The sequence below is a fragment of the Dipodomys spectabilis genome, unplaced genomic scaffold (assembly GCF_019054845.1).
Source record: "Dipodomys spectabilis isolate Male_0828 unplaced genomic scaffold, ASM1905484v1 ptg000145l, whole genome shotgun sequence".
NCBI lineage: Eukaryota > Metazoa > Chordata > Mammalia > Rodentia > Heteromyidae > Dipodomys > Dipodomys spectabilis.
In genome coordinates, this window is record NW_024870822.1 from 19,517,525 (window position 1) to 19,782,668 (window position 265,144).

At 36.9% G+C, this 265,144-nt stretch overlaps 3 protein-coding genes across 6 annotated transcripts; 2 read left to right on the forward strand and 1 right to left on the reverse strand.

Annotated features, from left to right (window-relative positions):
* Window positions 1-3,452: 3,452 nt before the first annotated feature.
* LOC122117854 (vitamin D 25-hydroxylase) lies at window positions 3,453-27,376 on the forward strand. Of its 3 annotated transcripts, none has more exons than XM_042691731.1 (6): window positions 3,453-3,679; window positions 10,406-10,547; window positions 14,311-14,943; window positions 15,560-15,889; window positions 17,123-17,248; window positions 26,755-27,376. In XM_042691731.1, the coding sequence occupies exons 1-6, from the start codon at window positions 3,455-3,457 to the stop codon at window positions 26,763-26,765; spliced, it is 1,467 nt and encodes a 488-aa protein (XP_042547665.1). In that variant the 5' UTR covers window positions 3,453-3,454; the 3' UTR covers window positions 26,766-27,376. The 3 variants fall into 3 exon arrangements, with proteins under 3 accessions (XP_042547665.1, XP_042547664.1, XP_042547666.1); XM_042691730.1 differs by lacking the exon at window positions 26,755-27,376 and adding an exon at window positions 17,359-18,210 and having other exon boundaries at window positions 17,123-17,302; XM_042691732.1 differs by lacking the exons at window positions 17,123-17,248; window positions 26,755-27,376 and adding an exon at window positions 16,700-17,099.
* A 793-nt stretch (window positions 27,377-28,169) lies between these two features.
* Pde3b (phosphodiesterase 3B) lies at window positions 28,170-146,152 on the reverse strand. Of its 2 annotated transcripts, none has more exons than XM_042691393.1 (16): window positions 144,777-146,152; window positions 68,453-68,503; window positions 63,555-63,803; window positions 60,916-61,055; window positions 56,095-56,201; window positions 52,623-52,833; window positions 51,822-51,895; window positions 50,554-50,690; window positions 48,743-48,880; window positions 47,514-47,625; window positions 46,368-46,481; window positions 41,476-41,675; window positions 37,801-38,004; window positions 34,787-34,948; window positions 31,882-32,134; window positions 28,170-30,186 (listed from the first exon to the last, which is right to left on the reverse strand). In XM_042691393.1, the coding sequence occupies exons 1-16, from the start codon at window positions 145,755-145,757 to the stop codon at window positions 29,975-29,977; spliced, it is 3,345 nt and encodes a 1,114-aa protein (XP_042547327.1). In that variant the 5' UTR covers window positions 145,758-146,152; the 3' UTR covers window positions 28,170-29,974. The 2 variants fall into 2 exon arrangements, with proteins under 2 accessions (XP_042547327.1, XP_042547326.1); XM_042691392.1 differs by having other exon boundaries at window positions 50,554-50,696.
* Window positions 146,153-246,102: 99,950 nt separating this feature from the next.
* Window positions 246,103-259,576, forward strand: Psma1 (proteasome 20S subunit alpha 1). The gene is made up of 10 exons (XM_042691637.1): window positions 246,103-246,209; window positions 247,607-247,651; window positions 248,179-248,280; window positions 248,401-248,504; window positions 250,247-250,335; window positions 251,011-251,081; window positions 251,765-251,894; window positions 253,419-253,498; window positions 256,019-256,129; window positions 259,222-259,576. Exons 1-10 carry the CDS (start codon window positions 246,207-246,209, stop codon window positions 259,276-259,278), a joined length of 792 nt encoding a protein of 263 aa, XP_042547571.1. The 5' UTR covers window positions 246,103-246,206; the 3' UTR covers window positions 259,279-259,576.
* Window positions 259,577-265,144: the final 5,568 nt, after the last annotated feature.

Below are 265,144 nucleotides of genomic sequence, written 5' to 3' on the forward strand. Positions count from 1 at the left end.
AAAGCCCATGAGACTCTTATCTTCAATTAACTGCCAAAAAGCCAGAAGTAGAGGTGTGGCTCAAGTGGAAGGCATTAGTCTTGAGTAAAAGTGCTCAGGGATAGCATCCAGGCTCTTAGGTCAAGCCCTAGGACCAGTACAACACACCACACCACACACACACACACACACACACACACTGTTAAGGGACGAAACCCTCTACTGCCTTTCTGTTTCCTTTTCTTAAATCTTTACAGCCAGCACCCATCAACATCATTATGCCATACCACCAAAAAACCAGAGCCATTGTACTTCCCATTTGGTCTCACCTACAAATGCCATAATAAACTAACATATATATATATATATGTCATTTTAGGAAATTCCTATCCCTCCATTCTTATGTAATATTTTAAAATCAGCCCCTATTTTAGGAAACATTTATATATTAATTTGTAAATGCTGAACTTCAAGCAATAGAAGGGAAAGACTGTTAGTGGTTAAAGGTAGACTTTTCATAAGGCCCTCAAATCCTATTTAGTGAAACCTGGTCTGCAAACCCTACCCTGGTGCTATTCCTCTAAAAGTACCATGAAAACTCAAGGTCAAAAACCCAATTCCTATGCACCATTTTGTACCAAAATCATCATTTAGATATGCCATCTCCCAAAAGTAGGGTAAGGTATGGGAAGAGTTCACTTTAGAAGCAAAACGTAAGGAAGCAGCCGGCTCCAGTAGCCATGTCTTTTATCCCTGCTAAGCAAGAGGATGATCAGGAGGATTGTGGTTCCAGATAATACTATGCAGAAACAAAGACCCTATCTCAAAAAATAACCAGAACCTGCACAGCAAACATAATTGTTGTCATCTCCATCACTCTGTGTTAGAGGAATACCCCAGCATGGCGAGCAACTAAAATTTGTCAGGGGGCCCATAAGACACTCTCATCTGAACACCGTCTCTCAGAATGAGTCCTGAAGGGGGAGTTCCTGACTGGGTTTCTTTTTGGTTGTTGTTGTTGTTGCTATAAGAGGTTGGACAATTTAAAAAAGAGATTTATATAGCTGACAGTTCTGCAGGTCCAGTGTGCCACCAGTCTTTTCTTGGCTTATACAGAAAGCTATGTGCTGCTCTGTGGCAGAGAAGCAGAAAAGAAGTAGGTTCTTGATGACGAGATAAAATATTTACAGTAGAAACAACAGAAAGCCAAACTCAGATTTTGTTAATGACCCCTTCTCAGAATAACCCATACTTGAGGTAACTACATTAATTCCTTCATATTGGTAGAGTTCCCATGATCTAATTACCTCTTGAAAATCCCAAGTCTAAACACTGCCATATTTAGAACCAAGCCTCAACATGAGGTGAAGGAACAAACCATATCCAAAACCAAAGCAATTCCCAAAGGCTGGAAAAGAGATTCTCAGTGGAGCAAAATTGTGCTGTCCTCTATAATAACAATTACAATTCTACACACAAGATGTCAAGATTTGTACAATTTATTCATATTTCTCCAGACACCCATTCCACCCTGCATACTGTTATGAAACAGTGAAATCCTCTACTTCCAAACATCCCTGTAGTGGGAGGAGGGATGTGGCTATATAAAGTGGTAGAGTGTTTGCCTAGCAAGTGTGAAACCCTGGGTTCAAACTCTAGTACTACACACACACTGTGGTGAATTTTTTAAAAGCATGGATAAATACTACTGATCATTTTCTGTCATTTAAAGAACAAATGTTAGGAGGAGGAAATTAAGGAAAAAGGAGCACAGGGAGCTATATTTGTTGAGCATCAAGAGAATATAGATGGTTGTGGGGAAGGCTCTGGGCTCTAAGTTTTATTCTTTGTTTTTTGTTTTTGTTTTTTTTGGTCGGCCATGGGGCTTGAACTCTGGGCTTGGGCGCTGTCCCTGTGCTTGAGCACTCTACTGCTTGAGCCACAGCGCCACTTCTGGTTTTCTGGTGGTTTATTGGAGATAGGAGTTTCACGGACTTCCCTGCCCGGGGCTAGCTTTGAACCATGATCCTCAGATCTCAGCCTCCTCAGTAGCTAGGATTACAGGCGGGAGCCACCGGCACCCCGCTTCTAAGTTTTATTCTTAAGAAGCTCTCTAATTATCTTTCAATAAGATAATTATTATCTGTCAATAAGACTGGTAGCTTGGGGTGAACTGAATTCTCTACTAAGGTAGAGATTGGTCATTAAGGAATTGTAGGATTTTTTTTAAAAAAAAAGAATAATCTTTCTGAAATAAAATATGAAAAAGTGTCACTTCTGAATCAAGTGCCTCTACTGCCTAACAGCTGCAGCTAGACCAAACACTGCAAGCCTGATGATGCTGGGGAAAGCAGAGCTGACCTCAGGCATCTGGTAGGTGCCTCAGCATTATGTCCCCCATCTGAAAGCTCAGCATCTATCTTGTGACATTAGTGACTAAGTTTAATAATAACCATTTACCATTATTTTTCCATTTTACTAGCAGATTGATAAGGATTGATTAATATGAATTTAAAGAATCATTAAAGATAATATATCAAGAATTTATAATCAGCAGTAGTGGATATTTTGTGGGTGGAGATCATTATTGCTCATACTAAAATATATATCTTCATTGATTAGGGCATCTTGCATGAAGCAGAGATTCACTAAATATTTATTGTATGAATGAAATGTAAGCGAATGAGAACTACAAAACCTGCCAATATCAAATCTTAATTAGAGACCCCGTAGGTCTTGGGTTGCAAGTAATTGCCTAATAAAAATGAAATAACGATATGAAATCAGTTACGTAGTTTTAGGTAGGAGACAATCTCAAAGAGTATTACCCCTGAGAAACTACACACGAGAGGCCCATAAGTAATCCGTTTGGGGAAACCAGACACAGGGAAAATAGTAGGCGAACAAAGTCAAACTCATAACTCATCACGATTCTTACAAAGACGAGTGAAGTAAAATATTACAGTGTGATTGTTTTCTTTTGGTATAACAGGTGAATTCTCTAATGGAACTTCAGAAAGTTGTCAAGTTCAGGCAGGTACCGATTATAGTGCTGGTAGCTTCTCTGGTCTTCTTAGTCTGAAACAGGCACACCTAGTAACCTAAAAGGACGCCTTACAAAAAGGACTGGCTGGCAAGAAAGCCAAGATCCACCTAGCCCAGTGAGTGAAACTAACCTGACCTGTAGTCCACGTACTGATGTCAACATCGTGGAAAAGAGCCACCGGGCTCGGTGCCCTGTGGGTCAGTGTTCACCGCGTCAGCTCCTATGGGTCGCAAAGCGGACCCGGCGAGACCAAGTCGGGAGACAGCTAACCTGACAGGGCAGGAGCGTCCTACATTCCGTAAGCCAATAGCCACGAACTAAGGCGGGACTTCTGGATAGCTAACCAATGGGAGCGCGGCTGAGCTGGCGGGACCGTCGCGGGGTGGGGGGGCCCACAGGGCGTCGGTGGGAGTCCGAGAGTGCGGACCGATGAGGAAGCTTTGGGAAGCTGAGGTGTTCGCTGCGGTGCTCGGGGGCGCGTTCTTCCTGCTGCTGTTAGCACTGGTGGTTCGCCAGCTACTGAAGCAGAGACGGCCAGCGGGCTTCCCCCCGGGTCCCCGGGGGCTGCCATGTATCGGCAACATCTACTCTCTGGCCACCTCAGCTGACCTTCCTCACGTGTACATGCGGAAGCAGAGCCAGGTGTACGGCGAGGTACGGCCCCCACGGGCCGCGGGCGGCTCGGGCTAACGCGGGGCTTCTCACCGTGGCGCGGCTGCCCTGGGAGGGTCCTCCCGCGCACGAGGTAGGGCGAGGAACCTAGCTTCAGCCTGGAGAACTCCGTGCCACTACCTTGAGGCCAGGCAGTGACGACTTTCCCGCCTTCTGGTGTGGGCGCCCAGCGAGCACTGCGCCTGCGCACTGAGAGCTGCGTCTGGACCCACGCCTGCGCTCAGTGGTCAAAAACTTCTCGACCCTGTGGAGGCATAGGTTCTGTTTGTCAGAAAGTCCAGGTGGTGAGTTCTAGATCAGAACTAGTTCTTCGATGTTGTCATTTGAGCAGGGACTACTGTGAAGGTGAAAAGAGTACACAGGGGAATGGTCCTGGCAGAAATGGGGTCGGATAAGAGATTTTGTAAAGTGACTAAATTAATTAAAAAAAAGAAACATGAACAAGTGTGGGAGCCTTACAGTACAGTGAGCCTTCCTGGCCTGAATGGCCAGGAATGTGCTCTTAATAGCATGGCCTAGCAATCAATGTGCCTACAGTGTGTTGATCTCACTGTCAATCTGCACTCATCCAGAGCACTGAACCATTTCAAACCCCACCTGGTCTGTATAGTTTTAAATTACACTGCTTTACGTGAAACAACATGTCAGGCACGTGCCTGGTGGCAGGAGTAAAAAGAGGAGGAAAACAAACACAACTTTATTTTAAGGAATCCAGTAGCAGAGTGAAAATTTATTAATCAGAAACAGGGAAAATTGCAGGGTCTTAGACAATTGTATTTCAGGTTGATGCTTAACTGTTTACTTAACTATTCTTTACCTAATTGTAATTTAGGTTGGTGAGAAAACTAATTTTTATAAGCATTGGGTAAGTTTCTTCAGCTTACTAAAGGTTTGGTCACAAAAGGGAAGCTGGACTTAGGTAAAGAAAGTATCTGTAACTCTTAGATTCTGTTTTCCACCATCCAGTACTCCTGGTATGAGTATATTTTGAAAGTTTTAGCAGGAGAGTTAAAAACTGCTAAAAGTATTTTCAAGACAGTTATTTGAAATAGTTTCTCACAAAATAGAGAATTATAATCTCCATATATAGATACTTGAACTAAAAAGAACTGTATTTACTACAAATATTCCTTTGGGACAAGGTTACAAATTAGGATATAAATATGCCAGAAAGCTGTCATGTAGTGATATGTAGATCTAATTTAAGAGATGAGAACTGGGCATAAATGATAGGTTTTTTTCTTGGTATTAGTTTTTGAGAATTCCATAATTATTTGTTTTTTTTAATTTTGTTTTATTTACCATGAGAGCTCCTTACTACAAATCAAATAGGGTTAAATTGAGAAGAGGCAGAGGAAAAACAGAAGAAAAAAAATGAGGTTATATGCACTGAAAAGTGGCCATTGGTTTACCCCTACTCTTATACTTGAATTGATAACCACTAAAACAAAACTGTTTAAGCCACTTCAATATTATTATATTAGTAAATATATAATTATATACTAGTATATAATTATACTATTATTATACTAGAATGCCCATAAGACCTCCCTTTGTCTTAGCAGTACTTTTCAATTCCGTCAGTCTCAAAGTTAGTAAGAGCCGTTAAAATACCTTTGCTAGAGGTAGAAGGAAATTATTATCTGCTATAGTTTGGGAAGAAAGTAGTTTATATGACTTACTTGGAAATACAATCTTATGTTTTCAGTCTTTTTTTTTTTTTGAAATGTGATTGCACAGATGAAAGCCTGGACATTTAAATTGCTTATGACAGTCACTTCAAGTGAAACCTACTTTGTACATGCAGAAAAATCCAGTCTTCATAATTCTTACATAGAAATATTCTACAGGTCTGGGAAGGTGGCTCAGTGGTAGAGCGCTTGCCTTGAATGCATGAAGCCCTGGGTTCGATTCCTCAGCACCACATAAGCAAAAAGAAAAAAGCCAGAAGTGGTGCTGTGGCTCAAGTGGTAGAGCACTAGCCTTGAGCTGAAGAGCTGAGGGACAGCGCCCAGGCCCAGAGTTCAGGCCCCATGATTGGAACCCCCCCCAAAAAAAAAAGGAAAAAAAAAAGAAATATTCTACACTAAAAGTTACCATTTCTTTGGGGATTTACTCCAAGTCTTTAAGTTTCTGCAGCAACTTTAACGTTAAGCTAGACTTCAAGAAGCAATGCCAATACAGTTGGCTTTGTCATATACTTTTCAGGTACTACAAAGACCATAAAATAATGGCTTTAAGGCAAGTGAAATTATTAACAATTTATTTTTACAGCAAACATTGAGAACTTTATGCAACGCACTAATTGAAATTCTGAAGGATTCAAAGCTGAAATCACTGCTTCTAAGGAGTTATAATTTATCAGGCAGGTTGAAGATGAGAAAGTAAACATTTCTTTTCTTTTGGGGGAGGGGGGAGAATCCCATCATGGGGCCTGAACTTTGGGTCTGAGCGCTGTCCCTCAGCTCTTCAGCTCAGGACTAGCGCTCTACCACTTGAACCACAGCACCACTTCCGGCTTTTTTCTTTTTGCTTATATGGTGCTGAGGAATCAAACCCAGGGCCTCATGCATGCAAAGCAAGCACTCTACCACTAGCCACCTTCCCAGCCCCAGTAAACATTTCTTTTAAGGTAGTTCATGAGAGCTTCTAAGTGTGAGTTGTGATTCTAACCAGGAAGCAAGAATGCATCAAGAAAGGCTACATGGATGATGATTCTTAAAGACTTAATTTTGCATAGCATGATAGTCAACAGAGTCATTCCACATGAAAACATAAATGGAGAAAGGTTTAAAGAATGTGGCAATCACCAGAGCATCAACAACATTTACTATTTATTTGAATTTAGTCTATAATGTTGTCATGAAAATATGCTTAAGTGTATGCCTCCATCATAGTCTATTAACTCAGAATATTTTTGTTAATTGTCATCATTTGCTTTGTATTATGCTAGGTGTTGGAGATATAGCAGTAAGAAAAAAGAGGCCCCTCCCTTATAAACTTACATTTTAGTAGAGCCTAGTGGAGGTAAGACAATTATAAACATGATTTTTTCAATTAAACCATGATTTATTAAGTTATGTTAGAAGAATGTAGTGTTCAAAATAAGCTAAATTAGAGTGAGGGAAACAGAATGCTAGAGGGTCAAATGTTAAATTGGTTTGCTAGAGCAGATCTCACTGTAAAGATAGCAACTGATCAAAGGCTTACAAGGAAATAAAGGAGCAAACTATTAGAACTAGAATACATGTGAGCAAGAGAAAAGCAAGTACAAAATCATGAAGCAGGAATATGCCATGTTGAGAATTATCTATAGTGTGGAGGTTGTCATGAAGCGTAAGAAATGTAATTAATTTGGATCACAGTACCAGTATAGAGGTTATTTTAGTCAGTTTTGTGTTATTGTAACAAAATACCTGAGATAAGGGGAAAGACTGGTTTCAGCTTTTATTTTGGAGAGTTCATTACATGGTTGATTGGCCCCATTGCTTTTGAGCCTGTGCTGAAGCAGTACCTTATAGTAGAGGTGTGGAATAGAGGAAGCTGTTTATCTCTTGGAAGCTAGGAGGTAAAAATGAGAGAGAAAGAGGAGTGACTAGGATGACAACATCACCTTTCAGAGCATTGCCCTCATGGTCTAAAACCTTCCAGTTGGTCCTACCTTTTTAATGTATATTTTTTATTGTAAAGATACTATACCGAGGGGTTATAGTTACATGAGCAAGGTAATGAGTCCATTTCCTTTGTTTTTCCCCTAACATCCCTAAAGAGAGACTTCTCTGGAGAGGAAATAAGAATGGCCAATAGACACATGAAGAAATGCTTAAATTCTGTGGCCATAAAAGAAATGCAAATCAAAACAACATTGAGATTGCACCTCACCCCAGTTAGAATGCTATAATCAAAAAATATAATAACAACAGATGCTAGAGGGGATGTGGCCAAAAACGCTACTGCATTGTTTGTGGGAATGTAAACTTGTTCAACCACTTTGGAAAGCAGTATGGAGGTTCCGCAAAAGACTACAGATAGAGCTCCCCGTTGACCCAGAAATTCCACTTTTAGGCATCTGCCAAAATGGTCACAAACAAGGCCGTACTAAAGCTACCAGCACAACTATGTTTAGCGAAGCATTATTCACCATAGCTAAGATATGGAACCAACCCAGATGCCCTCAGTAGATGAGTGGAATTCTATGCCTCTGTTAGAAAGAATGAAACCACCCCATTTCTTAGGAAATGGAAAGACTTGGAAAAAATTATATTAAGTGAAGTAAGCCAGACCCAAAGAAACATAGGTCCCATGGTTTCCCTTATCTGCAGTAACTAATATATGCTAGGACAAGCAGAAGAGGTCAAAAGCTATGTACATATGGCCATATAAGCTTATAGCCCTACTTTTTAAAGTTTCTACCACATCCCAAGAAGTACCAAACCCAAGATCATGCCTTTAACACATAGGCTGTTAGGGAACATTTAAGATCCAACTTTTGGCAGAGATGATAAGAAATTGTCAAACTCTATATTCTGAAAGTAGAAACAACTTGACTTCTGAGTAGGTGATTTGGGATTTGGGGAAAACATGAGTCACATGGGCAATTGTAACATTAGGATTTGAGAAACTTGAAGATAGATAAAGTGATCATTAACTGGATAGTGAAAATATTTAGGTATAACTGATTTTTCAGGGAAAGGAAGTGACTTAGATCATAGGGTGACTTATAGAAGTTAAAGAGAAGGTGTCATATATTCTTGTTTACATGTCTGCCAGCATCAGAACTTGCCCATAATAGGTGCTAAAAAAAAACAATTGAATAAATCAAAGAATGTATGGGCCTACTAGTGGACCTTTTCATATATAAACACATTCAAGGTTCACAAAAATTTAAGTTTCACAAAAATTTACCAACAGTCATTAAAAGCAGCCTATACCAGAATAAAATGCTAGTTTTACTCTCAAAAATAATATCCAAAGTTCTTGAGTACCATCTTTCTGTAATAATGCCTTTTTGGTTTTTATACTCTAGCATCTACATTTGAAAGCTTTACATTGAACTACATTTCCTCTCTGTTCTGTGTTTATACTAGTATAGCTTTCAATACCAGTGTCTTTGCCTATCCTTGTGAAATTATGAGTTACTTGTTTTTTCTTCCCTACATCAGGAACACTTATATTAATTTATGCTGTTTTTATTGGTTTTCCTAAAATTACATTTCTGTGAAAGATCTTCTCATAACAACACTATTTAACTGCTTTTGGGAACTGAAAGACTGCTTTCACCCACTCCCCTGTGATTCAGTTTATCAGCTCATAACTATTCCCTTGTGTGGAAAACTCTCCCACTGCCACTTTGACTCATACCAGTACTAATAGTGGTACTTATATACTCTTTCCTCAAGTTTCTAAATACACCTACTGCCCAGTTCCAGGGCCCACACTTGTGCCTGAGACTCTGGTGGACACGTCACTCAGGTGGGACTGATTTCATTTCCACTTGACAATCGCTATCACTTTTGCTGACATAAATGCTTCTGCAGAAGTTTTGCTCTCTTCCAAATCTTGTGTTTTCTTTTAACTAGTGTGGACCATACTAAATCTCGATTTGTTCATATAGAGATAGGCCTTGTCTCAATATTTTGTCTGTAAGAAGCTGTCAAGCAAAACTGAGAGGATAGTCACCTATGCCTGTGTGGTGAATGTCTTTCCTTCAAGGTCTTTTTTCATTAAGTTGTTCAGGGCTTCCTTCATGAGGCAAGTACAAATGAGCCTTGCTTACAATGTATTTCTACTTGAGAGTTGTCTCTCAGGCCTTTGATAAGCTCTTCCCCTGAGTCTGGCATAATAATGAACAGATGGTATTGCCTCTCCATTCATCTTGGAAATAACAGATTTCTATATATTTGAGGTCCAGTGAATCCTAAAAGAACATATAAGTTAAATATAACTTCGGTGGCAACTTAAAGCCCATAAAGGTTAAGTGAACTGCCTCAGGTCTTATATCTATCTAATGGCTGTGGGAACCCTAGACCCCTGTGAGAACCCTGAAACCCCATGAAAACTATGACTGTGTGTAGGAATTCTGAGTAAAAGGTGTTCATAGTAAATGCCTGATGCCAGCAGAAAAACTGCAGGTTGTATGAGTGCTTATCTTGTTTCTGAGTAGATACAGGATTCTAAGTGTTTAGCCTTCTACAATAATCCCATCAAAAGGCTAGAGGAGAGCTTGTTTGTACCTATCTTACTGCTTCTAGATAGCCTGTTAACTATTCCTTAGAATGAGCTATTTCATCTCCCTAAGCAAACAGGTACTCTCTGACCCTTTAAAATCAGAAGACAGAGAAGATTCTAGAGTTTAATGTGTCTGTTGATTAAATTCTCCTGGCTCTCATGGCAATAATATTGTTTCATGAGTAATTTTTTATATACCATTAAAGTGGCTGCTGGAGAGAACCAGCAAATGGAAAATCTTTAACTAGAACCTAGGCCTCCTGAGTACCATTCTTTCCATGTTACCACTTATATGATTATAGCTTCAGATACAGAATATTATAGTGAATTGTGCTATTGAGATATTGTCAGTTGACCAATAAATGCTCATATTTTCAGGAAAGTAACGAATACTGGAAGGGCTGGGCTTATAAGTGTGGATTTTCTTGATTGTATTTCTTTGTACATACTGCCATTTGATTGTTTCTTCTCTTCTTAAAGATTTTCAGTTTAGATCTTGGAGGCATATTAACTGTGGTTCTCAATGGCTATGATGTAATAAAGGAATGCCTTGTTCATCAAAGTGAAATTTTTGCAGATAGACCATGCCTTCCTCTCTTCATAAAAATGACAAAAATGGGAGGTATGTATATTCAGCTATTTAGGGGCTTATTAAACTATTTAACATTACATTCCTTATTTTAGGTAGTTTAAATGCATAGAGTTTGGATTCTAATTACAAAAATGTATTTATATACTTATGGAAATATTAATATCTGAGGACATGCTCATTTCTTTTAAACCAGTTTTAATAAATATTACAAATAATGTTTTAAAGAATTAGTACTTGCTAATAGTTGTAAAATTTATGAAACAAATTAGAGTGTGCACATGTATATATGCATACACATATTTGAATCAGGAGTGTCTTTTTGATGTCAGATGAGTATTTTGTAACATATTTACTATCGTTTTACTTATAAGCTTACAAAAATTGAAGGAGCCTTTCTTAATTACTCACTATTATGATAGATACATATATGAACTGTGAAGCTTAAATAAAGAACTAGCATGCCATATGGATTAATAGCAAATGATCTATATTCAACAGAATGGATAGCTAAAAGTTGACTAAGTTGGTAAGAATAAAGTCTCCAAATGTTGAAATCAGATACAATCTTTTTTGTTCATTCTTTGGTGCTGATCTGGGGCTTGAACTGAGAGCCTGACTCTCTCTGAGCTTTTATGCTCAAGGCTAGTGTTCTTCTACCACCTAAGCCACAACCCTACTTCTGGCTTTGTGGTGGTTCATTGGAGGTTCTTATGGACTTTCCTGCCAGGGCTGGCTTTGAACTACAATCCTCACATCTCAGCCTCCTGAGTAGCTAAGATTATGCCCAGCCATATACAATGGTTTTAATAAAAATTTTTTTACAATCGTGATGCTTCAAATTATCTAATGACAACTTTACACTTTCAAAAAATTAACGTTTTGTTTAGGTAGACTAAAAAGCCATTTAGTTAAAAAGAAAAATGCTCAAAATCATAAAACAAATCAATTAATGAAAAAAACAGAACCAATTTTAAAGACTAAAATTTCGGATCATAATGTAGTAAAGCAGTAAGGAAATGTAAATCAAATCTGCAGCCTTTTGAATAACCATAATAATAATTAGACAAAAGAATAAATCACAATTATAAAACCTTTAAGAAAGTGATGAAAATGAAAGATGATGTGACAAGAATAATATTTGAGACAAAGTATATATTTTCAAAGCTGTAAATTTAGAGTTCAGGCTATTTTTATCATGGATATAAAGTGAGAATTCAAGTTAAGTTTATTTTTTAAAATCAATAGGTTAAAAATAAGAAAAAATATCTGCTTTGAAAATACATAGCACTGACCTTGGAAATGAGAAACCATAGCTACCATTACCCAGCTGCAAGAATGGAGATAAGTTGCTCTTTGGATAGGCTCAGCCCCATTTTGGCCAATATAGGATTAATATGAAAATGTGCTTCCATACCTTCTTGTTGTATGTACCAAAATCACACAGTTCTCTAATATGCTGTCATGTTTTTGCTATGGTTCTTTGCTCTCATTTTGTTTTTGCTTCTTACAGCTGCTGTGTCTACCTACAGTTACTTTCCCCAAAATATTTGGTTGACTAACTCACTTACCTAAGGGTTTACTTATTTATCTAAAGATTCACTACCTAGATTAAACTTTCCATGACTACTTTGTATCACTTTTCTCTGTAGTTTATCTGTTGTCTATCACTCCTACTTGTAGTTCCGTGTGAATGGAGATCTTTCTGATAAATCCCTAACTACCTGGAACATAATAGATATTCCATAAACACATTTTGAATTCATGTTTGTTGAATGAATAGTCATCTGGGAATGTGGAGAGCAAGAGTAGACTATTGGGATATAAAATTGCTTCAGTAAATACTCTACATATTGTGGAGGTTCCTTTTTATTATTAGTTGTACAAAGGAATTGTCATCTAACAGTTTATGCATACAATATATCTTGATCAATGTTACCTCTTCAACATCCCTCCCCTACCATTCCTTCCCTCACTCTTCTTAATTTTATAGGATATACATTAGACTCTTGACTGCATTTTCTTCTTTTCCTTGACGCATATCATCCCTTTCTAGTACTCACTTCCTGGTATTTTATTTTTCTCAACTTTCTATGGAGTTACTCTATTTGAGATGTCCCTTGAATCTACACTACTATATTTAGTTAATACATGTGTATACACTTTCAGACTACCCAATGTATTTACTTATGAGTTTGTAAGTGAAATCTAGCTTTCACATGTAAGAAAAAATATGCATCCTTTGTTTCTCTGGGCCTGACTTATGTCACTTAACATGATCTTTTTTTTCAGGTATTTCCATTTCTTTACAAATGGTACAATATCATTCTTCCTAATGGATGAGTAAAAATCCATTGTATATGTACCACATTTTCTGGATCTATTCATCCATTGAGGGACATCTGAGCTGATTCTATACCATGGCTATGGTGAACAGTGCTGCAATAAACATGGCTGTATTAGTGGCTTTACTATATCCTGGTATGGAATCTTTTGGGTAAATGCCCAGGAGTGGAATTGCTGGATCAATGAGCACCTAATTTTAAAAGTGCTTCACAAAAGTTGTTGGAATTTAAATTTTATATGTACCTCATGAACACAAGAAAATTTGACATGTTTCATTATAGGTTGTCCAATGTCCCAGTGAAGAATGTAATTGTACCTAGAAAACATTAGCTACATAAATACATGCATTAAAGATACTGTGATTTTTCTTCATAGTTAATATAAAAAGGATATTTTCCATAGTAACCATATCAGGACAGCAGATACACTGTCAGGATTCTAGAATTCTATGGGAAACATTAACCACCTCAGAAAAGTATGAGCTTCTTGTTTGCCTATGCTGTTCCCTACCTTCATTATTTGATGCTTATATTACATTATCATTTTATTCAGATTACCTTGCTGGGTAAAATATTCTTGTATAGAAAATAAACTTAGGTCTGGGAACGTGGCTCAGTGGTAGAACGCTTGCTTTGCATGGTTGAGGCCCGGGGTTCGATTCCTCAGCACCACATAAGCAGAAAAAAAAAGCCAGAAGTGGTGCTGTGGCTCAAGTGGTAGAGCACTAGCCTTGAGCTGAAGAGCTGAGGGACAGCACCCAGGCCCAGAGTTCAGGCCCCCAACCGGACCTCCCCCGCAAAAATAAATAAGTAAAATAAAATAAACTTATAGGGGCTGGGAAGGTGGCTCAGTGGTAGAGTGCTTGCCACGCATGCATGAGGCCTTGGGTTCGATTCCTCAGCACCCCATAAATAGAAAAAGTCAGAAGTGGTACTGTGGCTCAAGTGGTAGAGCACTAACCTTGAGCTGAAGAGCTGAGGGACAGTGGCCAGGCCCAGAATTTAAGTAACACAACTGACGAAAAAAAATAAATAAACTTATATCCTAAATCTGGTTTAAGTAGAAATTTTCCAACCCGAAAAGAATGATTTTCAGATGTTTCTTTAATCCAAGGTAAAAATTTTCCCTTAAAGACATTATCTTTTATAAGTTAGTCTTAGTAAAAGTTGAACAACCCAGGTCGAATTAACCCAAACTAGTCATAATTCCTGTGTTGGGAGAACTATAGATCTTTTCTTCCAATCTCCTTCTGGAGATTAGACAGGTTCTCTCTAATATTCTATAGCTAGTGAGTAGCAGAGAATAAGACCCAACTATCTAGTCATGTGGAAAGATAATTAGGAAAATAACTACTCATTTAAATATTTTTTTCTTTTTTCAATTCCATAGCCTTTTCAGTTGTTAAATACAGAAAAGTTGGAATTATACAAAATTTTAATATCTTTTTCAGGCTTACTCAACTCCAGATATGGCAGAGGATGGATTGATCACAGAAGATTAGCTGTAAACAGCTTTCGCTACTTTGGATATGGTCAAAAGTCTTTTGAATCTAAGATCTTAGAAGAAACTCAGTTTTTTACTGATGCTATTGAAACTTACAAAGGCAGACCTTTTGACTTTAAACAATTAATAACAAATGCTGTTTCAAATATAACTAATCTTATCCTTTTCGGAGAACGATTTACTTATGAAGACACTGATTTTCAGCACATGATTGAGTTATTTAGTGAAAATGTAGAACTAGCTGCCAGTGCCTCAGTCTTCCTGTATAATGCCTTTCCATGGATTGGCATCTTACCTTTTGGGAAACATCAACAACTATTTAGAAATGCAGATGTGGTTTATGATTTTCTCTCCAGACTTATTGAAAAAGCGTCAGCCAACAGAAAGCCTCATTCACCTCAGCATTTTATTGATGCTTATTTAGATGAAATGGATCAGGGCAAAAGTGATCCATTATCTACTTTCTCCAAAGAAAATCTAATTTTCTCAGTCGGTGAACTGATCATTGCTGGAACTGAAACAACAACCAATGTGCTACGCTGGGCAATGCTTTTCATGGCCCTTTATCCAAACATTCAAGGTAAGGATTTTCTTGATCTCAAGGTCTGCCTATATGTATGAACCATATATTTCTACTCTGGCAGATGTACAAAGCACCTCTAGAAACTCTTGCTATGATAGTCAAGAAGAGAAATACTTAAATCTATTATCACACTAATAGTATGATAATAGTATTGCATTCATGTAAAAAAGGTCTTGAAATAGGACTTAGTGTACCGATGTTATAAGTGAGGATATAGGCTAAAGGTCTAGAAGTGTCAGCTAAAATTGAATCTCTGGTTTCTCTCAACTGAGTTTTATGTTTTACTATTTTCCTCACTGAACACAAGGACTGTTTTACAATTTTCCTCATTCAATTCTGGATTGATTTATTTATTGGTTTGGTTTTCTTTTACTTGTTTTTATGACCAAGCTGCACAGAGCATTGACTACTATTAGTAAAAGATAGATAGTATATATTTAAATAGAATTCCCAAATAATGAACAATCTAAATCTGAATGTATTCTGATGGCTTATTGTAGGATATTTAGTATTACTCCAAGTAAAATTATTTTGAATATAATATAAATATAGCCATACACACACATATATACAGTTCTACGAATTGTGTAATAACTTGATTAACTTTTTTCAGGACAAGTTTGGAAAGAGATTGATTTAATTATAGGCCCAAATAGGAAGCCTTCTTGGGATGACAAACGCAAAATGCCTTATACTGAAGCAGTTTTACATGAAGTTTTAAGATTCTGTAACATAGTTCCATTAGGGATTTTCCATGCAACCTCTGAAGATGCAGTTGTACGTGGTTATTCCATTCCAAAAGGCACAACCATAATTACAAATCTTTATTCTGTACACTTCGACGAAAAGTACTGGAGAAACCCAGAAATGTTCTATCCTGAGCGATTTTTGGACAGCAATGGATATTTTTCCAAGAAGGATGCTTTGGTACCTTTTTCCCTGGGTAAGACAATTTTCATGAGTATAAATTCAGAATATATAACATTTGAATATTAAACATCCCTCTCTGGAATTAAATACCCTGACTAAATAATATTGATTCTTCTAGGAGAGAAAGGTTTGATTAAAAGTAATTAACTGGGGGCTGGGAAAGTGGCTCAGTGGTAGAGCGCTTGCCTTGCATGCATGAGGCCCTGGGTTCGATACCTCAGCACCACATAGAGCAAAAAGAAAAAAAGCCGGAAGTAGCGCTGTGGCTCAAGTGATAGAGCGCTAGCCTTGAGCTGAAGAGCTGAGGGACAGTGCCCAGGCCCAGAGTTCAGACTCCACGACCGGACCAAAAAAAAAAAGGTAATTAACTGGGAGTAATTTACTGGTTCAAGCCTGTAAACCTAGTTGTTTATGAGTCTATGATCTAAGGATCATGATTCAAAGCCAGCCTAGGCAAGAAAGTACCTGACACTCTTATCTCCAGTTAACCAGTAAAAACCTAAAAGTGGAGCTGTAGCTCAAGTGGTAGAGTGCTATTCTTGAGCAGAACTGCTAAAGGACAGTGCCCAGGCCCTAGTTCAAGCCCTGGTATCAGCACGTACACCGTATCAGCTGCTTTTACTCAAAGTAAGTCTTAATTAACTAGAATTAAACTGCTGAAAAGCAAAGCTTCTTTAGAAACTTTTTACTCTAATCAAACTTGTAGAGCTTGAATGTAGTAACACATGTCTTGAGAAACAGACTTTGAGAAAGGAACAAGATGACAACTTAAAGTAAAACTAGAATCTAGCCTCCCAGTTTATATTACCTCGTCTCTTACTAGGAAATATCGCGGTGAAATACGACACATTTAAGAGACTCATGGACTAGATATGCATCCTCAAGAAGAATACACATTTCGTCAGTTGAAATGAGCTTCTCTTGTCTATTGAACAAAATGCCAAACCTCAAATTAGATCTCTTACAACATATCTGAAGGCGCGGTAATTTTGAAATTAAGAGAAGTAATAGAACAGATGGAACTAAAACCTTAAAAGAAACCTATGACCTAACGAAAGAACATAAAGGAATAGTTTCTAAAAGCTGAAAACTCTAGTTTGTATTTGGAAGATTTAAAAGAATCCTTTAATAAACATAACTTTGTAACATTTAAAATTCCAGATTTCATTAATTGCAACCAAACATCAGACATCAATTTTAGGAAATATAGGCCTTAAAAACTTATTGTCTCTCTCTTTTTCTTTAGGGAGAAGACATTGTCTTGGAGAACAGCTTGCTTGGATGGAAATGTTCTTGTTTTTTACAACATTGCTTCAGAGGTTTCATTTGCATTTTTCACATGACCTAGTTCCAAATCTGAAGCCCAGATTAGGTATGACATTGCAGCCTCAGCCCTACCTTATCTGTGCCAAAAGACGTTGAAAGTACGTAGGTGTTTTAGAAGATAAAGTTGTGTATTTAACTTACCTCCAAACCTTTTTAACCTAATCAGTGTAGTATCTAGAAGAAAGCCACAGTATCATAAAGTAAACACAGATGTGTTATTAAAAACAGTACTAGAGTAATAATAGGCATTAGTTATTTTACTTCTAAGGTAGAATTCTTTGTTGAGTAACAGATACAAATTGCAGGTGTTTAATAAGATGCTACGAACCAAAAAACATGGATGCCCTACTGCTTGTTCAGTACAAAGTTCCTGTCATCCCTTCCTTACTCTGTTTGTCTTATGCCTTAGGAAGCTTTGCTTCCAAGTGCTAACTCCTCTCTGATCATCTACTGTCATTAATAGACTGTAGTACTTGTCCAGCTTAGTAGAAGTTTAATGGAGAAATTAAATTCCAAATAAATGAGGAGTTTGTACTACAGAGGCATTTTAGATACAATAGTAGATAATAGTAGAAATACTTACCTAATGTAGAGCATGCCAGTCTTCTTCCCTATATCTTCATAAGATCTACGTCGTTCTTCCTAAAAATTGAGGATTGCTGGGGTTCCTAAACATCCATCCTATAGCCATTGTCTATTGAAAGTTGCAGTAAACTGTCATGGGATTATTGATTCTTTGTAGGAACAGCCATTTATCCTGCTTCACTTCTTTATAAAAGCAGTTGTATGACTTAAAAATAGAAACATTTAATCTTTTAGAGATTTCTACACATTTCAATGGATTGTTGCAGTTTGAAAGATAAAATATTCCCATCCAAAAACATGATTTAGAGACAAGTTAACTGTAAATTAGGGTACTTGAGAATGATGTAACATTGTTATTAATAATTATGAAAAGACAAAAATGGTAAATTGTGATTTCCCTGAATAAACTGGAATGCATATTCACTGTTTATAACTATCTTCACATGTCATTTTATACATTAAGTGTTACTACTTTGTAACTTAGATTATGAGCATTTATTAAGAATATGGATTTAACAATGACATTTATTAAAAATATGGATTTAATCGTAGTTTAGACTTGTACACTGAATATTTGCAAGTTTTTATGTTATGAATCAAGGGTGTTTGCATACTTAAAATATTAAGATTTTTCACGTGCAGGGAAAATATTTTATTATTTACTTAAATAATAAAATGAAACTTGAAGTTTTAGAGTTAGTATTGCCTTAACTATGTGGTAAGATCCTGTTTTTCCCATCTTTCTGATTTATCTACCAAATAATAAATATTTTTGTCTTAAGGCTGGCTTGTATACTATACTCAGCTTCGTGTAAAGACGAAAAACTTGAATGGTTTCTTGGAAAGGAAGTTTTTTTAGATACATCCAGAAAACTATTCTTTGTATCTCAGCACTCTTAAATGAATTAACTTAAAATTATGTGTTACATATGAGATTATGGTTCACTTAGACCTGAATGTATACTTGACTACTATAACTAGTGATGGTATTGGCATCCCTTAAAGTACAATGTGCCAAATATTGGTGCACCATGCTTCATTAAACACTAATAGACATTAAAGCACAGATATACTTCAACATGATAATAGTGGAAGACTTCAGCACTCCACTCTTTCCAATAGTTACGTTATGCAGACTTAATGACAAAATTGACTCTACAGACATTTACAAGTTATTTCTCCAAACAACTCACAGGACACATTCTTAGCAACTCTAGAACATTCTCTGAGATAGATACTATTTTAAAACATAAAATTAGTCTTAGCCAATACAAAAAAACAAATACCCTAGCATTCTGTCAGATCCTAGAGATGTCATATAAATAGCCTAATGAAGCACCTCAAACTTCTAGAAAAACAAGATCTTGCCAAACCCAAAATTAGCAGGCAGAAATAATAATGATTATGGAATGAGTCAATGAAATAGATGTAGAGACTTAAAAAATCTGTACAGTGAAACAAAAAGTTGGTTCTTCTAAAATATAAGATTGATAAACCCTTAGCCAATCAGACTAAAAAGAGGAGGGTAAAGACCAAATTAAAATGCAGGTGAAATTAAGGTTATCACAACAAATACCAATGAAATTCAGAAGATTGTGAAGTAATACTTTGAAAACATGCATTCAAGGTAACTGAAAAATCAAGGGATGGATGCATTTCTAGATGCACTTGACCTAGGAAAATTGAAGCAAAGCAATATGAAGTTTTTAAATGCCTTTATAACAAATAATAAGATTAAAACAGTAATAAAGAGTCTCCCATAAAAGTCCAAGACATAATTCACTGAAAAACAATACAGAATCTTCAGAGAACTAATACTAGTACTCTTCAGAATATTTCATGCAGTACAATGGAAAGGAACACTACCAAACACATCTTATGAAGCTAGTATTACAGTCATTCTAAAACTTGACAGGGACAAAAAAATTTACGGAACAATCTCTTCAGTGGAAATAGATTCAAAAGTTCTCAACAAAATACCTGCACACTGCTAAAAGATTGAGCACCATGGTCACTGGTTTCATTCCAAGTATGCAAGGTTGGATCAAGATACGTAAATTAATAAACATAATACAGCATATAAATAGAACCAAAGACAATTATATGATCATCTCGGTTGATATAGAAAGAATCTTTGATAGAATTAAATGTTTTTTGATAAAATCCCTAAAGAAACAAAAAATAGAAGCAATGTTCCTCAACATAATAAAGACGAAGTATGGGCTGGGAAGGTGGCTCAGTGGTAGAGCGCTTGCCTTGCACGCATGAGGCCCTGGGTTCAATTCCTCAGCACCACATAAGCAAAAAGAAAAAAGCCGGAAGGTGGTGCTGTGGCTCAAGTGGTAGAGTGCTAGCCTTGAGCTGAAGAGCTGAGGGACAGCACCCAGGCCCAGAGTTCAGGCCCCACAACCGGACCCAAAAAAATAAAAAAAAATAATAAAGACGAAGTATGACAAGCCTATAGCCAACATTATAATAAATAGGGGAAACAAATAATTTTCTCTAGTCAGGAATGAGACCAGGGTATCCATTTTCCCCATGCCTATTCAAAATAGTACTGAAATTCCTAGCCAGACTGAGAAGACAGCAGAAATTTCAGTGACAAAAAATTTCAGTGTGTAGAGATTTATGACCATAAAGATTCCGATCCAAAACTCCTAAATCTTATATATATGTATATGTATATATATATATATATATTAAAAAGCTTAGCAATGTAGCAGAATACAAAACCAACACAAAAATCAGCACCTTTTATGTGCACCACCAATAAACAGACTTCGAAAGATCAGGATAACAATTTCATTCCAATAGCCTTTACAGAGGAGTAAATAGCCAAGAAGGTGAAAATGAAAAATATAAAACCTTGAAAAAGGAAATTGAAGAATATATCAAAAGTTAAAAAGACCTCTCATGCTCATGGATTGGCAGAATCAATTTTGTGAAAGGATTATGCAACTGAAAGGAATCTACCAATTCAGCACAACCCAATGAAAATCCCAGTGTCAATTTTAGCAGAATAGAAAATCATTTCTAAACCTCACATGGAAGCACAATAGAGCCTGAATAGCTAAAGCATACTGAATGCATTATAATACCAAATTTCATATTATACTGAAGAACCATAATAACATAACCTGGTACTGGCACCAAAAACAGACATCAAAACCACTGGAACAAGGGCCCTGAAGCAAATCCATTCAGCTACAGCCATTGGATTTTTGACATAGGAACCCAAAACATAAGTTGGAGAAAAGATAGACTTTCAACATGGTGGCAAGAAAACTAGATATCGACATACTGAAGCTTGATACCCATCTTTTTTCCTGTATTAATATCAATTCAAAGTGGATGAAAGATCTTAGTATAAGACCTGAAACCTAGAACACATTGGCAGAGGAAGAAACTTCAATATTGAATAGGAAGAACTCCAATAGCTCAGCATGTCAGTTCAAGAATTGCTTGGCAAATGAGAAGATATCAAACTAAAAGGCTTCTGCATAACAAAGGAAATAGTCAATAAAAATATAACCTATCCATCAGAAGAAAATCTTTGCCACCTATACATCTAACAAGGGATTAATAACCAGAATACACATACATGTAGATCAAACCTCTAAAAGGATTGACCACACAATAAATCAGCAAATGATATGAACACAGTTCTTGAAAAAAGTACTACTGGTCAATAAATGTATGAAGAAATATTCAACATCCTTGGCCATAAAAGGAATACAAAACAACATTGAGATTTTACCTTCCTTGAGTGAGATAGTCATCAAGAACACATACAACAAGAAATGCTGATCAAGATTCAGGGAAAAAGGAACCCTACTACACTATTGGTAGGAATATAACTACTATATGTAACCACTATAGAAATAATATGGAGGTTTCTGAAAAAATTAGAAATAAAACTGCTGTACAACCAGGTGATACCACTCTGGGCATCTATCCAGAGGAATGTAAGAATAGGGACCTACATCACTATTGACAATAGTCAAGCTCTGGAAACAGCCCACATGCACTACAACTGGTAAATGGATCATGAAAATATATACACACATACAAAATGGAATGTTACCCAGCTGTAAAGGATGAAAGTATATTGTTTGCAGGGAAATGGATGAAAGTAATCATTATGAGAAGTAAGCCAGGTTCAGAAGGACAAAAGCTGCATGTTTTCTCATGAGGATGCTAAACCTAAAAGATAAACATATTTTTATCAGCACTCATAGGATCTCTTATTTATGTCTGTATTTACAGACATTAATGTTTGTAATTGTGGGACTATTTGAGGGGATAAAAGGAAAGAGGAAAAGGGAAATATTAGAAATAAACAACACTGAGATACCATTGAACCTTGAATGAAGATAGCAAAATCGAACTCACAGAAAGCTATATTGTATAATAGGAGTGGTGGGGATAAAGAAAGCAAGCATAAGAGGTCAATCTGATTAAAGTACTGAACATGCAAATGTGCAATAATATGTTCAAAAGATCACAATGTAACACAGGTCCTATCTCTGGTGTGGGCATTAGTGGGAAGGGAGAGCAGAGAGGTTGAAAGAGTATTGTGTATAAGAAAATATGATCACAACTCCCAAGATCTCCTGTACATTATTAAGAGGACATACTTGCAAATCTGGTATAGGAGAGGGCAACAAACTTCAGACTAAAAGCATAGAACATCTATTTAGTGAAATAGTAGCATAAAAATTTCCCAAATCTAGGGAAAGATATTGATATCCCAGGTACAGGAGACATTTAGAAACCCAAAAAAGCATGACTAGAAAAGAACCCATCTATATCATTATAATTAAAATACCTAGGGGCTGGGAAGGTGGCTCAGTGGTAGAGTGCTTGCCTTGCATGCATGAGGCCCTGGGTTCAATTCCTCAGCACCACATAAGCAAAATGAAAAAAAAAAAGCCGGAAGTGGTGCTATGGCTCAAGTGGTAGAACGCTAGCCTTGAGCTGAAAAGCTGAGGAACAGCACCCAGGCCCAGAGTTCAGGCCCCACGACTGGACCCCCCCCCAAAAAAAATTAAAATATCTAAAATCAAATGAAAACACAGCTTATCATTATGTGTGAGATACAGCAGTCAGTTCTAAGAGGGAAACTTGTAGATATGCCTGTCTATATTTTTAAAAAGTGAAATCTCAAACTCATTGATGTACCCCAAACTCATAAAAACAAAAATAAGCCAGACCCCAAATCAGTAGATGAAATGATAAAGATGAAAGCTCAAATTAATGAAATGAACTGTGAAAGAATAATACAAAACAATGAGTCATAGACTTGGCTCTTTCAAAAATGAACTTGATTCTGGGCATTTACCCAAAAGATCACAAACAAGGCTATACTAAAGCTACTAGCACAGCTATGTTTATCACAGCATTATTCACCATAGCTAAGATATGGAACCAACCCAGGTGCCCCTCAGTAGATAAATGGATCAAGAAAACGTGATATATATGGATATATATATATATATATATATATATATATATATATCAGAAAAAATTACGCTACCCCATTTGTTAGGCAATGGAAAGACTTGGGAAAAATGTTAGGTGAAGTAAGCCAAACCCAAAGAAATATAGGTCCTGTGGTTTCCCTCATTTGCAATAATTAGTATATATCTAAGATAATTTTATCAGATGAGCAGAAAAGGTCAAAGGTTATGTACATATGACCATATAAGATAATGCTAAGCAAAATGAACCCCAAGATACGGACACAAGGGTTCTTTCTTCGTTGTTTTTAATGTACTAGATGATTTTTTTGTTTCCTTTGTATGTTTTTCCTCCTATGGTAAATCCTCTTGTACTTGATTTTGATTACCCTCCATCTTGTATATACAATTATCTAATTTTGGGAAGGGAAGAGGAATAACAACACTGAAACAAGAGGAAAAATGAACTAGACAAAACTTGAGCCAAACTGACCAAGACAAAAGAAGACCTATGTTACTACAATACATACCATTGAAATCCAGAGATTTCTTAGGATTATTTCAAAACATTCCAATAAATTGGGAAAGCTAAAGTGGACAAATGTCTAGTTCTTTTAAAGAAGAACTTACACTAATCTTCATCAATGTACTCAACAAAGCAGAAAGGTGAATATTTCAATACTCACCTCTACAAAGCCAGTATTATTCCAATACGAAATAAGGGAATGATAACAAAAATAAGCCTGAAAACTAGATCATTTTCTTGATGAATATAGGTGTAAAAAACGCTTCAGTGAAATACCTGCAAATTGAATTTAACATCAGATTTAAAGGATCATACATAATCTACTGGATTTTATTCGGAGGTTCAATAATACAGTATATAAAGAGAATCAAGGACAAAAATCACATGGTTATCTTAATAGATTCAAGAAAAAGTCATTGTCTCAATTCAACATCACTTCATGTAAAAAGTCCTGAAGCTATTGAAAGATCATACTTCAACTTTAACAAAGGCTATGAATGACAAACCTCCAGCCAACATCATACTGAAATCAGAAACATGACAAAAGTGTCTCTCACTCTCACTATTTTGAGTACAAATTAAGCTCTTGCAGCACATCTGAAAATACTTCTGGTACAAGTGTAATTTCCATATTTCAGATTTCACCTAACTAAGCAATTGAGGCGTTGTCATGTAACTTTCAGTTGGAAGTGTTTAGATTGCATAAATAATGGCATTCTAAGGGGAAAAAAAATCAAGAGATTTGTTTCTTTTGTTGGTCATGGGGCTTGAACTCATTTTTGGTTTTCTGGTGGTTAGCTGTAGATAAGTCTCACAGACTTCCTGCCCGAGCTGGCTTTGAATCATAATCCTCAGATCTCTGCCTCCTGAGTACCTAGGATTACAGACATGAGCTACCAGCCCCACTCCGAAGGGACTATAGAGCACAAAAATGGAGAATAGAGCCTACCAAGGATCACCCAAAAGTTAATCTGTTTCTCTGTTTTAAAGGGTAATGAATTATTCCCTCAACATGTCAGATGTACAAAAACATGTCAGATTGTCCTTAAATGGCACCTAGAAATAAAAAGACAAGACTGACAAATTCACCAATAAATTGAAAGCACAACAGAAAAAGAAATGAAATTTCTAGAACTGAGTAATAACAATTTTATAAGCAAATGGAATTTATAGATGACAACACAGCTGAAATGTAAAGAAACCGCCTCGAACAAGGCAGAGACAAAAATATAGGAAACATGGAAGTTTAAGAGATACAGGAAAGAGATATTAAGATCTAACATTTGTGTAATTGAAAACTCAAAAAGAAAAAAAGAATGAGAAAGGCTGAGAATATTTTTGAACTGGTGAAAGCCATCAAGCCAGATACTCAATGAATGACTTACTAGATAAATAATCACTGCAAAGAGATAACATTCTGAACATAAGGACAATTTCCCAACTAAATTCATAACAAGAATTTGATGCTGTTCTATAAAGAAATTAAAATTTGAATAGTAATAATGTATATTTTCCCCTAAATTGATTAGGATTTTCTGTGATGACAGTATTGTTTTCTTCCTAATTATGGCTTTTCTTCCATTTTTTACATTCTAGTTAGAACTTCCCCTAGCACATTTAAGTGATAGCAGCAAACGTCTGTTTAAAAGAACAATTCTAACATCTCATCAGTATGACATTTGCCCTACTTTTGTTCATTTTTAGATCATTTTTTATCCCTCTAATTGGTCAATGTTGTTTATCATATCAAACTTAAATAGGACTTTTTCATTCTTGGAATAAACCCAATTTGCACATGTATTATTTAGGAATTATGCATCTGGTTTCACAACTAAATTTGCTGATAAACTTTCCTTATGATCCTAGGTTTGATGTAAAAGTTATATTCATTTGTATAATGTATCAGTGGTGTTGTTTTTTTAAAATACAATCTGGTATAGATTTTTAGTGTTCCAAATAATGCAGGGAAGGGGGGGAAGTTATAGTGAGCAAACAGTATTGGTTTATTGCAATGCAGCAAAAAATAAATTGTGGAGAAACATGTTATAGTTAAGAACAGGTGCTATATGACCAATAGAAGTTAAAGATCCCGATGTTGATATGTTTTATTTGGTGTTTACATTTATATTCCTTTGACATAAAACATTTCAATACTGTATAGTGACTATCACTAACATTCTAGCCTTAAATACATTTTAATTTATAAGGCACCCAATTTCTTTAGGAACTTGTTTCATCTTTTCTCATTGCTTTTCCTCATCTTGTTATTTTCAATAGCAGAGCACTAAAATGTTTCTGAAACAATGAAGTAAAACAGATTGTCTAAAGCCACGATTGTCCAATTTGAATTGTTTTCACTAATTTGACACACTTACTGGGTTGCTATAGACAAGTTTTTTTCTCAATTTCTTCCTCTGCAAAATAAATACGTTATACCTATAAGTTACTATATAGAAATCACAAATCACTAGAAACAATACCTAATACAGTATAAGCAATACATAGATGCCAGTTATTTTTCAGCTCCTATTTGAAAATCACCATTATTTAGCAAGAAGTCTATACATACTTATTGTAGGCACTGATATTTTACAATGTGTTCCTACCATTTTGTTTTTACTTCTGTATTGATTCCTTCTCCCATTTATTCCATCTTTATTAGTTTTTGTTTTCTTAGCTTCCCCATATAATGCTTAAGAAATTTTATGCTTTCATAGCCTTAGTAGTTTATACACAGTGGTAAAAGTAGAGTTAGTATCTTATCCTCTTTCCTATATAAAACCCTTTAAAGACTATATCTTTTAATGTACATGCTCTGGTTACCCAGGATTTTTATGGGTATTTTTTTGAGCCTCACAAAATAGTAATTATTTTTAGTTCACATAGATATTGACTGCTTAGATTTACCTTCTTGTTTACTAATTACTTCTTTCATCCCAGGCCCTCCCGTTTTAACAATTTCTTTTTTCCTATACGTTTTAGAAACTGGCTGATAAAAATGTAGTCAACGAACCAGAGGCATCAATATCATATCACCCAAGAGCTATCAAGAAATACATACTTTGGAAACTCTCTTTTTATTATTTTTACTTCTGGACTACTGGGTTTGAACTCAAGGCTTCATTTTTGAAAGAAAGGTGCTATACCACTGAAGCATGCATCTAGCTCTTTTTGCTCCAGTTATTTTTGAGATAGGGTCTTACATGAGTGTTTGTGTTTTTCCTTGACTAGGCTGAACTGTGAAAGAAGATATGAGTCTGATCTAGGTACATTGTGCATATATGGAGATGTCAAAGTGAAACCACCTTGTAAAACTAATTGATGCTAATATAAAGTATGGAATAAATTAAATCTGATTCAGGAGCAACCAAAATAAGACCCGAAATATAAGGTAAAAATAGGTTAGTGGTAGAGTACTTGCTTCTCATGCAAAAAGCCTGAGTTCAATCCTTAGCACCCAAAAGAACCCAACAAAACGAAACTAGATAATGAATTATGGCAATTTCTCAATTAAGATTCTATCTAACAATACTACATGTGTATCTATGTAGTATATTCATATTCATTTTTTACAAACATGAATTTAAAAAAATCATAAAAAATATTGAGTCTCCTTGGTCTTTTGTAGCTTTTATGTCTTTTTTTTTTCCTTTCCAGGGCTGAGGACCGAACCCAGGGCCTTGCGTGTGCCGGGCGGGCGCCCTTCCGCTGGGCTAAACCCCCAGTCCCATAAAAATATTGAGTCTCCTTGGACAAGTTATTTTATTTCTATTAAGCAAGAGCTAACTAGCTTAAGAATTCTATTATTTTTGAGTGTCCAGTAATCATATTTTAGTAGAATAAGAATATGATTCTTTCAAGAAAATAAAATTAATAATAAACAAGTCTATTTAAGTAATATAATGGTGTAGAAATTTGAAGCTGGGTGCTAGTGGCTTATGCCTGTAATCCTAGCTACTCAGAAGGCCAAGATCTGAGGATTGCAGTTCAAAGCCAGGCAGAAAGGTCCATGAGACTGTTATCTCCAATGAATCACAGAAAAAGCTGTAAGTGGAGCTGTGGCTCAAGTGATAGATTATAGATTACTAGCTTTGAACAAGTGGAGCTAGGGACAGCACCCAGGCCTGGAGTTCAAGCCTCTGGACCAGCAAAGAAAAGAAACGAGAAAAGAAAAGAAATTTGACTGAGTATGTTATGTGAGTATACACATATATGAATTAACACATATACCTGTGTATAATGTATTCTATAGGAAAGAAAATAATAGTGGAAATACATTTAGGTAGAATGCAAAATGTATTCTAGAGAAACATAGGTGATCTATCACATATATGTATATACACAGATATATACATATGCAGACATACATATAGACATATAAAAAGTGCAAGCCAATATATTATTGGTTAAAATTTTATTATTCAGTAATATATTAGTTTACAAACTGTGTGGCAATGGCAGCAAAACTAGCAGGAAAGAATTCAGCAACATTCAACACATTTAATAAATAAAGCTTAGTGATTCACTCACTTATAGAGGTTGAAGTAGCCTCAACCTTTCAATTCTTGGGCCTCTACCTCCTATGTACTAGGATTATATATATACACCACCATACCCAGCTCAAAAGAGCTTTGAGATCTTTCAGATAACCTATATATTGTAGTTAGGTTAAAAAAACTGCCAATATCACACTTTAAGTTAACTACCTTGAAAATCAACGGTTTACTGTCTTCAAAGCTGCATGATTCCAAAATATGTGGTCTTGATGGATAATGAAAAGTATTAGGTTTACCATCTTGGTATTATGTTGGTTGTTCTTTGTAACAGTAAATATTTTTTTCACAACTAGGGTACATATCACCACCTTAACAACTATATCAATATTATAAATCGATTTCTGTACAGCCATCTTAATATCATTTTTATATGCTTTTGTGTGAAATAATTTACCAAACTACTCAGATTTTATATAAAAATTAAGTATTCCCATTATTTACTTTATCTCCGAAATCAGGTTTACAATTGGGCTCCAAAATGATTAAGTACTGGTAGGTCATTTCTGTCATGTAGTTCTGAGGCATAAAAAAATCTAATAGATGAGTATAAGTTTATAGTTACCAAACACTTTACACCTAAAATATGGATATAATATTGCCACATATTCTAATTATTCAATGTATATGTCTTTCAGAGCTCATCATATTACTTTTATCTTTGATGATATTCGTTTCATTTCACTTTTTCATGAAAGCAAAAGACAGATTCCTTTTCCTTGTCTTTAATTAGTCTCACATTCATCCAAGAAGACAAAGTGATACTTATTCATAAAAAGTTAACATTAACATTAGGACAACTTTTTTCTTCTGGCAAATCTATGCCATGTTTATAACAATTCAATGTTTATAACACTAATCCTGAGCAAGAGTAAAAGAACAGTTTTGACTAAAGAACAAAATTCCTTCATTATTAAACAGATTTAAAATTCAACCATGGATCATAAAAATCAGTAACACTACAATTCTGACTTCTGATGTCCATGGCAAACCTGAATACTCTGAGCAAAAATAAACATGTAGTAGATAATACACAGCAATAAAAAGCATCAGAAATTGATGCACCTGGATTTTGTTAAATATAACAAAGGTTACTCAGTCCTTCATGGATAAACCTAGCTGGGATAACAGCACTGAGCAGTATACTGCCGTGAGCAGAAATCCCTCAAAAAGGCCACAATGGATTCATTTTTTAGATAGGTATAGACTTAAAAAAATACAAAGACATAAAAGATGCATTTGGAAATACTGTATGAATCCTGTTTTCATAAAAGCAGAAAGTTCTGGCCACTTTGGAAACTGAAATAAGTCACTTGAGAGTTTATAGTTACAGCCTCCCATCCCCTTGGAAAATGAGAGCTCACTACCCTGCAAAGCAGCATTATCACAAAGTATTTATACACCAGTGAAGACTTCAAGGGAGGACTTTGCAACAGAGGCCAAATGAAGCCTAGCTCTATGAATAATTTTGTAGTCCATTTGGTGAAAGTGCTTAGGAGTGGGAACCTGCCAGAACAGCAAGGATCCTCTCACAGTATTAAGGCTGGTCCACATGGGAATGGTCAGTTGAAAGTCAGCACAGTGAACATTAGGTAATGATTTCTGACCCTGGGAACAGCCCTCCAGGCTGCTTTAGTATGATTCTCCTTTTATTCAAACTGTGGCTCTTCCTCTTCATCTGCTTCTTCAATGACCTGAATCTCATCTGCTTGAGGTAATGTGTTCTCCACCTGTAGTTTATCCCCCTCAACTTTACATTTTTCTTCTTCCTCTATGATTTCCTTCCATATCTTGTGGTTTTCAGAGAGGTGGTGCATTAGCTGACAAAATATTCGCCGCCTGCCTTTCCTTCTTTGTGGCTCTGTGAAATTTAAAATAGACAAATTCTAATTATAGCCATATGACTCAGTCACTCATTCAACAAATAGGTTTAAGTGCCCATTATATTGTAAGTAGGCACGTAATCACGAAGGTTATAATAGTGAATAGAAAGATTAATAAAATAATCTCTGTGCTATGGCACCCAGATTCCATCTAGACTAACAATTTAAGTATGTTAGATGGTACTTAGTATTACAGATAGAAAAGAGAGAAAAGGAATGGAGGTAATTGAGTGGGTGGAAGGAGGGAAGTATTATACTGAAATTTCAGATGAAAATCAAAACAAATGAAGTTCAAAACCAAGAGAAAGAGAGGGAGAAGAAGGAGGGGGAGAGGCATGGGGACAGGAAGGGAGAAGGGGAGGGAGAGAGGAAGAAAGAAAATGAGAAAAGAGGTGGGGAGGGAAGGGATGGTAAGGGAAAAACAAAGGAGGGTAACAATGCTCCATGGGAAATGTATTCATTATCTCACTCATGTAACTGTAACCCCTCTGTACAATATCTTTACAATAAAAATATTTATTAAAATTTTTTTAAAAAGAAGACATTTAAAAGGCTTTTTGTGTTTTATAGCAAATGTAATTATCAACATTCCAGTGAAAATTAATTTTTAAAACCATGTCTTCGCAAAGTGATATTCAGGTGGCAACAGTCTAAGATTACTCATTGCTATGCTAATCCTAAATACAAAGCACATGTGTGTGAATGGGATAGGAAATATGTTCTTTGTAGTCATCTCTGTTCTGACTTATAAAGTATATAGAAAAAATAACTAGCTAGGCATAATTTATATAATAATAAAATAATTTAAGTATTTGATTTCATTCACAATTACAAAGGTAACATTTTTATTTTCTACTTATACTTGTTGTCTTATATAGGAAAACATGTCACTACTGTTTAACTCAAATTCATTCATAATACCATAAAACTTAGTTCTCCCCTGGAAACCAAGGAATGTATTTTCCTTTGCTTCTTCATTGTGTTGATGTGTCTTCCAAGACCAAATGAAAGGCAGATAGGTTGCTTTGAAAGTTGTGTTCCTCAACTTCCTGCAAAGTATTTGAGGAGGGGTAAGATAAAGGAGGCTAGCTAGGTCCCATCAACCTTATAGATGTGCAGAGATGGCCACAGCCCTAGCATGAGTACACAGGTAGAGTCTGATGAAGAGCCCTGGCTGAAGGACAGTATCTTTGAGAGACACTAGTCATTGATTAAACAAAAGTTCTTGTGTGTGACAGCATCAGCACAATACCTAGACCACAGCATTGCTCAAAACTTGACTATTGAATCTGAACATACTCAAGATGTGACTGCTGACTATGCATCTAAGAAACAAACATTTAAGCCGGGCACTGGTGGCTCACGCCTGTAATCCTAGCTACTCAGGAGGTTGAGATCTGAGGATCAAAGCCAGCCCGGGCAGAAAGTCCATGAAACTCTTATCTCCAATAAACGACCAGAAAACCAGAAGTGGCACTGTAGCTCAAGTGATAAAGCACTCGCCTTGAGCTGAAGAGCTGAGGGACAGTGCCCAAGCCCAGAGTTCAAAGCCCCACGATCGACCAAAAAAAAAAAAAAAAAAAAAAGAAACAAACATGTAATCCAAGTTAAATTTTTGGCATCAGAAGTTATTAATTTTGGGCATTTGTAGTTATTAAATAAATTGTCCTTACTAGGAATTAGATTGTCTCCCATGTCTTCATCATCTGTATCTAATTCTTCACCATCTTCATCATCACCACTTTCAGTGTCATCATCATCCTCTCCTTCTATCCACTGACCTGGTAGCAAACCAGCAGCATCATAGGAGTTGCATAGAGGACCCACAATGTGGGTGATAAAGGATTCTTGGAGTTTTGCTAGTTGAGGAGAAGAACGATCCATAAAGGGACTGATGGGTAGACCAAGATTTGCTTCTTCATCTCCCTGAGAATTTTAGAGAGAAAATACAATTTAAATTGCTGAAAATCAACTATCAAAGTTTGATACTAAAATTACCTTGAGAGCTGGTGAACTCACTAATGTGAGCCACCAGTACCTCAGGAGGCTGAGATCTGATGATCACATTTCAAAGCCAACCCAGGCAAGAAAGTCTATGAGACTCTGACCTCTAATTAAGCACCCCAAAAAGCAGAAAGTGGTGATGTAGCTCAGGTGTTAAAGCACTACTCTTAAGGGAAAATGCTCAGGGACAATATCCGGGTCCTGAATTCAAGTCCCAGGACTGGAACACACATAAAACATTATCTTGAGGTTTAAAAAAATACCCACATCAAAATAATCTTTACAAAGAAATATCAGTGAATATGTTTTTATATGTTGCTAAATGGTATAGTGTTTGCATAGCATTCATGAAGACCTCGGTTCAATCTCCAGTACCATTAAATAATGAAACCAACAAAAAAAAAAATTGCCGTCATAATTTCTCTACTTGATATATCCTAATTTTATTCTCCCATTCTGTCAACATACATCAATCAGTTTGCAAAAAAATAGAATTTTTTGGGGGGGGAGGGGACCCGGTCGTGGGGCCTGAACTCTGGGCCTGGGTGCTGTCCCTCAGCTCTTCAGCTCAAGGCTAGTGCTCTACCACTTGAGCCACAGTGCCACTGCCGGCTTCTTTCTTTTTGCTTATGTGATGCTGAGCAATCGAACCCAGGGCCTCATGCATGCAAGGCAAGCATTCTACCACTGAGCCACCTTCACAGCCCCAAAATAGAATTTTTTTCAAGTAAGTATGAGCAATTTTACTAACAACTTTCAAAATTCTATAACATTAAATATATTCTTTTAAAAAGAATGATATAATAGATAATTTTTTGTTGTTTTAATTGTGCTTCAAGTTTTTACATGGCTAAACTTTGCAAGTGCTTCTCAGCTCTTTCCTTTTTCTAATAACAGAACCCTTTGATGAATCTAAATGAGAAAGGCTAATATATAAAACGAATTAAAAATACAGGTACTGTGATTGAGGTGAGAATTTGGGCCTAAAGTCCAAATTGTCCTCTCATCGTTGCTTCTAGAAATTTAGTAAGCATACCTTGATAACAGATGTGGCTTAAAAACTTGCTTTTGTTACTTACAAGTTGTAGTATTGAGAAACTTCTATGCCCAATATTGTGTATAAATTTTAAATAAACTAACAAGGTTGCTATAAGGAATAAAAGCAATATTACTTAAAAGAGAGCATTCGACAAATGGTATTACTAAAGTCTGAGCTAGTTGGAAATTAATTACACCCTACAACATATAAAATTCTGCACTGGAGCAGTATTTACTGGTTATGAGCAAATAAAATCCTACAGAAACAACAGAAAATGTCCCTAAGAAAGAAATCTTTGAAGCCAGGTACAAGTGGCTCATACCTGTAATCCTAGCTACTCAGGAGGCTGAGATTTGAGGATGGTGGTTCAAAGCCATCCTCAGCAGGAAAGTCAGTGAGACTCTTTATCTCCAATTAACCACCAGAAAACCAGAAGTGGTGCTGTGGTTCAAGTGACAGAGTGCTCGCCTTGAGCTGAAGAGCTCAGGGACAGCACATAGGCAGAGAGAGAGAGGAGAGAGGAGAGAAGAGAGAGAGAGAGAGAGAAAACTAGGATTTTTGCCAACTGATCTGATGTTTCTAGATATTCTTTTTACAGCAGAGCTGAAAATGTGGTGATAACTTCAAGGTGATGGACCTGTCTATAATCCCAGACCTCAGGAAGCTACATGCAGGTGGATCATGAATTCAACTCTAGTTTATACTATATAGTGACACCCTGTCTCAAAAGAAAGAAAAGAGAAAAGGAAGGGAGGGAGAGAGGGAGGGAAGAAAGGAAGGAAGGAAGGAAGGAAGGAAGGAAGGAAGGAAGGAAGGAAGGAAGGGAGGGAGGGAGGGAAGGAGGGAGGGGGAGGGAGGGAGGGAAGCAGGGAGGGAAGGAGGATAAAAATTAAAAAGAAAGCAGGGTGCTAGTCTTTAAATATATAAATATATTCTGGGCAAACTTTGAAATCACTTAAAAACTGCTTCATCTAAATATCAACTGTACTATGTTGTAGATTCTCAAATTGAAAGGAACTTTACAATCACTGTCTATACGTGAGAATACATTGAATTCATCCCAGATTGTCAGTAAGCTTTTTGTTGTTCTTCTTACTTTGAATTTTGGCAGCAAAGGTAGATGTGAGAAAGACAAAAGAATCTCAGCAAATGTAACACACTCTAACCCTTTTCAAATGCAGCTCTGATTTCACTTACTGTAGATATCCAAATCTTCAAAATAATTTTACCTGGAATTTCACCTGGAACCTCTTTAAAAACATCCCACAAAACAGAAGATGCACAGAAATGGAGGGACAAAGGGTAAACAAATGCAGCAGTACTCACTAGACACTAAGTTGAACTATACAACTTGTGGGTGGGGACGGGAGGGAAAAACGGAGTGAGAGAAAGAGAGAGAGAAGTAAAGGGTGACATTGCCAAAAGGAAATGTACTCTTTACCTAACTTATGTAACAGTAACCCCTCTATACATCAACTTTATAATAACAGTGAAAATTTTTTTAAAAATCCCACAAATTCCGTGTTTCAACTTACCTGCTCATAAAATTCATTAACAATGCCTTCAGTCCATTTCAAATGCAAATCCCGAACTTTTGCTGGGCCATTTATATCTGCTAATTTGATGCACACCTGGCAGACTAAGAGGCGATCATTTTCACTGTTCCATTCTATACCATTACTATTGACATCATTAGCCTATTTTGGAAAAACAGAATTATTTTAGTCTCTGAAGTCATGAGGAGTTTTCTATTTTTTTAGCCAACCAACCTTAAAACTGTTTCCTGTTCAAATGACAGGAAGAAATTTCAGTAAATGATTCTTTTAATCAGTTTATACCAGAATATAAATCTGCATGAGTTAAACATCCCATTTAAGTATTGTGAGAATTTTGGTTCAAAAAAAGCATAGCATTCTAAAAGCAAACACCTATGGGTATTAACAGTTGAGATTATGACAATTATAATATATATATAGACATATTTTATGCATAGTAAATATATGCACATATATTAATAAAATTGTGAAAGTATAACTATTTGTATCTTTAAAAAGAACACGTAAAGAGCTAAGAATTTGGCTCTCACTATGAAAGGCAAAGTAATATAGTTTAAAGAACACAAATCCTAGAAATTTATCTTTTTAGTTTTAACTCCTAACTCAGGATGATTTACTAATTCATTGCATGACTCCAATAAAATTACATCTAACTGAAACATTCTTCATCTGTAAAGTTAGAAACACACTACCAATTTATATGTTGCCATGAGGATTAATAAATCGAAATGTCCTGTTTATAAGAAATATAAAATATTCCTTAACATTATTTAACTAGATGGGATTATCTCTTTAAGACAGACAAAGTTATTAGGCCCTTCAAGAACCCAAAGTTCCCTTAGTAAAAAATGAAGAGAACGTCCAGGCACCAATGGCTCAGGCCTGTAATACTAGTTACTAAGACTGAGATCTGAGCATCACAGTTTGAAAACAACCCCGGCAGAAAAGTCTGTGAGAGTTATCTCCAATTAACCACCAGAAAATCAGAAGTAGCACTATGAGTCAAAATGGTAGAGCACTAGCCTTGAGAGAAAAGGCTCAGGGGCAGTGCATAGGCCCTGAGTTCAAGTCCCATGACAGCCAAAAAAAAAAAAAAGAAGAAGAAAATGGGCCAATTATAGCTTTTGAACTTTAGTGTAATTATGGATTTTTTACACCAAAGCCTTTGTTAAAGGAAAAATTATGAAGACCATCACCACAGGGGGAAAAAAAATTTAAGCCAATGGGGAACATGGCTCCAGTGATACATGCATGCTTAGCAAGCATCAGGGTCTTAGTTCAATCCCAGTACCACCAAAAAGAAAAAAGAAATACTTAAAGCTGGATGTAGTAGCACACATGATGCAGTCCCAGCACTTGGGAGGTCAAAACAGGAGGACCATTATTTTTTTATTGTTGTTGCTGGTCTTGGGGCTTGCATAGTGCCCTGAGTTTTTCTGCTCAGGGATTCATGGAGCCAAAGCTCCATTTATGGCTTTTTGGTAGCTAATTGAAGATGAGGCTTATGGGCTTTCCTGCCTGGGCTGACTTCCAACTGCCACCCTCAGATCTCAGCCTCCAGAGCAGCTACAATTATAGGCCTTATAGGCACAACCAGTGCCCTGTGAAGACTGCCTGAGAATTGCCTGAGTTCCATGGCTCATTTGAGAGTAGCCTGCAGCTACATAGTGAAACACTGTTTCAAAAGAGAGAAAACTAGTAAGGAAAAGGAAAATAGGGAAATACTTTTAAAAGGAGGGCTCTTTTGAAAGGAGCCCTATTCTTGGCTGTTTTCTGAAAAATATCAGAACATTAATCCTTGCAAAATATAGATTCACACGTATTGAGTGTTGAACAGATAATCTTTCACCTGCAAAAGGTGAGTTTAGCATTTAAAATAATTTTTATTACTAAGTAAAAATAAAAATGAATATAAATATAAAGCTAAGCATCTTATTAATATTGTGATGATCTCATATAGAGGGAGTTATATCTAATACTCCCTGATTACCTTCTATTCCTGAAGGTAGAGAAAATCATTATAAAAATAATCGAGGAAAACAGCAGATTTCTGGCAGGATTCTCAGCAATCTAAAGAAAGGTTTTTAACTTTTTTCATCCCAAAATTTCTGAGAGATAGGCTATATTACCAAATACAACATTATGCTAGGCGAGCAGTTCTCTGTTCTCTAGTAAATAGTAATTCTTTCATTGGGGAGACTAGCCTGTTTTTTTCTCACTCTTCCCCAGCATAATGAATGCCCTTAGAGGGAATTTCTAATTGTTACTGAATGAGTTAATTATTCTCAAGAGGAAGAGTAGGGATTTTTCTCCTGAATATTAGCTAAAGACTCACTAATACAAACAAGGTGTAACAAGTGGGTGGCAAAGCAGGCAAAATTAGCTTCTTTTCATCTTTGGCCTAGCATTGGTAGCTCAAATCTATGATCCTAACTAATCAGGAAGCTGAGATCTAAGGATCACAGTTCAAAGCCAGACTAGGCAGGAAAGTCTGTGAGACTTTTATCTCTAATTAACTATTCCCCAAAACCAATGGAGCTGTGGCTCAAATGGTAGAATGTTAGCCTTGAGCAAAAAAGCTCAGGGACAGCACTCAGAACCTTAAGTTCAAGCCCCAGGATGGACACAAACAAAAACCACATATAATACATTACATAGCACTGTGTATGACATTCTCAAATCTGCCTATAAAATCTTTTGACATAATTGGTTCTTCATTATGTAAAAGAAAACCAATAAAATCAATAAATCAATAAATAAAATCAATAAAATAAAATAAATCAGTGAAATATATATATACCAAAAGAAAATATAACAATAGTATTTTGAATTAATTAAAAGTCATTATAAATAGATGTATTACTTGTATCAAGTGTTTATTCTTAATGAATAGTATTAATTTTAATTGAGCAAAATTAAAAGTAACTTTCATCAGTAGCACTGACAACAATGTTTTCCCTTTTGAAAATCAGGCACAAATTTGCATAACAAACCTTGGCATTGAATTCAGCAAGAAAGTCAAAATGCTTTTTAAGATCTGTGGCAAGGATTGCTTCAATGACTAAAAATCGAAAACGCTTGAATTCCACATGATCAAGATTAAGAAGGAAGTTGTATTCTGGTCGAGAAAGATATAGATTCCAAGCTGATGCAGCATGATGATTTTCTAGAACAGATCTATCATTGTACAGAACTGCCTGAAAACAAATAAAGAAAAATTAAGCAGGAATCTCAAAAGTAGGAAATAAATAGGAAGACAGTGAAAATAGAATGAGTACCTACTATCTACTAGATATTTTACCTTTTTATATCTATGAAAAAGGTGATCATTTTATAAATGTGTACACTAAACTGCAAAGAGGTTAAGATATACCTTTGCTTCCAGCACACATAGCTAGTAAATGAAAGGGTTATCTCCAAATTTCATTTTCTTTGTACATATAATATTGTGCCTCAAGTGTGGGAAAAGTAATATAATATATATATATATATATATTTTTTTTTTTTTTCTTTTGGTCTGTCATGGGGCCTGAACTCTGGGCCTAGGCACTATCCCTCAGCTATTCAGCTCAAGGCTACCGCTCTACCACTGAGCCACAGTGCTACTTCCAGCTTTTTCTTCTTATGTGGTGCTCAGGAATTGAACCCAGGGCCTCATTCATGCAAGGCAAGCACTCTACCACTGAGACACCTTCCCAGCCCCAGAAAAGTAATGTACATTTTTCTAATTTGAGGAGGGGAAGGGAAATAACAAAATGCTGATACAAGGATACAGGTTGACCCAGTTTTGTAACAATGAGATGTATAAGACACTATGTAGAAAATGAACTTTACAACTTTGGAGGGAGTGGGTAGTTGGGAAGGCAGGGAGAGAAGGAATGGTAAGGGAAAAACAAAGGAGGAGGTAACAATGCTTGATATGTGTATGTGTTGCATGCCAATCTTGGGGCTTGAACTCAGGGGCTGGGTGCTGTCTCTGAGCCTTTAGTACTCAGGGCTAGCACTCTGTTTTCTGGCTTTTAATTGGTTAATTGGAGATAAGAGTCACAGATTTTTCTGCTCACACTGGCTTTAAACCACAATCCTCATATCAGCTTCCTTATTAGAATTAAAGTCATAAGCCACCAGCATTGAACTTCATACTAATCTTAATAGACATCATAAATTCCAAAGAGAAAGGTTCACTTCAAAGACTACCTACAGGGTCAATTTCTAATAGTCTTGATAAAGTTATGCTAAAATTTGATGAAAATTTATAAACTATCTAAATAGCATTGTCTCATCAAGAAGTAAACTCAGAATAATGTGTAGATCAAACACTATTTAGACATTGTTAAATAAATGAATTTACCTTCATGGAATTTACATTCTAGTAAAGCAAGAAAAGTAATAAACAAATGTGTTTGTATGGGGTAGGAGAGAAGCTGCAGGTAGGGGAGAGAGAAAAAAGGAGAGAGAGAAAGAGAGAGAATGGAAAAGGGAGAGAGAAAAGGACGGAGAAGAGGGGAAGGAGGAGAAAGATAATTATGTTATTAGTGCTTGGACAGAGTAAACCAGGAGATAAAAGGGTATTTTTTTTTTATTTTTATTTGTCGGTCGTGGGGCTTGAACTCTGGGCCTGCGCACTGTCCCTCAGCTCTACAGCTCAAGGCCAGCGCTGTACCACTTGAGCTACAGCGCCACTTCCGGTTTTCTGGTGGTTTATTGGAGATAAGAGTTTCACAGACTTTCCTGCCCAGGCTGGCTTTGAACCGCGATCCTCAGATCTCACCCTTCTCAGCTAGGATTACAGGCGTGAGCCACCAGTACCCGGCAAGGGTGTTATTTTTAAGTCAGCATTCTAAACTAGCTACCACTGAGCATGAACCATTAAGATAAAAAACAAAGAGATTCTCACGTATCCAATAACTAAAAACAATATATCCCATCATCCTGTGAAAGTTATCTAAATGTGAGTAAAACAAGGGTGGTAACTAAGACAAAAGAAGATATGGGATTACTAGACATTTTCACACAAATACAGAACTTCATGGTAAAGGAGTGCCAAGATAACAGCTATTTTTCCAGACTATATACCTTAGTGGTACTGCTATTTGAACCAAAGCTTCACCCTTGCTAGGTAGCTGTTTTCAATATACCGTTTGTACAAATTATATTTGTATATCATTGCTTTAATTTTTTGCATGTATGAGGGTTAACAAAAAGAATTCATTATTTGTGATATCTTGAAAGAGAAGAAATATGGACATGGGGTCTCTTGAACTTTTCTGCCTGAGCTAGCCTGGAACCATGATCTTCCTACTCTCAGCCTCCAACATAGCTTGGGTTAACATGCACTATTATCAGTGATAATACAGTATAGCTGTATTGTTAGTATATCCAGCTATGGACTGAAAGGGATCTTGAGAGCTTTCCAGGTTGGGCTGTCCTCAAACTGCTATCCTCCCATTCTCAGCCTGGCAAGGTTACTTGGAATACTAGGAATACAGGTCTGAGTCACTGACATCCAATTGAGTCTCTACTTTTTCTAAGGCATGTGGCTAGAAATACATGTATAAAATTTCAGGAACCAACATAAACACCAACAACAACATTTAGTTTTTCTATAACCATATATGTAGTTCTAAGTCCTCATGTCCAATCAGATTACTAGTATGAGAATGTAATCATTGATTACATTCAATTGTTGGGAATTCCTATCACTTTATTTAAACTATGACTCTAAAGGATCAGATATATTGGATACAAAAGTAATATTATTACACAAGAAGTACAAACATATATTAATATGTTCATAATGAAAAAACATAGGGTCTGCATATTAAGGCAAATTTTAACAGAATGGGGAGAGCAACTGAAAGATTAGTATTTATCCTTTAATTTATAGCTTTTAGCCATATTATGGCTTAGATTTAGCCAGTTTTATCAGTTTGATCAAAGACAAAAATGTGTTCAGAAAGGTTTCCAAAATTTTCACAAGGCAATGATTTATATGATTTGTCATTATATATGGTTTTATATTATTTATGTCATAAACAATTTACTTTAGCTCAAGAAAAGTGATTTTTCCCCTAACTTACTATAATCATGTTTTTTTTTAAGTTCCTATTTCTTTATTGAGAACAGTAATCATTAAAACTGTTGGCAAGGATGCAGGAACAGGTATGTTGGGGAAATCTTTTTTCTTCTTTTTTAAATATTTTTTATTGTAAAGATTCTGTACAGAGGGGTTACAATTACATAGGCAAGGTAATGAGTCCATTTCCTATGGAGCATTGTTACAGCCTATAGTCATGTTTTTATTCAATTAATTACAATGTAGGGCTTTAGGGAGAGACAGAATGGCTTTTTGTGGGGGGAGGGGGAGGTCCAGTCATGGGGCCTGAACTCTGGGCCTGGGCGCTGTCCCTCAGCTCTTCACCTCAAGACTAGCGCTCTACCACTTGAGCCACAGTGCCACTTCGGGCTTTTTTCTTTTTGCTTATGTGGTGCTGGGGAATCAAACCCAGGGCCTCATGCATGCAAGGCAAGCGCTCTACCGCTGAGCCACCTTCCCAGCCCCAGAATGGCTTTAGGACTCAAATAAAGAATGGCTTATAAAGGGATGTACAAAAGAGTTATTAATATTAAAAATTACTTGTCAAACTTTCTTAAAAAGAAGTTCCTACCTGAGGTGCATTTGTAGCCACAAGAAATGCATTTGTTCTCCCTGGGTGATCATAATCATGCATGGCAGCTGCCACATACAAAGCCATCAATTCTAATGCAGGAATGTTTGAAGACAGGCAGCCATAACTCTCATCTGGAATTGAGCAGCTCTTTGAAGAAATGTAAGCAATTTGCCCACGAGTAACTCTACCATCAGAATCTGAGAAACAGTAAGTAGCAAAATAAACAAGAATTAGAAGCTATCTTCACCACAATTATGTTAAAGACAGAATTCCCATAGGTAATATGATTATTTATCTTAAAATGTATACCATGGGCTTTAAAGGAATAAACATTTTCCAACACAACTGACATAAAAATAATGCTAAATATAATCCTGGAGTTGTGAACTTTGCAGGCCATCAGAGGACTCTATTATTCCTACTCTCATAGGACATTTGATGCTTTCTTACTCAGGCTAACACTTTTTAAAAATACGACTTTCTAAATATTTGTTATTTAAAGGCTAGATAATGGCCAGGAAATTGGATCTAAGAAAAAATGAAATTTAAAATTAATTTTTATTTTTATTTTTTTAAATCCTTTTTTTGGGGGGTCCAGTCATGGGGCTTGAACTCTGGGCCTGGGCGCTGTCCCTCAGCTCTTCAGCTCAAGGCTAGGGCTCTACCACTTGAGCCCAGTGCCACTTCCGGCTTTTTGTTTGTTTGTTTGTTTATGTGGTGCTGAGGAATTGAACCCAGGGCCTCAGGTATGCAAGGCAAACGTTCTACCACTGAGCCACCTTCCCAGCCCATAATTTCTATTTTTAAAAACATGAAGATTAGGATTTTATCTTTTCATCAAACAAGGACCCTCAATACACATGCTTTTCAAATCCCATCCAGAAAGGTTAAATTTCACTTGCAACACTAACTCTATAACTCTTCTTTCCTTTCTTTTTTCCATGAAGGTTTTTATAAACTCATGGAAGCTGGGCACTGGTGGCTCACACCTGTAATCCTAGCTACTCAGGAGGCTGAGATCTGAGGATCACAGTTCAAACCAGCTGGGACAGGAAAGTCCCTGAGACCTTAATCTCCAATAAACCACCACAAAACCAGAAGTGGTGCTCTGGCTCAGTGATAGAGTGCTAGTCTTGAGCTGAAGAACTCAAGGACAGCATCCAAGCCCAGAGTTCAAGGCCCACAACTAACAACAAACAAACAAATAAGCAAACAAATAAATAAACAAATGGAATGAAGACTATACAGAGAGGAAACATGGAAAACAGGAAATATTTCAGTCAACTCTATTTTATTCCCTTGTTAGGAATAATATGTTCTCTGTATATACTATACTTTTGATTCTTTTTAAAATATTTTTATTGTAAAGATACTCTACAAAGGGGTTACAGTTACATAAGTAAGGCAATGAGTACATTTCCTGTCGAGCATTGTTACCCCTCCTTTGTTTTTCCCCTACTGTCACTTCCCTTTTTGTTATTTTGTTATTTTGTTATTTCCCTTCCCCTCCCCAAATTAGAAAAATGTATATACAAGATGCAGGGCACCAGAAACAAATACAGTGACAACAGGGTTATACCATGGAGGAAGAACATCAAAAGAAACAAAAAAAATCACTTAGTACATTAAAAACAACAGCAACAAAGAAAAAATCTCTTGTGCCCATATCTTCAGGTTCATTTTGCTTAGCATCATCTTATATGGTCATATGTACATAGCTTTTGACCTTTTCTGCTTGTCTGGTAAGATTATCCTAGACATATACTAGTTATTGCAAATGAGGGAAATCATGGGACCTATGTTTCTTTGGGCCTGGCTTACTTAATATAATTTTTTCCAAGTCTTTCCATTTCCTAACAAATGGGGCGGTGTCATTCTTTTTAATGGAGGCATAAAATTCATACATACATATACATATATATACATATATGTGTGTGTGTGTGTGTGTGTGTGTGTGTATGTGTGTGTGTGTGTGTGTGTGTGTGTATAATTTTCTTGATCCATTCATCTACTAAGGAGAATCTGAGTTGGTTCCACATCTTAGCTATGGTGAATAATGCTGTGATAAACATAGTTGTGCTGATAGCTTTAGTATGGCCTTTTGTGACCATTTGCATAAATGCCCAAAGTGGGATTGCTGGGTCATAGGGGAGCTCTATGTGGAGTCTTTTGGGGAACTTCCATACTGCTTTCCAAAGTGGTTGAACAAGTTTACATTCCCACCAACAGTGCAGTAGGGTTCCGTTTTGGCCACATTCCCTCCAGTATCTGTTGTTTTTAGATTTCTTGATTATAGCCATTCTAACTGGGGTAAGGTGGAATCTCAATGTTGTCTTGATTTGCATTCCTTTTATGGCTAGAAAAGTTGAGCATTTCTTCATGTGTCTATTGGCCATTCTTATTTCCTCTTCAGAGAGGTATCTCTTTAAGTCTTTTCCCACTTATTAATGGGGCAGTTGTTTCTTTGAGAATTTGCTTTGGGGGGATCTAATTTTTTGAGTTCTAAATATATTCTAGATTTGAGGCCCTTGTCCATTGTATAGCTAGTGAAGATCTTCTCCCAATCTGTGGGCTTTCTATCGATCTTGCTAGCTATGTCCTTTGCCAGGCAGAAGCTCTGCAGTTTCATGCAATCCCATTTGTACAACCTTGCTTTGATTTGTTGTATTTCTGGGTCTTCATTAAGAAAATTTCGGCCTGTGCCAAGGAGCCCTAGAGTTTCTCCTATTCCTCCCTGTAATGTTTTCAGGGTGTCTGCTTTTACTTCTAGGTCTTTGACTCATTTGGAGTTGATTCTGGTGCAGAATGATATATAAAGACCTAGCTTTAGTTTGCTACAGGTGAATAACCAATTTTGCCAGCACCATTTACTGAAGAGACTGTCTTTCTTCCATTCTATTTTTTTAGCTCCCTTTATCGAAGATTAGGTGGCTACAGGTCTGTGGGTTCATTTCTGAGTCTTCAGTTCTATTCCATTGGTACTTTTGGTCTTTAATAGCACTTGTATTTTTATGTACTTTGTTGGCTTTATCTAGATAGTCATGCTGTTATTTTTTGATAATGAGAGCTTATGAAATTATAAAAAAGGAACTATTTGGAATAAATAGCATATAAAACCAAAGATATAAGACATACAAAATTTCCCCTGTGTAAAACTAATTTATGCCAATAAGGAGAGAAAGAAGGGAGAGGAAGAGAAACAAAGGAAAGTAGGAGGGAGAGAGAAGGAGAGGTGGAGAAAGAAAGAGAGAATGTTTTATGGAAACTAGAGATGACTTAATTTGTTGAATACACAATGTTTTTTTAGCCTAATTTAATTGATTCTCTGTTATCACAACAATTCTGTTTAACATAGTGACTTTAATGCTCCAGAAATACAGTATTTCATTATTTTCATGCCATTTTTTATAGAAATTAACTTTTTAAAATAAATATGAAAAACCTATTTCTGAAATATTTTTAAAAAACTAAATGTATACAAAAGGATATATGAAAGCAAACTTCTAAGACAAATTATTAATATCAGTGTCAATAATTTGAATTTCATCATGTCATATCCATTCTGAATTTCACATAGAATTATAAAAACATATATTTAAAAAGAAAAATGGTAAATATATACTCAATAATTGCTTAAACTTACATATTAGGATCTGATATACACGAGTGTATATATGTAACAAAAATTAATATAAAAAAGAAACTTGGTACATATATACAATGAAATTTTACTAGAAAGAGTAATGTCATCTGTAGGAAAATGGAGAGACCTAGAAAAAAATCATGTTATGTAAGCCCGTCTCAGAGGGACAAACAGTGCATGTTTTCTCTCATATGTGGAAGCAAGATGTAAAATACAGCTACATATGATAACATAACAGGGCTCTATATGTTTTCATACAAACAAACTGATTAAAAGATGCTATATTTATGGGAGGAATCCAAAGTTGTGACTTCTCTGAGTAACTAATGTAGTTTACCAAAATGAATACCAGAAAGTGGAAAACATGCCTTTGGGGGAAGGATAAAAGTAGGTGAACATGAATGAAAGGAAAAAGGGTAGGCCAATTTAATCATTATAGTCAATGTACATTATGTAAAAGTTGAACTATGTAACTTGAAGGTAGGGCAAGGAGGAGGAAAATGGGGGAGAATGATAGAAGGGTAACACTGATCAAGAAGCACTGTTCTGATAACCCAACTTATGGAATTGTAATGTCTTTGTACAACTACTTAATAATAAAGAAAGATGGTAAGAATGATTAACAAAGAGGACACGTACAAACACCTCAATGAATTAAAAGAGAATATAATCATTTGTAAGAATTCTATTCTGATATATGTATATTATTGGAGTAGCCCCTCCTCCCCTTTATATCCCAAAATACAAGAATTGTGTTATAATTAATTATAGTTACTGAAATAATTATATTTATAATTTGGACTATTATTTACTTTTGGAAGCAGATTTGATTGATCACAAAGTTTTTTAATAGTTATGTGAAACTTTTAAATAAATTCTTTTTAGGTTGGTAATTCTATATATCTTATACATAATACACCCATGGAATGCACCAAAAACTGAAAAAAAATCAAAGAAATAATTATTGCAATGTTCAGAATAATGGCTACCTCTGCGAGGAGAGCAACAGGATGGGAAAGAGATGGGAAAGAGACAGCAACAAGGTAAACCCAGAACTACTAGACCTAAATCTAGCTTTTAAGTGGATTAATAGGTTTAAAATTTTTTTGTCAGTATTAGGTATCATAGTTTATGTAATTCTTTTATGTACCAGAGGTTAAAGAAAAATATTGAAGAGGCAATAAAATTAGACAGCTTGATTATATTTAATCAAATAATTAAAATAAAAACTTATAGGAAGACATACCTGTTTCATTTCCTGTTTCATGATTGTTATGGATCTGTTGTAAGCCTGGAATTGGCCGTGTTGTCAGATACCAAACTGCATGTAGGACATCTGTGGCATGTATACGATTATGATCTAAAGTCATTAAAATATTTTATTAAAATAATCATTATTTAAGCTTGACCTAAGACATTTATAAAGTATAATCATTTTCTGGTCATATCACATCCCCACAAATAAACATGTATGAGTTAGTATATGTTCCCATAATTGTGTTTTATCTTATCTATTTCTAATATATCTTGATATATTAAAAAGTTCTCTTGGACAGGTATGGGTACATGGCTGTAATCCCAGTTACAGGGGTTCAAGGAATGGAAATAGCCTCAGGCAAAAGCAAGACTCTCCTTCATTTATTTTTCAGGTAATGTGCCCATATGAAAGGCAACTACAGAATATTCCAACACATACAGTAAGTTGTATCTTTGTCTAATATGAAATTTAAATTCACTAAAAACCAAAGTTAAAAGTTATTCCATGGGGGGGGCTGGGATGTAGCTCAGTGGCAAAGCGCTTGCCTAGCAAGTACGACTTCCTGGGTTTGATCCTCAGTACCAAAAAAAGAAAAGACAAAAAAAAAAAAAAGGAAAAGTTATTCCATAAATCAGAACATGTTTTAAAACACAAGTTCTATGGATAAATTTAAAACATTTTAAAAATACAAATATTGTTGAAATTCTTGACTTAATATATTTAGAAAGATAAAGTACTCTGATGAATATTAGTATATTAGAATATTAGTATAGATGTATGCTTTATAACAAGGCAAAAAGTATATAATAAGCATTGTTATGATTCACTTCACAAAAATAAGTTTATGTAAGGAGAAAGTCTTGGAGGGTATATATCAAAATTTAACTCTAGATAATGGTGATACAGATTTTATATTTAAATCTTTACTTAAAAATTTCTCAAACATGTACTTTAAAAAATTCTTAAGGGGACTGGGGTGTAGCTCAAGTGGTAGAGTGCTTGCCAAACAAGCACAAGGCCTTGAGTTCAAATTCCAGTAAAAAAAATTTAAGGAACCATGTGAAGAGAAAAATGTATTATTGAGGAAAGATCTTGCATTATTTGAATTTATGTATAAGATAGGTTAATACTTACATGGAATGTCACGATAGCCATTTTCTAATGCACGAAAATAGTTCATGAATTCTTGAGTGGGAATCTTAAATATTTCCAATAGACTAGTGTCTTGAAATAAGGTATACATAGCCTAAATGTAAATTAAATTAAGTTCACTTTAAAAATCAACAAATTTCTATCTACAGATGAATAAGGTATTTTTTTATTTTCATTTAGGATGGTTAATCATGTATTTATCATTAAATTATTAAAAGCTTCTTTACAATTTATTTCTTCAAAAATAAAACTGAGCCAGACACTGGTGGCTCATACCTGTAATCCTAGCTCTCAGGAGGATGAGATCTGAGGACCACAGTTAAAAGCCAACAGGGAAGGAAAATCCATGTGACTCTTATCTCCAATTAACCACCAGAAAACCAGAAGGTGGAGCTGTGGCTCAAAGTGGTAGAGCACTAGCTTTGAGCAAAAAGAGCTCAGGGACAGCGACCAGGCCCTGAGATCAAGACTCATGACAAAAATAGGAAGAGAGAGAGAGAGAGAGAGAGAAAAAAAAAAAAGACATAAATCTATAGGCCATGTAACCAAAAGAAACCAAACATATCATGTTTCAATTTTTTAAATTTCCCATTCTTAAGTGGAAAATATTGTTAATCTTCCTACTTTAAAGTATTTTTGAAAGTCAGAAAATCACATTTGTCCCCTAAAGAACCTAAAGAGATGAACATTGATGTCTGCAATATAATTTGTCCTTAGGGTTTTGCATTTTGTAAATAAGGTATTTAAGGAATTAATTAGAGTCATATTTTGATGAAGGTGAGACTGACATTGTTATATAGATTGATCAAGTAGACCCTGAGTCTAGGTTCTAGCATGAAATGAACCATTTGGCCTTACAGAGAGATAGGTGAAAAAAATAAAGCTTCAGTTACAGTAGTGGAACTAAAATATTATTTATGTCCTTTTATACCTCAAGATTCAAAGGAAGGTAAGTCATTATTACTTCTCTGACTAAACTAAATTCCATTAATATAATCAAATAAACTACATATATTTACGTATAAAATATGCATACTACATGTAATATAATTGTTTTATATATTTGGGTTTTTTTGAAAAAAATAAGTACTTCAATAAATAATGCAAATGCTAAACTAATATCTAAAGCACTAGTATATTTAGGTTTTGCTTTTATAAACATTAGAGAAAAATTAATGTATAGAAAAATATAGTGATATTTGAAAACAAACCTGACTGAGAATCCTTCCTGATTTTTCCCCCATCTTTTCTGCAAGCTCAAAAATTTGAAAATTCCAATTACTCATCTTTTCTATTAATGAGTCATAATCTTCTACTAACATCAGGTCCAGTGATGCATCTTGTTCAATCTGTACGTATATTAGGGGGAAAAAACCAAGATATTGTGAAATCCACATGTAAATGAGAACAGCTAAAATTGAATATTAAAGACTGAGAGTGTCAGAAGAAATGGTTCACACCTGTAATCCCCGGGATAGAGACTTGAGAATCATTAGCCTGGGAAAAGATTAGCAAGATCTTATCTCAAAGCACAAGCCAGGTATGGTGATTTGGACCAATCTCAGGTATATAGGAGTTATAAAAAGGTTGGAGGAAGGGCTGGGAAGGTGGCTCAGTGGTAGAGCGCTTGCCTTGCATGCATGAGGCCCTGGGTTCGATTCCTCAGTACCACATAAGCAAAAAGAAAAAAGCCGGAAGTGGCGCTGTGGCTCAAGTGGTAGAGCGCTAGCCTTGAGCTGAAGAGCTGAGGGACAGCGCCCAGGCTCAGAGTTCAGGCCCCACAACCGGACCCAAAAAAAAAAAAAAGGTTGGAGGAAAATTAACTAAAAATGAAAAGGCCTAGGAGCATGACCCAATTGGTAGACTGTTACAAGACCTTGAGTTCAAATCTTATCACTTCCAAAATTAAAAAGATCATTAGTGTTTTCTATTGTATTATATATCCTATATGTTATTTACTTTTATCTGCATTTGCAGATTTTCATTGTAGAATGATATACAAATATAAACATTTCTTCTATCAGAAAATTAATTAACCTAAAGTCCATTGTTTTCACTTTAAAAGTTACAGCTATCAAGAGGTAAGAGTCTGGTGCTTGTGAGTCACATCTGTAATCCTAGCTACTCAAGAGGCTGAGCTCTGAAGATTCTGATTCAAAGCTAGTTCAGACACAGTAAGTCGATGAGACTCCTATCTCCAATTATCTGCCAAAAAGCTGGAACTGATACTGTGGCTCAAGTGGTAGCGAATCAGCCTTGAGTGGAAAAACTAAGAGACAATGCCCAGGTTCTGAGTTCAAGCCACAGTGTCTGCATTAAAAAAAAAAAAAAAGGCGGGGCGGGGGGGGGGGGGGCTGGGGAGAGATGCTCATTTCAGTATATTGACATTTATTACTAAGACAGACTCCCCAAATAATGGATAAGATTGTTTCCTAAAAGCTCACATTTTGAATTTCAAGAAAAACACGGCTTTTCTAGGTATACTGTTCTCTTTGTGTTTTTAAATGATTACACAACTTCTCTCTATATTTTAAAATATACATCAAAGAAATAGACTAACCTATATCTACTATAAAATTAAATAAATGTATTCATTTTAAAATAAATGCAGGGCTGGGAAGGTGGCTCAGTGGTAGAGCGCTTGCCTTGCATGCATGAGGGCCTGGGTTCAATTCCCCAGCACCACATAAGCAAAAAAAAAAGATGGAAGTGGTGCTGTGGCTCAAGTGGTAGGGTGCTAGCCTTGAGCTGAAGAGCTGAGGGACAGCACCCAGACCCAGAGTTCAGGCCCCACGACTGGACCCAAAAAAAATAAAAAATAAAAAAATAAAATAAATGCAGCTTATTGCTTTCTGATGATAGGTTTAGAACTATTTATTCTATGTAGCCAAAGCACTATTTCAGTTATTGTAACTTCTCAATAAAAATAAGTAAATGAAAATATCATTACATTAATTAATTTCATTCTGAGTAAAACTGTATTTTATACTTTAACATAATCGTATTGAAATTTATCTTTTACATTTGGTTGCTGTGCCTCTTCCGTTAGGCGATTATCACCTTCCAAAAATAATTTTCTGCAATCTCTCTTCTCTGTTTCCTCTTCCTGCTGAATTTCTGTAAGGTTGAATGGTTCTTTCAAAAAAACACGGTTGTCTTCTGCACCTTTCAAAAAGCACATATAGCAATAAAGAAAAATATGGTTGCCATAAATGTACAGCTTTGCAAGAAAAATGGTTATTGCTTTAATACCCAGAGTGAACCATAATAGAATTCTGCTTAAAGTATACCATTGAGTTGTATCTAGTCAGACTATTCTGCACAAGTGCCTTGTGCTTAGGTAACTCAGATATTTCACATATTAAGTACATTATATATCTACTCAAGGATGAAAGAAAAGGATGGGTATTCTTTATACAAGTGGGAAATAGAAAAAGCCAATCCCTAGCAGCACAAACTTTCTTTCCAATTTGATATCAACATTCATAATTATAAGTGAATACAACTAGGCCACTTGTAAATTTTAAAGCAAAATATCATGAATTTTGAGATATTTCTCCGACCATGTAATTAATAATATTCTTTCTCAACTCACATGGAAAAGTGGAGTAGTAACCAAATAATACTCAGTCACATGTTTAAAAATAGTCCTATTTATTCTGTCTTTATTACCTTAAACAGAAAATGTTTTCTAAACCCATAGAATAATAAACAAATTAAGTCCTTTAAGATCATTAATTTTAGTTATAAACAATTATTCTATCAACAACAATATTTTTGTTTGATGATAAAACATGTTTCAGAATGATATAATTAACTATACTTTTCTATGACATGCATAATTACATGTATGACAGCATGCTAACACTTTGGAGCTTAGGCTGTGTTTAGTACAAGTCTTACTATCTATCAAAACTAGCCAAAACCAAAAATATTTATCTGCATATTTTTTAATCTTCAAAGTACTTTCATCATCAACTATTTATAATTTGGTCTTTTAAAATTATTCTTTCTTTTTTGTTGTAATTTGTTCTTACTAATTCTTCTATAAAATCATTTAAAATCATTATCTTCACTTTAAAGATGAATAAATGAGAATTAAGGATTTAGCTCAGCAGTTATGCTCTTGCCTAGACTATACAAGTTCTTTATTTAGGTTCCAGGCATTGCAAAAAACAAAACATAAAAACTTACAGATGGATAAATGGAAGTTAAACTTATTTATTCATACATTCAGGACAAATACCATAAGAAATTACTCTTAAACTCAAATGCACACTCAAATCTTACCTGATTTTCCACTATAGTGGTCTGTACCATCCAATTCACATGTTGAAACATATTTTAGTATTTGATGTCCGCAGCTTATAGAATACAATAGATAAATATATTTATATTGTGAGGCTTAAAAGCTCTTAACCTAAATATGATTACAAAATCTGTTTAATTTTTAACTAAGACTCCAAATACAATACATCCTAATATTCCAATCTATGGTAAATATAAGTCTTTAGGTGGAGTCCAGTGCTGTGGCTCACCTCTGTAATACTAGCTACCCAGGAGGTTGAGATCTGAGGATTGCATTTCAAAGCCAGCCTGGGCAGGAAAATCTGTAGGACTCTCTTCTCCAACTAACCACACAAAAAAGGCCAGAAGTAGAACTGTGGCTCAGGTGATAGAGCACTAGGCTCAGGGATAGTGCCCAGGCCAGGCCCTCTTCAAACTCTAAAACTGATACCCTCCCTCAAAAAACCTTTACATATTAGAAACTGTCTGTTCTTGAAGGAAATAAAATATTTTTGAAAGTCACCATTGGAATCTGAGGTAAAATACATATTCCTATCAAAACAGAAATGAGACTTAACACACTGGATACTACAAACAGGCACTAATGTTATGCATGTTAAAATTACTATTATTCATAAGTAACTTCAATGGAGATATTTAATTAGAAAATTAGCAGTATCACTGAAATGGGAAAACATTTATTTTGAATAAAAACTAATAAAGAGGATAGGATTAATTTATCATCTAGTTTTTGCTAGAAGTAGAAAATTGGTAACACTATTAATATAAAGTTAAGAAACATACCTGTTACACAGATTGCTATCAGAATTTCTACAGTACTGATTAAAATCTGGTGTACTGGGTACATTACCCAGAGATCTATGTAAAACAACACTTGGCTTAGAAAGGAAATCAGCTGTATCAGGAAATTCTATGGGTGATCGATTAGTTAGAGAGCCAGAAGACACTGGACCATAGCTGGGAGAATTCATAGGACTCAAGCTGGGCAAAGCACCTTAAAAATTTAAAAGAAAGGAATATATGTTAACAAATATATAGATATATATATATATGTTTTCATTGTATTTATGTTTATATAAAAAGCATTTTCCTTCTCCAAAAAAAGCATTTGTAATTAAAAAGTTAAAATTTTGAAGGGGGTCACAAGACATTCTAGGAATTTAGTAATTGTTATATCTGTCATCATCAGTCACTATTGCGTAAAGAGCCTTTGACAGAATACTATATAAAAAATAGCACATATTGAGAATGTGACTTTAATTATATTGCGTAGGATAAATTTTCCTAATGCATATTTGTTTTAATTATATTTAAATAGTTGTACAAAGGAGCTGCCATTTAATAAACTAGTTTATGAATAAAACATATCTTGATCAATCTCACCCTATTCAACTAATCCATGTTCTTTACCTTTCACAATTTGTAAAAAAGATATCACAGTGATTATCTACATGAACAGGGTCTCAGGTTTTACTGAATTTTTATTCCATAACATTATATTTTATTCTATTTTACTTATTTATATAACTTCCAATTTATTTAAGAACTAATGTTCTTAACAACAAAACACAAGTTGAGGATGTAATAAGGTTATCCACTAATACAATAGCATGTCCCTCTTTAAAATATCCTAAATATTTTCAGCTCATCCATCCATTTAACAAATATTTGGCAACCTAGTATATATATTGAAAATGTCTACGGCTTTACAATGTAGGGGAAAATACTATCCCTGAAACTCAAGAAACCTAGAATATAGCAGAAAAGCAAACTAGTATTAAATGCTAAAATAAAGAGTACTAAAAACAAAACAAAAACAACAACAACAGAAACCCAAACACTAGAGATGTTGCTTCAATCCTGTTGGTTGGTGACTACCTTAACTAAGGCAATGTAGCCTTACCAGAGAAATGTAGGAAGGTTGAAGACTTTAGTTGAAATACAAATCCAAGTAAAATGTAATTCAGAGGAAAGAAATAACAATAAAGACCTACAATGTTAAAGGCATAAAACATATATAGATAGGTGTGATGCTATCACCTTGGCTAGGTTATGAGTGCCTGGTTATTCAATCAAAACACTAGATGTTGCTATTAATATTTCTTCTAGATACAATAAACATGTAAACTAGTAGACTGAATAAAGCAGGTTAAATTTCATAATGTAAAAACATAAATACAAATTGTATACTTTTAAAATATACAACCCAAATGCTGATTTACATACACTATACATGTGAAATAGTTATCACAATGAAATTAATTAGTGTATTCACTTATGTGTATTTGTGTTTGTTGAAGACAGTGAACAAAAGTTTGTACATCACTTTAATCTTTCAAGTTGTTTCATAGACAGAGAACTGTAGGTAATAATTTTTCTCTTTCAATGTTTTAAAAACAATATTCTATTGGCTTTGGTTTCCATAGTTTCTGTTAAAAAGTCATTATCAACATTATTCTTGGAAAGTAATCTGAATTTTTCTGGTCACTTTTGAGACTTTTCTCTTTATCTTCATAATCCAGAGATTTGATTGCTTTGTCTGTGATTTTTTTCCTCTGCATTTAGTTTGCTTAGAGTTCACAAAGCTTTATGAATCTGATGTTTTCTTTTTTTCATTTTGAAAAACTGTTCCCTCTGATTATCTTTCTCCTTTGTAACTTTTTCACATATACAGTAGAACTTTGGGAGCATGTCATATGTCTCTTACATAGGACATATGTTAATTGCAAAATTTTCCCTCTTTTTTGTTTCTGTTTTTTATTTATCTTAGTGTTCAGTGTTGTTTGCTGTTGCATTCAATCTACTCCTAACCCAACAACAAGATTTTGATTTAATCAAACACTTTCTCACTTCTAGCTGCCCATTTTTTCTCTAGTCAAAATATCCACATTTTGCCCATTTCTTGTTTTCTTTAAGAAATCATTGTTGTTTTAAAATACTGCCAAATCAGAACAAATGTCATATATAAATTTCCTTTAGTGCTTGATCATCAATAATATATTACTATTTCTTCACGTTTCATATTTCATATATGAAATATATATATAAGTATATATATAATATGTATATAAAAGTATTTAGGGAGCCAGACACTGGTGGCTCACGCCTATAATCCTAGCTATTCAGGAGGCTGATATCTGAGGATTGCGGTTCAAAGCCAGCCTGGGCAGGAAAGTCCTTGAGACTCTTATCTCCAATAAACCGCTAGAAAACTGGAAGTGGTGCTGTGGCTCAAGGGGTAGAGCACTCGCCTTGAGCTGAAAAGTGCAGGGACAGCGCCCAAGCCCAGAGTTCAAGTCCTACTACTGTCCAAAAAAAAAAAAGTATTTGGGGGACCAAGCAAAGTTCACATCTATAATGCTAACTACTTGAAAGGCAGACATTAGGAAGACCAGTTCCAGACCAGGCAAAAAATTAGCAAGATCAATTTCAATGAAAACAATCTAGAAGCTGCAGTGTATGCCTATCATCCCAGCTACATGAGAGGTCATAAGTAGAAGGATCTTCTGTTCAAGGTCAACCCAAACAAAAAAGGATATAGGTGTATCTCAAATACTAAACCACTTGCCTAGCAAACACAAGGCCCTGAGCTCAAACCTCAGAACTCCCACAAAAGATATACTGGTTATATGTTTCAGTCATTACCTGACTGCGAATATCCATATTCTCTGTTATTACTGTTATATTTGGAAAATATCTTTCACCTAAGAAGTTTTAAAGCATTCTCTAATCTTAATTTATCATATTTTATAATCCAATTAGGAATGACTTGCTAGGATGTAGCCAATGTCTTTTGACATACTCCTGTTTTTGCTCCAGAATTACCACTTTACAAAAAAAAGCACCTTTCTTCAAGATTTTTCCCTTATTCTAGATTTGCAAATATTTAAGCTAGTAATATAATTCTATATTTTCTCTTTGAAATCCTAATACCTATCAAAATGCCTCATACACAGTAAATGTTCAAAATGTGTTTGTTAAGTAAATTAATGGTCAAAGAGTAGCCAATCAAAATAGATTTAGTCATGTTAATTTAAATATAATATGTAGTATTCAAACTTAGATATTTGCAAAAATTGTACTACCATAATCTTTGAAAGAAGTCTTTCTAAGGCAGGCAAGATGGTATGTATCTGTAGTAACAGTTAGCTACTCGAGAGGCTGATACAGAAAGATCCTTTAGATCCAGTATGGACAAATCATTAAGATCTTGTCTCTTAACAATATACATATAATTTAAAAAAGAATTTCTTACCAGCTCTTCTCAGACCTACATGGTGAGACAGTGATATAGAAGATGACCTTTGCTTTGGCACTGTCAAGAAACTGGAACTAAAAGGCCCATTCAGATAGCATCCTTGACTGAAAAGGAAAGGTAACAAGTTAAGAACTTCTAAATTACAAAAAAAATTTTATTTCCTTTTTTATCTTCATTTCAATTAGCAAATATCTGCTTCTTCATTCTAAAGTAATAATCAGCAAAGTTAATAAAGACTTTAGACTCTGAAGCAGTCTTGTAACAGCTCTATTGTAACAGATGTTGACTCTGTCACAGTAGTACAAAAGCATTCATAACAATAACAAACAAATTGGTATAGCTGTGTTTCTATAAAAGGGCTAGGAGCATGCTTCAAGTGGTAAAGCACTTGCATAGCAAGCATATACCTTAAGTTCAAACTCTGGTACTAAACAAAAACAAAAACACAGCTTATGGACCAGAGGACCACAGGTTTCAGTTTTCTGGTTCCCTGGCCTAATGCAAGTTTCTATTAACACGTGGAAGTCATCTTTAAACACAGATTACTCATTCCATCTTCAGGGATTCTGATTCAGTGTCTAGGATAAGGCCAAAGAATTTCATATTCAATTAAGTTCTTATATAAGGCAAGTGTGGCTGATCAATGAGAAATGCTATAAGTGGTTTTTCATCATTTTCTTTTCCTGTTTCCTCACAAATATTGATTATCATTATAGTTAATATAGAGTTGAGGGCTTTTATAAAGAAATTACATATAGACATATAATCATAGTACAATAATATGATCAGTAAGACAATTTGCTATAGTTACAAAGTAAATGCATTAATAATTTGTACAAAAGTTTTGGACTCGAGGCATGTGTATATGAAACACACCATGAATATTACCTTCCTTTTTTGGATATTCATGGGCCTGTTTTCTTCTACGAGGGCATTCTGTTATAGGTTCAAGGACAAATCTAGATTCTGTATCTAGTTTCATTCGACTTTTCTTTGCTTAGTTCTCAGTTAGCCCTTCCCCACTTCCTTCTGTGTGTCCTATACTTTCATACTCCATTTACTCAAGGAAGATTATCTTACCTTGGAAAATAAGGGAAGATTACCCTTGAGAGGTGGTACCATTTGCTTGCAGTTCAATTAATTTTAAAATAAAATCAAACCTAATTTTCAAGTAAGTTCAACTGTAAACAAAATTATTAGAAAACTTAAAGGAAGTCTAAAACAGCCTCATATGGCTATTTGCGAGGGGTTGGGGAGTGTGCAGCTGCTGGTATGTATGGGAGCTTGAACTCAGGACTTGAACACTTTTTTTTGCTTACAGTTAGAGGTCTACCACTTGAGCCATAGTTCCATTTCTGGCTTTTTGGTGGTTAATTGAGAAAAGAGTCTCACAGACTTTCCTATCCAAGCTGGCTTCAAACCACAATCCTCAGAGCTCAGTCTCCAGGGTAGCTAGGATTACATGCATGAGCCACTGCTGCCCAGCCCATGGATTTTTTTCCCCAAAATTATTCTTCTACTCTCATTTTATATTTAACTGATTTTTCAGTGCTGGGGATCAAACCCAGAGCCTCATACTACTCTCATTCTTTAAGACTACTCAACTCTGTTGATTTATTTGCTTTCTAAGTTAGGATATAGTTTTGTCATGAGGTTTTAACTGTATTTCAAGCTCCAGGCTTATTATTAATAAGCACTGATAATGAGTCCAAAAATTTAATAAGTAGAAAAATCATAAAATTAAAGTTTTCTTTAAGGAAGACTGCTAGTAGTAATCAGAGAATGGACATAGTGGGTGAAATTGGAAGTCCAATTAAGATACTGACTTAATAGCCTATGTACTGTAATTAAAGTATGAAATAATGTAGACAAAATGACAAAGGAGAATAGAGAGGGCAAGTCATTTCAGAAATACACATGACAATTGTTATCTGTGGAATCAGGTATAGGATACAAAGATAACAAGTTTTCTAGGTAAATCCATTTTATAAGCAACCATTAAACCATAGAACAATAATGTTGTACTAGGAAATAAAAGCAGAACAAGTTATCTGATACAACAATGAAAAAGCATCTGGAGGGATAAGAAGTTTGGTTTTAGGAATACATTCAGAGTATGAGAGGCTTACTAATGGAATCATGTCAAAATCACAGTGTGAGAAGCTATGACCAGAATCCAAAGATGAGTTCAAATCAAGTCTCAAAAACTTAGGCTATGAGAAATCAGTACTGAAGTATTCTAATAAAATCAAGATTAATCCAGAGTCATGAATTTATCAGATTTTGTTATAAGCCTAAACCTTCTTGAGCAAAAATACACTAAGCATTTAACATCTACAGCTGTCCAATGCTGGTGACATACATTGTCTACATGTTACATGTTGCTCTTTGTATTTAAATCTAATTAATTAAAATTAATTTATTTTAAAATTCAATTCTTTAGTCACACTAGATATATAGTTACATATAGTTAAAGATTACTATATATATTGGACAGAGCAGATGAACAACATTTTGTTAAAACTATCACTAAGAGGTTCCAGCTTCTGAACACCAGCAAAATCGCATTTAGCCTGTTCCCTTTAAAGAAGATAGATATTATACCACCAAATTACTCTTCAAATTTCTAAATCTTTTATGAAGCATCAGATTTTGTTTTACTTAATGGTAAGTAAATATAGCCTATGCTTATGTTACATGAACATTTCTCAAGAGTTAAAAGATAAAGGTGTTCAGGTGTGACTCAAGTGACAGAAAGCAGGCTTAGCAAGCCCTGGGTTCAGTCCCCAGTATCACAAAAGAAACAACAATGAAAAAATTAAATATTACTTTGCTCCAGGATGTGTTTCTATTTTAATATCAGTCATCTGAGGCAGCTGAATACAAATTGCCTTAACTCTATGTATCAATTGTTTCTTTAACTGCAAATTCATTGCTATTATGTACTATAAACCATTGCTCAAGAATAATTTTTATCCTTCTTTTAATGCAGCAGTATTTCAAAATAAACCTTCCTGTTATATAGTCAGTTCACTTCCTCATATCCTACTTTCCATTTCCCCATTACATACATCCATTTAAAAGGGAAAAAAAAGACATACGGTTAGGCTCTAGCCAAAATTTGAGCCCAATTCATTTTTCTGTACTGTATTCTAAATGCTTTAATCTACTTCTGTTTTATATATCTTTTCACTCCATTTTTCTTTTGTTTAAAAAAAGAAAAAGTTGTTCAAGTTCAAAAGGAGTTCAAGAATAGAATTGTGACTGGTAAAGCACCAGCCATGAGTGAAAAAGCCAGGCAAGAGCACAAGACTCTGAGTTCAAGCTCAAATACTGGCTCAAAAATACACACAAATTAAATAAAATGAAGTACTAATAAAATAAAACAAAACAAAGAAGAAGTCAATCTACTTGAATGTACTATAAAAATTCAAATGTAAAAAACACCAAAGAATTTGGAAAATTATAATTATCTGAGTATATTTCACATATAAACCTTAACATGAATTTTAACGGTTATGTTCTAATCTTGCCATCTACTGTTTCAAATAAGAATCAATACAATTCAAACTAAATGAAGCATAACATGACCACTAATAACAGAAGGTGCTTTAACATGGAATGTCCCTTAATTCCAATTCTATTATCACAGACAACTGACAAAGGAGTAGTTTTAACCACACAAGAAATCAGCATATTTCCTTTCAAATGACAAACACTGAATCATAGCCGGGTGCCGGTGGCTCACACCTGTAATCTTAACTACTCAGGAGGATGAGATCTGAGGATCACGGTTCAAGGCCAGCCCAGGCAAGAAAGTCTGTGAGACTCTTATCTCCAATAAAAACCACCAGAAAACTGGAAGTGGCATTGTAGCTCAAGTGGTAGAGCACTCACCTTGAGCTGAAGAGCTGAGGAACAGCACCCAGGCCCAGAGATCAAGCCCCACGACCGACCAAAACAACAACAACAACAACAACAAATATTGAATCATCTATCAACAGAGTAGATGATACTTTATTTATATTCAGATTTTAGTTCCTGCATCTTCCTAGCCTATTTACTGGTACTGTTTAGTTTCAAGTAAATTCTCACAGATTATAGAATATATTAGTCCTCTCAGTCTCTAATTAGAATAGATTTTGACAGAGTCTTGCAACCCTAAACACAATAACTGTGATGGGCCCTAGAAATGTGCTCTTCCTTTCACAAGTCAGTAACTGCTGACCTAACTTTGTACACCATACATTGGTGACTGCCTCAGTAAAGGTAACTTCAGTAAAGGTAAAAGCAGTACCACTATCCTATCCTCAAATGACAACAGTTTCCCTAAACTATTATCTCACTGACAAAATATTAAGGTCCATCATGCTTTGTACTCAACCTTAATTTTGAGAGAAGTCATAGTTTCTTTGTAAGAATTTTTTTGGGAGTGAGAGTGAACTAGTACAGAAACTTGAATTCAGGGTTTCAAGTTCTTGCTTGGCTTTTTTTTTTTTTTTTGCTCACAGCTGGCACTCCTACCATTTGAGCCACAATCTCCAGTTCTTTTGCTGGTTAACTGGAGTAAGAGTCTCGAGGATTTTTTCTCCCTGAACTGGCTTCAAATCTCTATCCTCAGATCTTGGCCTTCTTAGTCGCTAGGATTATAGGCATGAGCAACTGGTACCTAGCATTTCTTGATTATGCCTATTATTACTAATTATATTACCCTATATCTAACTTCAAACATTCCTTTCTGCTTTTAAAACTACTTCAAATTTTATTTGCAGAAATAAAGGCATGCTTTAATTCCTTTAAAGGCTCTGGGAATTTTACCTTGGAATATTAAATTCTTGGTGAGGCTTTTTGCCATTACTCCGTTCCCACCTTGAAGATTGTTCAGTAGGTAGCAATCCTGAAGTTCCAGAGCTTCTTCTCATCTGTGGAGTTGGTAAACTATTTCTACTACTTATTCCCTGTAAAATAATTTAACAATGGTTACAATTGTTACCCTTTAATATGACACATACATAATTATTATAATAGAACATGAAAATATAAACAAAAAGTATATTTTTAACATATACAGGTGAAAAAAATTCATTCTGAAAATCTGCTAATTTGCTCCAAGTCTCATACTCCACTCTGTTGTTCTAGTTATTTCTCTCCTATAAAAAATTATTTCTGCTGGAGGTGTGGTTCAGTGGCAGAGTGTAAAGATAGCAGTGCAAGGTTCTGAGTTCAGACCTCAGTATTACCAAAAACAATTTATGAACTCTATAATTTCAGCTAGATTTTTTCATTTGTAAATTTTATTTCTAGTTTCAAGATAAGTAAATAGAAATTTTTAAAGTGTATCTAACAATCTATTTCAAAGGACAAGTTTGGAATTAGGAATCATCAGCTCTGTAGGTTAGTGATTTTTTATATTTTTAGTACAAGGAAATCTAACATAGCAACTGCCAGGATTATGTTACCTTCCAAATTAATGATTAAATTAAATACAGAACAAATTAAGCATTGCTATAACCAAACTTTTGAAGATATTCTCTATTATTCCAAATGTTAAATTAAGGGGAATATTACATTTTTTACTATTGTGAAAAGTTCTTGAACTGAGGTTTACAGTTTTTGTTTCTTACTAATTTCTCTTATTTATCTCAAAGATATTAGATTTACATTTTCCCAATGACATTGATTTTGTAAAGGCTCATGGTGAGATATACAGTGAAAATTCTTTATTATAACATTTGCTGATTTTAATTTCATCTAGTCTTAATCACATAGTTGATATTGCCTACTAACCATTTTTTATAAATGCTGTTTCTCTTTCTGAAATAACATTATTTTAATACATCTTTCCAAAATCATAGATGAAGTGGATGAATTATAGGGAATTCCAATAAAGAATTTAAAGTATACAAAAAGGAATGAAAGCTATTTCATTACTTTTATATGGCTTTACTCCTATCAGTAGATTCCAGCATCCAAAATAGGCCTAATTTATAAACAATCCTCAGAATATGAGGTGTTTAGTTACTCTGCTAAATGTTCTGCATGTTTAAAAATCTTTCTGGGAAGGTGGCTGGGGATGTGGCTTAGTGGTAGAGTGCCTGCCTAGCATGCAAGAAGCCCACGGTTCCTCAGTACCACATAAACAGAAAAGGCCGGAAGTGATGCTGTGGCTTAAGTGGTAGTGAGCTAGCCTTAAGCACTGAGAGGCTCAGGGACAGTGCCCAGGCCCTAAGTTCAAGCCCCAGGACTGGCAAAAAAAAATTTTTTTCTAAAATGTACCAGTAAGCATAGTAACAAATATAATACTGATATTAATATGACTTTCATGGTTAAGTGTATTTTGGTTATTTTTAGAGTTTTGAGTCAGGGTCTTACCCTGGACTGGCCAGCCCAGGCTGGCCCAGAACTTGAGATACTCCTGTCTCCACCCAAATTATAGAAGTGCACTGTCATCCTTGGTTTATTAAGATTTTTAACAATTATTATTTTTAAAAATGACTATTTCAAGTAACAAATATCAATGGAAAATATAAAGGAATAGCAACAATTTGGGTGAAAACTAATTCTTAGAATATACTAAAGTTATTTTACTGAAGATTATTGCTATCATTTTTGAATTCTTCTAACTAATCTCCTTCTTATAAGATAAAGGGCTAAAAAATAATGGCATATGTAAGGCACATTATTAAGTGGATTTGGATTAACATAGGCACAAATAAAAAATTTTTAATAAATAAAAATAAATTTAAAACGTTTTTAAAATGAAAGCATCATCTAACCACTCATAATCCAGATTATTATCAGTAATTTTTAGATATTTTGGCCTTGATTTTGCTTTAATTTTTCAATATATCTTAAACCCTACTGCTGAGATCTGTCAATATTCAATTAAAACTGATCAAAAATCCATCCCGAAGCTAAATTTACCTTTTTTTTCTAGATTCTATATAACTACTATAATTAACAAAATTAACTGAAAAGAATTTCATTTCTTTTGGTTAGTTTTCTTACCTATACAATAAATTTATTGAACTAAAATATTAATAGTTTTAAAGTTTTATTATTTTAACTATTTATGGGCATGATAAAAAAAACAGAAATAACTAAAAGTCTTCTGAGTAAAAGAGTTAGCATTGAGCTGCTAGCATTTATAACTTCCAATTACAGCAATGTTATTTAAAATTAAAATTGCTGGGGATGTAGTGTTTGCCTGACATGTTTAAGGTCTTGAATTTGATCACTGGTACTAGAAAAAAATTAATAAAATTAATAAAATAAAAACTGGAGTACTGATCTAGAACTACTTGAGTCATAACTGCCTCAACAGTTCCAAGGACCATGATACAAAATAAATGCAGTTCATTCTTAGAAAAGAAGTTGTATGTTATATAATATTCAAAGGAGCAGTTTTCATTGGAATATAATATTAAAGTAGTGTTGGATGATTATTGTATTTTAACCTTGTGAATTTTTCGATCTCCTTTCTCGGGTGGATCCTCTATTTCAGAGTATGGGTAAAATCCAGGAAATGGTGTAAGAGGATTAATCTTTGGCCTACAGGAACCTGAGAAAGCGCCCATCAAGCTACTGATACTCCGTAGAGAAGAAATAACTTGTGGGGGAAGGCTTGGGTCAACCAGAAGATCTGACACCATATTTCGCGCCTCATTTAGCACTGATAGATCAATTCCATTTCCACCTCCAGAATTCTAGAAAAGATAAAAGGAAAATTATGTATTGTTACATTAAACACAACACTTTTTACAAAACTTCCCTTAATTTAAAATCAATCTCACAATACATAACTAATTTATCTATTAAATATAATTTCTATTCACTTGACCCTGACATAGATACTCTAACAAACAATATAATTCTAATTTAAAATTGTTGAAATATATTTAGTATATACTGTAAGGATTTTTTTCTTTATTTTTGTTACCTTATCTCCTACTTAATGGTATTTAGGGGACATCTTTATATCTCTCATTACTAAATAGTATCATTCTTGTGTGTGCTTCACTCTGGATTTCATCTTGTAACATTAATGTTGCTATTCCTGCTTTTTGGGTTAAATATGCATTTGCTTGACTGTGCTTGCATTTCACTTTCTTTGCATCATTTTGTGTTAAGCTTTTGTAAGCAATATATAATGTAATGTTTAAAATTAAATCTGGGCTGGGCACCAATTGCACACACCTGTAATCCTAGCTACTCAGGTGGCTGCAATCTGAAGATCAAATTCCAAGCCAGTGTAGGCAGGAAACTCCATGACACTCTTATCTCCAAATAAGCACCAATAAAGCCACAAAAAAAAAAAAAAAAAAGCTCAGGGACAGCACTCAAATCCTGAGTTTAAGCCCCAGGACTGGCACACACATACACAAAAAGAAATGAACCCAACATTCTGTGCTAATTTCTTCCCCTCATAGAATTTTAGTTCATCACTTGTAGCCAAGTTTGTTACACAGGGCAAAGAGAATGGAACAATTTCAGAGTCTGGGAAACAGTGAAGCTCCCCATAGTCTCCAAGGGCTGGGACAACCAATTGGAAGCTCAAGTCTACTAAGAAGATATGAGAGTTTAAAAGGTCAGCAGGGATGGAAAGTAAAACAACAAAATATCTATAATGTAACATACAAGAAAATCTTCTTGGGGGCAGAGAATTTAAATAAAATACAAAAAGAGCCAAGGCATGGTGATATATACCTATTGTTCCAGCTACCTGAAGGCTGATAGAGGAAAAATAACAAGAGACCACTGCTCTTAAAAAACACAAACCTAGGAGTGGTGGCTCACAAGGCTGAGATTGGGAGTATAATAATTCAAAGCCATCCCAAACCAAAGTTTCCAAGAACTTATCTCACCTAATGAGAAGCTGGACATAGAGGAACATGCCAGCCATCCCAGCTATGAAGGAAGTATAAATAGGAAGACTACAATCCAGGCCAGCCAGGGCAAAAAACAAGTCTTACTCAAAATATAGCTCAAGTGGTAAGAGTGCCTGGCTCACGCGGGCAAGGCTCTGAGATCAAACATTGGTACCACCAAAAAGAAGTGGAGGTTATAATTTTTGTTTTTGTTTTTTGTTTGGTTGTGGGCCTGAACTCTGGGCCTGAGCACTGTCCCTTAGCTCTTCAGCTCAAGGCAAGCGCTCTACCACTTGAGCCATAGCTCCACTTCTGGCTTTTTCTGTTTATGTGGCGCTGAAGAATCGAACCCAGGGCCTCATGCATGCGAGGCAAGCACTCTACCACTGAGCTACCCTCCCAGCCCCAAAGATATAAATTTTAAAAACAAACTAATAAAAAGGAGATGATTGATGAATTGGCTATGCAATATTTTCATCAAAAGAAAACCCACATTAATTAACAGGCTGAGGTAAAAGTTCTCACTAGAGATTATATACATGCATAATATACATATATATATGTGTCACATATATATGAATACCTAAACATACATAAATGTCCAGAATACATATACAACTCCTAGTTATTACAAAAATAAAAAATAAAGAGGGACAAAAAGACTTGACCAGGGATATCTGGTTAGCCAACTCACATATGAAAAAAACCTTAAACCTATGAGTCACCAGCAAAATGCAAATTTTCAAGCTATAAGATAACTAACAGCTACCAGAATTATTTAAAAGAGATACTACCAAGTATTGGTGAAGATGTAGAGCAGCTAAATATTGGATAAAGATGAATACAAACTCTGGAAATTATCTGGCATTGACTATCAAAAGTGAATGTATGCATGTATATGGTAACAATCCATACCAAGATATATACCTAACAAAAAGTCATCCCAGCAGTATTACCAGAAATCAAACAAATATTTATCTACCTGTGCAATGGTTAAATACATGGTGGTATTCTCATTCAATGAAATATTAAATAGAATGAAGATTGAATAGATTAGTGCTATGTAATATTAATCTCACAGGGTTTTGTTTTGTTTTGTTTTTGGTGACAGTTCTGGGGCTTGAATTCAGGGCCTACATTCTGTCCCTGAGCTCTTTTTTTGCCCAAGGCTAGCACTCTACCATTGAGAACCACAGCTCTACTTCCAGCTTTTTGTTAGTTAATTGGAGATAAGATTCTTGCAGAGTTTCCTGTCTAGGCTGGCTTCAAACCATGATCCTTGGATCTCAGCCTCCTCAGCATCTAGGATTACAGGCTTGAGGCACCAGAGCCTGGCTCTCATCAACAGTTTTTTAAAAGAAGCACAAGAGAAAATACACTAACTCATTATCTTGCCCATGTAATTGTAACCCCTCTGTATGATATTTTCACAATAAAAAAAATTTTTTTAAAGAGAAAATACATTAAATTCCTTCTATTTATATAAAGTCCAAATACAGCATAACTAAATTGAAACTTCAAAGTTAAAGATAAATTCAATGCATGTTCTACAAAATTAAGAAAATTGAGATGAGGAGAATTGGAAGGGATGGAGGAAAATCGTTAAGGTGGTGACATCATTCAAGATGCATTATATTCATAAACTGCTCTGTTGAATAACAACTCTTTTGTACAACTATTTAAGATTTAGTATATAATCATATATCTACATCTACATATATGTAAACAAGATTGATTATAACCCTTAAAATAAAGAAGGGAAGTTGATAATGACCTGAAGGAGAGCATAAGAAGGTTTTACAGGTGCTGATTTTTTTTTTGGTCGGTCTTGGTACCTGAACTCAGTCTAGGCACTGTCCCTCAGCTCTTCAGCTCAAGGCTAGCGCTCTACCATTGAGCCACAGCTCTACTTCTGGTTTTTTCTGCTTATGTGGTGCTGAGGAATCGAACCCAGGGCCTCATGCATGCAAGGCAAGCATTCTACCACTGAGCCACCTTCCCAGTCCCTGATTCAGTCTGAGAAAATTCATTGAACTGTACATTTATATACTTTTACAGACAATTGTTACACTTCATTTTTTAAGTCCAAAGTAGAAAAAGAAAGAGAAAAAAAAACTAAAAAGGATAGAGATGCCTACAATAATTCACCAGTGTGACTGACAAGTCCACAGTTGGAGCCATAATAGATTATTTACTTTTAGATTTTGCCAATAGCTTAGATACTCTAACAGGAAATAGGAATCTGAAAATCTTTGTGAATATGAATGGTAATGAAGCCCACTATGAAATAAGCTCAAAGAACCACATCCTTTTAGTCAGTTATGGCTTTCTCCTTAATTTTATTGGACTGCAATGGTTATATTATTTTGCTGATCAAAGCCCAACAATATTTTATTCTTATGGGTTATTTTACCTATTGCATAGAAAATTTTAAAATAAGTCATTAAAATATGTAAAGTAAGCTGAGCACTGATGGCTCATGCCTGTAATACTAGCTAACTGGGATGCTGATACTAGGAAGATGGTTTAAGCTATTTAAAAAAAATAAAAACAAGAGTAAAGAATGGCTCAGTGGTAAGAGCACCTGACTAGAAAGTGTTGAGTCTTCTATTTCTAACTCCAATACCACTAAAAAGCAAAAAATTGAAAGTCAGTCATTAACAGGGATATTCATTTTTCAAAACTTCGTGTGAAGACAACTAGAGAAATAATTCAATAACATTTATACAATATTAGTGAATGTATATTTACAAATGTTATCCATTATTGTGAAAAACATCATTTCAAAACAGCATATAGAAACATTATGCAATTTTGTAGAAAAGAATACAAAAACACATTTATACTGGGAATATATCTATAAAGCAAAACATTTAATCCAATTAAGAACATCATACTTATTGAATAGAAAACATTTGCCAGTGATTGTTTTTTGATACTTCTAATTCATTTAATATGATATTGATATGTATTTCCTAAGTGGTCAAACAAATCATCTTAAAATATGTACTATGTTATTTGATATGTGTACTAAATAAGCAAAAATAATCACTTTAAATCAGGATAGAGGTTATGTCTGTGAATATAGGCTATAACTGAATTAAAGCATGTGAGGTCACTAGTAAAGTTCTCTTTCTTCCTATACATAGTAGATACTTAAGATTTTAACTTGTGAAAATTCACTGAAAAGTAGTCTCATCTTTAATATAAAACTTTCAGTTTGAAAAACAAAAAACAAAAAACTTTCAGTTTGTTCTGAGCCCAGGTTGTAATTAGCAACACTTCAAAAATAAATTTGTAAGTTTATTTCTCTTAACACTTACAAATGTTCTTTTTTTTTAATATAGCTCAGTTAAAGGTTCTTGTAAACTTAGTTTAGCTAAAGAAAATTTTCTGACAAGGAAATCTTGCGAATTTAACTTTAATTTGAGATCAAAAGTTTCATTACAGATATTAATTAATAACACTGCTATTTCATTTATATTTACCTGGTAATGAGGTTTATGCCACTGCTTTAAGTCCCAATCCCATAGGATCATCTGAAAAAAAAAAATCACTTGGTTATAAATCATAAATAAATAAGCATATGTTAAGACAAATCATAGCCTCTTTAATTATAGATGCCTAAAATAGCTTAAATATGGGAAGGGAATTGGGAAGGTTAAAATAAAAATAATCTCTTGACAGAATATTTCATTATTTCAGACATATTGTCCTTTTGAGAAATCAAAAAGATAAAAAGGATATATAATATTCAGAATAAAGTCACTAAAATAAGCTACAATAATCTTTAATATTAATTAATACAAAAAGGAAAACATAAACCCAAAATCACAACTAGTTACTAAAAGTCTAAGAAAAACTAAATATTACCAGACATGCTTCTTCCCTGTCCCTGTGCTCTTCAAAGGCTCATCATTCATCAACTTAAAACCAGTGTCAATGGGTGGAGCTATTTCCTCACCAATAAAGCACTTCTGTGAAAGGTACTTAAAAAAGCTTGTTGTCCTTGGGTTAGATCACACATAAAGAAATAGATTTATTTTTTTTTTAAATCAGAAAAACAAAAATACAGAGATACCCCTTTGAATAGGCAGATAATTTGTAAGTATTTGCCTGCCTGTTCAGTTTATAGGATATCAATGGTAACTTCTTAGCCTTAGACAAGTTGGTTTTTTTCCCCCTCCTAGCAAGCTTTCTGGTTACTTCCTTATCCAATATAGTAGTTGCTATGCTCTAAGAAGTAAAATTAACTTTGGCAAGCTTTCATTACCATGATCATGAATCCTATATTTCTTTCAATTATATTGAATTCATGATTAGATTTTCTACTATCTTGATCCAGTATATACATTCCTACATTCTGCATTATTTGTTGTTTCTTGTCCTTGGTCTTAAATCTTCTGGTTGCAAAAAAGTATTGTCTATTCAGTCACTTTTCTAATATCACAAGTTGACAAAACTATTTCTGTAAAGGGACAAAGTATTTTAGGTGTTAAAAGCCACATAAAGTATCTATAACATACTGTTTGTCTCTTTTTTTCCTTTTACAACCTTTTAAAATGTAAAAAAATAAAATAAAAATCAAACAAAAACACCTTAGCTCAAGGGTCATGCAAAAAAAAAAGCTACTGTCAAGATTTTGTCAATAGGCTCACTTTCTGAATCCTATTTTAGTTAATAAACTCACCTTAATCATTTCAAAAATTTATCAATTGTTATCATTACCATCTCCTTGTCAACACTCTGTACAAAGCAATCTTTTTCTTTCCAGCTCAAGGAAACTTATTTCTTCTTAAAGAAAATCCATACATACTACACCCACTTAGGAAATTCATGAGTCAGTGCCAAAAATGGATATGGTATACTTACCTATAAATATATCATTTATTTTAGTAGACTCACTACATTATATTTAAATGGATATGGTATACTTACCAATAAATATTCATATATTTTAGCAGACTCACTACATTATATTTACACAGTATTTTATATGTCCCTAAGGGTACCTAGTATAATTATTCTAGGTTGTGAATTAACCAGCATGCATGCTACATTGTAGAGACTCTAATTAATGTACTTTAAGATCTTAACAGTGCCTCCCCCCAAAGAAAAGATTAACAACCAGTGAGGCCCTTATTGCTCATGCCTGTAATCCTAAGTACTTGGAAGAAGAAAATCAGGAGAATTATGGTTCGAGGAAAACAGAGTAAGAAAAGTTTTCAAGGCTCCATCTCAACCTAAAGGTAAATGTGTGATGCCTGTCATTCCAAACATGCATGAGATTGAGATTAGGACAATTTCAGGTGCCTGGCATCCCTACTACAGCGAGAAATGTAAAATACAAGGATCATGATCCAAGCAAAAGGAGACAGATCCTATCCCCAAAACTAATTAGGCCAAAAAGAACTGGAGGCATGATTCAAGCAGTACAGTGCCCACCTAGGAATTGCAAAGGCCTGAGTGAAAATGCCAGTATTATTTTTTTAATATATTAACCAAAAATTCTTGACTCTGTTATCCTTTGACATTGTAATAGTTCAGATTTTTCCATGATGTTCATGTACAACTGGCTTTTTAGATCAACTTGTTTGCTTTTTAACCTATCAAAGTTTCTTTGGAGATTGGGGATGTTAATCTCCATACCTCTTATCACATTTTGTAAATTTGTTATTTTTTCAAATTCACCAATGAAAGTCCAGAACAGAAAAAATAAAACTGAAGCACATGATATAGTACTGCAAGTTACCTAACTAGCATCAATTCACTTATATTCTGAATCTATAAATTTGCGTAACTGTATAATCATCACAGTATAACAAGTATGATCCACACTGTATTTGTTCAACAAGATTCTAGTAACCAGAGATAAATGACCTACTCATTTTCCTGATTTGTTAGCCTGAATAAAAATTTTGCTAAGAAAAGCATACTTAGGATAGTTTAACACTCAGCTGCCTTCTTTCCTCCCAACTTCATTGACCCATAAATGATTTTAAAAACATGACCCTTCAAACTTTTAGCATTCTTACAGCCAAGATGCATATTTGTATTCACATCTAGTAATCTTAATTGAGGGGGTAGGAGTCAATCCCAAGCACGTGAAATGTTGTTCTTAGGACCAAAAATCTTAAAATAATTTTAGTCTTCCAAAGGCCATAATAAACAGATTTAACATACATAGAGATGCCACACACTGGTGGTTTCCTAATGCATTTAGACAAATCCAAGCTGCCTACTCTGAAACTGCTGCCAACAGAAGTAGTGTACACTCCATTTTAATTGTACTCTTAGAGGTCTATAAAACCTTACAAAGTGTAATGCATTTTCTTTCTGCTACCTCTTTTTAGTTCCTTTCTTTTGTAGTATTTTCTACTACAGACAATTTCACTTAATAAACTGTCCTCCTGCTAGATTAGCTTGGAATCAACACTTCAGCAGGAACTTACTCTTTTCTTTTAGGGCTGGGAAGGTGGCTCAGTGGTAGAGTGCTTGCCTTGCTTGCATGAGGCCCTGAGTTCGATTCCTCAGCACCACATAAACAGAAAAAGCCGGTAGTGGCACTGTGGCTAAAGTGGTAGAGTGCAAGCCTTGAGCTGAAATGCTGAGGGACAGTGCTCAGGCCCAGAGTTCAGGCCCCACGACCAACAAAAACAAACAAAAAAACTCTTATTTTCTTTTGTTGTCTCTAGGATATAAATTATAGTCTCAAAAAGCTGTTAAGTCTTAGGCTGAAATACTCTTCATATTACAACCTAAAAAATGATACAGTGAAAGTCATAGTTGGCAGACTGCCTTCTGTGTAATCTGAATAACTAGAATATGTAGAAACTTCAAGAAAACAAAATTTTCTGTATAATTAGCAGAAGATGAATGACCCAGGAACTCCAAAGTTAGGCATATATCTTAGAGCAGTGTTATTCAAAGTGTGACTCATAAAATAACAAATACAGAAATTAAGAGTACAAGTTATATCACATATCGCCGAGATGGCTGCCAAAAGCTATTTGCTGAAATTTCCTTTACAAAAATAAATAGAGTTAAGAAAGTAAAACAAACTCCTCTTCCCCTAAATTGTTTGAATATATGTGTATTGTATTGTATATGGGTATTGTAGATGGGTACTGTAAAAACTGTGCAGAGCACAGACTCAAGATGATTTTATACAGAAGGTAATAAAGTGCACAGCATCTACTACTAGCCCTGCTCCAGCTAAGATCAGGCTAAACTATAAATATCTTCACACTGTGGGAAAAGCAAAGCCCCAAAAAAACTAATAATGCCATAGTCGTTTGAAGTATTTGCTGTTAGGGAAGCCTAAATTCAGTTTGAGGAGCTGTTGAAGAATCTTTGCAAACAGTTGCATTATCCTGAGTAAAAATACCATCTTGAGACCTCACCCATCTAGGATCTGGAAAAGCCCAATGGGCAGCCACCCAAACAGGTCAACCAGTCCTGTGAACTTGCTCGGAGCCCCTACACACATCTGAGGAGGAAGCAGCTGCTTAGTAGTCCCATCCACTACTTTCACTACTCTGACACAATATAGTATTATATGACTTAACCAGAGCAATAAAGCAAGGAAAAGCAGTGAAGATGCGCCAAATAGGAAAGTAGGAAGTCAAGTTTATCCCTATTAGCAAAAAGCGATTAAATATTTAAACATATATGCATATATGGAATCTACATATATATAAATTAAAAAATTGTTGGTACCAATAAATAAATTCAGTAAATTTGTAAAAACATAAAAATCAGTAACATTTTATCACCAATAATGAAACTGATGAGAAATCAAGAAAGTAATAACATTCATAATAGCTACAATAATTCAAGTATGTAGCAATAAATTTAGGTGGCTAATTTCTAGAATAGAAATTATAAAACATTGTTAAAAGAAATTGGAGATACAAAAAAATGAAAATGTATCCTATGTTCACAGATTGAAAGAATTAATATTGTTCAAATGCTTATAATTACCCCAAAGTAATTTATAGATGCAATGCAGTCTCCTCCAAATCACCAATGACATTCTTTAGAAAGAGAAAAAAAATCCTAAAATTTGTTTGGTGCTAAAATAGCCCTGAAGAGTGAATGATATCTATTTTTTTCTTTTGTATTAGGGTTTGAACTTAGAGTATTGTCCTTGTTAGTCGAGCACCCTACGACTTAAGCCCCTTTTACTTTTGATAGTTTTCAAACAGGTCTCACTTATTCTCACGACACTACACCTAACTTTAAAGATGTCTTAAGGAAAACAACAAGCAGGAAACACCATGATACCATATGTATATATACACACATACACACACAAACTAAAAACTCTATTCACACACATACAAATCTGTTGGTATCAGACTTCAAAACTATTGCTATAATATAACAACATGTTAAAAGCATGAAAAACAACACACAAACTAATAGATAAAATAGTAAACCCAGAAATGTAACCAGAAATGTAATCCACAGCCAACTAATCTCCAACGAAGTGTGAAAAACATAAAAGAGAATGGGTAGGATTTTTTTATTTCAATAAATGGTACTGAAAAAAATGGATATCCATAGGGGAGTTAAAAATAGACTGCTATCTTTCATGACACACAAAAACCCTCAATATATATATATAAAAGAGCTAAAAATTTTTTTAAAAATGCTAGAAGGAAACAGGAGAAACACTACAGCAAAATGGCTTAAACAATGGTTTTTTGAAAAAATAAATTGCCAAAGCACAGACAATGGAAGGAAAAATAGACAAAAGTTCCAAACAGCAAAGGATATGGTGAATAGAGTGAAGAGACAAACTGAGAAATGAGAGAAAAAAATTATGCTGGCTTGCCCCTGTGGCACAGAGTTAATATTTACAACAGACAAAGAATTCACCAAAAGTCAATGGCAAAAAGAAAAGTCCAATGAGAAAATATCTGAACAGATGTTTCTTTTAGAAAAAAATGTGTAAAACCTAACAAAAATATGAAAAAACCCCAAAAGCTAAATATCACTAATTATTAGGAAAATTCAAATGGAAACTAAAATGAGAGCCAGACACTGGTGGCTCACGCCTGTAATCCTAGCTACTCAAGAGGCTGAGATCTGAGGATCACAGTTCAAAGCCATCCCAGCAGGAAAGTCCATGCGAATCTTATCTCCAATTAACCACCAGAAAACCGGAAGTAGTGCTGTGGTTCCAAGAGATAAGGTACCTTCAGCTAAAAAGCTTAGGGATAGCATTCAGGCCCTGAGTTCAAGTCCTACCACTGACCAAAAAAAAAAGTTTCAATGAGAATAGAATCACAATGAGCTACTATCTTACCTTATTCAGAATGCTATTATTAAAAAAAAAAAAAAAAAAACCAATCATTAAGATTCAGAGAAAGGGAAATTATTGGTGGGAAGATAAACTAATACAGGTATTAAATGGAACTACTACATGATCCAGCAACAACTTTTAATGTGTTGTCACAATTAAGTGCCATACTTCTACATGTCACTTACGTGTAGAACTAAAAGGAACTTTGTTAAGTAATGATAACTACACTAATCTAAGGCTACACACTGCTTGCACAGAAAGCAGATGCTTCAAACAGATGTGTTGGGTCAGTCTTACTGAAAAAAATAGTATAAATGTAAATGCACTCAACTTTTGTCTGCAAAGTGTAAATATTTTCAATGCAATGGAAATTAATACAATATGCTAAATTAATAAAACAAACAATACATATCTTAATTAAGTACAAAGAATTTCTATTTTTCTACTAAATGAAAAGTTGCTAAGACTATCAACAATTAACATACCCTGAAGCAATCTTCAGCAAAAGAATCTTTTTAATTTCAGAATCCACATTTAATTTTAATAAACAAAACTACCAGCTAATAAACACTTGTAGCCTTTCCTCATAAATTATCATTTTGGCTGGATTTTACAAATTTGAAAAGAAGGAAGAGAATACGACTGCATATAGAAGGTACCCTAAGACATACCACCTGTTTACTCATTATTGAGCTGAATATAGACACCATTAATAGTATAATCAACAGATACTAATATAAAAATAGTTTTGTTTTTAATATTTGTAATGAATTGTTTTATACATTTACTTAAAATAGGTCACTACCATCACCCACAAATTGAGAGTTATGCATACTGAGCACATAGTAGGTAGTACATGTGTATCAAAAATTCTTTTAATATCAAAATATTCATTCCTCTTAAATAATATGTAACTCATTTAAAATCTTACTTCAAAGTAGACAGTAATAGACACTGATTCCATGTCAGCAAAATTTTAGGCATCTAAACTTCAACCTCAATAACATAGCAGATTCTATAAAACATGAATAAATAAAATTGCCAAATGCCAGTGGCTCATGCCTGTAATCCTAGCTACTCAGAAGACTGAGATCTGAGGATCACAGTTTACAGTCATGAGTCAGGAAACTCTGTGAGACCCTTTGCTCCAATTAAGCAGCAAAAAGCTACAAGTGGAACTGTGGCTCAAGTGGCAGAGTGCTAGTCTTGAGACAAAAAGCTCAGGGATAGCAGCCTAGTCCTGAGTTCAAGCCCCAGAACTGAGGACAAAAAACAAAAAAGTAAATAAAATTAACTTTTAAATCATAGTAAAAAATTTAAAAAGTTACAGTGATTTTATGTTTTCAAAACATGATTCCATTTTACTCTAAAATATCATTTAATGTAGAAATAAAAAACTTAACTTCCTATTTTTATGAGTGTCCATTGTTATTATTTCCTTTTTAGCTTAGTTACAATATATTATCAGAAATTTCTGTATCTTTTCCCCTACTGTCATTCAATGTTTCAAACTAATTTCCTCTAAGTAAATTATGAGGTATATACCATTTTAAATTTTAGTTGATTTGATAGTTGTACCCAAACCTGTACATTTATTTAAACTTTTTTCTTTGTGGCTAAAAAAGTTAAATCCTCATAAAAGTTTCTGTTTGAATATGTTTATAAGTCTAACATGCTTTATGGAGCTCTACAAAACCACCAAAACCACAGTTGAGTCATCAGCAGTACAGCCAGGAGATGTTATCAGGCTCAACTACGTCAATGAGGTTTTATTTCATTGTTCCCTATGTAGCCAAAAAGAAAAACATATATGTGCCCTCAAATCAAACTTACACAATGGTTACATTTATATGAATTACAAAAGGCTACTTACTGTGGCACACATTCTGAATTAATATTGCAACAGTCTGTACAGTATTCTATTTCTATTAGCCTGTAGTACTATTCTATCTCTTAATAACATTTCACTTGAACTTCAGGGACAAATCTATATTAGTCAAACTGATTTTCAGTTCTCCCAATTTTTTTTTTCTATTTCTATGACTTCCATTTTAGGCCCAGTGAAGACAGCAATTGAACTTCTGAACACCATCAACCATTTAATCATTGAATGTGAATCAAAAATATAACAGGATAATCAAAGTTCAATTAACCAAAACCTGCACTTCTTAAGAGTCTGAAGTGCAAAAAAGGAATAAAATTAGAAACACTGAGCAGGTGTATGTGAGGCTTAAGGGTAGGAAAAGGAGAAACACTAATACGCGAAAACTAATCTAATTTACTATTGTTACTAATAAAATAATATGATGGTCATGATGAACTTGACTATATGCTATGTGTACCTGCAATATGTTAAGCACTTTATAGTCTCCTTTAATCTTTACCAGAACTTTATTTCTAATTATATCTAGAAATATCTTCTTGGGAAGGTATACATCACTTAACAGATTGCCACTTAAACATGCATCTGCCCATCCTTCCCCTTACTGTTTCAGGGTTCTCGAGGTCAGTACAGTGCACGCCTGGATTGACAATGCAGCCTGGATATGAAGGACAAGTTAACTTCCCAGGGAAGGACAGCCATCTGCCTATTTTTAAAAAAGAGATAAAGATAAATGTTCTAGTCACTTATCCTTCAGACAGAAAGTCTAGGAGGCAATCTGAATACATTTCATGATATCTCAGAACAAATTAGCCCGTGATACCAGAACAAGCACTGCAATAATGCAAATAGCTTTCCTAGTATCCCTTTCTACTTTTCACTTCTCCAATTCATACTCTACTTGATATGAGCACCCCCTAAATAAAACTACCTACATACACCATGTTTCAGTCTTAAGCTTTACTTTTAGGGAAACCCAAAGCAAAACAATAAGGCTGATACATACTGCTTATAAACAATATTTAAGAAATGCTTTATCAGGTGAAAGGAAGCTGGTAGAAAGAAAAAAAAAAGAATTAGTGATTTTTTTTTTTATTGTGAAAATACCTTACAGAGGAGTTACAATTACATGAGCAAGATAACGAGTTCATTTCTTATCAAGCATTGTTGCCTGCTCTTTGTTTCCCCTTCCCATCCCTTCCCACACTCCCCCACCTCTCCCCACTAGATCCTCCCTCCCACCACCAAAGTTGTAAAGTTCGTTTTTTGGCATAACGACTTGTACATCTCATGGTTGCAATGGGTCCACCTGTATTCCTAGTTAAACGATTAGTTTTTGCCCTTCCCCTACACAAATTATACCAACATCAAATACAGTGAAAGCAGGGGTTATACCGTGGGGGAGGGACAAACAAAGCAACAAAGAAATATCTTATAAATATGTTAGACACAATAGCAAGAAAGAAAAAACATTTGAATACTTATCTTAGGGTTCATTCCCCTAACATCAACTTATCTGACCTTTTCTGCTTGACTCAGACATATACTAGTTATTTCAAATAAGGGAAACCATGGGACCTATGTTTCTTTGGGTCTGGCTTACTTCACTTAATATAATTTTTTCCAAGTCTTTCCATTTCCTAACAAATGGGGCAATGTCATTCTTTTTTACAAAATGATAATTGCCTTTTTCCAGATTTATTATTAGCTATCAAATCAAAGAAATGAAATCTTTTTTTTTTTTGGTCGGTCGTGGGCCTTAACTCTGGGCTTAGGCACTGTCCCGGTGCTCTTCAGCTCAAGGCTAACGCTCTACGGCTTGAGCCACAGCGCCACTTCCGGTTTTCTAGTGGTTTATTGGAGATAAGAGTCTCATGGACTTTCCTGCCCGGGCTGGCTTTGAACCACAGTCTTCAGATCTCAGCTTCCTGAGTAGCTAGGATTACAGGAGTGAGCCACCGGCGCCCGGCAGAAATAAAATCTTAATTTTCTCAACATATACTTGTTCAGATCAAGAGGGATAAAGTATATCACAACATTGATACAAATCAATAATCACTTTTAACTAAAGACTTGTGTTTCTTCAGATCAATTTGCAGAAACATAGCAAGTGTAACACTTCATAATTCTAATTTATATAAAATGCTAATGAACAATATTATATAATGAATAATATATCACATGAATGATATGAAGTTATGGGGTTTCCATTATTTCTCATTTACATAAGTATTAACAAGTAGAATACACAGGGTAGTGCTATCATTTTTGTGAAAACATTTTAAACAGTTAAGAGAAAAATCACTGCCTTTTTACTTGAACTATCATGTAGTTAATAAAAGTAGCTGTCTTCAAAACTACCCCAAATAATAATAGATGATTTTTAATTAAAAGTTAGATGACTCTAAATATTAATATTATCTCTTGTTAATTTTCAGTGACACACATTATTTCAAGGTTTCTATTTGTTATTTAATCTTAGCCTATAAAGGATCAGTGGGAAAATATCCATCTTATATCATTGAGTTAAAGATGACATAAAAATGTAGAGTATGCCCCTATTATGTATTTGGTATAATTGGTCAGATTTACTTAGTTCAGTTGAACACCTGCAAGCTGATATAATCCTAGCTACAATGACATTAAACAAGCTCTACAAACTTCTAAAGTTGGCTTTTGCTTTCCAAAAAAAAGTTAGATGATGAGATTTCACTGGAAAAATATTTCCTATTTTGAAAAGAATTTCCAAATAAGTGTCAACATTCTATTTAAATCAGATGGGAAGGGGAAACAACGAGGGGCAACAATGATTGATAAGAAATGTACTCGTTATCTTGCCCATGTAATTATAACTCCTCTGTACAGTATTCTCACAATAAAAAAATTTAATTATTTCATAAAAAGTAATATAAAAATATAATTAGTACCTTTTAGCATCTTTTTTAATAGTACCTTTTTAAAGACTAAGTCATTACATCTATTTCACAAAACTGAAAAGAGTATTGTATTAAAAAAGCAAGTTATAGGGGAAAAACAAAAGAATACATTTACTATACTCGATAGTAAATGTATTCATTACCTTACTCATGTAACTGTAACCCCTGTGTGCAGTATCTTTACAATAAAAAATGTTTTTACAAAAGCAAGTTAATGCTTATTATGTGTGAATACTCAAGGAATATTATGACTTCGAAATTACATCTGTACTGAAAAGCCTTTGGTTTCTCAGAAAAAGTTTAAAATACATAAAAATAGAATTCATGAACTAAGTGAAGTAAATGTGTCTGCTAGGATAAATGCTGAATGCATTTTATGGGGAAACATAAATCTTTTAAAACAATGGTTTATATGGCATGTAATTTGTAATTATTGTTCTTTGGTTATTGAGCATAATATTTAATACAGGCAATTGTAAAGTAACTGAGTGGCAGCTGTTGGCTGGGAAAATGGGAGAAAGACTAATGTCATCTTATCTTGCAGTCTTCTGTAAAAGAAGACATTCTTCGGTCGAAGTTGACATTCAATACCATCTGGTATGACTGTTACAAAACTGTTGGGCTTTCCATCTAAGATTGATAGTTCAGATTATTAATGAGCCCCACATTGTAAAGTACTCAAAAGCCAATGCACTTTTCCATTGAGAAAACAAAATTGTATTTTGGTTTTTTGCTGAAGTGTCTTTGTTAGCAAAAGCCTAGTATAAAACAATTTAGTACAAATTGTGGCTAACCTCGTTTTTGTTATTTATCCTTTGGGTGCGGGTGATTGTATAATATTTGATTACTTTCATATTAAAAATGAATTTGTCACTCTAAAAAAATGGAATTCATGTTTTAATTTATGGATGCTGCCTCTTCAGCCACCTGCATCAAAACAGTAGCCACTCTAAAACATAAACATATATATCCATGAGAATAATTCATAAGTCACAGAACTTATTGGTTACCCATTCAGTAACCAATTTCAAGTTTGGAGTCTCAATGTGGAATTATGATACTATATTGTAAAGTTAATCATCAATATTTTTAAACTTAATTTTAAATTATATGATTTTTGATGAGCTGTTGATGTCGACTGGCCAAAATTTTGTTGAGAAGTTTTGTATCGACATTCATCAAAGAAATAGGTCTATAGTTCTTTCTTTGATGAGTCCCTGCCTGGTTTGGGGATGAGGGTTATGATAGCTTCATAGAAACAATTCGGTAGTGAATTTGCGCTTTCAATATCATTGAAGAGTTGGGGGAGTATTGTTGTGAGTTTTGCTTTGAAGGCCTTATAGAATTCAGCTGTAAATCTATCCAGTCCTGGGCTTTTCTTGGGTGGGAGGTCTCTTATTGCTGTTTCTATTTCAATGCTTGATATGGGTCTGCTAAGTTGGTTTAAATCATCTTGGTTTAGTTTGGGCATATCAATATTTGCTAGAAACTCGTCCATATCTTTCAGATTCTCAAACTTATTAGCATAAAGGTGAAGTAAGCCAGGCCCAAAGAAACATAGGTCTCATGGTTTCATTTATTTGCAACAACTAGTACATGTCTAGGACAAGCAAAAAAGGTCAAAAGCTATGTACATATGACCATATAAGATGATGTTAGGCAAAATGAACCCCAAGACAGAGACACAAGTGTTTTTTTTCTTTCTTGCTATTGTTTTTAGCGCATTTATAATGCACTATGTGATTCTCTTGTTTCTTTTGTATGTTCTCTCCCACAGTATAACCTGTTTTCACTGTATCTGATTCCAGTGTCCTGTATCTTGTATATACATTTTTATAATTTTGGGAGGGGAAGGGATATAACAAAATGTTTAAATAATGATACAGGTTGACCCATTGTAACAATGAGATGTACAAGACACTATGTGGGTACATGTCATAAAATTATTAAATATTTAACCACTAAGTCAATTATATATTTTTTATTTTCATTCTATATCCAGTGTCCAGAGGATATTATTTTAAAAGGGTTTTCAAATTCTGGAGCACAAGATTTAGCATACTTCTATTCAAATGTATTATGAAATATCTGTGACTTTAATGTTTTACCCATATATATAAAACCATTTATTTTTAAAGTCATTTTATTCAAAATGTGAAAGATCAAAATCAAGAAAGACTCTAAAGGAAGTTTCTTTTAAAAGTCATTTTCCCTTACTCCCTGCCCTTTGACAACACACACACACACACGCGCGCGCGCATGTGTGTGTGTGTATATATATACCACCACCACTAAATTCTGATTATTTTATAGAAATTATGCATTCAATGTTTCTCTAAAAAAGTTATACAGTACATAAAAGATTTATAATGAAAATCTTCCCTTTCATTCCTCTACCATGATGTCAACCACAGGCAACACTGCCTGCTGACTATCCTTCAGTATAGGAAAATATCTGACCCACTAGCTAGAGAGAGCCCATGAAATCACCTAAAACATGATAGATAGACAGACAGACAGACAGACAGACAGACAGAGAGAGAAGAGAGATACTTCTCATTTTTCTTTATTGATAATTTTTATGACCTGTAATGGTATTATGCTTTTTGGAGCACAGGGCCTGAGCAGTCTGTAGGCTTTTTTTTTTTTTCTCAAGACTAGTACTCACTGTGATTGGTTAAGAGTGTTGTTTAATTAATCAGGTCCAAGTGTTATTATTTGTTCTTTACTATCCATTGGGTTTACTTGTAGATTTATAGACACATTCTAAATGAACCTACGTTTCTTTGGGTCTGACTTGCTTCACTTAATATACTTTTTTCCAAGTCTTTCCATTTCCTTACGAATGGGGCAATGTCATTCTTTCTGATGGAAGCACAGAATACCACTGAGGATTATATACCACATTTTCTTGATCTATCCATCCATTGAGGGGCATCTAGGTTGATTCCATATCTTAGATATGGTAAACAATGCTGCAATGAACATGGTTGTGCTAGTGGCTTTAGTGCAGGCTAGTTTGTAGTCATTGGTCAATGTTCAGGAGTGAGACTGCTGAGTCATAGGGAAGCTCTATGTTTAGTCTTTTGAGGAACCTCATACTGCTTTCCAGAGTGGCTAAACAAGCTTACATTTCCACCAACAGTATAGTAGCATTCTCTTTTGGCCACATCCCCACCAACATCTGTTATTGTTAGTTTTCTGGATAATGGCTATTGTAACTAGGGTGACAAAAAATCTCAATGTTGATTTGCAATTATTTTATGGAAAGAGATATTGGCCATTCTTATTTCTTCTTCGGGAAGTCTCTAAGTCTTCAGCTACCTTATTAATTGTGGTGTTGTTTCTTTTGAGGATGTTTGGGGAGGTTAATTTTTTTAGCTCTAAGCTAGTTAATTTATGTATGTATGTAGGTAGGTATATATGTCAGATGTGGGGCTTTAACTCAGGGCCTCAGTGCTGTCCCTGAGCTTCTTTGTGCTCAAGGCCTCTGTCTAATGCATAGCTAGTAAAGATCTTTCCCCATTCTGTGGGCTTTCAATTTATCTTGCTAGCTATTTCCTTTGCCATGTGGAAATTCTTCAGTTTGATACAATCCCATTTCTCCAGTCTTCCTTTGATTTGTTGTATTTTTGGATCTTTACTTAGGAAGTTTCAACTAGGGCCAAGGAGTCCTAGTGTTTCCCCTATCTCTTCCTGTAATATTTTCAGTGTATCTGGTCTTATATTGGGGTCTTTGATCCATTTGTAATTCACTGTGGTGCAGAGTGATATGTAAGGATCTAATTTCAGTTTTTTGCATGTGTATAGCCAATTCTGCCAGCACCATTTGTTGAAGAGGTTGTCTTTCTTCCATCCTGTCTCTCTAAACATTCACACAGTGAGAACAAAGAAGGATAGTCTCAGGAGAGGATCACAATGGCTCAATAGCTATGTGCATATGATCATATAATGATGATTTTCAAAATGAACTCCAAGAAATGGAAACAAGAGGTTTTTTATTGCACTGTTTGCAGTTCATTTCTTTTTTTCCCCCTTGTTCATTCCTCTGTGTTTGATTTCTGTACCCTTTATCTTATATATAATTCTATCTAATATATGGAGTAGGGAGGAGGAAGCACAGAAATGGTGAGACAAAGGGTGAACCAATTCAGCAGTGACAGTCACTAGACACTATGTTGGAAATGAACTATACAACTTGGGGAGTAATAGAAGTTGGGAGGGGAAAAACTGGGAGATAATGAGGGAGGAGGTGACACTGTTCAAAAAGAAACAGACTCACTACCTGCCTTAGGTAACAGTAGCCCTTCTATATATTTTACAATTAAAAACAAAAAAGACTACTGCTCTACCACTTGAGCCACACATCCAAATTCAGCTTTCTGGGCTAATATTCTTTTTAATCTCATTCATGTCTCCTAGGTCATATGACTTTTTTAAAAGCCTGTGAATAGCAAGGCTCCTGTAGCTCATGCTTGTAATCCTAGCTACTCAATAGGCTAAAATCTAAGGATTGTGGTTTGAAGCCAAACTGGGTAGGAAAGAGTCCATGAGACTCTTATCTCCAATTAACTTTCCAAAAAGCAAAAGTGGAGCTGTGGCTCAAGTAGTAAAGTGCTAGCCCGGAGCAAAAAAGCTCAGACAGCACCTAAGCCCTCAGTTAAGAAGTGGAAAGGCATGTGTGTGCGTGCACACGCACACACACTCATACAGGCATACATACTCACACACAATTCCTACTTATAAAATTCCCATGGATGATTAATACTTTAAACAAATGCAATGATTTATGGTTTTGTTCTCTTTGTTGTTGTTCTTTTTTGAGGTAATGGGGTTTATCTCAAGACTTTTCATCTGTAGGCAGGCATTCTACTACTTGAGTCATATCTCCACTACATTTTTCTCTGGTTATTTCTGAGACCAGGCTTCACTCTTTGCCCTGAGCACCTACACCATGATCCCCATATTTATACTTTCCACTGTAGTTAACATTACAGCCAGCTTTTCTGTTGAGATGGTAGTGTCACAAACTTTTTTTTCAAATGCCATATAGGACAAAAATTGTTCTACTAAACAACCAACAGAGAAAGGGTTTGATGAAGAAAGAAGCAGCTGCTTGGAAGAAAGAGAGCTTTGATATTTTTGTCTGTCCACCATCCACCTCACTTCAACATTGGAACCATCTGTGAAAAAATAAACCCATCCTCCTAAGGTAGTCTGTGTATATCTCTACAGCTACTTATCACTGGTACTGGCTTATTTTACCATGGTCTGTACTAAATGCATTAAGGTATAAATTAATATACTACTCATTACACTGCTAAAAAATAGGGGTTTTTCCATTTTAAAAATGAGTAAGCTAAGAACCTGAGAAATAAAGCAAATACCCCACTGCTACACAGCTAGTATATGGAAGAGTTGAGGAGTAAATCAATTTAAACTATTTACCATGAAACCCATATAGATTCCTAGTGACCACTGCCTCTCTCTCTCTCTTTTTTTTGGGGGGGGGGGGGAGGGTCCAGTCATGGGGCCTGAACTCTGGGCCTGGGCGCTGTCCCTCAGCTCTTCAGCTCAAGGCTAGCGCTCTACCACTTGAGCCACAGTGCCACTTCTGGCTTTTTTCTTTTTGCTTTTGTGGTGCTGAGGAATCGAACCCAGGGCCTCAGGCATGCAAGGCAAGCGCTCTACCACTGAGCCACCTTCTCAGCCCTGACTACCTCTCTTAAGGCATCCAAAACTCATCTCTTTAATCTTTCTTGAGATCAAAGTCAAACCAATCATTTACTGTTTATGGACACATCATTTTTCTTTCTGAAAATCAGAGCATCATGTACCTACCTCCAGGATTCAACAACCTCTCATTCGTTGTAGTACCTTAAAGAAAACTGTAGTCAGTTCCCAATTGTTCTATAAATATTGTCCATAATTTCTAACATAATTCATTTGTAATAGAATATCTGAATATGTTTATAAGCAACAGGTACATTTGTATGATTTTCATTAATCTTGGATTTCACTTATGATAACTGTTTTCATTCTCTTGCAGAAATTTTAGTTCTACACTTTTCAGTTAAAGATTTATCAGTCTCCTTGTCCCAAAATATATGCAACTGATGTCACCTTTAATTTATAATCTCTAAGCATTAAAAAAAAACTTGATTAAGTAACAGAGCTCTTTCCTCTTTAAAATGATTAATTCACAGAAACAATTCTCACCTCCATCCTCAAAAAAGAAAACTATGCTGAAACCAGCTACAAACTTTTTTTAGGAACATTAAACTTCACCTATAGTTTATTTGTTCTTGATCAGATATCCTTTTCTAATCTTGTTTTTCAGGTTGTTTTCTATTCTTTTCTTTAAAGTCACCCTCACCCCAAGCTTCAGTTCATGGACTATACCTAGTCTCAGGAAATTCAGGCCAAATAAAAGGCTTAGACCCTACCTTACAAGGGAGGAAAGCACAGATACTTGCTTTCTACTATCTACCTTCTTAGTTCCAAGATTTTATTCAACAATAAGAATGATATATACACATTAAAAAGTGTATAAAATTCATTATTCCCAACATGTTAGGTGCTTTCTGAAAATTCTAAAAATGTTCCTCTTTTTTCTTCCTGTCATTATCCTTACATAATTTTTCCTGACCGGATAATAATCAAGGACTTTGACCCATCTGCAGTCTCCCAACCAAATTTTGAATTTACACCATAAAAAAAGCACACTTTAATTTATGAAGAACACAAATGTATACCTCACAGCTCTAGAGGTTAAGAAGTCCAAGTTCATTTGTCTAGTGAGGACTGCATTTCACAAGAGAAGGAATGCTATGTGCTCATGTGATTTAAAGGCAAGAGAACCAGTAAAACCAGCATACTTTTATATTGAGTATCTATTGAGTGCTGTCCAAATGAACTTGCATTGATGTTGGAAATATTCTAATATGGTATCCATTAGTCATATGTGGCTACTAAGCACTTAAAATGTGGTCAGTCTGACTAAGGAACTAGATTTTTAATTTTATGTAATTATAGTTAAAGTTTAAACAGCCATTTGTGGCAATCAGGTACAGTAACCAATAATTACAACCTATCTCTTCTACACAACTACTAAAATGTTTACTATCTCATATCGGTTCTAGACAATATTGCTTTTCTTCCACACTCTGCAGCAAACGTCTAATATTGTATGTAAGTATATCTTATAATTATTCTGAAATACCTATTATACAATTTCTTCACTATTTCTCACTATTGTCCTGCTTTGCAACCTCATTAACATTATATAGCTATTTATATTTTATATATTACCATTTATTATATAGCTACAAATTTCAGGATTTTTACTTTCTTCTTATATAATAAATACTAATATATTAGCTTTGTACCATCTGGACCTCCCTATATTTTATTTCCTCTCTTTCTTAAAATTTTATTTTATTGTGAAGATGCTGAATTGTGGCGTTACAGTTACATAAGTAAGGCAATGAGTACATTACTTGTCCAGCATTGTTACCCCTTCCCTTGTTGTTCTCCCATTATCCCTTCCCTCCTCCACCCTCCCACACTCCTCCTCACCCCTTGTACTTAGGAACTTTGCATCTTCTTTCAGAGTACAGAGAGGTCTGAGTTTCAGTGCCTTCACCTTCTACAGCACTTTGTCAGGTTCACACTTAGCATACATTTATGAATGTTTTTCCTTTAGAAAAACACATGCCACTGAAGAGTCTGAAAATTGATCTAAAGGTCTAACAGGCCACCACACAATTTGAATAGGGTTAGAAAAACAACTAGAACTTCTTCTTGCTGACTAGTGACTTCTGAGTTACTACCTGTGTTCATCTCAGAGGCAGACTACCGAGGTAATTGTGGCCTTCTAAGAGATGCATTATGTCAGGCACAGCATAGGAAATCTGTAAATGTTTGCTTAATACAAACTACATAGTGATTTAAAACACAGGATTTGGACTGAGAGATGAGCTGCTCTGATCCAGACCTGGTACTTACATTATAAGAATGTAAAGATCAAGTTATTTGTACATTCTGATTTTATTTCCCCTAATCTAAAAGCTGGTAGTAATAATGGTAAATCAAAAAGATCTAGCATAATTCATTTATGAACTGTACTTTTTGGAGTGGGTATTAGCCACAGGGTGGCTATCTCACCTTATTATCATAAAGGATTCAAATGAGGTAATGTCTTCAAAGCACTTAGCATACAGTGTTAGCTCAACAGTATCTATTTTAATTATTAGTCTACTTCTAATTCTGGCCAGACATAATAACTTGGCTTTAGTCAATAATTCAATAACAATTATTACCAACTGATACATTCTCTCTAAATACAGTTACTGACTGCAAAATGCCCAATTACAGAAAAGTTTCCCACATGTCTATTGTTTAACTTTTCCTTCTTCTAAAGACTGTGATATGGTGCAGACTTTATGGATGTATGGATTATATCTCAAAGAAGCCAATTTTGATGTGGGGTCAAAACTACTATAACAATTTGTTAAGAAATGGAAAGACTTGGAAAAAATTATATTGTGAAGTAAGCCAGGCCCAAAGAAACGTAAGTCCCATGGTCTCCCTTATTTGCAATAACTAGTATATGTCTGGGACAAGTAGAAAAGATCAACAGCTATGTACCTATGACCAGATAAGATGAACCTAAGCGAAATGAACCCCAAGATAGGGACACAAGTGTTTTTTTTCTTTCTTGCTATTGCTTCTAATGTATTTATAAGGTACCATGTGATTTTTTTTTTTGTTGCTTTGTATGTTCCTCCTCCACGGAACAACCCGTTTCCACTGTATTTGATGTTGGTATAATTTGGGGAGGGGAAGGGAAAAAACAAATTGTTTAAATAGGGATACAGGTGGACCCATTGTAACAATGAGATATACAAGACATCATGTTGAAAACAAACTTTACAATTTAGCGGGGGGGGGGGGGGGGGGGGGGGGGGGGGGGTTAGTGCAATTAGAAAAAAACTACTATAACAAATTACTGCCAAATTAGTATTTTAAATATATGGCTGCATTTTCTTTATTTTTATGAAAATGAACCTAAGTGGTCAAAATGCGATGATACACATTGACCATCCCAGTTATTCAGAAAGTAGAGAATGATGCTAGATTAAAACAAGAATATTGTGCTAGCAAAGTATTTATATAGATAACATTTAAATATTTAGAGTATTAGTAGTCAAAGCCCTTTATTATCAAGGAAAATTAAATACTGTAGAGTACATTGTGATTAATCTAAGGTATATATGGAACACACTTCCTAAAAATTTTTTGAGTTATTAAAAATAATTTGCAATGCTTAATTATTCAGGAATTATAACCCATTAATTATGTGAAAGTCTAAAATATTTAATTATAAGATTAAATCAACTTATGACATTAATTTAAGAGTTCAAAAATTTAAGAATCCAACTAGTTTAAAACAGTAGTGGATTTTAAAATCCAATCAAAGGAACCCTATACCATAGCATATAAAAAAATAAAAATTCTGACCCCCAATGAGAAATTCTAGAAAAACTACTGTCACAAACTCATGAGACAAAATATAATAATATACAGTTAGTTACAGATGGGTAAAACTAGATTTACAGTACAAGAAAAATATAGATTTTTATTTTTTTAGTATAAAATCCACTGTACTAGTCTGTCATAATATTCTGATGTTAGGGCTGGGAGGGAAGAGTGCTTGCCTTGCAACCATGAGGCCCTGGGTTCGATTCCTCAGCACCACATAAGAAGAAAAAGCCAGAAGTGGTGCTGTGGCTCAAGTGGTAGAACACTAGCCTTGAGTTGAAGAGCTGAGGGACAGCGACCAGGTCCAGAATTCAGGGCCCACAACCGACGCCCCCCCAAAAAATCCACACTAAAATATTCTGATATAAAATATAATTAAAGAAGAAGAAAGGAGGCTGGGAAGGTGGCTCAGTAGTAGAGTGCTTGCCTTGCATGCATGAGGCCCTGGGTTCCATTCCTCAGCACCACGTACACAGAAAAAGCCAGAAATGGCCGGCTCAAATGGTAGAGCGCTAGCTAGCGTAGAGTTGAAGAGCTGAGGGACAGTACGGAGGGGCAGTATGGAGGTTCCTGAAAAGACTTCACATAGAGCTCCCCTATGACCCAGCAATCCCACTTTTGGGTATTTACCCAAATGTTTACAAACAAGACCACACTAAAGCTACTAGCACAACTATGTTTATTGCAGCATTATTTACCATAGCTAAGATATGGAACCAACCCAGATGCCCCTTAGTAGATGAATGGATCATGAAAATGTGGTATATATACACAATGGAATTCTATGCCTCCATCAGAAAGAATGACATTGCCCCATTTGTTAGGAAATGGAAAAACTTGGAAAAAATTATATTAAGTGAAGTAAGCCAGGCCCAAAGAAACATAGGACCCATGGTTTCCCTTATTTGCAATATCTAGTATATGTACGAGTCAAGCGGAAAAGGTCAGATAATGTGATGTTAGGAAAATGAATCCTTAGATATGTATTTTAATGGTTTTTTTCCTTTCATGCATTTGTTTCTAACGCATTTATAAGATTATCTCTTTGTAGCTTTGTATGTCCCTCCCCCACAGTATAACCCATGCTTTCACTATATTTGATGTCAGTATAACTTGTAGAGGAGATGGGGAAAAACAAGTCGTTTAAGGATACAGGTGGACCACAATAAGAAGTACAAGTTGTCATGTCGAAAACGAGCGTTACAATGTTGGGGGGGGGGAGTGGGGAGGATTGGGGGGGGGAGGCTGGGAAGGGATGTGAAGGGTAAACAAAGGAGGAGGCTGCAATGCTTGGTAAGAAATGTACGCATTAACCTGCCCATGTAATTGTAACCCCTCTGTACAGTGTGTTCACAAAAATAAAAAAATAATAAAAAAAAGGAGGAGGAGGGGGGGAGGGGGAGGAGGGAGAGGAGAAGGAGGGGGAGGGGGACTGGGAGGGGAAAAACTGGGAGAAAATGAACAAGGGAGTGACACTGTTCAAAAGGAAATGTACTCATTGCCTAACTTACATAACCTGTAACCCGTCTGTATATCACCTTTATAATAAAATTTAAATTAAAGGGCTGGGAAGGTGGCTCAGTAGTAAAGCGCTTGCCTTGCATGCCTGAGGCCCTGGGTTCGATTCCTCAGCACCACATAAGCAAAAAGAAAAAAGCCGGAAGTGGCACTGTGGCTCAAGTGGTAGAACGCTAGCCTTGAGCTGAAGAGCTGAGGGACAGTGCCCAGGCCCAGAGTTCAGGCCCCACGACCGGACCCAAAAAAAAAAAAAAAAAAGATTTAAATTAAAAAAGAAAGGCAATTACAATTACAGGGTGTGGTTACAAACATAAATACTTTTCTTCCTAGACAATAATATAGATTCATTTGGTTGCTGTTAGTTTCTTTTCCTGGATGAATGGCTATGAACTTTCTAAAAGACAGAATAATGACAAACACGTGTTTCAAGAAAACAAAAATGCCACAAGCTGTGGAAGGTCACATATATTACGTCAGATATGAACTTTATTCAACAATGGTATGTTTCAAACATGAACATGTATGGCAGAAAACAATAGATTTGTCAGCCCATTTTTCAAAGAAGGAAGTTAAAACAATGCTTGACTTGGTTTCCAAAAATTTACAATTTTTCATGCCTAACAGCATTTAAAGATGTTTTCTTGGTAATATACTGTATTGTCAAATTATTTTTTTCAATCCTTTCTTCCCCTCCACATTTCTTTCTTACATTTCATTATTATTATTTTCCCTTGATATGTAGAACCCTAGCCTATTCCGCAGACCACTCAGTGATATCCTTGGGTCACTGCTGTATTCAGCCAGTGCACTTAAGTCCAAACACATGCTAATTTCTTTTTTGTTCAGTTTCTCCTAATTATATATTAAATTCTTCCCACAATTACCATGAGTATAAGTATAATTATAAGGAATGGAAAGAGAAAAAGGGTTGAAAGGAATTGGATTACTCAGTTAACTTATCTAGGCCCTAGCCTGAAAGACAAAGAAAATATGCCAAGGACAAATTCTAATTTTTAGAAAGCTAAAAAGTGAATGAATAAATATCTAAATTCTACATTTAAAATATGCTTCTTTATTTTAAGAAAGATGATCATTGTAGCAAGTATGTCATTGATCAATACTACTAAAACCAAGACTGATCAAAATTATGTAGGATTTTAAAAAATGAGATAATCCAAGATTTTCTAATCTTATTTGTACTTTCTTCTTTCTCACTCTTCTGCAATGATTATCACAGTTTTGTTTTTTCTAACAAACCTCTCTATTCTAAAGGATTTAAAAAGTATTAATGTTGTGGTTCATTCCTATAATCCTAGCATCAGGAAGGCAAAGGCAGGAAGACAGTTGAGTTCAAGGCCATTATAAGCTATAAGAAAACCCTGTCTTCAATTCCTTTCAAGAAAGAAGGGAATAATTATTGACCAATCCCTCTAATTTCAGAGAATAAACATGTTGTCCACCATGAATCAGCATTTGATTTCAGCCGATACCAAATCAGAAAAGACAAGACAGCTTTCACATTTTTGAGGAAAAATAATTTTAACAAACTTAGGAACTACAATGTAGATTGTATATTCAAGTCTGAGAATGAATATTGTTCAAGTATGTAGGAATTCAGAAAATAGGTTCCACTTACTCTTTGTTTAAATGGTACCTGTACATGTGCTTTAGCAAAATGAAAAGAATATACCAACAATCTTGAATTATTAGGGAAGTTCAGAGGACTAATTTCTGAGGGAAATGTAAATAGGATCTGATTATCCAAAAATACATGGGGAAAAGAGAACTTATAATAGAAGAGATAACATCATAGAAGACTCAGTCTAGGCAAAGAGAACTATTTAAGCAATGACTACCTTTTGAGTTATGCTTGGATATTGCTCTGTGGTATAAAGGGCAAGATTAATTTGTAAGCTGTGCCAGTTTGGATTCTTATATCTCCATAATTTAACATGCTATATTTACTTTTATATGTAAAATATAATAAACTAACCTAATTTTGTTAACAGCTATCACTGTAACAGAATTATACTTTAATGTTTTTTTTTTACTCTGGTGATTCCTACACATATCCTCACACTACATGGCAACATATCATTTTTTAATTTTTTTTTTTTGGTCGGTCGTGGGGCTTGAACTCTGGGCCTGGGCGCTGTCCCTCAGCTCTTCAGCTCAAGGCGAGTACTCTACCACTTGAGCTACAGCACCACTTCTGTTTTTCTGGTGGTTTATTGGAGATAGGAGTCTCACAGTCTTTCCTGCCTGGGCTGGCTTTGAACCGCGATCCTCAGATCTCAGCCTCCTGAGTAGCTAGGATTACAGGCGTAAGCCACCTGCGCCCAGCTTCATTTTTTAATTTTTTGTAATGTGTTCTCATTTTCAGAGTACAAAATATAGCAAGAACAAATTGAGTAAAATTCATTAAAAGTATGAACAGTAAATTTCATTAAAACTTTAAAATAGTAAACAAATGTAAAATGATTGTGAATGGGGATAACCAACAGTTATTAGGATATGGATAAGATTTCCTCAAAATTCTACATATAAAACGCATGGAACTGAGACATACTAACCAAGTATGATTGACCATTCCTATAATTAAGGCAAAAATCAGATGCATAACTGGAACATAGGCAGCAGCTAGCTGTAAGGACACACACCTGTAATCTCAGCACTATGGAGGCTGAGGCAGGAAATATGATTGAAGCCAGCATGGCAGAGACATTATACCACTAAGAAAGAGAAAGAAGGGGTGGGGAGAAAGGGGAGTGGGAGAGAGGAAGGGAAAATTAGGAAGAAAGAAGGGAGAGCTGGAGGGAGGAAAGGAGGAAGGGAAGGGACGAAAAGTTTCTTTTTCTGATTACTTTTGATGTTTTTTATGTTTATTAATATTTAATCAAATTTTTTTAGTTACTTAACCTCTCTAAGGTCTGATTTTCTTGTATATAAATTTAATGTGGATTCTAGTAAGTATCATATACCTAATGATAACAGGAACAAGGGTCATATTAATATGTAATCTCAAATATAGCCCAAACATTTTTGTTCCTTCTATTAGACTTTCAAAGCAAAATAACCAAACTGAATTTATAAAGTAGTAAAAGTCTATGTGGTCAAACAGCACTGTCAGTATGTTATCTGTACTACCTTTATTTCACAGAACCTGCTTTTAAAAAATAGCTAAAAATAACATCAAAAGACTGTAGTTATAGCTCAGAAGCATGCATGAGGGCCTACATTCTATCTCCAGTACCACAAATAAATAAAAATGCAAAGGTTGGGAAATTGTCCTCTTTATAAATAAGAACAGCTAAATATATGACCAGCCAAGTCTCTCAATACACAATTTTTAATTTATGAATTTTTTCTTTTTGCAATCATAAAGTTGAAAAATTCATAAAACAAGGAAACAGAAAGAAATCAGATGCAGTATCAACAGATGCAATGGACTGTCAATATAGTGGCTATCTGTCAGTTTCTGGCCAATTAAAAGCTGAGCTTATTCCAACATTTGAGAAATTCTTTACCTGATGAGTATTAATAGACCACAGAGCTCAGTTTCTACTACACAATCTGAAAGTGTTTCTCAACTCACCTTCTTAAATATTTTTGAGGTTACAGCCTTAGTACATTAGACTGTAGTTCAGCAATTCAGGAACATTCATCTAGGCCTTTAAGCTGAAAGAAAATGGTTCAATACAGGAAAGAACAGAGGATCCACACTGCTTCCACAAATGGGAAATTATGGCAGCAACTTCAAGGTAATGGTAAAATGAGGTAATGGTGACACAGTGCATTCAAAGGTGACAGTATTCAATACTGAAATTGAATGAGAAAATATTCAATACTGAATACTAAGAAATTAAGTACTCAATTATCCGCGACAGCTATATATTAATTCATACATGTTGTGCTGTCATTCTGGCCATGGTTCTGTTAGATGCCTATCTTCTACCTTTACCCTATGTTTTGAGCCTAATTCTTCTGACTTCTCAGTGATTTTGTAAATTCATCAATTTTTTAGTTCTTAAAAATAGTCAGTTAATTTCTATTATTTGCAGCTTAAGAACCCTAACCTATATTGCACTATTTCATCATTTTCAATCATTTCAGTCATGTGTTGTTTTTATTAAAAGCATTTTAATAAAATTATAAGTATAAAGAATAAAAAGTATTTGAACACTAATCAATGTAAAAAGCCTAGTTGAATACTAAAACATGATTAATGATAATCCTATCATTGGTATAATACTGAAAATTACATAAGCCAACTTCTAAATATCAATCATTTACTTCAGACGAATTTGACCATAAAAAAATTTCAGCAAACTTTTGGCTTAGAAATTAAAATACATGCAATTACAAAAATAGCCATTTTATTATATAGGCGTTGATTTTGCAACCAGGAGGGTAATAAATGAAAAAGTGAACAAAGGAATAGTGGGAAATATGAATTATTTTCACTAATGCAAAATATTTCATTATGGAAACTTGAGAGACTACAGCTAATGTAGTTCTGCCTATGACAGACATTATTTCTTGGCCAGAGGTCACTAGGAAAGTATGCCAGTAATCTTTGAATTGATATGTTTTTAAAGAAAGAGTTAAAATAAGTCAATTTATTGAATTAAATCAAATTGATTTTGAATTTAATTCAATAAGTTGACCAGTTTTTACTTAAAATGTCTTAAACAAGTAAACTATGAAGCTGATGAATAAAAGGATTAATATATTTTCTTATTTGTTCATATTCATCAATAGGTCTTTATTTCTAACATTTGGAGGTAAATGCCTAGGAAAATATCTCCAAGAAACATTTGACCTTGTCCAACAATAACAGGGATTAAAGGGTAGGTTCTCTAACCTACGGATTTCTATAAAGACAGGCCAACTAGTAAGTAATATGCTTAAGTATCAAACAAGAATTATGGTAGTTTAAGTTTTAAAGTAATTTTAAGTTTAAAATTTAATTATCAAACATTAACACAAGAGAGCACTGTACACTCATTTAATAATTTACATATGTATGCTTATTTACTAAATTGTTATTAGCATGTTACTAATAACAAACTATAAAAATCCTACACATACAGCATAAGCCCTATAGTAAGTAATATTGATAGACTTTTCAATAATAGATAAATATAAAAAAACTTGTGGGACTAAAATATAAGCATCCCTTTTCAATGACAGCTATGAGCATGTTATTCATGACTGTCAAAATAGAATATCATGAAACCAAAAGAGTATATTTAAGAATTATAAATCTGCCGGGCATCGCAGATTATAGGCTCACACCTATAATCCTAGCTGCTCTGGAAGTTGAGATCTGAGAATCACAGTTCAAAGCCAGCCCGGTCAAGGAAAGTCTGTGAGACTCTTATCTCCAATAAACCATTAGAAAACTGGAAGTGGTGCTGTGGCTCAAGCAGTAGATGCTCACCTTGAGCTGAAGAGCTGAAGCACAGCACCCAAGCCCAGAGTTCAAGCCCCATGACAAAAAAAAAAAAAAGAATTATAAATCTGATATGGTTAGTCTGTCACTCTACATGTAGTAGGCCTTCTAAGGTGGCAAAGTGAATGAAGGAATAAATACTGATTATTGTTATAAACACAAATAAATCTGAAATTATAAAGTTCACACCCAAAAGAAAAGGCAAAAAAATGGGAGAGAAGAATTAATTTGGAAAACGGGTCTACCTGATTAGAATTTTTTCATCATTATTTAATTAAATGTCCCATCTAGCTCTAAAACTTGATTATTATAAAAAGAATAGTTACCCACACTCTAGCCCTACATATACATTTATATAATAGATATAAGTGAAGGAAAAAGAATTCCTGACTTTACCAAATGACTCACCAAAGGCATGTATATTTAACAGAATTAGAAGATGAAACACTTGCTTTCTTAATGTAGGGACAGGATAGCACAGCGGATAACAGCAAAAGCTCTACCATACACAGATATAATCTTAAGAAAATTACTAAACCATCTACACCTCAGATCTCGGGATAGAACTTCTGTTGAAGTTAATAATACTACATGTTTATCAGGATGATTGTGAATATCAAACAAAATTGGCACTTGAAATTATCTATGAAATCAGCAAAAAATCATAAATTTGATTTACTAAAGAGTTATCATTCAAGGAAATAGGAATCATTTGCCAAGGATTAAAATGCAATTCTCTATTTTACTATCCTTCACAGCAAAATTTCTCAAAGTTCCCTACATTCTTCTATCATATACACTCAATCTGAAACCCATCAAAACTATCCCAGTAAAATAACTCAAGGATAATCTTTACCTTTCCATATCCAATGGTAAAATTACAAAGCATCTCTCACAAATCTCACCATTGTTCAATCCAGTTGTATCCTGAGAACATTTATTTTCTTAGTTTCAATGACATATCTCGCCTGGTCTTCCTTCAATCTGTCTAGGTCTTCTTACATTGGTTTATAAATGGAATTTGAGTCCTATTTTATGCTCTAGCTACACTCTGTCTCTTAGTAATCTCATCCATTCCTACGGTTTTAAGTTCTATCTACATGTTTATTGACTACCAAATTTATAGTTCATCACTGAAATCTTTTCTGAAACACAGACTTACTTAACACACATACTATGCACCAATATTTATTATAGGCTTCTCAACAAGTATTATGCATCAGGCAATTTATTCTAGGCTTCTAGGATACAGAAATATAGAAGACAAAAATCTTTGTATTCTAGAAAGGAAGAAAAATAAATATATAGAAGCTGATAAAGTAAAATGCAAAATAAAATAGTTTAAAATATGTAATGTTAGGCAGATATATAGAAGATTATTTAGAGAGGATACTTAGGAAACACTTCTCTTACACAGTCACATCTGAACAGAAGTTGGTGTTCAATGAGAAAGCAAGTTAAGTCTCATAAAATTTTTTGCTTAGAACAGGTACCAGTGGCTCAAGCCTGTAATCCTAGCTACTCAGGAGGCTGAGATCTGAGGATCAAGGTTCAAAGCCTGCCTGGGCAGAAAAGTCCATGAAACTCTCACATTAACCACCAGAAAATCAGAAGTGGCACTGTGGCTCAAGTAGAGTGCTAGCCTTGAGCTGAAGAGCTGAGGGACAGTGCCCAGGCCCAGAGTTCAAGCCCCACAACCAACATTTTTTTTTTTTGCTTAGGCTGGCCTCAAACCGCATGAAAGTTTGTGAGACTCCATCTCAACAAATGGCTGGACACAGTGGGATGTATCATTTATTCAAATATATGGGAAGCACAAATGCTGAGCTCTATGGCATACACCTGTCATTTCCAGTGAAGAATGGAAGTCCAAGTATAAGGATTTCAGGCCAAGTTAGGATCTACCTCAAAAAGGGTCTGGAGGCATATGTCCAGTGGCAAAACACCTTTCTAGCTAGTGTAAGGCCACAAGTTCAATCCCCTGTACCTATAGTAAAAATAAATAAATAAATAACTTAATACAACATCTGTTACATGAAAATTTTTCACCAGCTTTCCTTACTTTTTAGAGAGAATAAAATGTTACCCTTCAAGTCACTGCAAGCATAGCCTATATGTATTTTTCCAACGTAAGTTCACATGACCCTTCCTCTCAACTTCACTCTTGTGGGTTTTTTTGTTGCCTTTCTTTCAGTTCCCAGATTAACTCTCCTGTAATAGAATCTTTCTTTAATCAAAGTCTCACAGAATTCATCTTCATATTACTCATTAAGTTTGTAACCAGGCATTTATTTTATAGATGCTTCTTCTTTTACAAGATAAAACGGCATCACATCAGTTTGTATCATCCTTTACACTGGATCTTCACTGTCCTCAAAATTTAAGAACTTCCTCAATGTTTGCTATATGGATTTCTGAACCTGAGAAGTTATACAGTAGCCATATGATTCATGGGGTGAAACTAGTACATTATTAGTACATTATTGGATAACTTTTGTGTAAAAAAAAAAAAAAACCAACAGTCTAAGCACTTTTTATCATAGCACGTCTTTGGGTCAAGAAACTGGTGGTTCATACCTGTAATCCTAAACTGAGATCTAAGGATCACAGTTCAAAGCCAGCCCAGGCAGGAAAGTCTGTGTGTCTCTTATTTCCAATTAATCACCAGGGAAAAGAAAGTGGAGCTGTGGCCCAAAGTGGTAGAGTACTAGCTCTGAGTGAAAGAGCACAGCAACAGCGCTCAGGCCCTGAGTTCAATCCTCATGATAGACAAAAAAAAAAAAAACAAAACTGAAAATGACTCAGCTAAGTGCCTCTGGCTCAAAGTTTGCTTTATCAGCCAGGGCTCCCATCATCTCATGCAGAACCATCTGTTCCTACTTTGCTAACATGATTACTGAAAGACTCCAGGCCTTCATATATTTTTCACCAAGTATGATGTAAATATGATGAAAATATCTCCATCATTTTATGAAATTGCTTTGAAATTATGCCATCCATTATGTGATTTGATACCCCTTATAAGATACAATGAATTCCTCTTGTGTTCAATCTTTGGACAAAAATTTGCTCTTGAAAAAATGGCATGTCTTTTTTTATACCTTTTTTTTTTTTTTACTAAATTTCTATTATAATTTGACCAACCAGTTGGGACAGACATGTTTCACTTTTTTAAAAAGTGAATCTTTACCTAGACTTTTTTCTCTTCTTATTCCTTTATTTTCTTTATTAAAAGTATGTTTCTTTTATGACTAATAATCCTACTAACATTGTATCATTTCCTAACATTTACATATCATCTTAATTTGGAATTAGGCAGAATATAAACAGTCAATCAACAAGTCAATACCTAATTTTACAATATAATTCACAATATCAGAACATTTAAACCTATTAAATAAATTTAAAATAATACTATATTTTTACTATGCTCTCTTTGCTAAGGGATGTTAAGTCAGACCTTCACAATACCATCAAGCTACAAAGAAGCTAAAACCACAGTAGCTTTAGCACTATGTTATTATATGTAACAGTCACTAGTATCAAGCGACAATTAAAAAAAATTAAATAGAACTTAAATTATGCTAGGTGTGTGCTGCCACGTCTGTTATCCTAGCTACTCAGGAGGCTGAGATCTGAGATCATGGCTCAAAGCCAACCAGGACAGGAAAGTCTGTAAAATACTTATCTCTGTTAACCATCAGTATAAGATGGAAGTGGAGCCATGACTCAAATGGCTGTACTAGCCTTGAGCAAAAAAGCTAAGGGACCCAGTGCATAAACTTAAGCCCTGTACCAGCCAAAACTGAACAAACAAACAAAACACCTTACTTCCATTTCTCAGCTACTCTTGCCCTATTTTAAAGGTTCAACAAGTGCGAAGTAGTTACCATGATGAACAGTGCAGAATGTCCTAGTGAACAGTGCAACACTGAGCCACCCTACATGGTCAGTATCTTTGACCATCAAATACATCAAGAAATGAATAATCATGTCTGCACAATAAGAAAGTAAATGAATTTAAGATATAAATTTTGCTATTCTATAAATTCGATCTATAAATAGAAAAAACAAAATAGGGCCAAGAGAAGAGTCATGAGTGGGAGACCAGAATGAACTAAAATAGTGAGTATGCCTCCTTAGGAATTTTTCTGAATGTTTTCATAACAAGATTCAGATTATACAGTACTGGTTAACACAATAATCCTGCTCATAATATCATCTAAAGACACTAATGACCACCTAGCCAATGCTGTTGATAAAAATATTGGCCAAGATGAACTCTAATTTTTCTGTGTAGCTACTATTTTTTGCCTTCCAACTAATAAGTCATTTTTAAGAAAATTCTTTAAATTCATGTAACATGTTCCTTACTAAAGCTCCCCTGAATCTTGCATTAATATGAATCTTGCCTGATCTAATCCATATTGAGATGGCTAAAACTTTTTAATCATTCATTCTAAACTCCTATTAACTACTGTTTAATAATAGTCTACCAGGAAGTCAAATGATACAGTTATTATATGAAGTCTATTAAGTTCAGCTTGCATATAATAAATGTTAAAAATAATTATCATTAACTGTAATCACTATAGATCATATATAGCTGTCTGAATTAATTTTCTAATAAGAATGTTAGGCACAGTACTGCTATCTTTGGGATAATTCAATTTTGACATGGAAAATTGTATTTGGAACACATTTTAAAACAATAGAAAATTCTTTTAAAAAATGAAAATAACTGACACCTTTATTATAATAGAAAATGCTATTTGTTCAAAAGTAAAACTTATCTACCTAATGTCAACTATTTGTTTTTGTTCATACCTAATGTCAACTATTTGTTTTTATGCATTAGCCAGAATATAAAGGAAAAATACTTGAAGAGAAACCATTGCTATTACTTTGAAAGACAATCTGGTAACTCCTTTTAAACTCTTATTAACAATTTAACAAGTTTATGTTCAATATACTATAATATGTAGTATATATGTACTATATTTAATAAATTTAATAATTTTTATTCAAAAAAGCACTACAATCCATAAAGAACAAGATGGATTTGTAAAAGGTAAATATAGTATCAATAAGTAAAAAATACTGTAGTATAATACTGTAAAATATATGTGCGTAATATATACATATATATATATACTAAATGCATCCATTTATGCACAAACTTGTCCTTACATACTTTTTCATAGGCACAAAAATTGTCTGGAAAGAAAAATAAGAAAGTACTAATAATGCTTATTTCCCGAGAATAAGAGTCAAGATCTTTTACTTGCCATTTCAAATCTCACTACATTATGTGAATTATTAACAACAAGCATGAATTGTTTATAATATTTAAAATCTGGAGAATTTGTAAATACTAGAAGTAAATTAGCTGTCACAAATGAAAATGAAATAAAAAGAATCATTATCTGCTAGCAACAACATAAAACTATGTTCTTTCTATTATGTCATCTGGAAAGATAAATTGAGGGTTAATGTGCACATACACATAGTAGGCTTTAGCTAAATGTTTTCCTTAATAAAATCTGTTGATAGTCAAAACCACAAAATTTCCAGATGGCTGACTACAGCAAAAAGTACTTAAGGTCTCTGACCCTTAAGCAAAAAAAAAAAAAAAAAGAGGAAAAACATCTACCAACATGGCACGAGTAAATTATTAAATGAATAAAGCAAGGAGTCAATATTCCAGTAATAAAATGATTAATCCAAAATAGAAAATTATGTACTAGATATATAGCTCAATAATAGAGCACTTGCTAACATAGGATAGGCCTTCAGGGCTTGTAAGAAAAGGAGACAGGAGAGGAAAGGGAAAGGAGGAATGGAGGGAAAAAGAAAAGAAGAGGGAGGGAGTGAAAGAGAGGGACAGAGGGAAAGAGGGATGGAGGAAATTCAACTGCATAGCTTGCCTATTCTACATAAACTCATATGATAGTTTCATATTTTGCAAAAGTATTAGTCAAAACTAAATTAAAAATTAGTAATAAGCAAATATATCTCTGGCAAGCCCTATATACGTAAGTACAATAATCATACAAACTTAATTCTACAACAAATCGTATTTTGGTTTCTACATCCCATAAGAGCTATTGCTTCTCTCAACTTTTTAACTTTTTATTTAGATGTAACATATTCATTGTAGAAGATTTTAAAACTGATTATTTTATTTTGTACTATTATGTACAGAGTGGTTATAGTTACATAAGTCAGGTAATAACTACATTTCCTTTGGACAATGGCACTCTTTCCCTTGTTCTTTCCCAGTTTTTCCCTCCTGTACCAAACCACAAGTTGCATAGTTCATTTTCCACATAGTGTCTAGTGTAAAACCTATTTTTTATTTCAATTGTATTGTACAAGTGATGTACAGAGGGGTTAGTTACATAAGTAAGGTAATGAGTAATTTCTTTTTGAAGTGTCATCCTCTCCTTCATTTTCTTCTACTTTATCCCTTCCTCGCCTCCCTCCCCCTATCTAAGTTGTAAAGTTCATTTCCAACACAGTGTCTAGGGAGTGTCACTGTTGAGTTGGTTCACCCTTCATCCCACTGTTTCTATGATTCCCCATCCCTTCCCCAAAGCAGATAGACTTATATACAAGACAAAGAATACAGAAATCAAAAACAGGGAATAAACCAAAGGAGAAAAATAAATAACAAAAAAAAGAAAGAACTGCAAACAGTACAATAAAAATACTTTTGTTTCCCTTTCTTGGAGTTCATTTCAATAAGCATCATTTTATATGATGCTTATATACACATAGCTATTGAGCCATTGTTATCCTCTCCTAAGAATATCCTTCTTTGTTCTCAGTGTGTGAATGCCTAAAGTACTATTTAATTAATCAGGTCCAAATGTAGTTATTTGTCTTTTACTATCCATTGCATTAAGTTGTAGATATACAGACATATTCTAGTTATTACAAACGAGGGGAACCATAGCCACCTAATCTTTGATAAGAGAGCCAAAAACACAGGAAGGAAGAAATATCCCTCCACACCATATGTGCTAGCAAAATTGGCTATACACATGCAAAAAAAAATGAATTAAGATCCTTTTTTTTTTTTTGATTTTCTTTTTTTTTTTTTAAATTTAATTTAATTTTATTTGTGAACATACTGTACAGAGGAGTTACAGTTACATGGGCAGGATAATGCGTACATTTCTTACCAAGCATTGCAGCCTCCTCCTTTGTTTATCCTTCACATCCCTTCCCAGCCTCCCCCCCTCCCCCCAATCCTTCTCCCCCCCCCCCCCCCCCCCCGCACCAACGTTGTAAAGCTCGTTTTGGACATGACAACTTGTACTTCTCATTGTTGCAACAGGTCCACCTGTATCCTGAAACAACTGGTTTTTCCCCATCTCCTCCACAAGTTATACTGACATCAAATATAGTGAAAGCAGGGGTTATACTGTGGAGGAGGGACATACAAAGCAACAAAGAGATAATCTTATAAATGTGTTAGAAACAAATGCAGGAAAGAAAAAAACATTAAAATACACATCTAAGGGTTCATTTTCGTGACATCACATTATCTGACCTTTTCCGCTTGACTCATACATATACTAGATATTACAAATAAGGGAAACCATGGGACCTACGTTTCTTTGGGCCTGGCTTACTTCACTTAATATAATTTTTTCCAAGTTTTTCCATTTCCTAACAAATGGGGCAATGTCATTCTTTCTGATGGAGGCATAGAATTCCATTGTGTATATATATGAATTTAGATCCTTATATATCACTCTGCACCATAATAAATTCCAAATGGATCAAAAACCTCAATATAAGAACAGATACCCTGAAAATATTACAGAAGAGATAGGGGAAACACTAGGGCTCCTTGGCACGGGTTGATACTTCCTAAGTAAAGATCCAGAAACAAAACAAATCAAAGAAAGACTGGATAAATGGAACTTCATCAAACTGAAGAGTTTTCACATGGCAAAGGACATAGCTAGCAAGATAAACACAAAGCCCACAGAATGGGGAAAGATTTTTACTAGCTAAGCATCAGACCAGGGCCTCTTATCTAAAATATTTAGAGCTCAAAAAATTAAATCTTCCTAAAACAAATTCTTAAAGAAAAACAACCCTATTAATAAGTGGACTGAAGACTTTTTAATAAGTTTTTTTATTGTGAGAATACTGTACAGAGGAGGGTTTATAGTTACATGAGCAAGGTAAGGAGTACATTTCTTATCAAGCATTCTTGTCGCTTCCTTTGTTTTTCCCCTACCATCCCTTCCCTCTCATCTCCACAACTTGGACTGAAGACTTAAAGAGAGACTTCTCCAAAGAAATAAGAATGGCCAGTAGACACATGAAGAGATGTTCAACATCTCTGGACATAAATGCAAATCAAAACAGCAATGCAATTCCACCTCACCCCAGTCAGAATGGACATTAGCAAGAAAACTAATAATAACAGATGCTGGCAGGAATGTGACCAAAAGGTAACGCCACTCCATTGTTGGTGGGAATGTAAGCTTGTTCAGCCACTCTGGAAAACAGTTTGGAGGCTCCCCAAAAGACTAAACATAGAGCGTCCCTAAGACCCAGCAATCCCACTCCTGGGCATTTACCCAAATGACCACAAACCAGCCTACACTAAAGCCACTAGCACAACCATGTTCATTACAGCATTATTTACCATAGCCAAGATACATAATCAAAACAGATTTTCAAAGCAAGAAAAAAGTCCAAATTACTAATTAATAGCTATGTCACAGATAATACCACTCAGTTTTGGCATATACGCAAATACTAAATACAGCTGTGCTTTTTAAACAAAAATATATACATTCATACCAATAAACATACAATTTTATAACCTATTTTTACTTCATATTATTTTTTAAATCTAACATTTATTACATAATAAATTAAATCAGTAGCTTTTTAAGTCGTGCTCTAGAGTGGTTGAAAGTCCCCAATGGTCTTTAGAAGAGAGTGTGTTGGATGCCTGTTCCTCATTCCATGTGTTATTAAACATGTTTTCTATGTAAAACCGTAACACATATGACATCTATTTCAATATTTTAATGGAAAACTCTGACTAAAGACAATTTTTCTCCCACATGTAGCAAATAAAACTTCTGAAAAGCTGTTACTTCATCTCAAAATGAAATTTTTGTTGTTGTTGTTTTGTTTTGTTTTTTGGTCATGGGGTTTGAACTATGGGCCAGGGAACTGTCCCTGAATTCTTCAGCTCAAGGCTAGCACTCTACCACTTGAGCCACAACAACACTTCTGGTTTTCTGGTGGTTGACTGAAGATAAGAGTCTCACAGATGTTCCTGTCCTGGCTGGTTTTGAACCATGATCCTCAGATCTCAGCATCCTGAGTAGGTAGGATTACTGGTGTGAGCTACCAGCACCTGGCTCAAAATGAAACTTTAATTCTCTCTATATACCAATTTTATCAATCACTACCATCTTGAGATTTATTATTTTCCCAAAGTCATTAGTATTTTTAAAGCATCAAACCTGTTACATTATTTGTACTTAATAACCTTTTATTAGCATTGTTCCAGAACTGAATTCCCTCATTTAAGGGGTCATTGCAAAGATTATGAGTTTTTTAAGACAAGATTTCACTATGTAGCTCCCATTGGCCTTGAACTTGTATGTAGCCTAGGCTGTCTCCAAAAGGGCTGGATTACAGACAAAGATTAAGTTTAGTCATAGAATTTTGGGATATAAGAAAATTATTCAAAGCAAAGGTTTTGATCTACATTATGTACTAATTCTCTGAAAGCTAATAAATCTATATAAAGTAGTATATTAGCTAAAATATGTAATAAAAAATAACTATACAGCATATGTAATTTAACTGTAACTAGAGAGGTAATGAGTTTTGAAGAAGGCATGAAATTAAAATTTTTGAAGATCGAAAATATTCAAAATCAAATTTTAACTATTTTCACTGAAAAAACTTCCAAGTAACAAACACTGTTGTAGGGCTTTAAATGCTCTAATTGCAGGGCATCAATGGCTCATGCCTATAATCTTAGCTACTCAGGAGGCTTAGTTTTGAGAATGGTGATTCACAGCCAATCCAGGCAGACAAATGTGGACTCTTATCCTTAATTCATCAGGGAAAGTTTTAACGGAGGTATGGCTCAAGTGGTAGCAACAAACTTAAGTGAAAACACCAAGCAAGCATTTCAAGCCCAGAGTTCAAGCCCCAATTGGCATATATACAAATTTTAATGTACATAATCCTCATAACCACATAATAAGATGAGTATTATTTTCATATTCAAATTATGGATGAAATTGGGGAATGGATGATAGAGGAAAATCAAAGGAGGGGGTAGCAATGCTCAAGAGGAAATGTACTCATTATCTTACTCATGCAACTGTAACCCCTCTGTACAGTATCTTTATAATATGGCTGAAGAAGCAAAGGTAAATGGCTTGCCCAATTTCACCAGGTAATAAGTGAAATCAATGTAGGCAGTCTGGCTTCAAGCTGAAACATGTCAAAAATATTAGAAAACAGATCATAAACAATGCTAAGATTTTTCTCCCCAATGGTTCCAGCCACACAAATATAAGAAATTTTAGAAGACCAACAACTCCTTGTGACCCTCCCAATACAACCCCCTATCTCCAAACTGCCCCTCCTTCAGTACCTGAAGTAGTTCTCAGGACTATTTGAGATGTTTTCATGATAATGTATGTAAAACAATGAACACAAAGCCTGGCCAAAGTACTTAATATAATTCATGATAATCATCATGGGTGTTACTTTTAATAAACCAATCAAAACTAGAAAGACTGAAAGTATACAAAGAAAGTAAGCCAGCAAATTTCATGGAAACAAATAGGATTGAACAAGAAAATATATTTTCAAGAAATAATGTAAGATGTTGAATTCACACTGTATAGATAGATCAATTCTAAATAATAGTTAAATAGTATAAAAAGGTCCATTTGTAATTTTAAAGTTGAAATGTTTAGAGTATCCAATTTTAGGTCTGCATCTGAGGAAAATTTAAATATTATCTTTTTTCTATTTTATTGTAAAGATACTGTACAGAGGGGTTACAGTTACATGAGTAAGGCAATGAGTACATTACTTGTAGATCATTGTTACCCCTTCCCTTCCCAGTTGTTGTCCCATTATCCCTTTCCTCCCCTACCCCTCACACTCCTTCCTTCCCCCCCACCCCCACCTGAAGTTGTAAAGTTCATTTCCAATATATTGTCCTGTTAAAAACAGGTCATCCTGTGTCCTTGTTTCAGCGTTTTGTAATTCCCCTTCCCCTCTCTAGATTAGACATGTATATACAAGATGCAGGGTACCAAAATCAAGTACAGTGACAACAGGGGATATGCCATAGGGGAAAGAACTTACAAAGGAAACAACAACAAATAAAATCACATGGTAATTTAAAACAATAACAATAAAGACAGACCTCTTGTGTCCATAACTTGGGGTTCATTTCACTTAGCATCATCTTATATGGTCATTTGTACAGGGTTTTTGAGCTTTTCAGCTCATCTGATAAGATTATCCTATATGTATACTAATTGTTGAAAATAAGGGAAACTAATTGTTGAAAATAAGGGAAACTATGGGACCTAAATTTCTTTGGGACTGGGTTACTTCACTTAATATGATTTTTTCCAAGTCTTTCTATTTCCTAACAAATGGGGCAGTGTCTTTCTTTCTGGTGGAAGCATAGAATTCCACCAACACACACACACACACACACACACACACACACACACACACACACACACACACACACACACACACACACACACACAATTTTCTTTATCCACACATCTACTGAGGGGCATCTGGGTTGGTTCCATATCTTAGCTATGGTAAATAATGCTGCGATAAACATAGTTGTGCTGGTCACTTTAGTATGGCCTTGTTAGTGATCAATTGGGTAAATGTCCAGAAGTGGGATTGCTGGGTCATAAGGGAGCTCTATGTATAGTCTTTTGAAGAACCTCCATGCTGATTTCCAGAGTGATTGGACAAGTTTACACTTGTGGCCTTTTGGCCACATCCCCTACAGCATCTGTCATTATTAGATGTTTTTATTATAGCCATTCTAACCAGGGTGAGGTAGAATTTCAATCTCAATGTTGTTTTGATTTTTCATATCTTTTATGGCCAGAGAAGTTGAGCATTTCTTCATGTGTCTACAACCAAAAGTCAATAAGTCATCAAATAAAACCATACATCATGATCAAACAGGATTCATTCCAGGGATGCAAAGCTGGTTCGATATACACAAACCAATTAATGTAATACATTACATCAACAAGAGCAAGGATAAGAACCACATGATTATCTCAATAGAAGCAAAAAAAGCATTTGACAAGCTCCAATACCCCTTTATAATGAAAGCTCTGGAGAACCTATGAATCCAGGGAACATTTCTCAATACAATAAAGGCCGTATATGACAAACCTACAGCCAACATTATACTTAATGGCAAAAGCTAAAGCCATTTCCTCTAAACTCAGGAACAAGACAAAGATGTCTACTCTCTCCACTCCTCTTCAATTTAGTATTAGAATGCCTAGCTAGAGCAATGAGATGCAAACATAAAGAGGATCCAAATGAAAGATGAAGTGAAACTCTCCCTTTTTGCAGATGACATGATCTTGTATTTAAGATGGACTCCACTCCCAAGTTATAAGAGCTGATTCGAAACTTTGACAAAGTAGCAGAGTATAAAACTAACCCTCAAAAATCAATGGCTTTCCAGTATTCCAATAATGAGAAGAGTGAAGCTGAAATCAGGAAAGCAGCTCCTTTTGTAATAGCTCCACAAAAAAATTACATACCTAGGAATTAACTTAAGAAGTGAAAGGGGCTGGGAAGGTGGCTCAGTGGTAGAGCGCTTGCCTTGTATGCATAAGGCCCTAGGTTTGATTCCTCAGCACCACATTAGCAAAGCCAGAAGTGGCGCTGTGGCTCAAGTGGTAGAGCGCTAGTCTTGAGCTGAAGAGCTGAGGGACAGCGCCAGGCCCAAAGTTCAGGCCCCACGACCGGACCCAAAAAGAAAAAAAAAAAAAAAAAAAAAGAAGTGAAGGAACTCTATGATGAACACTTTAAAAACCTGAAAAAGGAAATTAAAGCAGAATCCATGCTCCTGGATTCAGAGGATTAATATCATGAAAATGGCAATACTGCCAAAGGCTATATACAAATTCAATGCAATACCTATCAATATCCCAGCCTCATTCTTCAATGAAATAGAAGGAGCAATCCAAAAATTCATATGGAACAAAAAAAGACCCCGAATAGCAAAAGTAATCATTAGCAGAAAGAACAGTGATGGAGGAATAACAATACCAGATTTCAAACTCTACTACAAAGCCATAGTGTAATCAAAACAGTTTGATACTGGCACAGAATAGACCTGAAGGTCAATGAAATAGAACCAAAGACCCAAAAATGGACCCACAGACATAGCCACCTAATCTTCAATAAAGGGAGCTAAAAAAAAAAAAAAATCGAATAGAAGAAAGACAGTCTCTTCAGTAAATGGTGCTGGGAAAAATGGTTAAACACCTGTAGAAAACTAAAATTAGATCCTTACACATCACCCTGCATCAGAATCAACTCCAAATGGATCAAAGATGTCAAAGTCAAAGCAGATACCCTGAAAACATTACAGGAAGGAATAGGAGAAACTCTAGGGCTCCTTGGCACAGGCCAAAATTTTCTTAATAAAGACCCAGAAACACAACAAATCAAAGAAAGGTTGGACAAATGGGATTGCATGAAACTGCAGAGCTTCTGCATGGCAAAGGACACAGCTAGTAAGATCAATAGCCCACAGACTGGAAGAAGATCTTCACTAGTTATAAAACAGACAAGGCCTCATATCTAAAATATACTTAGAACTCAAAAAAATTAAATCCTCCAAAAACAAATCTTCAAAGAAACAACTGCCCCATCAAAAAGTGGACTAAAGACTTAAAGAGAGACTTCTCTGAAGAGGAAATAATATCTTTAAATACATATTTTAAAGATCATTTCCTCCTTGGGCTAGAAAGGTGGCTCAGTGGTAGAGTGCTTGCCTTGCATGCCTGAGGCCCTGGGTTCGATTCCTCAGCACCACATAAGAAAAAGAAAAAAAGCCAGAAGTGGCGCTGTGGCTCAAGTGGTAGAGCGCTAGCCTTGAGCTGAAGAGCTGAGGGACAGCGCCCAGGCCCAGAGTTCAGGCCCCACAACTGGACCAAAAAAAAAAAAGATCATTTCCTCAATTATTTGTGTTGAGCATTATGATAAAGGCATCTAAGCACATCTACCACAGCTGGAAATGCAAAGTTTGAAGTAGTTCACTATAGAACAGTGTTCCTGCTGGTTATAGTTAGAAAATAATCATAATTTAAAGATATATAGAAGTAGCTGAGAATCAGATTAAATTGGATTAAGATTCTAGGAAGAAGATGATTATATAAAAAATGAACTAAAGAAAAAAAATGAACTAAAGATAAGCAATTATTATTTCTGGGGCATATTTGCCAATAGAAATATATAGTCATCATCTGGGTGACTCTCAGCTTTGGGCTATTGTGAATAATACTGTGAAAAACATGTATGAACAAATTTCTATGTGAATATATGTTTTCATCTTCAATATCTACAAGAAGATTTTAACATCATATTCTAAACTAAATTATTTTCCAAAGAAATACACTATTTTATATTTCTACCAGCAGTGTTCAAATCTTCTGCCTATTTTTAGTCGGGCCATTTGTTTTCTGTTTATTTAGTAATTATTGCATATGTTGTTTTACATATGTAGGATGTTATCTATCATATATGCATTATAAATGCTCTTTTCTTATGCTTTAGCTTACCTTTTCATTTTTTACTAATAACTTTAAATAATGTAAGTTTTTAGTTAAAATACAAATCAGTTTAATAATTTCTTTCCAATGTTGCTGGTATCCTACTGCCTGTATTTTCTTCCAGATTCATATATAATTTTTTAGGCTTTCAATTTAGAACTATAACCCATTTTGAGTTCACTTTTTATACAGCTTTTAGAGTAACAAGCACAGTATACAGTATAGGATAATAACAAGTGAGAATTAGTCCTCATTTTTTTCTACATAGATCATCCAAATGTTTCACTAGTTACTTTCTCCTCTGAGTTGCTCTGACATTTATGCCTAAAATCAACTGATTATACCTACATGTGTCTGTGTTCAGACATTCAGTCTTAGTCTACTGATCAATTATGTTTACCTTATCAGTAAGCAACTCACTTTTTTTAAGTCAATCTTGAATATAAGTAGAACTTTTATTATTATGTATTATTTTATTATGTACTTTTATTATTGTGGTTCTTTTTCTTTGCATGTAAATTTTTAAATTAAATTTTATGTTTTCTTAAGAAGGAAAGAGAAAAAGAAAAAAGGTATTCAGATTTGTACTAGAATTTTACTATTAACTTCAGATCCATTTTTATCTGTATTTTAAATCTCTGAATTGACAATAAAATTATCTAGGTACATAGAAAGCCTGGGAATGAATTCCCATTCCAAACCAATTATTAGGCATGATTCAGAAAAGCTGGTTTAAACTTTTTAAATAATTCTAGCTATTAAAACTCAAGATCTGGGACTGTATGGTACTTTTGTCATAAACACTGCTAGAAAATTAGAAGACCTGTTACAAAGATTAGTGTCCACTTAGGCCACATGTTGAAGTATGATTAATCCAATTGTTCATCTTGCCAAACTTAAAATAACAAATTCAATTTTTTTTCAAAAGACGTTTTAGAGGAAGGAAGGAAGGAAGGAAGGAAAGAAGGAAGGAAGGAAGATTAGCTCATAAGGAACAAAATTGTAAATCTAAAATTCTATACCCAGTGAAACTATCACTCAAAAATGAGTTAAAGAGCTAACAGAGAGAGAGAGAGAGAGAGAGAGAGAGAGAGAGAGAGAGAAAGAGAAAGGAAAAAAATCCTGACCACTAGCAGATCTTTTTTTTTTTTTTTTGTCGGTCATGGGGCTTGAACTCAGGGCCTGAGCACTGTCCCTCAGCTCAGCTCAGCTCAGCTCAAGGCTAGTGCTCTACCACTTGAGCCATAGCACCACTTCCAGTTTTCTGGTGGTTTATTGGAGGTAAAGAATTCCATGGCTTTTTCTGCCTGGGCTGGCTTTGAACCGGGATCCTCAGATCTCAGCCTTCTGAGTAGCTAGGATTACAGACGTGAGCCACCAGTGCCTGGCTCACTAGCAAAACTAGAAGTACTATTTTTTAATGTATTTTATGAAGAAAAATATCAAGGTCATAAAGAAGGGATGGGGCACACAAAAAGCAACAGACTCAAACTATGCTAAATCAAGCACTTAAGAAACAATTCCAATTTTATGTATTATTTTAGGTAACAGAAAAGGAGTCACATTCACTGACTTCTTCCATAAATCGAATATGGTCTTGAATCAAAACCAAGTGAGGATAAATGTTACAAGAACAGTATTAGACCAATGCCACTTACACAAATAGATGAATCTCAACAATATTAGAAAGCTAGGCCAACCTCAGTCTTACAAACCCAGGCCACAGCAGGCTGCAATAATGAGGATCACAGTTCGATACCAACCTGGGTAATATGCCATAACTCAATCAATAAGCAGATATAGAGGCACAGCTACATATGAAGCAAAAAGTATCACAGTCCAGACTATCCTAGGCAGAAACAAGAAATCCTCATCAGGCAATAATGGCTTGTAATCCTAGCTATTCAGGAGGCTGAGATCTGAGGAACTCAGTTCCAAGCCACCCCCAGGCAGAAGAGTCCATCAGATTCTGATCTCCAACTAATCCACAAAAAGCTGGAAGTGGAGCTGAGGTAGAACACCAGGCAAACAAGAGCACAAGGCTCTTGAGTTTAAGCCCCAGAAAAAGATCTTATTTAAAAAACAACTAAAGTTCTTTGTTTTTTGTTTTTTTTTTAAAGGAAGGGGTAGAATGCCTACCTAGTAAGTTCAGGACCCTCAGTTCAAATCCTAATACTATATTAGAGACAGACAGACAGATAGACAGACAGACAGACAGACAGAATGCAATCTTAATACCTAAAAAAAAAAAATTTACGACAAAATATTGGGGCCTACTTGGATTTATCCTAGCAGCATGATTTAGAGAATCCTACAAGTATGCTCTTCTTTATGCTTTTCTATATGTTTGAAACATTATCTATTACAATTTTCCTCTCAGATTAACAGGAGACCAGAATTTTGGTCTCTGGAAAAAAAAATAAACTAGAGGATTAGAGATGTGCTCAGTAGTATGGCACTTGCCTAGCATGCTTGAGGCCCTGGGTTCCATCCCTAGAACCACAAAAACAAACACAATGGGAACAGAATTGGCAGTTCTCTGAAAAAATAAAAATCATGTAGCAAAAATTTTCTAATTCAATAAGATAGAAAAATTTAATGAGGAATAACTAGAAAAATAAAATGCCTAACACAGATTGGGAAAAAATACTTTAAAATTAAGTAAGTAATCTAGGAAATGCAATGTCCAACTAATATAAAGCTCAGAAATAATCAAAAAGAAAAGAAAAAAGAATTTTTTAAAACAGAAAATTCTCCTAAAATTAAAAGATACTAATCTCCTAAGTAAAAAGTCCCAGCAACTAACAGCACAAAAAGTTATAGGTACAGGATCTAGGTATAAGATCACACTATCTACGTAGGTACATGATCACAGAATCTGGAAACACTGGCGTAAAGAAAATCTTAAAATCTGGTAGAGAAAAATCAGAATAGCTTCTGACTTGGTAATGGCAGTGGATCTAGGGGAAAAAAAGTGGACTACTTATTTCAAAACATTATTTCTACAATCAAACAATATAGAAAGTGTTTTAATTAAATTTGTATTATCTTTAAGTAGTTGTACAGAGGAGTTACCATTCAATAAATCAATGTAATGAATGTAATCAATAATTTAATGTATCTTGATCAATGTTATTCCCTTGTTTTTAACTGGAAAAAAGTAGTAAGAAAATGGAAGAAGAGTAGAGAATGAAAACTAAATCCACATTTTCATGGAAGATTTACATAAACCAGAAAATTGGCAGAAGAGCCGCATTATTGTAAATTATGTTGATTTAAGAAGAAAAAGAAATAGAACTAGGAGAGAGTGCCTTTGGGGAACAGGACCAAAGAGTGGTAAAGAGTCAGCAAAGGAAGTTCTACTTTTATCTTAAGTCATTTAGTATTATTTGATTTTAAATTAAGTACATATATTGCTTTGAAATAATTCTTTAACTGAGCAGAAATGTTGTTAAAAATGTTCAGACTTTTTAAACTATTTTGATTGCTTGTTATAAGGAGATCAAGTTAAAATCTAAAGATAAACACAATATATACTATCTACTACTCCTTTTACCCATGTTTACACAAGAATGTAAAACTCAAGAAAATGCTAAAAAAAAAAAAAAAAAGTTACAGAAAATGCTAAAGAAAAACTTAGTTAAACCTATTAATTCATGTCAATGGCAGGAAGCTACATTAGAAACAAATACACTTATTTTGCCATTAAACTACATAAAATAAAATATTAGGAAGATAAAGCTCTATATGTTTTACAACATTAAGGTTAAAAATACTTATAACTTAGGCACCATCAATGATCACAGAAATGTTGTGTGCATAACAGACATTCAGATCTGTTATGTAAGTGGTAAAAAGTGATAATCCAATCAGAGATCCTAGATGACAAAAAAAGTACGAATTTAAATTCTACCATGCATAACATACAAGTAAATGGGAACTAATAACTGACTATTGTATTTAACCACTTTTAGTTTCAGTGTCATCTCATTTCTCTAACAAACTGACCTTCTGCCCTTTCACTGTCAGGTTCCCATAAAATAAATAAGCCAGGATAAAATACAGAAAAAGGAAAGCTAGACACTAGACATCCTCAAAAGCAGAATCAACTCATTCTTAGAGATCTTGCCAGCAACAGCTTCCCACACTTACTGTCTGAATGTGAGATGTGAAGACACAAAAGAGAAAAAACAGTGAAAATTCCATTTTGATTTTTTTTTCAAATTCAGTAAATGTTTTGAGAAGTAATACTCCACGTCTGGGAAAAACTGGAAAGCCTTTTCTATGCTAGTTTTTAAAATACTATATGTTATTCTTAAGTAAATAAGAGTTGTCAGCCCATAAATGACTTAACATCCAATTTTTCCTTTCCCATACTATTTTTAACAGTTTATGTTGGTAGTTTATTTTCCAATTTCATAGCATTAACATAATAAAACCAATCAACTTATTTTTGTGTCTCAGAATTTTAAAACAACTTTTAGAGAAAAAGTTTTCCAATTCCATCAATGTACTGAACCTACAAAAACTAAACTTCAATTAACAAAACTAAATCCTTAATTCTCATACTAATCAATCTTACTATATTTAGAGTCCACATAGTGACCTAGCAGAACTATTGAACATAAAGAAAAAAGGATTTGGGGTTCCTGACAGAAAGATCAGTAAGCCAATATTTTAATGTCAGTCTTTAACATGACTCCAAGTAAAATAAATACCTATTCCTTTCAAGAAAACTACATCTCCCTTGTTGAAAATATACATAATTAATAAGGATATTTAAGCATCAAACTTTGGAGGTGGGAGGGAAGGGATGGTAGGGGAAAAACAAAGGAGGAGGCAACAATGCTTGATAAGAAATGTATGTACTCATTACCTTGCTCATGTAACTATAACCTCTCTATACAATATTCTCACAATAAAAACTTATCAAAAAAATCTCAAATTCTACATATGTCAAGAAAATAATCCTACTGAGATAATCATATTACAAATATCACGAAGATTAAGTGAACTCGAAGTTTCTCCCTCTAAAATCCTGAGATTATAACACAACATTTTTCAGCTAAAAAGCATTACTTTTACTAACATTATTTTCTTATTGGTTTCATCAAATAACACTTCATGATTTAAAAATGAGAAGCTGTTACAAAGGGAGCCAGACTTCATAATTAAGTTAACTGGAAATGAGAATAACTTATTGAGGTTTTTATATTAAACAAATAAAATAATATCATTGGCACAGTATAAATATTAGTGACTAAATAACATTAAAACCTGCTGGAAATTCTCAAAATAGTAAAGCATTTCCAATACAACCCTGAAGAAAAAAATCATTTAAGTGGCTACAGAATAAAAAGTTATCAGTAAATAATTGTTTGAAACTCTGAATTTCTTAGTAATCAACAAACAAGGAACAGCTTTGTAATTTGTACCCCTTAAAAGAAAAAGATGCATCCACATGAAAATTTAAAAAGTTCTCTGATGAGACTGTTTCTAATTGGGAGAAAATAAGGTATTAGGATGTCTTGAAAATCACCTTAGATTTCACTTATATAAAGCTTTTTCCTATATCCTTGGGCCTGTCAGTTTAGGATTAACCAACTTTAACCTATCATATGTGTATTTGAAAAAATAGTAAGCCCAGTAAATTCCAAGTAACCATTTCTTTCCAAAAAGAAATAAAACTAACTTGTTTAGTTTTGGATGGATTGACTTTTCATTTCACTGAGCCAACAGAATCATAAAACTTAGCTATATTAAGCCACAAATAACTATGAAAATTTGTCAAGACTTTTGCTCTTAAGATAGGCAGAAAGTAAATCTTCAAAAGAAGTTTTCATTCTCAAAAGAAAACTTCTAGCATTTCTTAACACATGCATAACACCTGGCCAATCATTTTCCTCCATGTACACTATGCAACAAGGACTTTGAAGTAAAATAAAATTCATATTTAATTCAGATCAGTAACTGCCAGCTGACTAATGGTGCTTAACTTTTTAAGCTTGAGTTTCCTTAACTGCAAAAGAAGACAAGTATAAATATTTTGATAGCTACTTTTAAAAAGAAGAAAAAAAGATAAACAAAAATTAGAAGTAGCAAAGCTCAATCTTAACACAGTTTTGTGAGCAAATAGTGAAAAAGGAAACACTTCTTAAGATGCCAGCATAACCAAAATAGCAACACTAGACTGGAATACAACCAGAAAAGAAAAACTTACAACCCAACATCTCTCATAAACACAGATAAATTAGATAAAAATTTTTAGTCTGCAGGTACTTTTGGCTTTGAACTGCGGGTCTTGTGCTCTCGCTTGGCTTTTTTCCTCAAAGTGGTGTTCTACCATTTGGGCTATGCCTCCACTTTGAACTTTTTGATAGTTAACTAAAGTTAACAGTCTCACGAACTTTTCTCCCAAGAATGGCCTGGAACCAAACTCCTCAGATCTCAGCCTCCTGAGTAGCTAGGATTACAAGTATGAGCCACCAGCATCTGGCTACCAATGTAATTTTCTAAAAATAAACGTAATCTTTTAACAAAGAAAATCTAGCAATATGTAAAAAAGAATCAATCAACTGAAGGTTAGATTTTAAAAAAAAAAAAACATTAGTTCAACAAAATTAGCTAGGCATTGGTGGCTCACACCTATAATCCTAACTACTCAGGAGGCTAAGATCTGAGGATTGGGGGTCAAAAGCGGCCCAGGAAGAAAAGTCCCCATGAAACTCTCATCTCCAATTAACACTCAAAAACCAAAGTGGAGCTATGGCTCAAAGTTGTAGTGCACTAACTGAGCAAAAAAGAGCTCAGGGACAGTGCTCAGGCCCTGAGTTCAAACCCAAAAATAGCCAGGAAAAAAAAAAAAGTAACTCAACATGGTAACAAAATAGAGAAATAGAGAAATCCTAGGATTGTCTCACTATATGAAAACATCATTCCCATCAACAGTGCAATAGGATTCCTTTTTCCCAACACCCGCACCAACATGGAATCTCAGAGTTGTTCTGATTTGCATATCCTTTGATGGGCAGGGATGATGAGCATTTCCTCATGTGTTTCTTTGCTATTCTTACCTCTTCTGAGAAGTCTCTCTCAGCACCCTTGCCCATTTATTGATTAGCTTATTAGGTTTGGGAGGGGTTAGTTTGCACTGAGATATGATAAATTATACTGGATTCTGGATACTCACACACAGTGAGACCAAAAGAGGATACTCTTTGGAAAGGTTGGAGGGTAGAGTATATAACTCAAGGAAAAAGGGTGAAAAGGTGCAGCAGTGGAACTCACTGGACACTGCTGTAAGTGAATTATACAACTTATGTGTGGAAACAGGAGGGAGGGTCTTAGAGAGAATGAGAGAACAAAGACACTGTATGAAAGGAAATGTACTCATTACCTGAATCATGCAATCTCTGTACATCACCTCTATAATAACAATAAAGGAAATTAATTTTTAAAAAATTTAGTTTCAGTCTAGAATTTGAAGGTATATATGTTTTTTTAAGACGTTAGTCACTTCCTTATCTATTTGGTTTGCATAAAGGTACATGCATAGAAAATAATAGGAAATACAAGCTGGGCACCAGTGGTTCATGCCTATAATCTTAGTTACTCAGAAGACTGATATCTAAGGACTGCAGTTCAAGGCCAGCTGGGGCAGAAAAGTCTGAGACGCTTATTCTCCTATTAACTACCAAAAAAGCCTGGAGTGGAGCTGTGGCTCAAGTGCTAGAGCTAGCCTTGTGCAAAAAATGCTTAAGGACAATACCCAGGACCTGAGTTCAAGCTCCAGGACTAGCATCAAAAAAGAAAGAAGGAAAGGAGAGGAGAGGGGAGGGGAGGGGAGAGGAGAGGACAGGAGAGGAGAGAAGAGGAGAGAAGAGGGGATGGGAAAGGAGGGTAGAAGGAAATACAGTCAAGCTTCAAAAAAGGTACCACTTAGTGTTGATACTATTTCAAGAATGATGCCAAGCATTCACAGCCAGTATAACCTTATTTAAACTGTGCAACAAAGGTATAGAGTAGGTATTACTATTATAGTTTTAGAGATGAGAAAATCGGGGTAAGTAGATATTGCACAAATTAAATCAAAATAAAATGATTTTAGTTAGTAGGCACATTTTAATCTTCTAAATATACAGACAAAAAGTAGTAGGATGCTTTCCTCAGCCCCTTATCTTTCTTCATAATTAATATTATGTGAGATATACTTAAGTGCTCATTGCAGAGTGCAGAATATAAGGTTCAGGGATGCAGAGACTTGGTCCTTGTTCAGTGCTCTACTCCAGGTTCCTAGACTCATGCCTGGCAGACAATAACTCTCAATAAATACTGATGAATGGGATGGAATAAAGTAAAAAATTTAAAAAGTCTTATACCTGATACTTTGTTCTGCACCCTTTTCTATACCATCTATAAAACTAAGAGAAAATAAATGTAATTTCATGTTTCTTGTTATCCAAATTATATACCCTTGTCAGGAAAAAAAAACATGATATATTTAAATTGATTTGGGGCAACTGCCTCATACTGTCAAAGAAAAATTGAAGGATGATCGGGTTTAACAAATTCATGCAAATAATTATCTTCCACTAATAAAAACACTTAATTTTAACTATCCAAATGCAAGCCTATTAAAATTGTACTATGTTAAATCCAGCTTTATGTAAAATATATTAAGTTTAAAAGAATTGTTCGGGCCATTCAACAAATAAAATAATAAATGAAAAGCAATTATAGTACTCAGTGTTAACATAGTCCTAAGACAGTGATAGCTCTCTAAGTCACTGTCACTGAATTCCATTGTCTACTTAACTTTTTTGTCTTCTTTTCTCCTATGTCTTAATCCATTTACCTCCCTTCTCTAGCTATCTCTACATTGGTTTAACCACCCTACTATTTTTCCTTCTGTGCTACTTTACTTGAAACTTTTCCCTTAAAGTAGCATATTCCTATGTCCATCCATCTTTGAAGCTTAAACACACAAAGAAAAATTCTCTAGACTATTTTCCCAAAAATCTATTGTTCTACTTTCCATGAAAAGTACTTAACCTCCACTTCACATTCAAAAATTCATGTTTGTTCCTGAAGGTCATTAGTACTCCCTAATAACAAAATTCAATTGTTTTCCTTAGCTGCTTCTATCTATCATTTAAAACAAGAAGACATTTTTTATTTGTAAATTGTCTGCTCTTAATCACAATTCTTTCTCAGGTTTTGTTGGGCATAAGCTTCATACAACTTTGGGGCTCTCGTTAGAGTGGAAAAAAGGAAAAATTATAAATACAAATTAAGTACATATATACACTGAGGGAAAAAGTCACAGAATTTTTAAAAACTTCAGTTTTATCAATGAACTCTCTGGCACACTTCTAGAACAATTTTTCTATAGTTTTTTGTTTTTTTATATAGTTTTGTTACATACCTTCTGCAATTCTGTCTTCATACTACAAGGATATAAAAGAATTTTTAAAATACTAAATTGTTTATATTTTTGAAAATATACTTTGAACAGGGTGCTACACCTATAATCCTAGTTACTCAAGAAATTGAAGCAAAAGGATCAATATTAGAAGCCAGCCCAGGCAGAAAAAGTCAAACTGACAAAATACCAGACTGGAGGTATAACCCAAGTTGTACAGGCACAGCTGTGAGCAAAAAAAAGTAGAGCACAAGAACAAGGTTCTGACTTCAAGCCCCTGTCTCCCACAAGAAGGGGAGGGGAGAAGGCAGGGGAGGGACATTCTTTGTTATCACAAACTTACTGATAATTTCATGTAAATGTTTAGTATTATAAAATTTTGGGAAACTTGGGCTATTTCTTTCATTTATAAGGTATCAGATTTAGAGGAAATTTTCCTAGACTAGACTTTTCTGATTCTATGTATTTCAAAGTTCGTTTCTCTTACCCTATTACATTCTTCTAGTATCAGGCCGTATAGGACATGCTCAATCACCTTATGATCTCTGGCCTTGCATCACTGTGTCATAACTGAGTCAGCACAGTAAATAACAAGAGTATTTCCAGATGTCTACAAAGAACAGCTACCAAAATCTTAACTGTACGGATAGTCTCCAATTTACCATAGTTTTGTGTATAATTTTTCAATTTTTCAATAGTGTGAAAGCATTAACACATTCAATAGAAACCACACCTTGACACCTGTATTTGATCTTTGCCTGATCTAGCAAGAGACAATTCATGGCAGCAGCTACACACCACTGGTCCCCAACAGCCACAGGATCACAAGCATAGTAAACAGTACTGTACTGTGCATGTTAGTATATTTTTAATATTGTGCTTTTTGTTTTTTATTTATTTCATGTCTAGAAAATGCCCAGGTCTGTTCTTCGCCTTCAGTATAATACTGAATAAATTACATACGCTATTCAATACTTTACTATAAAATGGGTTTTTCCCAACTGTAGGCTAGTATAACAAGCTATACATGTTCAAGGTATGAGAGGCTAAGATATAGTTTATGGCAGATTAAGTGTATTAAGTTCATTTTTAACTTAGTAGGGACATATTAGGGTATAACTCCATGGTAAATACAAAGGTATCTGTGTTGATAAGTAATATGAACTGAATGTATGCCATCCATACTAAATGAAAACCCTAAATTCAACTTCCCCTTATCTGAATCCAAAACTGTCTACAGCCACTCCAATGCCAATGACATGAAGTAAGTTAGGAATGAACAATCTTATGGGTTAGGAGCAATAGGTAACAATGTTGTCGGACACCTTGTATTCATATACTGTTTTGTAGAATGGGAACTTCTTTGTACAACTACTTAAAGGTAATAATAATAATAAAATGAAAAAAAAGAATGAATAATCTTAAATACCTTGTTACAGAAGCATATGGCCATATGAATACCTTCTTCTTCACAAATGAGAGACCTTCAAGCTTACATTTAATTAGATCTATGGGTCAGACTTGGTGGATTATACTGATAATATCAGCACTTGGAGCAGATGCAGGAGGGTCACAAATTTGAGGCCAGAATGGTCTATATAGTGATTTCTAGACCAACCTGGGCTATACAGCAAGATCTGACTTTAAAAAAATTTAATTAAAATAGGTTCATGGCAAATCCTCACATCCTACCACTCCTGACTGTTGGCTTTTTTTTTGTCACATCACATTAACCACTAAATGCAGATAACTTCCCACACTGCTCACTCTCCTAAAAACCTATACAATATAGGATTTCTCTACATCACATTCTTTTATTTTTTTATCTATACTCTATTGTTTTTCAATAGCATCCATTCTCAAGCTTCAACTACGCCTTCTAAGCAAATAACCTTACTACTAGGACCTGGAAAGATATGTTCATAAACACAAAGGAAAGGCCTATCATGTGTACTGCATGAATTTCAGGGCCTGAATCCTCAGGGACAGAATATCTTTAATAAAGCATACTGAATAATTTCTTTTTGTTGTTGTTTTTTGTTGGTCATGGGGTTTGAACTCTGGGCTTGGGCTCTATCCCTCAGCTCTTCAGCTCAAGGAAAGTGCTCTATGGCTTGAGCCACAGCGCCACTTCCGGTTTTCTGGTGGTTTATTGGGAATAAGAGTCTCATGGACTTTCCTTGCCTGGGCTAGCTTTGAACCATGATCTTCTGATCTCAGCCTCCTCAGTAGCTAGGATTATAGGCGTGAGCCACCAGTGCCCGGTTCATATACTGAATAATTCCGAAGGCATAGCTACTGCTTCATTCTCTCTTTCAAAGATCCAAACCTGCCATTTCTAATTGCTCAGTGTCCTTTTCCACCTAGATAACAAAAACAAACCCCCACCAAAAAGAAATCCCATAAACTTTGAAATACTCTAAACTTAATTTTAATGCTTAATGTTTTAAATGCTTAGTAATAATTTTCATAGCAACTGTTAAGAAAATTAAGATACAATGAGATTATAAACCTTAGTACAGATTATTTCACCTCTAATAGTTTAAACTTCCCTCTTTAAAGCAACCTATATGGCTCATCAGCCATGTAAATCTAAAGTAATAACTTATCTGGAATCACATTCAATGCCCTACATGAAGCCAGCATAATTAAAATACAAAGTTTTCTACTTCTAGCTAACAAAAAGGAACAAAAACAATACTTTAGAGAAAGAAAGAAAATAAAATAAACATAATAAATAAAACTAATTGTCACTAATAAGTACAATAAAAATGCCTATACACATATTTTAAAGTTTGTATACAGAATGTACTTAGACAATACAGAGTACATATTCAATAATGTAGCCTTGCTCCACTGAAAGACCTCATTGTAAACACACTACTGAACAAGAGTTCCCAAGCAAATAGAACAAATTGCTGACATATTGTCAGCACTTACACACAGATAGTGACGTATCTATTTGCTTTCAGTTGCTAGGATTCAGTGTCCATTTTTCTCTGTGCTTGAAAACATGCAATTTTTTGATGATCTGAAGATCCCGTTTTTAAACAGGAGATTGGTGGATTGCTTGATGAATTTTAAAAATCTCGAATTCTAATTCTAATTCTAATCTCTAATTCCTTGAAAAACACATTTTCCCTGTGGTAATAAAAATAAAGGTGAAGATTTTAATTTCGTGTGTGTGTGTGTGTGTGTGTGTGTGTGCGTGTGTGTGTGTGTGTGTGCGCGCGTGCGCGCACCAGTCCTGGGGCTTGAATTCAGGGATGGGGCACTCACTATTCCTGAGCTGCTTTTGCCTAAGGATAGAGCTCTACCACGTGAGCCACAGAACCACTTCCAGCTTTCTTGTGGTAATTTGGTAGAGATAAGAGTCTCATGGCCTTTGCTATCAGGACTGGCTTCAAACCTCAATGCTTAGATCTCAGCCTTCTGGTAAGCTAGGATTACAGGCATAGGCTGTAATAGCACCCAGTAACATTAATTTCTCTACCAAAACAACACCTTAACACAATTTCAATAAAATGAAATGAAACTACTTTCTCAAGCCACTAGCATAGAAATAAAATTCTAAGTGCAGATAGTGGAAAAAATGTTTATATATTCAGAATTTTTAATATATATTCACAAATAATTAAAATTATATATTATCCAAAAATAAAATATGCCTAATAGTAGTTCTAGTTAGCATCCATCTCATCTTTTGAATTATAATTTAAGATTAATTTCAATCAAATACTAATAAACTGCATATTATTCATCTGATCTGTGAAACTAGCTTTCAACCATTCAAATAGTTCAACTTTTATATACTTCAAGATTCAAATAATCCAAATCAACATAAAATATAAATTTATTGTAAATTTACTATTTAAATAAGCCTTGAGGAAGTCACAAAATAGTAATTCTACCTATAAAGTTTTATATTTCCATTATATGACAATATGCTTCACAAATCAGAACTATACTTAGTAGGAAGTTATTATTATCTTAATTTTTTTCAGTGCTTATCTTATTCATCCTCATATCTAGTAGTAAAATAAGAATATTTAGAAGAAAATTTGAAAGACCTTAACAAAATCATCATGAAGCCAAAAGGATTGAAATAAGCTAGTATTTACAATTAAAACACCTGTATACATAAAGTTTATTTATAGGCTATATAAACTCAGACAATACAGAGTATATATTCAGTCATGTGGACTTACTCCACTGTTATTTTTAAAACCACATTAATAAAAGAAGGATACCTTTAGTTACCAAATAAAATTGGTTTGTCTTAAATAGATGTTATTTTATAGCATAAAATAAATATAATTGTAATTTAGTCTTTACCATCCTCATTAAATTTTAGTCACTGATAAAGAAGGATATTTCCTATCACTTAAAATTGAAAATACCATACTTAAATTATTTCAAAGACAGAGGCTTCCTTCTTCATCTTCAAAACTAACCATTATTTCAAGTCTCCAATTAATTCTTAAGTTTAACCAATTTCTACTATCATTGACATTATTTTCTTAGTTTCAACAGCCTTTAAAGGTAAGACCTTAAAAGATGGCAAAACACATGAAGAAACCTATGAAAGAATCACTAGCCTGAATGTGTGTTCCTGTTGTTATGTGCAAAATAAACTTCAACCTGGTTAATCTTCATCCTAACAAATAGAGCACTGAAACTAGTTCTTTGTTTTATTTTCCTAATCTTTCTGATTTGTTTTTATTGCTACAAAAAAAAACTGCAGGCTTTCTCTTCTTACTAGGTTTTACTTAACTAGATATTGACTGTGTATACTGGCTCTCCGAAAAGTATGGAGAAGTATTTTTATTTCCTCTCAAATATAGGTTGCTCTCGTCATATAATTGACTGGTGCCACTTTTAATAGCTTTAGAAAGTCCTGAAAAAAGTAAGTTCCATGAATAGGATTTCTACTTAATAGGAATTTATTAAGTACTAAATTGATAACTAAGTGCTTCTTGTAAAGGGTTCAAAAATGCAGAAGATAAGACATTATCCCTATGACAACAACAAAAAACCCCTCTGATTCTGTGTTGGGCATCAATAACTCTTACTTGTAATCATAGCTACTTAGGAGGCTGAGATTGGAAGGATCACAGTTCAAGGTCAGTTAAGGCAGAAAAGTTCCCAAGACCCCTTTTCTCAATTCAATTGATAACTGGGTACAATGATGTGTACCTGTTATCTCAGCTACTACAGGAAGCTTAAAACAAGCAGGTCATAGTCCAGGCCTGTGACTAGTCAGGAAGCAAGATCTTATTTCAAGAATAACTAGTGCAAAAATAGTCTGAGGTTATGGCTCAGCAGTAGAATGCCTGCATAGCCAAGTGTGAGGTCCTAAATTCCAACTAAGTACCACCGAAGAAAAAGAGAAAAAGAGACTCATACCTAGCTAAAATACAATATGAAGGTTTTACAACAATAATATTCATTCTACAAACTACTTTTTAATAGCCATCCAGTTATTAATAAGTGGTGGAGGTGGAATAGAGGGGAAAAGCCGCTTGAGATCATTCAAGCTACTATTATCTCCCACTTGACAACAGTAACAGCCTCCTATCTTCCTGCTTCTACTCTAGCTACTCTGCCAACAGCTGATAAACAGGTCTGAATAGTCTTTTTAAAAATACAAACTGTATCATAAAATTGTCTCATGACTTCCCATTAGAATGTAATTAGAAAGAAATGCAAACAGCAGAGTCTCTAAGGCCATATGTGACCCACATTTTTCTTTCTTCTACCATTCTCCAACCAGTTTTCTTTCTCACCCCAAGCACACCAACCTCTTTCCTACAATAGGGTCTTGAGCTTGATAATTCTTTTGTTTAATGTTTTCCCCAACATGACCAGCTCCTTTCCAACCTACATGTGCGAGTTAAACTGTCACCTTATCAGAGGGGCCTTCTCTGATAATTACACACCTCTACTTCTACAAGCCCAAGCTTTAGTATCCCTTCATTTATTATTTTGTTTTACATCCTTCATGCATCACAGTATTTAAACTACCTTAATTTATTTCACTGTTTTTATTTTCTATTTCCCTCTGTTAGAAATTTTCAAAGCACTATTAAGACAGAATCTTAGGTTTCTCACAGTACTAATGGCAACATCTACAACTCTGGCACATTTATTAAATAAAGATGATATTTAAACTATATTGTTAGGAGGCAATTAGAAACAAAAAATTTGTCAAGTAGCACAAAGATACATAGCTAAAAAGAAACTAAACATGAGCTTCAGTTTTTACAGATTTGGAGGACAAAGTAATAGACTACTACATTTGGAAGGTATCCTGAAGATTTCATCTAATTTTGATCAATATGAAGCATGAATTCACTCCAAAAAATCCCCAGTCTGTTCCTGTACACTTCCTTTGGCATGTATATTGTTATCTCATGAGCTAACCCAACCTATTCTGAGTTAAACAACTTGAAATGATGAAACTTTTTCATATTAATTCCAAATCTGTTATTTAAACATACCAGTCTTAATTCCATTAATAGAGGTTCACACGAAAATAGAAAGCTTAATCCCTTCTTCAGGCGGCAGCCTTTCAAATATTTGAACACATTTATAATATCCTCCTAAAATAAAAACAAGTAACCTTTATTGATAGAACTTTTAAGGCCCTGGGTAAGTATTTTGTAGGAATCACTCATTTAATTCTCATAAAGTTACTATCACTATCATAAAGTTATTATCAGTGCACCTACTGTGCAAACAAGAAAACTGAACTTACAAAATGTCAAACTGGAAAGGAATGGATCAAGAATTCCAAAGCCTAGCACCAGAAGCTATCTCCTTAAATGTAAGCCTCACTTGGGCTGGGAAGGTGGCTTAGTAGTAGAGTGCTTGTCTTGCATGCATAAGGCCCTAGGTTTGAGGCCCTAGGTTTGATTCCTCAGCACCACAGAAGCAGAAAAAGCAAGAAGTGACCCAAGTGGTAGAGCGCTAGCCTTGAGCTGAAGAGCTGAGGGACAGCGCCCAGGCCCAGAGTTCAGGCCCCATGACCAGCCAAAAAACAAAAAAAAAAGTAAGTTTCACTTAAAAACTTTTTCTCTTAGTCCTATTTTTCCTAGGACACTATGTCAAAACAACTCAGGTAATGATGTTAAGGTACAGAACTTGACCCACTATCTTCTACCTACTGATGAAGGCACCATTGACTTTCATGAATTTATAAAAAGCCACAGACTTAAGACCTAATAATAAGAGAATAAGCAATGCAAAGTTAGTATTTCTCTATAAATTCTAAGCTATGTTTTAATTTTTATGACCTATTATTCCTTTTTTCAGCTTACACTCCAAACTATCTGAAATAATTTCCACTTTCTGAACATACTCTTTATTCTAATACTTTTCCATTTCTCTTCCTAAAAGGCTCTCTCTCCACTGCTGCAGAGATTATCTTCTATGTCCATAAAAAGCCAATTTCATTTGTCCTTCAAGATCCATTTTTCTACTCTGTTGTTCGTTTTCCCAAGAGGCTTTGCCTGTATCAACAGCTCCCATTGCCCTCTGTCTTCTAAGTGGATTCAACCACGGAAAATAGAAAGAAACTAGAAAACTGACAGAGAGTTAGTGAGCTAGAAGTATTTACCTAGATCTCATGTAAAATCACCTCTAATTAGCAATATTGCTTTTACTAAAGGCCATAGCTTCTGTAAAATGGTCTTATATACAATCAATCTGAGTGTTGGTAATAATTCCTTATTCTGCCCTTGTAAGTTTAAGGGTGATAAAGGCTTCCCATTGTTGCTCACCGAACACTTCACACTATGCTGGTTTCCCTTAACCTTCCACACTTATAAATCAACTCTTCCCTATGTTCTCCCAAGACACTCATAACACAGCAATACCCTTTCCCATAAGCCTTTTCTAGGTTTTATTAATACTTTATTTATGGTCCTTTTTTTCTTTTACTAGACAACATAGAGTTTCTTGAAGGTAAGATATATTTTATTCATCTTTGAATCTCCAAAATCATTTATTTATTGCCCATAATAGGCACTACACGAATGTTTCAAGAATGAGTGAAAAATAACATTTCCAAAATAATAACACTTTGTTCAATAAGAAAATGACATAAAACTCAAATATCAATTTCCAATAAGTATTCAAAATAGACAAAATATCTGGACACCAGTGGCTCCTGTCTATAATTATAGCTACTAAGGAATTTGAGCTCTGAGAATCATAGTTCAAAGCCAGCCCAATCCATGATATTCTTATCTCCCATTAACCAGTACAAATCTAGAAATGAAGCTATGGCTCAAGTGATGGAGTGCTAGTCTTGAGCAAAAAAAAAAAAAAAAAAGGCTAAGGAATAGTGTCCAGGCCCTGGGTTCAAGCCCCAGTACTGGGCAAAAAAAAAAAAAAAATTATTGACAAAATTAAATCAGATAAATTTCAGAACTGTAGACATCTTAGGTTACTGTGAGAACACAAGAAGCCAAATAGGGTACTAGAAATATTCTGGTTTTGTCTGAGTAAGAAATACATAGGCAAAAACACATGTAAAGATTCAAATTCATTAAGCAATTAATTCACCTCATTGGGGGGTGGGGAAGTCTGGTCCACATAAGGCTCTTGAAATCATCTGGTCTAGTTTTTGCCAAGGAACTCAGAATTCAAAAAATCCAGTAGCTGTACTCATAGCAATATAAATTATAATTAAGCGACTGATAGTAAAACATAAATTTTGAAGGACAAGCAAAGAACATCCATGATGGGATAGATAGAACACATTATACACATGACAGAACATACATGTATGCTTCTCACTGGCTACCCAGACTCCATCTGGTACACAAATGATGTCATAAATATTTAAATGGCCCTTGACAAAAAAAAAAAAGCTCTCCATCCCTGCTTTACAGTACACATGGTAAATGAGGAAAGAGGTGACACTATTCAAAAAGAAATGTCCTCATTACCTGACCTATGTAACTATAACCCCTCTGTACTTCACCTTTACAAGAAAAATAAATTTGAAAAAGGGAAGGAACGAAAAGAAAAAATACTTTAGGCTTGTATTGTTGTAGCTAATTACCCAAAGGCTCTTGACCAAAATAAGCAAAAAAGATCTTTACACAGTCAAAACAGATGTTGCAAAGACTATATACTACATTCATGAGAAAGATTTTCAGGCATTTTTTTTCCTCTTATTTTTATAGCCAATTCCAATTTGCTAGGTTAATAGTTTTCTGACTTACTGATAGTAATCAGTAACAAACTTAGAAAGGGGGTGTATTTTAAAGATAACAAAAAGATGTAACAACTAACAGGGAAGAGCAACAAAATAAACATTAAAAACAGGTAAAACTTGAAATACATTATTTAATATATGACAAAGAGCCTTTTAACTCACTTTACACATCTTTGTATCATAGGCACAATAAATGGTATTAAAATGTCAACCCTTACTTATCAGGAAATAAGTTTTCATTAGATTTGTTCTTAAACAGAAGTAGGGGAAACCTGAGAAAGAGTAACAACAAAATTTTATTTAAAATAAAAATGTATTATGTCTAGTTCTTGCTAGTTGCCTGATAAGAATGTGTTTAATTTAAAATAACCCCATTTCTAGCAACTGCTAAATAATTACAACTAATTTACTATTATTTTCCTCCTTAGTAAACTATAAGAATCAGTACATTTTCATTAAGAGTGCGTATATCTCCCTCGAAAGAAAAACAAAAAACAAAAACCGGCCAGGCACCAGTGGCTCACATCTGTAATCATTGACATTCAGGAGGCTGAGATCTGAGAACTGCAGTTTGAAACCAGCCCAGACAGAAAAGTCCACAAGGCTCTTCAATTAATCACCAAAAGCCAAAAGTGGGGCTGTGGTGGCTAAAGTGCTAGAATGCCGCCCTTTAACAAAAAAGTTAAAGAACAGTGCCCAGGCCCTGAGTTCAAGCACCAATACAGACATAAAACAAAATAAAAATGATGCAATCTAATTACTGAAAATATCCTATCAACACTTAATAACTATTCAAACACTTGGGAAATGTAACCAATTCTTAAGTGTTTTCTTTTCAAGTATATCTAGAGGCAGCACCATAATTGTTTATAACACTGCATAACTGTGGACTTGTCCAAAATCCACACTTGGTACTTCTTCCTTTTTTTAAGAGGTCATGTCCTACATCAGGTACAGTTTCTCTTCTCTCAACTTTAACCTTTCCCTAGGTTTCACTTATAAAGTTGGGCATTCATGCAAAGGAAGCTTCCCCTGTAAATTATTGCTGGGATTTGTGATTTTCCTTAGGCATCTTCTTCCCCAAGTTAGTGTCAAGTACAAAGTTATGAATATTATAGAGCATCTAGGGGAAAATGTCATTTACAGTGACAAAGATAATTAATGGAATAAGCCATTCAATATGCTATTTATTTGGTGCATGGGCAAGTTCCAGAAACACAAAGTAAATAAGGTACTGTCCTCCATTTAACAAACATAAAATACAGAGACGTTAGAGAACAATAAAAGCACAAATGCTAAGTACAACAATATATGCATGCAGGGGCTGGGAAGGTGGCTCAGTGGTAGAGTGCATGCCTTGCATGCCTGAGGCCCTGGGTTCCATTCCTCAGCACCACATAAGCAAAAAGAAAAAAGCCAGAAGTGGCGCTGTGGCTCAAGTGGTAGAGCGCTAGCCTTGAGCTGAAGAGCTGAGGGACAGCGCCCAGGCCCAGAATTCAGGCCCCACAACCAGACCCCCCCCCTCCCCCCGCCAAAAAAACCAATATATGCATGTAAACAGAAGTAACTTATTTTTTTCAAGAAAGAAAGAGCAGAAAACAGAAAGGATCTAGGCTTGGGGAGGTTGTTTTAGTTTGGGGGTTTTTGGGTTTTGAAAACAACCAATTTTTTAGAGTTTAATTTTTTATATATTTTTTATTGTAAAGATACTGTACAGAGGGGTTACAGTTGCATGAATAAGGTAATGAGTATATTTCCTACTGAGCATTGTTACTCCCTCCTTTGTTTTTCCCCTACCACCCCTTCCTTTCCTCTCCACCTCCCCAAATCTCCGCCCCCCCCCCCCCCCACTACCGAAGTTGTAAAGTTTGTTTTCAACATAGTGTCTTATATAACTCATTGTTACAATGGGTCAACTTGTATCCTTGTTTGAGCATTTTATTATTTCCCTTCCCCTCCCCAAATTAGAAAAATGTATATACAAGATTCAGAGCACCAGAATCAAATACAGTGAAAACAGGGGTAGAAAAATGTATATACTAGATTCTGGACACCAGAATCAAATACAGTGAAAACAGGGGTTATACCATGAGGAAAGAACATACAAAAAAATAAAACCACATAGTACATTAAAAACAACAGCAACAAAGATAAAACCTCTTGTGTCCCTATCTTGGGATTCATTTTACTTAGTATCATCTTATATGATCAGATGTACATAGCTTTTAACCTTTTCTGCTTGTCTGGTAAGTATCCCATACACATAAAAACTAAAAGACACTTTCTTGATATAGTTTTGTTTTTTTTCCTTTAGAGACTTGTTCCCAAGTTAATATACTACCCTTCCATCAGTGACAGAGTTCATTATTACTATTATTATTATCATTATTAATTGTATGAAGAGGTTACAATTTCAAATTAGGTTATAAATACAATACTTCTTGATCAATGTTATTTGCCCTCATTTTCCCCCTCCCATCCCTACATTCAAGTTATATAGTTGTTTTTACTATAAAGTGCATTTTAGGCTCAGTTTTTAAATCATGTAAACTCCACAAAACTGTGCAAACTATGGTTGCAAAAAAGAGGAGGCATAAAAATTAAATAAATGTGTAGAAAGTGTTAGTATTAGTATCAGTGGCTTTTTCTGAGTACTCTAGGATTTGAAGTCAAGAGCATCACATTTGATAGGCATGTGCTCAACTGCTAAGCCATGCCTCCAGCCCTTTTCTACACTTGTTATTTTTGATATAGGATCACATTTCCCATCCAGACATGCATCTGGACCATAATCCTCACTTCACACCTTATTGGAACTAACAGGCACATGCCATTGCACCCAGCTGTTGGTTAAGAAGGTAGTCTCGTGAACTTTTCTGCCCAAGATTGCCTTGACCCATGATGACCTGATCTCAGTCTATTCACCAAATAGCTAGTATTATAGGCATGAGCCACCGGTGACCAGCTACAAATGACTTCTGTTTTCATGAAAGGCAAGCTTTTTCCTCAATCCTAATACTTCTATAAAGAAGACTTTTCCTAGCCAAGCAGAGGTGACTCATGCCTGTAATCCTAGCTACTCAGGAGTTTGAGATCTGAGATCCCAGTTCAAAACCAGCCCAGGGAAGAAAAGTCTCCAATTACCCACTTAAAAACCAGAAGTGGAGCTGTGGCTCAAAGTGATAGAATGCTAGCCTTAAAGCAAAAGAGCTCAGGGACAGCGCCCAGGCCCTGAGTTCAAGCTGTACAACCAAAAAAAAAAAAAAAAAACTGAGAGAAATACTGACTTGCTTGTTTATTAGACTAAAGAATTACATAAGTATATCTCTCCCCTTGCCTTTGTTCTTAGAGGCTTACAGACTAATTGGAAGCAGAAGAGCTCTAATTCTCCTCCTAGGATATGTTCTCCCACAAAGTAAGAAAAATGTTCCTGGCTCTAACTTATATTCAGGTTAAGTCTACCTAATTCAACATTCAGTTTTAGAAGTCAAAAATAACTCCATAAATAAGCCACGTCCTCTAATGTCACCTTTATCAGGAATAAAGAATGGTATGTAAATCTCAAATCCATCACTTTTTTCTCCATTTACGCAGGAAATGAGTGTTATTTAAGACCTCTGACAGTATGATACAGTCTTCTATCTTAAACACATGAGTACAGAAGTATAGAATCTTTGCACAATTCTTCAGAGCTCTTATAGCTCCAAAAGAATGTCCTAGTAATAATTTGCAAAGAAATAAACTTTCAGATATTAAAGCTGCTTGGCACTTCAGGGTTTGGGTCGTTTTTGTTTCCTTTTTTTATAAGGTTTGTTTGCTTTGCTTGTTTCTGAGAGAAACTCTCTATTTTGGCCAAAGTGGCCTTGAACTCCTAGATTCAAATGATCCTCCAACCTCAGCCTCTGGAGTATCTCAGACTATAGGATGCATCACTGAACCTGGCTTTATGTGTTGCCGGGTATTTTTTACAATAAAAAAAAAAAACTAACATAAACATAGCTCAGTGGAATTGTCAAGTACCAGATATCCTTCAAATGCTTCTTTTACTAGACAAGACTTCCAATACAACTCTATCGATACTTCTGCTTTCCACAAGGTACTCAGACTGGAAATACAGCATTAATGTAATACTGTCTCAAAGTCAGCTCGTTTTCACATCTTCTACTACATAAAAATTTCCTAAGGATAAAACTGTCTCTTATCTAGCTATATGTTTTCCCCATAGCACCTAGCACATTGCAATGCTCAAAAAAAGAATTAAGCTGGGCACTGGTGGCTCAGGTCTATAATCCTAGCTACTCAGGAGGCTGAGATCTGAGAATCATGAGTTAAAGCCAGCCTAGGCCTGAAAGTCCAATTAACTACCAGAAAACCAGAAGTAGAGCTGTGGCTCAAAGTGGTAGAATACTAGCCTTGAGCAAAAGACACTCAGAAATAGTACCCTGAGTTCAAGCTCCATGATTGACAAAAAATATATATATGTAATTACAGAATGCTTATGATAGTATAAATAGGTATAATATAGTAGTCTCTTCTTACCCAAAGAAAAAATTTTCCAAGTCCCTACTGCATGCCTGATATTATATATAGTACCCAAAATATAGTAAGCTTTTTCCCCACGAATAACTATAATAAATTTATAAATTTGGCATATTAAGAGATTCCTCAATAATTATAATAATAGTAATATGGCAACACTGTCCTATAATAAAGTTACATAAATACGGTGTTTCATTCTCTCTTAAAATACCATATTGTATTATGGCACCTCATTGTGACAATAAGACACAACACATATATAATGAGATAAAACAAATGAAGTAAATAATGTAGGCATTATGATGCAGCATTAGACTACTACCTGTTACCTGAACACAATCATGGGAATACCATATTAGTCAACCTGATAGTCAATACAACTGCTGAGTGAGAGTAGTGTGTACAGCATGAAGATGCCAGCTGAGTGCTCAAGACTCATGTCTGTAATCCTAAGTACTCAGGAGGCTGAGATCTGAAGATCAAGGCTAGAAGCCAGCCCAGACAGGAAAGCCTGTGAGAGATTCTTATCTCCAATGAATTACCAAAAAACCTGAAAGTCAAGCTGTGGCTCAAGTGGTAGAGTGTTACCTTGAGCAAAAAAGCTCAGGGACAGTGACAACAACTAGGACCTGAATTCAAGCCCTAGGACTGGCATACACACAAGAAAACAACAACAACAAAAACCATGAAGAAGACACTGGACAAAGAAAAATTGAAATCCTGAGTGGAATGGAGCAAGACAGCACAAGATTTCATCACATTACACAGAACAGTGTACAATTTAAAACTTAATCAATTATCCATCCTGGAATTTTCCATTTAGTGTTTTTGGACCATGAATAACCAAAAACGTATGTGATGGTTTAAATATGAAACAACCATCACATACGTTTTTAGTATGGGTCCTCAGGTGTTGGCACTATCTTAGGAAATTATGAAAAGTTTAGAAGGCAGACATAGTGGGAAGAAGCATCACTCAGGGCATGTTTTCTAAAGTTATACCTGCTCTCTTGTCTCCTCCTTCCTCTCTGCTTGAAGTAAAGTCCCTTTCTCTACTGAATCATGGATCCAGAATCAATACAGCAAAGATTGTGAGCATTCTTGTGCAGTGTTTGTTAGAATGTAAAATAAAGCAGCATCTGAAGAAAATAGGACAGCAGCTCCCCAAAATATCAAAAATAAAATTATCATGCTATTCAACAAGTCCACATATGGGTACATTCCCTGACAAACTGAAGGCAGGGATTCAAACATCCATGTTTGTCACAGAAAGTTATCATTCACAACAGCCAATAAGGAAATGAAACCCAAGTGTACATCAATAGATGAACAGGTAAAATATATATACACATGCACATGTATACATACATCTACATGTTACATATAATTTGTGTATATTCTGTATACATGTGAAAGCCCTCTTGTGATTACATAGTCTTGGGAGAGGTTTATTTAATCCCTCCTCATTGGCTTGTATCAAAGTCACACTTACCACATACCCTTACATCATAGGAAGTAGCCCTTTATACATTACTGGATTCTTCACTTTAGGCTTTGTCTTTTAAACACAGACACACATAACAGAAGTAAATTATCAAGATCTCTAAAGATGGTTAAAACTCTTCAAATTACAGTTGACTTTAATGTCTACTAATCTCTCAGACTTCCTACTTGCACCTTTTGGGGGCATACTAAGATGTGTGCTGCCTGCATAAATTCCACTGAACACAAGTATCATACACATAGCCAAATATTCTATCTGAAGCACTACATATTCAGGCTTAAGATTTTCTCTTTTTTTGTCAATTCTGCAATTCCTCTCAATTAATTTTTCAATTTTTTGACAAACTGCTCCGTTTGAAGATTTATTGGATTACTCTATACGGAAAATTGAACTTAGTGTATTGTGTTATTTTCTAAAAACTAGCTAAGTGCTTTTGAATGTATTCATCTTAGTGTCTAGGTACAAAATAAGACCCAATACGTAGCTTACAGGATGACTAACACAATGAGAACTCCACACTTATTATATCACATTATAAAAATGTCTCTTTTCTGTCTGGGCATCAGTGGCTCATATTTTTAATCCTAGCTACTCAGGAGGTTAAGATCTGAGGATTGTGGTTCAAAAACATCCCAGGCAGGAAAGTCCAATTAAACACCACAAAGCTGGAAGTGGAGCTCTGGCTGAAGTGGTAGAACGCTAGCCTTGAGGTGGAAAGCTCAGGGACAGAGCCTAATCCCTGAATTCAAGCCCCAGGGCTGGCACACACACCTGCCCTCCCCACACACACATATCACTGTATATATTTTAACCTACAATACATTGCTTTTATTACCTGTATTAATTTTACTATGGATAGAGACATTTCTGGTGGAGAATAAAAGCATTTTGTTCTGTTGTTTATACTGATCAGTGACTGGTGGAATGTGCTTAATCTGTTAAGTATTTACCTACATACATATGTATAGTAAAGTGAAAATGATACTGAAATATCTTTGGATACTTGTTTGTAAAGTCATAAAAGTAAATATTTTATTTTTATTATCATATATTAACTTACAGAGGTGAGACATTTCCATACAAGTGTATAATGTACTTTTGATCCTATTTACTCTATTATTCTCTTATTCACCTTTTCTATACTCCCCCTTCTTTGTGTGCCTGCACTGGGTTTTTTGTTTGTTTGTTTTTGTTTGTGTTTTTTTGCACTGGGTCTTAAACTAAGGGCCTCGGGCTCTCACTTGGCTTTTTCTCTCAAGTTTCATCCTCACCCTTATCAGATAATTTTAATAGGTTTCATTATGCTATTTTCATACATAAATGTAACGTACTTAAAAGACATTCACCTCATCATCATCCTTTTCCCCCCTCTCCCACTCCTACCAGTTTCTCCCATAAAATGATTGCCCTTTTACATTCATGTCAAGTATTCTTTAGGACTAGATTACATATATGACACAAAACAGGGTATTTGTCTTTATGAATCTAACTTAATTTGCTTAACATGATAGCTTTCAGTTCCATTCATTCTCCTTTAAAGGAAGGGCCATACTGATTTCCATAGACTAATTTACATTCTCATCAATATGCTATAGTAGTTAGTTCCCTACCTTCTTACCCTCTCTCTGGCTCATCCTCACCATTATCTTTGTTGTTTGTTTCCATTCTGACTAAAGTGAGGTGGAATCTCAATCTCATTTTTTTGTTTCACCACAGTAAGAACTTTCTTTGAAAAGTAAAGCTCAATAGTCTCTTATTTTTGAAGGCTTTTTGACTGTCCTCCTGTTCTTTTCATAATGCTGTCATGACACATGGTTTATTCCTATGTACTATATCATTTACCATACTGAATTTGTAATCATTTACATTTTTGTCTCTATTAGAGTGTGTTCTTCTTGATATAGACTATATATAATTTTAATATCTCCAAGGTAAAGCATATTAAAATAAGTTTGTAAAGTATGTGTCAAATCTGACCATACTAATTCTTATTACTTTCCTACATTTGATCTCTAGATACTCCCATGTACTATCTCATGCATGCTTTTTGTTCTTATAAATCATTTCATCTAACTTGAAAATTTTATTCTCCATATTTATGTACAAAAAAGTTTAAGAAGTCAATTACAACAATAGGGTGAAACTGGTTAAGTCCACCAGAAAAGTAAAACTATTAACATCCTCCCTAGTTACTGATGAGTTAGGAAGATTTTTTAAAAACTAAGGAAGGCCAGATGTGGGATCACAATCTTCAATCCCAGCTACTTTGGATGTAGAGATAGGAAGATCTCAGTTCAAAGTGCCAAAATGCAAGAGATCCTACCTGAATTATAAACTAAAGCAAAAAAGGGATGGAGGTATAATTCAAGTAGTAGAGAGCTAGCTAGGCAGTCTCTATTAAATAAATAAATAAATAGGTCTCACCAAACTTAATCCAGTTATTGTCAGCAAGGACTCACTAATTTCTGAGAAGAAAATCTGTCTGCTTGCCTCTTCCAAATTTCTACTGACTACTTACTTTCCTTGGCCCATGGACACCTTACAATGTCAAGCAAAGAAAAACAGGTTAAGTGAGCCTTTCTCACACTGCATAACTCCCATCTCACTTTCACTATCGCATCTCCTTCTCTGGCCTCCCACTTTTTTAAGAACCTTTGTGATTATATTGGGTTCACTTAGGTAATTAAGGATAATCCTTAACTTAATCCCATCTGTGAATCCCTATAAGGTAATATAGTCACAAATATAAGAATTAGAACATAGACATCTTAGGATGTCACTACTCTGCCTGTAATACATAGTAAAGTTTAATATGAGCACAACTTGCAACCTAGTAATCCTACTTCTACACAGATGTATTCATTAGAGGACATTTATAAATTTTATTATAAGAGGCATTATACATAATAGCAAACACCTGAAAAACATCTCAAGTCCATCGCAATGAGGAAAAATAAGTTTAATACAATGTTCATACAATAAAATATTATCCAGCACTGAAAAATAAAATATGACTATCCATATCAACATGAATTTCAGTCTAGCAAATGGAGAAAAATAGTTACATAAGAATGTGTGTAGGGGGGGGTGGGAAGGTGGCTCAATGGTAGAGCACTTGCGCTGCATGCATGAGGCCCTGGGGTCCATTCCTCAGCACCACATAAGCAAAAAGAAAAAAGCCGGAAGTGGTGCTGTGGCTCAAGTGGTAGAGCGCTAGCCTTGAGCTGAAGAGCTGAGGGACAGCGCCCAGGCCCAGAGTTCAGGCCCCCACAACCGGACCCCCCCCAAAAAAAAAAAGAATGTGTGCAGTGTATTTCTATTTAGCTTTAGTTCAAAATCAGGTAGCACTAATAACATTTTTTAGGGATACATTCATAAAGAGTTATAGAAAAATAAATGATCAAAAACTCAAGAGCTGTTACCTTGGTGCAGTAAAGGATGCAAGAGAGACTGATGCAAGCCTTCAAAGGAAAATAAGTAGTGAGCATGTGACTTTTTTTACTTTTTTCCCTTAAATCATATAAAATAGTACATGTGGCCAAGATCTGGAGGCTCACATCTGTAATCCTAATCCAGTCGAATCTCCATAAACTTAGATGAGGAAATTAAGGTTTGGAGCCAGCCTGAGCAGAAAAGTTCATGAGACTTTCCTCCAAAGAACCAGCAAAAAGACAGGCTGGAAGTGTGGCTCAAGTGGTAGAGCACCAGTTGAGCAAGCAAGTCACCAAACTCAAGGCCCTGAGTTCAAAACTCCAAGCAGGCATGAAACCCTGGGTTTGATTCCTCAGTACCATGGACACAGAAAAAGCCAGAAGTGGTGTTGTGGCTCAAGTCATAGCATGCTAGCCTTGAGCAAAAAGAAGCTCAGGGACAGTGACGAGGTCCTGAGTTCAAGCTCCAAGGCTGGCAAAAACAAAACAAAACAAAACTCCAATATGCCTAAATAATGAATAATGGATAAAGATAGATATAATATAAAGCATATAACTAGATAAATACATATGTATACATACATAAACACACAAGTGTAAACAATCTTTTATGCTGTATGCTCAGTCAAAATTTAAATTCTAATTATATACATTTAATATATGCTCAATGCATATGTGTGAAATATAAAGAAGGAGCAGTCAAACAGTAAACTGCAGCCGCTGGAGGAGAAAAAGTCTATAAAGAGAAAATATCTCCAAGAAAAATCAATGCTAGAGAAAAAGTTCTAGATTGGAAAAGAAAAATATGCTGAATGTACATTCTTCTGCTTCAAATTCTAAAAGCAAGCTCCTAACAACCACCTAAATAAACATGGATCAGTTTAGTTTCTAAATAAGAATATGAATATGAAGTCAATGTTAAAAAGTCAAGAAATACCTTCTAGACAAAAACCAGCCCTCTTCAATCTTTGGATAACACAGTTGTTCAGTTTGTTTTGTTTGAACAGAATACTTTCAGGAAAAGAAGGCTTTGTTTAGGTTCATTTCTGTTTTTCCTGTTGGTTCTACTCTCTCCTCCTTCCTCAATGTACATTATGTAGTTGGTCCCAGATGGCATGTAATTTTGAGTCCAGTAGAATCCTGACAAACCATCCTGAATTAATCGTATTAGATATAAAATTTTTCTTCAAGGTCATTATTAAGAACTATACTGAGCCAGGTACAGATGGCTCATGCCTGTAATCCTAGCTACTTAGGAGGCTAAGATCTGAGGATGACACTTTGAAGCTAACTTTGGCAGTAAAGTCCAAGAGACTCTTATTTCCAGTTAAACACCTAAGAGCTTAAAGTGGAGCTGTGGCTCAAGTGGTAGAGTACTAGCTTTGAACTTTCAAAAAAGCACAGCACTCAGACCATGAGTTCAAGTCCTAGGATCAGCAGACAAGCATACACACACATACATAACAAACACACACACACACACACACACACACACACACACACACACACATCTGTGTGAAGTCTCTCCTGGCTCTCTGTCCACTCTCTCTCAAATCACCACCCCACCTCCTTTATCCAAGGACATTGCCTTTGATCACCTAAGTAGAGATTCTTGGAAAATATAAGCATAGTTTCAAAAAAACTACGACTGTAGATATCTATGCTCTTTATGGAAAATACAAGTGGACTATAAGTCAGGACCTAGATTCTAGAACTTTTTTTTTACATTATAGCATAACTGTGAACCAATTTTCTTATTTCTCTGGGATTCAATTTTTTTAAGCAAGTTTCAATACTTTCCATATAAATATTCAATTAAAATAAGGCTTGTAGAATATATAGATCCTACCAGCTTTAGATGGGATATAGAAAGACAGGAAAATAGTTTGACTTGTAATTAAAAGAGAAAAGGGAAAAAGAATGACAGAAGAGCTAAGAGGCTGAAGACAAAGAAAACTGCCTTACTATTAGCATGAAAGCAAAGTAAATAAAAGTTACTAATTGGTGTGATATAATTAAAAGTTTCATACCACACATTGCCTTTACTTCACAAGATTTGTCAATTTTTAATCTTAAACATGGCAGCCCTGTTACTACAGAATTTTGTGTTCACTTATATATTAGTTTGAATATTAGTTAACTATCCAGACTTGTAACTTTATTTGTTCCTTGAAGGAGATTTTCAACCAGTAGGTATGGAAAAAGTAAAAGAAAAAAGCAATAGTAAGTTCAATAACAATAAGCAACTCTCAAATGGCTGGAACCAATGATAGATGCAGGAAGCAGGGATCTATAGTCCTAAAATGCTTCTTAAAAAAAAAAAAAAAAAACTAAAGGATTCAGGCATCAATGGCTCACACCTGTTATCCTAGCTACTCAAGACATCGAGATCTGAGGATCTGTGGTTTAAAGCTAGTGCAGGCAGAACCCATCCCTAAGCGAAAAAGCTAAAGGAGAACAGTACCCCAGGTTTAAGCCTCAGTATTGGTGCAGAAAATAAAAGAAAACAAAAACAAAACTAAGAACCGGTTATAAAGCACTTTGAAAGCAATATTCAAAGGCATGAACTTTATCCTGTGGTCAATAAAAGCTATGAAAATGTTTAAAATAAGACACTGACAATTAAATCTATGTTTTTGAAAAGTAACTGACAGCAGAGTACATACAACAGTTATGAAACAAGAGTATAAATTGTTACATAAGACTACCATTACCAGAAAAAAAAAAAGTATCATGAGCCAGGCACCAGTGGTTCACATTACATCTGCAATCCTAGCTACTTAGGAGGCTGAGATCTGAGAAAGTCTGTGAAATTCCTCTCTCCAATTAACAACCAAAAAGCTGAAAGTGGAGCTGTGCCTCAAAACTGACAGAGAATGCCTTCAGCAAAAAAAGCTGAGGGACAGCACCCAGGCCAAGTTCAACCCCCAGGACTGGCACAAAAATAAATAAATAAATAAATACAATTTAGGCTAACACACTCACTGAAGCCATAAAACTCAAAAAAATTCTACAATATTATTAAAGTAATTCAGTGCGGTTGCCTTGGAATTTGCTTGGGGGAGGGGAGTATAAATCATCACATTTTAAGATCTCCTTTTTTAAAGTCATCACACTGCAAATGTATACTTTTTTCAAATAAAATTAACACTTTAATATTTATGGGCCTGAAGGCCACAGAATTTTTAAATATTTACCTAACCATTTAGAAAGTACTTGGCATTTCAGGTATAGAAAAATATGTCATACACCAACTTACACCTTTCTAAAGCTCATATTTACCTAATCACACACAAAATGATGTGGTTGAAAACTACCTATAGAATATACACTTAAAATGGCACAGAAAGGTAGCTACTTCAGTTTCGACCAAAGCTTTCACATAGACAACAGATGTTTTTAACTTCCTCTTAGTTCCAGCTGACCCCTAGCAGACAGATTTCAAATTCAAACTTAGTGCTTCTTTCTATTAGCCCACCAAAAAACAGTCCGCAGTAATCAAATTTAAACTTTAAATCTCTAAGTGTTTTTTAAAGCTTCTTAGTTAAAAACTGACATATAGGTAATAGTTAAGTCAAATATTATATAAACAAGTGTTAAATCAAATGTTTTTTAAATATGCCTAATTACTTTTCAAAGCAGTATGTAACATACTAAAAGTTGAAAGTTACTTTAAGTCCATTCTTGCATAATTAAAAACATGTCATTGATAGGAATTTTCAACTGGTTTTCAAAGATGCTACTAAAAACATTTAGATTCTAAAATAAGTTGAAATAAAATAATTACCACAAAAATGAGTCCCTATTTCTCAAAGATTTGACTATGCAAAAATTACAGAATACTTTATTAATCATTATATCCTGAAAAATATTGGTCAGGAGTATCAACTTTCATATTAAAATAAAATTTAAATTTGTGACCCCACTGGCTTTTATTTACACCTTATAAAAAGTATAAACTAACTGAAATTAATTTTAGAATTAGAAAGTGCTATCGAATTCTTCTACTGGTATCCCCCAGTTAACAAGAGACTATCGAATATTCACGGACATTTCTAAGGTTAAATAAGACTTGTCCCACAATTCTTTGCCCATGAATCCAGGACATTTCCACCTAGGACAGATTCCACTCCAATTCTTTTTTATTTCTTTTTGTAATAAGAAAATGTTTTCACTCCTGGTTTAACATTTTCTTTTTGAAAAAAAATCCCAATGGTGGCATTTTGTGGTGCTAGGCATTTAATAACCAAACATATACCCCCAAACAATAATACTTCCGTATATTTTAAAACCACCAAGCTGTTTCTCCTCGGGGAAGAAAAGTGAATAATGGTTTTCTACAATAAGAAAATATGCTCTCTTTAAAAGCACAAATTTTATTTTCCATTAGTATAGATAATAAGAATGCACCTCGTTAAAGGTTGATAAAGGTTGCTATAATGGAAAGAGAACCAATGAAAAGGTTAAAGACAAGAAGTTGTTAAACAAGTCTTAGTGGTCTAGGCTTGTGATCCTAATCACTCAGGAGGTAGATGTAGGAAGATCACCATTCAAGGCCAGACCTGGCAAAGTTAGCTCAAGACTCTGAAAAACTAAGTTCAAGTGGTAGCCTTGCTTAGCCAGCATGGGGCCCTTGGTTGAATCCTTGACTCCATAGTTGAAATCAGGGAGGAATCTAGAAGTTTTCAATTTAAAAAGAACACACCTATATAGCTATATCAATATATTACAACTAAAATGTGTTAAAAACTAATACGGTTACATTTAGGAAAACTGTTTACAAATGTGATTAAACTGTGCTTAAAGACTATCTCAGTGTTAATGCAATCTATTCACATATACTTGAGTCAAATATTATTTGATTCTTTGAAAATAATTGCTACTATTTTACTGTACAGTGACTTTTCAAAAAACTTTTTACTTGATACCCATTTTCCTATCCATTATTACTGGTAGTAAGCCTAAAGAACAAAAGTTGTAACTTTTTTCTCAAATACTTGGCCAAAACAATTATAGAAATGAGGGTCTTGGATGTAGTAAAGAAACTTTTGTTTCCAGTATTTGGGGTATTGGTGTAAAAGATGTGATGAATCTATAAAATCTAAAAACCAAGGATATAAACTACTGTTTAGAACTTCTACACTTATTCAATAAGCAGTGCAAAACACAGCACTGAGAACTAAGAAAATTAATCAAACCCTAACACTACCACATTCTATACCTAACAAAGTTGGATCATCTCAAAAAAAAAAAAAAACTCAATTCCCTCAATTCTAAACTGAGGGTAATGTCACCTACCAAACAGAAATCTTTGTGAGGACTTGAGACAATATATGTAAAGTCTTTTGCATGTTTCAATAAACAGTAATGACAGTCTCTCAATGATGCAAAACAGGTAGGCTTCCTAATGCTATCTTCCTGTAAGTTGATTACCTGATGATTCCAACTTCTCTTAAAAAAAAAAAAAAACTATGACAGCCTACAAGGAAAAATTGAAAATGTTTTGGGCATCTTTCCAGGCAATTCTAAGTTTAAAGGTTGAATTGCTAAAACCTTCTCCTAATTATGCAACAACTACACAAAACCATTTAAGAAATTGTATTCGCCAATAGCTCTCTTTTCCCCTAGATAAGTCTCAGCTCCAAAGCTCATTTCTGTTCTTGATCTTCTCAATTTTTTTATCATCAGTAATATGGAAACCTCCCTACTCAAAATCCATAAATATTTTCTTGTTTAAAAGGCAAGAGGTCTTTTTTAGGCAGACATCATCATCTCCTTAACCACAGATTGATAAACAGCACCAGAAAGTTCCACATCAGACAATGCCCAAGTGGAAGCAGTCAAACTAACAAAGCGCCAATAATTCATCTCATTTTTCTGAGAACTCACCTACAGCAAAAAGCAATACTTTAAAAAGTGAAGCAAGATTACAGTAGGCTATTTCATTTCAGCTTAGATTTAAAAAAATTGTTTTTGCCTTTTTCACAAGCTTCTAGTATTTCCCAAAACCTTCCTAGAACATGGTTTCCTCCCCTGCAAGTTGGGCAGCCTTCAAATGCTCTGATGCACCTGGGGGACGCGGGAGGGAGAGAGGCGGGGGGGGGGGGGGGGGGAATGAACCCAGATCCTCCTCTCCCTCCTTCCCCACCCCACTCACGTCCTCCCAGACCCAACATGAGGGGGTCACCCTACCTGTTCTCTCGAGATACAAGGCAGAGAAGGTCTCCTGAACATTTTGCCACTGCCATAGTAAGTGGCCGCGCTTTCTCCCAGGGACACGCAGCTGGACCTCCGGCGGGGTCTGATCACAGGCACTTTATCATCCGCAGCACTAGACAGGCGGGGATGCTGCGGGGCTTCCCTGATGTGAAAGAAGTGATCCAAGCCAAGAGCTAACAGGCAGCCGATGGCCCCGACCAGGCCGGAGAGCAGCGGCCTGAGCCCGACAGGCAGCGCCCCGAGGCTGGCGAACGACACCCACCAGACGCAGCAGGCGAAGAGCAGCACCAGGATGCTGTGTCCGAGCCTCCCGGGGTGCGCGAGCGTCAGCAGACCCACGCAACTCAGCACCAGGACCAACCTGCCCGCCGGGGGCGTGTGCGGGGCCGCAGCCGCGTCCCCCCACGGCCAAGCCCCCCACTGCCAAGCCAGGAAGTCCCCCAGGTAACAGCAGGCGGGCAGGGCCAGCAGCCACCAGGAGCCGCCGCCGCCGCGGCCCGGCGCCCGCTGGGTCCGCGTCAGGAAGCAGGTGAGGAAGAAGAAGGCACAGGCGATGCTGAAGAGCGGGCTGAGGCAGAGCGAGCACACGCTCAGCAGCGTCCGCAGCCTCGCCGCCCCGGCCGCCCAGCTCTGGGGCCCCGCGTCCAGCAGCAGCAGCAGCAGCAGCAGCAGCACGAGGACAAAGGCGGCCAGGGCGCCCAGCGAGAGGCGCGCCGGGGCCGAGGGGGAGCCGCGCCGCGGCGGCGGCGGCGGGCGGGAGGTCGGCGGCAGCGGCGGCGGCGGCTCCACGTTGCAGAAGCGGCAGAGGTGGAAAAAGAAGCCGCGCGGAGGGTCCTGGCGCAGCGGGCTCACGCAGCCTTTCACGTAGCCGTTCCGCAGGCTCTCGGGGGGCGAGGCGGCCCCGTCCGGCGGCGGGCACCGCATGGCTCTCCCGTCTCGTTCGTCCTTCTTCATGGCCCCGGGTCCGGGCAGAGAGGCCTCGGGGCGGCCGCGGGGCTCCGGGAGCCCCGTTTCAGACCTCAGGCGACTTTCCCCCCGCCCCTCACACCGCGTCCCCGCGTTCAAGGTTCCGAGCGCGCGTCAGGGCTGCGCCCGCCACCGCCGCCCGGGATCCCCACCGCCGCGCGGGCTGCGGAGCGGCGGCGTCCGCGGCATGCTGCTGAAGAAAGGGACCGAAGGGGCTTCGCTCCCGGAGGGCGGAGGCCGCCTCCTCCTCCTCCTCCTCCTGTTCCTGCGGGCACCTCTAGGGACTGGAGGCTCCGGTCGCCTCCCAGCTCCCGCGCGGGCTGCAACAGTTAGCTCACCGCCCCAGCCTGGTCCGTTGGGCGCGCGAGCGCGCGAGCGGGCGGGCGGGCGGCGCGCGCTCCTCCCCCGCCCCTCGGGGACTCCGCGCGGGAGCGCGCCCCGCCCGCCGCCTGCGCGTGCTCGAGCTCCATCCCGCGGCCCATCCGCGCCTTGGCTAGCGCCCGACTGGGGGCTGCCAATCCCAGACCCCGCAGTCTGAGCGCGCCCAGGTTAAGAAGAGCGCGGGCACAGCAGTCGGAAGACCGGGCAGTGATTGGCAGAGACGGACCCTGTCATCTGCGGGTGCAAGGGCGAGCCCGCCATCCTGGATCCCCGAGCGCACAGTTTCCCTTTGACGGTAAGTGACAGACATCCGAGCCCAGCCAAGGCTCCAACAGGTCCACTACTGACGTCTCAGGCGAGAAGGTGTTTGTGCCCCCCAGCCACACCTACACACACACACACACACACACACACACACACACCAGGGAAGAGCCGAGGAGGGAGGAGTAGTGGCTGGGCTCACAGTGGGCACTGGGACTGTGAGCTCAGCTATGACCCATTGAAGGGGCAGCCACCACCAAGCGGGAACTGGAGAAACCCCAATCACGATCCTCAACAGCAATTTGGATTCTTGGGCCCGGACCCTCACAGGGATGCATGAGAAAGTGTGTCCCTGGACTGCGTTATGGCAGCAGCATCTATATTTTGAAGACCGTTTTCTTCATCTAATCAAGCCTCAGTTTTACACCCTTGCCACATAATGCACTGATTCACATCCTGTATCTCCAACTCAGCATTCATTTGCTATCACAAATGTTCTTTCCACATAGGATCTTTTTGGGTTTTTTTGGCACTTACAGGGTATTCTAGAGAGAATGCATGGGAGGGGGTCCTCTTCAGTGGTCCCTCCCTCTCCAAAACCACACCCAAGTTTGGATCCATTGATCTTGAAAGAAGCCTCCCCCCCCAAAAGATGCTGTCTGTGAAAGCTTGGTGAAACTAGCAACATTAGAAAACATGGACTTAAAAGTAGGAAGAAAAGAACTTTGCTGTTCCAAAGGGACTGTTCTGGAATCTAACCAATCATAACTGCCTTAGAGGGAGAACTGTGTTTCCCTCCACAGAAACTCTCCCTTCAACTTCATGACAAGCCTGCATTTCTCAAAGAGCTAATTCCACATTTTTCCAGGGAGATGAGAAACATTACTGTGTGGTAAATCCCACAAACAGGCCTATTTTTCACCAATTAATCTCTGCCCACAGCCATGAACTAAAGCAGACCATTTTCATGTATGGTCATAGTTCACATACATAATAGAAATCATTGAGAAATTAGCTCAAGAATTTGGCCAAGGCGAAAAAAGACCAAAATCCCCTTTCCTTTTCTGTACATTAAAGAGAAAATAAAGAGTTTTCTAATTGGTTAGCCAAATGCTTGTCCTGAAATATAGAAGTCCATTGGGTCTTTTCTTCCATCAACTGAAAGAAAAAAAATTACTCATGTCAGCAAAACTGGGGAAAGACATTTTTTTAACCTTGTGCATAGAACTCATAAGATTTAAATAGGAACTCAATAGAAAACATTCAAAGCTTCTACAGAACAGCACCAACATTATGGAAATGCCCATTATAAATTATCCTACAAATCTAAACATTCACACAGTGAGAACAAAGGAGGGTATTCTTAGGAGAGGATCCCAAGGGCTCAATAGCTATGTATATACGATCATATAAAATGATACCTATCAAAATGAACTCCAAGAAATGGAAGAGATTTGTTTTATATACTGTTTGAGGTTCTGTTCTTCTTTCCTTTTTTCTTTGGTTAATTCCTTCCAGTCACTGTTTTTGATTTTTGTACTCTTTGTCTTGTGTATAATAAGTTTATCTAATTTGGGGCAGGAAAGGGGAATCACAGAAATAATGAGATACAGGGTGAACCAATTCACCAGTAAAATCCATTAGACATTATGTTGGAAATAAACCATAAAATTTTGGGGGGAAGGAAGCTGGGAGGGGATGATACTGTTCAAAAGGAAATATACTCATTACCTGAATCATGTAACTGTAACCCCACCTTACATCACCTTTACAATAAAATATTTTTAAAATAAAAAATTTTTCATGTAAAAGAACAAATGGATTAGAAAGTTAGAATAAATTTAGATTAAAATTCTTGTTATTATTTTTAAACCTGATAATTAAACACTTTTAAACTTGAGGTTGTTGTCTGAGATAAGATAAATATGGCAATGGAAACAGTAGTAAGCTAGAAATTCAGCTTCTTGAGTTTTGGTTTCAACCCAGCCATTCAAACTCTGGAATTAAGCAAGTCATATAACTTTTACAGGCCTCATTCTTCTCAAATGTAAAATGAGCACATTTAATTTAAATGTCTTTTGAATTCCCCTTGGTCTTAAAAAGCTATAATACCTGTGTGCCAAAAAACATAGACAGTCTTAAGATTCACTTTTCAGAATGCCAAAAGCAGTTTTTGAATTATTTATACCATCCAACTAAACCAAACTTTTAGTGTTGACAAGTAAAATGTAAAGGAGTTCAAACAAAGAATTGTTGTCTAAAACTGAAATTAAAAGTTACCTTCATAAAACTAACTTCCTTACTCTTACAAGTTCTTTCAACTATTATTAAGATCTTTATGGGGCTGAAAACTCAACTCTGCCAATAGCCTATATTATTGGAGCATATCCCTCCAGCCCAGCATCTGACATAATTCTAAAATTAAATTTTAAAATGTGACCAAAGACCACTGGAAATTTTGCTTAGGTAAAAATATGCACAAAAAGAATGTTTATAGCAATTCCTTTCTCTGTTTACAGTCTTTATCAATGATTATTACCAGGCTGCATTTCTTAGAGGTCAAGTTATTTAATTGTTCTTCTGCGAAACTTAAACAACAAATAGATTCACTTAGCTTTTGTAATTTAGATTTTAAAAATCTAGGACTACTATCTGTTGTAATAAAGGACTTAATATAACTGATTACCTTTGATTTATTTTAGCACTCTGTACCCAGCCTCATTTTACTTCACTTTGATCTCTCTGATAATCTCCACTGGTAATCTTTCCACTTTCAGAAGCTTTCTTTACCAGTTTGATGGTCCATGAAACAGAATCCTGGTACTCACCATCCATCTCTCAAGTTATTTTGAGTTGGTTGTCATTGTTTTTTAAACAGGTCCTTGTCCTCATGCTCCAAAGTTCTATGTGAGCCAGTTTGAATATAAAACAATAAGTCACTAATGTTCCAATTAACTATGGATGAACCCTGCCTAAATCTTTTCATTATCAGAGCTTAACACTGTTCCTAAACACTACTGTTCAGCAATTATAGACCCTATTGTCACTGACAGAACTTTTAGATGTCATCCCATTATGGGGCTCAGCCTAGCTGTTAAAAACGTTCTTCATCTGAAACCTTTGGTGCTAGTCAACATTTCTTATGACAGGACAATCCCTGTCTGTAAACTCCTAGTCCTAGTTTTAACTTGAAGCCACAAAGAAGCCAAAAACAATTGGATCTCACATTAGGTCTCAGCCCCTTTCCCCTTCCTATCCTATCTTCTAGTATGCATGCTTCCATACCCCTAAACCTTTATTTCAATCTTTGTTTTAAGACAGGGTTATTTCCTAACTCTAAAATCCAGATGTTAAAAAAAATTCATGTCTACAGCAATATTTCCAGAAATTAATTTCCAAGACAAATATTTTAAAATGGATCTTATCACTTACACCTTTGGTGACTTTATTATAATTACTATAATGGAATATGAGTAAGAAGGAATTGGACTGAAAAAGTGGGATAACGTTTTGGACTCTTGTCATTAATGCTTCTTAGACAAAAATACAAAAATCTCAGGATTTGAATTCTCAGGAAGGTATAGAGAGTAGCCTCTGAAGTTTTATTAAGAGCAACTATAAAAAGAATAATAGCAATTCTTTAAGCACTTTTATTATGTATTATTATTTGTTGTTCTAATTCTACATTGTCACCTTTTAGCCATGGGTTTTTGAACATTTTTTTGAAGAGAAATATAAGCCAAGAGCTGGTGGCTCATGTCTATAATCCTAACTACTTAGAAGGCTAAAATCAGAATTGAGGTTCAAAGACAACCCAGGCAGAAAAATCAGTGAGACTCTTTATCTCTATTAAACAAAAAAAGCCAGCTGGAGGTATGGCTCAAGTTGTAGAGTGAAAGGTGTGAGCAAGCAAGCCAAATACAGTATGAGGCCTTATGTTCAAGCCGTAGTAATATTATTAGTAATACTAGTAATAATGTTATTAGTATTATTAGGAGAATAGTTGTATTCTTATACTATTAATAATAGAATCATATAACTTTCAATTAAGTTAAATGAAAACCTTGTAAAGTCTAATAAGGATGAAAGAACTGGCATTTGATTGGAAAATAAAGTCTAGTTTTCTCTAGTATACAAAGAATCCTCCTGTTTAAAATGTACAGTGGTAACTCTGGTACTTATGTATGTTAAAAATATCTATTTTTCTTCTAGTTAATTCCCATCTCAGAGTCTGCATCTCACTTTTGTGTGTGTGTGTGTGTGAGAGAGAGAGAGAGAGAGAGAGTGTCCATCCTAGGGGCTTGAATTAAGGGCACTGTCCCTGAGCTTTTTTGCTCAAAGTTGGCACTCTACCACCTGAACCACAGCTCCACTTCCAGCTTTTTGATAGTTAATTAGACATAAGAGTCTCAGACTTCTCTGCCTGGGCTGACTTCAAACCTCAATCCTCAGATCTCAGCTTCCTGAGTAGCTAGGATTACAGGAATGAGCCACAGACACTCAGTTACTTAATCTTTTAGTTTGAGTATTTATGTTCACTAATTAAAGATGCTAGATTCTATTTAGCATATTTTTAACTTCCTCTGAACTGCTGCTTTAAGAGATAGGACATATACACCATAAAATATTGAAGAGGCACAAAAGAATACCAAAAACAAAAACAAAAAACAAAACCATTTGCTACAAGTCCTTCAACAATACTAAAGAAAATAATTTTCTTCCAGACTGTCTTCACTATCTGGCTGTCTCATTTTATTCTATTTGCTCCTCCTCTATAAGTTCTCTCCCTTATTATCCTCTCTTTGTGTCCCCTACACTCTCTATTTTTGTCTCTAAATTTCATTCTCTAGCTTCTTTTACTTCTGTTCTCCTCTATGCCATGCTCCTCCATAAATATTAACCTTTCATCCTTAATGAATGCATTAATTTATTCAACCTTTATTAAATGCATGGACTTGTACTGGACACTGTGCTAGATGAAGGTGTGGTTGGTTCTATAGTCTAGTGGAGAGTGAGACATAGAAGAAACACTGAAGTCTAGTAATGGGAGCTGTGATAGAGAAGTAAGTGGGCTCAGTATACTCTGAGAGCTCAGAGGTAGGAGCACCTACCTACACCCTGGTGGGATCGTCAGGTAAGGAGTAATGTACTGGGAAACACGGAGTACATTGTATGTGGGGTTAGTCCCGAAAGATAAACAGAAGTTACGTAAATGCAGTAGGTAGTAAAGTTAAGCTGGGCAAAGGAAACAAGCACATGCAAAGCTCTAGAGGAATGTAATCCCAGTATATTTGGTTAACTAAGCATCCTGTGGCTCTAAAAAATAAGAAAGAGAAAAACAAAGGCAAATAGTAGAAAAGAGGGAACTAGAGAAATATTAAACAGGAGTCTATTTTTACTATTTGTAATATATAAAAGATTGTGTTGTTATGTTTACATGGCTACCTGTGCAATATAGTCTTCTACATTAAAAATTCTGTATTATTTCACCTTAGCTCAATCTCCCTGCCTACCCCAGTACTCTGCCTGTGGCAAGAGCTCAAAACTTTCTCATGTATATTTGTATTTCTCCAAACAATTTAAGTAAATCTAACTTGTATGTCCTCCTTTTGCTTTATCAGCCAATGAATTTTAACAGAAAACCTTAAACTGTGATTTAATAAAAAGTTTTTATATTGTAGTTAAGAATTTTCTAGCTGGGCGCTGGTGGCTCACGCCTGTAATCCTAGCTACTCAGGAGGCTGAGATCTGAGGATCGCGGTTCAAAGCCAGCCCGGGCAGGAAAGACCGTGAGACTCCTATCTCCAATAAACCACCAGAAAACCAGAAGTGGCACTGTAGCTCAAGTGGTAGAGCGCTCGCCTTGAGCTGAAGAGCTGAGGGACAGCACCCAGGCCCAGAGTTCAAGCCCCACAACTGACAAAAAAAAAAAAAAAAGGATTTTTTGTTACTCATGGGGTTTGAACTCAGGGCCTGGACACTGTCCCTGAGCTTTTTTGCACAAGGCTAGCACTATTCTAGATTTCTGGTGGTTTATGGAGATAAGAGTCTCACAGACTTTCCTACCCAGGCTGGCTTGGAACCATTACCCTCAGATCAGAGCGTCCTGAGTATTTAGGATTATAGGTATGAGCCACTGGCACCCAGAAAGACATATTTTAATATCTATTTTCACAAAATCAGTAAAAGAGTTACAAATATATATATATGTGTATATATATATATATATACACATATATATAGTATATATACACAAGTGTTTATGTTTTATTTGATTTCAAGTAGAAAATACGTGTTTAAGACATGTATAGGTGGGTTTGTTTTTGTTTAAATTAGAGTAATGATAACTGAATTTCTTTGCTATGAAAGAGTATATTCTAGTATATTAATCCCTTTTTTCATTTTCTAGTCTTCAAGGAGCAACAGTTATATGTGACAAATTCACTACTATATTTTTAAAATATAACAACCGGTATTTTCAAGTTGTCTTAAATACCTGACTATTAATCTGAAATTACCTAGAATTTTTTTTTTGTTTTAAGCCTAAAACTTGAACCTTGAACAATAAACAGCAATGTAGACGCTTTCCAAGTTTTCCTGCTCCCTCCTTAGACAAGCAGTAGTTTCTTCAGCTCTGGCTATCCCAGCAGATCTGAAGGATCACAGCCACGACGGTGGCAGCCTACCGTTGACACTGAACTTGTGGTTAATTGTGGAGTTCTGCCACAAAACCACCTCACTACCACAAGCTGGATACTTGCCCGGGAGAGTGACAAACTGCCAGGCTGAGCAATCTACAGGAGGCAGCAAGAGCATTTTATCCCAGGCAGTAGTCATTTCTAGATTCTAAATGTAACTAGCAATGGAACACACCACAGAAAAATTTAGAAGTCTGCTTTCTCCACTAAACCTACTTGAAATTGTAGTCATTCCTTTTTTGCAAGAGAAGCTCAAGAGGATTGATCCAATTTATTGTCTAACATTATCAACAAAAGTAAACTATTCATTATTTTAATATGATACAATTGGAATAAAATTATAGTTGTATTATTCTCAACTACTGCATGAGCCACCTACATCTGATCATTGCAATAGAAGCAAATAATGTAACTTTGTGTGTGTGTTCCTAAGCTGCACACAGCAGCATGGAAGCTCTGGGAAATTTATTGAAAAGGCAAAGCAGCATGAAGTGAAGGAAAGAAACTGATCTGGTTACTACTTTGTAGTTACTTGACCTTCCAGGTTATTGATGTCTCACATTACCTACCTCCTCTATAAAATGAAGATAACATTGTCCAGCTCTTAGAGTTATTATTATGGCTTAAATAAAGTGGCATATGATACAGGGGCTTTAATGGCTCTAATTACTATTACACGGAATTGCTTTATTTTTTAAATGGCTACATATTATTATCTTTGTAGGTCTGCATACCTCAGAACTTACTCAGCCCAAAAATTGATTTAGAAACTGTAACCTCTGTGTACATCACCTTTATAGCAACAATTAAATTTTTTAAATTGATTTAGGGCCTCTACATAATAAAAAGGAAGAAATAGGAAAAATTCAAACCTCAAAATCAATAATCACCCATAATAGCATTAAACACTGAAAAGGCAAGGTAACATTTATGTTTTGAAAAAAATTCATTTAGCATGTACCAGGCCCCAGTTAGATACTAAAGCTACAGATATGAATAAGGTATAACCATTGCCTTCTGTTTGATAGAAAATACGTAAACAAGTACAGTACACTGTGTATTAGTAAGCTGCACACAGCAGGATAGAAACTCTGGGAATTTTCACTAAGTGTGAAATGCTCAGAGATCTCAGTAAGGACATTGGTAGGACATACAAGAGGTAACGAAGAAGTGAGCCTGGAATTGGCACTGTGGCCAATTGTGGCTAGTGGTAGAGCACTAGCTTTGAGCTGAAGAGCACAGAGACAGCTCCCAAGCCCAGAGTTCAAGCCCCGCAACCAAAAAGAAGAAGAAGAAAAAGAAAAAGGAGGAGGAGGAAGAGGAGGGGGAGGAGGAGGAGGAGGAGGAGGAGGAGGCGGTGGCCTGGCCTGAGTATAGATGAATAAATAGGGGTTTCCCAGGTGGACAACAAGAAGGTAAAGCTTCCGGAAAGCAATATGTGCAGAGCCACAAAAGCATCAGCATCATGGGCATTTCTGGTACTGTAATTGATATGGTTTGGGATGGAGGGATAATGGTTGTGACAACATGAGGCCATATATACATGTAATGGGAAGCCTTATAAATCATTCTAGGAAGTATGGACAGTTAGATTCTGTGAGCAATAAGGAACTATAAAATGATTTTAAAGCTGAGCAGAGTCATGGTTGATTTTTAACTGCATTTCAAAAATTAGTGCTCTGTCAGCTGCCAGTGACTCATAATCCTAGCTATTTAAGAGGCTGAAATCTGAGGAGGATGGCAGTTTAAAGCCAGCCCAGGAAAGAAAGTTCATGAGACTCAATAACTCAAAAAGTCATAAATGGAGGTGTGGCTCAAGTGGTAGATGAGGGCCTTGAGTGAAGAAGCTAGGAGATAACGCCCAGGCCCTGAGTTCAGACCCCTATCAAAAAAAAGCACGAGACAAAAGCTTGGAAAATTATTTAAGAAACCATTATAAGCCTAATGAAAGATAACATTGTGTAATATAATGACAGTAGATTTGGAAAGGAAGTATTGAATTAATAGATAGCTACAGAACTTTCTAAATACAAAAGATTGACATGGGATTGTGAATAAGTTCTTCTGCTCTAACTTATGTGACTAAATATCTTGAAATTATCAAAGAGTATGAAAGTACTAGAGGAGTAGTTGAGAATGAAGATTATGGTTTCATTTTGAATAGTTGATTCTAAGTAGAGATGTTTCCTGCTGTTAAAGATACATGAATATGAAGCTCAAGAGGGCAATTTGGGTAGGAGTTAGATATTGGAAGTCTGGAGTATATAAAAAGTGGAGCCAATGGAGACGAGGAGATACCTTCTACGAGAGTATATAATATGAGAAGCAAAGGGGAACAGTTTTGGAACTTAAAGACCAGCATGTAAGGGACAGTGAGTGAAAGAATTCTCAAGATGACTACAAAGGAAGTAGCAAAGCAAGAAGAGAGAACGGGCAAGCATGATGTCACAAACCAAAAATGAGGGAAGTTTCAAGGAAGACAAAAACACAAAATGCAATGTTCTACAAAGATGAAGACTGGAGCATATTCGCAGGAAGTCTTTGACCTTGTATGGAATTGCTCCCATACCAGAGGCAGAAGCCAAATTGCAGTACATTGACATCAACTGCCAAAAGAAGGTTTAATTCTGGAAAGTTAGCCAAGAGAAAGCATTACCTTTAGTTTAATCAGTATTTTATTAGTTTTAACTTTGAAAAAGCATCATTTAAGTGTCTTACTGATACAGCCCTAAGTGTGCACACACACACGCAAAACACACCCACCCACATATACACACAAATATATTTGTTCGGCATGATGGTGCATGTTTATAATCCCAGCTACTCAGGAAGCTGAAGCAGGAAGATAAAAAAATCTAGACTAACTTGGGCAACTTAGGAAGCCTGTCAAAAAAATAAGGGCTGGAGATGTAGCTCAATAGCAGAGCCCTTGCCTAGTATGTATGAGGCCTTGTAAAAAATAAAATAAGTGGCAGCCGGGTGCTGGTGGCTCACACCTGTAATCCTAGCTACTCAGGAGGCTGAGATCTGAGGATCGCGGTTCAAAGCCAGCCCGGGCAGGAAAGACCGTGAGACTCCTATCTCCAATAAACCACCAGAAAACCAGAAGTGGCGCTGTAGCTCAAGTGGTAGAGCGCTCGCCTTGAGCTGAAGAGCTGAGGGACAGCGCCCAGGCCCAGAGTTCAAGCCCCACGACAGACAAAAAAAAAAAAAAATAATAATAATAATAATAAAATAAGTTTAAAATAACAGATTTTCCTTAATGATATAGCTACAGTCTTTTCTACATTTTTTTTATAAATCAATTGTAGGAACTACTATTTACTTTGTGTTTATACTGACTCCACAACCAGATCCAAAAAAAAAAAAGAAAGAAAGAGAAAATATATGAGGCACTTGTGCCTCACACCTGTAATCCTAGGAGGCTGAGATCTGAGGATTGCAGTTAGAAGCCAGCCCAGGCAGGAAAAGTCTGTGAGACTCTTATTTCTAATTATCCACAAAAGCTGAAAGTTGAACTATGTCTCAGATGGTAGAATGCTAGCTTTGAGCAAAAAAAATCTCAGGGATGGTGCCCAGGCCCTGAGTTCACACACACAGACACACAGACACACACATACACACACACAATCTACAAAATATGGCAGTGATACTGTGGATTCTCTATATTATATATAAAAATAGATGTGTGCTTCCTGGTTCTGAGCATTCTTTTAGCTGGACAGTTTTCCAGCTTCAAAGAATACTGCAATCTAAATCTGATTTTTCGATTACCCATTTGAAGTCAATGAAAAGTCTCTCTTAAAAAAAGAAAGTTCAGGGCTGGGAAGGTGGCTCAGTGGTAGAATGCTTGTCTTGCATGCCAGAGGCCCTGGGTTCGATTCCTCAGCACCACATAAGCAAAAAGAAAAAAGCCGGAAGTGGCTCTGTGGCTCAAGTGGTAGAGTGCTAGCCTTGAACTGAAGAGCTGAGGGACAGCGCCCAGGCCCAGAGTTCAGACCCCACGACTGGACCCAAAAAAAAAAAAAAAAAAGAAAGAAAGTTCACATAAAATCATTTAAGTGGACATGTTGATAGTCTTTGCTTAACAATACTGTTTTCACTAGGTTTAGAGTTAGTAAACAACCAACTGCATCTACTAAGTTAAAAGCAAAATATTTATACAAACAGAAAAATTTTTAATGTTTTGTTCAGATAATTCAGATGAAACCAAGATTCTTTTATGTCATTTTCCTACTAAATAACCAAGATTAGGTGCAATGCTTCAGTTTTAACCTAACATCAATCTTCACTAGAATTATGCTTGGACTGTTCCCAGTGACAACTCTAGCAAGGTTTGGTACTTTGGTAACTATATTAAATGTAAGTGCAAACTGTGAAAAATAACAAGAACCCTTATATAAATTTAAGGTTTTCAGACTATATTTGGGGGATGTGTAATCATATTTGAAAGGATCATCTACTCTAATATGAACAAGACTTCAAACAAATCTAAACTTTTTAACCAACAAACCTCTTGGGCATGGCTGATTTTATTCCTTTACGAAACTCCTTTTTACAGGTGAAAAGGTTTACATCAGATTTCCCCTCATTATAACCTCTCAAATGTTGTCAAGACCAACAACCCACTCTCTTTAAACAAATACCAGCCAACCAGGAAACCATGAGTTTTTATTGTGCTATAAAATAGACCAGACATTTCCAAACCTTCATAGGAATGAACCTGACTAAATCTTTACTAAAAATAGTTTCAAAATAAACTGTGGGCTCCAAGTTTCTCTAACAATCAAAATTCCTTCATCAGTCTCTCTCAAGCGCTTTATTCTTTAAGAGTTGTATTGCAGGCAGTTTTTCCAGCCGTATGTTCATAATAAGAACTAAAGACCATTTTATTTACTGAAATGTAAGAATGGAGAAAATTGTTACCTTCATACTCTTCATGCATTCACATTGGTCAAAAATTCTGCTTCCAATTTCTCTGTACCCTACTGGTCCTTAATAGTCTTTGGCACAGAAAACGTGAAGTATGCAAAGAGAATCTTCTCTTTGATAAAACAGATTAGGGAATAAAAGAAGATTCTACTGAAAGAAAGAAAAATGCACAAAAGTGACCATGGAACCATTGTTCCATCATAACAAAGTTGAAGAATGGTGAAAATAAAATATTATAAAGAAATCACAGCATATTGGGTTTTCTAATCCTCCAACTCTTAATTTGCATGCCACTATGCTAATAATAATAATAATAATATTCACTTTCTAAATGGGAAGTTGAGGCCAAGATTTCACATCTAATAATAGAGGGATCCAATATTTGAACCCAGATTCTATGACTTCAGAGTTCCTAGGTGGTTTTCATTGTATCATTATTGCTAATTTTAGCACACAATAATCATCCAGATAACTTTCACCCAGATTGTAAAAATATAGTTTACTAAACTCCAACCCCAAAGATTCTGATTTAGTCAACTCAAGATTGGACTGAGGAACCTTTATTTGTACCAAGCGTTTCAACTAAGCGTTTCAACTATCCCTGATATAAGGAGTCTAGGAACTATGGAACATAAAGTATATCATAAGTTTTGACTTGAACCAAGAATGTGAACATACTTAATGATGAGTGTTATGGACTGAATTGTTCCTCAAAAAATTATACATTGAAATTGTTTCCTTCAATGTGAATGTATTTTGAAATAATAAAGTTTTTAAAGAGGTGATTAAGGTTAAATGAGATCATTAGGGTGGTACCCTATCCAATGTGACTGATATCTTTATAAGAGGAAGAGACACCAGAGCTGCACACACCCAGAGAAAAGGCCATGTGAGGACATAGGGAAAAGACAGCCATGTTCAAACTACGGAAGCCTCAAGCTTCAGAAAAGCCAACCCTGTGAACACCTTGATCTTGGACTTCCAGCCTACAGAACTGTAAGAAGCATAATTTGTGTTACTTAAGTCACCCTTCTGTAAAGTTTGTTATGGCAACCCTACAGGACTAATACAATGAACTAAATTAACTTCCTGATCCTTCTTAACTATACATTTCTGTCATATATAAGAAGATGTTCAAAAGAAGATCTCTAATTATCACTATCATAAAAATTCCCACCTATATGATTTTGTAATTTATAAAGCCTTTTCACATGTTCTGCTGCACCTTGACTTTGTAACAGACAATGAAATAACCAAAACTCAGTAAGGCAGTAGGAGTCATTGAGGTTTGTTATACATGATAGAGCTGAATTAAGAAGTTCTGAACCCAAATCTTAAGGTAATATTTCACACTAGAAGTGTGAATAACAAACAAAAGACTTGTCATGAGAAAAATGCCTTTCTAGAGATTAAATACTTTTATGCCAATTGTCTAGTTGAGTAGGTAAAGAAACTCCAGGCATGCTCAAACATCAATAGCAAAGATGACATCAGAACACTAAATGGTATTTCTAGTGTTTGGCTCACACAATTGATGAGGCAGTAACAAGATGCTTTATTTACATGGATTAACATTATGGTTTTTATCCCTTAGGGCATACACTTTTGAGCAGTTTTCTTTTTTTATTATTTTTTTAAATTTTTTTGTGAACATATTGTACAGAGGGGTTACAGTTACATGGGCAGGATAATGCGTACATTTCTTATCAAGCATTGCAGCCTCCTCCTTTGTTTACCCTTCACATTCCTTCCCTACCTCCCCCCTACCCTCCCACCCAATCCTCCCCCCCCACTTTTGAGCAGTTTTCTAATAGTCAAAATAGCTTTACTTAAATGCTAAGTAGGAAATTTGTAGAATGCCTGTTTGTACAATGGTGTACAGCCCAAGTAATGATGACTGTAAATAGAAAAAAAAGTGAAGAGCAGTTAAAGATAGAGGAAATGATTCCTTTGCTTTTTTTTTCTTTTCTAGGATTTTCTTTCTGTTTAGGTTAGAAAAACTAACAGAAAGTTTTATTTGGTATTCGTAGAAAACCATGCACAAGAAATTTCTAGAGATCCAGTACAGCAAGACAGAATCTAAGTCTATCTTCACATTCTGACCATTTTTTGTTAGCTGAAGTCTCATTTCCCCAGTGGCATTAAGAAATGCCTGTGTCCTCTGAGGAACAGATTTAGAGGCAGAATTAGACATGCAAGAGATTGATTGGGGGAAATGCTGTGAAGGATAAAAGAAAGGATAAAGTGGGAAAAGGCTTCAGACTATGATGCAAGTCTAACACTAGTGAAAGAAAGGGAAGAATTAGATAGGAAGGATCTTAGACTACAAAACAGTTCTAAAGAAGTTTCAATCAGGCCACTTCAGAGTCCTTAGGTCAGAGGCATCTGTTACAGGAGTTTTTGTTGAATAGTAATAGGCCTATATTGGTATTTCTGCTGTCATAGAATAAGAATAGCTAAAAATAATGCAGAAACAGGTAGAAGGACAGGGCACCAGTTACTCACACCTGTAATCCTAGCAACTCAGGAGGCTAAGATCTGAAAGTTGTAGTTCAGAGCCAGCCCAGAAAGAAAAATCTGTGAGGCTCTTATCTCCAATTAACCAGCAAAAAAAGCCACAAGTGGAGGTATGGCTAAAGTGGTGCAGCACCAAACTTGAGCAAAAAAGGTAAGGGACATCACCCCGGCCCTGAGTTCAAGACCCAATACTGATTCAAAAAAGAAAACTAGGAAAGCAGGTAGAAGGCAAGGGTCCAATGGTCAGTTAGGATCCCAAAGCAGAAATTTTAGCAGCACATTTTCATGGTTGCCATAGACTTCCCCTTGTTCTAAATGTGATCTAGATGGTCTTCTATGCAGATTGAGGATATAGATCATCCTATGGGCCTTTCCTCCTGAGAGAAAACTTAGAAGAGAGGTTAATGAGATGAACAGAGGCCATAATGCCAAAGTGTGCTTGGAAATATGACTAGTGTTCATCCTCTCACATTTCTGTTTTCCATTCTAATTACTCTAAAACCTCACCTGTCTCCTTAACAAGTCTTTATGGCTTACCTTGCTGTGTGATATAAATCTTCATTCCTATGGGCCTTCACCCTTAGCAATCATACCCTTTTAAAGTCAAGAAGTTTTGCATGTGCTTATGCACAGTTACAGTAGTTCTTTTAGGTGAGTTACCATCAAGTGGCTGTTGATCTCAGTATGAAATAGTGACAGCTGGGTGCTGATGGCTTATGCCTGTAAACCTAGCTACTCAGGAGGCTGAGATCTGAGGATCGAGGTTCAAAGCCAGCCCGGGCAGGAGAGACCGTGAGACTCCTATCTCCAATAAACCACCAGGAAACCAGAAGTGGCACTGTAGCTCAAGCGGTAGAGCGCTCACCTTGAGCTGAAGAGCTGAGGGACAGCGCCCAGGCCCAGAGTTCAAGCCCCACAACCGACAAAAAAAAAAGAAAAAGAAAAAGCAAGAAGTAGAGCTGTGGCTTAAGTGGTAGAGTGCTGACCTTGCACCAAAAAAGCTCAGGGACAGTGTTCAGACCCTGAGTTCAAGCCCCAGGAACAGCATACACACACACACACACACACACACACACACACACACACAAAGTGATAGCATTGACCTCTGTTGGACAGGTTGCACGTTCAGAATCATCAAAAGCTAGCAGCTCAGTCATTGTGATGAAAAGTCCGTACTACTGGGTTCTGGCATAGTCTGTCTCTGCCAAAATACCACTATGTTAATGCATCCATTATAGAAGTTGCAGGATGGCCAATGACAAATGCTGGCATATATCTGTTATTTAAATTATTCTATATACTTGATTGTTCATTCCTCTTTTGTGACAGATGGTTTTTGTTGGGCCATAATATGTAACAAAAAATTATTCCATTCATCTTTGCTTCTACCAAAGAACTTCTTGTCTCCAGCCTTCCAATTCTTTTCATTATACATCCTTAAGAAGATTCCAGACAACTGCCCATTTCTCATGTATGAATGCTCTTTCCATAAAAAGTTGATGACTAGGTACCTTGTTTACATCTCAACTCATTGGGAAAAACTCCACTCTTAAGTGGAGCCACAGCCCATTTTCAGCCTGTATCTTTATAAAACAGACCCACTCAAAGACCAAAAGTAGATTTTCCTTTTCCACTTGGTCATGCAGGGTGCCCCATATGGCCATAGTACCAAGAGTGTGAAAAGTGCTTGATAATTGTTGTCAGGGACATGCCAGTCTAGGCTATTTGTTCATATAATTTACTACATTCTGTGCCCTACTCATGTCCAATCCCAGACATATTGTTTTCATATTATAATTGACTAGTGCTGAGTCTATACAACTTTGTGATTTGACATATCCAATAGATCTGTTTGTAATTTGCAGTTCTAGACCCATGCTCATCTGGTACCCCATGGAAAAATATTCTGCATCTACTAGTCCTAATAACTCACCAAGAGCCTTTTCTCAAAAGACAATTCTGAGACAAATGACAAGACTTTGATCCAGAATCACAGGGGTCTATATTGTTAGCCTTCCAGTGGAATTTGTCCTACAACACTGCATTTTTTTTCCTACCTACAACAACGTAAGATCTGCTGGATTGTATGGCCTGAGTAACAGAGCTGTGACCTAGCAAGCCTGGACCTTCTTACTCAAAGATAGCAGCCTTCCTTGTCACTCTGTTTGTTGAACAGTGCTGCTTCAAGAACCCAAAGAGGACTACCAGGTATTTTACTCTCTGTAATAGTAAATGGAAATTGCATCCATTTTATTTTACTTTGGAGGGGATATCTTATGCCTTTGACCACTGGATCCAGAAAAAATTCATAGTGTTAAATTCCCTAATCTTCGTAAGATTTCTCACCAACTCTGTGGCTCACCATGCTAACCACACCCATTACCATACTAGCCTTTTCTTGCTTATCTTGAACAATCTGATGCCATCAGTGTAATCTACCAGTTGGCTGTCCAAAAAGTACAAATCTTTTTAGAGTATATTATGACAGAGGGCAGGAGAGTTAATATAGCCTTAAGGTAAAAGTATAAGTGAATATTATTGCCTAGCTCACAGGAATGTAAACTGTTTCTGAACTTTTTATTAGAATAGAAAAAAATAACAAAAAAGAAAAGTCTTAATACCAAATTCCACATTAATATGTGTGTCTGAGGCCTTATTAATCTGTTCTATCAACTACATAATGTCCAGCAAAACAACTGCAATTGGACTATCAACTGCTTGACCCTGAACTCAAAGTCAAGGAAAGTACCCACTCTTAATATCTTTATACCTAGTGTATCTACTACTTAGCAGACATTCTGTACATATTTTATAAATAACTTTATAAATTAAGTATGAATTTCAAGAGGATGTCTACCAAATTAGGTTGACTTGGATGACCCGACTCTACTTCATAGGGTTAATATGATTATTAGACAGTTACTAAATAGAAAGTGTTTACAATGGTAGCACATAAAAAGTACTTAGTAAACTTATCTATTCTGTTTTCCATGTCGTAGAGAACCAGAACCATCATGTATGATAGAGAAATGTGACATTAGGGTAACTCCTTAACCAGACGTCTAAATGAAATGTGAGAGATGTATGTTTCCCTTCAAAGTAGAAGCACTTGAATAGTTTGCCTATGATATGGAATTGTCAAAGAAAATTCAAAAGAAAAATGAGGGTAAAATAAGAAAAAAAACTACTTATAGAAACAGATATATCATCTAAAGATGGGAAAAGGTGTCTTCCAAGAGAAAAGTCATTACCAACATTTCTATTTTTAAGTTAATTTTATGAGATCTTAAAGTCGAAATTAATGGGTTTTTCCTAATACTAAAGTGAAATACAATTTTGAAATAAAATGAATGAATTCATAAATGCCCACTAGCCATCCACAAACATATTTCCATTACCTAGTTCTGTATAGAAATAAATCGGTACTTGAAAGATTAAAGCAGGAGGATCAAAAAAATCAACTAACCTGGATTTAATGTCTCAGATAAATGAACAAATAGTACACTCACATTTTTCACCCTGAAAATGTCAATGTAAGAGCAAGTACAGGAAAATTAAAAGGAATACTAACAGGGCACATACACAGTCCTAGTCTTCATAAAGACAAATATCATTTTCTGGTATACTGTCATTTGAAAAGACTAAATGCTGCTGTCCTCTGACGTTAGCCTGGTAATCAAATTTTAAATGATCTTGGTAACACTCAGGGAACTGCCATATCTCATAAAACTTTCCCAGTAATTGTCACAGTGAGAGTCATGAAATGCTTACAAAGTCTCTAAAAAAGAATTCATACTTGTTTTTTAGGGTCTGAGACCAGGACTCAATCTTATGCTTTTATTCATTGGCAGGAGCTATACCACTTGAGCCATGCCTCTAACTTCTACACTTGCTACTTTTTAAAAGAGATCTAGCAAGATGTTATTGTACAAAGTCTACATGTGGATTCTTTCATCTTATAAAAAATTTTTTTAACTAAGCCACTTTGACAAATTTCCTGCATTTATTCTGCCATCAATATGGCTTTTAAAACTAGACTTAGATTATCTCAAAACTTAAGAAATTTCTTATTTGCATTGTTGCCAATATCTCTTTCATTGCAGAGCCCTCCAGAACAGAATCAGCAGATTGAATTTATTCCACCAGTGAGTCAGTTGCTTATTAGCACTTTTGACATCCAGATGGTCTGAGACAAAGACAATGCTATGGATAAATTCCCAAGTGTAACCAGTGGAAACTCTTTTGCTGACAGACTCTAGTCTACTGGGCTGTGGGCCAGGACATGGGTTTCTTTCGTAACATTCCTGCACTGCTGTAGCCTTTTCTATTACACTTGTAAGTCAAGTCACCTGAGAGGCCAAAAGTTAAACTGGCTGTACAGTCTGAACTGTGAAGATTGGAAGTAAATCCAAATGAACCAATAGCCTGGATCTATTTCATGAATAAACAGAGGTGTTCAGACATGGGACCCTATAAAATTGAGTCAATATTAGTTATAGAGGAAGTCCTGTTGGCTCTTTTTTCTATTTTTTTTAGCTTTTTTTAAATTTTATTTTATTTTTTTTATTGTGAGAATACCGTACAGAGGAGTTACAATTACATGGGCAAGATAACAAGTACATAGTACATTTCTTATCAAGCATTGTTGCCTCCTCTTTGTTTCCCCTTCCCATCCCTTCCCATACTCCTCCCCTCCCCCATCCAATCCTCCTCCCCCCACCAAAGTTGTAAAGTTCGTTTTCCGACATAACGACTTTTACATCTCTTGTTTTTTTATAAAGAATTTGAATAGAGCTATTTAATGTGTTATAATGCTTTAAAATACCTTTTAAAATATACACAAAATATTTGAAACCAAATAGAAAATCACTATTGCTTTTACTGCAAGGTATGTGAAAATTAAAAGTGTTTTCCAATATCATCCAAGTATAAAACTTAAAATGTCACTATTTTTGGAAGGGAGATAGACATGTATGGTCTGATGCCATGTAGTCATCATGATTACTAAGATAAGTAACTGGTTGTGATTCTGTGGTGTAAGTTTCTGCCAGTCTTCGTTGCCTAGAAATTACATGTAGCAAGGTCTGAGAAGTCCAGTGTTTAGACTTGTAGGGTACTAGGACAGTGTTCTCCAATCTCTTTGAAGTTGTGACACTCTATTTTGTTTGTTAGATTTCACAACTGCCCCTCCTGTCATATCATTCCCATGTACCCAAGGGAAAAAAAAATCTATTATAAGGTATACTAAAAAACTATTTAAATGAACTTAATCATAGTTTGCTTCAGAGCCTTGCTTATTCATTCATTTGTTTGTTTGGGGTATGGCTTTTTGTGGGGTATTTTTGCCCATCTTGGGTCTTTAACTCTGGGCCTGGCTACTGTCCTGAGCTCCTTTTACACAAGGCTAGCACCCTACCACTTGAGCCACAGTGCCATTTCCAGCTTTTTTTCTGTGATTAATTGGGTCTGAGAGTCTTAAGGACTTTCCTGTTTGGGCTGATTTTGAAACATGATCCTCAGATTGCTGCCTATTGAGTAGCCAGTATTAGAGGTGCGAGCTATCAGTCTGGGCTGGTTTTTTTTTTTTTTTTTTTTTTTTTGTATTATTACCTTTTGATGTCTGAGTCATCATAAAGCCTAAGCTAAAATTAACCTCACCTAATGTATTCTATTAGCTCTTTATATAAATCTATATTAGGGCAGGTAATGTTGGCTAATGCCTGTAATCCTAGCTACTCAGGAGGCTGAGATCTGAGGATCATCATTCTAAGCCAGCCCAAATAGGAAAGTTGTGAGACTCTTATCTCCAGTGAACACCAAAAAACTGGAAGTGGAACTGTGGCTCAAGTGATAGAGTGCTAGTCTTGATCACAAAAGCTCAGGGACAGTACCCAGGGTCTAAGTTCAAGCCCCAGGACTGGCCAAAAAAATCTATATTACAGTAAAAGGAATGTTTTCTGGTTTAAACTTTTCCACTGATTTCCATGCAAGAAATATATATGTTATATATATTCATATTTTTAGAATTTCTAGCATATGCTAGAAGAGTCAACAAATATTAGTTGAATCAATGATTAATGAATTGAATGAATGAATGAAATAAATTAATGCCTTAGAAGAAGCATATCAAGATGACACAAATTATCGGCTAGAGAATTGTTATTCTCGTGGGATTCTTTGTTCTAGAAGTCAATCTAGTGAAAGAATCAAGAATTTATAAAATCACTTTATAAACTGTGAAATCCTGCATACATATGCAAATGTCATTGTTGATTATTAGTAGACTTTAAGAAATAGTTTCTGAACGATCTTTATAACTTGGGGGGGAGAGGGAGGCGTTGGGGAGGTGGGAAGGGAGAGGATGTTAGGGGAAAAACAAAGGAGGAAGTAACAATGCTCATGGGAAATGTACTGATTACCTTACTCATATAACTGTAACCCCTCTGTACAGTATTTATACAATAAAAAACATATAAAAAAGAAAAAAAGAAAGAAATAGTTTCTGCATTTTTGAATTAACAGTGTATGAACATAAGAATGAACTTGGCTCTCTGGAAGGAACTTAGAGAACCATGGAAAGATTTGTAAGCCAAAAAAAATATTAACAAGAAGTTGTCTTGTAATATGGTAGAATTCTATCATTGGAAAAACTAGAATTGGCCTTATGAAGGTCTTTCTCAAGTACCTATTTCTGTGTCTTGTGCGTGTCTTTATAGAAATGGACGTTTTTCAAGGCCACACTAAAGCTACCAGCACAACTATGTTTATTGCAGCATTATTTACCATAGCTAAGACATGGAACCAACCCAGATGCCCCTCAGTAGATGAATGGATCAAGAAGATGTGGTATATATACACAATGGAATTCTATGCCTCCATCAGAAAGAATGACATTTCCCCATTTGTTAGGAAATGGAAAGGCTTGGAAAAAATTATATTAAGTGAAGTAAGCCAGGCCCAAAGAAACATAGGTCCCATGGTTTCCCTTATTTGCAATATCTAGTATAGGTATGAGTCAAGCGGAAAAAGTCAGATAATGTGATGTTAGGAAAACGAAACCTCAAATATGTATTTTAATGTTTTTGTTTCTTTCATGCATGTGTTTCTAACGCATTTATAATATTATCTCTTTGTTGCTTTGTATGTCCCTCCCCCACAGTGTAACCCCCGCTTTCACTATATTTGATGTCAGTATAACATGTGGAGGAGATGGGGACAAACAAGTCGTTTAAGGATTCAGGTGGACCTGTTGCAACAATGAGAAGTACAAAATGTCATGTCAAAACCAGCTTTACAATGTCGGGGGGGGGGGCAGGGGGGGTATGATTGGGTGGGAGGGAGGGGGGAGGCTGGGAAGGGAGGTGAAGGGTAAACAAAGGAGGAGGCTGCAATGCTTGGTAAGAAATGTATGCATTATCCTGCCCATGTAATTGTAACCCCTCTGTACAGTATGTTCTCAAATAAAATAAAATTAAATTTAAAAAAAAAAAAAAAAAAAAGAAATGGACGTTTTTTAGATGTTTATGATTTGGACAATTCTATGTAGCATTCCATAAATATATGTTGCCAGGTACAAATGGCTCAGGCTTGACTGGTCAAGGAAATATGAGTTACATTTGAGTAACTACTGGGAGACTAAAATAGCTGATGCATTTTTGAAGTGACCATTGGTTGTAAGCTTCATTGGTTCTAGAAGAGGCAATAAAAATATCAGGGCAATTTGACAAGCTACTGTGGTCCAAATAGACATTAGAGGTAGCCAAAATTCACAAATTATTTCAATGAAGCCAGATTCCATTAAGTAAATCAGTAACTAAGGAAATAGTTAATTGAGATACAATCTCAAACTAGAAAAACAGGATAAATTAAAGAAGTAGGATGAATAATCACATTTCTCGATAGTCACATGCTATCAGATGGCAGAATCTGATGTCTGAAGATAAAGCAGGCACATTTCAAAAATGGAAAAGGAGGCTATGGGCTAGTGCATGAGTAATTCCATTAAAGCAGTCAAATGGGAATCTTTCTGAGAAGCAGATGACGTCCTCACAGAAGGTAATTGCCCAAGAGCAACTAGAATATAGTTGCTATGTTACAAACTTAATCTGCTCAATGTTGCATAGCTAGTAAGTTACAAAGTAGGTTTCTAAAACCAGGTTAACATCAAAGCCCATATTCTATGTACACCGTGCTTTTTTCTGCCAGATAGTGTACTCGTCAACCTTCAGGCTGTGTTATTCCATATACCTTTCCTGAGTCCACTTTCAGGAAACTCATGTGTCAGAGCAGCAGTAACAAGAATCTTCTTTCTACTTGTCCAGTTTGCTCTGTGTGTGTGTGTGTGTGTGTGTGTGTGTGTGTGTGTGTGTCTATATTAAAGCCAGACAATGCAGAGACTAAAGATAAAGTCAAACTAAGTTCCTGGGATTCTAAACATAAACCAAATGGATGAAGTATGCATCAATTAATTTATCTCTGAGCTAACAATCTTGAGGTGGGGGGTATTATGGAGTCTGAACACAGAGCCTTTCACTTCAGCCCTGCTTTTTGCTTGTTATTTTGGAGATACAGTTAAGTGAACTTTTCTGCCTAGCCTAGCCTCAAACCACAGTTTATGGGATCTCAGCCTCCTGAGTAGTTGAGGATTATAGGGGTGAGCCACTGGTGCCTGACTGAACAATTATGAATTCTAAACAGAAAACTGAAATGTATTTTTTAACAGTACTAGAATTTGAACTTGGTCTTACATTTTCTAGGTTGATAGAGTACTGCTAAGCCAGACTCTAACTCTTTTTTTGTCAGTCATGGGGCTTGAACTCTGGGCCTGGGCGCTGTCCCTCAGCAATTCAGCTCAAGGCAGCGCTCTACCGCTTGAGCCACAGCGCCACTTCCGGTTTTCTAGTGGTTTATTGGAGATAAGAGTCTCACAGACTTTGCTGCCCAGGCTGGCTTTGAACCCCGATCCTCAGATCTCAGTCTCCTGAGTAGCTAGGATTACAGGTGTGAGCCACCAGTGCACAGCATCAGACTCTTAACTCTTATATTAAATTATTTTTTAATTTTTTAAAAGCTAGGTAGAAACATCTAGTCATTTATTCTTTTGACAAGTAAGTATTGAGCCTCTTGAAATGGAGATTAACAGAAAAAGATTTCTGTTGTTAAAAGGCACATACTTGAAAAAAAAAGGAAATAGAGACATATAAGCAAATAATTACAGTATCAATGTGGCATTGATACTGGGAAACATAATTGTAATAAATATAGAGATGCTACACTGGGAAAAACAATCTCTACTGAATTCCTGATGTTCCCTTCTATCTAGGCGGAAGGTATTTCTACCCTGCTTAGGGTTCTGAAACTTCCTCTACCTCTCAACAATTTTCTTCCTAGGAATGGAGAGATTCCTTAATCTTATTGATGATTATTTTTAAAAAGTGAGGGGTGGGGATCCAGGCACTGGTGGCTCATGCCTGTAATCCTAGCTATTCAGGTGGCTGTGATCTGAGAGTCATGGTTCAAAGCCAGTCAATGGAAAAATCCCCATGAGACTCATATCTCCAATTAACCACTCAAAAACCAGAAGTGGTACTGTAGATCAAGTGGTAGAGTGCTAGCCTTGAATACAAAGAGCCTCAGGGACAATGCCTAGGCCCTGAATTCAAGACCCACAACTGACAAAAAAAAAATGGGGCTGGTATTTGGCTCAAATATCAGAGCACCTGTCTAGCAGGTGCAACATCCTGAGTTTAAGCCCCAGTCCTGCCAAAAAAGAAGTAAGTAAGCATACTACATCAAGGCCATTCTCCTCTCCTCTTTTCTTTTCTCCTCTCCACTCCTTTCCTCTCTCAGAAACAAGTCTTTCACCAAAGAAGAGAACTTCTGTTCTGTTTTTTCATGCCCTAAGTTTCATAGAGGCAGATCTCATGTAAGCAAGCCTATATAAACTCAGCATTGTCTGTGACTAAAACTAATAGTATCTGTGCATGGAATTGTTGAGAAGAGTCAGTTGATACATATAAGGTACTCAATGCTTGTCATAAAATAAGTACTTCAGAAGTTTGAGCTATCATGACTATTATCATAATTTTAGCCTTTGTAAGTCCTAATCCTTTTTCTCAATTTGTTGAAAATTAAGGCAAAAAAATTACAGAGAAGAAGTACTGTTCATTGTGATCCTCCAACTCTCAGCTCCTAACAGTTATGGAAGTTTAAGAAATCTTACATAAATACTAAACTCGTTACCCCTTCACTTATAGTTTTTAGTTTCTTACTAGATGAAATTAAGAAGTCTGTCAGCCAAGTGGCAACTGCTAGGACAAATATCTCAGACTTTAGATCTCTATGGGCAAGACTGACATGGAGATCTTTACCTGATAAATGTCCATTAGATTTAACTGCATTTTACAGAGGTTGCTCTTCCATCTAGCCTTTGAATATGCTACCCTGTTTTCAAAACCCTTGTAAGAAAGAAAGACTCTTTCTTATCCAGCCACAATAGTCCCTAACCTGGATTCAGACTTGCCCTTAAGGAATATAATGGGAGAAACAAGCAGGTAAGCCACTATATCTGGAATGCAATGTATGTTAAATGAATGTCTTCAACTAAAGACATTTCCAGGGCCAGGCACTAGGGGCTCATGCCTGTAATCCTAGCTAATCAGAAGGCTGAAATCTGAGGATTGCAGTTCAAAAGGAGCTGGGATAGGAAAGCCCACGAGACCCTTATCTGCAATTAACTTGAGCTGTCAGTAGCCTTGAGCAATAGCACAGGGACAGCGCCCAAGCCCTGAATTTAAGCCCCAGAGGATATGTCTAGGATAATTTTATCAGGTGAGCAGAAAAGCTCAAAAGCTATGTACATATGACCATATAAATGATGCTACGCAAAATGAACCCCAAGACATGGACACAAGAGGACTTTCTCTGTTGTTGTTTTTAATGTATTATGTGATTGTTTTTTGTTTCCTTTGTATGTTCTTCCCCCTATGGTATATCCCGTTGTCACTGTACATGATTTTGGTACCCTCCATCTTGTATATACATTTGTCTAATTTGGGGAGGGGAAGGGTAATAACAAAATGCTGAAACAAGGACACAGGATGACCCATTGCAACAATAATACCCAAAAGACACTATATTGGAAATTAACTTTACAACTTTGGGGCGGGGGAGTGAGGAAGGTGGGTGAGGGAAGGGACAGTAGGAGAACAACAAAGGAGACAAGGGAGTGACAACACCTGACAAAAAACGTACTCATTACCTTACTCAGGTAATTGTAACCCCTTTGCACAGCATCTTTACAATAAAATACAATTTTTAAAAAGGAAGAGACAGGGGATGGGAAGGTGGTTCAGTGGTAGAGCGCTTGCCTTGCATGCCTGAGACCCTGGGTTCAATTCCTCAGCACCACATAAGCAAAAAGAAAAAAGCCGGAAATGGCTCTGTGGCTCAAGTGGTAGAGCACTAGCCTTGAGCTGAAGAGCTGAGGGACAGCGCCCAGGCCCAGAGTTCAGGCCCCATGACCGGACCCCCCCCCCCAAAAGAAAAGGAAGAGACATTTCTAAGTGGCCACACAAGAGAGGGCCCTTCAGGATAGGAAACAGATGACATATTCAAGAGGAGTGATTAAAGAAAGTCTAATAAAAGATGTATTTATAAAGTATAGGCAGAGTTAAAGATAAGGAAGCATTAACGCTGAAAAAAAATGCTGCTTCCCCTAAGCCTGGTGGGGCAAAGAGGTCTTATTACCAAAATCCAGAAACAAAATTTACAGAAGAAAGCTAGGTGATGGGAATTTTGTTTGGGTATTTTAATGCAACCGCTTAAATTCAAGGCCAGGAGGAAAGAAAGTGAGGGAAATATTGCTTTACTATCATGATCACTCTTCCTCAGAGCTTCCTCTAAATCTTCTCAGTATTCCAATGCACCAGAAAGAGTAACTACTGCTATGTAAAGAGGTCAATTTCTGAGGACACAGAGAAAGTAGAAAAAAAAGGAGAGAAGGAATTTCAAAATATACCAACAACACAGCCAAAAACAGAAACCAAAAGAATTAAATCTGCCTAACGATTGAAGAAGACCTTTTAGAGGAGATAGTAGCTGAATTAGGCACTGGAGAGAAAAGGGATTTACTAAGTAGAGAAGTGAATAACAATATTCCAACCAATGGGATAGCATGTACAATAGTTCATAGACATTAAAAGAGCGTGCCTGGTTTATTTAGACTAGCAATCGCATTTAGCAGAAACATGTGATAATTGCAGAGATGAGCCTGAAAAAGAAAAAAAAAACAGCTAAGACCAGATTATAAAGGCTCTTAAATACCATGCTAAAGCAATTGGAATAAATCCTGTAGTGAATGAGAAATTCACTCAAAGATTTTTTCAAAGAGAGAGCAACAAGAACATAGTTAAGTTAAAAGATTATACTAGTGGCAGTGTACAGGCTGGCCTGGAGCAGTTTTGAACACTGAGGGCTGTTTGCTCTTTAACTTTAAACTCGTTCATTTTGTAAATAAAATCAAAGTTTCCCATAGCAGTTTCATTTTGTTACATAAACCTTGGTGACATATCGTAGTGACAATTTCAAGTGAGCCATGTGCTAATACTGTGAGCAGCAAAGTTCTTTCCCTCATAATAGATACATAATAGGTGTTTACTGGAGGAACATAAGAATGGATACGCAGGCTGTTAAGTGAAAGCAATAGATTGTAGTAGAGGAATGTTGATTTTGTTAATATGAAATTCATATTAAAAGCGTGTAGATAAGGACACAAGAGGTCTTTCTTTGTTGTTTTTAATGCACTAGGTGATTTTTTTGTTTTCTCTATATGTTCTTCCCCCTGTCACTGTACTTGATTTTGGTACCCTGCATCTTGTATATACATTTATCTAATTTGGGGAGGGGAAGGGGAATAACAAAACGCTGAAACAAGGACAGAGAATGACCCATTGCAACAAGGATACCCACAAGACAGTGTATTGAAAATGAACTTTACAACTTTGGGGGGGGGGGTGTGAAGCGAAGGGGGAGGGGGAGGGAAGGGATAGTGGGAGAACAACAAGGAAAGGGGTAACAATGCTCGACAAGAATGTACTCATTTTCGGGCTGGGAAGGTGGCTCAGTGGTAGAGTGCTTGCCTTGCATGCCTGAGGCCCTGGGTTCAATTCCTCAGCACCACATAAGCAAAAAGAAAAAAGCCGGAAGTGGCTCTGTGGCTCAAGTGGTAGAGCACTAGCCTTGAGCTGAAGAGCTGAGGGACAGCGCCCAGGCCCAGAGTTCAGGCCCCATGACCGGACGCCCCCCCCCCCCAAAAAAAAAAGAATGTACTCCTTTTCTTACTCATGTAACTGTAACCCCTCTGAACAGCATTTTTATAATAAAATAAAATTTTTAAAAAGTTTGTAGAAAACAATCAAAAAATAATTATTAGCTGTGGAAGAGAGCTAGGATTAGACAGCTATGTTTCTCCTTTGTGTCCAGCTGCCTCAACATTTTTATATAAAACATACCAAAATATTTTTCTTCCAGCTTACCACTGGGTTAAATTACACTAGGTATAGGTTCTCATAACTTTGCTTATTTTGTGTATTCCAGTATAATTGTTTTGAAATCTGAGAAATGTGGTACTGATTACCCAAAAACTCTGGAAGTCTGCATAAGACACATATAGAACCCATTGACTTTTGACTCCTAACTTTATTTATGACCACCATGTGAGTTAATATACCTATTAAAAACTGTGTGAGACTGGAGGTATGACTTAGCAGTAGAGCACCTGCATAGCATTCACAAGACTGTGGACAATTCTAGCTTGCAATAAATAAATAAATAGTAAAATTACAGGCTAGACTCTAAGCTCTATTTTGTCAAGTCTTCTTTTCAAAATCCTATTTACATTAACTTGTTAAAATTCAGTTTTGTGTGCTTGTATATTTTGTGACATTGAGAATGAGTCATTAGTACCCTACATTCTTTCCCTACCTCCATCTATCTTGATGGAGTTTATCTTCCATGGGTAATATCAGCCCCATGCCTTTTATCAACAACAAAAATGAAAGTGGAGCTATGGCCCAGGCAGTAGATCACTGGCTTTGAGCAGAAAAGGTTCAGGGACATTGCTCCAGCCCTAAATTCAAGCCCGGGGACCAGCACCAAAAATAATAGTAATACTGATTCAAAGTCCTAATATTTTATTTGTATTTTAACATAAATATTTTCTGTAGATGTATGGTATTGTATGTAGAACAGTCAGCCTTCCATATCTTGGATTCAACCAACTACAGATCAAAATATTTGAAAAAAAATTGTATTTGTATTGAATATGGACAGACTTTTTTTCTTGTCACTATGCCCTAAATAATATAGTATAACTATTTGTGTAACATTTACTTCGTATTAAGTTGTATAAGTAATCAAGAGATTATTTAAAATGTATGGAAGGATGAACATAGGTTTTTTTGCAAATGCTTCACCATTTTATACAAGACCATCTCCAGATTTTTTTCCCAACCTCCAGGATAGGTCCTGGAACAAATGTTCCATAGATTACAAAGGACGACTATATGGATGGATGGATGGATGAATGGATGGATGGATGGATGGATGGATGTAGTATATATGAATATAGGTACAAACACACACATAGTCGTAGCTAATGGAAAAGAATGAAATAGTTTTAAGCTGACTTATGAGTAAGTATACAGCATCAACATTCTTAGATAAATTACTTATTGCAATATAGAATACTTAAATGCTAATTGTGTGTCTCCGTTATTACAAGCAAAGGTTAGAAGAAACTGAAATGAATGTTTTGGTTGTTTTCCTATGACACAACTGGGTGAAAAGCAGAACTACACAGAAGTTTCATAATGAAACTTCAAACCACATCAGACTTGTCTACTGTCAGACTCCCTGAGGTTGACTAATAGGGCAAAGTTTGAGTCAAAAACCACTCCCTTTCTTTGAGCTTTGGAGATACACTTAGACTTCTAGGGGAAATTGAAAGAAATATCAGGGGTTTTTTTCTTCCCCCCTCAAGACATGGCAAGTCTGTCACATTCGTATTCCAAATCCAGCACAACAAATAAAGAAATTCCTGGTTAAGTTCTAGAGAATCCTAAAGTTCTACTCTACTCAAAAATATGGTACTGAAATTTAAGTCTTCCTAAGAGAGGGAGCAAGTTAGGAAGGAGGCAGAGAAAGAGGAGGAGGAGACAGGGAAAGAGGAGGAAGGAAAGAAGGAACAAAAGAATAAATCACTGAGGAAAGAGTGTTATACCAAAGATTAAGATTATTACAATATGTGATCCTCATAACCAAGAACAAAATTTCATACCTGATGTAATCATGTTCATTTGTCTGAGTACTTCATGTCTGACGCAGACTGTACTCATAAATGGTCATTTAAAGGAAAATTTAAGGCATAGTGTTTAACTATAAAAGAAAAAATACAAAACACACAAAAAATACAAAACAGAAAAATCCAATGTTGCCAATGGTTTTCCTTTTTTACCGTTTATGGTTTCTACTAAAGCAATGCCTATATACAACAAACTGGAAAATATTTTTTTCATTTCAATTTCACAATTATTTTGCTATATAATCAACACTTATTGAATACCAACTTTATTTTAGGTACTATGCTAAATATTTTGCATATTTTATGGAAAAACACTTATGCCTCAGTCCTAATATTTCTTTCTATATGGGATAGCATTCATGAGAGCGACTTCCTGGTCAGTATTTTTTGTTTGGGTTTTTTTTTAACTGTATTTTTTTTTTTTTTTGTCTTTTCTTTTTTGGTACTGGGGATCGAACCCAGGACGTTGCACTTGCTAGGTAAGCACTTTGTTCCTGGTCAGTATTTACACGATACTTATAAAGAGAGGCGGGATTTTCAATAGTTTAATATGAAAAACCTGGTATATGATGAAAATATAAATATTACAATAGGTACTTGGCAACTGTTTTTGCTAAAAAGCACTGACTCCTTACTTTGGCCTACAGATTCCTAAAAGCCAGATAAATAGTTGGCATCCTTGCCTCTATTTCACATATTCTGAGTCCCTTTCTTCCAGGAATAAGGAGGCTAAAACTATCCCCAAGGAAATATACTGCTGAATCTTACAGGACAGCCCACCTACTCCTAAGTCAGTAACTTTCTTGATCAAACTGCTTCAGGTCAAGTGATGACACTGATAACTTCTCTAGAACCCTATGATAACGATTTATCAGGCTATACTTTACCTGGACTGTTTAATAACTATGTATACATCTTGTCCCTTGCCCCAATTCCTTTTTTAAACCTAAATTCATGTTTGTACCTGAAAGATGTATTGATCTAACTGTGCCTCTTCTCATGGTATGACCATGTAATAAATCTCTATTCTCTGTCCTTCACCATTACTTGTCTCATTATTTGGCATATTGGGTGAGTGGCCAGGCCTAACTTATGGAACCCCTGTTCTAGGAGTCTAGCTTAGAACTCCTTGTTATAATCTGTTCCTTTCCCCTCTTTCACTTTCTTTAAGATACTTAAGCCTGCACAAGTACTGATCATTGGCATGATCAGTAGTAATCAAGGTCCTGGACACACAAGGATGAGAAAAGACAATGGTAAGTCAAGTCTAGACCTGGATTGGGTGTTGGTCTACAAGGACACTTTCTTGTGGAAACATTATGAGGCTCAGAAAGGTGAAGGTGAGAATTTTATTTGCTCTTAGTAAACACAAAATTCACATGTTTCATATGTGTGATGGTTAATCTTGATTTCCAACTTGACCAGATTGAGAAGCACCTAGGAAATTAGTAAAGCCTGTCTTTGATGTGCTTATGATGGTATCTACAGAGAGGATTCTCTAAGGAGGAGATAAGACCTGCCCTGAATGTGGGCAGTATCATCCCATAGGCTGGACACACAGATGGAATTAAAAAGGGATAAGGAGGAAGCAAGCTCGCATGATCTCTCTCTCTCTCTGCTTCCTGGCCAACATGATGTGAGTTGCTCTGATTCACCACACCCTCCCTGCCATGGTAAACTAAAACCTCGAACTAGGAGCCCAAATAAGTAATTCTTCCTTTTTTTGTTGTTTTTCTGCCAGTCCTGGGACTAGAACTCAGGGCCTACGCAGTGTCCCCGGCCTTTTTTGCTCAAGGCTATCACTCTACCTCTTGGCAATAACTCCACTTCTGGATGTTTGGTGATTAATTGGAGATGAGTCTGTGGACTTTCCTGCCCCAGATGGATTCAGACCCCAATCCCCAGATCTCAACCTCCTGAGCAGCTAAGATTAAAGGCATGAGCCACCAGTGCTTGAGACTAATTCTTCCTTTTTGTTTTACTTGGGTATTTATCATAGCAACAACGTCTAGCTAATATGATGTGTCTCCATAAAGCAAAATCTAGAGAAATACATAAGGAAAAATGTGTATATAAGAAAAAGGGAAAAAAAATCTGAGTCAAAAACCAACAGAAAAAGTTGATGTTAGATGAAATGAACCCCAAGATAAGGATTCAAATGGTTCTTCTCTCTTGTGATTGTTTCTAACATATTTATAAGACTTTTTGTTGTTGTTGTTGCTTTGTATGTCCCTCCCCCACGGTATAACCCCTGCTTTCACTGTATTTGATGTTGGTATAATTTGTGGAGGGGAAGGGAAAAAAAACAAATTGTTTAAATAGGGATACAAGTGGACCCATTGCAACAATGAGATGTACAAGTCGTTATGTCGAAAAACGAACTTTACAACTTTGGAGGAGGGGAGGAGGATGGGAACAAATGGGAAGGGGGAACGAATGGGAAGGGGAAACAAAGGAGGAGGCAACAATGCTTGATAAGAAATGTACTCATTACCTTGCCTGTGTAATTGTAACCCATCTTACGGTATTTTCACAATAAAAAAAAACAGGTATTTAAAAAAAAATATTCAAGTCCAGCAAACAATACTAGTTTTACCAGAAGTACAGCTGTGGATGTGCATGCATGAGCATAGTTCTTCCACCTATCACATGCCATACATTTAGCCTGAATTCTCCTTCCCCTCTTTGGTTAATGAAAATTTTCTCTTAAAGTCAGCAAGAGTTCCCTCTCCTCTCTGCTGTTGTACCTTATGTTCCCAGGCAGTCTCTTCCCCTGTAAGCTCATCAGTGTCACTGGTGCCTCAATTTGGTGTGTTTATCAAAATGTCTTTCCACAGACTTGGCTGTCACTTCTCTCATTCCCATTAGATTGTTAGCACAGTGAAGGAAATGGCTGTATTTCCATCATGCTTTCTAGAACATTTGCTAACCTAATCGTTCTCACATAATAGGAACACATAGTAGGACTCTGTAAGTTATTTATGAAATTTGAGGAAGTAGTGCACAAAACAAAGCAATAATGTATTAAACAACTACGTCACAAAGGAAACACTATGATATGTTAGCCAGGTGAGGTGGTATCCATGGGTAATTCCAATGTCTGGAAAGCTGAGTCGAGGATGTTTGGGCTACCAAAGAAAGTTCATAGACAGAATAAATAACAGCATCCAAACTTAGGTCCCTCTTTCTTCCAAGCCTCTGTTCTTTCCACTATTTATGGTATCAGCTGAGATCTAGCTAGGAAAAGAAAATCTATCGGAGGAAGATGAATTGTTTATAACAGATGAGTAAGAAAGTGAAGAAGCCAAACAGAATGGTGAAGCAATCACAGATTAAAAAAAAAAATCACTGTTTCCTAATTGCATGGGTGATACTGGAAGTAGGGAGTATTACCACACCCCAGAAGTCTAGGTTGGTGAGCAGATGAAGCAAAAACCAACAGGGGAACTGCTCAAGTAGAACTGGGACCAGGAAGGGAGAGGTTGCCCAGTGGGAGACTGCCAGACTCCACAGGAAGCAGGAAAACAACAAGTAAGAAATACCCTGCCTTCTCCCTGGCCCTGATGCCAGGTTTCTTAAGGTGTTTCTCTTTCCCTGTTAAATAGGATAAAAACAAGAAGGCCTTAAGAGGCATCAAAAGAGGAGTGCAGGGAAGGGTGGTAATGAATCTGAAATTCATGCTTCCTCTCTTCCTTAAGTGAAAAGATTATGAAATTAAATAGTATTTAATCTGGGGTTGGATGCATGGCCATGATATTAAGCAAAACTTAAAAGAAGGGAATATTGATGATGGCTGCAGCAGCAAAGAGAAGATTCTTCAGAAGAAGAAAGTTAATAGCTGGGATTCTGGGATTCTTCAGAAGAAGAAAGTTAATAGCTGGGATTCTGGTTCAAGTGGTAAAGCACCTGTTCCTAAAATAAAGATAAAAATAAAAAGTTACACCAGTTCCTACAGGAAGGAAGATCTTCTGAAGGTGAAGACAAGTAAGCAAGTGTTCTTGACAGGAATACAGGAATCTCCTAAGTATTTTCCTGTGGAAAAAAGGCTGTTCCTTCTGTGTGTGTGTGTGTGTGTGTGTGTGTGTGTGTGTGTGTGTGTGTGTGTGTGTGTGTGTGTGTGTTTGTATGCACATGTGCTGATACTAGGGCTTGAACTCAGGACCTCAAACTCTTACTTGGCTTTTTCTCTAGAGACTAGTGCCCTACCACTTGAGCCACACCTCTACTTCTGGATTTTTGATAGTTAACTGGAAACAAAAGTCTCTGGGGCTAGAAGCCAGTAGCTCCAGCCTATAAACCTAGCTACTTAGGAGGCTGAGATCTGAGAATCATAGCTCAAAGCCAGCCTGGGCAGGAAACACTGTGAGACTCTTATCTCCAAGTAAGTACCCAAAAATCCAGAAATGGAACTGAGGACCAAGTGGTAAAATGCTAGCCTTGAGAAAAAAAACAAAAAAAAAACTCAGGCACAGTACCCTGAGTTCAAGCCCCAGGACTGGCACTAAAAAAAATTAAAATGTTTCCCAGATTTAACTTCTCCAGCTTTGTACCTTGATCCTCAAATTTCACCCTTCTGAATAGTTAGGATTACAAGCATGAGCCACTAGTTCCAGCTATTTGTTCATCTTAAAAGTCTTTTTACTCAGTAGATAAAATAAAGTGTCTATAAAATGTATGCAGTATAAAAGTAATAAAACAAACATACCATACAGGATCAGAGAATAACACATTATCTTTATTTACTTTATAGAAATAAACTGTGGATATAATATACATAGAAGAAATTTGCCATTATAACTATTTTAAATAGAATCCATTGGTATTAGTTATATTCACAGCATAAAGCAACCACTACTTCTGAACTTTTCATAGATTTGTTACATTAAAATAAATCCTTTCAAAAACTTCCAAAAAATCTGTAATGAACACTAATTTGTCATTCCTTTTCCCCACCCCCATAATCAATTTACTATTAAATCTATCATAATATAAGATGTTTGGCAGATTTCCTCTTAACTCAGGAACAAGACAAGGATGTCCACTCTCGCCACTTCTCTTCAATCTAGTATTAGAATGCCTAGCTACAGCAATAAGACAAGATGCAAACATAAAGGGGATCCAAATAGGGAAAGAAGAAGTAAAACTCTCCTTCTTTGCAGATGACATGATCTTGTATTTAAAGAATCCCATAGACTCCACTCCCAAATTACTCAAGCTGATTCAAAACTTTGGCAAAGTAGCAGGGTATAAAATCAATGGCTTTTCTGTATGCCAACAATGAGAAAAGTGTGGCTGAAATTAGGAAAGCAACTCCATTCGTAATAGCCCCGCAAAAAATAAAATAGCTAGGAATTAACCAAAGAAGTGAAGGACCTCTATGATGAAAACTTTAAAAACTTGAAAAAGGAAATCAAAACAGAACTTGGAAAGTGCCAAAAACTACCATGCTCCTAGATTGGAAAGATCAACATCGTGAAAATGGCAATACTTCCCAAGGCTATCCACAAATTCAATGCGATACCTATCAAAATTCCAACCTCATTCTTCAAGGAAATAGAAGAGGCAATCCAAAAATTCATATGGAACAATAAAAGACCCCAAATAGCAAAAACGATCCTTAAAAGAAAGAACAGTGCTAGAGGAATATCAATACCAAATTTCAAACTCTACTATAAAGCCATAGTAATCAAAACAGCTTGGTACTGGCACAAGAACAGACCTCAGGACCAATGGAAAAGAATTGAAAACCCAGAAATGAACCTACAGACCTATAGCCATCTAATCTTCAATAAGGGAGCTAAAAAAATAGAATGGAAGAAAGACAGCCTCTTCAGTAAATGGTGCTGGCAAAATTGGTTAACTACTTGTAGAAAACTAAAGCTAGATCCTTATATATCACCCTTCACCAGAATCAACTCCAAATGGATCAAAGACCTCGGAGTCAAAGCAGACACTCTGAAAACGTTACAGGATGGAATAGGAGAAACCCTAGGTCTTGTTGGCACAGGCCGCAATTTTCTTAATAGAGACCCAGAAACACAACAAATCAAAGAAAGATTGGACAAATGGGATTGCATGAAATTGCAGAGCTTCTGCATGGCAAAGGACATAGCTAGCAAGATCAATAGAAAACCCATGAATTGGGAGAAGATCTTTACTAGCCATATAACGGACAAGGGTCTCATATCTAAAATATACTTGGAACTCAAAAAATTAAATCACCCAACAACAAATCTTCAAAGAAACAACTGCCCAATAAATAAGTGGGCTAAAGACTTAAAGAGAAACTTCTCTGAAGAGGAAAGAAGAATGGCCAATAGACATATGAAGAAATGCTCAACCTCCCTGGCCATAAAAGAAATGCAAATCAAAACAACACTTAGATACCACCTCACTCCAGTTAGAATGGCTAAAATCAAGAACTCTAATAACAACAGATGCTGGAGGGGATGTGGACAGAAGGGAACTTTACTGCATTGTTGGTGGGAGTGTAAACTTGTTCAACCACTTTGGAAAGTAGTATGGAGGTTCCTCAAAAGACTCCACATAGAGCTCCCCTATGACCCAGCAATCCTACTTTTGGGCATTTACCCAAATGTTTACAAACAAGACCACACTAAAGCTATCAGAACGACTATGTTTAATGCAGCATTATTTACTATAGCTAAGATATGGAACCAACCCAGATGCCCCTCAGTAGATGAATGGATCAAGAAAATGTGGTATATGTGGTATATATACACAACGGAATTCTATGCCTCCATCAGAAAGAATGACATTGCCCCATTTGTTAGGAAATGGAAAGGCTTGGAAAAAATTATATTAAGTGAAGTAAGCCAGGCCCAGAGAAACATAGGTCCCATGGTTTCCCTTATTTGCAATATCTAGAGTATGTCTGAGTCAAGCAGAAAAGGTCAGATAAGGTGATGTTAGGGAAATGAACCCTAAGATATGTATTCAAATGTTTTTTTTTTCTTTCTTGCGATTGTTTCTAACACATTTATAAGATTATTTCTTTGTTGCTTTGTATGTCCCTCCCCCACAGTATAACCCCTGCTTTCACTGTATTTGATGTCAGTATAATTTGTGGAGGGGAAGGGGAAAAACAAATCGTTTAAATAGGGATACAGGTGGACCCATTGCAACAATGAGATGTACAAGTCGTTATGTCGAAAATGAACTTTACAACTTTGGTGGCAGGAGGGCGGGGAGGTCTGGGTGGGGGGACATGGGGAGGATGGGAAGGGATGGGGAGGGGAAACAAAGCAGGAGACTACAATGCTTGATAAGAAATGTACTCCCTATCTTGCCCATGTAATTGTAACCCTTCTGTACAGTATTTTCACAATAAAAATAAAAAAAAAAATAAGATGTTTGGCAGCTAGTTAGAAGGCTGTAGATAGATCGATAGATAGATATAAAATTTTTACTAGATGATAAGGATATATAATGGAATGCTATTGGTAGAATCCACAGAGTATCCTGCTCTGTGAAATTTTTCAATTTTTTTGTGTCCTTGAATTTTTTAAATAAAATATTGGGGGAAGGGAAGTCTAATTCTGATTTAATTGCTTTTGTTTGTACCTGGACATCAATATTTTGGTTTTGGTTTTTGGTTTGTTTTTTTTTATTGTGAAAATACTGTACAGAGGGGTTACAATTACATGGGCAAGATAATGAGTACATTTCTTATCAAGCATTGTAGCCTCCTCCTTTGTTTCCCTTTCCCATCCCTTCCCATCCTCCCCCCACCCCACCCCCACCCAATTGGTTTGGTTTTTTGAGACAAGGTCTCATTATGTAGCCCAAAAAGACCTTCAGTTCACTTTGTAGCGCATGCTAGCTTAAATTAGTATTCTTCCTGTTAGTGAAATGAGCTCCCTTCCCATAGCTTAGCCCACTCCTTCCCTTCTCCACAGTTTAGCATGCTCCCTTCCTAGGCAATACTAGGTCCATGTAGTAAAGGCAGTAAATAATCAGCCTCCAACCCCGCTTTACCTTGGGATGGCAATTCTCTGGGGCAAATACCACCATCTAAGGCAACAAGAACCCCTTAGAGTGAACTTCAGGTCTGGGCACCGGCAGGACCCCTTATCTACTATTTGGACAGCAGCCATAAATCCTAGTCCACCATGATGAAGCCCCTGGCCCACACATCCACACCAGGGTCTCTGCCTCCTAGCCCCATCTAGGCCCTCCTAAACCTCCTAGGTTATATAGGTCACCTCAGACAATAGCTGGTGCTTTTTCTCACTTCTCCCTTGTGAGAAGGGGTTTTGCTGGCCCCTTTCCCGGCAATAAACCTTTCTTTGTTCTCTGTACCTGGATGTCTGCGTGGTTCTCTGGCAAAGTCTAATAATCTTTCACTTCCTGCTTTGGACTCCTGCATGCTGATATTACAAGAGTAGGCCTCCATACCTGGCTCTGATTTTTTTGTTATCTGGAGTGATTCCACTGAGTAGCTAGGGTTGAGAACCATTATACTAAAATACATCATGGGATCACAGGGTCAGGACATGGAGTATGCAAGAGGGGTAGCAAAGAGCCAAATTTCTATGTGGTTATCAGAAATGGGGCCTCCAGGCTGGGCTTCTGTGTATGTTCACTTAGGGTTAATGGGCTGCATCTAACAGAAGAAAGAGGAAACAACTACTCTGTACATTGTTAAAAACATCATATTGACTAGGTTTCTCTAAAGTTCTCAAAACAAGGCTGAAATTTTCATACTAAATTCAAGCTTCCCATTTGATGTGATTCACTCTTGCAATGTTTCCTATAGGTTAAAACAAAAGCATCTATTCATTCACAATGACTAAAACTTTTAGCATATCTGTATTTGTTCCTCTTAACCACTGAAAAGTGCAAGAGCCAGCGGGATGCCAGTGGCTCACGCCTGTAATCCTAGCTACTCAGGAGGCTGAGATCTGAGGATCGCAGTTCAAAGCCAGCCTGGGCAGGAAAGGCCATGAGACTCTTATCTCCAGTAAACCACCCGAAAACAGGAAGTGGAGCTGTGGCTCAAGTGGTAGAGAGCTAGCCTTGAGCTGAAAAGCTGAGGGACAGTGCCCAGGCCCAGAGCTCAAGCCCCACAACTGAAGAAGAAAAAAAAAAAAGTTATCTCCTTACAAGCCTTGGGTTCATGGGTCAGCAGGGGAGCAACAAGAGAAAGTGAGGCCTGGGGACAATATTAGCTAACAGTCAGCTATCTGTGTAGCTTGAAAATTTCACAATTCCTGAGATGTATTTGTAACTTAATTAATCAATAAAAAAAAAATGTAACTGATACTCCCTAGGAAACTGAGCTCCATGCTGCCTCATTAAAATATTCCTACCGAAGTAGGGTTACTACTACTTTCTATAATCCTTCCGCTATCTCCAGCTATTTTAAACGTTACCCTAGGGGTTTCTGTAGTATGAACAAGGTTGTTTGTCCCTGTAATAAATGATCCTACTCCATTTAACCATGTGAAAGGAGAAACACTAACATCTGATCCCTTGTCATGAGACCCCATCTTGGCTCAACATTATTGCCAGCTGGAAGCAAAACAGGGCCCAAGGGCAAAGGCAGAATGGCAGATGAGGAAAAGGACCAAAGGTCAGTCTTTGAGCAGCTCTATCTCAGGTGAGATCTAAAGGGAAACTGCTGGGTTAAAAGCAGGAATCAAGCAGAAGTTCAGGAGCCAACAGAGTTCAAGAACACACCAGAAAGGGGGAATATAAGACAGAGTGCTATGAGGGTTGACTATGAATAAGGTCAGAATACCTTAAGTTTGTTTTTGTTGAAAGCTTGCCCTGTGATGCCTTGGGTAAGCAGACAAAAATCTAAGAAGTGCATGCTGGAACAGAGTCCTAAACTATAGGATTGCACAGCATATTAATTGACCCTTGCTTTAAAGACCCTGCGCCATCCAGAAGAGGTTAAATGTGGCATCTTCTATTTTCCAAGTGAGAAGTATGTGAAATATTTTAGAAGAGTTTGCAAATAACATGTTTTGTTTGGGGGTTTTTGAAAAAAGAGGTCCTTTTACCCTTTGGAAAACAACACAGTTCAGCTGCAAGGAAATTTCATGTATGTATAACCCCACACTGCCTCCATAAATCTAGGTAGTTGTGGCAGTGATTCAGAAAAGCAGAGGCCTAGCTTTTGACTTTGGATGTCACCTTTCTTCCAGCTACTATGACAGATATTTTCCTTTCTTATTTTGTCATTGGTAAGATATATTAACATTCTTATATAGCATTGATATCATTCCAAAATTTATGGAACTTTCAAGGAAGGGCTGTAATAATTTACATACACCCTGAGTTTTATTCACTATCTCCAGGTATGGAACACTGTAATTGACCTTCTTGGATTTTGTCACTGAGGACAGGAAAGAGAGGGGTTGGGGTACAAGGACAGAGCCTTGAGCCCAAATGGGGCAGAAAAGAAATGCCCTCAAAGGAAAGAGGCTGGGAAAGTAAGGGGGGTAGGAAGAATGTCCCAGCAGATAGCTACCACTACCCATCAAGTTCACATACATTGTGAGTAACAGAGCAGGGTCCCATGTTTTCTATCTTAAAACATTTTGTATTTTTCTCCTACTGTTGTGCCTCCTTTGCTGGGGAAAGCACTTACAATTACTGCCAAACTCCTGGTGTTCCACTGTCTGCCTTCTCTCTTACTCTGCTTTACCCTCAGCCTGGAGTCCACTTGGGTGGAAATACAGCTTATAATGGACTCAGAGTTAATCATCTGCAGGCTTCCTCTGATAAGTCACAGTATGTTTGCTGCGCTCCTTCCAAGAGTCAACAGCAGCTGTGGGGATGTGCCGACAGTGGCCTGTGGCATTCCGGGCGCTGGCCCAGATGGGAGGCAGTGTTGCTGGGGAGTCTCTCTGCACACCACCATCTGGAATGCCTCTGTTGCCCTGAAGGCACTTGTCTGCATCTGAAAAGGACACAGCTTAGAGATGCCAAAAATTGCGCCAAGTTCACTGGATGTACATGTCCTGACGTCAATGGAATTTGCTCATAATTTAGGCCTCATGTGTGATGTGCTGTCTGAACTCAGTGATCTGTCAAAACAATCAAAGAGGAAAAGAAGAAGGAAGGAGAAGGCAGGAGTGGGGAGAGGAAGGCAAACAGGAGAAAGAAGAGAAGGTAGAGGTAGAGGAAAAGGGTGAGGAGAAAAAGGAGGAGGAAATCGACATGGCCAGAAGCTGTGGCAGGACAGGTTCAGCTTTTGGCTCCCAGGTCCAATAGTCCCTGTAAGTTTGTTGAAAGCATCAGTGCCAAATAAAACATGGCCTTTTAAAGCACTGAATTACGTGAGTGCAGAGCTGTTAAAGTCAGTGTAGCAAAAATCCAGCTGGGTTTGGCCAGTGCCACAAAGTACAAAATGATGACCACTTGTACTGCCAAGACCCAAGTTCCCCAGATGTGGTGGCCTGAGCAGAGTTACTTGGATGTATGTCCAGCCCTCCATTCTTTAAAATGAGGAATCTGCCTTTAAGAAATGGACATCTGCTGTTTTCACTTGCTCTATGTCCAGAGGGGAATTTATTGTGACGCTAACAATCCTTAAGCTTCAGAGATTTTCACTTACATGGGTCTCTGTAAGTGCTGGAATTATGGGGTCTTGTAGGTGGGGAAAAGAAGCCAGATTACAGTCAGCAAGTATTGATGTATTAGCATCTCTTGTAAACTGCCTTAAATAGATCTTAAATAGAAAATAACTTATATTTCCAAGATTTTGTTGTGATTTGTTTTCTCATTCAAATTAAACTTGCTCTTCAAACCTATTTCAAAATTATCTGATTAGAGTGAGACCCAAAATTAAAAGTTGCAAAGCCTAGCAATACTCCTACCAGCGTCCATTGCTTTTCTTCTGATTTCCCCTTTGGGAAAGGCAGATAACTAAGAAAGTAATAGACTTCACTGATATGTAAGTGCAGGCCCAGCATTAAATACCTCTTCTCTCATCTGCCACATATGCTTCCCTTTGTCCACTTTCCCTCCAGTCATCCATCAGTTGTATAATTTCCCCATGTCAGAGTTGGTACTTTCTAGTTGTAGCACATCTGTCATCCCTACCATTTCTGATGAGTTGTCACTGATACTGATACTCCAGTAGTTTTCATGCCAAAGATGGGAGAATGAACTGAGGGGTTTCAATCTGTTTCAAACCACTGCATACTATTTCTCCAAACTGAAAACCTCTGTTCGTTTCCTCCCATTCCCTTTTCTTACGCATCTGCCAAGATTTCCAATGCTCTACTCAAGTATGGAGGCTTTACAAGGATTCAAAGCCTGGATCCCATTGTTGCCAAACAAAGCATTTCAGATTTGAAGCCATCTTTTCATGTTTTGACAAACATTTATTGAGTATCTGTGAGGCACTGGAGATGAATTTGAGGCATTGGGGTGAGTTTGACAAAGTTCTATAATTAGATAGAACACAAGGCAAACAGCCCCCATGAATAGAGTATTTGAAATCATAGCAGAGGGAGATGGTAGGTGGAAAGAGATTTGCTAATGTATGTTCAGGAAAAGTAGTCTTTACGTGTGTTTCAATGGGAATTTCTAGGCAGAAAGGGGGACAGAGCATTCCAAGCATACGGAACAACTTGATCAAGGCTAGAAAAAGCAATAGAAGACATGAGTTGTTTGGGAAATAGCAAGAATTTGATCAGTAAAAGAAAACAGTCTTTGAAAGTGGTAAAAAGTAATCTAGAAAGGTAAGACTCAGGCTAGCTTTCAGACTTCTTGTATGCTGTGTTAAGGCATCTGAAATTCTCTCCGTATTGAGAAGAAGCCAGTGAGAAATCTCAAGCAGAGAATGCCATGAGTATATTTGTGTTTCAGACAGATCTCCCAAGAACAATAGTGATATTCTCTTATAGTAATAAGACCCTTTGTTCTGAACCTGCTCTTTGGATTTGAGATTCTTCATATTAATCCAACTTTTAGTCTCTATCTTCACTACTAATCTAAAAAGCTCTTCCCTAAACGCATAATACTATTGGCTTTACCCATCAGCCAGTGTCATAGCATTCCCTCCCAGAAGCAATTCTCAACCATGTGTGAATGTGTTTATTAGAGGAGAGATATAACATTTCCCCATAGAGGACAGTTTCAAAAACCCATATGGCTTTGTGCCACACTCTAGGAAATCAGAGACAGTGGGATAGACTGGCATTTTGGAGACGTTTATGCTTTTAAATATCTGGAGATAAGAGTTATAACCAAGATAGCATCCCTCTTGATTCCATGGTTGTTTTGAAAATGCTATAAAATCTGGTTTATACCTTAATAATGATACCCTTTAAAGTTGATTAAATGTTGGTTCCAAAAAAGATATGTCTATGCCCTAATACAAAACCTCCAAAATTTTTGGCCTTATTTGGACAACAGGTCTTTGCAGATGTAATTAAATTAAGTATCTTGAGATGAGATCATTCGGGTGGGCCTTAAATCCAACAGCAAGCATCCTTATAAGAGAGAAGAGGAGAAGACAGGATAAAAAGGAAAAGGTCATGTGAAGATGGAAACAGAGATGGGTTATATCGCCACAAGACAAAAAACCTGGAGTCACTAGAAGCTGAACAAAACAAGGAAGTGTTCTCTGTTAGAGCCCTCAAGAGCATAGCAACTTGATTTTAAATTTCTGATCTAAAAAACAGATAACACACACACACACACACACACACACATACACACACACAGTTTTGATTGATTTTCTATGGCATCCTTAGAGAGCAAATGCATCTTTTCTTTCTTTCTTTTTTTTTTTTTTGGTCAGTCATGGGGCCTGGACTCTGGGCCTGGGCGCTGTCCCTCAGCTCTTCAGCTCAAAGCTAGTGCTCTACCACTTGAGCCACAGTGCCACTTCCAGCTTTTTCTGCTTATGTGGTTCTGAGGAATCGAACCCAGGGCCTCATGCATGCAAGGCAAGCACTCTGCCACTCAGCCACCATCTTTTTTTATTCTTATTGATATGTATTAATTATACAGAGTAATGGGTTTTAGTGTGCTTTTTCATACATGTTTATAATATACATGTTATATCATCCTGTTGCTCTCTTAATCCTCCTTTATCCTTTATCCCTACTTACTCTCTTAAGCCTCCCTTCTACTTTTCAATACATTCAATAGGTTATGTTTATACACTGCTACTCTTCTAAAAGGAGACTATCTTCCCAAAGTGCTGTCTGATGGTATAATCTAAATGGATTAGGACAGGGTAACTCAATCCCTCTGAATCAATTATGTCCCTTTTCTGCCTATTCCTAATTTCACAGAATGTTGAGATAATTAAATAAGATTAAACAAAACTACCAGCAACTGGCAAAAAGCAAGAGCTCAAAGGTTTATCTATTTGGAAACAGGACCCAGCACATGCTGCACAGACACTTTGATGAAGCCAGGAGTCCCAGGACAGTGCTAGGGTATGACATGCAAAGCCCTGGGCTTGTATCAGAATCTCTTTTGCATGTAACCACTTAGACCCATCTGTGTCAGCTCTCCTCTCCCACAGCCTTCTCTACTTCCTGTTTACGTAGATTGCTGCTTCCTGACCTAGGGAACAAGGGTTTCAGCCAGGCTGCCTTTCCCCTGGCCCCACACCAAGAATACCTTTTTTTGCTCTCCTTCTTTACTCCTTTTTTTTCTTGTCATAGAAGCCATCACACGAATGCAGAGCAAACTACTTCTTTGAGCTATCCACCCCCCTCCACCCAAAACTGTTGTTCTCCTCCCCACATAAGCACATCAAGTACTGTCACATATAAAGAAATCTGTCCTCTCTATTTGCTACAACAGCCTCTCTAAGCAATTGATACCTGTGCTTTCTTCATTCAAATACTCTGCTTATTATCTCCCAATTCTCAGGCTCAGCTCTGTCCTATTTATATAACACAGTCCAAGGTTTGCAGTACAGCAATACATTATATTCAAACAGAACACCAAGTAGGGAGATTATTGAAATGATCTAATTCATTGTTCTCATTATGAGGCAAATATCCAGGATTTTTTAAAACAAATAACACTTGAACTTGAGGTCAGGCATGGATATTGGGGGTTCTGGGGAGGGGGAAAAGTTGTAAGGGATCATTCTTTTTCCTTTAACTTTAGATTTATCTCCTTATGGCAATAGAGAGAAGAATGTGGAATATGAAAACTGTCTGGATTCAAATTCTGGCATTGCCACTTATGAGCTGTGTGACCTTGGAAGTACTATTTAATAAAACCATGGTTTTCTCTGCACCTCAGAGAGAATGAAATTAAATTCTCTTATTTTATGCAGAGAGAATTTGCACTCATTTACAAGTTGTTGTTCAAGGAGTTATGAGTTTTCTCAAGCAGTTAATTCTCCTAATAATAATACTATTACCAACCTCTAAGGTATGCAATTTTCTCTACCATTACATTCTGGTTTATATATGCATTTATATTTGGTGATAATATTCACCTTCTCAATAGACTTGTCATGAGAAATAAGTATTTAGGCAAGATGCCAGTGGCTCACTCCTATAAACAGCTTGGTCAGTAAAGTCTGAGAGACTCCATCTCTAGCAAAATGCCAGTCTGGAGGCATGGCTTAAGTGGTAGAGCACCAGCTGTGACAAAAGAAAGCCAGTGAGAGATCAAGGCCCTGAGTTCAAGCCCCAGTACCAGTAAATTTAAAAAAGAAAAAAAAAAAGAGAAAGAAAAGAAAAGTGCCAGGAGCTGGTGGCTCACACCTATAATCCTAGCTATTCAGATAGCTGAGATCTAAGGATCGTAGTTCAAAACCAGCCCAGGCAAGAAAGTCCATAAGACTCTTATCTCCAAGTAACCACCAGAAAACCAGAAATGGTGCTATGGCTCAAATAGTAGAGTGCCTCAAGTGGTAGAGTGCTAGCCTTGAGCTGAAGAGCAGAGGAACAGTGCCTAGGCCCAGAGTTCAAGACCCATGACTGACAGAAAAAGAAAAAGAAAAGAAAAGGAAGGAAGGAAGGAAGGAAGGGAGGGAGGAAGGAAGGAAGGAAGGAAAGAAGGAAGGAAGGACAGACCACTTACACTTAAATTGGGTTGGACCAGTAATGGTTTTGCACTCCTATAATATCACCTACTTGGGAGACAAAGAGGAAGATCACAGTTCAAAACTGATCAGGACAAAGTTAATATGAAACTTATCTTAAAAAATAAAAAAAAAATAGAGAAGTGGCGCTGTAGCTCAAGTGGTAGAGCGCTCGCCTTGAGTTGAAGAGCTGAGGCCCAGGCCCAGAGTTCAAGCCCCACGACCGATAAAAAAATAAAAAAATAAATAAAAATAAAAAAAAATAGGAAGTGGCGCTATGGCTCAAGTGGTAGAGCGCTAGCCTTGAGCTGAAGAGCTGAGAGACAGCGCCCAGGCCCAGAGTTCAAGCCCCACTACCAACCAAAAAATAATAATAATAATAAAAGCAAAAGAACTGGGAGTGTAATTCAAGTGGTTAAGTTCTTGGCCTAGCAAGTGTGAAAGTCTGCAATCAATCTCCAATACTGCAATGATGATGATAATGATGATGATGATGTTAATGCATTAAGATAATTTAACTATAAGCAGTTGTTACTTTTATTTTTGTTTTTTTACCCTACTGATGGGATTGCTTAATCTGTGAAGATTATGTAGACAGAAGTGAGGACAGGGCTCAAAGCATGACAGGGGAAGAAGAAACAACAGTAGAATGGAATGAACACCATTGCTGGAAGAAAAAAACTTGTAGTACTGAAGCATGTGCTCTCTAGGACAAAAGCACCCGAATTTAGCTCTTGCCTTCAGTACTTAATGTTGGCATATCTGTGAGCCAATTACATGTTTTCTCATTTGTAAAATGGAGACAATAAAAATACTGACCTATCTTATGGAATCAAATGAGTTAATACATAACATGCTGATTTTTTACCAAGTGGCTGGTGTTTGGCAAGTGTTAGCTCCTGTTTTTATTGGAGATAAAAAGGTCAAGGAACTAAAGGATCAATTGTTAGCTAGAAGTTGACATTCTCCAAATGAAGCAAAGTTTGAAGTAGCAGGAATAGTGTGAACTACATGTAAATTTCTTCACTGAATGAGGTAGTAGCAAGCAATAAGAAGGGAGAAAATGATAATGGCTAAAATGCATTAACTTCCAAGTGACTGAGTCTTTTACAAGAGTGTGGAGAGGAAGCACTTACCAGAAGCAAAGAGGGTCCCAGTACTACATCTTAGCCTTAAACTGAGGCTAAAGACACAAAAAGTACAGTTAAAGTAATGCTGACACTACCAGTGTTTTCTGGATAGGGAGTGACAGGCTAAACAAAGTGGTCAGAGTCTAAAAAGTAAAAGAAAGATGAGGTAAAGCTACTCTTACTGAACACTACACCAAGTGTGTACATTCTTTGTATAGTAAATGGCTTGGACCAGTACTATCCATTAGTACTGACCATACAATGGAAGTGTTCTATGTCTGAATCATCCAATATGGTACACAGCACAGGCTAGTTTGATCAGTATTCCTAAATAATCCCTGAGGAATTTTGTTAAGAGACAGAATCCTAGGCTCTACCCTCATCTACCGAATTAGGACCTCTGCAAATCAGTGCAAAATGATCCTCCAGAGATCTCTAACTGACAGATACACAGTCAGGTTTAGGAACTGCTGCAGGATCTAAGGAGGAGAAAAGGGGAATCTGTTTGAATAAGAAAGGGAGGGGAAAACTGGGAGAGAAATAGGAAGGAGAGGTGGCATTGTCCAAAAAGAAATGCACTCTTTACCTGACTTACTTAACTGTAACCCCTCTGTACATTGCCTTTATAATAACAATTTTAAAAAGAATACAAAGGGAAATCATCTGATTTGTAGCCATTTTCATTTTATTACAAGTGGCAAGGATCACATTGATATTTTTATTTTTAAAAATATTAGGGCCGGGAAAGTGGCTCGGTGGTAGAGTGCTTGCCTAGCACACATGCGGGCCTGGGTTCGATTCCTCAGCACCACATAAGCAGAAGAAGCTGGAAGTGGCGCCATGTCTCAAGTGGTAGAGCACTAGCCTTGAGCTGAAGAACTGAGGGACAGCGCCCAGGCCCAGAGTTCAGGTCTCATGACTGACAAAAAAAAAATGTTTGTCTTGGTTGACATAAGAAAATTTAAAAATTTAAAGAATGTAATGGTAGAGAAAAGTGTATGCCTTACAGGTTGGTAATAGTGTTCCTATTAGGAGAATGAACTGCTTGAGAATACTCATAATTGCTTGAACAAAAGCTTATAAATGAGTGCAAATGCTCTCTGCATAAAAGAATTTAATTTCATTCTCTCTGAGGTAAAGAACGAAGGGGAGAAGGAAATTAGGTAAAAAGGTAGTGCATACCATATAGCACACCATATAACAGTTTGCTCAAGTCCACCCGAATCCATATGTTTGTAAATTTTTGTCTGGGGGTAGCTCATAAAAAGACTGATATGCAGAAGTCAGATCTAAAGCACAGTAGGATATGACACATTATACAGGATTCTAGATACACATGGTGAGACCAAAAGGGGAGAGAAATACAAAGGCGCAATACCTAAGTGCCTCTTTGCATTTATAGAAAAGAATATACATACTGAAACAAACTTCAAGATATGGAAAGAAAAGATTTTTTTCTTAGTCTTTAGTTTTTGATAATTCTGTCTTCGTCATGCATGTTTTATTCATGTGTGTATCTTCAGGAAGGTGTGGGGGAGGGCACAGAACTCAAGGGCAAAAGAGTGAGAAAGTGCAGTAGCGAGTTCCCTGAACACTGTGATGAAAGAGAACCACACAGCTCGTGGGTGGAGATGGGAGGGAGGGACTGGGAGAGAATGAGGGAACAGAAGACATTGGACGAAAGGAAATGTACGTATTACCTGACTCATGTCATTGTAATCCATCTATAATAACAATAAAGCAAATTAATTTTTTTTTTTTAAATTTTATTTTATTTTATTTGAGAACATACTGTACAGAGGGGTTACAATTACATGGGCAGGATAATGCATACATTTCTTACCAAGCATTGCATCCTCCTCCTTTGTTTACCCTTCACCTCCCTTCCCAGCCTCCCCCCTCCCTCCCACCCAATCATACCCCCCCTCCCCCCCCCCCCACCGACATTGTAAAGCTGGTTTTGACATGACATTTTGTACTTCTCATTGTTGCAACAGGTCCACCTGAATCCTTAAACGACTTGTTTGTCCCCGTCTCCTCCACAAGTTATACTGACATCAAATATAGTGAAAGCAGGGTGGGCAAAAGACTTAAAGAGAAACTTCTCTGAAGAAGAAAGAAGGATGGCCAATAGACACATGAAGAAATGCTCAACATCCCTAGCCATAAAAGAAATGCAAATCAAAACAACATTGAGATATCACCTCACTCCAGTTAGAACAGCAAAAATCAAGAACTCTAACAACAACAGATGCTGGAGGGGATGTGGACAGAAAGGAACCTTACTTCATTGTTGGTGGGAATGTAAACTTGTTCAACCACTTTGGAAAGCAGTATGGAGGTTCCGCAAATTAATTTTTTAATGACAGTTTTGTTTGGATTGACAAGGAGTAAAGCCCAGTCAGTGCAATTGAATGCAGATTCATGGATGCAAAGAAAGCCAGAAAACACAAACGTCTGGAAGTTCCTAGAAAGCTGAGGAAAGTTTATGCTAATCACACTAGGGAATCACGTGGTTGAGGCAATCACATGTAGCTCTCATCCAGGTTTATGGTAGACAAGAAAGCACAGCACAGAATGACTGTGAATCCAGAACTGTCTGACCCTTCAGCTGGCCACACGAGCCACTGCATACTTATGGACTTGTCTGCTTGTCTCGTAGGTCTCCAAGCCTGCTCTACCTGATGTCCTGTCCTCTCATCCCCAAGGGAACACTTTGGCTATAACCTCAGTCTTACTACACACCAAGGCGGATTGTAGACAATAGCGCTCTAGGTCTTAGACTCTAACAAGCTGTAAGAGTTATTAGGTACTGATTTACCCTTATTTTCTTAATTTGTGTTTGTTTATTGTCATTCTGGGATTTGAACGTAGAGCTTTGGGCTTGCCCAAAGGCAAGTACGCCACCACTCTACCACTTGTGCCATGATCCCAAATTCTTCTGCCTTTAGTTTGTTTTTCAGGTAGGCTGTGGCACTTTTGCCTGAATCAGCCTCTGATTGCAATCCTCCTACCTCTGCCTCTTGAGTGGCTAGGATTATAAGTGGGTACCACCTCTCTGCCTTGTTTTGGAATGATAACTTGCCAACACTGACCTGGAACCTTGTTCTTCCTATTTTTTCTCCCAAATGGTGGCATTATAGAAATGAGCCATCATACCTAACCACTGAGTTGCCCTTAATGAACCAGAAAAAAAAAGTTGAATTGAAGGCATGACTCAAGTGGCAGGACACCAGCCAGGAGCAAAAAAAAAAGTCAAGAGAGAATAGGAGGCCCTAAATTTAAGCCTCGGTAGACAAATGGGGCACGTACTATCTGTCTTTGGAAGAAAGTTTTTCAGAAGCTACCATACAATACTTATGCTCGTATCTCTTTGGCAGGAATTTAGTCACATGATCACACTTAGCTGCAAGGAAGGATGAGAAAATTCCACACAGTTTTGTGCATAGATAAAAATTAGGAATTCTTGGGGTGGGAATGTGGCTTAGTGGTAGAATGCTTGCCTAGCACAGTGGTAGTATGCTTACCTAGCATGCGTGAAGCCCTGGGTTTGATTCCTCAGTACCACATAAACAGAAAAAGCCATAAGTGGTGCTGTGGCTCAAGTGGTAGAGCACTAGCCATGAGCAAAAGAAGCTCAGGGACAGTGTCCAAGACCTGATTTCAAGCCCCAGGACTGGCAAAAAAAAAAAAAGAATCCGACACTGTTCAAAAGAAACGTACTTATTACCTGACCTATGCAACTGTAACCCCTCTGTACATCACTTTTAAATAAAAATAAGCTAAATTCTTTTTTTTTTTTTAAATAGGCCTTGTAAGGCATGAGGCCATGGGTTCCATTACTCAGGACTACATAAGTAGAAAAACCCAGAAATGGTGCTATGGTGCCTTGAGCTGAAGAGCTGAGGGACAGTGCCCAGGCCCAGTTCAGGCCCCACAACCAACAACAACAACAAAAATAGGAATACTGATACTATAGAGGAGGAGTAAGATGAATTTGGGTGACAGCTTGAGTCCTTATTATCTAAGTTATTTATCGTAAAAATGGGATTTTTTTATTTTTGTTTTATTTTTAGTGTTCTTTTTTGAAGATTACTAATGTATAACTTGGGGAAGCAGAGATAAGAGTTGTCCTCCAAACCAAGTATGGTGGCACATGTCTGTAGTCCCACCTATTTGAGAGGCTAAGGCAAAAGGATTGACTGAGCAGAGGAATTGAAGGGCTGCCTTGAATTTTCATAGAGAAAAGCAAAACAACAGAAAAAAAGACATGATTTTCATTTTACCCCTTGCCTTTGTTAAGATGGTAATCTATGTAGATATTGTGGCAATGAGATGCTTGCTTAAATTTTGCAACGTTGTTATCTCTTTTACAGATTTAAATAAGTAATACTTCAATAGAAGTTTGCTTACTGTGAGAGTATCACATTGACTCACTATGAAACAATCAGTGGCCTAGCAAGGCAGACTTTTAAAACTAGATATGATCTTTGGAAGCTATGATTCTCAAAAAGATCTGTGTACCTTCTCATACCTCGTTCACCATCATGAGATGAGGGTTTCCTTTTCTGTCACAACTTCTGCTGTACAAGGCCATATCAGCCTCTTCTCCTACATAATTCAGATGTCCCCTCTGTTCATATTCTGTTAGGTGCAGACAAATGCAGGGAGACCCTTGCTTCTTCAGTATTTTAATGATTCCTGGATTATTAACTAAGATGTATTACGTGATCTCCTTCATCTAGGGAATGTCATCCCTCCTAAAATGCCTGATGCAAATCCAGTGAGTAATCAAGATAGTGCAAGAACTGATTTGTTTACTGAGGATAAAAAGAACAGACTACCCAAAAACACAGGATTAAGATGGTTTTGATACCAGTTTAATAGCCTACAAACAACAAGTTTAGTGGAACTTCTCCCCATATATTTTCCATTGAAATATCAAATCATTTCTCAAATGTAAAACTAATAACTAAATTGCTTTTGAACATGAGGAGGGCCTAAGCCCTCATGAATAAAAAAAAAAGCTATTCTAACTACTATCTGAGAAGTCTGTAGCGCTATCTCCAAGAAACCATAAGATATTTCACTCTCTTGCTTGAAAAGCTGGCCATATGGACAAAGAAAACAGCTTTGAGTTAGTTAGTTTTGAGTTAGCGTTGATATCCAACAGTAAGTTCTACCTCTTACTATTGATAAGATTGCCTCCCTGAATTGTCATGAGAATTAAAGTGAATTTATGAATCTTCTGGCACAGAGTAAGTTTTCGATGTGAGCTCCCTCCTTTCTCTTCCTTCCCCTTAAAGTATGAGGGCACCTTTATCACTTTTTTGGGCTGACAACTATACATATAAGTGTGGGTCTTTATGCAGATGTCTAAAGACATGGTTTGTGTAAATTGCTCCTGGCATTAATTGAGTTGTGTGTGTGTGTGTGTGTGTGTGTGTGTATACTGAGACTTGAACTTGGGGCCTTGGCACCAGCTCTGAGATTTTTTTTGCTCAAGGCTAGTGCTCTACCACTTGAACCACAGCTTCACTTCTGGCTTTTTGGAGATGACAGTACCACAATAATTTTAAAACACACACATACACACACACACACACACTCACACTTACACACACATCACAGACTTTTCCTGTTGGGCTGGCTTCAAACCTTAATCCTCAGATCCTCAAAGCTCAGCCTCTTGAATAGCAGGAATTACACACTTGAGTCACCAGCACTTGATTTAAGCAAGCTTATTATGCATGAAATTATCATTAAAGAAAAATTGAGGATGGAATTGTAGGGGAAAACAAAGGAGCAGGCAACAATGCTGGATAAGAAATATACTCATTACCTTGCTCATGTAACTGTAACTCCTCTGTACAGTATTTTCACAATAAAAAACTTATTTAAAAAAAGAAAAATTGGATATGTTAACATATCTATTACAATACAGAACCTGAATGATGTTAGAAAAATAAAGAAGAATTTATCCATACATCTGTTTAGGCAAAGAAATCAAAATACCCTTGTGCTCATTGAAATATACTGTGCATCAAATGACAGCATGAAAGTGGTTTAACAGAGCCTATCTCCTTCAAGCATGTGTTTGATGGATACCACTGAAGAGAGGATGCTTTGGACTGATATCTGAGGGAGTTTACTACTAAATTTCTGTCCTAATTCTAGAATTAGAGAGTAAGACATAATGGATAATGATTCTGAAAGGCAGAATAATGGCCTCTGAAGACGTGCATGTCCTAATTCCTAATATCTATAAACATATAATGTTCCATGGCATGAAGAATTACGGGATTATAGAAAGGGTATTTTATCACAAATGGAATTACTAACAAACTGACAGAAAGGTCCTAAGCTAGTTCCCTCTAGCCTTTTATATAGCACTTCCCAAAAAAACCATGCCTCTTAATCTCACCACAAGGGAGTTGGGATTCAACATTATTTTAGAAGGAACACCTTCAAACTGTAATAGAAGGAAATATAACAAAAGTAGACATCACAAAAAGCAACAGATTGTCTTCTCCAGACCTTCTAGAAAAGATCTCCGAGCAACTGACAACTTGATTTTAGCCTAGTTCAACCATTTGGGTTTTCTGATGTCCACAACTGTAAGATTATATTAGGTTATTCAAGCCACTGAGTTTGTGATAATTCGTTATAACAGTAGTAGAAAACTAATGCTGTAGGTGATAGGCAAACAGTAGGTGAATATACAAGAAAGTGTTTGAGTATAAAGGTAAACTGAGTCAAATTGGGAGAAACGTTTCAAAGAAGATGACAAGGTAAAGATACATATGCCAAGGCTTAAAGTAGTTTAGTCACCATCTTTCGGACTTATTCATTAATTCCTTGGTTCAGTTGAGGAAGACCACTTACCCTCAAGACCTGTAGATGTAGAAAAGCAGGAATTGTGGACTAACTTTCCCAAAGTAAGCCATTCATGCTTTTCCTAGTCAGTTCCTCTGTTATTGGGAACAAACAGTATCAAAAAAAAACCCTGCAATTTAGTTCCTGCTAGGGAAGCCTCTGCAGACTTAAGGTGTTTACAGTTCCTGGATTGCTTCTGGTATAGAAGATACGGTTCATACATCCTTGCCAGTGACCATCTTCCTCATAGATTCCTAAAACTCACCTGCTTTGCTTTGTTTCTCCTAGCTGAGAGGAAAAGAAAAAAGCCTCACCACCTACAAGCAAATACCACAAAACAATCATATTACTAATGCTAACAACAGATGCCAGTTGAGTTTCATAAGCATATGTCATAGGGTCAAATTTCTTTTTAACTATCTCGATCCCATAAAATACATCTTATAAATCAAAGAACTATTAAGAGCAATTAAGGAGGCTTCCTCAGAATACAGAGGGGAAGTGGTACAGCTCAGTCTTACTCAAAAGCCCGGGCCTGTTGTGCTTTGCCACAGCCCCCAGCATATCAGACACTACACCACTGCAGAACCAGGTGCTGGAGGGCTCTAGCTCCTGGGAATTCTAATGCAAGGAAGAAATTGAGACCGAGAATTCTTGCTAATAATAAAATAACAAACATGTTTCAGAAATTCAACAGCATCCTTTCACTCCAGACTTCCTGCTACATCGGTCTCCTAAGTGGCTCTCAAACAAATGTGTGCATCTATTCCTGGTCTAATTCCCATTCCCTCCTCCCTCTGTCCTCTCAAACCTCACTTGCCCTGAGTGATAGTGAGAAAGGAAGAGAAGGAGAGAGGAGAAAAGGAGTTGGGTGAATATGACAGAGGGATAAGAGTCCACTTGTCATAGTGCATAGCAGTGGTACCCAGCCCATGTACACAACTGTAGAATATCAGTTCTTTGGTTCTGAGCTAAGACTTAAGCAATCTATGCCATATCTCCGTTTCCCTGTGTGCCTCTACCCCATCCCCGCTTAGAACTCCCAGATACACCTTGCTAGAGATGAAAAGGTAAGAGAGAAGGCACTGAAAGAAGAAAAAGAGGAAGTAAAAAAATAGTCAATAGAATGCTGGTGCAATCCAGTTTTATTTTCAATCTCTTTGACTGACTTCTCTGAACATCTTTACCCTTTCCTTTGTTGGCTTGATCCTGCATTCCTAAGGTTTCTATTCTGTTGTCAGTTCATATCAGAGTTCTTTCTCCCTGGGGAAAACAAAGTTATGGTTTGGTTATGAAGTGTCATTCAAGAGGTTCACATGCTGAAGGTTTGGTCTCCAGCTGAGGTCCTTCAGAGGTGGGGCCTAGTTAAGAGGAAGCAAGTTACTGGAGGTGTGCTTTGGGAGCTATAACTTGTCCCAGGTCTATTCCTGTTTTTCTTAGTTTCCCAGTTGCCTTGAGGTGGGTAGCTTTGTGCTACCACAGTCTTCCATTATTATGCTTTGCTGCACCTGAGACCCAGAAATGATAAGACTAGTCAAATGTGAACTGAACCCATGTGCCAAAATAAGTCCTTTCCCCCCTCAAGTTTGTTATTTAAGGCATTTAGTAGCAGCACGAAAGATCTAACAGAAGAGTCATTCTAGGTATCTAAGCATTCATTCAACATACATACTGAGCACTAACTCTATGCTAGACAGTGTTCTAGGCATAGATGGTGTAGAGATGAACAGAAAAGATATCCCATCATAATGAACATTATGGAAGCAAGTTTTTCATAAAGTCCTTCCAGAGTAGAGATAGTTGAGACTTTTGGAGCTATTGTAAATGTCTAAGCTTTGAAACAGATTGAAGAATTTGTTTTACCCCTAAATTGCTTTAAGTCTGATATGTAATTATGTGCTTGATCTTACAAGGACACAGGTCATTATACAAGGAAGATAAAATTTTATCTTGAATGCCAACTCTGACCAACTCAAAGTGGTTACTTGGAGTCCTGTGTTAGCAAGAAACCCTGTTATGTCCTGCAGGAAAAGGAGCTATGATAGATAGAGTGGTATTGTCTGCCACAATTTAAGGAAAGGACAAAAGACAAATGTGCCACACATTACTGTCTCCGTAGAAAAATTACATCTTTCATGTTGGTATAATTTGTGGAGGAGATGGGGAAAAACAAGTCGTTTAAGGATACAGGTGGACCCGATGCAACTATGAGAAGTACAAGTTGTCATGTCAAAAACGAACTCTACAACTTTGGTGCGGGGGGGGGGGGGGGGGGGGGGGGCATGTGGGGGGGGGGGGCGGGGGGAGATGGGAAGGGATGTGAAGGGTAAACAAAGGAGGAGGCTACAATGCTTGATAAGAAATATACTCATTATCTTGCCCATGTAATTGTAACCTCTCTGTACAGTATGTTCACAAAAAATTAAAATTAAAAAAAGAAAAATTACATCTTTCAGAGTTGTTTCATGCCTGCTCATTTCTCAAGTAGTCAACACATTCTGGGAAAGGCAGCATTATGCAGTTGGATCACTGGAAGCTGAGCCAAAGAGCGTTTCTTTCTTTTCAGAAAGAAACATGGTGAGACAGAATCCCATCATGTGCCCAGAATCCCCATGGTTCTAAACAAGCACACTTTCTGATACTACACACTTTCACAGATAAGTCCCAGTTCATGCTCATTTTTTTCATAGACTATGTTCTACATAGTCTTTATGAGGACTTAGGATATGCCCTAAGTGGTATAATGACTGCCTTACAGGGTAAGTTCAAATTCAAATACCATCAATAAAAAGATCTTTGGGAACTCTGAGTTAGCATTTGCTGATGCACTATTACTACTATGAAAATACCAAGTTACATTCGTGCAAGCCTCTGATCACATTTTCATCGATCAATATTTGACCTTGTTTTATTTGTATTTTTGACTACTTATTTACAATATATTGTGACTGGACATGCTAGAGCACACCTATAATCTCAGTACTCACGAGGCTGAAGCAGGAGGGTTGTGAGTTTGAGTTCAGCCTAAGCTACATAGCAAGATCTGTCTCAAAAAATAAAATAAAATAAAATTATGTATATATATATATATATATATATATATATATGCATGTGCACACAAGTTTTGACCCATTAACATTGAACTCATGGCCTACAGTACTAGATGACACATTTATTTTCTCTGTAAGGCACATCTAGTCTTCTTGGGCTTAGGAACGTGAGACAGCCCTTTAGTACTACAGTTGGGCTATTGAAAATATACCACTGAATAAACTGCAGAAAGGATCTTCTTTATAGTGGAAGAGCTAAAATAAGAAGGCAAGATCTGCTCTGTTTGACCTCAACTGCAAATGTGCATATTGGACAACCAGAACTTTTGACCACTCAGCACACATTTGTGAAGAACCACAGAAGTTCCATGAGCCCTTTTGGTTCACAAATGAATGCTACCAAATAAGTGTGCAGTCACAGAATCCATAAATGAGGATCCATAATGAGGATCAGCTGTGTGGATCTCAGTAATGGCATCCCTCAACACTACAGATTAAATGAGAAAAGGTATGTAAAATACGTGTTGATTCCAGTTGGTTCTTAGACCAAAATAACTTCCCTTTTGTTTTTTATCTGCCATGCTCCAATCTGAGAGATAAGTAGATAACAAGAAATTTCAAGCCAAATTTTATCATCCTTATCCTTGGACCATGAACCAAAATCAACTCATATTAGCTAATGTATAAAAAGATGGTGATTTGAACAGATAACAAGAGGCAATCTCTAAGGACACTAAAGTGCTGGTAACAACACGCCCAGGCCACCCCAGGATGAGCATGACACGGACCAGAAGCAGTTCCTCTTCTCACGGAGTTGCATCTTCCACCATCTGTGCTTCTCTCTGAGCATCTGCTGATGCTTTTCTGCTTCTCAGCAGACAGGTTTCCTCTGCCTTTTCTGGCTTCCTTTCACCCTTGTAATTTTGGCTCTTATGTGGATCTGGCTTCTCTGTGATATTGATGACAGCCAGACACTCTATGGCTGGGGCACAGTTGTCATGTCTGCCTGTCTAGCACCAATCTTCCACTTCTTATAATGGTTGTTTACAACATTCTGGCTCCAGGGTTGGCCTGGTCTCACACACACACACACACACACACACACACACACACACATTACACACACCCCTCTCTCCTGAGAATATAATCTGTCTTGGTTATCTCCTACTTCTGTCATTACTCTGTGTATCTTTTTGCTGCTTTGTGGCTTTTGTTTGCTCAGAGCTCCTGTTTATTCATAGTTTCTGCTTACTCATGAAGTGTGAATACTGCTTTCCATGTCTTTCAGCTTCTATTCTGACTGATTTTTTTTCCTTATCTTTCCAGTGTTGATTTCCTAAAGAAAAAACTTAATGGCACAGTTAACTGGTATATGTTTAGACAGAATTTTCACATCCAGCCTATTTACCAGCTGTCCCTAGACAAGGGCCAGCCATTGTCCAACAAGTGGGTAATAGAATTGAAGGAATTGGAACATACAGATGCTATACAATGTAGTCTTCTAAGTTTAGGAACTTGCATCAAACTGGTTATCCGGACATCTCTCTTCTACTTCATATCTAATCTATGAAGACATTGTTAGCTTTACCCTCAAAATATAATTATAATGCAATGCTACCATTCTATTCTAAGACATACTGCTTTTCACCTATATAACTTAAACAGCCTGCTCAAAGGTCACCTGCTGCTACCTCAACTGCAAATGTGTCTATCTCTATTACAGAGTGATTTTTAAAATCTGATTCACAGAGTTAGTTGATATGTATTTATAATCCAGTTACTTGTGAAGCTAAGGTGGAAGAATCACCTAAGCCCACAAGTTCAAGGCCAGCCAAAGCAACAGCCAGACCCTTTAAACAATATAATACACTACTAATATTTTTTAAACTGAGTCATGTTGTGTCATTTGTCAGTGACTGCTCATTCACTCAGAGAAAAAGCCAATGTCCTGGGCCTCATTACCTCTGACTTCACCTCTACCACTTTTCCCATTGCTCACTCCACTCCAATCGCATGATCTTGCCTTTCCTCAGATATTCCAGGCATGCTTCCACATAGGCCTTCGCTCTAGCTGCCTCAGCTGTCTAAACACCTCTTATAGCTCTTGCTTTGATTAACTCCTTTGTAGATCTTTATTCAAATCTCACATTCTCCACAAGGCTTGCCTATTTTCAATTTATAACTATTACAATAAACACATAATCTTCCGAGTATACCAGGGAATGAAACAGTTGAATATCTCTTTGTGAAGTTTATGTTCTAGCAGGGTACTATGCTTATAACTTCCAAACTGATTCTCAGAATTACATATAACAGCAATTGGACTCCTGAGAGAAATGAAAACATATATTCACATAAAAACATATACATAAATGTTTATAAAAAGCTTTATTGTAATATCAAAAACTGGAAGTATCCCAGATATATTTCAATGAATTAATTTTAAAAATTTAAAAATTTAAATTTTTAAAAATTGTAAAAAATTTAAAAAATGGAATGTCCATATCATAACATTTTAATAAGAAGAACATATTAGTGAGACATGTAAAATATGGATGAGAAAAGTATAAGAGAATTAGTTTCAAAATGTCAGAAATCTACACATTTGATTCATAAAATACCCTTGAGATAATAAAATTATTTTTAAAAAATGGAGAATAAATTGATGGTTTTCAGGGTAGTAGACTGTCCCAGTGGGTAATGAGAAGAAGGTGGGTATGATTATAAAAGACCAACAGGAAGATCCTTGTAGTGATGAAAATGTTCTACAAAATGTGAAAATGCTGACTGTGATGCTATGTTATGATTTTGCAAGATGTTACTATTGGGAAAAAATAGGTAAAGGATATAAGAGAATTTTTTTGTCTTATTTCTTATCACTACATGTGACTTTACAATTATCTAAAAATAAAAAAGTAATTAAAAATCTCCTAGACTAGGGATGGGGCTCTATGGTATATCAGTTACTTAGCATGCATACATCCCTGAATTCGATCCACAGAACCTCAAAAAAAAAAAAAAGGAAAGAAAAGGAAAAATGAACACCAATTTTAGCTGATTGATTGTTGAACCACACCTGCAATCCTAGCTACTAAGGAGCCTGAGATTTGAGGATTATGGTCCAACGCCAGCCCAGGAAGGAAAGCCCATCAGACTCTTATCTCCAATTAACCACCAAAAAGCCAGAAGTTATACTGTGGCTCAAGTAGTAGAGTGCTAGCATTGAATGAAATATCTAAGGGACAGTGCCCAGGCTCCATAACGGCTTGCGCATGCATGCGCACACACACACACACACACACACACACACACACACACACACACACACAACACCAGCTTTAAAATACCAAAAACCATGGGGCTGGGAAAGTGGCTCAGTGGTAGAGCACTTGCCTTGCATGCATGAGGCCCTGGGTTCGATTCCTCAGCACCACATAAGCAAAAAGAAAAAAGCTGGAAGTAGCGCTGTGACTCAGGTGGTAGAGCGCTAACCTTGAGCTGAAGAGCTGAGGGACAGCGCCCAGGCCCAGAGTTTAGGCCCCACGACCAGACCCAAAAATAAATAAATAAAATAAAATACCAAGAACAACATTTAATGGTAGTAATTTTTTTTTTTTTTTTTTTGTCGGTCGTGGGGCTTGAACTCTGGGCCTGGGCGCTGTCCCTCAGCTCTTCAGCTCAAGGGGAGCACTCTACCACTTGAGCTACAGCGCCACTTCCAGTTTTCTGGTGGTTTATTGGAGATAGGAGTCTCACGGTCTTTCCTGCCTGGGCTGGCTTTGAACCACGATCCTCAGATCTCAGCCTCCTGAGTAGCTAGGATTACAGGCGTGAGCCACCAGCGCCCGGCTTAATGGTAGTAATTTTAAGGAAGACAAAAAACACTTTATTATATTTAATCATTGATTGTAAGACTGCATTTCAATTTCAGAAATGTTAAAATGTGGGAAAGTATACTTTACAAACTAGAAAATATATTAAATGGGTGTCTTTATTTATATAATTCTACACATCCCACAAAAAGAACCATTGAAAGAAAAGACACAAAAATTCTAGCAGTGGTTATCTCTAAGTGGGCACTCTTTATTTTTAAAGCTTATCGGCATCTTCTCATTTCCCTACAGTGAGCATGTACTACTTATATAATTTCAAAGGCACAGAACATTTTATGACAGTAGTCAGAACAGCCCATAATCCATTGCTTTAAACCTACAATCAATCCTCAAATAGTCATTTCAGTCTTTAATATCATAGAAACCAATAGCTCCCAAAGCAACCCAGGCAGCTCTAATTGTTTGAAATGAGAGCTGTTGAAAGCAAAGGTCTCTGCTGTCAGTGCCTTTAGAGGATTTAAGGACATAGATTTAGTCTCTGCACAGATCAATTAACTTGCCGTATTCATAGAGGAAAATGGTAGCTGCACACTGCCTGCCTCGCTCACAGGGGCCAGGCACTGCTCAAACATTGTCCACAAGAGACACAAACACGTGAAAGTAAACAAGCCATGAAAATCCATCTCTGCTAAGCACTCCTCCTCACACTGGACAATTCCTCATTTCCTCAAGTGGTCACTAGGAAATAGAAACAAATTTTTAAATAGTTGTTACAATCAACAACCAGAAATGAAAGTATAAAAAGCAATCCCACTTAAAATGGAGGCTCTAAATCTCCATTAAACAGTTTAATGTGAAGTTAACAAGAATTAAGAAAACTCCAAAACCATACTAGTACTATAAATAAAATCAGACTAATGGATAGCAATTCCTGCTCATAACTGGAAAGACTAAAGCAATGGCATAATACTTCCCATTTAATTCAAGTGTCTTGTGTAAGAGAACATTAAGAGTTTTTTGTTTTGTTTTGTTTTTTGGCGGTTGTGGGGCTTGAACTCTGGGCCTGGGTGCTGTCCCTCAGCTCTTCAGCTCAAGGCGAGTGCTCTACCACTTGAGCTACAGCGCCACTTCCGGTTTTCTGGTGGTTTATTGGAGATAGGAGTCTCACAGTCTCTCCTGCTCGGGCTGGCTTTGAACCGCGATCCTCAGATCTCAGCCTCCTGAGTAGCTAGGATTACAGGCGTGAGCCACCAGCGCCCGGCGACATTAAGAGTTTTATAAAAGCAAATGGCAAACAAAGGAGGAGGCAACAATGCTTGATAAGAAATGCACTCATTACCTTGCCCATGTAATTGTAACCCCTCTGCACGGTATTTTTCACTATAAAAAAAAAAGAAAATGGCAAAATGATTATAAAATATAAGTGAATCAAACATGTTTGACTCAAAACATATTTGTTAGTGTTACATGAAGAAAAAGACAATGCAACAGAACTTTTTCATGGATTTTAAAACATTGTGATGATTGGCTGGGGATGTGGCTTAGTGGTAGAGTGCTTGCCTAGCATGCATGAAGCCCTGGGTTCTATTCCTCAGTACCACATAAACAGAAAAAACCAGAGCTGGCGCTGTGGCTCAAGTGGTAGAGTGCTAACCTTGAGCAAAAGAAGCACAGGGACAGTGCTCAGGCTCTGAATTCAAGCTCCAGGACTGGCACCAAAAAAAAAATAAAAATAAATAAAGTGATATTATAAAGCCTTAATGATCAAAACTCAATTAAAATTGAGGAGCTCTTCTGAATTAGCATGGTAAAAGAAAACATTTGGAGGAGGTGTGGGCTAAAACCCTCTCCCGGGTAAATGGAGTGTTGTGGGGAGGGTTTTTGGTTTGCAAGATACAGAGACTTCCTTCAAGGAGCCTTAAATAAACAGGCAGATTCTAAGACAATAATAGGTCTTAGAAGGAACTGGACTTCACTGCTCTGAAACTGTGAACCAAAGCAAAGCACATGGTATCTCAAGAACTTTCCCCATACTGGGCACTGGTGACTCATGACTCTAATTCTAACTACTCCAGGAGTCTGAGATCCACAGAATCATAATTTTAAGCCATCCTGGAGCAGAAAAGTCTGCAAGACTCCATGTCTACTTAACAAGAAAAATATTGGACTGAAGGCATGAATTATGTGGTAGAGGGCCAGCTGAGTGAATGTGAGGCCCTGAGTTTAATCTCAGTACCAGCAAACAAACAAACAAACCAGCACATCATGGGCCCTTTCTGAAGTCTGAGCAACATGTGAGTGACTCCTTACCCCACATCCCACGAGCCTAGCACTGTCAGCTTGAAGCAAAGGCAGCTCTGGAAGAAGGTTCATACTCACTATTCATTTTTGTTCTCCCAGGCAGTAGTAGCCCTCTGAATATAAACCTCTGATTTCCCTAGCTTCCCCTTTTTGTTTTTCCAGCTTCCCAAGAGTTGTGTAACAAACTCCCTGTATAAATCCTTTCTGCTTTAACTATTCTAAAGTGGTTTCTGTTTTTATCCTTAAACCCTGACTGATATATTGTGACTTTCAACATTGTCCTTATTTTAGGGCTAATAAATGAAGAAAAACTACAGAGATTTAGAAGAAAGATACACAAACATAAAAAAAGCAAAGTCAGAAAACTACAGAAGAAATCAATGAGCTGGATGCTGGTGGCTCACGCCTGTAATCCAGGCTGAGATCTGAGGATCATTGCGGTTCAAAGCCAGTCCAGGCAGGAAAGGCCATGAGACTCTTATCTCCAATTAACCACCAGAAAACCAGAAGTGGCCCTGTGGCTCAAGTAGTAGAGCGCTAGCCTTAAGCTGAAGAGCACAGGGACAGCTCCCAGGCCCAGAGTTCAAGCCCCATGACTGACAAAAAAAAGAAAGGAAAGAAAGGGAAGGGAAGGGAGGGGAACATGGAAGGGAGGGGAGAGGGAGGAGGAAGGGAAGGGAAAGAATGAGATGGGAAGGGAAGGGATCGATGACCAGTAGTGGCTGTGGAAACCAATGAGGTCAAAAGCTAAAGACAGAGGCAGTTGCAATCACAGGGAGAGATTCCAGGGACAGGACTGAGACAGATGAGTACAGAGTGAGCATTTCAGAAATGCCAGGGAGCAAGTACGGAGAGCTGTGCTTCCACAAAGATCTGGACAGGGATCATGAATAGTCGCAGAAATGGACTTGGGAACAAATGCCCTGTGTCTGATTTGCCCTGATATGACATACTACTCTGAATTCTGCTTATTTTCTTACAGTTGTCTTTTTTTTGTTTGACAGTTTGTATTATTACTTTTTTCCTTTTAATTAAAATTTCTCCTGCTGGGTGAGATGGCACATACCCATAATCACAGGTATTCAGAAGGCTAAGAGCAGGAGGAGGATGGCTCAAGACCAGGCCAGACAAAAAAAAGTTCACAAGCCCCCATTTCAAGGAATAAAAAGCTAGGTGAGGTGGCTCACACCTCTGATCCCAGTTATGTCCAAAGCATAAATAGCATGATAGCATTCCAAGAAGTTCTGGGGGAAAAGTGAAAGAAATAATGAAGGCAAGCTGTAAAACAGCTGCCTAAAAAGTGTTTAAACTCCAGTACCAAAAGAAAAAACTATTTGTGTTGATTGCGGACATAGGTAAATGAAAACAAAAATATTAAATCCACCTATAATCCAACTACTTAAGGCTAACTTCTGTTAAATTTTCCTTCTGTATGTTTGTATGTTCATTTGACTAAGTCTATGGTCCCAAATACATATACTTTAAGACCAACTTTACACCTATTCCATAGGCAGAAATAAGAAAATGAAAGATGGGGCTGGGAAGGTGGCTCAGTGGTAGAGCGCTTGCCTTGCATGCCTGAGGCCCTGGGTTCGATTCCTCAGTACCACATAAGCAAAAAGAAAAAAGCCGGGAGTGGTGCTGTGGCTCAAGTGGTAGAGCGCTAGCCTTGAGCTGAAGAGCTGAGGGACAGCGCCCAGGCCCAGAGTTCAGGCCCCACGACCAGACCAAAAAAAAAGAAAAGAAAATGAAAGATATAACCACACTTTATTCCATATGCCACAATAAATTAAGATCATTTTAATCATCAAACTGCCACCTATTTTTTTGAAGATAAGAAATTCAAATAACTTATCATAAAATGTGGAAGATAATATAATAAAATATTGAAGGCAATACAATCATTTACTTTTCCTAACAGAAAATAAGATAACAGTAGCTCAGTGATAGAATGTTCATCTAATATGTATTGGTGGAAAGTGAAAATAAACATAATGAATATATTTATTAATTAGGACTATGCAAGTAGGATGTCAAAAAATAATAAAGATTTTTAAAGAAAACAAGTACAATCACATGAATAAAGGCATTCTTCATAGTGTTTAGAAATTTGTGCTGAGAATGAGTCACTCACATCCCTCTTCTTAGGTACAGCACTTTCCAATAACTGTTCAATAATGAGGACAGGATATAAGGTCAAACTCAAGGAAGGACATCTCTGATTGATCATCTCAACACAAGAGCCTTTTTTGCTGGGAGTGACTTTATTGTTTATGCTTCCCTCTAATCTAAACATTGACCAGAAAATATTTACACCTTTCTTCTAGTTCTTCCAGGAGATCAGCCTGATGGACAGTTGATTACACTGGAAGGAGCAGTGTGGTTCATTTTAAATAAATAAATAAATATTCTAGATTCGGGTTTGTGTTTCCTTCTCTGAGGTACTCAGCTCTCACATTAGATTACAGTCCTACATAATATTTTTTTGAGGGTCCGGTCATGGGGCCTGAACTCTGGGCCTGGGCACTGTCCCTCAGCTCTTCAGCTCAAGGCTAGCGCTCTACCACTTGAGCCACAGCACCACTTCCGGCTTTTTTCTTATGTGGTGCTGAGGAATCGAACCCAGGGCCTCATGCATGCAAGGCAAGCGCTCTACCACTGAACCATATGCCCAGCCCCTACATAATATTTTATTGGGCCTGAAAATCCACTTCCCAACAGAGTAGTAAGCAAGGCCATATGGCCATGGTACTCACTGTTTCTATTTCATATAATATAGCTTCTGTCTAGGGAATTGTCAGCATGATAGTTATGAAATGGCTTTTCAGTTACAACCAAGGTGCCACTTTCTAAGTAATATCCTATAAAGATGGAATGATATCTTACAGCATGCATCATATAGACCCTAAATCTAAAATTGCTATATGATCCTGTGTTTTTAATAGGTCTAAACACAGTTCTGGGATTCAAGGGAAAGAAAGAGGAATGGCCTTAGACTCTACTTAACATTTTTCACAGGGACTCTGAAACTCTGGACTCCATGAATTTAGAGATCTTTGGATTGACTGGGACATCTCTTGTAATTCCTTTGCCAAAATGAAATAAAATAGCAGCCTTTTCCTCAAAAAACTGAAGGTAACCAGAAGCCCAGCCAACAACCACCTAAACAGCAGAACTGAAGTTGAAGGAAGCTAAGGTGATGATCAGTCACAATTGTCAGACCAGGAACACTACTAACAGTAGCTTTAGGTTGTTCCACACACCCTTCTCTTGTAAGTTTCCCCAGAAAGAGTCCAAACAGGATATTGGAGAGCTATTCCTACAATTCCATACAAAATAAATAGTGGCAGTGAAAAGGGTGGCTGTAACTGATGCTCTACTACCCAGCTGAGATTCTCCTTTTGAAATAATTGCTCATTCCCTCAAGCTGCTCAACACACTAACTTTCAGCTGATAAGTCGCCTTATCCAGGTTTGCAGACAGTCTCCCACTAATGCCTGGGTATGAAGGCCCAGTTTTCTTTGCTCCAAAGCAGATCAACTCAGGCACTCCCTGTAGGATAGGCTGAGACACTGTGTTGTGATCTCATTACAGCTCAATTCCCATCCAATCTTACTTCCTTAACTACTCCTCTGGTATTAAATCCCTGGGTACTCATTCAATAAACTCTCTATATGCAAATATTCATTTCAGAGTCTATTTCTGGGAAACTTAGTGTACAACTGTAACACACATTTTGCTTTTGTTTTTAATAGAAAAAAAAACTATTTAACACTTACACAAAGCTTCAAGTGTGTAACAGTATATAAATATTAAGAATTCCTGGGTGATCTATGTGCAGAAAGCCTCATTAACCTCACCAGCAACACTGAAACTATTTTTTCTCTTTTTGGAGAACTTTTTTTTTTCCTGGCAAATACTGACTGTTTCTGTCTAGTGGTCATTTCCTTTCTCCTTCAGCTCTCTGCTTGTGTCAGACTCTGAGCTTTCTCATGTCATGTTTCCATAAAGTCACTGGGCCCACTAGCTACACTTGTCCCCCTCCACCCACATTCAACTAAATGAGTTCCAGATTAAGAGAGCTGTGGGAATCTTCAGCTTGCTGGGAACCTACATTCCTCTGACCAGCAGTCACCATCTTGTTCCTGTTTTCCCTTTGCCCCATTCTCTCATGATTAGAAAGTTACTTCCAGATCCTGCTGCATCTTCAACTTGCTTTCCCATTAGGATTTCAACACCCTTTTTATAGTGAATCCCCACACATAAGACTTCTTACATTTGCAAGCTTCTGAATATCAAAGCTCTAAAAGGGAACTAAATTCACTAAATTTACTAAATAACTAAATTCACCTTTCCTTCCTTTCTTCCTTGCTTGCTTCCTTCCTTCCTTCCTTTTTTCTATCCATCCTTCCTTTTTCTACCTACTTTTTCTCAGCAAATTTATTGTTCACCAACTCTAAGTGAAGTTCATCTATCTTAAGTGAAGCTAGGTTTTACCTATGCTTATTTAAGGTTACTAAATGTGATATTAGAAGCCAGGTGCTGGTGGCTCACACCTGTAATCCTAGTTACTTAGGAGGCTGAGATCTGAAGATCATGGTTCAAAGCCAGACCATATAGGAAAGTCCATGAGACTCTTTATCTCTACTAGCCTATCAGAAAAAAGCCAGAAGTGGAGCTGTGGCTAAAGTGGTAGAATGCTAGCCTTGTCAAAAACTCAGGGACAGTGCTCAGGCCCAGAGTTCAAGCCCCAGGACTGGCCAAAAAAAAAAAGTTATTACAGACACAACTTTTCCTCTCAAAATTGCACTAGGAGCCAAGGTTGGCAGCAGATCACTGGTCTGGCTGTCTTGCATGTCCCTCTGGAATAGCAAGGAGCTCATGCCTGTGGGTAGAGAGATTACTAACTGTATTCTTTCTATATAAGAAGGGCTCCAGGTTTTGTAAAAGCCCACTGTGTTTAGTGTAGTACCGTGTAATGTCTCTAATCAGTAGTTTTTCTGTCAAACAACCCAGTCCCTTTCCAGTGACTCCTTTAAGACACCAGGCCCTCTTGTACACTTTTAAATAATAATTTAAAAAAACACATGAAGCTGGACTACCTCCATTCACATTGTTGTTGACCTTAGTCCTAAAGCCTGGACATACTTCGCAACCATTTTGGAGCCTCCAGATTTCTGAGCTTACCATCCATTCTGTTAATAATAGATTTGCCTCTCCCTCTAGGCATAGCAGTAAAATGAATTACTAATACTCATTAGCATATTCTCTTAGGGTTTTACAAATGTATAGAAATGTGTAGAAAAGGTGAGAGCAAAGCTTGAGATTTTTAATATAACTATTCCTCCACTTGCAGAAAGTTTGTGCTCATCTGACTTTTTTGTGCTGTACCTGACTTTATGAGCACCATTTTTCTGGCTTTGACGTCAATCTTTCATCTTGTTCCTGTCTCAGTCCATTTACTGTTGCAGTAACAGAATACCTGAGCGTGGGTGATTTATACAGAATAGGAGTTTAAAGCTACCAGCACAACTATGTTTATCGCAGCATTATTTACCATCGCTAAGATATGGAACCAACCCAGATGCCCCTCAGTAGATGAATGGATCAAGAAAATGTGAGATAGATAGATAGATAGATAGATGAATATATATATATATATATATATATGAATTCTATACCTCCATCAGAAAGAATGACATTGCCTCATTTGATAGGAAATGGAAAGACTTGGAAATAATTATATTAAGTAAAGTAAGCCAGGCCCAAAGAAACATAGATCCCATGGTTTCCCTTATTTACAATAAACTAGTACATGAGTAGAACAAGCAGAAAAGACCAAAAGCTAGGTACATGTGACCATATAAGGTGATGTTAAGTGAAATGAACCCCAAGATAGGGACATGGGACATAAATATCCTTTTTTTTCTTGCTTGCTAATGTTTCTAATGTATTTATAGTGTACCATATGCTTTTGTTTCTTTGTATGTTCCTCCCCGACAGTATAACCCTGGTTTTCACTGAATTTGATGTCGGTGCCCTGCATCTTGCCCTGCCACTTCTTTAATTTGGGGAGGGGAAGGGAAAAAACAAAATGCTTAACTAAGGATACAGGTTGACCCATTGTAACAATGAGATGTACAAAACACTATGTTGAAAACAAACTTTACAACTTTGGCAGAGTGGGGGTGGGGGTGGGGAGGTAGGTGTGGAGGTGGGAGGGAAGGGATGAGAGGGGGAAAACAAAGGAGGAGACAACAATGCTCTATAGGAAATGGAAATGTACTCATTACCTTGCTCATGTAACTGTAACCCCTCTGTACAGCATTTTTACAATAAAAAATGTACTAAAAAGAAGATTTTAAAAAAGAATAGGAGTTTATTTTGGTTCATTATTTTGGAAGCTGGAAATAAAGCATAGCAGTGATTACTAGCAAGAGTGTTATAACCTGTTAGAAGGTTAAAAGACAAACCACAAGGAACAGAGACAAAGCACAAGGAACTGACTTGCTTTATAACAACTGGCTGTCCTGAGAATGAATGTATAACTTGAGAAAAATATTTCAATCCTTCTTAATGACCTATCACTTCTAAAAGGAGTTGGCTCCTAGTGCTGCCACATGGCAATCAAGTTTCAACATAATTCTGGTGGGAACAAGCTATGCTCAAACTCTAGCACTCTTGAATCAGAGTTTTGGGCTCAATCAAACTGGGATATGCGAGAGAAATCTAAAGGAATAATGACATATTCATTCACAGAACCCTGGAAAACTGAATGAAGGCCCTAGGGCACTACTGAAGGTGGGAGTATGGGTTGTGTGTGGAAAGAGATTGTTTGATAGTCTTTATAATGACTGGTTAGATGCCCAGCTCTTCTTCCAAATATACTACAGCCAGATGATTACTGATTCAACACCCTGGAAGAATTCTGAAGATTTAATCTCATGAAAGGCCTTGTCAAATATTTTGGCTTGGTGCCCCAGGCTCAATTGAAAATGAAGCTTAAATACAAGTTTGCATAAGTTGTATTGGGCTTCCTTATCCTTCAAGACCTTCTCTCCTTATGAGGTTTCAGCCTCAGAAGACTGGAAGCTACATTTATAAACACCCTTAACCATACAGAGAGACAGAGACAGAGACAGAGAGATAGAGAGAGATAGAGAGAGAGGAAAGGAATCTGCTGATGAGAAAGCAAATGGAGTAGTCTAAGAGATCCTCAAATAATAACATTTTTGAGGTCCCTTTCCCCCTCCCTAAAAGGAATATGACACTCCCTTGAAGCCCCAGTTAGTAAACTCTGCCTACCCACAGTAAACATTTACAATACTGCATCTGTAAAACAAGAACAGAATATACCTTAAAGCAAAGCAAAACAAAAGAAAAAAAAACAGAAAAAAAAATCAAGTGACTCATGCTTGTAATCCTAGCTTCTCAGGAAACTGAGATCTGAGGATCTCAGTTCAGAGCCACTCCAGGCAGCAAAGTCCCCATGAAACTCGTATCTCTAATTAACCACTCAAAAACCGGAAATGGAGCTGAGGTTCAAGTGGCAGAGCTCTAGCTTTGAGCACAAAGAGGCTCAGGGACAGTGCTCAGGCTCTGAGTTCAAGCCCTACAACCAATAAAAAATAAGTAAATAAGTACATTTTTAAAAGATTGGAAGGGGCCAGGTATGAGTTCATTCTTCACAGTGGAAAATGCATCGTCATGAAACTTCAGGAAAAGAAGATCTAAAAATTTACAGACAAAATTATTGTTTTAAAAAAAATCAGGCCCTAGTAATTCATACCTGTAATTTACACTACTTAGAAGGCTGAGATCTGAAGATTCAAAACTCACCCAGAGAGAAAAGCTCTTGAAACCTTATCTCCAAAATAATCATCAAAATGCAGAACTAAAGGTGTAGCTCTAGTGCCAGGAGTGAGGAAAAAACCCTCAGGAAGACCTGAGTACAGGCAAAAAACAAATTCTCTTCAAATTTTATAGAAGGTATTAATGTTAAACTTTTAAATAGCAATATTGAAGGCTAGGGGAACAAAAGGCACTGTTTTCATAATTTGGAGGAAAACTTATTTCCAATAGTTTATACTCAGACTATAATTCCAGTGTAATATCAAAGACATTTTCAGACATTCTAGGTCTTAAAAAATGTTTACCTTCCATGAACTTTTGCTCAGACAATTATTACAGGGTGAGCCCCATGAACACCAATGAATAAGCCAAGAGGAAGATATGAGATCTTAGAGTAAAGGAGATCAAATTAAAAGGAGGCATAAGGAATTCCCAAAATGATGGGAAAAGGAGCTCTTAGCCATCTGAATAGCTGGAATAGAAAGCAGCCAGTCTGACTACAGACAGAAACCATAGTGAAGGGCTGGGAAAGTGGCCCAGTGGTAGAGCACTTGTCTTACATGCATGAGGCCCTGGGTTCGATTCCTCAGCACCACATAAGAAAAAAGCCGGAAGTGGTGCTGTGGCTCAAGTGGTAGAGTGCTAGCCTTGAGCTGAAGAGCTGAGGGACAGCACCCAGGCCCAGAGTTCAGGCCCCATGACCGGACCCCCCCTCCCAAAAAAAAAGGAAAAGAAACCATAGTGAAGAACTCTACATTGACATTCAAGGAAGATATCTCTGGGGGAAAAAAAAACACCTCTTATTATAATGTTTGGGGAGAAATTAGTGCTTATGGCATGGATATTGAAGTTTAGACAAGACAATTATCAACCTCAGGAAAAACAAAGTGACTGTCTCAGATATGAAATGACTTTAAGAGCAAGTAGCTCACCTGTGAACAATATTTTCATAGGCTTAATAAATGGAAATACTAAAAACAGATAAGCTAAAATTGTATTGTAGGATTATATAATGAAAGGATGAGAACAGGTAAAAAGTATGTGTTGTAGAGAGTAATGTCAGGAAAGTAAATGTTAGCCTCCATATTATGAAATTCAGAGATAACATCCAAAACTGAGAAGTTAAGAGGGAAAAATACACAAGCACCAGAAGCAGTAACTACAGATGTGGAAAGTCAGGAGTGGATAGAATGGGCAAAGGAACTGCCATTTTGTTTTAAAGTTGAATACTTTATATCTGACTTGTTAATTACTTGCTTGTGTATCTGGGCTTTTAAAATCAAAGAATAGATTGGGAGGAAATAAGGGCGAATAATATTCACATAGAGCATAATAAAATGAAATAACAAGTAATACAAGGTCCATGTACATCATTGCTAAAGATAGGCTGGAAATTTGGTTCTGAGCTTTTTAGCAGCAGCACAAAGTAGGAAATGTAATCATTTCTACAGTTTCACAATGTCCAAGAGATAAAAACAAACCACTTACTCAGGGGAAAGATATCTATTTCTGGTACTGAGATCTGAGAGACAATTCTCCCATTTGGCTACCTACGGAGGACACCATGTGACATAATGAACCACATCCTTTCATCTTTCCCACAGTACATGTAACAATCAGTTCCACAGAGTTGTTTCTTATCATGTCTCTCAACATAGATCCATGGCAAAATGCCAGCGAAAGCAATTCTGAGAAGAGATGAAAATGCGTTCAGTTAAAAGAAGCAATAAAGCACAATGGTTAGAGATAGCCTGGGTTCCAAATCCATCTCTCAGGCAAGTTAGTTACTTAATTACCCTATACTCGGTTTTCTCATCAATGAAGTGGGTGTAAATATAACCATTTCATAGGGTTTCATGAAGATTATGCAGGGGCTGGGAAGGTGGCTTAGTGGTAGAGCGCTTGCCTTGCATGCCTGAGGCCCTGGGTTCGATTCCTCAGTATCACATAAGAAAAAAAAGAAAAAAAAAAAAAAGAAGATTATGCAGGAGTTCAGGATTATACAGCATTTCGTGAATTTATGCATGTGAAACAAGCAAAATAATGCCTGGCATATCTAAGAACTTTAAAAAAAGATATCCTGAGTTTAGTGGAGTATGCCTGTTGTTCTAGCATCAGGAGGCTGCAACAGCAGGATGCTTAAACCTTGGCATTTGACACCAGCCTGGGCAACATGATGAATCTCCATTGTGAGACATTTTAATGGGCCTTGTATGGTAGGGGAAGAAAACATCATAGCCAAATATTAATTTTACAACGGGAAATTCATTGGCCATCATGCCCTGAATCTATGTTAATTTTTAGAATGTCCTTGCAAGATAGATGCAATCCTCAAGGACTTTGGGTAGTATTTCCTTTCTCTCTCTCTCTCTCTGGAATACTGTTTGTTTGTTGTTTGTTTGTTTATGACAGGTCTCACTATGCAGCTCAGGTTGGCCTCATACTCATGATTCTATTGCTTCAAATTCCTGAGTGCTCAGATTACAGCATAGCTACCATGCCTGGTTTACCTAGAAGGTGCATTGATGAACTTTACTAACACTCTTCCTAGGAACTATTCTTTTCCTGTGCTTCCACAATGAAATATTCTTTGCATTGAGTTACAAATAACTACTGAAGGCCTAGAATTCATTCCTGTTCACGTGATTTTGCATAGATTTTTTTTTCTAATCAATTACCTAGAGACTTTAAATTGACCTCAACAAATCAAATAATGTCTTTGTTCTGTCTTTTCCAAAGCTACCACCTCCTGAATGGCATATAAAAAAAACTATGTTAAAAAAATTATGTCTGGCTTCTAAATACTGGAGACATCCAAATAAACTACCTTAAATAATTTTAAAATAATTATACACTTAAAAATTACATCATGATGGGGCTGGGAAGGTGGCTCAGTGGTAGAGTGCTTGTCTTACATGCATGAGGCCCTAGGTTCAATTCCTCAGCACCACATAAGCAGAAAAAAAGCCAGAAGTGGCGCTGTGGCTCAAGTGGAAGAGCGCTAGCCTTGACCTTAAGAGCTGAGGGACAGTGCCCAGGCCCAGAGTTCAGGCCCCATGACTGACAAAAAAATCATAATTATCATTGAGGATTTACTGCTATACATACAATGAAAATTAAATCTGTTCAAGGCAAATGATCCCACAGTAATGTCACTGAAGTCAGATTTTTTTTTAAAGTTCAATCACAGCTAAAGGCTGAGGGATTTCACTGTGCAAATTTTCTGAACTGTAGTATATGTGCTGAGTTGAGATATCGAGACCCTGGATTTGTCAATAACTCAATTATCATAACCTAATAACTAATTCATCACACTCTGGGCAGAGAATAATAAACATTCTAATAAAATATTCCCAATTTGCAAAATGCATAAGTACAATCTTATCTAATTCCTCATCTATATTTACATTGGAAAATACTGTTTTACTATTTTATTGGAAAGCAAGAAAATGTAATTAACCAATAGACTACAAAGCTATTTTTCTCATAATAAGCTTAACATCTACTAACACTCATATAACAAGAATTAAATTCAGACTGGTCCTCCACTTTTTTTTTTGCCAGTCCTGGGCCAAGCTTGAACTCAGGACCTGGACACTGGGTCTGAGCTTCTTCTGCTCAAGGCTAGCATTCTACACTTGAGCCACAGCCCCACTTCTGGTTTTTTCAGTGTATATGGTACTGAGGAATTGAACCCGGGACTTCATGCATGCTAGGCAAGCACTTTACCACTAAGCCATATTCCCAACCCCCAGTCTTCCATTTTAGACACCACTTAATTCCCTGTATTTCCTAGTATCCTTTTGCTTGCCTTACATCTGATCATTTTCATCTATAGTCTTCTTTAGGTGTCACAAGCAAGATATCTATCATGGGGCTGGGAAGGTGGAGCAGTGGTAGAGTGCTTGCCTCGCATCATGAGGCCCTGGGTTTGATTCCTCACCACCACATAAGCAGAAATCCTGGAAGTGGCACTGTGGCTCAAGTGGTAAAGCACTAGCCTTGAGCTGAAGAGCTGAGGGACAATAACCAGGCCTAGAGTTCAGACCCCATGACCGACCAAAAAAAAAAAAAAAATATATATATATATATATATATATATATATATATCATTACTACTAATAAGATCTTCCAAAACATAATCAATCCATTATGTCCAATAAAGCTAGAAAAATATTCCAATCAATAAGCCTCCTGATTGATTTTTTTGTCAGCTCTATGTATCATAATAAATGGATTTGCTACAGCACCCTAAAACTTCTGATGTGACTGAACTAAAGTTTTAGGATTCCTAATGCAGTATATGAGAAAATTAAGTTTAAAGTTCATTTCACCTGGTTGGGGGATAAACTTAGCATAATGTTCCTATCAAATTGTGCTATTTTATTTTTACTTTCTACTTTAACTATTGATGCGACACACAAATGTTTATGAATTACGTGACTATATTTGTTTACAGTTCTGCCTGCTTCTAACACAGACATAATGACCCTTTTGTTTATGTAAATCTGAAATAATAATAATATGCTATTTGCATTCCACCTGTCCTTTGAAATGGCAGAAATGTAGTCACAGACACAAAGGACAATCACATGGCCTTCACTGCCTTTCAGCATGATTAAAAGCAATGACTATGCTCAGAATCTGAGCAGATGACCATTGCATCCAAGGTACATTTTGTTAAATATAGGACAATAGAAAACAGGGAAGATGAGACCAAGAAGAGTTAATCTACTTTGTTTTGCTAAGAGAGGGAAAAAATCCCACATATATACTGATTCCATCCTCTTGCATTTGGAACATTAGGACAGAAACTGTTCACACTGTCACGACCCCAGCGAGAGTTCTAGCCTCCAGCACAAGCTGTAACACTGATTCAGCAGGGAGGATTCAATAGGCCCAAGGGCACCTGCCTACGGTTGCTATGGAATACAAGGTGGCAAGAATGTCTCATTACAGGAAACAACAAAATCAGATTGTTGAACATTAATGGAAGGAACTAAAGTGAGATTTAGTGGCCTTTCAACTCACTTATCAAAATGCTTGCAGTTCTTATTTCATTGCAGTGAAACAATAATCAACATTGAACAAAGGAAGTTAACTTGCATCTGGAGGATTTTATTAAATTAAACAACAAAAAAGTTGTACAGATCCCAGGCAATAAATTTCATATTAAAATTCATAACAACCCATAGGCACATTTCATCTGAAACCAGAAATAGACTTTGTAATGCATCTTTTTCAGAAGCGACTTTGAGTCTAAGTTTAAAAAGCAAAAGCAAAACAAAAACAAAAAAAAAGTAATGACATAGCAAACTTAGTGACCTATCTTGAAGCACAACTAAAGCAGTATTGTGTTGATTTTTTCTAAATTAAAATTTAATATTTTTTATAGCAAGTATTTCCTAAGTTCAAAAATCCCATAGTCAAAACACATTTTTTTTTTAAATTTTGGTGATAGGCCATGTATATGCTAAGCATGTGCTTTACCACTTGACTTCACTTCTGAACCCTATCTTTTCCTCTCTTTTTTTAAAAATCAAGATAATACATTTTGTGAAGGTAATTCAAATTCTAAACTACAATCTAGGTTCTATTGTTCTAACAAGCACTATTGTTCTAACTTTCACCATGTGGTGAAAGTAATGTGGAAACAAGTTTAGAAGAGGATTCAGGTCCAGGTGTAGTGGTATACAAATATAATCCCATCTCTCAGATAAGGATTGGGAGGACCTTGTTCAAGATCAACCCAGGCAAAAAGTTAGATTCTCATCTCAAAAACAAAGCCATAGCCAGGTGCCAGTGGCTCATGCCTGTTATCCTAGCTACTCATGAGGCTGAGATCTGAGGATCTCAGTTCAAATCCAGCCCCAGCAGGAAAGTCCATGAGACTCTTATCTCCAATTAAACACCAGAAAAGCGGAAGTGGCACTGTGGCTCAAGTGGTAGAATACTAGCCTTGATCTGAAGAGCTCAGGGACAGCGCCCAGACCCAAGGTGGCCTTGGCAAAATCATGAGTCCTTTCTGAAAATATAAACTAAAACCAAAAAAGGGGTAAAGATGTAGTCTGAGAGTCCCTGAGTTCAATCCTTAGTATCATCACAACAAAAAAAGGAGTTTCCAGAAACTTTTTTGCCCCCACTTTCAAATAATGTTCAGCTCATCACACATTCCATTTTTATTTTTAAAAATTATTTTACTCTATGTGTGAACATTACTATCTGACATTTGGCTGCCCTTTGAATAGGATAGAGGCAAAGAATGTGATTGCTGCTCCTTTCCACCTTTTGGTGACGAGGTGTGTTAGCATCTGTCTATCTGAATCTTAATGGCATGATCTAGTAAGCTCCCCTCCAAGACTGAGTGAATTTGCAAAATCTAAAATTAGTGGTTTGAGTTTGGTTACGTCACCCTATCTCCAACTGACGCCAGCTCTCCAGTAGCTCTTCTGTCAGGCATTCTGCCAGGCATTCTAAGGCAAATTCTAGAAAATATTCCATCTAAGTAAACTTCCAAATTCACATTTCTGCTAGAGCTCTAAACAACCATCATTCCTCGACGTTAACATGCTCCATCAAGAGAGAAAATGAAAGTTTAGCTGTACGTGGGCTCTTTGGGTACTATAGTGGACAGTTGGAAGAGGACAGTGAGGGCTGCAGTCAAAAACACTTCATAGGGCTAGGAATATGGCTTAGCAGTAGAGTGCTCGCCTAGCGTGCATGAAGCCCTGGGTTCCATACCACATAAATAGGAAAAGCTGGATGTGGAGCTGTGGCTCAAGTGGTAGAGCTCTAGCCTTGAGCACAAGAGTCTTAGGAATAGTGCCCAGGTCCTGAGTTCAAGCCCCAGAACCGCCACACACACACACACACACACACACACACACACACTTCATGAACATTCTTGGGAACAAAACTCCTGCCATCTTTTTAGAACTGACTCTAACAGTTTAAAATTCATTCTCTTGCACCTAATCCCCTTTACTAAAATAGGGGGAAATAGTCTAATTGGGTAGAAAAAGCACTAGACTAAAACTCAAGGGGCCTGAATTTTAAACTTTAACACTCCACAGAGACCTTTAATCAGGGATGGGAATCCCTATCCTCCCTCAAAGAATTCTGTCCACAGACATAATTCAAGGTATGTATGAATTTGGAAACAAAATCACATCATTTATTTTTACTTACCTCTAATAAACCTAGTATTTCCTTCAGAGTCTTCCTACTTTTGTCCTGTTTTTGTCCCCTCTCATCTATAGATTTAAATTGGCATATACCCCTCCAGTTTTTTTAATGTAATTTCCTTGCTCTTATTAAGGTGTTGTTCAGAGGAGTTACCATTTCATAAGTCAGGTAATGATTGCATTTACTTTTTGGACAATATCACCCCTTCCTTCACTTTTTCCCAGTTTCCTCTTCCTGTACCTGCCCACAGAAGCATGGTAGTAAAAATTTCATGGTAGTAAAAATTCACTTTTTATATAGTATATACTGAATAACATAACTGTGTTTGTTCACCCTTCCTCCCTCCCTTTCTGTACCTCTCTTTGCCCCACCTAAAAAAAAGCAAAAGCAAAATCAATACCAACAATACAAAACAAGTTTCCATTTCAATAAATAGGATTTTAACTGTTCAGAAGAGTTACACCTTTGGGTTCCTCCTCTAAGAGTATCCTCCTTAATCAGATTGTTTGTGTGTGAATGCTAGCGTTCTGTATAAGTTGTCACATCCAGATGTATTTTAGATTTAGCTTCCATATATAAAACCTTTCAATTCTTTTTTTTTGGGGGGGGGGTCCGGTTGTGGGCCTGAACTCTGGGCCTGGGTGCTGTCCCTCAGCTCTTCAGCTCAAGGCTAGCGCTCTACTACTTGAGCCACAGCGCCATTTCTGGCTTTTTTCTTTTTGCTTATGTGGTGCTGAGGAATCAAACCCAGGGCCTCATGCATGCAAGGCAGGTGCTCTATCACTGAGCTACCTTTCCAGCTCTCAATTCTTAACATAGAGAAGAAACTCAGGATATTAACAATTCTTGTAACTTTTTCCAGTAGAAATTACAGACATTTTAGCTGGGCACTAGTGGATCACACCAGTAATCTTGTTTTTCAGGAGACTCACATCTGAGGATTGTGGTTCGAAGCCAGCCAGGGCAGGAAAGTCTGTCAGACTCTTTTTTTTTTTTTTTTTTTTTGGGTCCGGTCGTGGGGCCTGAACTCTGGGCTTGGGCGCTGTCCCTCAGCTCTTCAGCTCAAGGCTAGAGCTCTACCACTTGAGCTACAGCACCACTTCCGGCTTTTTCCTTTTTTGCTTATGTGGTGCTGAGGAATCGAACCCAGGGCCTCGAGCATGCAAGGCAAGCGCTCTACCGCTGAGCCACCTTCCCAGCCCAAGTCTGTCAGACTCTTATCTGAATGAACTGCAAAAAGCCAGAAATGGAGCTGTGGTAGAATACTAGCTTTGAGCAAAAAAAGCTCAGGTCCTGAATGTTCAGGCCCAGGAATGACACACACATAAAAATCACAAACATTTTCCTATTGCTTTATATTCACTTTGAAAGTACAATATAGGCTCACTGCTACATCTTATAATTTAATTTGTTAATAAAGAAATACATTATAACATTCATTTTAATATATCACATTGTTTTAATATTCTGATCATGTGATGGTCAATAGAAGTTGTCCCCTTTGGACTTTAGATATTTTTTAACATCTTTTATCAAGAGATAATATAGAGTTGGGCTACTTAAAGCACACAGCTCAATGGTTTTTATATATTCACAAAACTGTGAAATTATCATCATACTTTAATGTTTAGCACATTTTTCATTGCCACAGAAATAAACCTGTACCCATTAGCAGTCATTTACCATTCTCTTCCCTTCTACCCCTCAGCTTTTCAGGACTTTAGCACTTTTCCTTTTTGCCAAGTAATATTTCATTATATACCATATTCTGTTCATCTATGTTGAGGAACATTTAGGTTGTTTCTACTTTGCAGCCATTACTGCTACCCAACAACTGACTGGGTTGTTTTGGCCCACACAGAAATTATTTGTGAGGGTGGAGAAGCCCTGCCAGGGTTGGCAGCTCCTGGTCCTTCAGTGTCTAAGGCCTAGGAACTAGACTGGCTCTATAGAGACTGGCCCTTGGAAGCTTATAGCTCTATGGGCCGTAAGCCAATCACTGTAGGCTTTAGAAGCCAGAGAACTATGGCTTTAGGTTCTCAGGTCAGAGGCTTATTGCTCTGAGCTTTAACTACAGTTCGTCCTAGCATTAGGCAGCTATTGTAACCCTCTGCTTCCAGCATCAGTGATTAGAAGCAGCAGGCAGTACTTGCTAGTTACAGCTCCTCAATGGGCCTTGAGTTTGTTGGAATGCTCAGCTCCTAGTGCAGCTAATGTTGTAATTTCATGCCCATGGTGTCAGGATTCTTGGCTTCTTAAGACAGTACTATATTTTTTGGAGCACTGTCTCCACCCCACCCCCACCCCCAAGAAAAGACTTAGTACCACCTAGAACTCGTTTAGAGTGACCATGACCCACAGTTTTCATCTTCAGTTCTTCACAGCCTCCTTCATCTCTGCTGCTTCTGCTCCCAGCTTCTGGTCAACTTTCTGGAACTCTTCAGATGCCCATCATCTCGATTACAGCTACTACTGCCAATGCTTGCTGCCACAGCTACTGCCACTTTTCCTGCTTCTACTGTTCCACTGCGGCTTCCACCATCTCTTCTTTATTAGTGTAGTTCAGATCTCTTAGATCATGATAAAGATCAAAGGTAGGTCAGACCATTTCAGAGAAGCCTCTTCCTGGGCCTAATGTTACAACACCAGGGGGCAGCACAAGAGGGTTTCTCCTGGCTGACTTGAAAAGTGAGTCAAACAGCCTGCTTAAACAGCAAGAAACAGATGTGGGACAAAGCTGCCTGCACAATTCACAGTATAGCCCTTCTTGAAAATGAAGGATTGGCAGCCAACGACAAATGCTGGAGGGGATGTGGAGAAAGAGGAACCCTATTACACTGCTGGTGGGAATGTACACTTATACAACCACTTTGGAAAGCAGTCTGGAGGGTCCTTAGAAAGCTAAAGATTGACCTCTCTTACGACCCAGTCATACCACTTCTAGGCATCTACCCTGAACAACAGGAACCAATATACAAGGACACGTGCACCTCCATGTTTATTGCAGCACTGTTCGCAATAGCTAGGATATGGAAACAACCTAGGTGCCCCACCACAGATGAATGGATCCAAAAATTGTGGTATCTATACACAATGGAATATTATGCAGCCATTAGAAATGACAAAATAATGGCATTTGCAGGGAAATGGTTGGAGCTAGAAGGAATCATGTTGAGCGAGGTAAGCCAAGAACGAAGAGACAAATGGTACATGGTCTCCCTGATAAGTGGATGCTAAATCCAAAAGGTTAGGTGATACGACAAAACTAACAGGACTTAAGAAACAAAGAACTCCCGCTCATCTGGTTGAACCACTACTAAATATCCCCATGCTGCTGATCACAAATATGGTATATAACATGTGAACACTGTTATATATTACAGACTGTGGTAGACAATTTGCTCCAGGGAAGTTAGAATGAACTTGTGACTTTGAAATTATGTAATCATTTAATCACAATCAAAAAAAAAAAAAAAAAAGAACCTCGGGGAAGGGAGGGAGGGAGGGGATGGTAGGGGGAAAACAATGGAGGGGGTAACAATGTTCAAGAGAAAGTGTACTCATAACCTCACTCATGTAACTGTAACCCTCTGTATAGTAGCTTTACAATAAAAAAAAAAAAAAAAAAGAAAATGAAGGATTGGGTTTGCACCAATCACAGGCCTTATTCTGGTCCACTAGGGGAAATGCTTCCCTTTTGGCCTGAATGAAAATAACTGTGGGTTCATCTAAAGTTCAGAGAGGATGTCTTGCTTAGAGTGGAGCTTTCCAAGGCCAATGCAATCTATCTGGACTGGTTGACTTAGCATAGCCACCTGCCATGGCAGAGGGTCCCAAACTGTCAAGTTGCTATTAGGGCAGTCTAGCTGGTTGCCAATACAAAGACAGTACAAACACTCAAAGTGTTGTACAGGTTCTCCACTCCATGTAAACAGAAACAAGATTCAAGCAGGTGAAAAAAATTTATGACATGGTAGGAACGGTTGTCATGCTTTATTCAAAGCTCCTCATCCACATGCTCAGCAACAGAACAGCACACATCTACCAGCATCCTGTCCAGCAGCAATACATGTTAATATTCTAACTAGACAAAAGTGGCATCTTGCCAAACATGGTTATATGGTAGCATGCTCCTATGTGGTCTCAAATTTATATGAATATGCTGAATCTTAATTCATGAGAAGTACAGCATTAAGGAGGGAACTGATTTACCCCATTTTCCCTACACAGGTATAATGGAAAGCCCTGCCAAGTACCTTACCCTGGACTGTTTTAATTATTCACAGAAACATTTAAAGAACATTTACAATAAACTTAAAATGTAAATTAAATTAAACACAACAAAAATCAACACAGAACTAATATTTCTAAAAGCACTTACTAATAGAATGTTTAGCAATATTTAACTACTACCCCCAGAGGCGTAGGGAAAGGTGGATCCCTCTGATCTGGCTCATCATGAATCAAGCTGTAATAAGCACAAGTTTTTATGAGTAGCTCATATGGTAGCTGTATGTTTAAATCTTTGAATAGTGGGGCTGGGAAGGTGGCTCAATGGTAGAGTGCTTGCCTTGAATGCATGAGGACCTGGGTTCAATTCCTCACCACCACATAAGCAGAAAAAAAGCCAAAAGTGGTGCTGTGGCTCAAGTGGTAGAGTGCTAGCCTTGAGCTGAATTCAGAGCTGAGGGACGGAGCCCAGGCCCAGAGTTCAGGCCCATGACTGACAAAAAAAAAAAACCTTTGAGTATTGCCAAACTGTTTTTCAAAGTGGTTGCATCATTTTACATCTCCACCAGCACTATTTAAAGGTTCTCAATAGCCTCTTCAACTATTATTAGTACTTTTTAAAAATCATCTTAGTAAGTATGCAATAGTATCCGATTGTAGTTTTGCTTTGCATCTCACTAATGGCTAATAATGATTAGCATTTTTCTGTGTGCTTATTAGTCATGATGTATATTTTCTTTGGAGAAATATCTATTCAAATCTTTTGCCCATTCTTTCACTGGGTTGTTTACTACTGTTGCTGCTGCTGCTACTATTATTATTATTATTATACCACAAGAGTTCTTTATATGTTCTGCATACAAATCCCTTAGATACATAACTTACAAATATTTTCTCCCATTCTGTGGATTGTCCTCCTGATGGTGCTATTTGGAGCATAAAATTTTGAGGTAGTATAATTATTTTCTTTTATTACTTGAGCTTTTGATGTCAGACCAAAAAATCATTGCTTATGTGATAGCTGTATAACTCTGGCAATATCCCAAAAAGCTATTGAATAGTACACTATAAATGAATGAATCATATCACATATGGATTAATCTCAAAAAGGCTGGGAAGTAAAGGGATTTGTTAAAAAAAAAAAAAAAAAAAAAGCCAAAATGGCAGAGAACAAAATAAGCAGAAAGATCTAGGCCTTGGTGTCATTGCTTGACCTTCCTTGTACGTGAGCCAATAAATTCTCATTATTTAGAAAAACAAAGAGAAATCAGACTCCAGTGCTGGCTGAATGACTAGGTACTGTTGACTCATGTTTTTAATCCTAGCTACTCAGGAGGCTGAGATCTGAAGATCACAGTTTGAATCCAGTCTGAGCCAAAATCTCCAATTAACCCAAAAAAAAAGGCATGGCTGAAGTGGGAGAATGCCAGCTATGACCAGAAAATTCAATTGAGAGCTCAGGGCCCTGAGTTCAAGCCTCTGTACACACACACATACATTCCTTCTCTCTCTCTCTCTTTCTCTCTCTCTCTATCTCTCTCTCTCACACACACACACACACACACACACACACACACACACACACACATAAGTGGTATATACTTCAAATAGGTAATTTTATGATATATGAATCATATTTTAATAAAATTATCTTTTAAAAAGGCAACCTATAAGCCAGGAGCTGTAATCCTAGCTACTCAGGAGGCTGAGATTTTTGAGGATCACAGTTCAAAGCCAGCCCAGGCAGTAAAGTCTGTGAGGCTCTTATCTCCAATAAGCCACTCAGAAAACCGGAAGTGGCGCTGGGCTCCAGTGATAAAGTGCTAGCCTTGAGCGAAAGAGCTGAAGGCAGTGCCCAGGTCTAAAGTTCAAGTCCCACAACCGACACACATACACACAAAAGGCAACCTATTACCTAACACACAATATATTTACTTTTACAATTTCTTCTAAGACTAGCATAGGTTTCACTCATATTCAGTTTTAATATACATGTTATATTAAACTTAATGATTTTTTAAGAAAAGGTTCTAACTTCCTGTGTCTTATTTTATGTTTTATATACATTCACTTACTTCTCTGGACCTGGGTTTCCTCTTCTATAAAACACATGGACAGGATGGAGTTGAGAAGCTCCTCTGGCTCTTTGGTGAAAGAAAAGGAAGGCAGGGGAGAAGTGAGGGGAAGGTAGGGGAGGAGGAAAAACATAGAGGAGGGGAGGGGAGGGAAGGGGATTAGAAAAGAGGAGAGGAGAGTCTTTAAAGAAAAATACCTAAGTCTATGACATCAGCTGCTTTCAAGTCATTTTTGTTTGTGCAAAGGAAGCCATTGTCTGGCAATGGCAGGAGTCTCAGCTAGAGTTTTGAGAAGTGTGTTAGGAGTAGACAACAATATGAGAAAGAAACGTTTTCTCTTGAAAAGCAGTCTTGTTGAAGACTGAAGTTACCAACAAACTGGAAAGTGTGTTTTTTTTGTTTTGTTTTGTGGCTACAGACAAATGGCAGCTTTGGGAATGTAATTAGAGTGGGCTTAGGCACTTCAAAATGAGGAAGAGGATTGTGTGTACAAAATGATCAGGAGACATGTCAAGCATAGAACTGAATCACTATCACTGAAGCCATCAAAAGGGAACCCAAAAAAATCCAAGAATACAATGAAAGGTGCATTTATTTGCTTGTTTGTTTGAGACCGGGTCCCTATATGCAGCCTAGGTTGGTCTTGAACTTGAAACCCACCTCTATTTCCCAAGTGCTAGGATTGTAAATGAGTGTACCATACATACCCAGCTTTCAAATATTACCAGAAGGTCAGCACAGCTATCTCAATTCTTGTGTCCAGCAAGAGAAAAGCTCAGACAAGATGGGAACTGCAGGGGCTGGGAATATGACTTAGTGGCAGAGTGCTTGCCTCACATGCATGAAGCCCTGGATTGAGCAAAAGAAGCTCAGTGCCCAGGCCCTGAGTTCAAGCCCTAGGACTTGGAAAAAAAAAAAAAAGATGGGAACTGCAGTGAAAATCAATTAGGAAAAGAATATGAAACCAGAGTATTAGGCCCAGGCCCAAAGTCTTGGGATTCCACATGTCAAGTCTGGCCACTTGCCCTTGTACATTGAATAAAGAGCCATCGTGAAGGAGTGAGAAAAGAGGTTTATCATGTGCCAAGGGCATGCCATGTGAAAACAACACACTTCAGTTCATCTTCAGCTATCTTCGGTCTACAGACATGAGCTTTAGGTTTAAGTGAAAGAATTAGGGGCAATGGATGGAAGGGATGCATAGTTAGAGGTATAGCCTGTAAGGTGACTATCTTGGTTCTGGCTCTGAAGGATTCCAGAGAAGTTGTTATCACTGGCATCATCTGGGAGAGCAATCTGGTTCCTGTGAGATGATTACTTCTTTGGAGTACAGCCTCCATATTGTAGGTAATTGTCCTCACTTGTGGGGGGTGGTCTGTCCTTCAAGGCTCTGCTGTTCCTTACAGATAGTTTCAGTCATTTATCATGAAGATGTGATGGATCAGTCCTGCCCTTCCTAGATTCTAAGTCCTGCCTTCCTGGATAGAGAGAATGACTTAAAGCAAAAACAAAATAGAAGCAAAGATGCCAAACTTTCTCCTACTTTTAGTTAGTTCATGGGCCCAATGTTTTTCAGCTAAAACAGTTTATTTGTTACAAATACACTTTCAATAGGTAGGAAGCAGGTTAGTTGTGAGATGAGAGTGACAACATTAGTCTTTGGGGTTTTAGAACTTATTGTAATAGCTGTAAGAAATTCCTATACCTAGCTCCAACCTACAGGGCAGAGGTCATCTGTGAGTTGGGAAGTTTTAATTACAATGTTTTCTTGCAGGGAAGGGAAGGTGGCTCAGTGGTAGAGTGCTTGCCTTGCATGCATGAGGCCCTGGGTTCGATTCCTCAGTACCATATAAGCAGAAAAAGCCGAAAATGGTGCTGTGGCTCAAGTGGTAGGGCACTAGCCTTGAGCTGAAGAGCTCAGGGACAGCATCCAGGCCCAGAGTTCAAGCTCCACAACCAACAAAAAAAGAAAAAAAAATGTTTTCTTGCAGATAGATTGTGATTTCTTCCTCCCATGGTCACCACTTATGTCTCTCTGGTATCTGAAATTTTCCCTTTAAGGATTGAAGGCCTTGAAGAATTTTCAATTTAAATTTTGTGCATATCATGGCTAGCTGCTACCCATCACACATATAACCCTAGCCACTCAAAAGACAGATCCAGATGATCACAGTTCAAAGCCAATCCAGGCAAACCAAGTCTGTGAGACTCTCCAAAATAACAAGCAAGGAAGAAAGGAAGGAAGGAAGGGAGGGAGGGAGGGAGCGTCCAGTCGTAGGGCCTGAACTCTGGGCCTGGGCGCTGTCCCTCAGCTCTTCAGCTCAAGGCTAGCTCTCTACCACTTGAGCAACAGCGTCACTTCTGGTTTTTTTCTTTTTGCTTATATGGTGCTGAGGAATCGAACCCAGGACCTCATGCATGCAAGGCAAGCGCTCTACCACTGAGGCACCTTCCCAGCCCCGATTTCTTCAATTTTATAATCATTACTCCACATTATTTTCTTTTTAAAGAAACTGTCACTGATCATGGTGGCACAGGCCTACAATCCAAGCACTTGGAAGACAGAGGCATGAAGATCATGAATTCGAGGCCAGCCTGGGTTACAAAGGGGAGACTCAGTGAAAGAAAGAAAGAAAGAAGGAAGGAAGGAAAGAAAGAGAGAGAGAAAGAAAGAAGGAAGAAAAAAATAGGTCATAGAGGATTTAAAAATAAAGATTGGTTAGATCTATTTGTGGCTCACAGTTGTATTCCTAGCTATTCAGGAGGCTGAGATGGTTCAATGCCAGCCCGGGTAGGGTAAGTCCATGAGACTTATCTCTAACCACCAAAAAGTCCAAATGTGCAATGGCACAAGGAGTAGAGTGCTAGCCTTGAGCAAACAAGCTCAGGGACAGCATCCAGGTCTTGAGTTAAAGCCCCAGGACTGACACCAAAAAAAAAAAGGAATTAAAATTCCTGTGATAATTTTTATTTTCAAAAGCCTTAGGTCCAAATTCTAAAAGCAATTTATTGTATGCATAGTAACTCTTCTTAGAATCTCTTTCTGCACAGTAGAAATACTAGAAATTATAAATAAAAGGCTAAGTATATACATTTGCAAATGTTTTGTTGAGAATGGAATTTTAATGCTGGGTCATGTGGCACAAGCCTGTAATCCTAGTTACTTGGAAGGCTGAAGCAGGAGGATAACAATTTTGAAGCCAATTTGGGTAACACAGCAAGATCCTGTATCAAACTTTTTTTTCCTTCTTTTTGGCAGTACTAAGATTTGAACTCAGGGCTTCACACTTGCTAGGCAGATGCTTTACCACCAAGCCATGCCTCCTCCCTTTCCTGAGACGGTTGTTTTGAGATAGGGTTTCACTTTTGCCCATACTTGAACCTATACTTCAATTCTCCTATTCCATGTTTCCTCTTGTAGTAGAGATGACAGCTGCATACCACCACACCAGCTATTTGAGAAGGGGATGGCCTAGAACTGCAATTCCCCCAATCTTAGACTCCCTGAGTTTCTAGGATTATAGGAGAATGAGGCACTGTGCCTAGCTCAAAAATATTTTTTAATCACATTTTTAGAAGACCTTGGTCAGGCTGGAGATAAAAATTCACAATAGAGCATTTGCCTAGCAGGCACTAGGCACTAGGTCCGGGGATCAATCTGTTGCAGACCCACTAAAACAAACAACAATAATAGAAAAATAACAACAAAAAGGAATGTCTAATGTTAATAAACCAGCCACTCTGATGTATGGACCATCTAAATTTTCCATGTGGTGGCAAATTTTCATTTTATTTTATTTACTATTATTTTAGTGCTAGTCCTGGGCTTGAACTCAGGGCCTGAGCACTGTCCTGGAGTTTTCTTTGCTCAAGGCTAATGCTCTACCACTTGAGCTACAGCTCCATTTCTGGCTTTTTTGATGGTTAATTGGAGATAAGACTCTAGTTCTGAACCATGTTCCTCATATCTCAGTCTACAGAGTAGATAGGATTACTGATGAGCCACTGGGGTATGGCAATTTTTTTGACAATCTTTTAAATGAATATTCTTACTCCCTTATCCAAGAGGGGGGGAAATCCCAAGAATATCCAAAGTTAGGACTCCCACTTTTCTCTCCCAGCATTTCTCCCTCAGGCTCCCTTCCAAGAGGTACCAGGGGGAGTGGGGACAGTGAAGAATCCGGGGAAGAGCTCATGAGCTCTGCCAGTTAGTTAAAGGTCAGCTCAGAAGGGACAGTCAGTGAGAGGGCAAGGAAACGGAATTGCTCTTGAGCTGGCAAAACTGGATGGCAGCCAATTGTCTCCTTCCTGGGCCACAGAGGAGCTCTGGCAACACAGTTCTGCAGACCCTGCACAAGATGAAAATGCTCTGTAAACACAGGGTCTAGTTTCCCCTTTTGTAGGTAAACAGACTGAACCAGTTTTCACCAAGCAGTCAAGGGACAGAGGACAAAGGATCAAACTAATACGTGCTGATCAGAAACTTACAAGCCTATTTGGAAAGACTGAAACTAAATAAAGACTTCTTATTAGCATAAGAGTTGGGAAATCTGGTCAAAGGGTTTTAGGGTTTTATGCAAGGATGACTGTGTGTGTGTGTGTGTGTGTGTGTGTGTGTGTGTGTGTGTGTGTGTGTGAGAGAGAGAGAGAGAGAGAGAGAGAGAGAGAGAGAGAGAGAGTTGTGGAGCTTGAACTCAGAGCCTGGGCCCTGTCCTGAGCTATTTTGTTCAAGGCTCTACCACTTTGAGCCACAGCACCATTTCTGATTTTTGAGTGGTTAACTGGAAGGCAGAGTCTCATGGACTTTCCTGCCTGGGCTGGCTTTGCACCATGATCCTTAGATCTCAGCCTTCTCAGTAACTAGGATTACAGCACCAGCACCCTGCTGCAAGGATGTCGATAGATAGATAGATAGATAGATAGATAGATAGATAGATAGATAGATAGATAGATAGATAGATAGATAGAATCTTCTCACAGTGATGGGAAAAGTAGAAGAAAACACAACATTTTAATTAAAGAGGAAAACTATTGTTGCATATTAACTCATAATATATCTTATGCAGTGTTTCTAACGCATTTATAAGATTATTTCTTTGTTGCTTTGTATGTCCCTCCCCCACAGTGTAACCCCCGCTTTCACTATATTTGATGTCAGTATAACTTGTGGAGGAGATGGGGACAAACAAGTCGTTTAAGGATTCAGGTGGACCTGTTGCAACAACGAGAAGTACAAAATGTCATGTCAAAAAGGAGCTTTACAATGTCGGTGTGGGGGGGGAGGGGGGGGAAGGATTGGGTGGGGGGAGGGGGGAGGCTGGGAAGGGAGGTGAAGGGTAAACAAAGGAGGAGGCTGCAATGCTTGGTAAGAAATGTATGCATTATCCTGCCCATGTAATTGTAACCCCTCTGTACAGTATGTTCTCAAATAAAATAAAATTAAATTAAAAAAAATAATATATCTTATGCAAACAAATGCTTTCTTTTTTATTTCAACATAGAAAAGCGACTTCTAAATTTTTGCACATGATCCTCATGAAAGGAAAGTAAAATTCTTTTCACAGAAATAAGGGGTGCTTTTAGCACACCAACCGTGAACCAACATTAGCTGACTTAATCTAAAACAATCTGATTTTCTAAGAGAAAAAGTTGATGTCCAACTCCACATGTTCTCTTTTTATTTTCATAATTTTTTCCCATTTCCCTTCTGGTGGGAGTAGTGATTTACTGCTCTGTAAAAACCTAATGATGTGAAGAATGCTGAAAAGGGGGACAATGATCAAGATGTATTGTATTCATAAACAGATTTGTTGAATGGTAACTTCTTTGTACCACTATTTAAGATAATAACAAATTTTTAAAAGAACAATTGCAAACTTACCAGGTGTCAGCTATTAGAAAGTATGTGTAAAACTTAATGGAGAGACATTGATATTTAGAAATGACAAACTTTTTTGCTCTTTACACATTTGGGTGAACTGGGTTTATTTTCTGGAAGTGTGCATGGAACCACAGTGACACTGACTCTCTCCTGAGAACATAATCTTTCCTAAATGCCTGTCTAGTTCACTGTGTTTTTCAGAGGAAAGAATCCTGAGGATTGGGTCCAACTGGGAAGAATGTTAGCCAGGATGGCCTGAGAGCAACATAACTGGATGCACAGTCCAAATTTTCATCATCTTACTTGCAAGGAGACAAGGTCAGGGCACAGAAGGCAACTTTGTGCATTTGTGGGAGGGGCAGAGGCCAAGAAGCTTGTAGGGAAGCTGAAAACAAGGGAGTGAAGATCTGATCTGAGCTGGGCTGGTAGAGAGGGTCAAGGGAAGCATTTCAGTGCTAAAGCCACAAATGGAAGCCTTTTATGTTGGCTGTTGACAGCGGTTCAGCAGCTTAATGTAGCCACCCATCACTCCAGGCTAAGCACTGAAATCAGTAAACAGAATCTGTTTTATCCTCTCGTTTATGTAATTTCCTTTTATCTCTGGACTATATGTTTCTGCTGTCCTTTAATTCTTCCTTCTATTTAGTCCTGTTTTGAAGTTCTGTTCTTTACAGCTCTGGTTTTCTTTGGCATTTCTTCTTTTCTTTTCTTTTTTTCTCCTCTCCTCTGTTATCCCCTCTCCTCTCTTCCCATTGCTCCCTCCCTTCTTCTTTGTCTCCTTCCCTTCCCTTCTATCTCTATTACTATGAAAACAGTCTACAAGTTAGCCTTTTGTAGGCCTTTGTTCCCTTTAGTTAAGTTTGATCTATAAACTAGGAGTTTATGTTGGTTTTTATGTTTTCAGGTCTGTATCTTTGTGGCAAGTGGTATCACTTGGCAACACTCAAGAATAATTTTAAAATAACAGCAAGCACAGAAAAATAAGACAAAACGTGACATGGAGTAAGGCTTTTGTCTTGAAATATCTATTCTAGCCAACTGAGAAACACCCTTGCAAATTTTTCTAGGTGGAGGAAAGCAAAGCCATAGGGAAATTCTGCCTCAAGTGTGGAGTTTGCTCTTACAGACTACCTTTCAGTGAAATTTCCACATACAAACAAAACTTTGACAAGTCAAAGTAAAAACAATGGCTGCTATTAGTAAAATGTCCCAGGGCACTTCTCAGATGTAGGCAGATTTGTTTTCCTGGCACAACTGCTTCAGAGAGGTTCCCACTTAAATCCATGTATGGCCATTTTATATCTGCCATTATACATTCTTGAATGTTAAGCCTTAGTCTTGTCAACAAGCTTATTTTTTTAATAGGGTTGTTGTTGTTGTTGTTTGGTTTGTAAAAACTACCCACACCCCTAACAGCAGAGCTGCTCTGTGTATACAAATGCTCTGGAAAGGCCCAAGTCAGGCATTGGTGTAGGCACAGGACAAACCGCATGGCCAGCCTTTGGCAGCCCTGTTCTCACCTGCAGCCTGCCCACATACTCCTTCAAAACGGTGCTTCTCTCATGCCAATTGGCTGGCAGAGCTGCCGAGAGAAGCCTGTGATGGGAAAGGGGAGATGACCAGGTAAAGATTTTATAAACGCCTCTTCAAGCCTAAAACTTGATTCACCCTTCCAATTCACATTGGAAGTACCACCTCTTATTAAAAATCTTGGGCATTCAAGAGTTAAAGGGGTATGGAAGCTGGTGTAGCCTGGGGCTGTCATCCAAGCCAGCTGAGCAGGCAGCAGGAAGGGTTTGGTTCTGGCTTGGCTACAGACAGGCCATCTGGATGCAAGAAAAGCCTAGAATGCCAGCAGCAGCTTTTCTCTTTGGTGTTAGGCCTCATTGAGTCCAGCCTGGAGAGAGAGTGGTTTAAGACTCAAACAGATTTTTCTTTGAACAGGGATTTGATGTTTTGAATTTTATATAAAACAAATACTATATATATATATATATATATATATATATATATACACACACATATATATGTATGCATACATGTTTATGTTTGATAAAGAAAGTCATAGGGAACAGTGTATACACAAATCAAATATACTCAGAAAAAATGGAATTAGGAGTATAACTTAGAGGTAGAATGTTTACCTAGCATGCACAAAGACCCATGTTTTAGCCCCAGCAAAACAACAAGAACAACAACCTTAAACACAGATGTAAGCCAGATTTGCTAGACTTAAAAATGGGTAGAAACAATTGTGATTTATATATTTTTTGTAGAAATCATAATTTTGCTAGGAATCTGGATTGGTTATCTGAAAAAAATAGTTTTTTTTATATTGTACCTTTCTGTCACTCATAAAAAATTATTTTATTGTTTTTCCTAAGGACACTCGAACAAGCAATGTTTTCATACTGGAATTGTTTTAAAAATTCTTCTTTTTAGTTAGGTGCTAGTGGCTCATGCCTGTAATCCTAGCTACTCAGATCTGAGGATTGCATTTCAAAGCCAGTCCAGGTAGGAAAGTCCATGAAACTGTTACCTCCAACGAACCATCAAAAAATCGAAAGTGAGTGGCTGGGAAGGTGGCTCAGTGGTAGAGTGCTTGCCTTGCATGCATGAGGCCCTGGGTTCGATTCCTCAGCACCACATAAGCAGAAAAAGCCAGAAGTGGTGCTGTGGCTCAAGTGGTAGAGCCCTAGCCTTGAGCTGAAGAGCTGAGGGACAGTGCCCAGACCCAGAGTTCAGGCCCCACAACGGACCAAAAAAAAAAAAAAGTCGAAAGTGGAACTGTGGCTCAAGTGGTAGAGTGTTAGCCATTCAAACCTCAGGACCAGCATAAAAAAATTATTCTTTCTCCATTTCTTTCATTTAATCTTGTCACATTTATAATTAATTGCATTGGGCATAATGTTAATATGGACAGATGACATTCCTTTTGTAGGAAATTTTCTCTAGTAAAATTGAAAAAAAATCCCTGAGGAAATTGTGGCAACTTCCTACTCTATATGATTTATGAACATACACTCCGTTTAGAAACCACTCACTTTCAAAGGCTCTATTCTTGCTTAGCCATAGCAGTCTATGTTTGATTTGTATGCATAATTCTTAAACAATTAAAGGAAAAGCTGAATGTAAATTCAGTTGGACGAAACAAAGCACAGGGTGGGGGATATTATCCTTAAGAAAAGTTTACCTTAAGGACGAGAAAATGCATGTTTCTTTCTCTGTGCTGTGTATATGGGGGGAAAAAGGACTTTTTTCACTCCCAAGGCATTAGTTGCCACCTAGCAGCAGAGAAGGGAATTGCATAGTTAGCTTGGGACTGAAAACCTCAAAAAAAACATTGGTTTTAAAAGGGCACATTACTTTTACTGTGAACAATATCTCAAGAATTATTAGCCTATTGAAGGATCAGGGATTGATTTTTTTCTTGTCTTGAGAAAAGAAAGAGAAATAAAAGAAATGAAAATGTTTGGCTTACTTTAAAAAATATTTTATTGTAAAGATGCTGTACAGGGGGGTTACAGTTTGGATTACTTTTAAGAATATTCTTTTTATCCAAAAATGTCTATTCAATTGCTAACTTTGCCAAAGGAAAATAAATTCTGGAGTCATTCCTGACAGTAAAAATTCCTAGTTGTGGCCTATTAGAGGGAGAAATACTTGTTCTTAATACAGAAAGCATTTTCCCAAATAATCTTAGATTTCTGTTAAAATGAGAGCAAAATATATGTTATTGTGCTAGGACAATAAGAGGATGTTTATTGTGAAAATAAGAGACATTTTACAAGGCATAAAATGATTTTCAAAACAAGCACTTGTTCACACCTGTAACCCTAGCTACTCAGGAAGCTGAGATCTGAGTATCACAGTTCAAAGCTAGGCTGGGCAGGAAAGTCCATGAGATTCTTACCCCAATTAACCACCAAAATGCTGGAAGTAGAGCTGTGGTTCAAATGGTAGAGCACTATCCCTTGAGCAAAAAAGCAAATGGGACAGCATCTAGCCCTGAGTTGAAACCCTGGGGTATACTAGCACACAAACAGACAGATACACACACACACACACACACACACACACACACACACACACACACACACACAGAATAATAATTTCCAGACAAAACTAATAAACAATGGAAAAAGACGTCCTTATTTCATATTCCACTAGCCATGTTTTTATTTTTGAAGTAGTTAGCCACCCTGAGTGTTAAAGTTTAAGAGAAATCATTTGTTATTTTGCTTCATGAAACTTGGAAACTAAACAAAATAAATAAACTACTTCCAGAATGTCTAACTGACATCCTAAACTCAAAATATAAAAGAATGTTCAATGTCTTTTCTCCGAAATCTGTTCTTCCTCTTTCTCCTTAAGCTTAGTTCCCTGTAATTCTGTTCTTCGATTTGTTCAGGCCAAAAACACTAAAATCATTTTTGAATTCTCCTTCTCTTACACACCATATCCAATTCATTAGGAAAGTATTGTTGGCTCTGTCTTCAAAACATATCCAGAATCCAACCACTTCCTACAAAGTCACTGCCACAACTCTGGTCCAAAATACTGTCATCTTTCTCTTGGATTACTGTAAGAACCTTGATGTTGTTAGCATGCTTGATTCCTTATTTTCTGTTCTCAATGCTAGAGTCAGGATGATCTTTCTCAGATGTCATGCATGCCATTCCTGTTTGAAATCCTCTAGAAACTTGATCTCACTCAGAGTTAACATTATTATGCCTTAAAGGCCCTACTAAATAAATAAATAAGGCCTCTATGATTTCATCTTCCTTCAAGGAATTTTTTCTATGTTGTTTACTTAAATATTGTTAGTATCTTAGTAATAATGCTGGTAAATACATAGTTGAAAGAATGAGAAATGTCTGACTACAAAACTTATCCTTTTTGTCAATTCATTTTAAACACATTAGTGTCCATGGGAAGTGAAAATGGTAAGTACACCCTTCAGAGTATCTAAAAGTCCTACTTATAGACTAGAAAATGAGACATTTGGTATCCTGAGCTCCTCTAAACATGATTTGAAGATTTGGTTCAGATTACTTCGATTTTTAACAAGTAGTTGCAAAATTGTTCAGTAAGGGTATTCTAGAATAGGTCAGTACAACAACACTACTTCTCCAATTTAGAGACTTGTTCATTAATTCAGGATATTTTTTACAATTAAAAACTTCCTTAAGAACCAAATTAAAAATTTTCCATAGCCATGTAACATTTATTGTTCTTAACTGTCTACATGACATGCTGAAAGAATTGTTTCATTTCTGGAAACTCTTTTCTAAACAACTCACATGTGCCAATAGATTTTCACAGACATCTCTTTTGGTCACACATTAAGAAAAGGAAATTGTATTATACAATTTGGATACAGCTTTGAATTCTTCTTCTTCTCAAGAATGTCTATTAATTCCTGTTTGCTTTATTCCAAGTGTTAGCTCTTACCAAAAGAAAACCCTCACTTCTAATTAATCAGTAAAAGAGAAAGGGGGAAAATGGTTGAAGTGTAGGTAATGCTAGTTTAGAGTAAGCTATCAAAAATTGGCCAAATAAACTATGAAATAGACATTTGACAAAATGTCTTATAGACAGCCAAAAGTGTGTGACACGCTGGTACAGCAACACATAATTGCAATTTCAGCACTTGAGAGGTGGAGGCAGGTTACATAGCAAATTTCTTTCTCAAAAAAACTTACACACGGGGCTGGGAAGGTGGCTCAGTGGTAGAGTGCTTGCCTTGCATGCCTGAGGCCCTGGGTTCGATTCCTCAGCACCACATAAGCAAAAAGAAAAAAGCCGGAAGTGGCGCTGTGGCTCAAGTGGTATAGTGCTAGCCTTGAGCTGAAGAGCTGAGGGACAGCGCCCAGGCCCAGAGTTCAGGCCCCACGACCAGACCCAAAAAAAAAAACTTACACACACACACTACCTGCAAAAATGTTTGTGATGTAATACTGGGGTGACCTAAAGCTACTTTTGTACAAATTTTAACTTTAGCCTTTGTGTTTCTTAATATATAGTGAACTGTAATGCTGCTTGATACGAAAACAGCTACTATAACCTGGGAGTATCATAGTTTAACCACCTGCAGTCAGTCAGACCTGCCAAGCCATCATCATATAAACCAGATGCCAACTGCAGCCCAATCAGGTTGCTTTTTTTTTAACTGTTATTTTTTGTGGTCTTTTCTTTTTTGGCACTGGGGATCAAACCCAGGACATTGCACTTGCTGGGCAAGCGCTTTGCCACTGCCCTACATCCTAGCTCAGGTTGTTTATGCCACTTTTCTATACAAGCAAAGTCTGAGCATATTGTATTCTGAACCATTTTGTTTCAGATTATTACCAATTCCTAATTTTTTTTTGTCAGTTGTGGGGCTTGAACTCTGAGCCTGGGCACTGTCCCTCAGCTCTTCAGCTCCAGGCGAGCACTCTACCACTTGAGCCACAGTGCCACTTCTAATTTTCTGTGGTTTATTGGGAGATAGGAGTCTCATGGAAGCTGGGCGCTGGTGGCTCACACCTGTAATCCTAGCTACTCAGGAGGCTGAGATCTAGGACCACAGTTCAAAACTAGCCTGGGCAAGAAAGTCCATAAGACTCTTATCTCCAATTAACCACCAGGAAACCAGAAGTGGTGCTGTGGCTCAAGTGGTAGAGTGCTAGCCTTGAACTGAAGAGCTGAGGGACAGCACCCAGGCCCAGAGTTCAAGACCCACGACTGACCAAAAAAAGGAAAGAAAGAAAGAAAGAAAGAAAGGAAAAGAAAGGAAGGAAGGAAGGCAGGCAAGTGCTCTACCACTTGAACCACAGTGCCACTTCCAGTTTTCTGGTGGTTAATTGGAGATAAGAGCTAGGATTACAGGAGTAAGCCACTGGCGCAAGGCCATAAATTTTCTTTTTAATTCTTGTTTCCCCCTTACCTCATTCCCTACCCTTATTTTGGTTGGGGGTGGGGGGGCACTGGGGTTTGAATTAATTCAGAGCTTCCCACTTGAGCCCTTCTTGGGCCAGTTTTTTAAATATATATTTTACTATTTTATTTTTATTTTTCCCCCATATTGTTGTTGTATAGGTGATGTACAGAGGGGTTACAGTTACATAAGTCAGGTAATGAGTACATTTCCCTTTGAACAGTGTGACCTCTTTCCTCCTTTTTTCCCCAGCTTTTCCCTCCTGATCCTCCCCACAAGCTGTATAGTTCATTTTCAACATAGTGTCAAGTGAGTATCACTGCTGCATTTGTTCACCCTTTGTCCCACCATTTCTGTGCTCCCCCTTAGGGTCCCCCGAACAGAAAAACTTACATACAAGACAAAAGGTACAGAAAACAAAAGGCAACGATGAAACAAAAGCTCAAATAACAAAAAAGCTCTTGTTTTCATTTCTTAAGTTCATTTCAATAAACATAATTTTATATGATCATATCCACATAGCTATTGAGCCTTTGTGGTCCTATCCTGAGAATATCCTCCTTTGATCTCACTGTATGAATGTGTAGACTACTATATAATTTATCATGTCCAAGTGTATTTTTTTGTCTTTACCATCCAGTATTTTACTTACATTAGGCAGTTCCTAGTTACAACAAATGAGGGAAAACATGTAATCAATGTTTCTTTAGGTCAGGGTAACTTTTTTTAATATAATTAGTTATTTTTGAGATAAGATATCTTTCTCCCTGGGTACACAACACCAGTCTACCTATTTTAGACTTCTCATTCTTGCTAGGATGACAGGTCACTCCCAAGTCTAGCTTTCCTCCAGAGTTTCTTGGACTTTTCTTTCTGGGCTGGCTTTAAAATGACAGGAGGGGGGACCCATCAGCTGCACTGGACATTGACCAAAATGAACTAAGCAACTCAATGGCAGCGATGGGAGGGAGGGAACAAGTGGGAAAGAGGGAACAGCTGATGCTATGCAAAACAAAAGAAATGTACATATCACCCAAATGGAAGAAATAATTGTATTGCAAAGCTCATAGAACTCATAAATGTTACAGACCATGATAGACAATTTGCCACATGAAAGTTAGAATGTGTTTGTGACTTTAACTAAGCATCACTATCCCACAATACTGTGAAATTTGGGAAATTATGTAACCCCTTAATCACAATAAAAAATTTGGAAAAAAATAAAATAAAAGGAGGGGGGGTCTCATGAACTTTTCAGTCTCTGCTGGGCTTCAACACTGATCCTTTCACTCTCAACCTCCCAAGCAGCTGGAATTATAAGCATGAGTCACCAGTGCAGTTAAAAGGCTTCTCCCTTATTTTTTTTTATTAGTTTACTGAAAGTATTAATTAATGACTTGAGATCACTAATTGAGAGATTTAATTTTATAGACTGATTGTCATTTTTACTTGTGTTACTATTATGCTCACCTTTGGTCCGCAGCTCCACCCAGACCTGGGCCCCGCTCCCATTCCTGGAGTTCCCTCCATACAGCTGGCCCCTCCCTCTCTCCGCCCAAACCTACCTGAACTCCCATCTACCTCACTTCCTATCCTTCAGACCCTCCTGCTACCTGGATAGGGACAGGTGCCATGTGCTCCCTCTTGGGGGAAACTGGCTCCTCTAATAAGCCTTAATAATCTTTCTCCTGTGCCTGCCTGCCTCTGCGTGGTCCCCTGGGATGGATGTGTGGGGAGCCTCCTTCAACTTGACTAACTAGAAGTGTCATTACATTTGTAGTATATTACATTCAAGAAGCAAGCAGAGAAATTAAATTCACTGGGTGTATGTTAACATATGGAGGGAAAGAAAATAATCAAGTTATTTGTACCTGGTACTCTTCACGTGTCATTTATTCACTGTACCAGTTATAGTCAATTAAGAGAATATCACAGTGAGATTTATATGTCTATGGGGGAGAGGGGGAAACAATCAACTTGTTTTTTGTTCAGAAAATTTACTGTTAACAATTCTGAAAAAAAAACACGCAACAACAAAAAGTCCTGATATCGCTTACTAATGATGTTTAACAATTACTGCTATGTTTGCTAGGTACTCCTCCTTTCTCCTTTACAAGGGGGAAGTAGCAGGGAGTAGATTAGATTGGCAGCTGCTCGCAGAGTTGTGTTAACTCACATCACTTGAGGATTTAACAACAGATGCCCTAAAAAGACAGAAATTCACAAGAAAATGAAGTTCAAAGTCTGGCGGAAGCAACTGATTAAAATGAGCGTTCAGTGATAACTGAGCATCGGACTACATGAGCTCTCCAGGGAATAATAAGAAAGGATTCCAGAGCAGAAAGCTTGTATACAACCTACTCAAGGAAGGGCAAGGTGGACACGCTCCAGCGTCAACTATACCACTACTGTGTGGCCTTTTCTGCAGCCTAGTTCTTCTCAACTGTGCAACTTCCCAAGACTGTGCCCGAGGAGAGGTCCAGCCGCAGGTTCAGGTCACCCCCCAACTGTTGGCACAGTCCTTAGCTACAAGAATGGGGAACTGGCGGGACCGGATGCCACCACACACCAAGTCTAAACCTGAGGTCTCACGACTCGCGAGACCACCGCGGGCCGGCAATTGTGGTCCAAGGTTCCCAGCCAATCACGGCTCTTGGATTTCCAGAGACTGCGCCCACTTCAGCTATTTTCCCTAGCTCCACCTCCATCCCTGAGGCCGTGGGGGTGTTTTGAGGGCGGGGAAAACAGTAGGAGCCCATCGATAGCTCTGGAATAGACAGCCCTTCCCTGCGTCGGCCGCTGTCGTCTAAGCCACGCAGCCTTTCCCTGTCGATCGCCGAGCTCTTCGGTTCAGCCGCGCTCTTCCATTCGCAGCTTTGCTAGAGGCTCTCGCATCCAGGTCGGCGCCGGAGCTATGGTGCGTTGAAATCTCGGTCCTTAGGAGGGTGAAGGCAAAGGTCCGCTGACCGCGGGTCGGTGTGTGGCCTCTCTTGTCACCTTGCTCACGAGACCCGGGGCGGGCGAGGGCCGGGCGAGCCTTGCAGACTCGGGAAGCCTCGGGCTGTGATTCAGCACCTCCGGGCCAGGCCCGGCCCGTCACGGCGCGGTCGGCAGTGGCTGCGGCCTGCTGCACGCTGTTGTGCGGCCTCCGCGGGGCCCCTAACCACTCGCCTTGCGGTCGCTGCGCAGAGTTCCTCCACTGGCGGGGATTCGCGGTAGCTGAATTCAGTCCGTAGCTGAACCCTCGTCCTGTGAGTGGGCTCTGAGCGGAAGGAAAGGCCTCCCAGTCACCGTGCACCGGACCCCTCGGTTCCTGGAACCCGCGACCATTTACTTTGTGGGTCCTTTTAACTTCTCCGTCCCCCCAGCGCTTGGTACGAAAAGGCCCCTTCTAAGCACTTTGTTCTGTCTTTTGGTGATGGACGGTGATCAGAGGTGCAGTGTCGGGCCCTCGCTTCCCTTGGGTCTGCCACTCCAGCTCTCACCCCATGACTCTCTTCCCAACTGATAACGTTATTAGGGCACTAATACTTCTGTCCCTATAGCTATTTTTATTTATCTCTTAACTTCCCGAGGACATCTTTGCGTTTATTCACTCAGTATGAATACTGGTTGGCACAAGTTAGAGTTTCAAATCTAAGTCAGGCTTATCCCTAATGGTAATATGTAGATAAGGAACTGTGGAAGTGTTGGAGTAAATTTTAGAGAAAAAGATGGAGAAGACTTCAGGAGACAGGTTTGTGGAATAATTTAAAGTAAAAGTCTCAGGGGGATTTGTTAGAGAACAACATATAAGCCAAGATAGGTAGAAAAGTCGATGCCTGCGAACTTTACTGGTTGACTGCCCAAGTAGAGTGCTATAGAGGGTGACAGAGCAGAAAGGTAAGATTGGATACTTAAAAGGCTGCTGCCGGGGCTGGGAAGGTGGCTCAGTGGTAGAGCGCTTGCCTTGCATGCCTGAGGCCCTGGGTTCGATTCCTCAGCACCATATAAGCAAAAAGCTGGAAATGGTCCCCTGGCGCAAGTGGTGGAGCACTAGCCTTGAGCAAAAGCAGCTCTGGGACAGTGCCCAGGTCCTGAGTTCAAGACCCAGGACTGGCAAAAATAAAAAAAATTTAAAAATAAAAAATAAAAATAAATAAAATGCTGCTGCCCCTTCCACCAGCCTCCTAGGTACCACACAGTATGGTGGTGATGTTCCAGCAGAGTTGCATTAATGAAACTGCTTTAACGTTGAGTGGAAACATGTGAAACATTTGTTAATGCTGTAAATTGGGTTTGGTTCTTAAATTAAGAGGTCTTTTTTTCTTTCAGTTTCGCAACCAGTATGATAATGATGTCACTGTTTGGAGCCCTCAGGTAAGTAAGATAAGTTTCATTCCATTTTTATTTATTGTACCCCCCCTCTTTCTCTCTTTCTCTTTCTCCCTCTCTCCCCCCCCTCTTCCTTTCAGTCTCTCTCTTTCCACATGATCTTGAAACATAGCTCAGAACTCAAGGTCTTCCTGCCTCAGCCTCCCAAGTGCTGGGATTACAGGTGTGCCATGACCAGGCCCCTATATCCTGTGTCTGTAAAGTGTTTTTTTCTTAACCTGCAATAGATTTAGAGATTGTAAATGAGGATCGAAGGCCTTAATTCCAGCTGCTCAGGACACTGAGGCTAGAGGATTGCTGAGTTTGAGGCCAGTCTTAGCAACTTACTAAGACCCTGTCTCAAAAAAAAAAAAGCTGGGTGACACTGGCTCCTGCTTGTAATCCTAGCTGCTCAGGAGGTAGGGCTTTAATTAAGTCATTTGATCTTTAACTATCCTCACTTAAGCTTTGGAACCATTTCTAATTTATAAAATAATCTCCTAAAGTAAATTTAAACTGTATTATCTTTTTAGGGAAGGATTCATCAAATTGAATATGCAATGGAAGCTGTTAAACAAGGTTCAGCCACAGTTGGTCTGAAATCAAAAACTCATGCAGTATTGGTTGCATTAAAAGTAAGTAAAGAAATAAATATATATTACTCCTTTGGAGAACAGAACTACCAAGTGAAATTTTCACTGTATAAACAAAAAATACATACATTTTTCTTAATATCCTATAATGTCTCTGTTTAGAGGGCACAATCAGAACTTGCAGCTCACCAGAAAAAAATTCTCCATGTTGACAACCATATTGGTATTTCAATTGCGGGACTTACTGCAGATGCTAGACTGTTGTGGTAAGTATTATCATGAAAAACAAAACAAATATCTCTGTCATAACTGATTACTTTTCTAGAAAAAAAATCTAGCTCAGATATTTTAGGAAGTTGTCCACTAGAATATTTATAAATTATAATTAAGGTTGTAACTATCTCAATATTTCTATGTATTTTTTACACTAGTAACTAAAATTATACATTTTGCCACTTTAGAGAAGTCACGGAATAGTGTGATTGTTAGTACATTGTATATATGTCTAAAACCGGCTTGACATTTTTTGTTTGATACTTAAGAACGAACCAGACCCTTGAATCAGAAATTATTTAACTTTTTTTCTGGACACTGATGGCTCCTCAGGAGGCTGAGATCTGAGAATTGCTGTTTTGAGCCAGGCCAGGCAGGAAAGTCATTGCAACTCTTATCTCCAGTTAACCACCAAAAAGCTGGAAGTGCAGCCATGGCTCAAGTGGTAGAGCATTATTAGCCTTGAGCAAAAAAACTCAGGGACAGTGCCTAACCCCTGAGTTCAAGCCCAAGGACTGGCACAAAAAACAAAACGAAAACATTTGGCAAAGCTCAATAGTAGGTAATTATGAGATGTAGAAAAATGATTAAGACATAGATTTTGTCCTCAAGGAACTTAAGGTCTAGTCTATCTAGACAGAAGTGGAGAGTAAAAGGGAAATTTTTGTTAGCATAAGGATGTTAAGATTATTTTTGGTTAATAAGCAGTATGTAACTGAAGAGATGTGGATTTGTTATTATAGACTGAATTCTCACCCCCTCCCTTAGTGTTTGAGATTGGGTAAATAGACACTTTTCCAGTATATTCTTTTATATAAGAATGAAGACTTACAGGTAGAACACTTAAAGTGTCTTTAGAAAGAGCATGAAAACACACATGTATACATGTTGATGTGAACAGAAAGTGGTCAAAGCTAATTTCTTTAATTATTTGATTAAGAAGCATAAATGGTAGGTTTGGAGGGTAATACCGTTTAAGATTTTTAAGTAGCTCTTAAGTTATACCTTAATCTCTTAAGTCAACAAGATAGCTATGGCTTCATAGATTTCTGTCTGCTATAAATGTGAAATATGTTATATTGTCACATTTTATTTATTCTAATAGATCTAAAATATTATCATGCCATCATATAGTTAAACATAAAAACTTTATTAGTGAGATTCTGTATATATTTTGATGTTAAGACTTTGAAATTTGTTGTGTGCTTTATACTTAACAGTATATCACAGTTACTTTTGAAGGTCTTAGTTGCTTCATGTGGTTAGAGACTGCCAAAATGGTCAGGTTTAGTTAAAAATACTGAAGAAATAGCTTAGTTCCTTTTGTCAGCATTTGTTCATCAAGTGCTAAATTTGTATGTTAGTGGGAGGGTGCTTGGCAAGAATGCACAGTGTCCTGGCAAGTCTCAGGAAAAAGCAAGACCCTATCAAAAATAACCTAAGTTAAAAAAAGGACTGGAGATGTGACTCATGCAGTAGAGATACCTATATGTCACCTATGTTTCTCACAGTGGGAAGCTCTGAGTTCAAACACCCAGTACCACCAAAAAGAAAAACTTCATATCCTCCCTGCTTAATGTAAAAATACATCCTTATGACCTTGTCTTGTCTTTCTGGTTTGTTCATATGGGTGCAACCCATGAAAACGTTTAGAAAAAAGAAAAGTGAATCAAACTGCTTTATTAAATTAGCTCTCTGTGATAGGAGATTACTAATTTTCTTGTTTCTCTTTTAGTAATTTTATGCGCCAGGAATGTTTGGATTCCAGATTTGTATTTGACAGACCCCTTCCTGTGTCTCGTCTTGTTTCTCTAATTGGAAGCAGTATCCTTTTTATGTTAACATTTACAAATGTAAACTCCAAAAGTCTTTGGTACTTAATCTTTGTGTTAGTTTATTAGGAAGTAATAATACCATAGATAGGATTGTAAAAGCTGGAGCTGGAAAGGTGGCTCAGTGGTAGAGCGCTTGCCTTGCATGCCTGGGTTCGATTCCTCAGCACCACATAAGAAAAAAGCCGGAAGTGGCGCTGTGGCTCAAGTGGTAGAGTGCTAGCCTTGAGCTGAAGAGCTGAGGGACAGCGCCCAGGCCCAGAGTTCAGGCCCCACAACCGGACCAAAAAAAAAAAAAAGATTGTAAAAGCTTTAATTGGAAGTTTTTCATTAGCCTTTTTAAGCAGTTGGAATTTAACTGTCCAAACACCATTTTCACAGAAATTTGAATTTTCTTACTGCTCTAGGTGTACCCCAGTGCTTTAAACCTCTGAAGCCAAAACAAATGAGGTTCTACATGGGAAAAAAAAATCATTTTGCTAACATGTATTCTTGGGGTGGAATGTTACGCATTGTATAATATTAGGTAAAAAAATATTGTTCTATTTTATTTCTTGTGGACTACACAGTAATTTAGGAAGATGCTAACCGTCTTGGTTTTGTTTAATTTTAAAATAAAGATAGTACTTTATTCTTTGTTTAGAACAAGTTCTTTAACTAGTTTAAGAGACCCAGATACCAACTCAGCGGTATGGCAGAAGACCATATGGTGTTGGGCTGCTCATTGCTGGCTATGATGTAAGTTTATATAGCACTCTCACTATTTTAAGAACTATAGTGCTGAGCATGATAATGCATGCTTGTAATCCCAGTACTGAGGCAGAAGGATAGCAAATTAGAGTCTGGCCTGAGCTACATTGTAAGATGCTGTCTTTAAGAAAAAATAAAAACAGGGCTGGGAAGATGGCTCAGTGGTAGAGTGCTTGCCTCACATGCATGAGGCCCTGGGTTCGATTCCTCAGCATCAATAAACAGAAAAGGCCAGAAGTAGGAGCTGTGACTCAAGTGGTAGGGTGCTAGCCTTGAGCTGAAGAGCTGAGGGACAGCGCCCAGGCCCAGCGTTCAAGCTCCGTGACCGACAAAAATGAGAAAAAATAAAAACAGCCAGGCACCAGTGGCTCACATCTGTAATCCTAGCTATAGCTACTCAGGAGGTTGATTTCTGAGGATCAAAGTTCAAAGCCAGCCTGGACAGAAGAGTCCCCATGAGACTCTTTATCTACAATTAATCCTCAGACACCAGAAGTGGCACTTTGGCTCAAGTGGTAAGAGTGCTAGCCTTGTGTACAAAGAGGCTCAGGGACAGCACCCAGGCCCTTAATTCAAGCCCCAAGACTGGCAATAAATAAATAAGCAAAAACAACTACACAGAAAATACATAAAGTCAAGAATTGTTTTGTTTTGTTTTTTTCTATTTGTAGGATATGGGCCCTCACATTTTCCAAACCTGTCCATCTGCTAACTATTTTGACTGCAGAGCTATGTCCATTGGAGCTCGTTCTCAATCAGCTCGTACTTACTTGGAGAGACATATGTCTGAGTTTATAGAGTGTAAGTAATAACTTCCATTTTGTCTTTATATAGTGAATAATGTATTGTCCTAAGAAAAATATTACTCTTACAGGATTTCCTTATTAAATGAAACCCTTAAAGTATTTATTGTTAATATCACAATTACTAGTTTTTACTTCTTCTATTTACCAATAGAATTTTTTCAGATGTATCCCCAACCTTAAGCATTCTTTTTTTAAAAAATTATTATAAAGGTAATGTAGAGAGGGATTACAGTTTCATAAGTCAGGTAATGAGTACAGTTCTTTTTGGACAGTGTAATCCTTTCCCTCTCTCTTTCCCAGTTTTTACCTCCCTTCTTCATCCATTGTGTAGTTTATTTCAGCAATTTCTAGTGGATATCACTGCTGCATTTGTTCAAACATTTTTGCATTAAATAGTCTATAGATGAGTAAAAGACATCGTACCTAAGCTAAAGGAAGCCATACCATGGCTTGAACTTAGGGCCTTGTGCTTCCATTTTACTTGCTCACCACTGGCACGTTACAACTTGAACCATGCCTCCAGTACAACATTTTGCTGATGGATTGGAGATAGAATCTTGCAGGCTTTTCTTCCCAGGGCAGGCTTTGGACCTTGACACTATCTCAGCTTCCTGAGTAGCTAGTATTATAAATGTGAGACCTTGACACCTGTGACTGTTTATAAGTTTTCTTGTAATATAGTAGTGTGAAGGAAACACCTAAGGATCAATGAATATAGTGGAGAATAATTACCTTTATTTATTCATTTTTGCTGGGCCTGGATGCTGTTCCTAAGCTTCAAGGCTAGCACGGCTTCTGGCTTTTTCTGAGTAGTTCATTGGAGATAAGAATCTCATGGACTAGGGCTGGGAAGGTGGCTCAGTGGTAGAGCGCTTGCCTTGCATGCATGAGGCCCTGAGTTCGATTCCTCAGCACCACATAAGCAGGAAAAAAAAAAAAAAAAAGCTGGACGTGGCACTGTGGCTCAAGTGGTAGAGCACTAGCCTTGAGCTGAAGAGCTGAGGGACAGCGCCCAGGCCAGAGTTCAGGCCCCACGACCAGACCAAAAAAAGAATCTCATGGACTTTCCTCGGAGCTGGCTTTGAACTGTGATCCTCAGATCTCAGCTCCTGAGTAGCTAGGATTACAGGCCTGAGCCACCAGTGCCTGGCTAATTATCTTATTAACATTATTTGAAGCAAATTTTGTTGTAGGATGAAAGTAGGTAACTTTGAGAAAATGGAGTTGTAGGACCAAATGAGCTTGGAAGTACTGGATTAAAATTGAACATTTTAAATAATGGTAATTTGGCTAGGATCTTTATAGGTCTGAACCTGTGCCCTCATTAAAATAAGTTATGAATGTTATTAGTTGTTACTAGAAGATTGTACCATTAGCATTAAACTTTTAGCCGTTTTTATTCTGGTAAGTTTAGTGTGAAACTAAAAGCTCTATTTCAATAAAATAATAAAAGATAAATAATAAAAGAGGCTGAATGTGATGATGAAATTAAGAAGTAATTATTCATGTATTTTTATAGGTAATTTAAATGAATTGGTTAAACATGGTCTACGTGCATTAAGGGAGACACTTCCTGCAGAGCAGGACCTAACTACAAAGGTATATATCATGTTTTCCAATTGTAGATATTAACATACCAGTTTAATCTTCTGTTGAATATTATAAGTTGTAGAGTGTATACTTCTTGGAGGAGGGAGGATTGGTGCTTGGATATTTATTTGTTCATGATAAGGTTTCACTGGCATAGAACTCTATGTAACACAATTTGGTCTCAAACTCTAGATCCTCCTGCTTTAGCCTCCCAAGTGCTGGGAATTCAGCCATGAGCCACCATGCCCATCTTTACTTATGTTTTTTAATTTGGAAAATGTTTGAGTTCCTATGTTCCTTTCAGGTTCTTTACTAAGTGATACAAATTTGAATAGTCATTTTTTAAAACAGTTCTTTTTGATATAAAGCAAATAAAAAACCAGTAAATTTCATTCACCTTTATACATCCACACACCTGCTTTTCTGCCTTTCTTACATTTCTTCCTGGTAGATTATAGACAGAACAGAGACTTTAGGGAACAGTTCTCTGTTAAAGAAAAGTAGAAGCTGGGCACTGGTGGCTCACACCTGTAATCCTAGCTACTCAGGAGGCTGAGATCTGAGAATTGCGGTTTGAAGTCAGCCTGGGCAGAAAAGTCCCATTTGTATTCCCAGGTAGATAAATCTTTGTACTAATATCGTTAATAAATACATGTACAGAGCACCTATCATTTATAGACACTTTATAGGCATTGAAAATATGGAAACATAACAAAAAGCCTTATTGACCATAGATTCATCTAAAAGGGCAGGGATAGGAAAAAATGCACATATAAACTATAGATTATAAATGCTATAGAAAAAAATAACAGTTTAACAGGTGAAAGAATGTAATTGAGTAAATGTTATAAGATGTCATTTAAAATAGAGTGGTCATGGGTGACCTCACCAAGAAAGTGACATTTAAAGAAGAGATCTAAAGGAGGTGAGTGAGTCATACAGATGTCTAGAGCCAGATTATTCTTAGGAGTGCAAGTGCAAAGGTCCTGAAATAAAGAGTTTTCTAATAGGTAAGGAGGTTAAGTAGTGAGGCTGGTGATCAAGAGAAGGAAAAAAAATGAGAAATAAAATGGAGGTCATATTGTATATTTCTTATTGTGGGTATGTTGTATTTTATTCTTAGGGTTTAAGCATTTAAGTTAAGAGTACCCTAATTTGATTTCGCTTTTAAGACACTTGGGCTTTTGACAAGAGACTTTTGTGTAGTGGGGGCTTGGGCAAGTACGTTTTAAAACTAAGACAGACAGTGATTCATGTGAGAGGTGATGGTGCCTGCAGCAGAGTGATAAAGGTATGTTCTGAAATTAGAGCAAACAAGTTTGCAAACAAATCTGGGGAAGGTATTGCTTCCAAGGTTTTTACTTGGAGGGAAAGATTTTTGATTAGCTGTGATTCATAAGAGCGTAGAAGGAGGAACCAGTTTTATATTAGGAGTACAGCAGATTAGGTAGTCAGTTTAGGGCATGTAAAATTTCAAGTGCTGTTTCTTTGTCTAGCAATATAGACAAGCAGTTATTATCAGTACTTCCTAGATTTCTATGGAGAGTGATTTAGCCTAGAGTTCAAATTTTTGAAATCTTTACATTGAAATGACATTTAAAGAGTAGACTAGATGCGGTTCTTAAAGGAATCAAAATAGGCAAGCAATTTGAGGACTGAACTGAAGACAGTTTAGCCTTTAGAGATTTGGAGATCTCAGAAACTCAGATGGTTAGAGAAGGAGGAAAACTTGGATAAAGAGAAATCCTTGGAAAGAGAATTGGAGATAGCTCTCTGGAGAAAATTTTTCTATTGAGGATCCAGAGAAATGAACTGGTGACTGAAGAGGTTGTAGTAAGGATTTTTCATTGGTTGGGATTTTTTTTAAGATGGGGAAAATTACATCATATTTACTGCATGTCAATGAAAGATATCAGTGTGAAGTGACGAACTTAGGTAAAAATGGCTAGAACAATGTCCTTTGACAGTATACAAATGGAGTGATTAGCTTTTCCAAGGAAATTGAAGTTAATATTGATGGTAACAGGAAGGGAGAGAATCTAGAGACCTAAGTAAAGTAAAACTTAGAAGCTGTGAGAAATGCTGTCTGTTCCAAATGCTTCTATTTTCTTAGTGAAATAGGAACAGTTTTTTTTGTTGTTGTTGATTTTGTGGAGAGTGGAGAATGTTGCAAATTGTTGTCAAGAAGAAAGGAAGAATGGAATAAAGGGGTATAGTTTTATCAGTGGAACACTTAGAGAGTATGCTTGAGATTGTGGGTTCAATCCCAAGCACGGGGAAAAAAAAGACTGAATGATACAGGAACTGGTATTATATGATCCAGAACAAAAGCCACTAATGCCTAATCAAAATTATAAAGCCATTTTTATGATCATTGGATAAATATTTAGTACCTATATGAAACTTTATAGCTTGTACCATTTTATAGACAGTATTTAAAGTTCAAGAGCTATCTGAAAATTTTCTATTTTGACCCATTGTAGCATATTCATTTTTGTGACTTATTTTGTTTACTTTATTTCCCATCAGAATGTTTCCATTGGAATTGTTGGTAAAGACTTGGAGTTTACAATCTATGATGACGATGATGTGTCCCCATTCCTGGAAGGTCTTGAAGAAAGACCTCAAAGAAAGGCACAGGTAATTATTCTTAATACAAAAGGGTTTTTTTCTAGAAGGTGTTATTCTCATCACAACTGTCTGAACCTACCAATTTTGTCCTTTACTGAGATAGACTTATAGTTCAAATGGGAATAAGAAAATTAAGAACTGAGAAAACTAAAATATTGGAGGGTCAGGGGAGAATTGTGAATTTCTCTATTGTCACACATTGAGCTACTGCTAAAACTTAGGGGATTAAAACAAGAATTTCTCAAAATTCTGTGGCTGAGGCACAGCTAGGTGGTTCTTTTGCTATTCTCACTTGAGATCTCAAAAATGTATTCAAATGTTGGGATAGGGCAGGAAATTCAGTGCAGCCACTCATGTCTTTACTATGGGTTCTAGAGGAGCAGCTAGAAGGCTGGGTCCTCTGCTAGAGAGTAACTGGGCCTCTGTCCGTGTAGTCGCAGGAACCCTTTAGGAGGGCCTCTCAAACAAGGTGGAAAAAGCTAAGAATTTGCAAAAGTTTAAAAGTGAAAGCTGTGAGAAAAAAAAAGTAGAAAATGAGAGTGGCATTCTTTTTTTGTTTTTTTTGGGTCCCGTTATGGGGCCTGAACTCTGAGCCTGGGCGCTGTCCCTCAGCTCTTCAGCTCAAGGCTAGCGCTCTACCACTTGAGCCACAGAGCCACTTCTGGCTTTTTTCTTTTTGCTTATGTGGTGCTGAGGAATCGAACCCAGGGCCTCATGCATGCAAGGCAAGCGCTCTACCACTGAGCCACCTTCCCAGCCCCTAGAGTGGCATTCTTAAATGAGACTGGTCAAATGTTACTTTTCGTTTTCTTTTCCTGAGTCCTGGACATTAAAGCCAGTTTTTCATACTTGGTAGCCACATATTATACCACTTGGGCCTTACTGCCAGACCAACAGCATCACTTCTGCACATTCTGTTGGTAAAAGTAAGTCACAGGGCTAACCCAGATTGTTTATGAGTAGACATTGAAAGAAGTGCGTATTGGGGCCATCCTTGAACAGTAAGTAGGGTCTTCATAAATAATAAGAAGAGCATCAAGAACAAGAACTGTTGGTGAAAAAGTAAAGTGTTAGGTAATCTTTTCTGGGTTCTGAGGCTATTGCTTTTTTTAAAAAAATCCTTTTATTTGGGGGAGAATTATGGTTTGAACTAGGGCTTTGTATTTACTAGGTGCATTCTACCATTTGAGCTACACCTGTAGCCTATGTTTTGAAGGTAGGAGTCCAAGGTCTTACCATATTCCAGATTAATGTCAGACTCATGATCCTATTGCCTCAGCATCCCAAGTGCTGGGATCACAGCTGGTCCTCTATAACAGGCTCGTATTTGCTATCAATGAAAGCTTATTTAATAGCTATGGAATTAAAAATAAAAAGTGGTAGCCTTATACTGGGTGACTCATTCCTATAAGTCTTACTACTTAGGAGGCTGAGATCTAAGAATCACAGTTCAAGCCAGAGCAAAAAAGTTCACTAGCATCTTTATCTCCAAATTACAGCAAAAGCCAGGGCTGGAAGCTTGGCTCAAGTGGTAGACATACAGAAGGCCCTTATTTAAACTTCACTACCACCAGAAGTGTCTAATACAGAAATTCTTTTATAGCAATGAGGGTTAGTTTTTGTTTTGTTTTGTTTTTTAAGGGGGGGTTTGTCCTTAAGTACAAAGGGTGGTTTCAATTCAACATGATAGTGCACTACGTCTTGATCGGTGTCATCCCTTTCATGATTCTCCCCTATCTCTCCCAACCTCATGAGGGTTTTTTGTTGTTTATGTTTGGTTTTGTTCTTTTTGGGTTCCGTCCTGGGATTTAAACACAGGGCTTGGATGCAGTCCCTGATCTTTTTTGATTAAGGCTAGTGCTCTAACAAGTGAATTACAGTTTCACTTCCAGCTTATTTGTGGTTAATTGGAGATAGAAGTCTCACTGACTTTCCTGCCCAGGCTGGCTTTGAACCCTGGTCCTCAGATCTTAGCTTCCGAGTAGCTAGAATTACAGGTGTGAGCCACCAGCACCTGGCTTCATGAGTGATTTTTTTAACTTGACAAAGATATTGTTAATATTATTTGGAGAGCTAAGATTTGCATTATTGCAGTTGTTGGTAAGAATTAGTCTGCTGGAAAGAATGCTTTGGAATAGTAGCTTATTTGTGTTTTTGCTATGTTTGTTGGTAAAGGATGTTTAAAAAGTGCTGGTTGTATTTTAAGTATCAGGCTCAGAGAGATGAAGGGCGCATATTTTCTCATATGGAAAGCTAGATCTAAAATACAAATATGCATTATAACGTGCAGGGCTCTATGCATTTATACACAAACTGATGAAAGGATGGAACACTAATGGAGGAACCCAAAGGTGTAACTCTCTATTGTTTATCAAAAGAATACCAGGAAATGGAAACATGTTTTGTGGGGGAGGGGGAAAAGGAAGGCCCATGAAAGGAGGAAGACAAGCAAATGCAACCTTTATAGCCAGTGTATGTTATATAAAAAATGAACTATAACCAGGTGCCAGTGGCTCATGCTTGTAATCCTAGCTACGCAGAAGGCTGAGATCTGAGAGGATCCTGGTTCAAAGCTAGCCTGAGCAGGAAAGTCCATGAGTATCTCTAGTTAGCCACTCAAAAAAAATGGTGCTGTGGCTCAGGTGGTAGAGCACTAACCTTAAGCACAAAGAGGCTCAGGGACAGTACCCAGGCCCTGAGTTCAAGCCCTACAACTGACCAAAAAAAAAAAAGCAACATTGTACTCATAAACTGACTTACAAAATTTTAATCCCTTTGTACAACTACTTAGTAATAACAATAAAAGATTTTTTAAAAGGCTTTTAACTCTTGAGCAAGACAAAGTGTGATATATAGAACTACTATTGAATGACTTTCAGAACTGAGATTATATATAACTTATAAAACTTCAGAAATTTTAACAGGACAATATATTGAAAACTGGTTATCAAAAATACCTTCTAACTTGTGTTCTAATTTTTTTATAATGTAATATATTTACGTATATATTTATCCTAACCATAATATTTATGGTTAGGAGTACATATTGATGAAGTGTTGATTTTACATCTTTGCTTGTTTTTTTTTTTTTCCCTTTTAAGCCTACACAACCTGCTGATGAACCTGCAGAAAAGGCTGATGAACCAATGGAACATTAAGTGATAAAAGTGTGTTATCAGATGTATGAAAGTGCAGAAGTGCATACTAATGACAATAATCTGTACTTTGAACCAACAAATGCATAGTGGTGGAATGGCATGTTTTAGGAATCAGTCCAGAGGGAGTTTTTTCCCAAGCAACTTCCCTGAAACCATATAATTGGGTGCATTTTTTTTCCTGAGGGACTATGTTATCATTTTCTAGAAAATATGGATATCTATACCAATGTTTTTATATGAAGAAAATAGTGTCTTTGGGATTTTAAAGACAACTGTGAAATAAAATTATTTCACCTCCTCTTGTATTGGGTTTTTAAGTCACTTCAACTATATAAAGTCCAGTATTGCAACTGGCCATTTGCCAGATTATATTGCTTTATTTTTAGTAAAACAGAAGGATACCTCTTAGCTACCACATCCTTATAATAATTTTCTGTTGTGGAGATTGGCTACATGAAAATCCATGAATATTTCAGAATATAAATTTCAAGATACAAGTTTGGAGATTATTATTAAAACAAAAAAGAAAGCTGTACACCAGTGGCTTACACCTAAAATCCTAGCCACTCAAGAAGCAGTGATATGAGTGTCTTGGTTCAAAGCCAGCTGTGCAGACAAATCCTCAAGACTTCTCCAGTTATCAAGCCAAAAGTCCAAAGTTAAAGTATGGCTCAGTTGGTGGACCACAAGAACTCAAGGCTTCAAGCCCCCAGTGCTTGCGCATTCATATGCATACACACACGCACACACGAAAGTACTTACTATTAAAAATAGTAAAATTGAGCTGGGGTCTGGCTCTGGAAAAGTGCATGTTTAGCCAGAACTGTGCCATGGAGTCAGTCCTCAGTACACAACAGAAAATGGCAAGATTATTAACATTTGAACAATTTCTATCTAGCAGATAGCCATGGATGTAACTTTAGTCTGTTGGGAACTTTTACAAAAATACCAACTGGGATATTTTAATCTCAAAGGTCTTACACAGCCCCACTTTCATTTGTTCTTTCTGTTATTCCCATGAGCTATGTACTCAGGTACTATAGAGTATATTTTTGTCTTAGACCTTTCAAAATGAAATTCTATGAAAACATTTTTTAAAGAAATCCAGAGTTTAGCTTGGTGCTGATAGTTGAGCCTTATAGTCATTGCTATCAGGATGCTGAGATCTGCAGGAAGCCAGAAAAGTTTTTAAAACTCCCATTTCCAAAATAACCAGCAAAAAGCCAGGCCAGGCTAGAGAAGTGATTCAGGTGGTAGAACACCAGCTAAACTAGCAAAGCAAGCTCTTTTCCCCCCATCCCCTAAAAACCCCAGAATTTTGCTGCTTGCTATACAATTTATAGGAGTTATTTTATTTTCTGGTATAGTACATCTTTCTAGAGATAGGTATTTATAGGTAGTAACCCAGATTTTATTTTATTTTTTGTCAGTCACAGAGCTTGAACTCTGGGCCTGGGCACTGTCCCTGAGCTCTTCAGCTCAAGGCAAGCGCTCTACCACTTAAGCCACACTGCCACTTCTGGTTTTCTGCTGGTTAATTGGAAATAAGAGTCTTTCAGACTTTCCTGCCTGGGCTAGCTTTGAACCACGACCCTCAGATCTCAGCCTCCTGAGTGGCTAGGATTACAGGTGTGACCCACCAGCTCCCGGCTAACCCAGATTTTATATCTAATTTTACTACTTAGCTGCTAATGGCTTAAAAATTCTTAATTCTATTTTACTGAAACCCTTGGAGGAATTATTGTAGTATGAAGTGAGAAAATTTGTAATATAACCTCAAACAATGATAAATTTTTTTTAGGCTTCTCACAGCTTAAAAAAATTTTTTTAAGTCCTTCTGTGACTTCTTAAGGGAAAATGGTAAAATGATTTGGAGTTGTATGGGAGGAACCCCTTTTGAGTATTGGAATGTATGAGATGTTAGTCTATGCTATAGAGTAGCCTCACAGACCTGCCATTTAAATACTTTGTGGGTATATGAAGTACAATGGAGTTCTATCAACCGTATATAACTTTGATAAATACCCCCAAAACAAAAGAAATTTGGTTTGGGGCTGGGAAGGTAGCTTAGTGGTAGAGTGCTTGCCTTGCATGCATGAGGCCCTGGGTTCAATTCCTCTGCCCTACATAAGCAGAAAAAGCTGGAAGTGCTGGGGTTCAAGTGATAGAGTGCTAGCATTAAGCTGAAGAGCTGAGGAACAGCGCCCAGGCCCAGAGTTAAGGCCCCACGGCCAACAACAACAACAAAAAACCCAACTTAGCTTGATGCAGTGACTCATACTGATAATGCTAGCTACTAGGGAGGCTAATATCAAGAGGATTGAGGTTCAAGGCTGACAGGCAGAAGCAGTCATGGGATTGCATCTCAGAGGAAGAAGTTGGATGGGGTAGAGCACTCTGGTCATCTCAGCTACAGCAGGAAACATCAAATAGAATCACAGTCCAGGCATATGCCCAGCAGGACTCTTACCTCAAAATCAAGTGTACAAAAGGGCTAAAGACATAGCTTAGTAGTAGAGTGCCTGTCTAGCAAGTCTTGAGTCTCTTGAGTTCAAATTCCAGTACTACAAAACACACACAAAGATAAAGATTGTGTATCTTTTTTGAGACAGGATCTCACTGTGTAGCCCTTAACTGTGTAGCCCTTAACTCCCTAATGCTTATCTTTTGTACTTGTTCTCTAAATGCAGCTACTAGTTTGTTGGAACTCAGCTTAAAACAAAAAACAGTGGTTTGTATTGTCCCATAGGTGCAATTTTAGGTTTTTTTAACATGATTTTTAGTCGTATGCGCTGACTTAAAATTATTTCTCACGAGAACCAACCATACTATTGTAGATTCATTTGATGCTTTTATATTTCATTTGTTGAACTGTTTTTCCATAATGTGGAGAAATTTTGAGCAGAATGATTTCTAATGTCATCTGTGTCCTTTCACTGACAAAGATGAACAATTCACTTAGAATTTTTTGAGCATCTATATATGTAGCTCTGAACTAACATGGTTAAAAACTAAAAGGTTGTACATAACAAGATTCAGGTTCCAGTGCTAGTTCTTTTAATGTTTGATAATTACATGATTTGGGAAATTCCTTTTAGGCCTTGGTTTAATTTTTGTGATTCTTGATACATAGTAAGGTCTTTGTACTCAAGTTACAATTTGCAAAGCATTCAAAATTACATAATTAAATGCAAAATTAAAAAATACCAGCCTGGTTACAGTGGCTCATACCTGTAATCCCAGCTACTCAAAAGGCTGAGAATTCAGGATCAAATTCAAACCTAGCTCCAGTAGGAAATTCTACTAGTGCTCTACCATTTTGAGCCACAGCTCAACTTCCAGTTTTCTGGAACTTAAGTGGAGATGAGAGTTTCACGGACTTTTCTGCCTGGGTTGGCTTTGAACCACGATCCTTAGATCTCAGCCTCCTGAGTAGCTAGGATTACAGGTGTGAGCCATCTATACTCGGCATCAGTGAGACTCGTATCCCCAATTAACCACCAGAAAACCAGAAGTGGGGCAGTGGCTCAAAGTGATAGAGTTCTAGCCTTGAGCAAAAAGAACTCAGAAACAGCACCCAGACCCTGATTTCCAGCCCTACAACTGACAATATTAATAATAATAATAATATAAAGTGAAAAGTACCAAAACATGAAGTACAGTGAGGAAAGAAGTGCACTTGTTAGGAAGAATTGGTGAAGCTGTATAAAGGGTTTGTGTTTGTGTATCAGAACTGGGAGTGAAATTCAGAGCCTCACTCTGAGTTGGCATTTACACTCAAGGCTAACATTCTGCCACTTGAGCCACACCTCACTTGTGGCATTTTGCTGGTTAATTAGAGAGAACAGTCACTTGGATTTGTCTGCCTGGGCTGGCTTTGAACTGAGATCCTCTGATCTCAACCTCGGAGTAGAAAGTCTGTGTTTAAAAATACATAACATACACACTAACAATGACATTTATGTGTAGACCTAAAATGCCATTTCATATTATAATAGTTTCCTTAATGACTGAGGATCGTAATATACCTTAAAGTTTAAAACAGAGAACTTGTGTTAGTCCTGCTCTGATAACCTTTCTTATTGCTAAGTCTAGTCTTATATATTTTTGGCTTCTTTTCTTGCTGATGGTTTGTCACTTTTTGTTAAATGGATTCAGAAACCAGGTAACTTCATCTGTGAAGATTCCATATTAAAAATGAGTATACACGAGGAAAAAAGGGTGAAAAAGTGCAGCAGTGGAACTCCCTGGACACTGATGAAAGTGAATCTCGTGGGTGGAGACAGGAGGGAAGGACTGGGAGAGAGTGAGGGAACAGAAGATACTGTACCAAAAGAAATGAAATGTACTCATTAGCTGACTCTTGTAATTCCTCTAGTAAATTAATTTAAAAAATGAGTACACAGAAAAGAAACTAACCTAAACACCTATCTTGGATTAATCCCGAGGAGTTACTCTGAGTAAAAGAAAGATAATTGGACAACAAATAAGTAGCTGCCAGGTTAAAGAGAAATGTGATTGTGACTGAAAAAGGAACAGTTTGAGGGTTCCTAAAGAACCATTATGTAGCTTGACTGTTGGTGATCATAAAAACATGATAAAGTTATAACTAAAACTAAGTAACATGCATGCATAGAAAGCGGGTGAAATTTGAATAGCAAGGGGTTAATTGCTTCCTGTATAAATTGTTACCATTGGTAGAAACTGGTTGGGGAGTATAAGTGTTTTCTGTATTCACATTGCTACAATTTAAAAAGTTTTTTAAAAGGCAATGCATGCTAATGCATGTTAATGGCTCACACCTGTAATCCTAACTACTCAGGAGGATGAGATCTGAGGATTTCAGTTCAGAGCCATCCCAGGCTGGAAAGTCCATGATACTCCTCTCCAATTACCCAGCAAAATGTCAGAAGAGGAGATGTGACTCAGTGGTACAGTGCTAGCCTTGAACAAAAATGCTGAGGGACAGTGTCCAGGCCCTGAATGCAAGCTTCCAGACTGGTACAAGCAAAACATAGTTGGTGCTGGATTCTGGTTCATGCCTGTAATCCTCTCTACTCAAGAGGCTAATATGTGAGGATCTGAGTTTGAGACTTTCCCTGGAAGAGAAGTCTGTGAGACTTCATTTCCAAAATAGCCAGCAAAAAGCAGAGCTGGTCATGACTAAAGTGGTAGAAAGGCTGCTGAGCAGGTATAAAAGCCAAGCCAATGGGAGTCCAGAGTTCAAAACTGGTACTGCCAAAAAAAATGTATGGGATTAGAGGAGTCATCCATGATTATTGTTAACACATGGCTCTTTTTGGGTGCTCAAGTAATTGTTTTGCTTGAGGGCTCCAAATAAGAGAAATCTCAAGGTAATTGTAGATAGATGAGCTATTTGTGTTCAGACTCTCAAAGTGAGCTGAACCTTTCCAATAAAGATGGATTATATCAGATGTTTTTCGTGTACAGCTTAAGATTTCATTTTTTCAAGTTAATAACTGACTAGAAAACTCTTGAGGGGTAGAGTGGGCAACAAAAAGTGAGATAGGGAAACACGAGCAAAATTTAAGTTGCTTTGTAAGGTTGATTCTATCTGTAAGGGCTTTGGAGACTTAAGGATGACTATTTTCCTTGATGCATAAAAGAGATGCAAACTACTGGATGCTCAAATCATAGATCATTACTATGTTGCAGAAATTTTACCAGAGCAACTTTTGAGGTTCAAGCAACCTCAGCTCAGTTGAAAAGGAGCTGGCTTAAATCACTGAACATGTTAAGAACTGATACAGGGTTTCGGATAATCGAGTGATCTTATTTTTTAAAAAAAACACCGGAAATTAATTGCCCAATAGTAATTACTTTCCCAGTTTATTGGTGGGAGAAC

Excerpts from the sequence above, each read along its gene's own strand:
- LOC122117854 (XM_042691730.1), top strand. The coding sequence starts at position 3,455 with ATGAGGAAGCTTTGGGAAGCTGAGGTGTTCGCTGCGGTGCTCGGGGGC. Across the intron at positions 10,548-14,310 it reads AAAAATGACAAAAATGGGAG|GCTTACTCAACTCCAGATAT; the intron begins GTATGTATATTC and ends TATCTTTTTCAG. Across the intron at positions 14,944-15,559 it reads CCTTTATCCAAACATTCAAG|GACAAGTTTGGAAAGAGATT; the intron begins GTAAGGATTTTC and ends AACTTTTTTCAG.
- Pde3b (XM_042691392.1), bottom strand. The coding sequence starts at position 145,757 with ATGAAGAAGGACGAACGAGACGGGAGAGCCATGCGGTGCCCGCCGCCG. Across the intron at positions 68,504-144,776 it reads CTTGTATCTCGAGAGAACAG|ATGATCCTATGGGATTGGGA; the intron begins GTAGGGTGACCC and ends TTTTTTTTTCAG. Across the intron at positions 48,881-50,553 it reads AAGAGGCACAGCAACCAAAT|ATTGAACAAGATGCATCACT; the intron begins GTAAAAGATAAA and ends ATATACGTACAG.
- Psma1 (XM_042691637.1), top strand. Across the intron at positions 251,895-253,418 it reads TATGTCTGAGTTTATAGAGT|GTAATTTAAATGAATTGGTT; the intron begins GTAAGTAATAAC and ends GTATTTTTATAG. Across the intron at positions 253,499-256,018 it reads AGCAGGACCTAACTACAAAG|AATGTTTCCATTGGAATTGT; the intron begins GTATATATCATG and ends ATTTCCCATCAG.